Consider the following 239,579-nt stretch of genomic DNA (forward strand, 5'->3'; position numbering starts at 1 on the left):
ACCACAGCCCGGGCTGTGGCTGACCCTGGCCTGGTGCAGAAGGCCGCTGAGCACCAGCTTGAAAAGTGTGCCCCGCGGTGGCTCCGCAACTTCCACGTAGGCGGGGCTCGGAAAGTGCCAAGTTGATTGGAGCGGGAGGCCAGAGGTTTTGTCTTGCAGCGGTGGTTGCATGGCAACCACGCGGGTTTTATTCCGATTGTCTATTTCAAGTGGCTTGGGGTCGCGATGATGGGGATTACCGGGGCACTGAAGACCCCCGCCCCCAAACCACTCCTCGGACTCCTGGCGACCGCGCCAGTCTGAGCAGCTTCTGGCTGCGCATCCTCCGCCCGCCGCCTGGAACGCCTGCGGCCGCTCGGGCGCGCGCCCCCGCCGCCCGCGCCCGCGCCAGCTCACGCACGCTCCCGGCGCCCCCACGCGCGCGGTGCCCCCGCCGGCGGCCGCCACGCAGCCGCGTGCTCCGGGAGCGCGGGCTCGGGCGGCTGCGCGGCGCCCACGGACGAGCTCTTGGCGGCGAGCCGAGCTCTCGGAGGATGCTGCAGCCGGGGCGCGTCGCCCCCCGCAGTCCACCAGAGCCCGGATACCTCCGAAATTCGGCTCTGGGTCTGTGGGGAGCGAAATGCAACCCAAACCCCGTTTACCCAAGCCCGCGCAAATAAACACGCACAAGCACGCACACAGACGTCGCCCGGCCCGCGCTCGCGGCGCCGGGGCCTGTCTGCGGGCGGCCAGGGAAGAGCCCGGGGCCCGGGAGGGGCCGCCGCTCGGGATCGGCCGCCAAAAGGTGCGACGTAAGTGCCCGGCGTTCCCGGCCCGGCCTAACGGCGCAACGGCCGGCCTGGGGCCTGCGTCGCCGGGGCGGGGGGCGGGGGCCGGGGACCGGGCCGCCGGAGAGACCCGGGAGGCGGGGGCGCTCGGGGCAACAGGGGCGCCGGGGAGGAAGCGTGCGAGCGTGATTTGTCCTGCGCGGCCCGGTACGGCGGCCTGGGTGGGCCGGAGACCACCGGCCGGCGCGGACCCGGCAGACTCGCAGGCGCCCTTCGCTCGCAGGGCTCGCCGATCTCGTTGGGAGGTGGCCGCCGGAAGAGGACGGGCTCCTGCGGCCCACGTTTGGTGGCGGCTACCCGGGCTGGCGGTGCCCTGGCCTCGGCGGCACAGACGGACGACTCAGGGGGCGGTGGGAAGGGCGGAGGGCTGTTGCCTCTGGCTTAACATGGCAGATGCGCGGAGGCTCCAACAGGTGGCTCCGTGGCGCAATGGATAGCGCATTGGACTTCTAGAGGCTGAAGGCATTCAAAGGTTCCGGGTTCGAGTCCCGGCGGAGTCGCAGTTTTTTCCCCCGTGATTTGCTTTCTATCCTCATCATTTCCCTCCTCCTCCTTTTCCTAAACGGTGTAATTCACTCCCGGTTCCCTGCCCCCTTCTCTCCACTACGTTCGGCTCCTGCGGCCCTTTCCCCTCCAGCTGATCGCGCCGGTGCCGCTCCCCCGGCTGCGGGGCTCCGGGCCTGGGCTGGCGGCCCCGGCCGGCGGGGTGAGGGTAGGAGGTCCTGGGTCTCGGGTGCTCCGGGAGAGCTGTCCACCTCACGGGGGTGACACCCCCTGGCCCAGAGCGCGACCGGGGCTGCGCTGTGCCGGCCGACTGCCCCGCCGGCTCAGAAGGCTTCAAATTTGTCACGTCCCGGAATCCCCAGGGGGATCCCGTCATAAATGCAGATTTCTGGGCGTCACTCCGGGACTCTTAAGTCCGTCGATCGGGGGGGGGGGGGGGGGGCCCAGGAATCTTTATTTCTGATAAGGACGTCCCCTCCCCTCCCCCATGATGCCAGTGCAAAGAGGTCCGAGGTCCACTCTGTCTGTCAGCTCTTCCGGGCAGGGATTGCTGCTATCTTGTACCTCTTCCCCTGCCAACTCATAACTTTGCACACGATTAGGGTTCCACCTCACTAAATGCGAATATTTCAATGAATGAATGAAAAATTTAAAATTCATTGTAGCAAACAAGCAAACAATTCATGCAAAAAAGACAAAGTCCAAAATTGTCAAAAAAAGGTATAGGGAAAAATAAACATCCTTGTTCCTTTATCCCAGCCTTGCCTTGCAGTTCTCTCTATAAGCCATTAGTGAAAATGGTTTCTTGGAAGTATTTTCAGATTTATTTTATGCACATGGCGTTTTTATATCTGTCTCTCTCTGTATATGTTTATTGGTGTTATTGATATACGTGATACACAGTTGGTAGTATGCTGCATGTACTTGTTCTTTCACTTATTCACGCAAGGGGAGCTGCCTTGTTCCATTGTACGTATGTATCATAATGATTTAACAGCCCTCACTAGCTGGACATTTAAGTGTTCAGTATTTTCCTGTTGGAAACAGTGCTTCAGAGAACGGCCTTGTTCTTACATTATTGTCCACGAGTGCAAGTATATCTGTAGGGTGGAGTGCTAGGAAGTTGAATTTCTGGGTCAGAGGTTTGTGCATTTTTTGATGGATGTTGCCAAATTGTCGTAGAGATTGTACCATTTTCCTCTCACCAGCAATGTGTGAGAATGCCCATTTCCCGACAGCCCACGTTATCAAACAGGTGAAAAATGGTTTCTAGTTTTAGTTTCAGTTCGTGTCTTTTATTATGAGTGAAGCTGAGCAGCTTTTCATACATAGGATAATTAGTATTTCCTTTTTGTGATTTATCTGTTCTTGAGTTTTGCTCATTTTTCTATTGCATCGTGGGTCGTTTCCTTATTGGTTTGTAGGAGTTCTTTACATATTAAGGAAACCATCCCTTCGTTTGTGATATGTGTTATAATTATTCTTTCCCAGTTTATATGTCTTTTGATTTTGTTTATGGTATTTTATTTTATTTTTTTGTGTTACATAAATTCATATATTTGGATTTATCAATCCTTTGTTTTATGGCTTCTACGTTTGGGGTTATACTGCACTGAGATCATTAAATAATTTCATCATGTTTTATTGTAGTGCTTTTATGATTTTCTTTTTATACTTAAATCTTTACTTCATCTGGAGTGTATTTTTGTATCAGGAATGGAAGGGGAGTCTTGTCCAAGAATCACTGGTAATGAACACCTCTCCTTTTCTACATTAATTTGAAATGCCACCTTTATAATTTTCTAAATTCCTGTCTGCATTTGGGCTTCTGGATCCTCCATTCTCTTCCGCTGATCTGTCTTACTTCTGATTCACCAGAACAGTGCTGTTTTAATATCTAATAGGGCCAGTCCTCCCTGATAACTCTTTTTTTTAAAGATTTTCTTACCACCTATTCTTGAATTATTTTTCCTGCATAACGTTAATAATTTGCACTTATTTTGCATTTGCTATATACCAGGTATTATTCTAAGTGCATTATGCATTTTAATACCTTTGATCCCCATTATTATCCCCTTTCATGGAAGAGGCATCTGAGACACAGAGAGGTTAAGTAACTTATTCAAGAATACACAGCTAGTAATAAGCAGGATGGGAACCCAGGAAATCTGGGTCTGTGGGTAAAACCATAATTCTGTATTGTTTTTTCAATGGGAGCTTTAGTGATAACTAGTCTGGCTCTAATCTTAGGAAGTATTTCTGTTGAAGTCATGTTATTTATAGATTAACACAGGGAAAATTGAACTAAGCATGATGTTGAGTCTTCCTACTTAAGAGTAGCAGGGGAAATTATTTTTTTTAAGAACGCCTATGCCTTTCCATTTGTTCAGTCCTCCTTCTGTGCTCTTCAGGAGGGTATTAAAGTTTTCTTTACATGTATCTTGATTTTTTGTTAACTTTATTCCTCGATAGTTTTTCTTGTTATTGGGATCTTTTCTTCCATTACATTTTCTAACTGGTTATGGTTTGTGTAAATGAAGGCTTTTGATATTTTAAATAATTTTTATATCCAGCCATCTTATTGGACTATCTTATTATTTAAAATAGTTTTTCAATTCAAGACCACAATGAGATACCACCTCACACCCATTAGGATGGCTATAGTAAAAAAAAACCAGACAGTAGCAAGTGTTGGCAAGGACGTGGAGAAATTGGAACCCTCAGATGTTTCCAGTGGGGATGTAAAATGGTACAGTCTCTTGGAAAATAGTTTGGCAATTCCTCAAAAAGTTAAAAATAGAGAGGCCGGCCTGGTGGTGCAGCGGTTAAGTTCGAACATTCCACTTTGGAGGCCTGGGGTTCTCCAGTTCGGATCCTGGATGCGGACATGGCACCACTTGGCAAGCCATGCTGTGGTAGGCGTCCCACATATAAAGTAGAAGATGGGCATGGATGTTAGCTCAGGGCCAGTCTTCCTCAGCAAAAAGAGGAGGATTGGCAGCAGATGTTAGCTCAGGGCTAATGTTCCTCAAAAAAATAAATAAATAAATAAAAAATAAAAACAACAACAAAACACACACACACACAAAAAGTTAAAAATTAGAGTTACCATATGACCCAGCAATTCCACTCCTGGGTATATACCCAAGAGAATTAAAAACATATTTCCAAACAAAAACTTGTACATGATTGTTCATAGCATTCTTCTTTAATAGGCAACAAGTAGACACAGTGCAAATGTCCATCAGCTGATGAATGGATAAGCACAATGTGGTGTATCCTTATAATGGAATATTATCCTATTATTCAGCAATAAAAAAGAATGAAGTACTGATTCATGTTGCAACATGGATAAACTTTAAAAACATTATGCCAATGTTCTTCTTGTGTAAAAAGCCAGTTGCAAAAGACCAAATATTGTATGACTCCATTTATATTAAATATCCACTATAGGCAAATCCATAGACACAGAAAGTAGATGAGTGGTTGCCAGGTGCTGGGGGTAAGGGAATGAAGTGACTGCTAATGGAGATGGGGTGTTTCTTGGGGTGATAAAAATGTTCTGGAATTAGTGGTGATAATCGCACAACTCTGAATTTACAAAAACCCGCTGAATTGTACACTTTTTAAAGGGGTAGATGGTAAGATATGTGAATTATATCTCAATTTTAAAAGAGGAAAAATAGTTTTTCAGTTGACTAAGTTGTGCTTTCTGGAAATATATCATCCACAAATAATGATAATTCTACCTTCTCCTTTCTAATTTTTATGCCTCATATTGTTTCTCTTGTAACAGCGTCAGCTATTGTCTCCAGAAAATGTTGAACAATTTTTCATGAAATTGGTGATAGTGAACTGACTCTTCTTCTTCTTGATCATTTGAGGAATGTTTCTCCCCTGAGCCAGCTTCTGGGGTGGGTGCACACACACGTGCACACATTCACACGGTTATCACAGTAAGAAAATGTCTGTCTCTATTTGTCAGGAATCTGTGGATATTTTTCTCTTTGATCTGTTAATATTGTGCAATATATTAACAGATTTTCTAATATTCAACCCTCCTTACATTCCTGAAATGTATCTCACTTGGTTGTGTTGTATATTTATTTTAATATTTTGCCAATTTAGAAAGATTAATATTTGCCGTAAATGCAGCATTGTTTAGAATGGCCCCCAAATGGAAATAACCTAGAAGTCTATATTAATAATGATCTGTTTGAGGAAAGTGTGGTAGAATCATTAATTGAATACAATGCAGACCTTTAAAAATGAGGAAGATCTATATATGTTACTATGGAAAAATGTCCAAGGTTATGTGAAAAAAGGTGATGTGCAAATGAGTATGTTTAACATGATTCCATTTGTGTTAAATAATGCTATTAATAATAGTAATAACGTGTGTTACTGTGATTGTGTGTGCGTAGGAAATTTCTGGAAGGATATACAGTTAACAGTGCTGGGGCAGGAGAGGGGGTCGTACGAAGGGAGGGGACTTACCTTTTTACGTTCTGCCTTGTAAGGTTGGATTTTTTTCCTTATAAGCTTATCTTATCCTTGTAATAAAAAAGTTAATTTTTAAAAAGGTAAAGCAAAACAAAAATTCCTAAAGGTAATGATGAAGGAGAAGAAAGCATTTTGTGCTGGTTCTTAGGCCACTTTTGGATAGGCAGCCCTGATACTGCTAATCCATCAAAGATTTTCCGATCTCCGTCTGACGTTTACTGACACCCCCACTCCGCCCTCTGCTGGATGTCAGCCAGACGCAGCCCCTTTCGCAGCTCCTTCCACTCCGAGTGGAGAAGCCTGTCCACTGGGTCTCTCTCTGCAGAGCGTTCCAGCGGGGCGTGCCCGAAGATCTTTACTCCACGCGGACTTTACCCGAAAGGCGATGGGAAACCATGGAATAGCTTCTCGGTGGAAGCAGGGTGATTAGATATGTGTTTCGTGTCACCTCTCTGGCTGCAGTGTGCATCCGGCTGGAGTAGCACAGGACTGGAGGCTGGAAGGCAGTCAGAGTCATCTAGGTAAGAAAACGGTGAGGGCTGGAACCAGGGAGGTGGTTGGGGAGAGGGATCAGTATACCAACTGGAGGGAGATCAAGGGAGGCCAAATTGATGGGACATGACGAATGAAGGGACATACAGAGAGGGAGGGAACAGTCAGAAAAGACTGCCTTTTTTTTCAATTATTTTATTGAGGTCATAATGATTTATAACATTGTGTAATTTCAGGTGTACATTATTACGTATCAGTTTCTGTATAGACTGCATCGTGCTCACCAGCAATAGTCTGATTTTTATCTTTCACTATACATGTGTTCCCCTTTACCCCTTTCGACCAGTCCCCCCACCCCCTTCCCCTCTGGTAACCACTAATCTGTTCTCTTTATCCACGTGTTTGTTTATCCTCCACATATGAGTGAAATTATACAGTGTTTGTCTTTCTCTGGCTTATTTCACTTAACATCATACCCTCAAGGTCCATCCATGTTGTTGCAAACGGGACAGTTTTGTCTTTTTTATGGCTGAGTAGTATTCCATTATATATGTACACCACATCATCTTTATCCAGTCATCAGTCGATGGGCACTTGGGTTACTTCCATGTCTAGGCTATTGTGGATAATGCTGCAATGAACATAGGGGTGCATAAGTCTCTTTGAATTGTTGATTTCAAGTTCTTTGGATAAATACACAGTAGTGGAATAGCTGGGTCATATGGTATTTCTATTTTTAGAATTTTAAAAATTTTTTGAGAAATCTCCATACTGTTTTCCACAGTGGCTGCACCACTTTGCATTCCCACCAGCAGTGTGTGAGGGTTCCCTTTTCTTCATATCCTCTTCAACATTTGTTGTTTTTTGTCTTGGTAATAATAGCCATTCTGACAGGTGTAAGGTGATATCTCATTGTAGTTTTGATTTGCATTCCCTAATAATTAGTGCTGTTTAACATTTTTTCAAGTGTCTGTTGGCCATCTGTATAACTTCTTTAGAAAAATATCTGTTTATATCCTCTGCCCATTTTTTGATTGGGTTGGTTTTTTTTTGTTATTGACTTGTCTGAGTTCTTTATATATTTTGGAGATTAATCCCTTGTCGGATATATGATTTGCAAATATTTTCTCCCAGTTGGTGGGTTGTCTTTTCGTTTTGTTCATGGTTTCCTTTGCCGTGCAGAAGCCTTTTAAGAATCCTGTTTCTAATTAGGGCAAACGGTGGATGCTGAAGTAGTCACTGGGATAACGAAGGAGAGAGAAGGGGGTTTGGGGAGAAAAATAAGTTCAGATTTGCATATGTTGACTTTGAGGTCTCCGGAACGTCCTGGAGAAGAGGTGCTGTTGGCAGTTGGATGTACAGTGCCAAGGACATAGCAAACTCTCAGTAAATATTTATTGAATGGAAGACCTAAGGAGGGTGGTATGCAGGGCGAGAGGGAAGGGAGGGAAGAGAAGGTCTGGAGTCGGGAGACCGGTCTAGGTCCGCTGACCAGTCCAGGCTTGCCATTTTAAATTCATTGACTTACAGATGGCACTTAAAGCTCTGGGTCGATGAGACTGTGCAGGAGAGTGCAGAGCAGGAGGAGATGAGGGCTGAGGACAAAATCCAGAGGACAGACATTTGAAGGACAGGCAAAGAAAGAGTTCTTCAGAGACCAAGAAAGGGTAGCCAGAGAGGTAGGAAGAAAACCAGGAGAAAGTGTTATCTCCAAGAACTGATGGAGCCGTTTCTCCTAGAGGAGAAGGGAGTCAGGAGGAAAAAGGAAGCATCTCACGTTTTTCTAAACACCTGCTTTATGCCAGCCACTTTATTTAACCTTTGCCATTTAATTGTCCCCCAAATCCTGAGAAGTGTGAATTATCCTCATTTTACAGATGAGAAAATTAAGGTGCAAAGATGTTCTGGGAGCAAGGTGAAAGGATTAGCGTAGAAATGATGGGAAAGTGCCTGCTCTTCTGAGGCAGGTAGGAAGAGGGCAGAGGTAAAAGCATGAAGGTGGAGAAGGGCGAATTGAAGGTGCTCCTGTTTGAGGAGCTGTTTCCTCTGTGCTCTTTTACAGCTCTACCTCACACACCCAGGGTTCCAGGAAGGTGTTGACAAAGTGGGAGCTACCCCGAAGGGTGGAGACACTCCCATCTTATTACCACTTATGCCCAATACAGACCCTGAAGACCAGGAGTGGTTTCATTCCAGCTTTCTCCTAATCTGGGGCTTTCTACATTTATCAGCATTTAAAAAATATTTTATAACTTCATTCACCTTCAATTTGAGAGATATATATATTTTTCTTTTTTTGTGTGTGAGGAAGATTGGCCCTGAGATAACATCTGTTGCCAATCTTCCTTGTTTTGCTTGAGGAAGATTGGCCCTGAGCTAACATCTGTGCCAGTCCTCTATTTGTTTTTTTTTTTATGTGGGATGCTGCCACAGCATGGCTGGACAAGTGGTGCTAGGTCCACACCCGGGATCTGAACCTGCAAACCCTGGGCTGCCGAAGTGGAGCACATGAACTTAACCACTACACAACCAGGCTGGCCCCCTCAATTTTTTATATATTTTTTGAGTTCTGGCTTTGTGCAGGGAACCATGTTGGAGGGGAATACAAGGATGAGTGGGAATAGAGTGCATTTTCTTAAAGAGTGCAGCCTAGTGAGGGACAGGGAGCTGTGAATTGGCGATTCCATTATATAGGATTGGTTTGGGCTATGAGTGACAGGAAACTCAAACTGACTGACTTTGGCAAGAGAGAAGTGTGTTTCTCTCTCATGTGACAGTCCATGGAGGGGCAGCTACTTGATCATGAGAGACCTAGGCTACTTCTTATTCCTCCATCCTCCAAATGCAGCTTCCAACCTCATGTTCCAAGATGATTGCTCTTGCCCCTGCCATCAGGTCAACACAGTTAGTTATTGGGGAGAAGAGAAAGGGACAGAGCCCCGCTCCAAGCTCACCCCTCTTTGAAGGATACTGCCCAGAAGTTCCACAGACCACTTTCACTCACTTCCTGTGGAAAGGGGGGAGTCAGAGCTTTTTTCTTTTTTAGGTGGCCACTTTCCCAGTTAAAAATCATGTGTTCTATGACTGTAAAAGAAAGGGGGAAAGTCCAGCAGTTTCTGGACTAAATTGTTATATATGTATGTGATACATTTCTTATGTACATAATACATAATGGTTGCATAAACTAAGTTGTATTTGTAAGTCCTTAGAACAGTGCCCGGCACTCAGTAAGTGCTGTGTAGGCATTTGTTAAATACAAATAAATAAAGTAAAAAGGACAGTCAAATGAGAATTTCAAGCGTGTACATATAAGTGGAGAAAATTTGAAACAAAATTTTATGATGAAATGTAGACCATGAGCTCTGTGTTGCCTGGGATGACCTCATTCCTCCCCTGGGCACCCCCAGCACCTAGCACAGTGCCTTGCACAGGTAGATACTGAAAATACTGGTTTCTGAATAGGCTTGAAAGGTCAGTGGTGTTTTCTTACATGGGATGGAGGCAAGGAAAATATTTTAGGTGGAGTTAACCATATGAACAAAGACATAAAAAGTGAAACGTGCTGTATCTGGCACAGTAGCTGGTGTGCGTAGAACTCCGTGTTATGTGGACTAACACTCAGCGTCAACTAGTTTGGCTGAAACGTATCAGTCGGGTTCAGGCAGAAAAACACATCACTAGAGAATTATGTAGGGAATTGTGACCCAGGTGATGGGAATGCTGAGAGTGCAGGTAACCCAGAGATTGCAACAGTAGGAAACCTGTTCCACCCTTAGTGCCAGAGGGACCATGGGAGGCGATGGTGTTACCAGAACTCAGAGCCTGGGCCATCCAGTGACGGGGCGCTGCTGGTGGAGCTGGGACATGGCAGAGCCGCAACCCAACCCAAGGCAGAGAGGGAGAGAAATACTCTGGCTTCTCCCCTTCTCCTGCCCTCCAGTCTTAGGTCACGTCTCACCAGGAAGTCAGTTGGCGAGAATCTGGGAAATGGAGTTTCCTGCAATCCAGCGTGGAAAGAAACAGGCAAATGACGGCACAAGTGAAGTTTGGGGCATGAGCCGGGGAGCAGTGAATACCAACCGGTGGTGGTGGTGTTTTATAGAGGGTTGTGAATGTAGGGGTTTCCGTGTATTGTGTTAGGCAGCAGTGGGCCATAGAAGCTCAAAAGCAGAAAGGCATCATTAAAAGTGTTTTAGGAAGACTTCCCCTATGGGGAGGATGGAGAACAGGGAAACAGTAGCTTCCCTTTGAGTGCCTGGTACGTGCTAAGCACTTATTTAATCCTGTCACCAAGATGATGTGCCTGGTTCTGGACATGTGGAGTTTCGAGAGGACCTCATGACACTTGGATGGGAGCATTGCACAGTTAATTGCAAGTGTGCAGCTGGAGCAGGAGTGTGGAGATGGAAGGAGGCAGACGTTGGAGGCTTCTGCAGAGAGGTGCGAGCAGAAGCTAGAGAGGGAGGACAAGATATGCAAGTCAGACAGTAGAAGATGAGAGAGCAGGCAAGGGTAAGGTGGAAGAAAAACACACATCAAAGGAGATGAAGGAGGGGGCAGGGAAGTAGGATATGGGAAACAAACACTTGGTGGGCAGAGTAGGAGCATCAGCGAGGGAAAAGAGAAGAGAGACAGAAGCAGAAAAGTTTATCTTCCTGCAGAAGCCAGGAGAACCTGGAGCTTCAAGTAGGAAAGGTCAGTAGTGTCAAATAACATTTCCTGGTCAGAAGATGAAGATTGAGAAAAAAAGCCCCCATTGAATATAGCAGTTGGGATGCATGTGGGAGTAGTTTCTCTAGACAGATGAGGTCACGAGGAGTTAAGGCAGCCTTCAGTGGCCGTGGCGGGTGGAGTGAAGTAGCAGAGGAGGTAATCTGCTGAGATAGGAGTGGGAGGTGGGGGCCTCTGGGAGATGGAAGTATGCTGTTTGAGCTCCCTGGGTATGGGGGCTATGTCTTTTTCATTGGTGTACCCTGGTGCTTAAATAATACATAGGACTCAATTTTGTGGTGACTGGTTGCCTTGCAGAATGAATGAATGAATGAATTTAGTGGGAAGTAATCAGAATTGAATGAAAGAATTGTGGAGCAGCAGTGAAAGCTCCCCTGAGAGTCAACAGTTTCATGGTACTGCCCCAAACCCCAGTAATCTGGACAGATAAGAATAGTGGGTGCTTCCCTGGCTGAGATTGGCAGGTGACAGTAACAGAAAAAAAAAAGGATAGAGAATAAGGAAACTAGTGGGATATACAAAGGATTTTTGGGATATCTGACCTGTTGGGGCCAGATTGATTTGGGAGGAAAATGTATCCTGATGGGGGTGGAGGATTGGGAGAATAAGTGTGGCTGAAATGCTTGGGATCATGAGTTCACTGTCTTTGGGGGTGAGGCCCAGGCATCAGTATTTTTGAAGTCACCTCTGGTTGTTCCAAAGTGCAGCCAAGGTTGGGTTAGCGGGAACTGGAGGGAAGGCTAACAGGATAACAGACTGGGTTAGTCTGAGTTCAGAATCTTGAGTCTGAGGCCATGATGGTGCTTTGCTAAGGGGGAGTGGAAATGAGGGTAACTGGAATTGATAAGATTGAGCTTGAGGAACTGTAGGTCATCTTGATTCAAATGCCTTTGGCTAAATCAGGATAATGATTTCACCAAAGGAACAACCAAGAGGCAACCCTAAAGGACTGCTGTCAGGTGAAATATGTAAAAAGGGCTGAAGTTGTGATCATCCCAGGCATGGGCAAAGGCCCTGGGCCAGGTCTTTAATAGCCTTTCATCTCACTCTGACACCCGCTTCCCTCCAGATCAAGGCTGCTGAAGTAACCTTCTGTCAACAGTTGAAAATTGGAGTCTACGGCCATACCACCCTGAACGTGCCTGATCTCGTCTGAAAATTGGGAGAAGTGGCAGATTTGGCTGGAAAGGCAGATGTTACAGATAAACTAGCCAAGGTTTTGATGAGCTTTACATTCCAGAATTAAGCTATGATTTTTTTCTTCTTCTAACTGTCTTATAGTTTGCCATTTTGGAGTGTGTGTGTAGATATATAAAAGTGTGTACACATACATACATTTAAGGAAAAAAGCCTTACTGGTAATACACTAACCTTAAGATACAGGAAAATTCTAGTTGATTACAATATGTATGTAGTTTTCGTCCTCTTCTTTTAGTATGTTACTCCTCTGAATTTCCCTGAGTTGTAGGGGGTGAGGGAGTAGATGTAGGAGGGAGATTGAACAAAACTTCACAGACATAAATTTCTTTTCATATAGATGACGACATGCACGGTTTCTTTTCTACCATTTAAAAAGGTCAGGGAACACCTTTCAAAGTCATTTATAGTATTCTTTACTGCATGATAGATAAAATTCATATGGTAATTGGAAGTAAGTCTAACCATAGTTTTCATATCCATATTTCATCTTTTCTTCCTTTAGTGAGCAAGACCTCAGAATTTCAATACAATGCATGGGGTTTGGGGTCACGATTTTAGTGCCTGAAGCCTACCAGTCCCTGCTTTGCAGTCCTGCCCAGGAGGTGGTAACCATAAGAACAGCCAGTGGGAAGGAAAGTACCACTTAGAACAGCTAGAAGAGCGCCGACTGCAGGACTCCCAGCTGCGCTGCGATGGGACAGCCTCTGTTCCCTTATTCGCATGCATCATCCCCTGCCTCTAATAGAGAAAGCCTGGCTCAGGAAATCCCCAAGTCCAATTTCCCATCTCGTTTGGAAGAAGGGATGACAGGCCTGCCCCCTAATAGGGCAGGAGAGCCTGCATATGGTTAATACAGCAGCCCTGTTCATTTGTAAAAATAAACCCAGTGAATATCTTGGGCTCACTTCAATCTGGTTAGCAATTCCTCTTCCCTTAGGAGGGCTGACTAGGAAGGAGGCAGGTAAGGAGTAGAACTTCCTAAATACTATTGATTGAGCCCACGTAACCATTCTAGAGCCTTCAGTGCCACAGTGTGTGGGTCATGTTTTAGTCTTCGATCAATTTCCATACTATACTGTTAAACTGAAGAAAAATTTCAGTCGTCACCAAACTTTTAAAACATTACAGGGGCGCAGGCATGTTAGGGAAGTGTCTCGGACCTTCCAGATCTGCTCAGCTGCCAGCTGAATACCACTGAGTGACTTCGTTGGAGACCATGTACCGCACAAGAATCACCCAGCCGAGCCCTGGCCCACCAAATCACAAGATGTAACAAAATGGTGCTTGTTGAGTCACTGAGTTTTTGGGTAACCTTAGGTAGTGATAACCAGAACAAACGTGTACTGTCCACCATCCATCACCTAAACCGAAAATCGTTTTGCCTTTCTCACAGTTGGTGTTCAGTATTTATTGATAACCCTTTCCATTTCAGAACCTCCACCACTGTATCTTATTTCATCGTTCGTTTGTGAGATTTTCTTTTTTGCTAAAACACTGATCTGCTTATGACATTTGATTACCGGTCATGCTATTGGCCCTGCTTCTTGGAAGCTATTAGTAATTAAAAGCATTCCTTCTTCACTTTTAAAAACTGGAAACATTTCTTCTTCACTTTTAAATTGCATAACAACAAGAAGACCTGAGTTTTTAATTGGATGCTTGGGGAACTGGTTAACTAGAAAGCATTTATTTTTTGTTTCAGCCCTTACTGAACACTTTCAATGACATGTTGTAGGTAGTTATCCTGTACAATCGTTGTCATTGCTTCAGAGATTGAACTGAACGAGTACCCGCACATATCCCAGAAATGGAATTAAACATTTCTTTTCAGTGTTTTCTTGTAACTTGCTGTTTCTGAGAGTGAGATCCCATGAATTTATCCCAGTTAGTCAAGGTTATATTAACTTTTCCATACAGCCCTTCCCTCTTTTTCTTTAAAACCCTGCCACCTATCCTCTGGACAGCCAAGTATGGCCTCTCGTCTGACATCCTTGATATTGGGATCCATGAGACATTTTCTCAGGTCTTTGTAATAGGAATAATGGTGTTTCTCTAAAGCAGAACACTGAACACAGAACTGACATTTTGTTAGATTTTAGGAAGCTCAGAGCCTGCCTCTATCAGCTGCTACAGTTAGTTTCACAGAATCATTTATTACCTTCACCGTGGCTTCGTCTGATTTCTCCCATCCTCATTTTCCTTTCCCTAATTTCCTCACTTAAAAAACTAGCTGTGTTGTAGGTTGTCTTAAAAGCATTTTGGAACAAGACAGGATACTTTAGTGATCTTTAAAGATCTTCTTAAGGTACTTTGAAGGCCCTTCTTTCATCAGCACATTGTATGCTTTATAATCTTTTCAGTTGAGTCAAGGAACTTTCTGGTAGTCATTAAGCCTTAAGATAGTTTCAGTAAGTGGACTGTCTTTAGTGACACAAGCCAAAGTCACTAAAACCTGTTTCTCAACACAACGCTTTGCTCAAAAAACAAAAGACAAATAGGTCCATTATTCAAATATCCAGATATTTGCAGGCTGGGAGCACAAAGACTTTTTTTCTGACCTTTACCTCTACTTTGATCCTCTTCTTAATTGTGAAAATTTAAAATAAATTTGTGAAGATTGAGATAAAGAAGCTATATATATTACCGGTTTTAATTCCTTACAATATAATAGAGGTGACTTTAAATGATTTAGTTGAGTAATTTCAGTTTATTTCACTGACTGAGGTATTTTAACATTTGTTAAAAACTCTCTGCTTTGTTCCAAGTGAAGTGGCTTACAAAAACACATATAATAAAATAAAATTAAAAATGAATCAGTGGAGACAAAACAGAAAAGAGCCTGGATGTTAAAATGTAACTAAATGTCAGTACTCAAAATACATACTGTGAGGACCTCTACGGTGAGTTAGCCGCACGGCTGGACTTGGCACTTAGGTTCAGTGCTGCCCCATCACTGCCTCCCAGTCTGGAAAGCTCGAATGCTGTCTTGTGTGGGAAAGATTAGAGGTCACCAGTCTTGTTTTTCCTGTAAAATGACTATCGTATCACAAATATTTGTCATAACTGCAGTACTGAAGTAATTCAGCCTATTCCAGCATTCACGAGTCAGAAACCAACATGGAAATCATGTTACATAAGAAGTGGACCCACACCTTGAGCCTCAGGAAAACTGGGTAAGTCCTCAACTGTCTGTGCAGAGAAACATCATACTGATTGACAACTTTCAGTATCCTTACACTGTAAGTGGAAGTATTCTGCTAACAGCAGCTCCTGCTGGAACGTGTAAAGGGTAAGTTAACTGTTATTTCTTGTTCTTGTTTTGATACTTCTTTCAGAGCAGCTCCTTATTTTACCCAGTAGAAGGCAAAACTTAATATTCTTGGAATAAAAGATTTTCTATAAAAGAGAACATATGCAGATGCTTCCCAACTCCACCTACAAATGTCACTGTCAGTTCTATTATGAGGGTGCTTATGATCCCAAGCAGTCAATACAAAATGTGAGATTTCACATTTACTGAACTTCTAAGGAAGCAGCAGTATGCTGGGAAAACAGAGGTCTTGTAAATAACGACATAAGGCAAGCAACACTCCACTGAGGAGCATGGACAGAAACGACCAACAGTCCCTGGGTGCCATAAGTAGCTTAGCCAGGATGCATACTTCTGCCACTGGAGACAAGAGAAGGCACTTTACCTCCTGACCAACTTAAATTATATTGATTTAACCCTATTGCACTTGGAACACAGCACTGAATCTGGGTAAAGTCAGCCTTTCCTCCTGTTTCAGGTGCTAAGGAGGGGCGTGCTCCTGCTGCTGCTACCTTTAACCCAGACTTTCTGGGTGTTCTTCACTATCTTTTAAGTCCCTTTAGAGCTTCATTTAGTTCTTTGGTCATATGCTAATGCACATTTTCTCCAAGAACACTTTTTTATCATTCCTTTGGTTTCAAGTGTGACTGATACTGGCAACAAACAGATCTCTGTATCCCAATTTGCAGCTGACCAAAGAGCCTCCCTGTCTACCTCCCCCCAAACACCCCCCTACATAGTAATTGCAATATTGTTTATATATCTTTGATAATATTATTTTGAAGTTTTTTGACAGCAAACTTTATACTTTGTAAATGTCTTTTAATCAATTTTCTTTAAATAACCAAGCACTGAAAACTTTACAAAGACGTTATCTTAAAGGGTTGAGGTTCTTTTCCTTTTTTTCCCTCAAGAGGTCTAAGCATGGGTGGGTCTTTTGTAGACACATCTATTTTTATTCCAAGGGACACGTGATTGAGTCTCTCTCAAATCAACTTTTTCCAAACAGAATCCCTGTATATAAATAGGGCCAGTCTATGTTAATGTATGTGATGTTTGTTGTTAGTTTTCAAAACATCTTTAGTAGATAAATAAAAGGGAGATGTAAAATATTGTGGTTTGCTTGGTGAATCTTAATTGCGAAATTTCTTCTTCTTTCGAAACTTCTTTCCTGCTGCATTTGCTGCCTTTTCAGCCATGATCTCCGAGTACTTCCTTCGGTTATATCTAAAAAGAAAAACCAAACCTTTAAGTTCTAAAGTATGACACATCAGACATTAGAAGTTAATGTAACCTGTGGGTGGGTGCGGGGGAGCTTCTAAATCTCAAGTTGTTTTTCGCATTTTCCCTATCCATCACCTGTATACTAAGTTCCACCATGTGTAAGGAGCCACACTAGGAGCTGGGGACCCAGCAGTGAACCAGACAGCCACGTCCCTACCCTCACAGAGCCTGCAGTCTAGTGAGAGAAAACTGGCAACTGGAGAGGGAGGGCTTTTGAAAACTTTCAGCCACTGGAGACCCATGTATTTCATCCAGATGCTTGAAAAATTTTAATGGGATAAAAATGTAAAAATAAGGACTAAGCAAAACAAAAAGGTTACATTTATCTAAAAACACACAATCTATTTCTTAGAACCTTAAGAAATGTATCACAGACAGGTGGTTTTCAAAGTGTGGTCCAGGAATGAGCCCTTTCAAGGGGTCATTAGGTAAAAACTATTTTCACAAGAATACTAAGGCTTTAGTGGCCTTTTTCTCTCTCATCCTCTCATGAGTGTACAGTGGAGTTTTCCAGAGGCTACACCATGTGCTATCAAGGCAGAGAGTGATGCAAAAGCAGGTATGAGGCTCCAGCTGTCTTTAAGCCAGACATTAAAGAGATGTGCACTAAATTATTTTTGTTTTTTCATGAAAATATTTATATAGTATGTATTGGATTTCTTATTTTAAAATGAATTATTTTTAAGGTTTCTTAACTTTAATTTCCATTGTAGTAAATACTGATAAAGGTAACCCATAAAACAAAAGTTCTTTGAGTCTTCAATAATTTTTTTTAGGAAGATCAGCCCTGCCTGAGCTAACATCTGCTGCCAATCCTCCTCTTTTTGCTGAGGAAGACTGGCCCTGAGCTAACATCCATGCCCACCTTCCTCCACTTTATATGTGGGATGCCTACCACAGCATGGCTTGCCAAGTGGTGCCACGTCCGTACCCGGGATCTGAACCGTGAACCCCGGGCCGCCGAAGCATAACGTGCGAACTTAACCACTGCACCACTGGGCCAGCCCTAGAGTCTTCAATAGTTTTTAAAGAGTTTAAAGGCATCCTCAGATCAGAGAATTGCTGCTATAGACTAGATTTCCCTATTGGGCTTTGGAAACACAGAAGCACAATTTATTGCAGAAAAATAATGATGCAGTAGCTAGAAGTTTCACCAAAAGAAGGGCTATCAGTGCACAGTTAATTAGGAAAAGTTAAAAATTCTCTAAACATAAAATTCCTTTGTTCTAAAGCATTTTCACTGTTACATAAATCTGTTATCACATTACTAAAGCTGAAGATTAGCTAATCTCTTTAAAACAGAAGCTATTTAAGACTTTTACAACTTTACAGCTCACCCAATCCCACAAGTCAGCAGCACAATTTACCCACATTCTAACAAACCTAAGTTTAGGGTAAAAATGAAACAAGCCAAAAACCAATACAACACAGAAAAGCACATTTTCTCTCGTACATCACACTTATTTCTCTTGTCCCAGGATATGCCTACTAATGAACATACACTGCATTAAATATGTTCAGTGAAGCTCCCTATCCCAGAGTGTTCAGAGGCCAGAAAACCTCTTGAGAATGTTGTAGAGGGGATGAAAACACTCTGGAGAGATGGGCTAGTCATGTGTTTCACATAGTGTGGTATGTAAATTTAGGTGATACAAAGTCAATATTCATTTTAAGTAATGTATCTTTGTATTAGAAAAAATGTAAGTCAACAAGTCCATTTACAGTAGCAACATAAAGTTTCCTTTTAAAATAAAGTAGGCAGTATACAGATAACACAAACATTGTGAAAATGGGATTCCAGGACTGAAGAAGTATGGGAAACAATGAACTGGTAAGATGACCTCTAATCTGCAAATTATGAGTTTCATTCTACTAAATTTCTAGTTTACTGCCCTAACTTCCTTATCCTAAGATTATTTTTTAGTGAAAGCATTATCAACATTGCTGTGATTTCTAAGATTGCCATCATCAAGATTATAAAACGTCAGGTCAATTTTTATCCCAACATATAGTTAAACACTTAGGTAAGCAAAGATTCAGTCAGCTTGCACCACATCTCTGTGGGGATGGAGAGAAAGAGACAGGCTTTAGAGATAGGAAAACAGGAGGAACTCTGAGTCTGAATATGGGATTGAAAGGAGAAGGAAGTGTCAAGGACCTGCCCTAAGGGATGGATGGCGATGCCAGTCAGTCATGAGGTACAGAGCATTGGGAGACAATTAGATTGTACAAGGGGAGAGGGGTCAGGAGAGACCACAAGTTAGCTCTTAGAGGTGCTTGTGAAATACCCATTGGACGTGCCTGAGGCAGCAGTTGGAAATGTGAGTCTGGACTCAGGAGCGATCTAGACTAGACACAGACAGTTGGAAGTCAGCAGTATATAGATTATAATTAAAGCTCTGTGGGGAGGAGACTTCCAAGGAGGGTAATTAAGTGAGAAAAGAGCATTGCTCGTTAAATTATCCCAACCCAATAAATAGCTCACATAACACTTATTTTCCATGTCTATAATCTACATTATTTTTAGAACTCTTGCTATGCCTACAATCTACATTATTTTTAAAACTCTTGATAAATATTTTCACTTTTGCTATTAAATAAATCTGGAAGTTCAGCAGAGGTTTCTATATGAGGTATGCTTTTAAATCTCCTATAATATATACACAGCTGCTTCGAGGACATTTAAACATACATTGTTCCATCTTAATAAACCTCTAACACCATATCCACTAGCCTCCCCCCCCCGCTTCCTCTTCACAGCCAAGGTTCTTTAAAGATTGTCTCTTTCTTCATTTTCAGCTCACTTCCGGTCCTCTCCATCTGGTGTCCTCCCTATCACTCCCCTAAAACTCCTTCTGCCAAGGTTACTGTGACCTCCATGTAATTAAATCCAAAGGAAGCTTTTAGTTCTTACCTCATTTGATCTCTTGGCAGCATTTATTCCTGTTAACCATTCCCTCCAGCTTATACCTGCTCATAACATTCTCCTTCTTTGACTTCTATGACCCTGTGCACTCGTGGTTTTCTTAATGCCCCCTTGGCTATTCTTTCCCAGTCTCCTTTGCAGGCTCATCCTCCTCTAGCCAGTCAAATACTTTCAAGCTTCCCTTGGAAGCAGTGATTGTAAACTGGGAATGCTTATGCCTGCGGGGGACATTTGGAAATGTCTGGAGACATTTTTGAATGTCATGAATGGTGGAGGTGGGGGGGCGTTGCTACTGGCATGTAGTGGAGGCCAGGGATGCTGTTAAACATCCTACAATGCATAAGATAGTGCTCCCAATAAAGAATTATCCTATCCAAAAATAAACAGTGCTGCGGTTGAGAAACTCTGTGCTAAAGCGTTTAAAAATCTGAAATTTTAAAAGTTTACACACATTCTAAAGGAAAGTATACATATCATAAAGCGAAACATAAATTCCTTTACCTTCTGAACTCAGAATCAGCCAGCAGTTCTTCCACAATAGTTCTCTTCCTTTGTTTCTTGGGAATTCGTGAATGGTAGAAGTCAGCTGGATTGTCAACAATGGTTCCAATCTATGAACAAGTGATTGAAATAAGTCAGGCAATACCTGAATGCCAAGTTGCTTTCCTATTTCAGGACAGCTCTAACGAAGTATATTTACAGAAAGGAATGGAACCCACAAGCTTACGGTATACCAATATTAAAGTTAGTTTTGCCATCTTTTAAAGCAAAAATATATCACCCATTCAATCTGCACTGGGTCCTACTAATGACATTTCTTCATTAGAGTTTATAGTAAATCCAAAATTCTTTTTATATAATTTAGTGCTAGACAGTAAATTCTTGATAAATAGTGTAACTAGAAGAGAAAAATGGAACAGATAATAAAACACTTGTTCTAGTTTTCCAAATTAATGAAACTGACATAAATTCTACTACCTACATATGTGATCTCCCAGGTTAGGTTATCATAAATGCTGCCAGCTTAGAACCTACATAGTGATCACTCTGCATTTGTTCATACGTTCCACCGAGTAAAATTTACAGTGTCCACTACGTGCCAGGCACTGTGCCAGGTATTAGGGAAACAAAGACAAAGAACCCATAGTCATAAAGAAGACCACAGATAGAGAACTAAAAAACTAAAGCATAACATGATATTATGCTGAACAAAACACTACAGCTGTTCTGAAAACTAAGTGACCAATTCTACCTAAGGGAGGTAAAGATTTCACAAATCATGACATTTTAGCTTGGAATGGGATGGGTAAAATTTCACCAAGCAAACATGACAGAGGCAAGCACATGCAAAGTCAGAGTGCCAAGACCAGCCTCTGCATATTCTGAGAACAGCTAAATGTCTAAGCTGAAGAGGGCTATGTGACAAGAGAAGGGTTAGTGAACTGGTTCGGGTGCAGATTGTGAAGGGCCACATTAAGGGATACAGATTCTATCCTATAGATCATAAAGAATCGCTGAAGGTACCATGGAACGATATCTGTGATATCATTGAGCAGTGCTATATCATGAACAGATGGTTTTTTTCAAGAAGAGATAACTGGCTACAATATGGAGGATGGACTAGAAGGGAGAGTAGACCTGAAGGCAAAGGACTATTATGCTAATCTCCATAGTGACGAAAAAGGTATTAAAGAAACAAAATGAACTTGAGAGCTCCCAGAGGATGAATCAACGGGACATTCATCTGAAAACACTTTGAAAACCAACTTTTAACTTATTTTCAGAATTTGCCTGGGGATGTCCCTCTACCTGGAAAAGAAGAGTTTGGTGTAAATGATTCCCTTTCCTCCTCCATCCTGCAAGGATTCTTGCTCTTAGGATAGTACTGTTCATATATGGTACTACTCATAGGTTTCATAACTTTCAGAGTTGACCTGGAAACCCAATCACCATTTGCAACCCCGACTCTACATGGAAAGCCATTACAGTTACACGTCCCTTAACAACAGGGATACATTCTGAGGAATGCATCATTAGGTGATTTTGTCACTGTGCAAACATCATAGAGTATATAGCCACACAAACCCAGAGGGTGTAGCCTACTACACACCTAGGCTATATGGTTCCAATTTTATGGGACCACCGTTGTATGTTCGGTCCGTCATTGACCAAAATGTCGTTTATGCGGCACGTGACTGTACAAGCTGGTGGCTGTCTGAATGGGGTTCTGGCCATTATTATACGGCCTAAGAAGATGTATATTGTAAATATTTATCTATTTTAAGAGTAAACAAATCAGTATAGGGCTTTCCAAACTAAAATCCATCAATAGCACCACCATTGTTCTGTTTGCTTCATACCTGGAAGTACTTGGGGAAGCCATCCCTATCATTTTTCTTGTAAAACCTTTTTGGGTCCATGCTAGCTCTCATCTTCAGTACTTTGAGATCATTTTTCAGTTCATCTGTCAATTCTGGAGCTTTCATACCAAACCAGCCATCACCTGCTGTTTTTTGTCGCTCTTTCTGAAATTCAGATTTCAAAGACAAAGAGAAAATTCTAATTTTAACAAGCAGAGTATAAATTATACCTCATTTCCCCCAAAATTACACATACAGAAAATTTCATTAATTAAAAACAAAGTTACTCTCCAGATTCATCTTTCATAAAAGGAATTCAATCACAAAAGTGATTTCTCTGGTAAATTAGGCAGAGCATTATCAGTTTCATAAATAAGGGCTCCTTAAAATTTATTTTGTATCTTAGTGAGAATTGCTGACTTGCTGGGTGAATAACCCACAGCTTCAGTTTTGATTGTCTAAAATAGCCTACACAAGAGACAATGTATAAAAACATTTTCACTTCTGGAGCTTTTATGAAAACATAAACACTTTATTCAGTCACTCAGGTGTCTCAGAAAGTCACTCACTCCAACAGTCTAGAAATTTGTATTATTTCTAAAATAAAACAAAAATTTCTATTCTTTTGAAAACTCCTAGCAAGTTATTTGCATAATTTTATTTTTTGTTTCATTCATACAACAAATATCATGGAGTGCCTACCATGTGCCAGGGTGCTCCATATTAGTGACATTACTGGAGTACCATCCTCAAATTTCCTCCAAGCTCTCTTGATAACTTTTTTTTTTTCGGTGAAGAAGTATTGGCCCTGAGCTAACATCTGTGCCAATCTTCCCCTACTTTTGCATGTGGGATGCTGCCATAGCATAGCTTGATGAGCAGTGTGTAGGTCTGCACCTGGGATCTGAACCCACGAACCACAGTCCGTCGAAGTGGAGTGCGCAAACTTAACCCCTATGCTACTAGGCTGGCATCCTCTTGATAACTTTTTTATGCTTATTAGTTGAAATGGCAGATGGAAGCAATCCTCTATATTCTACTAAAGAAAACAGTTTCTATCCGCTCGTTTGGCAGACTGAATAAACCAGCGTTTTTAGCTGGCTAGATCAAGTTCTCTACAGCAGCCTGCAACAGAGCTCCTGGCCTTTAGTGAATAGTACCTATAAGCCAAAAGATGTGGACAGTGACCTTATATGCTGGCTGTCGCTATTTTTAAGAAAGGGGAAAAAAACAGCTGTATCTATGTGCACTACTTGGTGCAGTTCCACTTTGTGGAAATCCATATAACACGTTTATGGAACCATATTTTATGGGCCGTGAGATATCTGTGATAATTTACTTTGGAAATATATATATTTTAATTGTACAACCATGTTGTATAAGCTGAACATATAGAGTCTAAAACATCTAAACATTCTAAATAATAAGAGTCACTGTACTTACTCGGCGTTTTTTCTGAAGTTGATACTTTGACTCTCTATATGGTGGGACACAGTAGTTTTTTTCAAAGTCAGGTGTAACGATGGCTTTTTGCAGAAGCTATAAAAATATTAAAATGGTTTTAAAATAATGTCAGAATGTCATAGAACTTTTTTCAACATTTTTGCTTTATATGGGAAACATCTCCCACACTGAGGACTACTCTAAATACAGTAACCTTCTTTATACACAGACACACTACTGCAAAGTTGTTCCTGTTCTTAAATTTGTACACTATATGACAATAAAAATGTTTTAGGAGCAAACTAAAGGATTATTTTAGGAAATCTATAAAATGGATATTCAGCTCAAATTTGCCCCATCAGATTTAATGTGTCCACTTGTATTATATTGGTTTGCACCCAGTCACTGCACCAAACCAGTGGAAAATAAAAACATTAGGAACAATGCCACAATGGCTCTTGAAATCCCTGAGAAAAACTTGTCTTCAATAAGTCTTAATAAGTCTTTAATAAGTTCTTTTCATGTTAGTAAAACAGCTTCCTGTGATCTGAGGAGACAGCTAGACTATTAATAGAATACGAACAGCAATACAGATTTTGATTAAACAACATATACTTGTGTTATACCAATGAGATCATTCTATCTAGATAAATCTTTTTACAACTCAACAATACATCTTACTCTTTCAATGTCAATTCATACATAGATTAACTTCATTCTTTTTAATAGCTGTTACGCACCACAATTTTTCTTCAGACATTTAGTTTGTCTCCATTAAACTTTTTCCATTAAACATTGTAAACATCATCTCTGTACACTTGTGATTATTTCTATAAAACAGATTCCAAAATGTGTCATTTAAATTTTGATAGGTATTGCTCAATTGCTTTGCATTTTAGTATAAACTCCTACCAACAGTTAATCATGCCCTTTTTTTTTTTTTACAGTGCCACCAACACTGGGTAGTTTGTTTTTTTTGAGGAAGATCAGCCCTGAGGTAACATCTGTGCCCATCTTCCTCTGCTTTATATGTGAGATGCCTACCACAGCATGGCTTGATGAGTGGTGCCATGTCCATACCTGGGATCAGAACCAGTCAACCCCAGGCCAGCAAGGTGGAATGTGTGAACTTAACTGCTGCGCCACCAGGCCAGCCCCTGGGGAGTATCTTTTGTATGTTGTCACTGGTGCCTCCTGGCTGTTTTCATTTGTTGTTGATCATCTTTTTTATATTTATTAGCTATGTCCTCTTCTGGGGAATGCCTGTACGTTTTGGGGTTCTTTTTCATTTTTATATAGGGCTGTGTTTTTATTAATTTGTAGAAGTATATTTTGTTATTTTAGTGGTATTAATCTATGGTCTTTTACTTGTCTTTCCCAAGTGTTTTTAATTGCATAAGTTTTAAAGTTTTGTGTAGTCAAATCTGTTAATCTCTTCCTAAACAACTTCTGCATTTTTTGTGACTTGCCTAGGATGATTAAATATTGTCATAATATTGTTTATGTACCTAAAAGGAGCCTCAGGGTAATTCATCATCTCCCCCAGTGCAGGAACTAAAGAAGACTGCTCCCTCAAAATAGTTCATAGGAATACAGCAAATATTAATTTGGTCAATAACATTTGAAATTATCATTTCAGAAATAAACTATTAATTCAGAAATCCCCAATTCAGGTTCAGGCCCAGAAGTTTCTGGGTAATGCGGTAGCAGTCTAGACTTTCCTACTGCTCAGAAGAGAGAGCATGGCATTTATTTAACAGATTATTAAGAGCTTGCTATGTGTCAAGTACTATACTAAGATCTAGGACAGTGGTTCTCAACTAGGAGCAGTTGGCAACGTCTGAAGACATTTTTGGTGTGTGCATGGAGGGGAGGGCGAATGCTACTGGCATCTAGTGGGTAGAGGCCAGGGATGCTGCTAAACATCCTACAATGCACAGAATATATCCCCACAAGAAAGAATTATCAAGCACAAAACATCACTATGGCTAAAGCTGAGAAATCCTGTTTTAGGAATACAAAGAGTAAAGCCAGTAAATTAACAATTACACTACATGATCAATAATGAATCAGATCTATACTGGGTGTTGCAGGAGCACAGAGGTGGGGGGAAGGATTCGGGTCCAAGACTGTTTCCCAAAGGCAGTGATCTATGATCTGCAATGGCCTGGGAGAGAACAGGTATGTTGAGGGAACTACAGAAGTCTTCAATGGCAAGAACACAGCAGGTGGACAATCAAAGCAGGAGGTACAGAGGCCCCCTGAAGGCTCTGAGGAACCACTGAAGGCCTTCAACAGGAGAATATCATGGTCAGACTTGTGTTTTTAGAAAGAGACATCTAGCAAGAGCATGGAGGATGGCTTGAAGGACAAAGAGTAAGGAGGCTGTACTGCAGCAGTCCAGATGAAAACCAAAGGCTGGCGCTAGCCAATGACAACAGGGCAAAAATGAGGGAAGAGAATAGAAAGTATGTAAGAAGGACTGTTTTCTAGGCTTAGTGATTAGTCAATCACTAAGGAGAAATCACAAAAGGGAAAGAGATTTTGGCATCATTAACCAGGATTGAGAATACAAAAGGAGAAGCTGGTTCAGGAAAGGAAGAGAAGGAGAGCAATAAGCAAGTTCAAGTACCTGAGGACATCTGAATGAACAGACAACAAGCACCTGGATTTAAAGACCTGAAGAGGCTGCAAGGCTAGAAAATACAGATTTAGGAGGAAGCCAGGCAAGGTGGTGGCTGAAGCTGAGGGTTTGGATGAGGTTACGCACTCTGTGAATTCCTTCTGAAATTAAATGTACAATTTTATGTCTATATGCACATATGGGAGGGGGAGGCAGGCACTCACAGCTTTCAGATTTTCAACAGAGTTCAGACCAATTAAGAACTAAAAGTATAGCAAGAAAAAGAGAAGAAAACACAACCCCTGGGATCATAACTGGTGGGTGCAAGAAGAGGAACACTGATCTTGCATTACTTTATTTTTCAAGTGTCATCTTTTATAGCTAGGACTTTATAAAAAAGAAATGACCATTCTAGAAAGAGGGAAAAAAGGAGCACAGTCGGCTAATGCGGTTTCATTGTAGGAAAACTAGTCTCTTACCAAGAACTAATCATTTCTAGAAGTGATTGGTTAGTTCTATGAAAACCAACAGGACACTTTGTGTAACTTACCTCATTTTTCTTTTTCTCCTTGATCTGTGTTAGAGTTCTCTTATTCGACTGTAGTTTGTCTGCATTGAAATTAATATACAAACCACCCAATTGCTTGATACTCAAACCAGGGTCTATGCTGCTGCTTGTCAACTTCAGACTGAAAGAGAAATAATCACTTAAAAGATCAAGTAATTAAATCAAAATGGAAACAACTGAAGACTCTATTTTTAAAATCACTTTTTTTCTTTTCTTCCCTTTTACTGTCAATGACCAAAAAAAGTCATTTTTACAATAGAGTTTCTGAAAAACTGTGAACAAATATATACTTTAAATCTAGTCAAGTCATTTAGAACAAAATTCTGGGATGAATAATGAATTAAACAAAAAAGCTTTTGGGGAGCACATCCACATTTATTCCCTAGATTTTCTTAAAATGGATTAAGGCCATACAACAGGCCAACAGATTTCACAGAGGCATTTTATAAAAAGAAAAGAGGAGAGGAGATACATCTGGCAATGTATCAACTTGATATACAGGTCATGACTTAATACATGTACATATCGCCATCTCTAAAACCAGGAACATAGATTCTTCTCCTTTGAACTTCCACGTTATCCATTAGATGTTTTTCTGCTAAATCACTGAGTTTTAAACAGTGATGAGCACCCAGATTTCCCACTGGAGCTTTTTAAAAATATAAATGTCATACCCCAGACATACCAAATCAGAATCTCATGGTTCCTGCTATATTTATTTAATGAGCATTTCTACTTTATATTATCAAAGGGTCCTTTTTATAAGCAAGTACACTTTCTTCCCTGATTGTTCATATAAACCGGGCAGTTGAAATCAACTGATAATCAACCTCTATTGGAAAGTGAAATTATTTTACTGCAGTGCCTTGGCGTGAATTCTCAAGCCTGAACGTACATTAGAATTATCCTGGGGAGCAGTGTGACTTTTAAAAAATAAGTATGCATGTGCCTAGCCTCAGAGACTGATTTCATTGGTTTAGAGTGAAAACTGGGATCTGTTAATATACAGTTCCTTACAAGGATGCCAGTGTTTCCGGTGGACACACTGCTACTAGGGGCCTGTCCCTAGGGAAAACAAATTTAAAACAGCAAAAAAGAAACAGCCCCAAACATTAGCACTTTTCAATGGGTGATAGCTGGGATTATAGGTGATTATTTTTCTCAGGCTCTTCTAAATTTTTCAATTTCTCTACAATCAAGATACAGAAAAAAACAAGTTACTTTCCTTCCCTTTTATGTTGCTGTTAACAATCATGCAGAAAAATTTAAACAGATGATTTCTAATATATCACCAAAAGGAGCCCTGTTAGCTATAATTGGTGGAAAAAATATGACCAACAAAGGCACCTACAGAGACGAGGAAAATGCTGGATAAATGAGCTTTTCCATTAAGAACTCGAGGCAGTAATTTTCTCAATTCCCATGTTTTCTAATATTTTATATTTTTATGGTAAATTAGCCACTTGAAATATATATCAAAAACTTACTTTTAAAAGTAAAGGTAAAACTTACAGTTTAGACTTTGTGCCATTTAGTAAATCATCTTCATCACTAAACTCACTATCCTTATTTTCATCACTGTCTGATGATTCTTCTTCACTTTTTTCATCCTCTTCTTTTTCTTCCTCAGTGGCAACCTCGCTTGCCTTGTCTTCCTCATCCAAGTAAAAATTTTTATCAGCACTCACTCCAGGAGTTGTGTCAATTACAAACAATGCATTGTCACATGACATATTTTCTGAGTCTTCATTTAATGACTCTTTTTGACCACTGTTTTCAACAAAACACACAGTGTCCTCTTCATTCTCACTGTTTTTGGACTGCTGGCTTTCATCACTGCTGAGAACTAATAAAACAGAATCACCTTTATCCTGAGATGTGTTGAACTCAGACTTGTACAGTTTGGTATCACCCTTGAAATCTGTATCCCTTTCTTCATTCATGTCTTCACACTCAAAATCTGTATCCCTTTCTCTGTTCACATCTTCACACTCAAAATCTATATCCCCTTCGTTCATATGTTCACTGACACCTGTAACTGTGCACTGTTCTTCATCACTATGACCACCATCATCAAATTCTGCCAAGTCACTTGTTTTTATGGTGCTCTTTCTTTTTGCATCCCATCTGTCCACTTCCACAACCGCAAATGTTTGAGCTAATGATTTCATTATAGCCTCACAGTTCAGATTTGAGGGCTCTGAGGCAGTTTTCTTACTTTGAGGGGTTGAATGCCTTTGAGAAATTAACTGCTGAATGCTAGCGTCCTTAAGTTCAGAAAGACTCTTCAACTGAGAATTTTTCTCATTAATTTCTTTTCCCTGATCTGTCATTCCTTTGGCTTCTTCATCTAAACTCTTAGAATTCTTCTTTGTTATTTCTTTGAGAGGTGCAACACTGGCCTGTTTTTCCTCTCTTACATCATCTTTCTCCCCAGTTTGTGTCTGTATTTTCCTCTGCATACTCCTGGTTGTTCTCCTAGTTGAAATTCCAGAAAAGGAAGACATGTCTGAGCATGATGACTCAGCATCAGAAACAGCTTCCCCATGTGATTCTTGGCTTGGGTCTGTTAGGGATTTAGCCTGACTTCTGGTTCTTGCAGTCATTATTGTGGGAAGCACAATTCTAGAAATACCTGAAACATGCGATTCTGCTTCAGAGACTTCTTCAGTATGAGATTCATTTATTGGAGTTATTTTCAGCCTTTTCCTAGCACTAGACACTGGAGTGCAGGCAATTAAGATCTGCCGCCTTCTAGTTATTCTTAAAATGGGACCCTGGAGTTCAGACACAGAAGAACAATCTGACTCTGCTTCAGAGGTCTCTCCATCAGTAGGTGGTCTGTCCATTTGCTCATGTAATGAGCTTGTAGGTCTGCTCTTCCTCCTTCTGGTTTTAGGAGTTCTAGAGACTGGACTTTGTTTTCTCGTGCTCTGTGATTCAGCAGAACTTTGGTCATCAGATGGAGAGTCCTTCCTGCCTTTTGAGTGTGCTTGAATTCTTTCAGCAGCAGAAATCTGTAAGCCAGAGAAAACACACTGTAATTGAGGTAGGGCTGGGACATGGGCAAAGTGAGTGAGGCAGTCCCCTCAGGAGCAAATTTTAAGAGAACAATAAAGAACTCGGTAAACAAAATGAATTACAAAAAAATCACCACCACCCATGATTAAAAAAAAGAATCAAAAACTTAAGTACTGGATCTGACCGTGCATTTGCCGGGCCCTGCTAACTCACCTCACCCAAGTACTGGATCTGACTTTAGGGAGTAAGACAAATAACTCAAGAGAGTGTTCTCACTCAAAGTCAAATCTGTGTTTAGGAACACATACAGCCATGGAATCGGTCGCTGCCCTTACCTTTACATGAGTGAATTAACGCTCCGCTTCGTCCCGTCCCCTTCATCGCATAATCAGCAGAGGCAGCGGACGACTAGCGCCACTGAGAGCCACCAGGCGGCGTCACCGCACGCAGCCCACGGCCCCTCTGGCCCCCACCACGCCCACAGGAGGTGCTGTAGGGCCACGGCCAGCCTCCACACGTGAAGACGGCGCCCTTTTCTCCAACCCCGCTAAACTGGCTCACACTTCGTGGGCGAAGTTATTCCTCCTTACTACGGTGTTAGAAGGCCTGAGCCGTGCATCTGCATTACGGAGGTGAACTACCCAAAGCAAGTTTGCTAACCTCTGTTCCATGTTAAGGACTGCCCTAAAAGACTTCCACTGAAGAGGAAGCTAAAGGCTTCGCGCGGTGCCTGGAGCACAGAAGGGCGCGGCAGGCTCGGGCCTTTTCCGCCGCTCCTCCCCACGCCGCGCGGGGACCTCGCACCGCCTCTCCTCTCTGAGCACCGCCCTGCGAAGCAGCGAGCAGAAATGAGGGAACCTTGCGATCTCCTACCTTCTCCCGGGAGCTTTCAGCTGATACGGCTTGGACCCCGGCCTGAGGCCGCGCGGACCTGGTGACCACCATCTTCCCGGCTTCCGGCTCCCCGGCGGTCACCGCGGCCCGCCTCTGTTCCGGCGCGCCGGAAGTGCGTCAGAGAAGTGCCTTGGTGGTTTTTTTCTGCGGGGACCCTGGAACTCGCTAGAGTCTCCTACCTGCCTCTGCCCCCCGACTGGGGCGGGGGCCATCAAACTTGGGGGTGTTAGAGGGCCCGGTTTTAGCGTTCACTCCAGTGCGTAGAAGACAGACCTGGATTTTGCAGGGAGAGACCTTCGTGGGGCCTGCGAAACCCGCAGTGAAAGAGGGCCCTCGTCTCCGTTTTACACGAACGAATTGGGAAAGTCTCATCTTCTGCCCTACTCCATCCATCCTCTCATTTGTTCAGCAATTCTAACGGTCTTAATGTACCCAGGGGTGTGGCTGAAGAAGATGTTTGCCTTATTTATAATATATATGTATATTTACAATCATGTATTCTTGTATTATTTGTGAAGTTGAATATAAATAACATAAAATTTAAAGACTTGGTTGGGGTAAAGATGTATATGTTAAGTGCCCCAGGAGCTCGGAGACTAATTACGAACTATATAAAGGTGAGATGATGGGTAGGGATTGGAAATAAGCAAAAAAGAAGAACTTAAAGAAATTGTAAAGAAGAGCGATAAAAAATTTTTTTGCAGTGAAAGGAAGGGAATGACCAGAATTAAGAGAAGCTTTTTGATTTTCTTTTAGGATGAAGAGTGGAGAGCTAGAACATGTTTGAGGGGAACGGAAGAGGATTGAAGAAGGAAGTAAACAGATATTGTTGGAGATGAGAAAGGATAAGTGCCTCACCAAATCTTTCTCCCTTACTTCTTTATAACAGAATACCATTTTTTTTCTTGAGGTAACAAAGCATAGATTTTTTTTGGCGGGCACACTGCCACCCAGTTAAATAGCCCCTTTCACAGTTTCCCTTGGAGCCAGATTTGACTAAGTTTTGGCCCATTACATATCAATTAAGTGTCGTGTACTTGTTTAGGGACATCTTACAAGAGAGGAGGTCCTCCCTGCCTTCTTTAACTTCACTTTGCTCCCTGGAAAGTTGTGTTTCCTGGTTTTCAAGCAGCAATTTTGTGCCGTGAGGATGAGGGCCACGCTTTAGGGACGGCAGAGCAGTGAAAAAGAAAAAAACATGGGTCCCTGACAACTGGTGGAGCTGCCATCTCGGTCCTAAACAGCCTGCTTTTAGATCTGTGTCACCTGAGAGAAGCACCTGTCTTTTTTCAAGCCACTGTCATTTGAGGATTTTCTGTTATTTGCAGCCTAGCCTAATCCCAACTGAAGAATAGAATGAAAAATAGAGATGGAGGGGTTACCCACAGAAGAATGTGCCTTCTTTTGTGACAGAGGAAAAGGGTTGATGAACCAGAGAGAATGTGAATGCAGGGAAACTACAGTGAAGAGAAGAAAAGAGGACATTTTGGATAGATAGCTTCAATCTTCGTAAGCAGCTGATTCATCTGCTTAGAGAATGAAAAAAAAATGTAATTGACCCTGTGAGGAATGTGGTAAGGAGCAAAAGGAAGGAGTTTTAGTAGAGCCAAGTTGCAGTGAGACTATGTAAGATGAGGAACAGAAAAGAAAACAGGCTGGATTTGAAGAGGAGGCAGAATGGTGTAGAGGAAGGAAAGTGAACCAATTGGAGGAGGGTAGTAGAGATCAGAACAGCAGAGGACAACAGCATCAATCTTAATAATAGTATTGAGCACTTACGGTATGTGGGGTACTAAGTGCTTTACATGTATGAACTCATTTAATCTCTACAACAACTTTAACATGAGCAAATGCATGAAAATAGAAATTACGATCACAGGAGTGGGTATAGAAAATTGGCAGAGTATTAGAAAATCAGTGTGTAATATTCACTTGCAAGCATGGCCCCTTTAAAGTAAAACAAACAAAAACTCCCTAACATTTACAATCTAAAAAGGTCGAGAAACAAACCTAAAGTAATAAAATTAAAATGTCAGTACATATTCATTATATGAGAAGACTGAGCTGGTCTGCAACCAACAGGGCTGCTGATTATAGGCAAAACTGCAAAGTGTTCTGTTTTATATGGGCTTACCAGTTCTGCCCTGTTTCTCTTTCTTTACCGTCCCTCTTCTTTACCCAACATGGATTCTGGGCAAATACAGTATACCCAATTTTAGGTACACACAGTATAAAAATACAGTAATTATTACTCAGGCCCAAAAGGAAACTCTCCCTTCATAGTCTATATTTTACTAATGAAACCCTTCAACTGAAGGATTGAATCTCTCTCTCTGGAATTTTAGGCATTAACCAAAAGATGAGAATTTTAGTGCATGAGCCTTCTAAAAATACATACCATTCATGGTCATTCTGCATTATTACATATAAAAATTACTTTTAAATTAAGTCTGATCTGTAAAATGGTCCCCAAGGATCCCATCTCCTAGTCTTCAAAGCCTTGAATGTGGGCTGGACTTAGTGACTTACTTATAATGAAAAGAATATCACAAAAGTGATAGATGCTACTTTCAAGACTAGGTTACAAAAAAGGCTTGCTTCTATCTTGTGTTCTCTCACTAGTTCGTTCTGTGGAAGCTGGCTAGCTGCATGTTGTGAGCTGCCCTATGGAGAGGGCCATGTGACAAGGAAGTGTGGGAGGCCTCTGGCCCATAGCCAGCGAGGAACAGAGTCCAGCCAACAACCACCTGAGCAGTTTGGAAGCCGACCAACCTCAGTCAAGCCCATAAGTGAGACTGTCGTCCCAGCTGACACTTTGATTGCAACATTTTGAGAGACCATTGAGGTACCCAGATGCAGCAATAGATAATACATTCACTATTGGCTAATTTTGTTTGTTCTAAAACTTCATGTAAAAAAAAATGTAGTATGTACTATTTCATGTCTAGCTTCTTTCTCTCACATAATGTTTCTGAGATTCATCCGTGTTAGTTTGTATACCAGTAGTTCATTCTTTTTTATTGCTGAGTAGTATTCCATTGTATGATTATACTACAATTCACCTCTCCATTCAACTCTTGATAGACACTTGGGTCATTTCCAGTTTTCAGCTATTATGAGCAAAGTGCTATAAACATTTGTGTATGTCATTTTTGGACATTTTTATTTTTCTTGAGTAAATACCTAGGAGTGGAATTGCTGGGCCATATGGTAAGTGTACATTTGATTTTGTAAGAAATGCCAACTTATTTTCCATAGTGGTCATACCATTTTACATTCCCACCAGCATTATATGAGAATTCTGCTTCTCCCTCATCCTCACCAATACTTGGTATTGTCAGTCTTTTAAAATTTTAGCTATTTTAGTGATATTTCATTGTGGTTTTAATTTGCATTTCCCTGATGACTAATGATGTTGAACATCTTTTAGTGCTCTTATTGGCTATTCATGTCTTCTTTGGAGAAAAGTCTATTCAATCTTTTGCATATTTTTTATTGGGTTGTCTTATTAAGTTATAAGAGTTCTTTACATATTCTGGATACAAGACCCTTATCAGATGTGATTTGCAAATATTTTCTCACATTCTATAGGTTCTTTTTTTACATTCTCAATGATGTCTTTTGAAGTGCAATTTAAAAAATTTGATCATGTACAATTTATTTTTCATCAGAAATATGTACTGCAAATATTGCCCCCCCAGTCTGTGGCTTACATTTTCATATTCTTAATACTGTCTCTTGAAGAACAGAAGATTTTAAATGATTAAATTATTACCAATGTTTTATGATTAAATTTTTTATCAGAAACTTTTGCAGCCAGTTTTAATTTTTTTCCTTTGTTCTAATTCCATACACATCAAAATGAATAGAAAATTTCAACTGAAAATTAAAAAGTGACCAGAGGGAAAGGCAGACTATTTCTAGGGAAGAAAATCCAGATTTTCATCAGCAAGAGTATTTATGCTGGAAGTCAATGTAATATTATCTTCAAGATGCTGAGGGAAAGCATTTGGAAACAGTATTCTATAACGTGAAATGATCATTTAAGATTGATGACAAAATAAAGTCATCTCAGACAAACTTGACCTAGAAAGATTATGCCCAAAGACCTTCAGTGAAAGAATTACTAAGGACATACTTAAGCAAGAAAAAGGTGAACTTAAAATGGAGTAGGAAGCAGGAATCAACAGTGAGCAAAGAAACAGGGAAAACAGAGCTGTGTCAAAATAAGTAATGCTTACTATAAAACATGAACCTTCTTAAAATGATGCACCAACAGACACTAAAACCTTGTATTACATTTTATACATTTATTCATCTCTGAGGGATACATACTACAGTTTTGTTTGACTTCTCTGGTAGTGAAACTACATACAGCCATATCCTGATATATTTAGGGGATTTGGGCAAGTTTTAGTCTCTTTCATAAAACGTTGACTTTTCCAGCCTTACCTACTCCTGTCTCAACAGAAGCCATTCAATATACGAACAAGCTCTTGAAGAAATTTTCACTGAATTTCTAAAGTCTACATATAGGGGGCTGGCCCAGTGGCCTAGAGGCTGTTTGCGTGCTCTGCTTTGGCAGCCCAGGGTTTGTGGGTTTGGATCCCAGGTGTGGACCCACACACTGCTCATCAAACCATGCTATGATGGCATCCCACATACAAAAAATAGAGGAAGATTGGGACAGATGTTAGCTCAGGGACAATCTTCCTCACCAAAAACAGTAAAAACATTAAAAAAAATAAAATTTACATATAAACTGATCATCATTCAACAAAAGCATATTTACAAACAAGTCGAACAAGGGCCTCTGCCCAGAATGCCCACCCACACCTCGTCCTCTGATCTGACTCCAAGGCTAATTTCTTCTGGGGACCCTTTCTTGTCCTTACCCTGCTCCCCAGCCCCACTTCTTTCCACGTGTCCCTAATTGCTTTTCACCACTTCTGTCATGAAGAGATGCAGCCTTTCATTGCTCTTGTCCACGTGCAGATCTCTCTCCCCACAATATACTATGTGCTCCTTGAAGATACGGTGGTTTTTCATCTGTGTCTATCTGCCAACACCTTGCCAGTGCCTGGCACATAATAGGCATCCAATAAATGTTTGTTATATGCATGCATGAATAGCTTTATGGCTTGGATATTTAAAAATTATTCACAATTTATTTTCAAATCCTATTCAGTTTGAGTTCAAATAGTTCAAAATCAATATAATGTTCCAGGATGCTTGCAACTATTGAAACAACTCAATGAAGAAATATACAACTCACACTTTATTTTAATTAAATTCATAATACAGATAAAATTAAAAAACTATTATAAATATTTAATGTTTTATATTTTGCCTTTATTTTATAGTATACTACTACATACACATAAAAGTAGAGTTATCTAATTAAAACATTTCCCCTTCTAAGTGTATTTCTAATTCTGAAAACCATAAAAAATATTAATGCAAGTTATGTTACATATTTTTCAAAAAGAAAACTGACATCTATCACCAACTTTATGGGAAAATGACATGTACAAGTTCTGGTACATTAGGAACTCTAAAAAAAATAGACTTAGAATCATATGTTGGTATATTTGAGCATGAAAACACAAATGGTTTAAATTCTCATTAAAAGAACTTCAAATTTCTCTAAATATACATTTGGCAGAAAGATGAACTGTTGGCCAATATACAATAAATATATCAATTGCTTACATTCCCAAATATTAAAAATGCTAGGTGGAAAATTAGAAAGAAAATCTGTTGTACAAAAGAGACATAGTTAAATGAGCCTTAAACCTTTTGTCACTGAAAATCAAGATCCTATTTCAGTTACTACTTGGCTCTGGTAGGGAAAAGTCTAAACCATTCATTCAAAACAGAATAACTTTATTTCCCATGTCACACACAGCCGTCTAAATAGTCTTTTTTGAGAAAAGAAAAAGAAAAATTCTTAGCTATTATTTGTGATCCGAGTTCTAGCGCCGGCCATCTTGGCACGGGTACTCGATTAGTACGCCGGCACGATGTGGTCTTTGGAATTTACACCACATGAACATATTTTATAAGACACCTTGGTTCTTCTGGTGACTACAGTTTCCTGGATGGGAATTCCAAGTTACAGTACGTTGTGTTAAAGTAAGGCTCCAGTGTATTTTGGAAATGTAATAACAAGTTGCAGCTTCTTTTCATGTTTACTGGAAAAAAACAATTATATAAATTCTTTCTACCTTGGGTCACTGGATACACATCTGCTTAGAAAACATATGTTATATACACTATTGATAACTAAGCTTTCAGCTTTAAGCAATTCTTTAAGCAATTATTTGGTAGTATTACCGCTCTTTATTTTATGGCTTTTTAAACATTAAGTCCTTCAATATCTGAAAAGTATTCACTATATTCTGATAGGTCATGGAAAAAAAAGATGGGAACATCAGCTTGGAAAATTACAGTCTTAGAAAAAAATCAATTTTTCAAAAAAGGTTATTCAGTAACAGAAATTAAAGGTACAGAAGTGAAAAAAACAAACACTCATCTAAAAATTCCATACATGATCCCTTTCACAAAACGAATCTATAATCTGGCGTCTTTGTCAAGAGCGGGGGAAAAAGCACACAGTAAAGCTCTTGCTGAAGTTTGGATACATTAGCAACATAAGCTTTTTTTCCATTTTCAAAATAACCCTTCAATCTATTTTTCTAAGTCTAGTGTTTTAAAAAACAATAAATGTGATATTAAAGTTTCCTCTTAAAATATCTTGACTAATTCCTGTAGAGGCTTAAATTAAAATGAGCATTTGTTTAAAGACTTATGTTATATGAAAAATGTTGTACATTTCCAAATAAAAAAGTTAACTATATACATTTAATAACATTACATACAATTAATATAAAGGCTCTATAAGGCTTTAGGAAGCTCAAAGTCTAAACAAGTTTAACAGGCAAATCAGCTGATTTCAAATTATAATTCTAATGATCAAATTATGCAAGCAGTAAATCACAAAACCTTACTTAGGATAGGAAAAGAGCCTAGTGTATTTATTTTGGATATGGAACCACAGTTCTTTTCCCTAAGTTGAAAAAAATCGAGCAAACTTAGTTTTATATATTAATTTATGTATATAAAATTAGTTTAGTTTTATAAACCATGTATTAAGATACATGATTTCAAAGTATTGATTGAGATGCAAGTGATTTTTAAAGAATTTTTCAAACTATTTGGGTTACAGATACAAATTTATAGAATTAAGGAGACCTATAGTATATATTAAAGGTCACAGCTTATTTATTTGCTATTTTCTGGTTCTTAAACTAAAGAGGAATTATACTAAATGATCTATAGTCACTTCTAGCTCTAAAGTTTAGATTATACTGTTTTGCTTTTAAATAGTTAAGACTGTATCTCAAATGAAATTACCTAAACAGACAACAATGGCCCTGAATTAAAGATTTTTTTCACCCCTTTTCTGGCTTTTAGACCCTCATAGTCAGTTATTAGTGGGGAACAAATACCCCATGTTTTACTCAACTGATTTTTAATCCCTGTGCCCTGTCCTCTCTCCAGAGCCCACAGTGCGCAGCACATAGTAAGTGCTCAATACTTATTGAATATTCTTCAATGAATAGCAAAATATTAAGGATGGATGAAGAATTAAAAAGCATCTGGAGGTGGTAAAAGTTACTTTTATAAAAACCCCCAAACAATAATTTCAAAGCTTCTAGTCTCCTTTTCAGATTTACTTTGGTTTGTCTTTATAAATAACAGCAAGAGAAAATATGGCACAAGAATACCAGGTTCAATCATTACAGGTAAACTACAAGCAAGGACACGTAAAAAAATTTAAGTTTCCATTCATGTATTGAAGAAATGAATTTTATTAACACTATTAGTAGATCCCAGCTACTCCAGTTACTCCGAGATATAGTCATCTTATCAATGACAGGAAAAATATCTTGCAGTATTTCAGTTTGAACAATTCTAACTAAGTTGCTTTATTATACTATAGAATCAGAAGCAATTAATGAATTTTTTTGGAAATCAAAAATATGTATATATATATATTACCCTGATGCCTAGGCCAAAATATATTTAACAACAAATTTTCTTGATTTCTATTATTCATAAAAATAAAGGAAAAATATATTGCAAGTATTTTCTTTATAGACAATTTCAATTAGAAAACAATAGTTTAATGAAAACAATACAGTGGTTCATGTAAGTGAACTGACATGGAGGCAAGAGAAGTATTAAAACTTGACAGACAACATATTGTCAAATGTAATTAAAGACGACCTGCCCCAGTGACACCCCTTCAGGCAGTAATTAAACTTTTACACATCTCAATTTTATCTGATATTTAAGGAAAATACAAGTCAGTAGGTTATGATCCTAAGTCGTAGCTACGAGCCCCTTCTTTTAGCTTGTAAGATGTAGCCTTTTGATTTGATGATTCCTCTGCTTTTCACGATGACCGAGTACCGCAGCAGCCATAGGGGCACCCACTCGTGTGCCTGAATGCCAGGGATGCTTTCCTGCAGAGCTTCTTGGAAACTCGCTTCAGAAAGCAGTTCTTAAAAACAACAACAACAATAACAAATAAAAACCCAACGTGTTAAATTAGAAAATAAAAGCACTTTACTATGTGGGTAAGCATTTCTATACAACAAAAGAAATACCTCAGAACTGAATATAAAATATGCTTATCCTTAATCTGTGCTATGAATCTGAACCAGAATATTAGAAAGACCCAGGCAGTTCTTTTCAAAGTATCTATTCCTGTCCCCCCACCCATTTAATTCATAACTTCTGGTGAGTGGAGCCTGGAGATCTGCATTTTTTAAAAGATCTCCAGGTAATTCTAATGTAAAGCCACGGAAAATATACGAAAGTACAAAGAAGGGAAAAAAAAGTCCACCCATAATCCTATCAATTGGAGACAGACCCTTTCCATTGCCATGTATTTCAACATTTTTTCTCTATCTTCTCTCTCTCCATATCTTACAAAACTAGAAATCACACTGTAGCTACAGACTAATTTACTTATTTTTTCCACATATATTATGAATATTCTTCCATGTAATTAAATATTCTGTGAAAGTGTCATTTTTAATAATTCTCCCAATACTACATTATACAGACATTGTAATTTATACATTTAATGTTGGCCAAAAATGTAGGTTTTTCCTAATACTTTGCTGATAAACATAATGCTATGCTGAACATTCTTAAAATGCACGTTGGCTATGGAACGACAGGGTCAAAGCACAAATACTACATTTTTAAGGCTTGATACATAGTATATTGCCAACTACTTTCCAGAAAGGCTGTACTTCACACTTCCACCAGCAGATGATAATGTTAGAGCGCTAATCTTGCCACATCCTCACCAGCCATCAGTTAAAAAATCTTTGCCAATGGTTATCTTTTGATGTGCATTTCTCTGATGAAATCATTATTTTCTAATTTCACGTTTATGTCCAAGCCCTCTACTACTGCTCTGATGTCCCACTCCCTTCCTCACTTCCTCTTCTCCAGCCACACTGGTCTCCTAGTTGTATCCTGAAATCCACAAGCACTTTCACACCTCGGGGCCTCTGAATCAGCTGCTCGCTCTTTCCTGAACACTCTTCTTCCAGATACTCACGCAGCTGTCTCCCTTCTTGCTTTTCTGATTAATGATTAATGTCTCTGATTTATGTCAACTTAGCGGAGAGGCCTCCCTGACTACCCTGTATAAAATAACAACCCCTAACCTGGGCACTCTTCTTCCTCAGCCAACTTTTCTCCATAGCATATACCACCACTTATCACATTTAACGTGTGTCTTATTGTCCATCTCCTCCATTAGAATATATATTCCATGAGATCTGGGATTTGTCTGACTTAGTCCTTTATCTCTAGTACTTAGAACAATGCCTGTCACATAGTAGGTACTCAAATGTCTGTTGAATCAATCAATATGGAAAGATTCCACTGGGGTCAGAACCAACCATCCAGATAGGGATTAAATGACCATCTATACGGTGTGATTTGGGAGCACTAAAGGACCTGCCTGCTCCAAATGAACTGCTGTGCTATTTGCACAGCATCAACAGTAAACTCTTAGCAAACGTTAGCTATTATCATGCGCTAGGCCCTTTTCTGAGTACTTTACTTGTATTAACTCACTTAATCCACCAGTTAACCCTATGAGATAGATATTATTTTCCCCCTTTACACGCGGAAATTGAGGCAGAGAGGTTAGAACACTTGCCCAGGGTCAAACAGCTAGTAAATGGTAGTTTTCATAAACAGAACACAAATGCCTCTTTGGAAACGCAACGTTAATACAGATTTGTTTATCAGATTGTCTAACAGAGAAGAGGACCCTAAGGAACAGAGGCATAATACAGATTAGATTTAATGGGAGTAGGGGGGAGGGGTAAAGTAAATAAAAAGGGGAAAGTTCTAAAGTCAGGATCACTTACTTCACAATTTTACCCTGACTGTCGTTAAACTGTTACCACAACTTCTAGGACAAAGAGTAATGGAAAATAAACCCTTTCTGACGAATAAGGGTAATTTTAAAACAGAAGAAGGCCTTTAGGGGACGTATAAACAAAATTCTATTTTAGATAACAAGTAGAGTTAAATGTTTTACAACTTGATTGCTTAAAAAATAAAAAAATATGACACATCAAAGAACTCTGCTACTCATTAGCTTAACTACATACTTTTAATTCAACTACACTAACTCTTTAGAATCCGTAAACTCGACACGTCTTTTAAGAGAATTTCTTCATTATGGATCAAAGTGTCTGAAGATTCATTAATGGTGTATGTAGGATCAGCCTATAAATTCTAATCAAAGGATTTAGAATTAAAATTGAAAGACAACCAAGTGTCAAATTATATCAGTAATACAAAAACATAAAAAAAGGATTAAATCTCTTTTCTTATAAAAATATACAGTATATTTTGTCATAACAATCACGTATTAGCACATGAACCACATGCCAACATTTAGATAACATGGTAATAAAATACTAGACATCTTAGTCTTTTCCTATTTCCTTTCCTACTGGAAAAAGGATAGAGTCTTTTTCAAGTGGAGTGAGAATTGGGTACAGGCTCATCCATCAGCTGTTGGTAACAAACGCTGTTGGAAGAGCCCCTGCAAAGTAAACAGATAAATGATACATCTGCCAACACATGGAAAATTAAAATTTAAATAGTTTATATTTCAGAATAAATCAGCATAGCATTTCTTTATTAGATTTTCACTAAAATGACTTTTTTTAAATGAATCTAATTACTTACTTGTGAAAGCTCTACTGAAGGAGGAGGCAAAAATCATTGTCTCCTGTTCTGGTATCATTTAAATGGAAACTGATAAGAAAGTATGGTTTTCAGGCTGAAATACTCCGACACATTTTCAATCAGAGAGAGAGTCCAGTAGAGTGAGGAAAGGTTCCAAGTTCAGCAGGACCTAGGTCAAGCTCAAACGTTGCCCCATGCCAGCTGAGTGAGCTTGGCTGGTCTGCTGAACTCTGAGGCCCTCCTCCCTCAGCAACATAACGCCTGGCTTCAGCTGTTGGAGGATGACAGATAATCTGAGGCATCTAGCATGATGCCTGGCATTGAGGAACAATAATTATTAAAACTCCTCCTCCTCTTCCTACAAAACAGTGAGAAAATGAGAATGAGGCAGATTGCTAATAAACAGTCTAAAGACTTAGGAGGTTATCCATTAAGCATCCTAAAAATAAACAAGGTGAATCAAACCACCAATATCATGCCATCTTTTCAGACATGGAAGTAAAAGCTGAATGTTTTTCCTTCAGGAATCACCTATGAAATATAATTTCCTCCAATAGTTATTAAACTAGAATCTCTATAAAATGTAATGGAGATTTAAAACTTTCACAGGACATTTCTCACTTATGACTATACCAAAAATACTGTTTCAGAGAGCCTATACATTTAGTAAGTAAAATTCCTCCTCTGCTCCCTTTGCAACACTGAAAAAATGGGAATGGGGCAGACAGCTAATAAACAGTATAAAGTGCTAAACATTCTCTTCCTAGCTTTCCTAGCTATCTTGTAAAATGTTGATAAAAAATTATTCTATAGAAGGACAGGCCATTCTCATTAATCAAATTTTTCTGATTAATGCCAAACATATATATCTTGATAGTAATAATTAATAAAATCCTAATCAATTACTTATCCTAAGATGCTTTTAAGTTTTAAATTAAATTTGTGTGTGTGTGAGGAAGTTTGGTCCTGAGCTAAAATCTGTTGCAAATCTTCCTCTTTTTGCTTGAGGAAGATTGTTGCTGAGCTAACATCTATGCCAACCTTCCTCTATTTTATATGTGGGACACTGCCACAGCACGGCTTGGTGAGTCGTGTGTAGGTCTGCACCCGGGATCTGAACCTGTGAACCCCAGGCCACCGAAGCGGAGTGTGCAAACTTAACAACTACACCACTGGGTCAGGCCCTCATATTAAATTTTATCTGCCTCTTTTTTCCAAATATTTACCCTCTTTAATTAAGTGGCTCTTTGGTGCAATCTTTGCTGTACTAGCCAAGATTATATGAAATCCTATTTAGAGTATCTTAAAAGATCTTTTCTGTATAGCTTAACATTTATAAACCTCAACAGACTGGATATTCAGGAAATGACTCTTCACCTTTTTTCCCATTGGCAAGAAGGCAAAACTAAAGCTCCCAGAAATTAAACTAAAGGCATATATGTTTTGAACTAACCATTAAGAATAGTTCTAGGTAATAGCATTGTACATTTATTACTGTACACAATTAAAAACTACATTTTAACAGGTAGCTTCTTGTAAGATAAAAGCTCATGCTCAATTTCTGTAAGTGAAAACATCAGTCTTACCTTTTGGATCATTATGAGTCAACAGCTGTATGTCAAATTGTTTAGCAAATGCAGTCAAATCAGGTGGCATCACACAGCAGGAGGCAAGATTAACCTGGTTACTATTTGGTTTTACCTAGAAATGAAAATAAAATCATGGCATCTCCACTAAATTAAGTAATACAAAAAGTAGAAAGCAATAAAAGGACTCAATTTTAGAACATGGGAAATATCATTCTACAGTGCTTAAAGTTTATAAAATAGTTTTATATGAATATATTTATTAATGTATGCTTTTCTAACATGTTAGTGGTAACAAGAAAAGGAAAAACTGCTGTAGGAGGGGGAAAGCCCATCTAGTACTGCACTACTGAAAAGTCTCCTGCTGGAACCTGCAATCTAACATCTGCCTCGGAAACAAACATGATTCTAAGCGTGATGGTTCTAGCCACGGATGGAATGTGTCTTAAAGGTAGAGGAGCAAATAGAAATGATAAGTATATTTAATGTTAAAGTATAAAATATGGCTGTTAATCAGAGACATTTTGAAAAAGAATTAGTAATTTCTAATAGCTGCCCTGGTTAATTCATAAGTACATTCCAGACCACCCAAGTCTTTCCAGCAGGATCTTAGCCACATTCTGGCTATCACCAAGTCAAAGGGAGAAGGGACTTGTCTAGGGTCTTCCTGTCCATTAAAAACTGAAAGCTCTGGGGGCTGGCCCTGTGGCCCAGTGGTTAAGTTCGCGAGCTCCGCTGCAGGCGGCCCAGTGTTTCGTTGGTTCGAATCCTGGGCGCGGACATGGCACTGATCATCAAACCATGCTGAGGCAGCATCCCACATGCCACAACTAGAAGGACCCACAACGAAGAATATACAACTATGTACCTGGGGGCTTTGGGGAGAAAAAGGAAAAAAACAAACAAAAAAACCTCTGAAAGCTCTGAAAAGGAGAAGGCTGAGGATGAAGTACAAGGAATAAAGAAAAATACTGAGAGTAAAGGTAAAATACTAGTAAGCAACTTCTCTAATAATTTTGTAGGTTATTAGGCCAGAGAGTGGAGGGTGACTCATTTATGACACCTATTCCACATTTAGTTGTGTGAACTGTCTTATAGATCTTTAAATAACTTTCATCAAAATATTTGTTATATATGATATTCCTTTACTTAGGAAATTAGAACCATGGCCTAATAATACCTAAAGAAAAATTAATGTTTTTATCACATAAGTAAAACTGAAGGAAACAGCCTTAATTCATTTGGCTATGAATGCTTCAATACACATTTTCTAGTGTTTTTACCACTCATTTTGAATGAGATTAAGTTCAATTAGACATGTATTTGAGGGGGGAAAAATCGAATGCTTTAGATAAAGCCTGCCTCAAAACTCCCACATTTGGAACAGTGACCCACAGTGAGTGTCCACTGTGTGCATGATGCTCAATGGTATGCAGCAAGGACTAAGAGACAACTTCCTCCCAGAGGCATCGTGATCTAGCCATCCTTTACCTGTGCCCACTGATACAGCTGTTCCAACTGTGTTTTGTCTAGATCAGAGGTACCTATGGCAACAATCTTTTTGCTCTGAACTAAGTTTTCTAATTCTTCCCAGTAAGGCTGCAAATGCTCCAAAGAAAGATTAACTCCGTCTTCAATAGGAGGTGAAGCAATGATCACAGAATCCAGCTGCGCAACTCCAAGGACTGAACAGGCTGATGTGCAGGAAAACACAAAGAGGATAAATGTTTGTTACATATAAAAGCAAGTATTTCTAATGTCCTTCAAGCCTCCCATTGAATTCTGTCCATACCCTTCACAAGTTTTCTGTATAACAGATTTCCTTCAGTTTCATAATTTACCCGTCATTTAGAACATTTCCATCTTTTAAAAAAATCTAAGTACCCATTCATCTACTTGCTGTGTGGCAGACAAATGGGTTTCTTTGACCTGCCTCCTTCCTGGGGACTCACAGCTACTACACGCTCTTCCTTTTGGGGAACAGGCCTCCTCCTTGTTTCCTAAGCCCCAGGATTTTTTGTAGCTTCCTTATCTGCATAAAACTTTCTTCTTCAGTTCTGCTAGTATCACATATGGATGATCACAAGAATTCTTTCCTAATACTCTGTAATTGGTAGTCACAGCACTGAATAAAGCTTGAGACTCTGAAAAACTGAATTTATGGTCTTAATCGGTATTTATAGAGGTAGATAATTTCTTAATTTCCATAAAAATAATTTAAGAGTTTATTTTTAATGATTATTGTTCACTCTACAGTCATATTAAGGAGCTAATTATTTAAGTGTTCAACATATATAAATACCGGAAGAATATTTTAAAAGAAAAAATACTGAATAACTGTAATATCACAACAACCTAACCAAGTGCTGAAACAGATAAAAATGCTGGTTTTTTGTTGTTGTTTTCGTACTTCATCTATAGTACTACAAGGGTTAAGGATATGATTAAGAAGAATTTCTATCTCCAAACATATAGTTAACATTTGATTATGTTACATCTTTTGCACTCCTCTTATATATCAAAATATGACCCCACGTAAGTCAGTATGCTTCTGTGGAAGTCTTAAGAAATTAGGCTAGAACTTTAAAAGGTAAAATTGGAATGAGCTTATTTTCTTTTCTACCTGGACCTGAACACAAGATATAACTAATATACCCACACTAAGTTAAAGTCCACTATGAAGATAAAAGTTACAGTTTTGCTTACCCATGTCAACTGCATTTCTAGTTGATGATGAAGAGTTGGATCCTACAATGAACAGTTTTGCTGAGTAACAAAGAAAACAAAACTGATTACCACATTTGGGTAACACTCTACTACATAGTATTAACACTGCTAACAATACTAAGATGACAGATAATCCTGAATGAGTTATTTTTCTTTCCTAGTAACATTATTTTATAGTTTTCATTTTAAGACATTAAAGTATATTCCCATTGTAATTTTTTTTTTTTGAGGAAGATTAGTCTTGAGCCAACATCCACTTCCAATCCTCCTCTTTTTTGCTAAGGAAGACTGGCCCTGACCTAACATCTGTGCCCATCTTCCTCTACTTTATACATGGGACGCCTGCCACAGCATGGCTTGACAAGCAGTGCTAGGTCTGCACCTGGGACCCGAACCGGCAAACCCCAGGGTGCCAAAGCAAAGTGTGTGAACTGAACCACTGCACCACCAGGCCAGCCCCTGTAATTTTTAAATTATATGCTAGTTGCCAACAAATATCTGTTTGTCCACACAAAAAAGCAAATATTAATTTCCCATTTATTAGAAGGTAGATCAGATAAAATATAGAAACAATTACTCAATATGTATATTTTTAGGAGTTAAACATTAATGGAGCACATTGTATACTTTCTCCAATAAACTAAAATCTATATAAACACTAAATTAAAATTACTTGTAATGAGGAGAAAATTGGAAAAAACCCCAACAATCCCACCTTCCTAATATAATCATTTCATTTTTAGACATTACCTTCTAGTTCTTGATCATATGAAGGAGGGTATAACATTTTTTCACTTCTATTTGGTTTACCTTTAGGTAATAAATATATATTTTTTACACCTCTATGCAGTATTTAGTTATCTTAAAAACCTTTTTATCATAATAGTAATGTACTCACTCTAGAAATGAGGAAAACCTTTAAGCATAGAAAGACCAAAAAACTTGCCAATAGACATTACTGAAAGCAATTACTGTTTAGATTTTTTATACTCTGTATTTTTTTTTAATTTTTATTTTTTTGAGGAAGATCAGTCCTGAGGTAACATCTGCCACCAATCCTCCTCTTTTTGCTGAGGAAGACTGGCCCTGAGCTACATCCGTGCCCATCTGCCTCTGCTTTATATGTGGGACACCTACAACAACAGCATGGCTTGATAAGCCATGTGTAGGTCTCAGCCTGGGATCCAAACTGGTGAACCACGGGCTGCCTAAGCAGAGTGCACTAACTTAACCACTATGCCACTGGGCTGGCCCCTATACTCTGTATTTTTAATGAATAATTTTATGTACTCATTTTTAACAGTTGAACACTGTTCTGTAATTTTTTCTTTTTTGAGGAAGATTAGCCCTGAGCTAACATCTGCCACCAATCCTCCTCTTTTTTGCTGAGAAGACTGGCTCTGACCTAACATCTGTGCCCATCTTCCTCTACTTTATATGTGGGACGCCTGCCACAGCATGGCTTGATAAGCGGTGTGTAGGTCCGCACCTGGGATCCCAACCGGCGAACCCCAGGCCACTGGAGCAGAACGTGTAGACTTAACCACTGCACCACTGGGCTGGCCCCTGTTTTGCCATTTTAATAGGGTATAATTTATTAAATGAGTTCCTGCTTTTTGAACATTTAGGTTAGTTCCAGTTTTTTGTTATCACATATAATGCTGAGATAAACATCTTGGTAACTTTTGTTCAACTTTATGCTGAAGCATTTCCCAAGGACAAATTGTCAGAAATGTGAGTATGAGTCAAAGGACATATCTTTTTTTGTGAGACTTGTTCTATTTTCTTTACCTCTGACTTTATAAAAGATTTGTACCAGTTCACCAGAACACTAAAAGTTAGGAGTTGCTCTCCTAACAATATAGGATGCTATTAAAAAAATATATATATATATTTTTGTTGATTTAGTAGGTACAATGTATACCTGCCCAGGACCACGTTGATTGGCATTTCTTTGATTACCAGGAAAGCTGAGTAGTTTTCTATATTTATGAAATTGAGGCTTTGGCTTGATTTCAACTCAACTTTATACATACATATTTACTTTATGTAAACTCATTGCTCAAAAATCTAAATTTACTCAATAGACAAATAGGTGAAGTAGTAGGAGAGCGAGAAGAGAGAAAATCAGAAAGGGGAATGGAGAGAAACAGGGCTAATGAAATACCCGTATATAAAGTGCCTGGTGTTCAACATATACAATTTTTCCTCATACAACCTTTCTTACATGTGTTCTTTCCTTTCTACTGCTAGGTAATCTTCCTAAAACACTGCTTTCCTCATGTTACGTCTCTAAAAGCCATCACAGCTCCGCTAGTGGGTGAGAGCCAATCTTCCCCACGCGGTCCAACCTCAGCTCCCAGAATTGTACTCCATGAAAACTCTCCCCACCACTCTCCCTCTGGCCAGAATTCACGCCATGTGAAATGCTCTCCCCTCTGAAAGATGAGGCATTTTTCGGTAAGTCGAGAGAGGAAAGCTCTTCATATGGGGAGAATTTTGATGCTTATCAAAATCTCTAGCCCTCCAGGAACTGAGGACAACTTGTAAGAGCTCCAATATGGATCTACATCATGAGGAACTAAAATCAACCAGTGAGGAAGCGTTGCTGTTACTTCCTTTCCAACACAAATAGCACGAGAAATTAACAGAAAGAAATGGGTTTTGGAGTCAGGTACACCTGGACGGATTCCTGCTTCAACCACTCACTGGCTGTATGACAACGTTCAAGTTATTTAATGTTACTTGTGCAATGGGAATAAGAAACCTTGCAGAACTGTTTTGAGAATTACATGAAGAAATATAACCAAAAAGTACCAAGTACACTGTCCAGACAAAGCAAGACTCAACAAATGGTAGTTATTATTATTAGAGTCAAAAGACAGTGCCCTATCTCATGTTATATGTCCACCCCAATAGTAATAAAATAACAACCACAACACAACCACAGATGGTAATAAATAGCTACCTAGCACGCACTTTGTGCCAAGCACTGTGCTAAATGCTTCTTTTATTTCATCTAACTTACAAAAGAAGCCTGTGAAACAGATGCACCCCATTTTATAGATGAGGAAACCGAGGCTCAGAGCAGTTAAATAGTGTGTTAGCCCAAGATTATACCAGTCAGTAATCTGCACACCTGGGAATTTCAATCTAGTTAACCTCAAGCTTTTGATGGCTATGCTGTGCTGACTATCAGATGAGGGCAACAGTGCACTTTTTCATTCCTTAAGCTTTGCAGAGTCTCTGGAAAGTAGTAGCCACTCAATACATTTGTTGAATGGGTATAACATGTATTTTATTTCTGTTCATAAATCTTGTTGCCCAGACTTCTTTCTACACTCCCAGGTGACCTTAGCCATTGCTTAGCACTGTCACACCAGGAAGGGAGGGGTATGCTTGCTTTGGGCAGACACTGCTCTTAAGCCTTTTATTTCTTCCATTTCCTTCACCTTGATCTTCACTGCTCTGAAGTCCAAGACATAAATCAACGAGAACATCACGAAGAACAGCAGGGCAAAGTTCTATTCTGACTCCACTGAAGTAGCCAACACTGACCTCCTATAACTCCCTCTTAGAGCTGATATTAAAATTATGTTAAAAAAAAGAATCTTTATATTTCCCATACTTAACGACTGAGTCGCTCAGACCAGAAGCAAAGAAAGGCTTATTCCCATGCCTGACAACACCTCACTATCACTTGCTCTGTATAACAAAATAAAGCGTAAAGGCTGGACTTTACCAGAAACTTTCATTTCTTCTCTTTCATCAGGATTTATCTTTTCTACTGCGTGAGACACAGTACATTCCAAGACGTCTGGAAATTCCTATAATAAACAAATGATATTTACAATAAACAAATATAAAATTAATGTTTCTGATTAGCTATATATTTTCTCTTGTCCATAATGCCCTGTATAAGTAGAGAACCCATAAGACAACAGTGTTTTTAACCTGAGGCCTGGATGGGCTTCATAAGGTTTGAAAAGTCCTAAAATAAAGGGAAAATGCTGTGTGTGTGTGCACATTTTCAGAAAAAGTGTCTCGTTTTGATCAGATACTCACAGAAATGCATGATCAAAAACAAACAAATGGGGGGAGGGTATGTGAAGAGTTAGAACCACTGGCACAGTAAATAATTTTACTTAGAAAAGAAACCAATGAAAAACAAGAAATATTATCCATCCTGGATAATGACGTGTTAAAAACTCTCCACATCAATCACAAACATTTTTTTTCTGAGTACAATAGAAAAGCTAAAGGCCGTTCCAATTCATTATAATGAAAAATTTATGAATAAAATGTTAGGACACATAAATCAGAAACATATTAACTCACATTTATAAGATTAAAACAAAGTAAACAGTGAGGCCTTTCCCCTGATTCTTGAGCACATTACAATGCCCGGCACATATCAGGGCTCAGTAAGTGTTTACAAGTCATGCATAGAGTGAACGGTCATTTCAGAGAGACAGACTGATCAAAGATATTAATCAATGCCTGCCTAGCAGCTATAGTTATAAACTTGCAGTATGCTCAGGGAAACAAGTATTTCTAGCACACGTCCTCTGCTATACTTTCAAAGTATGTGTAATTTGTCATGAGCCTTTGGCTGAGTTGGATTCCAAAGAGTGGTTTACAGACAGGTGTTTTGTATATTAACATTTATGATAATAGCCATATACTGACTGACATTTAATGAAACACAGTTCCTTACTGTTTCATCAGAAACTGATAAAGAATTATTTCTAGTGATGGTATTATTGGAGTGATAGTCTACCAAAGCAATCTACCAACCAAAACTGTTTGACAGTCATTCCTCTACTACACCAAATATAAACTGCAACAGAACACACGGTGAGGAAACTATCGTAGGAACTGAGCACAGAGAATTCAAACATCTTGTCTAGTAGAAGGGTTGGCCACAGAGTGAGATTTTCTGTTTTTTGCTTAAGCCTCCTGAGTCAGACTGCCATCTCAGCAGATCAGCCCCAGGGAGTCGTGACCTGCCTCTCTGACTTCCCTATCAGAACTGAGGACATTTATTTCCTGCTTACTTCACTTCCCTTTTGAACTACATGATTTCTTCATTCACATTTCACTCACCCTGACCAAATCCGGGCTGATCTGGGAACTCCACTCATTCAGGGTCTTTTGGATACAATCTCGAAGCTGCAAAAGGAAGGCATTTTGAAGCTGTTAATCAAATTCTATACACTCTTCTGTAGTACTTCTACAACAAGAATGTGTTAGTTTGATAAGTAGGAAAAAGAAGATATCAATAGGAAATAATGCCATACAAACCAAAATTTTAATTCTACAAGGCTTTTGTCTCCTTCAACAAAGATAAATTTAGACCTGTTTTTATCCTCTTAATTCTCACGTGTTCTTGACAGCAATATCTAATTATTTTAAGTGTTTTTGTACCAATGAAACTTTAAGTAAACTTTTGAGACATAAAAGCATTCATAAAGAAACAAAAAAAAAAATCTCAAGATTCATATCCGTGGCCGAGTGGTTAAGTTCACGCGCTCCGCTGTGGCGGCCCAAGGTTCGGATCCTGGGCACAGACATGGCACCGCTCGTCAGGCCACGTTGAGGCGGCGTCCCACATCCCACAACTAGAAGGACCTGCAACTAAGATATACAACTGTGTACGGGGTGGGGGTGGGGGGGTGTTTGGGGAGATAAAGCAGGGAAAAAAAAAAAAAGATTCATAAACTTGGATCCAAGCCCAGCCAGCCAGGCTAGAATTAACACTAACCATTATGCTATATCTCTCAAAGACAAACAGATGATTGTCTATGTGTGGCCAGAGCACCTCCTACATCAGATTCACCTGTGGTGTTTATTAAAAATTCAAATTCCTGAGCCTCATCCGAGACCTGCTGAATCACTCTCTAAGGGCAGCAGAACTTGCATTTTAACAAGCATGCCAAGTAATCGATATATACTCTAAAGTCTAAGAACCACCTCAGTCATATCTTGCAGAAGTCAACTTGCATGACGTCAGTCCCTAAGTCATTTCCTAACACTCGGGTCCACTTCCAACCTGTCTTTAATGTTTTCTTACATAAACAAACAAAAAAATGTTTTACACTGACATTATAGTATGTTGTAAATTCATTAAAGTGTGTATTCATATTTTATCTCTTATATCAGTGTCTTTCAAACTTATTTGATAAGGGTCCAAAGTAAGACATACATAGTGAGTGAGGACCTACATACATACAACAAAAATCGACAATTCACTATATGCCAGGCACTCTGATGGTTTCTATTCTGTTAAGTAGAAAAAAATAAGCTGCTCCATGACTTACTAAACTGATTTATGACCACTAATGGGCCAACACTAGCAGTCTGAAATCAATGCCTTATAAATATCCAAGGGTACAGTGCTTTGCATTGTGGGCAATCAAAGAAAAAATAAATGTGTAACTAGAAGCAAGTCCCTGAATTGCAAAAGCACTTTCCTAATAGCAACAACAGAGACTACACTTCTGAACTATCTGATCTATGACTGCTTACGACAAAAACTGATAAAAGCACTTTACTGCTTCTATCTTACTACAGATAATTACAAGGGACAACTGGTTTATCAATTCAAGAGCTCAGAGTCACCTATGTTAAGATTTACAATCCACAACGATTTATGTGCTATCCACAATAACCCAAATGAATTCAATTTACAAAGTCTAAGTCTTTATGGAAGGTATATTTATAATCAAATTTAAGTCAGTACATAAAAATTAGTTGATAATCATTCCAGAGAGAATTACAAGGCAATATTCTTTTTTTTTGGTGAGGCAGATTGTCCCTGAGCTAAATCCCTTGCCAATCTTCCTCTTTTTGCTGAGGAAGATTAGCCCTGAGCCAACATTGGTGCCCATCTTCCATTTTGTACATGGGATGCTGCCACAACATGGCTTGATGAGTGGTGCTAGGTCCGCACCTGGGATCTGAATCTGCAAATCCCGGGCCACCAAAGCTGAGCGCATGAACTTAACTGCTATGCACCAGTCTGGCTCCTACAAAATTCTTTTAAAAATTAGTAAAAGTTGAGGCAGCAGGACCAACTAGAAGTTAACAATTCCATCAGGAGTGCTTTGGCTCAAATCATGGGAGAATTTTTAGAAAATTTCCTCTGGAAGGATGGCTCATTTGCATACTTAAGGCTTTCCTGATGAATTCCTTAATTCAGGAAGTATGTCTTCAGAGTATTCACCCCCTTCTTGAGAAACCATTTCTCTAATTAACCTTGGATGCTGCAAAATGTCAGGACAAATCAGAACAGTCCAATGCCACAATAATATGAGAAATTCATTGACTATATCACAAGCCTAGTGATTTTTAATCTTTTATATGTTACCTATACTGACTGAACATTAACCTTGTACTTTTTTGTTCTCTGTTCTCATCAATCTTATCACATATACACTTTATCACTCAAGGTAAGTATCATTATCATTTAGTATATCATTAGATCTGCAGTTGTATAAGAGTTTTAAAAATACCACATGATTCAATTGGTCAAATATCCATAGAACAAAGAATTGGGCAAAGCAGTCCTACAATGGCCCATTTAAAAAACAAGATTTGGGGGCCAGCCCCGTGGCGGACTGGTTAAGCTCGCACGTTCCGCTTCGGTGGCCCAGGGTGTCGCCAGTTCGGATCCTGGGTGCAGACATGGCACCGCTCATCAGGCCATGCTGATGCAGCGTCCCACAGAGCACAACTAGAAGGACCCACAACTGAAAATACACAACTATGTACCAGGGGACTGGGGAGGAAAAAGGAAAAATTAAATCTTTAAAAAACAAGATTTCGTAAAATTCTAGTGAAACAAAAAATCTGGGCAGAGATCACTGAGTTAGGGAAAAAGAAACACTACACCTACAAGAGGTCTTTTAGGAAATTTAGTTGAACTCTACTCAATGTGTAAATTTTCTCAAAAATGAGTAATTTATTCAGTTTCTTTATTCAATGAGGTTAAACTGTTTCAAGTAACATATTCTAATTTGGAGCTCTGGTTGTTACAAAGTCCTTCTTTACAAAGAAACAAAACACTCATCGCCCATTCTACCTAAGTTGTCACATTTACTCTATAATATGCTGCCATACCTTCAAGTTCTCCTGAAATGTTTTCTAGTTTCTTTAGTTTTGTCTCTTGTATGCAGCACCCAAAATAAAACATACAAACTAGAATTAATCCTGTGAATAATGTTTTTCAAACTGTGGGGTGTGACTCACTGCATTAGGAAATCAAATTTTTAATAATTAGAATAGAAAAAAACCCAGAATATGCAGTAAAGGTTAATATCTTTTCATGGGACCTGTGTGTGTGGGTGTGTGTATAAACTACGAACTTTGGATTGCAAGGACTGCAAGGTAAAATGCATTTCTTACTGGGTGTGCTGTCAAAAAACTTTGAAAACTACTACTTTAGACTGTGTTGTAGTGAGACGAGAGACAAAATTTCACCCCATATCATCAATATACATGCAAACTGCTCTGTTGAACCATCAGCCCTGGAGGAAAGTAAAGGTCTAACCCTAAACACAGAAATACTTACCTTTGGGAGAGACAATTCAAGAGGGGGTGGTTTAGACAGGACAAGACACAAACCGGTTGGAACCTGACACAGAATACGGTACGGATTCTGATTCCATTAAAGTTACAACCAAGAGTCCTCATCTCCTGATGGGTGCTCTCTCCCAACCCCAGGCCAGGGTACAGGTCGAGTGCACACGCAGAGGGATGCCAGGTGCTGCTACACAGCACTTTACCAACGCCTTACAGAAAAGGGCAGAAGCTGCACAGGAATATAGAGCTGAGAACATCATAATATGACAGAGTTTAGGAAGTTTTTTCCTTTTAATCCAGATTTGTTTTATCTTTCCGAGTGAATGACATGATAAAGGAGAAAACTCCTCTATGGTGTTTTCATATATGTGAGGCTTTTAATCCTCACAACGACCTGATGCAGACATTATCATCTAACTTCCAATTTATGTGAACAGACTTCCCAAAGTAACTTTCCCAAAGTCACAGAGCTCCTAGATTAAAGGTTTATTTATTATTTCTTAACACTAAAATCGTCCCATACAACCAAGATGCCTCAGCAATTAATAGTGCAGTCAATGATTGACTCTCCGCTCAGGAATGACCAGCCATGTAACAAATATGTAACAAGTGTATAATTCGAGATTGATCTCTGCCGCTTCAAACTAGTGAGTAGTCTTTAGGCCAATAAACTGAGGCAGATTTAATTTTCGGCAAGAAAAATATATACCTTATTGCAAAGCTGAATTTGAGCTTTTAGTCATTTGCCTCACGGCAACAGAGACACTATGGTCAACATCCTAAAAGCTATGTGGATTATTATTACTACTTCATTTCAACCCTCGAAAAGATCATCTCTAAACTATTTCTGTCCCTGGACCCCGTGGGGGGAAGGGAGCGAGGTGGGGAGAGGGGCCGGGCGGGGAGGTGGCCTTCTCCGACCCCCGGCCCGGGAGAGGCATCCACCAGGTCTGAGAGCGGCTGTCGGCCCCGAGCACTGAGGGAGGCGGCCCTCGGGGTCAGCTGCACCTGCCAAGCTTTCCAAGACGCCTGGCGCCGAGCAGCAGGTGTGGCTGCGAGGTCGCGCCGACCGCGGCCGCAGCCTCCTCCCGCCGCCCGAGCCTCTCCCCGCGCCCGCCCGGTCCGCCCGGGAGCCCGCGTCGCCGCGGGCCGCGCTCGGCCGCCTCACCTCCTCGCTGTGCGTGGACGGGCACTTCTTCCGCAGGCGGCCCCAGTTCAGCAGGTTCCCGGTCTGCAGGTGCAGGGTGCGGGCCCGCGCCAGCAGCGCCCCGGCCGCGCGGCTGTCGGTGCCCATGGCAGCGGCCGACGGAGCGGGCCCGGCGGGGAAGGAGGCCGCCCGGCAGGACGCGGGGCCCGAGGCCGGAAAGCCGAGCGCGAGGCTGCCCGCCCCGCGCGGCGGGAGCTCGGCCTGCGCTCGGGCCCGAGGGAGGCCGGGGGCGGCGCGGCGGCGACCCGGGAAGGACGCGCTGGTGGCTGCGGCTCCCGCGACTGCTGCCGCCGCGGGAGGGCTGACTTCCAACTGATGGAGCTGTTTCCTGGAAGACAATGACTAAGCAGAAATCGCGGCGGAGAAAGTGCTTCGTAACCGTTACCCGTCCCGCGGCGGGGCGGGGTGGGGCGGGACGGCGAGCGGGCTGCCGGAGGCCGGGCGCGGGGGACTGGCCCTCGGCCTGCGGCGGGCGTGGCGCCGGGCGGCGGGAGGGCGCGGGGCGCGCGGGGCGGGGCAGCTCGGGGCCCGGCCCTCTGCAGGGCGCCCCCTGCCGGCCAGAGGGCGGCTCGCCGGCCCGCGCCCCCTCCACCTAGTGCGGCCCGCGGCGTTCGCGGCATCGCCTCCTGGCCAATGGGCGGTCACGCTGGTGATTTCCTTACACACCTCTTTAAAAAGACAGCCGAGGTATCTACCCAGGCTTTGAAGTACTCGTTGGCTTTAGTTCTGAGGAGCAGGTGTTAATGCACAAGTGCCCCTTCTTCTCCTTTGCTTTGCTACTCTCTTAGTTCATTTCCTTTCTCAAGGACTTTCCCCGGAGCTGCTCATTTTTGTACATGTCCATTGATTAAGGTCTATTGCTTTACGCTATTTGCGGGGAAGTGTGTGAAGTCAAAGAATAAGGCTTGATCTTTGCCCTTGAGAAACTTAAACTCTACTTCCAGAGACAAAGTCTAAGCATATGAAACAGTAAGTGATAACACGAGACCTTCATAGGGCAGTTTCCAGATGCGTTCAGATGAAAGGACCCCTTAAACCCGGGAGATCAGGAAAGACTTATCACCCATTCCCTTAGAGGTGTTGTGATTCTTTACTCCTAAGAAATTGCATATATGGCAGACTTGATATCAACCTCAAGTTGGATATTTATTGAGCCTTCCTCAAGAAACCTTTACTTTCGTTGAAAGTAATCAGATATATTAAAAGGCAAAATGCTACTGAAAAAAGAGATGAATTCTAGTTGATAAGAGTTAGAGGAGGGATGGAAAAGAAGCTCCTTCTAGCAGGAAGTTAGAAATTGAGCCTGATCTTGAGTAAATATTTATTGGCTAAATGAAGGTGAGGAACAATTCATTGAAGGGCTATTTTAATTGATGTAAACATTTGATTCTTATGCTGAATTTCCTGTGGCATCATTTCTGGGCTTCTTGTATATTCTCGAATGCCATGCATATAATACTTGATTAAAGCTTAGAGGTTACATCTCCTAAACTATTAGACCTACTGGTCACTGACATAAACCTACATGGCTTGTAAACCTGACCTTACCAGGTACTGGCTTTTCAAACTTAGGTCACTTAGTCTCTCTGTGTTTCACTTTCTCCAATCTGGGCAGATGATGGTTTAAACCATATGAAATTGCTGATAATTGACCATTTTTGATCTACAGAAATGGCTTGTTCCCATGGTTCCACCTAATACAGTATGTACTACATGGGGTAGGTGTGAGGAATTAATGAGAGAAGAAAAGCCCTTAGTACAGTATTTGGTTCATAGCAAATGCTCAGTGAGAGCTGCTGTTACCAAAGCCTCTGCTCTTCCCCCCCCCCCCCCCAACCTAGTTCTCACAACGTTGGCAAAGTCCTGACATGAATTCACAGGAGCGTCGTGTTATGTTTTTAAAATTTACATATGTAAAGTCATTTACTCTTCCCAGCAACTCAGATAAGCAACTTGTTGAAAATCTCACTATTAATAAGTGTTGGAGCCCCAATCAAAACCTAGACCTTTCATCTTCAAACTCCTTACTCTTCCATACTGTGATTTACTTTATAACACAAAAAGTGTATTTATTGAGGTGCTGTTAATTCTTGAATGTGTGTGGGTGTAATTTATATGCTTTTTTGCTCGTACAGCTTTATTTTACTATATATTATACTTGATGATACCCTTGCCATGACACTACAGTTTTGGGAGAGGGAAACTTAATCTTCTAAGTTTATTTGGTGAAAAAAGAAAAAGAATGCACAGTCAGAAGAACTTTATTATACGCTATTATTTTGAGTGAGTCTTTTTTTTCCTGTCTATGGAAGAGGAGTAATAGCGCTAACATTTCCATCTTTGGGAATAGTATAAATTTCGGTTTTAGATGTTTTAAAATTCTTCTGAAAATGTTTATAAATACAAGGAGTCACTAACATCAACTGCTCTTTTTTTAATTCTCCTTGACCTTTCCCGGATCTGATACTACTGTCTGTGCTCTCCTTTAAAAACCACTGTCCTCACCTGACTGATAATTGTGGGGACCTGGAAATGGCCACCCCAAGATATGTCTCTTTGGCATGAGGATTATTTGAGGCTGGTTTCTTTGCAGACAGGAAAGCAACTGAAAAGTAGAATTTACTTACCCTTTTGTAAGAGACATTTACATTGTAAAGGAACTCTCCATCTGTAAAGGTATCTCTAGAAACTCTTAATCAATGGGGAAGGCAAGGCCTTAAATCTGCATTTGTTTATTGTGCTTGTCTTGTAACCTCCTGTAACTGACTTCCCTCCCCCTCCCAATGTTGGCATTTCTTTAAGGATTAAGCATCTTTCCTTAGGCTAGGAACTGATTGCTGCGCTCACCTGTGACCACCCAGCTCGAGACAATAGACTTGCCTCCTGATACGCCCTCCGAGATAGCAGACCACTACCTGCTGTGTCCATCAAGCGCTGTGCCGACAGGGCAATCTTGTGACTATTGTGGGAGGGACATTTCAATCATATGTGAAATATCCTGTTTGGGGGTATATAACCACTCTGTGCACCCCACTTCTTCGTGGCCTTTCTTCCTTCGGGAAGAGAGGCCCTGGACCATGGTTCCTCATAAAGCTTTGTTTAATTTTCTCTTCCTCTTCTGTCTCATGTGAATTTAATTCGTTCTCTGGCCAGACGAACCCACTTTGGATAGAGGAAATGTCTTCCTCCCCTACATAATATACTACACCAGAGGTTCCTCAATATATTTGATCACAGAACACTTAAAAAAATTATAATCTACTGTTGGCAGCCCAGTAGGAGCTCATGAGCTGTAAGTTTTTAGATTAAAGCAGACAGTAATAATGGTCTCATGGATGAATTATTGTTTCAGGAAGTCATCACATTTTCATTCATAATCTACTTTTACTTTATATAAGAGCAAATAAAATTTGAGAATTAAAATTCATTTTACCTTATTGGGGACTACCTGGCACATTTTATTCTTAATAAGGTAAAATGGATTTAAATTCTCAAATTTGGGGTTAATCCCTGAAATTAGTGTAATTGCTGTGTTTGTGTTAACCATATTCAGAGCCACTCATTGGGTCATGGCTACTCTAGAAGTGAGGGTTTTTAAAAGAAGTTCTCTAGGATTTTTCTAAAACCCAAATTCTTTGGAAATAATACAGTTGTCACTGTATTTGGCATACAATTTGGAGGAACAGACCTGTGGTTTAAAATAGAGCATGAGCAAGTGCAGAGGAATGGAAACACCCACAGCATTTTCTGAAGACAGGAAAGGGAGAGGCCTCCCTTGAGCGCGAGTACCCCTTGAAGGTGAAGGGAATGGAGGAGTCATTAATGGAGGACACTTCTCATCAGGTTGAGCCTTTTGGGTTTGGTTTAAGAAGCCTCTTGACTTTGAGTAAAGCAGAGTCTTGACTCCAACAATAAGTAAGAAAAAAAATGTATCCTGAAAATAATATTCATTTATTCAATAGATATTTCTCAAGTGTCTAATACTTGTCAAGAGCTAGACTAGGCATCACAGATTCACAGTGAGCAATTTATGGTCCAGTGGAGGAGGCCGATTTTAATCATATAATACAATAAATGTAAAATTCTAGTGTGGTTGTAGGAGGGGTACAAATATAAGTCTAAAAGTGGTATATAAAATTGTAGTGGGAGGTCACTCAATGCCGGGAGACCAGCGAGAAGACTCTGGTAGTCACCTAGGCATGGGTTAGTGAGAACCTGGCCATGGTCAATGAAGGCTGTGAAGATGCGTGGAACAGAATATGTGTGTTTTCATTTTGCCCTAGTTAGTAGAAAAGAGAGAAGTCAGATTATCACGGTGGGGTTAGAAAAACTGATGAGATTTACTTAGAGCAAGCAAAATAGAAAATAGGGAACAGAGAAAAGTCAAGGAGCCAAAACGTAGCAATTAGCCTTTTCATATTATTTTTCCATATTGATAAGAGCAGAGCAAAACTGATGAAATCCTAGCACCGTCTGCCCCTCATTTATTATATCCAGTTTTTAGGTAAGCGCAGTGAGCTGAAGTCACTTTATGGTAATTATCTTATACTCAGCGTATTGAGGATTACAGTGGTCCCACCTTATGCAGGGGGATACTTTCCAAGACCCCAATGGATGCCTCAAACTGCACATAGTACCCAACTCTATGTATACCATGTTTTTTCCTATACATACATACCTGTGATAAAGTTTAATTTATAAATTAGACATAGTCAGAGATGAACAACAACAACACTTAATAAGAAAATAGGACAATTATAATTGTAATATAATACTGTAACATAATATAAATACTGTAATAAAAGTTACCATAGATCTTAGCAACCTCAGCATATGATTTTTCTTTCCTTATTAAGTTGAGAATTTTCACCCTTTCACTTAAAGGAAGCACTTTATGGCTTCTCTTTGCAAACATCACTGCTCTTGCGCTTTGGGGCCATTATTAAGTAAAATAAGTGTTACTTGAACACAAGCACTGTGATACCAAGACAGTCGATCTGATAACCCAGAGGGCTGCTACGTAATGGGCAGGTAGCATATATGGTGTGGTGGATACACTGGACAAAGGGACAGGGCAGGAGGGTGGAAGATTTCATCATGCCACTCAGAACGGCAGCCCAATTTAAAACTTCTGAATTGTTTATTTCTGGAATTTTCCATTTGATCGTTTTGGACCACGGTTGACCTCTGGTGACTGAAACCTTGGAAAGTGAAACTGAGGATAAGGAGGAACTACTGGATAGGATGTAGCCAAAGGAATGACCTATTTGTTCATATAGACAGTGTGCCTGCCAGGACAAATCAAGTGCCTGGCGCATCATAGGGCACTCAATAAATATTTGTTGAATGAATGAATGAATGAATGAGTGCTATTTTGGATGGTTTGTTTCAGAGCTGGGATGAGTGTCCACATGTTGGTTATTCTCTGAGGTCACAATCATCCAGATTACTCAACCTCACTTAGCTGCTGTTGAACTGTTGCTGCAGCAGCTGGAGCCTCGTGGGAGAAAAGGATCCCAAGCAATCCTCTTTTCCACATCCTCCAACCCTGGCCTCACCTCCCCCTGCCCCATTTATGCTACTGAGGAGTCTAGTCAAAGGGGAAAGCAGCCCTCTCTAAAAAGCAGGCAGGATGGGCAATCCCATGTAGGTTGTGCCTGCTGGAAAAAGGGAAGTGGAATCAGTCATTCACAGGCCTTGTCATACACAGGATCCCAATAATGGCATGAATAGCATTTATTCAACCAGTCAGGAAGTCTTGTTGAATAGCTAATGTATCATCTAAGGACTATTCTAAGGGATTTGGACTGGCTCTTCAAGACAGAGATGTTTCTTACTTTTAGTACAGAAGACATATAATAAATAAAACTTTAAAATGATTTCAATGAATATTTAAGGCTATGAAGAAAATAAAAGGATATTGTGATGTATGGGACATTGGCAATCTTGATAACAATACCTATAATCTGTTCGTTGCTATGCCCAGGCCATGTGTACTTGAGTTGTACCATTAACTGTTTCAACTGCTGTGTTTTTCCATTATTGGGAAGAGAAGATCTAGAGTTGAGTTACTTCTACCAAGGAGAGTGAGCAGATTTTTAATGAGGCCATGTAGAGAAGCAGCCCTTTCCTGAGCGTCCCTCTGGCTTTGGGGTAGGCCTGGCTCAACTTCACAAAGCAGGTCTGATCCATTCTCATGATATCAGACAGCTTGACAAGAATTCTGGGCAGCAGTCTCCTGAAATTCCAATATTTCACCCTGAATAGGGCATAGTACCCACAGACCCCCTGGGTAAAATGGCCAACCATCTTCTGGAAAATCCAACCATGATGATATCTGAAAATGAAGATTAAATGAAATTCTGGGCTTTGGACTCATTCAGAACTAGGTTTGATTTCCAATCCTCTCTCTTCCCTCAAAGGTTGGACTCTGCAGCCAGACTGCCTGGATTTGAATCTGAGTTCTACCACTTAGTGGCCTTTTGACCTTGACCAAGTTACTTAACATTCTGTAACTCGGTTTCTTCATCTGTAAAATGGGTCTAATTATGGTATGTTGTTCATGGTGGTGTTGTGAGAATTAAATGAGTTAAAACCCAGAATGATCTTAGAACAGTGCTTGGAACACATCCAACAAATGTTAGTTATGTATATGTTTGTGTGTGTGTTTGACATAAACATGAATATACTATTATTTTAGGGAATTTCTTTTAAATTTAATAATATATTACTATATAGTATATATATATATGTTTACCTCATCCATATTAAAAACAACCTAGTATTCTATTACATGAATGTACTATAATTTATTTATTCTCAGTATTGGTTAATGACCAGGTAGCTTGTTTTCAAGTTTTTGCTAGAAGAAACAATGTGGTCAACAAGAATGAACTAAAAATATTCTTAGTACTTGCTTCTTGTACTTGGGGGAACACTTTTCTCAGATAGATAACTAAATGTAGTATTCCTGTCCTGAAGGGTGTGCATATTTTCTACTTTAATAGCTACCACTGAACCAGTTTACACCCAAATCTAAATTACATAAGACTATCCATTTCCTCCCACAGTTCCCAACACTGGATTTTATCAGTTTTTTAATTTTTGCCAACCTGTTGGGTGATAAGTGGTGTCTCATTATTCCTTGATCACTAGTAAGATTTTTGTGGTTTTATAATATGTTGTGATCACACTCTACATAGTTTTGCATCCTCTTAAAGTTGATATTGTATCATAAGTATTTTTCCCATGTTATTACATTGAGTTATTTTCTAGCCTGTGTTAGTACACGGACAAGAACATTTCTAATTCTTGTTATATTTTTCTGGCCTTAAAAGATGTTTAATCAAGGCAGCCATCACACATCTGTTGATAATATGTAACTTCTTGAGAAAAACAAGCTTTTATCAAGAGGTGATTTAGACAGTTAAAAAAATCTGCAAGCCAAGTTTGTTCTCTCCAGCTTCCTGTTTCTGTAGCAATTCCGGTGGAGCATGTTGGACAACATTGCATACCTCTTCATAAGGCACCGGAGGCTGCCATCCAATTACTGAATTGGTGGTTTGCCAGTGGGACACAGACCACAGTGCCTCAAAGCTATAGGAATTCAGTGCTACATTATTTGATAATGTGCTCTGAGGTGGAAATCTTCAATTGCCCTCAATCCCAAATTTCTTCTAGGATGTCTTCCGGTACGACAAAGCCTGCAAGCTAAACAAGGTAATTAATTCTCAGAATCCCTTGAAGTTCTTGTTCTAGGTACGAATTAGATTATATCAATTCCAAGTACTAGTCTTAGATTTCAAAAGTAAAAGTGCAATGGAGGGCATCTTCCTGCATCTTCAGCTATTGAGTTTTGCTGCAGCCATGGTCTGATGTCCTGTTCCCCAGCTTTGCAGGTGTCAGGGGAGAGTTACGGCCACTTTCTGACCCCTCGATTCTAGTGATGGCCATAGGCTCTCAAACTCGGCAGAGTCAGTGGCAACCTCCTGATTGCTCACCCTTCTTATTGTGGCACAGGAGGAGCTCCCCTGGAAGGACAGTTGAGCGTGTCATTGTGACAGTCATTCCCGGGGGCCCAGTCCAGGGCTTATTTGTCCAACCTTCAATTTTGTAAGCACCTAACTCCCTCTGTTAAATATTTTCTGCTTAAATAGAGTGTTTTCTGTTTACTGAAACTGATCCCTGACTGATACCATTTCTGTTTTTATAACCACATTTGAAGTGTACTGCTACATTGAAAATGTAATATAAATTTTTGTATTTTTGTTTCTCATCTCTGACAAACAAAGGTCACTCTATAATTTTTAGGTATACATTGATACAAGTGTTACTACATCTGGGCAAAGTGCTAACTTTAGTTTGCAATTATATACACGAAATAGCACCCATAGGTATAATACACATATTTTTAATTTATTTTTATTTGAAGATATAATAACAAACTTCTAGGAAGATTAAAAATAGGGAAAACTCTATAATTCTAATGTGAGTTTTTGAGGATTATGTTCATAGAAAGCCGAGGAATGATAGGTGATAGCTAGCCAGAGAAGCCTCTAGTAGAATTGTTAGGAGAGAAAGAACATTGACTCACACAACCTTAGTTCAAACTTTAGCTCCAAAGCTTCCCAGCAGTGTGTGTTTGGGTAAGATTTTATTCTCTCTAAGCCTCAGTTTTCTCATCTATAAAATGGGGGTAATGCTAGCCCGCAACTCATGTATTTGTTATGTAAATGAGATAATATATGTAAGATTGGCACCTGAACTAACAACTGTTGCCAATCTTCTTTTTTTTTTTTCTGCTTTATCTCCTCAAACCCCCCATACGTCGTTGTACATCTTAGTTGCAGGTTCTTCTAGTTGTGGGATGTGGGACGCTGCCTCAGCGTGGCCTGATGAGCGGTGCCATGTCCGCGCCCAGGATCCGAACCCTGGGCTGCTGCAGCGGAGCGTGCAACTTAACCACTCGGCCACGGAGCCGGCCCCTTAAAATTCTCTTAATGTGTGGCATACATAGCTCAATAAATGTTAGCTGTCCTAGGAACAGATAAATTACCTTTTTTTGCATGATTTACTCAGGAAACACAAGACTATTAGGACAAGGATTCTAAAACTTTCTGGCAAGGAAACTATGCTTATTGGTTTCTACTTCTAGTTATTTCTATATATTATTTCATAAACTCTATGGTATGTTGGCTGACTTCCTCAAAGATTCATCCAAATCCCTGAGGAAATACTAGATGATGAAAGAAATTACCTTCAAATGTATTCAAAACTTGCTAATACTTGCTAATTCTGTACAAGTTGTATTTAAAATCTGACTAGTGTTGAGCCAACTTTATTTTAGGCTTTCATTAAATTGTGGGATGGGGGTTTGGGGACCGGTCGACCTTAGAACCAAGTCTAAGCTGTAAGTGACAGTGGAATGTGCTAACCTAGATTCTGTCTTTATTGCTCCTGATGACCCCAACATGAACATGGACTAAAGTCAGAATAATATGTTTGCCATTCAATGACGAATTACTGTTGAAACACTGAGAAGGTTGGAGAAAGCCCCCAGGACTGCTGAGGAGGAGTCCAGAGCCCGGGGAGCAGGGGCAGGGGCTTGGGCTCAGGCAGTAAGCAGCAGTGGGACCTCAGGCAAGTGACAATCTTTCTCTGGTGTCAGAACCTTGTTTTTGAAGTGAAGGAACTGACTTGAACGACACTGTTTCCCAAAAGCTGGCCCATTGGCCGAAAAAAGGACTTTTCTGAATATCTGGTAACTGGGAAAAGAAATTTTTAAAGGTTTGTTATCATAAGAGTCGAAATTTAGAGATAAAATAAGGAACAGTGTTATACTGCTTAGAGAAATAATGAGAAATTTGTCAATATTAGAAGATGCTGAATTGAGATAGTCACATTCTTATTACGCTATTTTGAATTGTGAAATACAGTTGTATAATAGGAATCAAAGACTGGCAGCTGTGCACAGCCAGGTGGATTATCTTGGTTTGGGGGATGGGGACTGGAAATCTACCTTTAACGCGAGTCTTCCAGATGTCTCCAGAGTCACTACTATTTGAGAACCATTGGTCTCGTATATGTATTTTCTTTGACACCCAACTACAGAGACAATTCAATTATTTTGTCCAGTATTTCTCTTTAAAAATATTTTTCAATTATAAAAAGAATGTAATTTCATTGTAGAACATTTGGAATATGTAGACAAGTAGAAAGAAGAAAAATCATTTATACTGTTCAAAGGTATCTACTTTGTTTTTTAAGATACATATTTTTTACATGACTATTATTCATACTGTCTCAACAAGTGTGTATCTTCCTTTTTTAAACTTAACATCATAGCAAACATTCCCTCAAGTTATTAAAGCTATTTTTAAGCATCGCTAATATTTTTAAACATGCATTTTTCTTATGACAAAATTAATGCCTGTTAATTAGAGAAAAATTAAAATATACAAATAAAAAGGAGAATAAAATCCATAATCCTGCCATCCAGAAGTCACCATTGTACTATGATGGATCTCTGTCTAGACATTTTTGCACATATAATATGTATATTTATCTTTAAAACAAAACTTGATCATACTGTTTGAATTGTTTTGTACTCTATTTTTACTGTGTTGTGAATATTTTTGTGTTAATAAATATTCATCTATATATTTTTAGCAACTAAATAGTATACTGTTCCATTGTATGGAGATGGCATAATTGATTTAAACAATCTCATATTGTTAGACATTTTTTTGTGATTATATTGATAATTATCTTTGTAGCCAAACCTTTGCACACTTAACTCTATGTTCTTTTTTTTTGTGGTAAAATATACATTACATAGAATTTACCACTCTATGTTCTTTTTTTTCTTTTTAAAGATTTTATTTTTTCCTTTTTCTCCCCAAAGCCCCCCAGTACATAGTTTTATATTCTTCGTTGTGGGTCCTTCTAGTTGTGGCACGTGGGACGCTGCCTCAGCGTGGTTTGATGAGCAGTGCCATGTCCGTGCCCAGGATTCGAACCAACGAAACACTGGGCCGCCTGTAGCGGAGCGCACAGACTTAACCACTCGGCCACGGGGCCAGCCCCACCACTCTATATTCTTGACAACACTTGTTAATATAATTTCTTTTATCATCTCCATTTGAAAATGGTCTGTTAATTCTTGCTTTTGTCACGTCATTCTATATCCTATTAATGTCCCTTATTGTTGGGTTTAGGGCTGTTTCTAGTTTTTTGTTGTTACAAACTACGTTGAATATTCTTGTGACACATTGTTAGGCAGTCGCACTAGTGAGTCTGTAGCATAGTTTTCTAGAAGAAAGATTGCAGATCACAGGAATGCACATTTTAAATGTTGTCGAATCGCCCTCTAAAAGATGACACCACTTTACAGTCTTGACATCAGAGTGTTGAGAGGCCTGCTTCTGAACGTCATCACCAACACCAGATGTTGTCAATGTGTAATCACCAGTCTGATAGGCCAAAAATGATATTTTATTTTTGTTTTAATTTGCATTTTTCCATATTAATAATGCTGTGCTTTTTTTCACTTGCTAATTGGTCATTTGTCCGTGTTTGGTGAGTGGCCTGTCGAGACCCGCTGTCTTAGACCATTTGGGCTGCTATAACAAATTACCAAAGACCAGATGGCTTAGAAACAACAGAAATTTGTTCCTGACAGTTCTGGAGGCTGGGAAGTCCAAGATCAAGGCACTGGCAGATTCAGTGGCTGGTGAAGGCCTGCTTCTAGTTCGTAGATGCCGTCTTCTCCCTGTGTTCTTCTCACATGGCAGAAGGGGCAAGGGAGCTCTCTGGAGTCTCTTTTATAAGGGCAGAACCCTCATGACATAATCACTTCCCAAAGGCCCCACCTTCTAATACCATCACATCAAGGATTAGATTTCATCATATGAATTTTGAGGGTATGGCACCTGCCAACATCAGATATTGGTTACCCTCCCTCCCATTAGCAGTGGAGTCTATTTACACACCACACAAAGGTTAGGCTTTGCCACGTGACTTGCTAATAAAATGTTAGCAGAAGATAGGAGAGTAAAGGTCTAAAATGTGCTTGGGTGGTAGGGAGTACTCTGCTGGTCTTCCGCCATCACTGTGGGAAGAACTTGCCCTGGCCAGCCTGCTGGCCAAAAGGATGAGAAACACATGGAACAGAACTGGAACCAACCTGCAGCTTGTGACAAGCCCAGCTGAGCCCAATGACCAAATGACCTTAGTTGACCTGCATGTCATGAGTGAGAATAAGTGTTATTTTATGCTATTGAATTCTGGGCCTGTTTATTATTATTCATTTTTGTGGCAATAACAAACCGATACAATGCCTTAGTCACTCTTCTGCTGCAGTGTTTTATTTTCTTACTGATTTGTGAAAACTAAGGACATAATTGCATTGTTAGTCTTATGTCACATACAGTTTTCCCTTTTTGACATTTTCTTTTTAGTTTTGGTTACTGTGTTTATTGATTTACAGAAGCTTTTTATTTCTTTGTAGACAAATTTAACATTCTTTTCCTTTTTGGCTTCAGCTTTTGGTGTTATGCTTAGAATGACCTTTCCACCTCAAGATAACATAAATATCTCTGTCTATTTTCTTCTAGTACTTTTATTGCTCCAGTTTTTACACTAAATCTTTACACTTTTTGGAACTTATTTTGATAAAGAATATGAAATAGATATCATGTAATTCATATTCACACTTGGGTCTGTTTTTTTTTTAATTGAGATGTAATTGACATATAACATTATATTAGCTTCAGGTGTACAACATAATGATTTGATATTTGTATATATTGTGAAATGATCACCACAATAAGTCTAGTTAACATCCATCACCATACATAGTTACAAATTTTTTTTCTTGTGATGAGGACTTTTAAGATCTACTCTCTCAGCAACTTTCAAATATGCAATACAGTGTTATTAACTATAGTCACCTACATCCCCATGACTTAGTTACTTTATAACTGGAAGTTTGTATCTTTTAACTCCCTTCACTCATTTCGCCCACCTCTCACCCCTCACTTCTGGCAACCACCAATCTTTTCTCTGTATCTATGAGCTTGGAATTTCTTTTTTCGATGTCACATGTAAGGGAGATCGTATAGTATTTGTCTTTCTCTGTCTGCCTTATTTCACTTAGCATGATATCCTCAAGGTCCAACCATGTTGCCTCAAATGGCAAGATTTCATTCTTTTCATGGCTGAATAATATTCCATTGTATATATACCACACTTTCTTTAACGCTTCATCCATTGGTGGATACTTAGGTTGTTTCCATATCTTGGCTATTATAAATAATGCTGCAGTGAACATGGAGGTACATATATCTTTTCGAGTTAGTGTTTTCATTTTCTTCAGATAAACACCAAAAAGTGGAATTACTGGATCATATGGTAGTTCTACTTTTAATATTTTGAGGAACTTCTATACTGTTTTCCATAGTGGCTGCACCAACTTGCATTCCCACCAGCAGTGCACAAGGGTTCCCTTTTCTCCACATCCTTGCCAACACTTATTTCTTGTCTTTTTTATAATAGTCATTCTAACAGGTGTGTGGTGATATCTCACTGTGGTTTTGCTTTGCATTTCCCTGATGATTAGTGATGCTGAACATCTTTTCAGGTACCTGTTGGCCATCTATGTGTCTTCTCTGGAAAAATGTCTATTCAGATCTTATGCCCATTTTTTAGCTGGATTCTTTATTTTTTGCTATGGAGTTGTATGATTTCTTTATAATTTTGAATATTAACCCCTTAGATATATGATTTGCAAATATCTTCTCCCAATTATTAGGTTGTCTTTTCACTTTTTTGGTGGTTTCTTTTGCTGTTCAGAAGCTTTTTGGTTTGGTATAGTCTCACTTGTTTATTTTTGCTTTTGTTGCCTTTGCTTTTGAAGTCGGATCCAAAAACTCTTCACCAAGACTGATGTCTAGGAGCTTACAGCCTGTGTTTTCTTTTAGGAGTTTTATGGTTTTAGATCTTATATTCAAGTCTTTAACCCATTTTAAGTTAATTTTATTTATGGCATAAGATATAAACAAACATTCTTTTACATGTGTCTATCCAGTTTCCCCAACAACGTTTATTGAAGAGACTGGCTTTTCCTCATTACATTCTTGGCTCCTTTGTTGTAAAGTAATTAATCATATAGGCATGAGTTTATTTCTGGACTCTCTATTCTGTTCTCTTGATCTTTTTGTCTATTTTTATGTCGATACGTACTGTTTTAATTACTATAGCTTGGATCTGTTTTTTTTTTTTTTGTCTTTCAATTCTCTTCCATTGATCTGTCTTCTATCCAGTGGCACATAATCCTATTATTTTATTTCATTTATTTTAATCTCACAGTGTGATTTAACTTATGTTGATAAAACTAATACCATTTGAGGATGCATACACAGGTGTTAAAAGTAGAAAGTAAAGGAAAGAAATGGTAGTGACAAAATTTAGGAGACTGGTCGCTTCTGAGAGTGAGGGTGGCATTGTGAATTGGGAAGTGCACACAGCTGGCTTCTGGGGTGCTGCCAACATTTTATTTCCTGACCTGGGAGAGGTTACACAGGGGTTCACCTTATAATAATTCTTTAAGCTGCATCAACATATTTTACTTACTTTTTATGTAAAGATGATATGTCTCACAATTTAAGAATGTTTTTGGAAGTTCTTACTGTATTCAGAGTACCCTTCAAGCATGTGTGTAGAGACGATTTTAAAAATATCCAGAGCAGTGGATCCTTATATTTGGAAAGTTTGGGTATCATCAATATAAACATTATTCTGGAATGGTTCACAGAAGCAGAAGCTCCATGAGGATGTTCGTTCAAAACGTCCAAACCTCCTCTCCCATAACACAATCGGACTTTCAGGTCAGGCCCCCGAATGTCCTCCATGTCTCTCCCTCCCGCTCTTCCCAGCGCCCACATTCCGATTTAGGTAGGCACTGCCTTGTGCCTGGCTCCTCCACCCCTTCTGCCTGGCCTCAGTAGCTTTCTCTGATCTGTCCTGACCATCCTTACTACCCAAGTGAAATGCTATGAGTATGGCCAACTGTTAAGCAGTGGAGCTCTCGTTACCGAGCGTTCTTCGCACACAGCTTCTGATCCAGTGACTCCCCTTATCAACCACTTCCAAGGAGTCTCACTGCCTGTTGGGTAAAGTCCAAATTCCCTATCGCCGGCACTCCTGGCTCCAGCCTGCCTTCTGTCTCATGCCTTTGACTTCCTACCCACGCCCTACATTTAAGGCAGCTGGACTTGGTGCTTTTCCACCTCTGTGCCATGTTTTCCAGCTCTGTGACTTTGCTCTCCTACTTCGACATCACAAACAGCCCAATCTTCAGGGCCTACCTCACACACTCTCTTCTTCACAAAGCCGTCCTCGCCTCTGCTCTGCTCTGCTCCTCTGGTTCCCTGTTCTCCTCTCCCCTGGGGTGTGATTGGGAGCAGACTATTGGCGTATCCGCCCACACCCACCTCTCTGATGCTCAGTGTCCTTTTCTGCTCAGAGTCTCTCCGAGATTGCCCATGACCTCCATGATACAGTCCAACAGGGATTAAGGCCCACAGATCCCCTCCAGTCCTGTCTCAGGTAGTTCTGACTTGGGAACCCTCTGCTCCAACCAGAATCTCCTCTACTCTGTGTCTTGAAGTACTTGGTGGTACCCATGCCACGCCTTCAGTTCATTCTCTCCCTCCATCCTAGCTGCCCTCTCCTTCATTTACTTGTCGAAAGGCAGCTTGTCATCTTTACACTAAGTTTATTTAGATGGCACCTCTTCTCCGAGAAATGTTTCCTCGTATCTCTGGTTGAACTTTCTATTTCCTACCTCTGAACTTTTGTTTTAACATTTAATTTCTATTGACATTTATCACATATGTTTTTAAATGCTCATTTTTGTACTTGCTTATCTAGCCAATTAATTATCAGCTCCTGGAGCTGTTGTGCTATTTCTTAGACTTCGTCTATTTTTAGTATTTCCCATGGTTTAGAGTGATCTCAGTGCCGTAGGTTATTTGAAGACATTGATTGAGTGCTAATCATGTGTCCAATTCAATTCTGAGTAATTGCAAGATTCCCTGGCCTGGGCAACTGTGTATTCACCTTCTTCATATCTCACTTTTCTTGCTTGCAAAATGGTGATAATTTATTCCATAAAAGAATGGATGGGACAAAACTAAATTGTTATGCTCTATACTTTTCAATGTCGTGTATCTTTTTTATTACTTAATATAAATTTGCTGCCTAATTCAGATGTAACAGAGGAAGTCAGTTTCTCTGGGGCGTGGTTGCATTCCCCAGCTAACTTGTGGTAAAGGCTGATAGGGTTTGGATTCCACCAGATAGCTTAGGGAAAAAGGAAACAACACACAATTTCAGTAAATTCTAGTTCTTAAAGCCCTCAGAGCAGAGGGCTAAAGTAAGCCCTGTACACACAGGGGGAACAAGAGGTGCTTTAGAAGTGAAAGCCAAGGCACAAACCCACCCTGTGCTGTGGGCACCATGAGACCCCTCCACCCATCTCCCTGCTGGACATCTCCATTGGAGGGCCTGCCAGCACCTCGAACTCCTGACAGCTAAAGCTGGCTCCTTATTTCCCAGCCTAAACTGTTCTTTATCTCACTTGGGCGCCACCTTCCAGCAGTTCCCCAGGAACCATGAGAGCAGGAGAGCCCTCCTGTCCCCTTTATTGCTCCCACCCTCTGTGCTGATTTTCCTTCTGAAAACCATGATTGCTTTCCATCTCCCCTCTTCATCCCCTCCATTCCACCGTTGCAGAAGCCTCCTCATGCTGTGGATTTCCACGGTGCCACTTCGGTGATCTTTCCAAATTGCAAATGAGCGTCTCTCGCCTCTGTTTAAAAGCTGTTTCTGTTCTCTCTGAACGAGATGCCCCTCCTCTCCTGTCTACCTCGTGACAAACTCACCCATGGAAACCCTGCATGGGTGTCTTCTTCCAGGTCATTGTTGATTCTCCCAGTGAATCAATGTGTCCCCTTCCTTCTATTTGTGTAGCTACCCTGCAGGTCCACAACTGCTGTCTCACACTTGCTCTAGTTAGGGGTTCCAGTTGGTTTTCTGTACTAGACCGTGAATGCCAGGATGGTGGGTGACTTATTTGTTTTTGTATTGCTGTACCCAGCGTGCTGCCCAGTACATAATAACAGATGCTCAGTTAACGTCTGTTGACTTGACGTGCAAATAAATCATTGCATGCTGATGATTTGGCAGAAAGATGGAACATATTGTCTTCTCATTTAAGTAGGCATCTTGGAGTCCCCAATAGCTAGGAGCCACTGCATGACTTTGCCCTGCCCTGTCTCTCCGTGCATTTGACTGGGCAACGTTCCTCCTCTCATGGTTCATCTACTTCCCATCAGCCACCCACCACATCAGTAGGGGTATTTTCCCCATCATCTGCATGGTGTAGTGGAAGGCTCATTGGATTTGGAATAAGTAGACCTAGAAACTCATTCTGGCTCTTCGAGCAACTGGCTGTGTGACCCTGGACAAGGCAAGTATTTTTTCTCAGCCTCAAGTTTTCCTTCTGTACGATGGCAGAGCCAGTGGGTTAGACTATAATTAGTGGTTTTAGAAGCGGTAGTGGGGCAACAGCTGGAATTGGGGCCTGAACCCTGCCTTCAACCAGAGCAGCTCTGTCTTGGTGTGTTCCATTTGTTTACACATCTTGGTAATATTTAGTCTGAACAAGACTTGCTCAGTCAAAACCTGTTTGAAAATCCCTGACTTAGATGAATTTTAGCATTTCTTTCCTCTTTTTATTTTCTAAGGAACCACAGTTCCTCAGTTGTTAATAAGCAAAAGGCTTTGCTGGTCTTCTGGAAAGGATTATTACCTGCTGGGAAGATTTCTCCCCCTTTAGTTTTCTTAAAATTGAAATCTCATCATAAGTCCAACTGGTTCTCCTCACTGACTTGACTTGCATAGTCCTGGCTTGTTTGTATTTTTATTGTCTTTTCAGCCTTTGCTCTCAGTTCGCGCTGAGGTTTGCCGGCTGATTATAAAACACAGCTCTGCAGTGAGGTCATCTTGGAGATTAACTCGCTGCTCTAAGAGATCAGAGGCAGGCTCAGACTTGTTTTCTGTGGGTTGACTGAGAAGAGAACCACTGGGCATTGGCAGGATTCATTTTTTTTTTTTTTTTTTAAGATTGGCACCTGAACTAACATCTGTTGCCAATCTTTTTCTTCTTTTTTTTCTCTTCTTTTTCTCCCCAAATCCCCCCAGTACAAGTTGTATATTCTAGTTGTAAGTGGCAGGATTCATTTTAACACTTGCCATTTAAAAAGCATTTGTTAAATAAAACAAAAAACAGTGCATTTGAGTATAAAAGAAAGAAAAGCCTTTGTTGGGTACCTACCATGTGGAGAGTGCCGTGCTGGGGGCGGTGGGTGTAGTAAAAACCAAAGACTACGCTCTGTCTTCTCCTAGGGAGTCTACAGATCAGAAATCTTCCAAGAAATGTTTCAATTAACCTAAAACTTTGAGGTTCATAAATGTTTGTTTCCTACTGAAAATAAAAAGTTGTGAGCCTTTTTGACCTTGTTGGTATAACCTTCAAAGATGAATTTAGTTCAGACTTACTGTTTAGGATCTGAACCTGAATTCTTTGCAGTTTGTACATTAACGGTTCACTGGAGAGAAGGCACATTTCAAATTCTGTAGTAGCTGTGACTTAGTGACCGACTTACTGCTTGTTTTATTTTTTAATGAAGCAAGCTCACCAAAGAAAGCATGGACTTTTGCCTCCACGCCTTTCCATGTGCTGTCCTTCAACCTGGAACATTCTTCTCCCTGTCTTCACATCCCCTTACTACGATTAACTGATTCTTTAAGCCTCTGTTTAGAGTGTGACATCCTTTGGGAAGTCCTTCTAAGTCTGGGTTGTGCAACCCTCTTACGTCCTCCTAAAACATCTTGTACTTACACTTGTTATAAAGAGCACTTATATTTTATTGTGTCAGTCTGTTTCATTCTCACCACAGTTCGTAATACTGACCTATACACAGGACTTACTGGGTGCTAAACATAAACATATTTAGCATACGTGAATTCACGTGATCCCCTCATTGCTATGAGGTAGGTATTGTTATCATCACCATTGTATACATGGGGAAACTAAGATACACGGGGTTAAGTGACTTGCCCAGGGTCACAATGCTAGCACGTGGCAGAGCTGGATTCTAATCGAGGCAGTCTAGCTCTAGAGTCTATACCCTGAGATATGACACCTTTCCAAAACCAGGACAGTCCTGCTCACAGGTGCACCCTAGTGCCCAGCAATTAGAAGACATTAAGGCATACTTGTCGTAAGAGTGCACGCACAAACAAAACTAAGTTTAAACCAGCCAAATCTGCCCACAACCCCGCTTCTGACCCTATACCTTATAGGTACATGTTTGATGAATAGACACATATTTGTTATGTATATTATAATTTACATAAAGTTGCACAACCTCCTTTTTCACCCGTGTTACTTCACGAACATCTTTCCATGTAAATTGTATGCATCATCGTCATCTACATTATTGCCTTCAATGATTATAGAGTTGCATTGTATGAGTGTACTATAATCTATTTAATTATTTCCCTACTCTGGGAAAGCTGTGTTGTGGCTAAATGACCCTGTAATGAAGACCATTGAAAATTTATGTGTGTTCACTTATTTGACGTTTTCTTAGGATAAATTCATAGAAGAGGATTTTTTGGGTCAAAGGGTAAAAAATTTTAAAGACTTTGGATACAAATCACTATATTATCTTCCAGAAATGCTGTTTGCTATGCTGTTATTCAGCTCAGGGATATCAAAGGATTTTTGTATGTCTAACTGACCATTTTGTTTTACCGACTTCTGTGACAAAATATTTTATGCTCTAGATTTCTCACTGTGTTTCTTTGGTGGTGACTTCCAAACTCTGATGTCTAAGGGCTGTCATTATTATTTGTGTTATTATTTGGAAACAAAGACTCATTTATACAAAGGAAAGGAAATCTGCACTAAATCCTTTGTTAAAGCAACTAAACATGTTTTTTGTAATGAAAACAATCCACCTTGATTCGATCTGTAAATGCCAATATTAACATTAAAGATGTCTTTGTAGGAAAAAAAAAAGAGTAGATTTGGCATGACCTTCACCTCCAGGAACTTCCTGCACGGTAGCCTGGTTGTGGAGAGCTGTAATATGAGGTCCAAGGCAGAGGTTTCAGGAGAGGCACAGACCCAGGGCCGAGAGTCTGAGGAGCAGGGAGAGACTCATGCACCCCAGGAGCTGGGGGCAGCCTGTGTGGGCTCAACATTCTCCCACAGGGAGCTGGGGGCTCAGCCAGACAGTGACTCCCTCTCTGGTTGTGTCAGGACAACCTGGAATGTGTCTCGTTCTGCATCTTGAATTAGTCACTCAGATGACCTTGATTTTAAGAGAAATATTGTGCATTTGATTTGTAGAAGTCTAATAGAAACAAAACCAAAAATTTTCTCTCAATGCCAAAGAGTGGAGAAATTATACTTGTAGAACTGTCTGCACAGTGGAATTTCCAAAGCACAAAGAGCCACTTTCTTTTTTTTCCTTTTTTCTTTTTCTTTTTTTTTAGGAAAATTAGCCCTGAGCCAACATCTGCTGCCAATCCTCCTCTTTTTGCTGAGGAAGACTGGCCCTGAGCTAACATCCGTGCCCATCTTCCTCTACTTTATATGTGGGACTCCTACCACAGCATGGCTTGCCAAGTGATGCCATGTCCGCACCTGGGATCTGAACGGGCAAACCCTGGGCCGCTGAAGCAGAATGTGCAAACTTAATCACTGCACCACCAGGCCGGCGCCAAGAGCCACTTTCTTTTTAAAAGGATTTTGAGTCTAAAGAGCTTATGTGGAGGAAGCTATCATGAGTCACCGCAGTTTGCAATGCCCCAGTGAGGGAAGAGAATGTCACTGGAGGGTAGCTGAGGAGAAAGACCACGTGGGAGAGCACATCCCTGGTGCCCCCGAGGCTCGTTCATCCTGAAGGCTAGGGGACCAGGCCTTCATGACAGCTGCTCAGATTAACAGGTGTTTCAACAGCACTCATTCATATGTGTTCAGGTAGGCATTAATTTACAGATTAGATACATTACAACAGGGATGTGAGAAAATTTTGCTCTAACAAAGTCTGTGCTTGGCCTTGCCCCTGCTTCCTAAACATGCCAACTCCTTCCTGGCCGTGGGTTCCTTGCCTCTCCTTCCCTGGGGCCCTTCCAAATCGTTCTGCTTTTCTGTGGCGCCTTCCCAAGTAACTCCACTGCCCACTAATCTCCCAATTTTTGGAAATAGTATGATGTTTGTAATTTGTAGTAAAATGGGAAAAGCAGTACTTTATGGGACCCTCCCGCATCAGGTAGTGGAGTTTAACACATGCTTCTGCCAGTTTCTAGAGCCTGCCACTTAACCTCTCTGAGCCTTCACACTAGCAACAGTTCCTGAGTATGGGGTTATCATGAGGATGAACTGAGGAGATATATGTAAAATGGTTGGTGCAGTGCCAAGCACACACACATACTCCTGGGCCAATCCCTTTCAACAGGGCACCAGAAACCTCCCTTTGTCTGTAGGTCCTTTCTTGGTCCTGGTGGTGTCCCAGAAGCGACTTTGGTGTTGGAGGTGGTCTTGTCACCCACTACATACAGCAGACACAGACACAGGGAAATTAGTCTGAAGCTACTAATCTAGTGTCTGTCTCTCCCGTAACGGGGAGGCTCCCTTCTGGGCTACAGAATAGAATGTGCTGGAGCAGCTTAATCACTGGCTTATTTGTTAACAAGTCAGGGAGAGTTTGGCTGAGGACCCTAACCTACATTTGGGGCACTAGTCTTCATTCGGCCTGTTGGCTGCCTCATCTTGATCCTTTGGGTTTTTTTTTTAAATACAAGAAACTGAAGCCAGGCCAGACAGAACAAAGGGGTTTATTGGCCCAGAGCTGGCGGAAGCCCCTGGGGCCCGCTTCTCCGTTCCAGGTGCCATCCATTGTCACACATCCCGAAGGTGCTCCCAACTTCCTGGTGCTCACTGCCCCACAAAGCGGGTTGCAGGGATTTTTCATGAGATTAAAAAGTAACCCTTCTCCAGGTCCCACTCTGAGTAAGCGAAAGCTCACTGGGGCAGAGGCACCACAGGCTCAAAGTCAGTAACGAATTTGGCAGGCTGACCTCGGCTCTGTGCTGCCAGGGAGGAAAGAAGCAGCAGATCTGGGCCATGGGGATGCCTGGGCTTTCGGGCTGCCACTGTGGGCAGGAACAGGCTAGTCTTTGCGTGGGGATTTTCATTTTCACAATTCTGAGTTCTCAGTTGTTTAATCAAAGGTGGCTGGAACTACAGGGTGGTGAGTGGGTTGGCATGAAAAGACCTGAATTCTGGGCTGTGGGATCAGGATTTTGTCCTAACCATGATTCATGGAGAATTTCTTTTAAAAACATAGGCCCCATGGCTCCGTGCCAGACATTTCCAGGCTGTTCATAGTTGCTAACATTGCTAAGCACTCATTCTGCACTAGGCAGGCTCTGTGCTGTGGATCTGACAGGTGTTGTTTCATTTAGTCCTCGCAACAACTCTGCAAGGTAGGCCTTTGAGGTACGCATTACAGCCCCACTCTGCAGATTCAAAACAGAGATGCAGAGAGGTTGGTAAGTGGCCAAAGTCACATAACTAGAAAGTGGCAGAATTGAGACTTGAGCCCAGGTCTGACTGATGCCCAAGCCTATGCATTTCACAGAATAGAGGAAAAATATCAACAAACTCTTTCCTTTGTCCCCAGTTCAGCGAAATCTGGGGCAACAGATGTGATTCCCTCTTCCTTGTAACATAGTCGGCAGCCTCCCAACTCCAGCACCTTGGAAAGGAGGCATGAATTTGCCTCCAGCGTTGCTTCAGAGAGGGAGGCTCAGGTTGGTGACAGAGCCCAGCAGTGTGGGGCCGGCTATTGCCTGGTCTTGGTAGAAATGAGGTCCCAGTAAAACTCGCACTGTGGGAAATGGGGTGGAGGGGTCATGCGTCTTTCCTCTCAAGGGAAAGGTACCAATCCCGTCTAGATTTGCTTGCTTGCAAAAAGCACCAAATACAAGGGCCTTGGTGACATTTTTGCCTTGTGACCCAGACTGAGAATGTCTGCTGCAAAGAGAGTTGTTTTAGGCGGGAGGATTTGGATTGGGCTGTATCCTGGGCTGAGGTCAAGGTTGGGTGGAGACCAACCGAGGTGCTTTTCAGATGGGTCAGCTTCTCTCCTGCCTCCCTCCCGGGATCTTAGCCATCACCCGACCCAGCCTTTACTTCACAGGCCCCAAGACAGACAGGGCTGAGAGGTGAAGAGATTTGCCCAAAGTTTCAGTGGTTTGGGGTGGAATCAGAATGAGATCTCCAGTCCCCTGTGCTCTTTCCTCTTTCCTGCCAGGCCTTGTAACTCCTATCTGTGCCTGATAAATCAGCACACTGAGAGCTTTGTATGGGAGGTCTGCAGGCCCACATACCTCTGTTGGCGTTTAACTCTCTTTGTGTTGAAGTTTCGCTTCCAGGAAGAGACATTTTCATAAGCACAGCTGTTTGTTGGAGTTTTGCCACCACCTTTCCCTCAGGAACTGTAAAGAGCTTGGAGTGATCCAGGAGAGCACAGCCAGCCTGACTTGAGGAGGCCTGAAGGGTTAGGCCGGGCCAGCAGGTTGCTCATTCAGCAAATATTTGTGGAGACTTACGCCCAGAACTGGAGGCTACTGTGGTAATACTATCACCCTTGCCAGTAAAAGAGGTACCAGTCTAGTGGGGGCCATGTAATCAGGCAACCATTCTGCAGAGTGGTAATGGTTCAGAGGATGACCCAGGGTGTTCTGGGAGCAGAGCTGTTGGTGATGGTGTCTCACCCCGTGGGGGGCTTAGTGGGGACTCTCTGCAAGGGGTAACAAGGTAGCTGGGAACAGAAGAATGAGCAAAGGGGCAGGTGAGGGTTCCAGGTTAAAGAGAGGTGACACCTTGGGGACCATACCTCGTTTAGTGACTGAAGCAAGAGCTGGAAGAGGGGGGAGATGAAGCTGGGGAGGAAGGCAGGGGCCAGGCCTTGTGAATCTTGATGAAGACACTGGATGTTTTCATGGGAGCAGTGGGTGTGAGACCTTGGTTCCATCTCTTGCCTGCAACCTAAGCGTGTGTGCGAGAGAAATCGTTTGAACTCTGTGGTGACTGACCACAAAAGAAGGTATTTTTCTAAGAGCTCTGGAGACAAAACAAGTCAGGGCCTCTATGCCAGGGATAATAACTAATCCTGGCCTTCCATGCTGGCCACCAAAACAGCTTTTGCCCTTGGACATGGATCAGCTCCAGACACTGGGGCCAGGGAAGCTCCTGTGCGTCCTACTGCTCTGTGCTTTATTCCCTGCCACAGATCACACCAGAGAAGGTTATTGTGGGCTTGTGCTGTCACCAGCCATGCTACAGAAGAGGGCTCAATCCTTGAAAGCCAAATGCCATATCCTTTGTACTTTTTTTGGCTTGTTTTTGTTTTTCCTAATGGTACTATCTTCTTGTATGTTACTATTATGAAAGTAATATGTGTCCCTCATTAAAAAAAATCAAACATCTCAGAAGTGTATACAATAGAAGTGGAATTTCCCGCCTCCTCTCATAGTCCCATTTCCCCAAGAAAACATGTATCCCTCCAGACTTTAAAAGAAATTATATATGTGTATGCCTAGACATTTTCTGTTGCAGTATCACAAGTAACAAAGGCTCTCAGGCCCCTCTATGTGTCCTCCAGTTCTTTCTGGAAGTCCCCGGAAGGGTGCCTCCCATATGTCCATAAACCTGTCTGTCGGTTGTGGCTTCATATGGCAACATCTCTCTTCCCCTCTCCTATGCTTCCTGTGTATCTGCCACTCACAGAAGCTTGGAGAAGTTCACAGAAACCAAAGTCCACGCCATGGGTGTTGCTCCAAAGTTTCTAATCCTTGAATGGCAGAGTTGGGGTGTTGAGTTTCAGGCAGAGGTGGGGAAAGGGCCATTTGCTCATCGTGTGCCAACCACTCTTTGTCATCATGGGCCCAAGGCTGCTCTGCTTAGATCCTGAGTCTCAAGATGCCTCTACTGAATGGTCCTGTCAGTTGCTGCTGCTGAAGCCTCTTCTAGGGCCCTCAAATTCAGTCTGTGTGTCAAGTGGAAGGGGAGATGCTCTTCTTTTTTTTATTTTTGGAGGAAGATTAGCCCCGAGCTAACATCTGCTGCCAATCCTCCTCTTTTTGCTGAGGAAGACTGGCCCTGAGCTAACATCCATGCCCATCTTCCTGTACTTTATATGTGGGACGCCTACTGCAGCATGGCTTGCCAAGCAGTGCCATGTCTGTACCCGGGATCCCAAGCAGTGAACCCTGGGCCGCTGAAGCGGAACTTGCGAACTTAACCACTGCGCCACTGGGCTGGCCCCAGAGATGCTTTTCTTACTTATTATTTTTTTCCTTTTTTTCCTTTTTTTCCCTCTGCTCACGCTTACAAATAAAAGTATCTTCTTTCCTTTGTCTTCAAAGAGTTTATGTTAATTTGTAGAAGCTCTTTATATATCATCACTATTAATCTTTTTATTTATCTATACTGAAATATTTGTATCAGTTTATCTTTAACTTTGTTAGTCTTATACTTTGTTCTTAAGAAGTTTCAAAATTTATTTAGCCAAATCTGCCTAATTTTTTCCTTACTATCTGCATTTTCCATTCTGTTTATAAAGGACTCTTCCGCCCCAAGATTACAATAATAGTTTTTTTCTAGTAATGTAGGAATTGTATATTTAAGTTAAACACTTCCATCTATCTGGAATTTGTTCTTGCGAATGTCACGTGGTACGTGGAATTTCTTTAAAATTCCCCATAGAGTTAGATGTAGAAGTTAAAAGCTAAGAGAAGAGATGGAGGGAGTGACTCAGCTGGCTCTTGGATGCCCCAAGAGGGGCAAGCTTGTTTGGTGAAAACAGAGGACCATGCTCTTTGCCAGCTTGGAGTTCCCTCTGCTTCCTGCTGAGAACAACTCTCAAACCTTGTGTCTTTAGAGCCAGGCTTTCCCATGTCATTTTAGTTCAGGCTTCAGAGGTTCCAATGGATGTGTTCAAGGCTGCATTTTTTTGCATCTGGGGGCAAGCTGAAGAATTACTGTGGACCATGAGGACTGAGTTTCAGAGAGGGCCAGGACTTTCCTGTCCACAAGGCCCAGCCCCACCCTGGTGGGGTGGCCAAGGAACGATGAGTTCTGGGCTGCTCTAAGACCCATGGTATCGAGTGGCATCCTTGATGACTCCTGGATAACTGCATCAATGATGGTGCCTCAGTGCCTAGCATGTGTTAGGGCCTCAAAAACATTTATTTGTTGCATTGTTAGAAAGCCATTAAGAGGGAAGTGGGGATGCCCAAGAAGTTGACGGTCAAAACAGGAGAACTTTCATGACAGTTCTGTGTAGGGGAGATGACATCCATCCATTCATTCATCCAGCAAATATTCATTGAGTGCCTGCTATGAGACAGGCACTTTTCTAGGAGCGCAGAAGTCCCCTTTGGAATGGGGTCCGTGATGCCAGCACTGAAGGCCTAAAATCACATTTATCTTTCCTTCTCTCTTTCACAGAGCTGGATGTTGACATTCTTGAGATGTCGTACTTACTTTGTTTCTGTAGAAAGAAACTTCAAACAAACCTGGGGTTCATCAAAACATGCACATTCCTCAAATAGCTATGTTAAAGTCTTCTGGAAGCGACTGTTACACCAATCCCACAGAGAAACTTAGAACTGAAGGTGGCTTTAGATGGCATTTGGTCATCTACTTCAACTCCTCATCTTATAGATGCAGGAATTGCCCAAAGCCATTGCAGAGAATTCATGGGAATCAGTCTCCTGACTTCTTATATGGTGTTTCCTCTACCACATTGTGCTATCCATATTATAATCTTGTGCTTAGAATTTGGAGTTACCATATTTTTTTTTGTGAATGAATATTAGGGGTGACTACTTTCTCTTTGCTAAGAACTCTGCCCCTCATAAGGGTGAGTCCTGGTAGCCATGTTTCTACCAGGTACCCCTGCTCCATAACTGACTGAATTAATTGGACCCACTTGATTCTCATTCTGAGATTTTGGACTGAGTCCTGGAGTTGAGAATTGATTCCTATATGCTGCCTCAGCTGTAGAAAGAAGGTCTTTAAATTCCCTTACTGAGGTCCTACAAGCTGTCTTATCCTAATTCTTGGATTTCATCCTTCCAATAAAACCCTTGTTTTATTGATGCTAATTCAGATCGGTTTCTGTTATTTGCAACCAAAGAAGTATTAACCAAAAATCTTAGAAGCTGAGGACAAAGCACATCAGTTGCTTTCAGATCTGATCTGCGTTTTATTTCAGACCTGGGTTTAAAAGTCATGGTTCTTTTGATGTAGATTATTACATCATTACCATGGTTATGCCATTAAAACATGAGGGCTCTATGAAGACTTAGTCTGCCTGGAACTATGAAGAGATTGAGCAATCACTGTGGGGGTCTTGTCCTCCAGGAACTTATGTTAAGAGTCTTGACCTGTGTATTGATAGTGACTATAGAAGACAGTGTGAAAAATGTTTGAGCTGAGTGTTCCAGAGGGCACACTCCTTTCAGAAGCAACCTCAGTTTCTTCACCTGTAAAGTAGGGATAATAATACCTTCATTATAATGTGAAGCAGAGAACATTATATTAAGTAAAATAAAATGAGATAACATGGGGTGTTAGAGAGACAGACCTCGGTTCACATCCTGCTCCGCCTCTCATTAGCTGCATGAACTTGGCAGATCACTCAATTTCCCAGAGCACGGGCGGCCTCAGCTAAAAAGTGGGGGTAAGAGTAGCTACCTCACAGAATTATTTAAAAAGCTTCTGGCTCGTAGTAGGAACTTGACAAATGTTAGTTCCTCTCTTACCTTTGTGTCTTTTCAGCCTTCTCTGTTTGCCGTGGGTGGGTTCCAGAGTCACAGCCTTTGCCACATGATTATTACAGTTTGGACAGTTGGAGTTTATAAACTGAGGCAACAATTCGAGAATGGGAAGGACTCAGCCCAATCCAGCTGAAATACAATCTCTGAGAGGAACCAGGCAGGTGCACACAAAGCCTTTTGTATGGCTGTTGAGACGAAGAGTAGCTCAGCTGTGTGTGTATGTGTATGTGTAAATATTGATCTCCTGAAACTCCCTTTTGTTATTTGGTGTCAGGAAACTTGTTGTGTGTTTCTGAATAGTGTCTCCAAGCTGAGGGTACTTGAGAAGGGTATAAGCATGGCAGTGGGGCCCCCGATCTTTGGTTCTGGCTTTAATGGCATTGGGATAAATATGCTAGGGGGCATCCTAAGCCAGTAGGCACACATGACCAGTAGATAGAATTTTTGTTGTAATTTTTGTTTACACCAGGTGGAAATTCTTGCCTAAGACTGAGAAACAGCTGTGTCTTCTGGACAAGGCAGCAAACCCAGGTGTTATAGGTATGGTGTGTTGGAAAGACAGTGTGGTAGAAAGAACATGGGGATCGGGCAGACAGGACTGGGTGAATCTCAACTCTGCTACTTACCAGTTATATGATCTTGAATTTCTCTGAGCCCTAGGTTAATCATCTTAATTAAATTAAGATTGGGATAATAATTAATTAAAGTTGGGACAATAACATCTAGAATTAAATGACGTGAAATTAATTTCATGTATGTGAAAGTGCCTTATGTGTAGGTCTTTACTTTTGACTAAAATAGTTATAAAATGACACAAGCATCATTTTGAAGACTACTTAAAGGTCTATCTTAATTAAAATAAACAAATTCCTAGGTCTTAAAGTCCTCTTGAGATTTCAAATATCTTTATCTCAGATCAGAATGGATGGTAGCAATGCCCACCAGCTGGGCCAGTTCCAAACTCCCGTCCCCAGGCATCACAGGCAGCAGAAAGGCAATCATCATTGAGTTATCCTGACCTCTTAGCCTCAGCACCAAGACATATGGGTACTTGACTGGGTTTCACTAAAGCCAACCACTCAGCTCCTCATGTTAATGAATTGTCATGACTTTTTAGTTCTTTAGATCAGGATAGTATCCTTGATGGCCATCTCTTTAAGCTTTAATCATGGTATGGAAAGTTGATTACAAATGATCAACTTTCTAGAAACTTGTTAATTATAAATATTTTTGATACCTGTGTTGAAACTTACCCTTCAATTAATGATATTAGATTGATGTTTCTTAGATTTTTTACATATTGACTACGTACTCACAAATGTCTTTAGACCACACACACACACACACACACACACACACACACACACGCAAATGACGTTTAAATGTCTATGGCCTAGAAACTGATAGACAAGTTGACATGGAAAATGTAGCTGCTTTAAATGGAATCATCTTCTAATGGTTGTTCGCAGCATCTGAACGTGATTATTTTTCCATTTTCTTTTCTGGTCCTCATTGGTGTCCTGTCACATGGTCTATAGTTAATGAGGCTTAGTCTCAGCAAATACCAGTCAGGAATCAGTTGGCAAAGGGGCAATCTGCTAAGCATAAGCCAAAAAAATTGCTTGAGGAGTGTTCAGGAAACAAATGTCCCAGCTTAGAGTCTAGTGGCTCGGTGGCTAGAGCTGAGCTGTTAGCACTCTGGCCAGCGGGCTGAAAGTAGGCCCAGCCCACCCATACAGAGGCCTCCTATTCATTTCGGATCTGCTCATCTGAGTAGCTGCTTGGTGCAGGGCACCAGAAAAAAGAAGCCCAAGACATGGTTCTTGCTTTCTGAGATGGTAGAGTATGAAACAAAACAGTACTTTCTGCAGTGTTGTGCAAATTTGGGAGAGAGAAAACTGTTGCTGTGGAAGAGGCATGAGAAGACAGGAGAGGTGCTGGGCTCTGAAGGCTTGTAGGGTCTGGCTCCTGAGGGGGCATCGGTGGTGAGCACTGAGGTAGGGTGAACATCACCTAGCCTTTTGTGCTGTTAGCCAGTGTCAGTTGGCCTGAGTTTCTTTCCATGCTCAGAATCACCGGGTCACAAGAAGGCAGTTTCTGCAGAAATCCAGCTCAATCGATTAGGCAGTTCCAAGAAATGAGTGGGCAGCCTTGGTTGGAATGTCATTGTTGTAGCCACCACAAAATATTTATCAATGTATCCATCCCCACTGGCTGCAGGAAACTAGACTACATTAATCAGGGTAGATTCCATTCTCTGAGATGATATAATTGGCATTTTAGGCCAATTATAGAGCTGGCATTTTAGGTCAATAAGAGCTGACATGGCCTGTACCCAAATTCCTCCTGGGCCTTTGTTAACCAAATGAGCACAGGCTCTGTCTTGTCAGGAGCTGCTGTAGCCCCAACTAGACTAGACATGGATCTGCTCCAGGCTCTAGCCCCCAGCAGAGCCTGTGTCCTCCAGAATCCAGAAGTCCATCAGTGGACCTGGAGCCCCGAGGCTTTCATGCTTACACAACCAGCACCCTTGTTGCCCTGAGTTTTGGGCTATAAAACGTCCAAAGGAGAAGAGTCCAGGAGAACTCAGTCTTGACCTTCCCAGCAGTCTCTCTTCTTAGGAGACTGGCTCTGTCAGAACCAACTCTGAGCTTTGCGGCCCCTGGCAACAGAAGGCTACTGGGGGATTATCCAAGGATTAGGAGGCTTTGCTGAGCAAGCATGTATGGGGACTTTCTGCCAGAGTGATTTTTCTGAAACAGGTCTGATCACGCCACCCCTCTATGGCTCCACATCTCCTGCAGCTGTATTTGGAAAAGTGTCGCCCAACCATCCTCTGCATCAAACTCACCCAGTGAAGGGAGTGGTTGTGAAAATACAGATTCCTGGCTCCACTCCCTGACCTGTTGAATCTGAATTCCTGCGTGTGGGGTTCAGGAACCTACCATTAGAACAAGCTCCTCCACTGATTCTTGTGTTCACTAAAGTCTGAGAACTAAACTACACTATAGGATGAAGTCCAAACTGTTTAGCCTGGTGTACGAGGCCCGCCAGGATGCGGCTCTGCCTGTCTCTATTTTCTCATCTGCCCTGGAAGCACCTGCCCACCCCACAGCTCCCACTTGTAGCCACACTGATGTCCCTCACGGGGGTCTTATCCCCCAGGGTCACTTACCAGTGTCTCTCTCACCCCCATACTGCTTCCACTGCTTCAAGCACCCTCCCCTTTCCCCTCACTTCCTTCCCCTTGTTATTCTTTACTCTTCTTAACAGTTAGCTCAGTCACCTCTCCTTTGGATTAGGGATGCCTCCTCTACTTGCCTCTTAGTGGTGCTCACACTGAATCCTAACCATTTGGGTACTTGTCTCTCTCCTTGGACTATGAGCTCCATGAGAATGGGGAATGTGTCTTGTCCTTGGTTTCCCAGTGCGTACTGTGCTTCCTGGCCCTTAGTGGAGGCTTAGAGGTAGTAGGGAATGAATCAAGTTCTCAAGTTAGAGGCTCCAGAGCCTTGGGCCTACTTAGGTTGAGTACATCTTGTTAATAAAATCAAATAGTGGCAGTGGTAGTTGTTTTTAAGTTCTGGTTTTTCAGGGACAACAAAGGGATTAATAAAGAAGAAATAAACCCAGGCTATAAGATTAACCGTGTATTAGAGGTTGTTAGGCATTATACATGCAAAAATTACGAGTGGAGGTACAAGCACAGTGTGGCCCTGTCCTAATTGTGTAAAACCATGCTCACAGGGCTGGAAGTTAGATGGAAGGGGTATTGGATGGGTGGGCCACAGCTGGGAGCCAGGGAACCTGGGGTCTGAAACTAAGAAAGAGGGCCAGGACCTCCAAGAAGAAAGGAGTCAGAGGTCTGGGTTAGCGTTGGCAGGTGTACCAAGGGTCAGGACTCTGAAGATCAAGTAACCTCACCAGATCCTGAATGCAGCAATTGGGGTAGGGCCATGAACACCATCTTCATCAAGAGTCAGGAGCTGGATGAAAACTAGGCCAAGAATGATGAAGAGTTTGGAAAAGCCAGGGCTGGCTCTGCTTGCCAGGAGCTCTTGGAACAGCATGGAAGGCCTCTGTGATGAAGTTTCATAATGAAGACCTTGTTTTGGGCAGTCACCTGAAGGGTAGCTGTGGGCCCTGTTTGTGGTTCATGAGAAGATGACACCTAGGGGAGGATGGGCATCTGGGCACGGTGGTCAGGAATCCCTTGATAAAATTCTTAATACTCTCTCCTCTCTCTCTCTCCTTTTTTAAAATAAACAACAGAAATTTATTTTTCATGGTTTTGGAGGCTGGAAATCCGAGATCAGAGTGTCAGCATGGTTGAGTTCTGGTGAAACTCTCTTTTGAGTTGCAGACTGCTGACTTCTCGTTGCATCCTCACGTGGCTGAGAGCGGAGAGAGGAAGCAACTTCTCTTGTTCTAGCCTCCTCTCTCTGACTCTGCTACTGACCACAGCTTTTGTGGTTTTAAAAAAGGCCCCCATACCTTTTCTTGCTCCAGCCAACTGTAAATGGCCCTTTCTTCATCTCTCACCCCCGAAAGGGAGTCAGTTCACGAAATCTTGGGCCTGTGAGTTTGCGTGTTTGAAACTTTCTTAACACTCCTAAAGGCTGTGGGTCTTTTTCCTTTCCAAGTGTCTCTGGTATGAGATGTAGGTTCCTAAACACCCACGGCCTGCTCTACCTCTGCATGCCTTTTTCAACCTTGGCCTCACAGGAAGCTCATTAACCCGGTCTGTCCCCAGAACCCCAGGGAGTGTCAGCACCAGAGTGTTTATTCCAAATGTCTACCACTCATGCTTCTTTAGCTTTCTTAAATCTTTTTGTGTTTTTACTTCCAGTTTGGCCAGTATCTGCCATTTTTTTCACATCATCGAAAGGTTGAATGAAATAATATTTGTTCATTGGATTTCCCATGGAACCATGCTGTTGGGGGAGTATCATGAAGGCAAATTGTCCCTGTGTCCCCCAGCCTCTTTCCTGGGCCCTGGTGCCCCCTGCTTGGCTATGTGGCTGACCTCAGGCATGTGCCCACCTCCGGGTGATGTGCAGGCCATCTCTGGTCTCTGTGTACAGAGTTTCAGCACCTTTTCAAACCCCTTCTCCATCCTATCCTGCTGTTCCAGTCCCAAGTTTGGTTTCTCATTAGTGTTTTAAGCCCTGCCACGTATTCCATTCCTTCCAGCTCTTTGGTGGTAATTGTAGAAATACTGTGCTTTTGAGAAGAGGGTCTGACAAGTATATACATGTGGTTTTGGCCTTTGCTTGATACCAGTCTGTTTCTCTGCTGTTCTTTTTAATTAAAAGGGAGGAAGGTGTGAGCGTGCGCTCAAGACAGGACTGGGGCCGTCAAGACTTGAGCCTGATCCTGGCTCTGACGTTGAGGCTCCCTCTGGCCTTGGGCAAGTTTCTTAAATCTTCCCTTTTTTACTGGCTCTAATGAAGCATCTAGCTTGTTTCTCGGGGACAGGGTAAATACTATTTAAAAGGCTAATTATTGAAAAATGTCTTCTCAGATATTTTCTCATCTGCACAGCTGCATCCTTTGGCAGATTCCGAGCGACTTCCTACAAGGTCCAGGGTCAGATACCCTAGTTTCTCTGCCTGAGCACTCTCAGTTAGCTGGCCCATTATTTCATGGAAATAGGAATATCAGTCATGGATATTCATTAATTGTAGCTATTTAAAAAATAACCCAAACTCCCATGCAAATTCAAGTAGAACGTGGTTATGAAAGTCAAGGCTTATTGTCAAAGAAAGATATGTGCATGTGTGTGTGTTCCTGCTGCAGGCTGTGTGCTGTGTTACATAACATCGGATCCTTGATCCCTGGATGTTATCTGAGGAGTAGCTGGTTGGATTTGGGGCTAACATGCCTTGGGAGCTCTTTGTAGCCTTGCTGGGAACTGGATGACTCTGTGGAGTTTCAATCCTGCTTGATAAACAATCTCTTTCTCTGGTCCATTTGACGCAGCCCAGCTGGTTTTCAAGCAATCTTGCTTACTGTGTCTCCTAGAGAAAAAAGTCTGAATGGTTAGTGAGGAGCCACTGCTGAGCTTGTGGCAGCCCATCCCAGGATTGCAGAAAAGGTTCCTGGTGCTTCGAAGGACATCCGCTCTTATGCAGGGGTTTCCAGGCTTGCTCTGGTGAGGAACTTTAACATCTTAAGCAGTTAGTTGAGCTTTTTTGGAAGGAGCATGTGTATTACTTCCCCTTTGAGCCAGGCTCCTTCTTTGAGGCTGGCCCAGGGCCTGTTGCTGCCAGTGCACAGGGCCTAGGGGACTATTACCACATTCGATTAGTTTAGAAGGGCTTATTTTTAGCTGTTGGGTGAATCAAAAGTGGTATTTCTGTAGAAATAGACAACCAAGCTAGGCTGCTGTAACCAACATTCACACTAATTTGGGTCACCTAATGGTCTGGGAGGACCATGCTGCATTGCTGAGCAGCTCTGCTCCGCATATACTGTCAGGGACCCAGAATCCTTCCATCTTGTGGCTCTGCCCTCCTGAGTCCTTGAGGTTGTTTCCATGGTTGAAGCTGGGTTACCACAAAACCAAGTTCCAGTGAGCAGAGTAGGGGAAGAGAGTATGGAGGGGTGGTCCTGCTCCAGTTACACATATCACTTCTGCTCCATTCTGCCAGACAGAACTTAGTGACAAGGCCACACATTACTACAAGGCTTGAGGAATACAGTCCCTCCCTGGGTAACTATGCATTACTCTGTTATTGTGGAAGAAGAGAATGGATGTAGTGCATAACCAGCAGCCTCTCTTATCCTACTCTTTTAAATCATTCAGATACTAGATGAGTTCTGCATTTAAAGCCTGCCCTCAGGGTCAGCTGCATGGGTGTGAGACCTGTGAAGTTGCACAGATTCTACATTCAGAAGGGCCCTGTGCTTGATTTAGTGTTCTGCTCTTGCCATCTTGAAATTTTAAGTAACTGATTAACAAGGCACTCATGTTGTGCTTGTTTCATTTTGTGCTTGGCCCCCAAAATTGTGTAGCCAGTTCTGCCTGCCATTTCCCAAATTAGCATTTTCATTCCAACCAATGTAATATTTATTGAAAATCCATTTTAAAGTAAGGCACCACGAAAGATCACATGAGGGATGCAAAGGTAAGTAAGATTCAATATCAGGGATCTTCCAATCCAGTAGGGTGATGAGAGAAGTGGAGTAAGTTATTGTTCAAAAGAGTTGCCCCCACACACTGCTGTGAATATTCATGGGAATGAAAGGCGACCTCTGATGGGTTGTGGTGTTGGCAGGGGGTGGCTGTGGTGGTGTCAGATATTAGCTCTGGATAGGATATTTTTTAATGAACTATTTCAAGCCAGCAGAAAGTACAGAGAGTAATCTTATAAATACCTACGCACCTACCATCTAGTGTTGTCAGTTCTGAGCATGTTGCCGTGCTTGCTTCAGACAGTTTTACGAAATTTAAATATTACACATACACTTGAGGCTCCTTCCTGTTTCTCCCTGATCTCAGTCCTCGTCTCCACCTAGAAACAATCACTTCCTGAATTCAGTGTTTATAATCCCTATGCATGTCATAGTATTTTTTACTGCATATACAGGTATCTATAAATAATCTTTAGTACTTTTACATGCTTTAAATTTTATAAAAATGGCATCATACTTTATTCATTCATTAAGTCAACAAATGCTTGTTGAGTAGCTACAATGGCAGGGCATGGTTTTAGGCACTGGGGGAGGGGGCTAAGGTGCTCAACTCCACTGAGTGGGTCATCCCCACTGTTTGTGTGTTGCAGTCTGTCATCAAGTGTGTCAAATAGATGTACCTGGTCATGTTGGAGATGCTCTTTCCGTCTCCGCAAGGGAGAGTCACACCATTCCATAGTAGCCCATGCCAGCCAGCTCTCCAGTCCTCTGTGTGGGCTGCTGAGATAGGTGCAGCAATGTTGCAGGCTACCCCCATGCCACCCATGACCCAGAGGGACCACTTCTAGATGCCTACTCAGTTCAAGGACAGCACACCATTTCTCTGCTCAATCAGGCTGAGCTGAACCAGGTGGCAAGACAACAGTCCCACTTTGCCATGATGCACAGCAGGACCAGATTTGCTGGAATTGACTCCAGCTCTCCACAGGTGAAAGGTGGTTGGGTGAGTTTGGATGTATGTAGTCAAACCACACATGAGCTCAGCATTCCAGATAACTTAATTGGCTGCATAACTGGGCACCAAGGCACCAACGTAAATGAGATCTGCCAGATGTCTGGGGCTGAGATCAAAATTGCCAATCCAGTGAAGACTCTTCTGGTAGGTGGGCTGCTATCATGGGTTCTGCTGCTAGTGTTAGTCTGGCTCAGGATCCATGCCAGTCTTTCCTCTGAGAAGGGCATGGGGCACAGCTAGACAGGGTAGGTTTACTCATAATCACTTTCTGCTGTTTTTCCGTAATCTGTGTAATTTCTGGTCAGTCATTCCAGGTTTTAAATAATTTGTACGTGTTCAGTTTCTAGACGACTTTATCATCTGCTAAGAATTAAAAAATCTCTGTTCAGCTGTTAAAGCTGGGATCCACATTTAGTTTTATAAGCTTTTCCCTGTTTTTAATTTTGTTTTGGGTTTTTTGGCTCATGAATTTTTATTTGTTTGTCAATAAGAAATGTAAGAGTGAAATGTTAATAAATTTCAGTTTAGTTCTGGAATGTCAAGAATTTAAAAATTAAAAGATGGATTGCTTAACAACAACAAACAAAAAGTAAAGAAATTAAACAAAAATTCCTGCCCCCGTGGAGCTTGTATTCTAGAAGGGCAGTGAGACAATAAGCAAGAAGAGTAAGTAAAAACATATAGTATGTCAGATAATGGTAACTGCTACCATTAATAATGGTAATGGTTACTGCTAAGGATGTAAGAAAAAGCAGAGAAGGGTGTATGATGCTAGGATGGGTTTAGGGACAGTCGAAATTTAGATCAAGTGGCTGGGGAAGGCCCTGCTGTCTCTATTCTTCTGCCATTAAATATTGTTTTTAACCATTATGTTTTGAGATTTATCTGTTTTGAAACATATATTTCTAATTCATTCATTTCCACTGCTATATAACATCCATTGCATGAACAGGCCACAATTCATTTTTTCATTCTGTTGCTCAATATTCAGATTGTTTTTTGATATTTTGCTATTAGAAACAAGGCTACAAGGAGCTCACTTGAACACATCTCCATGTGCATATGTGCAAAGTTTCTCTAAGACAGACTTGATCCAGGAGGAGACTCGTTGGGCCGGTGGACTTGCATGTCTTAAACTTCATTAAATACTGTCAAATTGCTATCCAAACTGGTCATATCCATGTACACTGTCTCCAGAAAAGGGTTAACATAGCAGGGGGGAGCTGCTGTCTTTAGAAGGAACTGCTTCCAAGATTGTCCCTTGGCTGGCATCTGGGAACTTGGATTTCTGGAGTGTTCACATTGTTCTTTAACTGATAAATGTGGCTTCCTGTGCCTAGACTGCAAACACTGTGGTTTATGCTGAACACCTGATTTCTTTCTGAGAGTCTGGAATTTTGGACCATGCTAATTAGAGTGTGCTTATGTGACACAATAAAAACCATTGATGCTGAGTCTCCAATGGACTTCCCAGGCCAGAAACATCACATATATGTTGTTGTGTTTTGCTTCTAGGGAATGGATGGACTCTGTGTGATCCCTCATGAGAGGGAGAAAGCCTAGAGGAGGCTGTGCATAGAGCCTCTCAGACTCTGCCCATGTCTTTTTCCCTTATGATCTATCCGTGCATTCCTCCTACATTGCTGTAATAAATCTTAGCCATGAGTACCACTATATCCTGAACTCTGTAAGTCCTCTTAGCCAGTCTCTGAACACAGGGATGGTTTGGGGACCACCATCACACACTCCCACCAGTGGGGAAGAGTTCTCATTGTCTCATGACCTTGCCAGATGTGGTAACTGTTATGGACTGGTTGTGACCCCTAAAATTCATATGTTGAAATCTAATCCCCCATGTGATAGTATCAGAAGGTGGGGTCTTTAGGAGGTGATTAGGTCATGAGGGTGGAGCCCTCATGAGTGGGGTGAGTGCCCTTTAAGGAAGAAGCCAGAGAGCTAGATGGCTGTCTTTCCACTATGTGAGGATATAACAGAAAGTCAGCAATCTGCAACCCGGAAGAGTGCTCTCACCGGAACCTGACCATGTTGGCACCCTGACTTCCAGCCTCCAGAACTGTGAGAAATCAATTTCTGTTGTTGGTAAGCCACCCAGTCTATGGCACTTTGTTAGAGCAGCCCAGACTGACTAAGACAGTATTGTTCAACTTTCTAGTTTTTGCCAACCTGACAGGTGTGAAATGCTATCCTGTTGTTTGGATTTTTATTTCCCTGATTACTAGTGAGGTTGAGCATCTTTTCATACATTTAGTGACCATTTGAATTTCCTCTTCTGTGAAGTGCCTGTTCATATTCTTTGCTCATTTTTCTTTTGGGTTGTTTGTCTTATCTTACTGAATCACAGGAGTTCTTTATATCTGGATGCTAATTCTTTGTTCATTATGTGCATTGAAAATAACTTCTCCTTGTCTGTGGTGTGTCTTTATTTTTTTATTTCTATTTTTTTGCTGAGAAAGATTCACTCTGAGCTAAAATACATTGCCAAATTTCCTCTTTTTTTGCTTGAGGAAGATTATCCCTGAGCTAACATCTGCGCCAATCCTTCTCCACTCCACATGTGGGTCACCACCACAGCATGGCTGACCAGTGGTGTAGGTCTGCACCTGGGATCCAAACCTGCGAACCTGGGTCACTGAAGTGGAGTGTGCTGAACTCAACCAGTAGGCCACGGGACCACCCTGGCCTGTCTTTATGTTTTAGAGTGTGTTTTGTTTTATGGAAGTTTTTCATTTTAATGTATTCAAATTAATGAGTCTTTTCCCCTATGGTGTGTGGATGTGTGTTTGTCATGTTGTGCGTCTTTTGAGAGGTTGTACTGAGTAGTGATTAAGACTAGGGCTCTGAACCAGACTATGTGGTTCAATCCCAGGCCTGCCACTTAACTGTTCAGTTTAGGTTAAGTTCTCCTCTCTGGTCCAACATTCGCTCATCTGTAAAATGGAGATAATCACAGTTCTTGCTTATTAGGTAGTTGTAAGGATTATATGATTAAACATATAAACTGCTTAAAACAGCACCTGGTGCGTAGTTGGTGTTCAGTAAGTGTTAGGAACCAACGTTATTGTTTAAGAAAACTTTTCTTATCCCAACACGATAAAGACAGTAACATGTTTTCTTCCTAAATTTCTCAAGTTTTGCTTTTCAAAAGTGGTCTTTAGTTACTCTTCTTTTGCCTTTTCTGTTCCCCTGCTTTCCTGAATAAATTATTCTTAAAGCCATTAAGTGGCTGGAACAGGGTAGATGTCCATGTGGGGCCGAGTGGGGAGCCTCGGTGGCCCTGAGTAGGGTGTAAGAGCCTAAAGGAGGGGAGGAGGGCGTGCATGTAGGAAGGTGGGCTGGTGTGGAGAGTCAGATCCCAGTCCAGGTGAGAAGAGTATCCATGTGGTGGGGGTGGCCCAGTGTGGGGAGTCAGAGGCTGAGCAGGGAGAGAAAAGTGTGGATATCAGAGCCCTGGTGGTGTGAGGTGGGAGCCATGTGGGAGGGAGAAGAGTGGCAGAGATGGGAGATGAGTTACAGCTAGGGAAATTGATCAAATATGTAAATATGTATGTAAATCTTTAGAGAGAGTGGCAGCCGGATTGTCAGAGAAGGGAGTTAAAATATGTTCAGAGAGAAAACTAAAGTGAATCCTGTGTTGTTGGATTGGAATTGGAGGTATCAGTGTGAACTCAGGATTGTCAATATATACGATTTACATAAATATATATGTCAAATAGGAATAAATGTAGATGTAAATGGATACCTATTTATCTATCTACACCCACACACATATACATTCTTTAACTGTCCACTGAGAGAGTCTAGGTGTTGGCTTCTAAATAGTAGATTCCCTAAAAGGAACCAGGGCTCCCTGGGAAATGGTTCATTCCAGGTGGGGAAATGGCAAGATGAACTTGGAACGTCTTGTTGTGCCAGAAAGCAAGGAAGTGCTTAAAGAATGATGTGGAATGTGTCAAAAGGACACAGAAGCCAGCTTGATGGATTTCCACTAACTACATCAGGGACAAATCAAGCATTTAAAAAAATAATATAGTAAAGAATTAAATCTGTTGAATAAAATAGGAAACCATGAATCCATGCAGATGTAAATAAGTAAGGGATTATATTAAGCAGTTGATGAGGAAAGGGATAATTTACATAGTTTCAAAAATATATCTCCACAAAATACTTACAAATTACAAAGGGAAAGAGAGTAATTTCACTGTGGGGAAGTCTGACAGATGCCCCTATAATCAAGTGATCAAAGTTAATATCATCAGTAATGGGTCAAATCAAATTCCCGTGCCATGAAATAGGATGCAATGGAAAGGACAGCATCACGTGTAAGATATTCCCGCCAAAGGTGCATAACCTGAACCTCGTTCCAGGGAAATAGCAGACAAGCCCACATTAGGGAACACTGCAAAACTATTGGATTATGATCTTCCAAAGACTGAGAGCTGTTCCAAACTGAAGGAGACCAAAAAGACGGGCCAACTAAATCTAACGTGGTTCTGAATTGGATCCTTTGATATAAAGCACATTATTGGGATAGTGGTTGAATGGGATCTGAGGATTGGACGGTAGTATCCATGTTAATTTACTGATGTTAATGGTTTATTGTGAACATGTAAGAGAATATATTTGTTTGTAAGAAATATACAAACTGTTCAGGGGTAATGAGGCACCAAACTAGCAGCTTTCTTTCAAAAGGTTCAAGAAAAAATTCTTTCTACTGCACTTGTAACTTTTGTAGATTTGTGATTATTTCATAATTTAAAAATTATTAAATAAAAATGACTTTTTTACTTTTTAAAGAGAGTAGTTTGATGCATTTGGAATTTTTTTGTGTGGTATGAGACAGAGAGAACAATATTTTTTTGTGTTTTCATGTGACTAATCTGTTGTTAATGCTGAATGTAAATTTTAATCATGAAAAACTAATCAGTTTGAATCTCAGAGAGTGACGACAATTAAAATAACAAACACATGTAAACTTGCCTTATAATTGCTTAGCATTCTGTAGTTCTCAAAGCTCATGTCCTTATAGTGGGAGATACCACTGGGTACTCCAAAAAAGGGAACCCCCCTCCAAAGGGGGGGATTAAAAATAAGTGGGGACTTCCAGGTTCTTCCCTGACATTTTTGCCCAAGAGCCCCAATTTAAAAATTAATCTACCTACTGACCATGCTATTTTGTTTCTATAGAGCTCCTTAGCCAGTCAGCTGAGGGGATGAACACGGAAGGTTGGGCCCAGGGCCCTCAGAGACCTGCTGGTTGGGTCAGAATTGATGCTGTGCCTAGGAGGTGTCTTGTTGCCTGAGGCGAGGTGTGTGTGAGGCAGGTAAAAACCCAGGCTCAGCTACACCTTCCTGTAGGCTGGCTGCTAAGGATCATCTTGTATGTGGAGGCATCAGCCAAGATTGCAGATCTGAAACCGTAAGTTCCTGAGCTTGAAAATCATCCCCATTCTCCGTCCTTAGACTTATCTTTGAACATCTACTGTCCTGGCTAAACTGGAGTTACTTGAAGTCCCTTCAAAAAAACAGAGGAAAGGAAACAAGTGATTTGGGGGCCCTATAAGGCACCCAGAGCTGCTTTTGCTGTCCCTCTAACACTAATGTCTGCTTACTCACTGGAACAGGGGTGGGCGCAGCACGGCCTGTGGGCCAAGTCCATTCTCACTCATTTCGTTAGGTTCTGTCCACACCTGCTTCCGTGCTACAATAGCTGAATTGAGTGTTGCAGCAAGAGACTGTATGACTTGCAAAGTTGAAAATGTTTACTCTCCAGCCCTTTACAGAAAGTTGGTCAAACCCCGTGTGAGAACATTAACACCACAAAGACACAGGCTGTATCTTACTCACTGCTTTATTCCCAGAACATGGAGCATTGAATGTTCTTCTCTCTCTTCTCTCTTACCCCTTTGCTTCTCCGGTAGCCCTAAGAAGAACGCCTTGGCAGTCAGTATCATTGAAGACCAAAGAGATTGCCGAGCTCTGGTGGAAGGCAAGAATGGCACCAGCCCTAAGCTGCGTGCCTGGAATGCTGTCTGACCAGGTGCTGTCTGTGCAGAGCTTTGCAGATGAAATGTGCCCTCTGAAACTCACCACAACCCAAGACTATGGGATTTGGCTACAATAAGCTGTGATCCCTTATGAAAGGATCCCTTTCATATGGTTTATATGGCTCATTTGGCTTATTTGGCTACAATAAGCTATGATCCCTTATGAAAGCTTTACGTACAAAACCAAGAGGATGACTAGTTTGGGCAAAGCTCGATTCACTAGGCATATACCTCTGAGCCTTGATATTAGTCACCTACTCAGAAAGCTGAGTGTGTGTCGTGGTGAGCTTTGGGAAAGGCTCTGAGGAGAATACCTTTTGGAGGTCCTTTACCATATACGTCTCAATACTTAAAGTTATAAATCAAGCTAAACTGCTAAATAATGACCTTAGTAAACCTTCATAATGACCTAGGATCAAATTTCAACCTCTTGGTTTCCTTGGAGTTCCACACTGGACTATAGTGGTACAGAGCCAGCTGCCCCATGGCCCACCCACCCTTTCATCTCGCTCCTGGTTTTCCAAGGGGCCTCCTGTGCCATGTGTAGACATGAGCCTGCATGATCAAAGACTACCTTTGACCCAAGAAAGAGGCCCATACAGGCCCTACAAGCAGACTTTACACCATTTGGGGAGGGAATTCCAGAGTTCCGGGTCTGGCGGGCATGTCTTCTTGGACATGAGAGCGAAGTAATTAGAGGACCAGAGTGGGGCCTGCAGGGAAGTTTGGAGGGTCAGCCAAGTAATTTAATCTTTCTGGGACTTGGTTTCCTTTTCCATTAAAACAATGCAAAACAAAACAATTATATAAGGTCTTAGTTTTTGAACATTGAGATGTTTTCTAGGTCTACAGCCTGTGGTTCTGGGAATCTGAAACTTCTAGTACCTACGCTTTCCCCAACTTGACAACCACTTTGCACAAAATGTGGTAGCAATTCTGCTGTGAACACCAGGAGTCCCAAATGGCTCATCTCGGGACCTGCTGAAGCACTGAATGACCACACTGAGGAAACCAAGCCCCACATATCCTGGGCCCCGTGGGCTGAGTCTGGTGCCTGAAACAGCAACCCCACAAGGGTGATGCTGCCATAAATCTAGGGCAAAACCTTCTTTCTTCCTCCAGAAGCCCCGCAGGCCTGCTGGTGCAGAACTTCCTCCTCACTGGCCCCCGTGCCAGTGTCCAGGCTGTCACAGAGACCCTTTCTTCCAAGCCCAGAGCTTGCTAACCTGTTTTCTGCCCCACTTTCCCCTACCAGCCTGTTCAGGAGCCCTACAGCAGCAGGGACAAATGAAGCTCTTCACGAGCTTCTTACTCATAATAAGAGAGATTCTCTTTTGATCCCAGCTATTTTAAAATCTTGAGCTCCCCAAAGAAGCCCTGAGAGCTTAGAAAATCTGGCAGCAAGTGATATTTCTGGAACATCTCCTGCGTGGTCTTGGGACTGAAATGACTCTCTGAAATGACTCTCTCCATTTTCTCCTTGTCTTCTTTGTAAATCTCCCTTATTAAACCAGATTGGGAGATCTTTCAATAAAGGAACACGTTCTCAGGAGATCTTGGCCAAGCTCTCACATGGAATAGTCAAACCCAAGCAAATTGTGCATGTCCCCTCCTCCTTGACTTTTTCCTGCTTACATTTTGTGACCAGTATCTCTTAAAGCATAGCATCCCTGTTGCTTCACCTGCTCTTTGCTGCTGTCTTTAGCTTTTTGAGGCATCATTTTCTGAGAACTACTTCTTTTCTGTGTATTTTTTGGCTGGGTTTTTATAGTGTTCACTTCTGCAAGCATTTGTTGACTGTTCTGTGTGTTTCAGGAGCTGGGGAAATGATGAAGACGACACAGGCCTCGCACTGGAGAGCTCAGGTGTAGTGGACACAGACAGAGAAACTAAGCCTTCCTCCCCACGGCAGGAGGAGATTTGACCCACACCCGCCCCTTCCAGTCCATGATGCCTTTCTAAAACCCTCACAACCCACCCTGAATGACTGCTTGTCTCCCTCCCTGCTTAGTCTTCTTCCTTGTGGTATTGTAGTTGCTAATTTAAGTGACAAAACCAGCTAGGATACAACAGCATGATATCAGTATCAATAACACACTCCTGGACTTTCCCAAACTCAATTCTAACTCTCACTAAAATGGTTTTGTGGTTTTGGTTATAGGTAGATTTTAAAAAAAGTCAAAATCAGATTAAGCTCTGAGGCTACCAAAGTAGTTTTGTAGTCCCTATAGGCAGTTATTTTCCAAGCATCCATTATGTGCAAAGTGGTGAGCCAGTAGCTGCGCGGGATTCAAAGATGTGTAGCGCCCTGCCCTCTGTCTGCCTCTAAGAAGCACTGGACTTTCCTTGCTGAGGGAAAAATGTCACCACCTTCTGTTCACTTTCTTCTATGGCTCCTTCTCAGCAACAGCTATTGGCCTCAGATTCTTTCTCCCCCGATCCTTCCTCCCTCCTGGACCCTGGAGTATACCTATGGTATCCTGTGCCTCGAGCAGCACTGTTCTAGAAAGGGTTTGAACTAGGAGGCTCATCTGTTGGTCGTGGAGAGGAGACTGCCTTGTCAAGGAAGTCTGTTTGCTCTCCTCATCCATGTCTTTTGAAATGGTTTGGCTTAAAACTGTTATTTTCTGATTCTTGGTGAGCTTTAACGTGAACAACTAGATGTCCTGGGAACACTGCCTCCTAACGTCACTGCACAAGATGCACACGTCAGCACTGTGGAAATGGCACGGCACCATGTGAATGAGGCCTGGACTTCTTGAAAAAGTTACAAGCATGTTGGATCTCATACTCAACCAAGGATCCACTCTCACCTGTCCTTGCCTCTTTGTTTCTTGTCCCAATTATACCTATGAGGTAGGCACTCAAATAAGCTGGGCAGACAGACGTGAAACTTAGATTCAGATAATACCCAGCTGGCAATAGATAATGCGTATATGCATTGCCAGTTGGGCGTTTTCTTCAAACCCTATAAAGTGGACTTGGTGTGGAGCATGAAGTCTAGTCCATTCCTTCCACTCTGTGTTGCAGAATCTTGCTGGGACCAGCACTCCTGTGGCAGTAACTCTCATGGAAGCTCACAGCAATGACAGGAAGCCACACACACAAAGAACGTCTAATACTGTACCAGATGGTGCGCACCAGGGAGCTCAGCGAATTCGGAGAGTTTGTGATGAGCACATTTGCATTTTATTTTCTCCTTAAAAATAAAACACACACACACACACACACACACACACACACGCACACAGAAAAGCAGACCCACTTGAAATGAAAGCAATACTGAGGTCAAATCTACTAGCAGGATGGAACGGGCTTCTACTTCTGTGGTCATGACGAAAAGCGGTTTGCATTTGTTTGGCTGGGTCAGTTACACCACCAGGTGTTCCAGGTGAGCAAGTCAGTTCTGGTTTTCTTCAGAAAGGACCCCCTTCTGAGTTTGCTGTATGCCCCATATGTGTTTTTTTCTGCTGCCAAGGGATTACTTTTGCTGGCAGGTCTGGACAGATGACCACATGGCAAAAGTCATCCAGCAGCCCAGAGTTCCTTTCCGGCTGTAGCGAGTGAGCAGTGTGGAGGATCAGACCTGTGGAAGGAGATCAGATGGACTCTCATCAGCTCGGTTTTCTAAATAGATAGGGCAAAGGCTTCCAGATTTTAGAAGTTAAACAGCTGTCAACCAGTCTCTGAAGGAAGCTCAGCCCAGGGCACTGTGATTCTGTCACGTCATCAAGGTTAAGGGTTATCTTTGTTTCCTTGTCTGTGAAAAGGTCAGACCAGATGATCCCGCAGGTCCCTCTGGCTCTACACTCTAGAGGTTATAATGATTCACACTCTTGTGTGTGCACACACTGACATCTGAGAGGGAAGTTACACTCTCTGTGCCACTTCCAAAGGCTGTTATGATATCATTTACCTTCTTTTTTAGCCCCCAAAAGTTACCATGCTCTTACTGTCTTAAAAGGCAAGAAGTCATAATTTAGGTCATCCCTGAGGTGCAGAATTCCCTTTGTCCACTTCCTACAGAGGTGGCTCCTGGGAAGCAGGAAAATTTGACTGGGGGATGGGAGGGTGGGGAGCTGGGGTTCTGAAGAGCAGACTCTAGATCAAAGCTCGGGCACTAAGTACAGCTCCTGGAGAAGTGGACACCAAGGTGACCTTTTTAACCAGAGAGACATGGTCGCCATTTAGAAAGAGCAGGTTGAATTCCTGAACCAATACCCAGCTGGGTGGTAGGGAAAGGAGGGCGTCAGAGGTAGGCCCAACCAGTCGAGACAAAATGTGGTTTATCAATTATCTGGTTTAAAGTCACACATCCTGTTAAGAAGATGACTAACCTAGCATTTAGGGCTAAGAACATGATTTGAGGTGGGGCAAGGATCCCACTCAAGGCTGCAGGTACTTCAGACACTAATTGATAAGGACCTAAGTTATATGTGGAAACTCCGTAACAATGTGTAAGAATAAGGATCAGAAATTGATCTGAGTTGTTTCCAATTTTGGAAAACACATGATGGTCACTCAATTATTAACCCATTTAGGATGTTTCTAAGTTGACTGATCACCTATCACAACCTAGTCATCTAGCAAAACCTTGACCTTCACCTGTTTTCATAAAACAGATTGTGAGATTCCACAAAACCTCATCCCAAAAGATATTTTCCAGGACTGTGGCCATTAAGAGTTTAAAACATTCTTGACAAGCAGACACACTGATCTCTAGATAAGGAAATGTCGCTGTGGTTGTGGTTGTCGCTCACAAACTGGGGCTGTGAAGCCACCAACCTACTGAATTTCCTGAAGCTGCGCTCTCAGTCTCGTTCAGAGGCAAGTTGTGAATGTTTTCTAGAACTCGTTGAGAGAAACGATCTTTTTCTTGTTTGTAGGATACTTTAAGGAAAATTATTTTAAAGTGGTATAATGTAAACAAGAACGTAATTACTATTTGTTTCATGACATTTATTTATATACAAGGCTATACGGAAGGATTTTTGCAAACCTTTGTAAAGGTACTATGTCATAAAGTCAGAGTTAGGTTTTGAATCACAAATTTATTATAAAATATACCAATCTAATAAATGTGTTGTAGTTGGTTTTCTAATATTTGTATGCTAAAATGTGACAAGCAAAATAGAAAAATAGTCACATCCAGTAAGGGAGAAAAGTTTGGAATTAACTGCTGCAGATCTTAGACCATCGGCGCCCCTCGCCTGGCCCAGAGGTGACTTGGTGTTAGCCCTTAAGAGGGAATATGCCAGGTGGTGGTGGGGAGACCATTGCTAGTTCTAGGAAACACTTTTGTTAACCAACTATGTATTCTGAATTATAAAAGAAATTCATAACTCTAAGTTGTTTTCAAAGAATAATTTTCTATAGGTGTAAACAGCAAGTACAAGATCTATAAATGAAAAAGAGTGGCTGGAAAATCTTAGCAAAACTAGCTGTCCCTGGACAGGTGCCTTTACTTGGGCATTTCTGGGCCCTCTGGGGAGATGAGGGGCAAAGTCAACCTTGCCAAGTAACCATTAGGTCTCTACTGGTCAAGAGGAAGGGGAAAAATTCATCACAAGGATGGCCTTGGAAAGGAATGTTTCAATCATTAGTGGTATTTGGTTTTTCTTGCAATTAAGAAACTGGTGGGAGGAATGAGAATTTTAAGGGAAAGAAGGTTTTGCACATCTTTGCTTATTGGAAAAATGCTTTAATTTTATTTGATTTACTCTCCAGCTGAGTCTGGCGAGAATAGCTGAGTTAATTCATCCCTTTGAAATCCTAGGCTTAAGCCAAGGGGTTCTGGATCCTGGAGCTTCCTCCAGTACTTTCTCTCCTTCTTTCTGGGGAACTCGGAAGGGGTGGGCATGCTTCTTACAGGGGGAACCATGCCAGTGCAGGAACCTGGAAGCACCTATCCCAAGTGTTGTCACAGTTATCTATTGCTTCCTCCTCCATCATCTTGATATTTTTATAAAGAACAAAGAGCCCTCTTCCTAAAATAGGTGATAATCCTTGCTCTAATCAAATGTGCCCACCACTGAAAAGGAGTGCCAGTTAATCACCTTCCTTTGAAACTCAATCATATGACCAGACATAGATGTCAAGTATCCCAACAACCAAACGTTTTAATATTCTCTCCTATCTTCCCTGCTTATTTCCAAAATCCAAGCTTTTCTCTGTAAGCAAAAACATGTGAGAAAGTTCAAAATGCTCTCTCATACCATCCCAGTGGCTTCCTGATTATAAAAGGAACTCACACAATTACTGATTGAAAAGTCCTTCAGGACAGAACTTGTGGGGAATGGCAGGGACGTGGTTGGTATATGGTGGGGACATTATGGGGATGTGGTAGGGTGGGGCTCCCTGCAGGAGGCATATCTGGGTCTTGGGGCCCCTGAGGCCCAGTGGACTGTCCCTGAGCTGAGGATCCACCTCAAGCAGTCAACTGTGAAAAAGTGGCAGGGGTACCTTGGCTTGTTGGCTGGCTCCAGCAGCTCGAGGGTGCAAAGGGACATCGTGAGTTTCAGTCTGCTGTTTAGCAAAGTTCACAAATACCTGGAGGCAAGAGAAGAGCAAGTAGGTAGATGTTTCCAGAAAAATGGTACCCTGCACCCACCTACCCACTCCACTTTCTCTTTTCCACAGCCCTGCTGGAGCAGCTTATGTTCTATAGGAGGGGAGGCTGGCCCACCTGAGGAAGCCCGGCCACCAGGTCCCTGAATAGGGCTTGTTTCTTAGAATTCTGAGCTAAGCCAAAGGAGTTCTTGTGGGAGGATTCAAGGGACTTGGGGCACCACGGTTTGGGGTTAACAAAGCAAGGCAGATTCTCAGCTAGCAGTGTCCTCCTAAACCTCCTCAGAAGAAACTAGAAACAAAGCAAAACAAGAATCTGATCTCTTCTCTTTTCTGTTCCTTATTCAGGTGCAGTGTGACCATGCCTCCCGCTCCTGACTTCATCTGCTATGGCTGACAAGAAGGTGCTGGTGAGCCAGTTCCTCCAAGGGGACATGGAGACTTGCCTATTTCCCTGCTTTACTGAACGTTCTTTAAGGATGTTTATTTACAACAAACAAACAAACAGCAACAACAAATAACCCCTGGAAAAACTAAATGTCTAAATGGATGAATGGATAAGCAAAAGGGGGCATACACACACAATGGAGTATTACTCAGCATTTAAAAGAAGGCTATTCCAACACATGCCACAAGGCGGATGAACCTTGAGGACATTACATTCGAGAGATGAAAAATTTCTGAGATAGATAGTGGTGAAGGTTGCACAACAGTATGAATGTACTTAATGCCACTAAATTGTACACTTAAAAATGATTAATTCTGTTCTGTATATTTTACTACAATAAAAAAAGTTATCACACTAAAAAACCTGACAGGGGCCGGCCATCTGGCCGAGTGGTTAAGTTCGTTCATTCCACTTCGGTGGCCCAGGGTTTTGCCGGTTTGGATCCTGGGTGTGGACATGGCACCACTCATCAGGCCATGCTGAGGCAGCATCCCACATAGCACAACCAGAGGCACTCACAACTAGAATGTACAACTATGTACTGGGGGGCTTTGGGGAGAAAAAGAAGAAGGAGAAAAAAAAGATTGGCAACAGATAGCACAGGTGCCAATCTTAAAAAAATAAATAAAAATAAAAAACCTGACAAATGGCACACACATTTTCCAAACCTCACCAAATTGTACACTTTATTATTTTAATGTATTTATTTTAATGCTCTTTATTTTTTATTTTATTTTATTTTTTGAGGAAGATCAGCCCTGAGCTAACATCTGCTGCCAATCCTCCTCTTTTTGCTGAGGAAGATAGGCCCTGAGATAACATCTATGCCCATCTTCCTCTACTTTATACGTGTGACACCTGCCACAGCATGGTTTGACAAGCAGAGGATAGGTCCGTGCCTGGGATTCGAATCGGCAACCCCAGGCCACTGAAGTGGAGCATGTGAACTTAACCACTGTGCCACTGGGCTGGCCCTGAATTGTACACTTTAAATGGCTGCATTTTATTGTATGTAAATTAAGCATCAGTAAAGTTGATTTGAAAAGAGTAAAAAGGCACCACCTCAAACCAGGAAGGATGAAATGAAATCATAGTGTAGTGGGGAAGGATGATGTAAAGTCAATGACGTTTGCCAATGACTAAAATACTGTTAAAAAACAATTTCTGATACACCAAGTTTTACCCTAACGGACAGAGGGACAACAGGGTTAAAAATCAGGCATGTCATGTGGATTCCAGCTCAGGCTGGGCGTTCAGCCCAGTCTGCACAGCTCCGCCTCTGCACATGGTGCCCCTCAGATGACTTGCCTGGTCCAGCGTGGTCTGCGTGACCGAGTACTCCTCGATGAGCAGGCTCTCCTTGTGGGAGAGGAGCAGCCGGAAGATCCTGGCCAGGGAGGAGGAGGAGACCTGGAACTGGAGCATGTTGTAGTGCCTCTCCCTCTGCACGCTGCCCGGGAAGTTCCCCTGGAAGAACTGCTCGACGGGATTCAGGTCGGGAAGCAAGTCGTCCTTAGGGGATTTGATTTTCATGGTGACAATGTAGCCATCTCCAAACCTAGGGGATGCAAACGGCAGTGAGGGGTATAGGCCTGTTAGTAGTTGGGTCTAAGGCAATCCAGAAATAAGGAATAGACTCATCAAAATATTGGGGATTAAAGGCCCATACTATAGACCTCATGTGCATGTTTAAAACTAGGAGAAAGGGGGCCGGCCCCACGGCCGAGTGGTTAAGTTTGTGCTCTGTTTTGCTGGCCCAGGGTACACCAGTTCAGATCCTGGGTGCAGACCACACATGGCTCTTCAAGACATGCTGTGGCAGCATCCCACATAGAAGAACTAGAATGACCTACAACTAGGATAGACAACTATGTACTAGGGCTGTGGGGAGAAAAAAGAGGAAGATCGGCAACAGATGTTAGCTCAGGGCCAATCTTCCTCACTAAAAAGCATACCTTTAAAAAGGAAAAAAACTAGGAGAAAGAAACCCACAATAGTTTCTGAAGAAATAGTTTGATACTAGTTTTTGGCAGTCTAAGTGCCTGGGGAGCCAGTGCTGACGGTCTAGCAGTTAAGATTCAGCACTCTCACCACTGCGGCCCAGGTTCATTTCCAATCAGGGAACACCACCACCCATCTGTCAGTTATTATACCATCTGTTGTTTGTCCTACTGTGGTGGCTGAGTGCTGCCGTGATGCTGAAAGTTATGCCACTGGGATTTCAACGTCCACCCATGGTGGATAGGTTTCAGCAGAGCTTCCAGACTAAGACAGACTAGGAAGAAGGAACTGGCCACCCACTTCTAGAAAAATTGGCCATGAAAACCCTATGAATAGCAGTGGAGCATTGGCTGGTATAGCACCGGAAGGTGAGAGGATGGCGCAAAAAGACTGGCAGGGTTCTGCCCTGCTGTACACAGGGTTGCTAGGAGTCAGAATAAACTCGACGGCACTAACAACAACAAATGTCTGTGTGGTGAAGTGGGTCACCAGACCTGTGTCATAGCTTCCTGTGTCCAACATGGATGTTCCCTGCTCCTTTCCCTTTAAATATTTGCTGAAGTCAAAGGCGGTTTTAGCCTAGGGAGAAGGTGTCCTGATGGTGTGTTGGGCCAGTGCTTACTCAGTCACAGAAAGAGAACTTAAGAGACTGGCCAGTTGGTAGTAAAGCTTGGGAAGGCAGCACTTCCCTGTGGAAGCTTCCAGAACAAATGGAGCTGTCAGGGCCAGGGTCATCAGTGCTTCTCTCCCCTTCTCACCAGGTGAGCTGGTCACCTGCAGGTGGATGAAGAATGGTCCTCCAGAGAGTGTGTGCACGGCCTGCTGGCGTCCCTATACACTTATGTCAGGGTATACTGTGTCAGTTGCAATTTCTTTCGATGCTTCCTCCTTGATTAAGGGATGTTCCCCCTACGATAAAATTCCTTTACCTTTCAGCTCCAGAATATTGACTGTCCCTGCATGTGGGGAGTTCTCCCCTCTCCCCTGCTCTACCATTGGGATATCGAGAAAAGAGAGGGAAGGGAGTAGGGAACATCCACGTCTCCAGCAGTTGGACACAAGGAGTTGCTGACACAGGTCTGGTGACCTCACATGCTAAAGTCCCCCTAGATATCTGTGCAGTGTCCGAGCTGTAGTTGCTAAAGAAATCAGGGGTCAGGGGCTGGCCCCGTGGCAGAGTGGTTAAGTTTGCGCCCTCCACTGCAGGTGGCCCAGTGTTTCGTCAGTTTGAATCCTGGGCACGGACATGGCACTGCTCATCAAACCACACTGAGGCGGCGTCCCACATGCCACAACTAAAAGGACCCACAACGAAGAATATACAACTATGTACCGGGGGGCTTTGGGGAGAAAAAGGAAAGAATAAAATCTTTAAAAAAAAAAAAAAACTTTAATTAAAAAAAAAAAAGCCAGGGGTCAAATACCCAAACACAGCTAATCTGCTGACCTTTCTCTCCATCATTTATCTGCTCTGATGCATATGAAGGATGCTGTGTACTATGCACCACCCTCCCATGGGCCCCTCAAGATTAAGCATCTTGACATAGACAAGGTGGGTTATGTGCTGTTCCTTTTGCCAACTAGCATGGTGACTTCTACATTCTGGACTCTCAAAAAGTGTTTGTTAAATAAATGAGTGATAACCATAAAACATTTCCTAATTTATAAAGCATATCAGATTGCAAGGGAGGGTGGCATTATTATCATAATCTTGTTTTAACTGATAGCTTTGACACACAAACTATTATTAATAATGCATTGTTTACAACTTAGGGGGACAGGATAATCCTACTGAAGACTACTGGAATTGCTGGTTTGTTGTATAATACTGGTCATTTCTCAAACTCAAAAGCATACAGCATGCCAGAAAGGAAAACTGACTCTCAGGCTGTTTGGACCCCTTATCATTCCTATGTTGGTTGTGGACTCTAATCAAATAGGTCATTGGTCCTGGATCTGTTGGGATAAGTGGTGGGATAATGAGGCAATGGTGGTGACCCTTCCTTATCCCAGCCAGGCTCTGTATACGTCCCAATAAGAAACCCCCATCTGGAGACTTGGAGAGCCTTCAACCACAATTGGGCAATTAGCCCAATATAAAGGAGTTTCTTTCAGCACAACAGACTTTTCCATCTGCTGCTGCAGAATGAGGCCCGGCTACCATCTGCTTCTGCTCGTGGGAGGGCAGCAGGACACTCCCAAGTGTCAGCAGAGAGCACAGGGCCTGGTTGACCCCTCTCCCAGGAAGGTAATAAAGGGCCCCCCAACCCCCCACATCTCCTTACTTGTACTTGAGGTGCTGAATAGTGCCCAGACACTGAAAGGAGCCCTTCACCATGATGGCCAGCCGGGTACACAGGGCCTCACATTCTTCCATGCTGTGGGCAAGACAGAGAGTGAGGGCTGTGGAGGACTCCTGCCTGCCACCGGCTCCACCCCAGTCCCTGGGAATCTCTTGCCTGTGGGATGTGAGGACCACAGCCCTCCCTTCTCGGATGATGCTCACGATGGTGTTCCACAGCATGCGGCGTGCCTGGGGGTCCATGCCTGTGGTGGGCTCATCCTGTGGGGAGGCAGAGGGGGCAGGGGCAGGGCTTGGAGCCGGCCTCTCCTGGCTGCTGCACCCTCCTTGGCTGACTCCCTCCAAGCAGCTCTGCTTTATGGCAGATGCTGCTCAAAGTCACTCCCAGTGGGGTGAGACCCAGGGTACCCAGTACAGGGTACAGAAGGCAGGAGGTGGACCAGGAGAGTAAAGACACAACATGCACATCTCTAGACTCATTTCAGCCCATAAATGGATTAAGGTTAATGAAGACAATGGTAGAATTACCTTAAAAAAAGAAAAAAAAAAAAAAAAAACCCTACACCTATGTTTGCAAGGAGGCCAGGAGATAGCTCAGATGACTTTTCTGGTTCCCTCCAAGTCCTGCAACCCATGCCTTCATAAACCCAGGGCACCTGGGGCCTCCAGCCTGGCCTGGCTCCTGTGAGAGTCACATGAGCCTTTGATCCAGGCCAACGTTCCTGTCCTCTTCAGGTCCTGAACAGACCTCCTCAGGCAGTAGTAATTTCTGACCCAACACTGACATTTCCGTAGAGGGGTTGAACATTCTGCTGTGGGCCTGTGGCCCCACAAGAGACTTCCCAGGAACTCAGAGTGAGCATGTGCTATGACTCCAGTTTCCCCCAAGAGCTGTGAAGAACAATGGGCTGAATCACTCAAAACGAGCAGTATAGGGGGCAGCCCAGACAACAACAGATGGCTGCATTTTCCAAATCTGCCAACCCAACCACAGAGATGCAGCTCCCGGTTCAAGCCCTTGGACCCGCCTGTCCCCACAGGTCGCAGTGCCCCTCACCAGCAGCACCAGCGGTGGGCAGCCTATCAGGGCAATGGCTGTGGAGAGTTTGCGCTTATTGCCCCCACTGTAGGTGCCGACCAGGCGGTCTGCGTAGAGAGACAGGCCCAGGCTCTGAATACACCACTTTGCAACCTAGAGGAGAGAAAGGAATCCCATTTGAGAAAGACAAACAAGCAAACACCCCAAACCTCCACCGATTCAAAGTCTTGGGTTCCCAGATCTCCCACATCCAGGATGACAGACCCAGCTAGGCTGCAGCAGGGCCACCTGCTGGCTCATGTTCTCTGGAACATGCTTCAGGGACCAGGTATCTCCTGTCCACTGTGTGCCTTAGATCTCGGTGTGCCTTGGTCAGCTCAGCACTCGGTGGGTGCAGCCCCCTGAGAACTGGCCTTCAGCTTTACAAAGAGCAAGGCAGTGCTTCTAGCCCAGTGTCCAGGACTATGCTGGGAGGGGAAGAGGAAGAGTTCTAGGGTCTATTTGAAAAGATCGTGGGTCCCCTTGATTTCATCCCTGAACAGGGTCACATTTGAGGTCTTGTGCATCACATGCATACTTATTGAGCACCCACTATGAGCCAGGTGCTGTACTAGGCACTGGAGAATAATGATGCACATAACCAGTGACCTTGTACTCACAGACGGTGGGGACAGTGACAGACAACCGAAATAAACAGAATAATCACAGATTATAACAGTGCTTTGAGGGGACTCAACAGGGAACCATGGGTGTGAGCGTGTGTGTGTGTGCATGTGCACACGTGTGCACAGGAGCAAAACTAGGGAAGTCATTGGAGACAAGCCTACAATGCTGCTGACGTCTGCACTTGTACCTCTGCCTGAAATGTTCTTTCCCTAGACATCCACACTGCTGGCTCCCTCTTTCAGCTCCTTTTGTCTTCACTCAGGAGTCACCTCCTCTGTGAGGCCTGCCCTGGACCACCCTACCTACACATGCAAACCCCACCCCAACAATTCTTCTCTGCTCTTTTTCTCCCTCAAGGACTTTTCACTCTCAATTGTACTGTGTTTTTTTACTTCGTTATCTAATTATTGTCTATTCCTCCCACTATAATGTAAGCTCCATTTTTAACTTTTTCTTTGGAGATAGTTTCAAACTTACAGAAACACGTAAGAAATAGAGTAGTACAAAGAACACTCACAAACTTCTTTCTCTCTCCCTCTCTTATACACACACACATTTTTTCAGATCCATTTGAGAGTAAGCTCTACATCATGGTCTTTCTCTCCTAAATACTTCAGCGTATATTTCCTAAGAATAGGGATATTCTCTTACATAACCACAGTACAGGTATCAGTGTCAAGAAATTTAACATTGTTATAATATTTTAATCTAATCTACTCTTCACAGTTCAGTTTTGTCAACTGGTCCAATAACGTTCTTCATCCCATTATTTCTCTCCAGTCCCAGATGTGGTCTAGTGTCCCTTATTCAGTCACTGTGTCTACTTAGCCTCTTGTGATCAGGAACATTTCCATAGCCTTTCTTTGTCATTTATGACTTTGATACTCTTGAAGAATACAGTTCCTGAAATTTTTTTTTAATCGAATGTTCTTCCTTTGGAGTTTGTCTGATGTTTCCTCCTAAGATTCAAGTTATACATTCCCAATCAGAATATTCCATAGGTAAAGCTGTGTCCTTCTTAGGGTGTCACATCTAGGGGCATGAGATGACCATCTGCCCCTGGTAGGTCAGTTAATTTTGATCATCCAGTTAAGTTTTTGTCTAATTTCGCCATTATAAAATTATTATTATGCTTCTCCATTAAAACCAATAAGCAATTTGTAAAAGATGATTTTAAACCACACAAATATCTTGCTTCTTATAAAACATTTCCCCTAGATTTAGCAAGCATTGATGATTCTTGTGCAATCCAATCTTTACTATGGTCATTGCAAACGATTTTCCAATTCTAGAATGTCCTCCATACTAACCAGTTGGGTCTCAGCATTTGACTGTAAGCAAGAACACTCCCTTCTCTCCTGTTTATCTATTTAACAGAATGGACTTGTGAATTCCTACTTTTCTGCCAATGTTTTATAATTTAACATGGTATTTAATTATTTTGATGCTCAAATTGTCCCATATTTGGTCACTGGGAGCCCCTTCAAGATGGCTCCTGTGTTCTTATGATATGCTCTCACCATTTTTTTAAAAGCACTTTTTAACTTTCTGGCATAATAAGATGTTCCAGGCTCATTTTATGCCTATGATGATCCAGCCCTGAAATCTGTCATTTATCTGAGGAGTCACGATTCCTTTGGGTGGGGAATAATATTAGAGAACAAAATCTGGGCACTAAGTGTGCTCATTGCCACTAGGATATTTTTGCTTCTTGGCCCTTTCAGAGGACACTTATATGCATACACAAACATACACACGTACATATCCATGCCTATGTGCAATATCCATGAACACATATACATGCATGTACAAACACATGCATACAAATGTTTCATGAGTTCACAGTGAGATCTCTAATTCCAATCCATCCCACAGGGTTCTTTTCTGCTTTATTGCTTTCCATATTTGCATGTCCCTTCATCCACAGTGAGGACTCTGGTTCCCAACCTCATTAACACATTTATTCATTTACTTAGTCCTATAACACACCTAAAATTATTTCAGAATTGCTTTGCCTATGCCACTATAAAAAACATTGGCCAACAAGAGCTCAGAATTTGTTTGTAGATCTTTGCTTCTGTTCTACCTGCCCAAGACTGAGGATATATAGTCAAATACTGTGTCATTAGTTATTTTTATTAGTTCTTTTCTTCCCCTTCTGTGTAATATTTATTTGAATAAAATTGGATTAATTTGTTTCAGTTTTCTTTCAGTGGTTAGGATTTTCTTTTTGTTTTCATTTTTACCCCCTTCCTATTCTTATTGATTTACTTTTATTTTTTGAATATGTAGAACATTAATATGCTTCCAAAAGTCAAAACTATATGAAGTGATATCCTGAGAGAAGTGTTATTCCTTCCCATTTCCCTCTTGTTGATCACCAAATTCATTGTTTCCAGGTTTATCCTTCCAACTTTCTATATGTAAAGGTAAGCAGACATATGGATGCTTTCTTATTTTTCCCACTTTCTTACATTAAAAAGCAGCATTCTACATGCGCTCTTTTGCACTTTGCTTTTTTCACTTAACAATATCTCTTGGAAAATAATTCCATATCAGTTCCCAGAGATTTTCCTTGTTCCTTTTTTTGTTTGTTTTACAGTTGCATAAGACTTTATCATGTATATGTTCCGTAAATTATTCAATCAATCTCCTATGCCTGAACATTTAGGTAATTTCCAATATTTTGTGACTACAAATACAATGAGTAACGTTGTGCATGTGCATTTTGTTCTGTGGGAGGTTTATCTTCAAGGTAAATTCCCAGAAGTGGGATTGTTGGATCTAAGGGTAAATGTATATATCATTTGGTTATATACTAGGGCAGGGATTTTTTGTTTTGTTCATTGCTATACCCCATCTTCTAGAACAGTACCTGAAACATAGTAGACCCTCAGTAAGCATTTGTTGAAAGAACGAATGGATAGCATGTTCCAGCTTTCCCATCTCTAAATAAAAGCACTCTCATGAAACAGGCTTATGGTTTACCAAACTCCTGAGTGGCCATTACAAACCATTTTTTACCTTCTCGATTTTCTCTGCTGGTACACCTCGAAGCCGGGCATAAAGATACAGATGTTCTCGCCCTGTGAGCAGGTCATCAATTGCATCAAACTGAGGACAGTAGCCCATACTTTGATGCACGTCAGAAATACTGGTTAAAATACTGCAAAAAGAAAAAGCAATTAGTAAGTTTCCTTCATAGAGGGAGGGGCCTGAGAGCTGGGCCTGGAGAAGCTTCTGCCAATGGGATAAGAGAGCTGCCTCTTCTCTTTTCCCACTTTGTTTCAGAAATGTGCACAACATTTAGGAATGAAAGCAGGGGCCTTTGGTTAAAAACTGATGAACTTCAGGAGTTCTGAGCTTTGAATCCAGTCAGATCCTCATCAGTTTCCCTGTCTAGGATAAATTGAACACCTGTTACCCAAAGTCAGCTTTGGTTTTGATTGGATCACCTCATATGTGAGTTTAAAAACCAAGGAAAGATCAGGTTTAAGAACATGATCAGTGGTTTTTGATCCCTTTCAGACATTTGGGAAGTAGCCAGAGAAGATGCATCCTTCCCAATGGAAGTAAACTTCTCCATCTGTATTTACTGGCAGAGATACGGTCAATGAAAGAGGAACCAATCAGATCAACACCCAGAGCAAGAGGCTCCCAGGGAGAAGAGATGAAGTGAATTAAGTTCTATCAACTCCCTTTGACTAACATATTCTCCCTCACTAGAAAATATATTGCCTTGATGAAAAAACAGACTGTCCATAGGCTGGTCTAAACTCTTCCCCCTCCCCTTATACCCTAGGATCTATGAATAAAGGATGGATGTAATAGGAGGGGACAGAGAGAGGTCAAGCAGTCCCTCACTATGACAAAAATGACTTCAGCTATGGCTGGACCAATTAACACCACCCAGGGAAGCAAGGAGGGTACTTTGCCAAATTCACAGGAGCTACCCCACCAGAGAACCCCAATCCTGTGACTTGAACCTATAGTTTCTTTTTAGTTTCCATCTTAGTTTTACCTTCTGGGCATCAGACTTGATGTCTCATGGCAAATCCTATTACATGCCCCTGCCCTCCACCCTCTGATCCCCCAAGACTCCTTTTGTTACCATCGTGAAGTCATTTGCTTGGTTGTAGGCTAAGCGGTGACCTTGCTGCACCCCTGCTAGTCCCAATGCTCTAGACCAAACAGGGATGGTTGGGGAAGGCCAGAGAACCAAATTCATTCTGTCCAAGCCTGTGAAGCAGGCTCAAGACTCTCCCTGCCTCATGGGTATTGGGCCTTGTTGAGGATGGCTCTCAGGTGAGGGAAGGAGGCCCCAGTCAGGCAGATGCTGGGCAGACGTCAGCAGTGCCTAACTCCACTTATAAACCAGGGCAGAGGGTTTCTCTGGGCACATCTAATGTGTGAGCTTTGGTGTTAAAGGAGCAGCCTGGAAAGAGGTGTGAGCTCATGTTCTCCATCCTGTCCCATAGAGAAGCAGTCTATTTATTCACACGTTATTACAGAGAGCAGTAGGCCCACTCCAGAATCCAAGGGCATATGCCAGTTTTCCTTTTATAAAGGTTCCTTGGCCTAGCAAAGCCAAGCATCAGCACAGAGATAGTCAATGCAGATTAAGGTCCTCAAGGGCCCTTGAAGCAAGCCCTATCTAGAAACTTGACCCAGAGAAACGATGCTTCAACACACGGGTTCTTAACCCGTGACCCAGGGGTCCTTCCATAAACCATAAATGTGTTTCAGGGCTCAGTAAATGCCCTGAAACTCTTTGCCAAAATGTGTGGAGTGGGGTAATAGTGGGCAATGGTGTATTTTTATAGGAAGAAGTTCAAGTGTTCATCAGATACTCAAAGGAGTCCATGAGCCCCCCAAAAGTAAGAACCACTGTCTTAGTGCTTCCCAGAACTTTCCAAGAATCCATGTTAACAGAGGAATCTCTTAACAATCACAATTCAATTCAACTTTCCAGAGGGTCTCTGTCTTGGACTTTTTGGACCATGCTTGCTGGGAGGTCTACTCTTCAGCACAGATCTTTCACGCTCTCAGAGTCACCCTCAGACACAGGGTCTGATCCTCATTCTCCATATGCTGGGATGGGGACATGGCCCAAAACTTTCAGAGATATCCTGAGACAGGATGAGCAAGACACTCACCTCTTGCCTGCTACAGTGGCATCACCTGAGGTCACTGTAGTGTCCCCAGTGAGCATCTTGAATGTGGTTGTTTTCCCAGCTCCATTCACTCCCAGGAGGCCAAAGCACTGTGGGAGAACACACAGAATTGGCCTCACCCTAGAGCCCAAGAAGGTCCGGAGTGTCAGGCCCAGGGCAAATGTGTGGGTTGGGGGGTAGGCATTTTAGACCTGTGCTGCCATTACAGAGGCCACTAGCTAGCCACATGTGGTGTACAGTAGCAGAATATGCCACCCTAAAATATGCCACTTTGCCATACGGATGATTTTGAGGTGAAGGCAATTGAGAAGAAGCAGGTACAAAAAGTTCTCTACCCCCTCCCCCAATTCGCCTCAAAGCAGGACATAAACTTACAAGGTGTTCCCTTCCCCTCTATACAAGGAAGGACAGGAGCGAATCAGTGGAGACAACTCTAGACCCTTATCAGCCTGGAGGCGGCACCAGAGGAATCTACATAACAAACTTTAATAACTAGCCTTTATTCACATTAGTCCCCCAGATATTTGCCTTCCCACAATTTCCCACCCTAGAAACTCAAAGTCCCTTTCCTTTGTCTTGTCACTTCTCTAAAAATGCACTGTCCCTTTGCTAGGATGCTATCTAAGCCCAAGTTCTAACCACCCCTTTGAGTCATTCCTCTCCCCTGTGTACGTGTGATGTGCATGCTAACACACTTCTCTTTGTTTTCCTCTTCTTAATCTGTTTCTGTCAGTCTGATTTACAGAGCCCCAGCCAGAGAACCTCGGAGGGGAGTAGGAAAGAGAATTTTTCCTCCACTACAGTGGCTGCTGAGCACTTGAAACATGTCAAGTCTGAATCGACATGTGCTGTAAGTGTAAAGCACACCCTGGATTTTGAAGAACAACAACAACAAAAGGAATGTAAAATATCTCATTAATAATGTTTTATATGAATTACGTGTTGAAGCGATAATATTTCAGATATATTGGATAAAATAAATGATTAAGATTAATTTCACCTGGTTTTGCTTTTTTCCTGGGGCTACTGAAATATTTAAAATGACTATAGTGGCTTGTGTTTTACTTCTTTTGGGTAGCTCTGCTTCCGAGGGGAGAAGAGACGTGCACAGGAGCTGATTTTCTGAAGCCCTTTTGCGTGGGGTCTGCAGAGTACCCACCTCTCCAGGGCGGACTCCCACACACAGTCTGTCCACTGCTGGGATGGAGGTGCCTGAGTAAATCTGCAAGACCCAGAGAAACTGGACTGAGGACTGAGAGAGGGCTAGAGCAGGGAGGGCAAGAGAGCAAAGGACGGTTTAGGCGAAAACTGCCAACATGAGGAGGTTACATATGGACACGGGTGTTCAGAAGGGTGCTATGAGCACTGAGAAATCTCAGAGCTGACCCGCTGTGCAGAAAAGGAATGGAGAAAGGCTATTGGTGCTCAGTTGGAGTGGCTCTTGCTGAGCCCATCTGTACCCAAGACGAATGCTGGGGAAAATGCATAGGAATTAGATGTTCTTGGAAGACAAGTTACGAGACAGAGATGACAACTCCACATAAAATTAGAAAAATGAGTTGCTTGCATAGGCATATTGCTTATTCTACAGAAGGCAAATTACAACGTCATGCCATCTCTGGGTCCAACTGGCACCTCCAAAGGAACACACCTATTCCCTTACCTTGGTTAGTTCATTTAGCCGTAAGATATCAGTTTTATTTCCTCCACTAATAATTCTTTGTCTCTCTTCAGCTACATCATCATCTTCATCTACAATGGGCTCCTTAGAGGGTTCGCCAATCCTAGAGGAAGTAAAGGGGACAGGATTGGGCTGGTGTACAGCGTCCTTGACACTGTCCTTTTCATCTTACTTTCTTCCCATTTCCTCACCTTTCCCCCAGTCTGGCCTTCCACCCCCTATGGCTTGAATTCTCCAAAGGACTCCCACCAGGAGAAGCAACAGGCATTAGGCAGAGAGGGCAAGTGCTCACATCCAGAGTCAGCCCTGGGTTCTGTCCTGGCCTCCTCATATGTGACCTTGGGTGCGTCACTGAACCTCTCTAAACCTCACCTCCTTCCACCATAAGATAGGGAGGAGATGATAGTGTCTACCTCATAGGATTATGGTGAAGATGAACTTGGCATGGTGTCTGCACAGCATCAAGACTGAAAACCTGGTAGCTGTAATCATTACTAAAACACTTCATCCACAGTAAGCACTCAGTAAACGACAGTTACTAGCAACCAAGCTTCCTACTTCCTCCAGCCCATCAGGTCACCCCATGCCCCCAATCCTTTCATGGTTCTCCATCAGCTGTAGCTTAAAGCCCCAACCTCTCAGCTGGAATCCCAGAGCTGTGCAAAGGCCCCACCTCCCCTCTCCACCTGCTCTCTCACTTAGTTCTTGAACTAACTCCTCCACCAATCATTTGATCTACCCCTGGTCCCCAGCTCATGCTGGCCTTTCCCAACTCCCAGCCTCTGCAGGGATTTCCAGGCCCTCAATGTTCTCTTCTTCCTGCCTGCCAAAGGGAACCCTCCCCATCCTTAAAGACACAGCCTCTAAAACCTTCCCTGACCACCTTGGGCTACTGTCTTTCCTTCCTCCCTCACTGGTCACATCCAGTTCATCACCAAGTCTTGTCTAACAAAATTCTTACTATTTATCCAATCAACTTATTTTTCTCCATTTTCCAATGGCCCCACTCCTCTCCAGGTCACCATTGTCTCTTGCCTGGGGGCCAAAATGGGCTCTCATCTAGTCTCTCTGCTTCTAGCCCTGGCAGATCATGTCATTCCCCTGATTACAACACCTCAACATGGGGCCAGCCCTGTGGCCAAGTGGTTAAGTTCACCACCCCAGGGTTCACTGGTTCGGATCCTGGGGACAGACCTACACACTGCTCATCCAGCCATGCTGTGGCAGCGTCCCACATAGAGGAGCTAAAATGACCTACAAGTAGGATATACGACTATGTACTGGGGCTTTGGGGAGAAAAAAAAAGGGAGATTGGCAACAGATGTTAGCTCAGGGCCAATCTTCCTCACCAAAAAGCATACTTTAAAACAAACAAACAAGAACACCCCAACACGGATGGACCCTGAGGGTGTTATGCTAAGTGAAATAAGTCAGACAGAGAAAGACAAATACCGTATGATTTCACTCATATGTGGAAGATAAACAAACAAGGAGAACAGATTACTGGTTACCAGAGGAGAAGGGGTGGAGGGAGGGTGAAAGGGGTAAAGGAACACATATGCATGGTAATGGATAAAAACTATTGGTGGTGAACACGATTCAGCCTATACAGAAACTGACATATAATAATGTACACCTGAAATTTACACAACGTTATAAGCCAATATGACCTCAATAAAACAAACAAAAATACAAAACAAAAAACACCCAATAGCTCCCTGCGGCCCTCACACTAAGTCCCAAGTCCTTGTCAAGGCGAGGCGGCATTTCATGACCAGGCTCTACCCGCCTCTCTAGGCTCATCTCTAGTCCCCGTTCACCCTCACTTTTCACAGCCATCCTGAATTCCCTCCACGCAGGCCGTGTCCTCTACCAAGGGCCTCCTTTCTCCCTCCCTTCCCCTCTCTTTGCCTGGTTGCCTCTCAGTATGGGCATGGCTGCAAGCCTCTTGAAGCCAGAGATTGTGACATGCTTCTCTGGTCCTATTTTGGGCCTAATGCAGGTAGGACTCACTCGGTCGTGTTGACATCCGAGTTTGAAGCTAATAAGTCTGTTTTGGTAAAAAACTTTCTCCCCTCCCCGCCCCCAAAGCTGCAGAGGGGGACCTTCAAGGAAAGAGGGTCCCAAGGACCACAGTTCCTCACACCATCTCCCATAACTAGAACTCCCTGGTCATGTGTTTTCTTCAAAGAGTGTTGACACCATCATCTCCTTCAATCCTCACAAGCCTGTGGGTAAGGAGGTGGATTTGCTTCCCATAACTCAATTCCCTGTGGATCAAAACCTAGAAACAAGCCCTTTGAATCTTTATTTACATGTGACCAGACTCAGCCTGAGAAGGTGAAAAGAGAAGAAACAAACCACTGTCCAAGAAAGCTTGTTATGAGTGCCCAGCGATTGGCAATTCATGGAAAAGGTCATTGGAAAAGGTCAACCTAGATTGCAGAGGGTCTGCCTTGTAGAAACCCCAGTGCCCACCTCAGAATGAGGCAGGGCAAGAGCCTGGGGAAGAATGGCCCGGCGGCTGGGGCCATGGCCACTGACCCAGCAGTAGAGGATACCTGGTCAAGAGTTAGGGTTGGTGGCTGGCTACTACCTCCTCCATCTCTGTGATCATTGCCCTTCCCCCTCCACAGTGCCCCTGGCTGCACTCACCTTGAACATCACCCCCATTTTACTCCCTTCCTTCTTGCCCTGCCCCTACTTTCAAATCTCTCATTAGCAAAGGGGCTTATTTATGAACGCATAAATCCATTTCCTAGAACTGAGGATACCCCTTCCCCATTGTCTTTTGTGATGCTCTCACCCAATTTAAAATGAGCATCTGTTAATTAAATGAGAGGGATGGAGTATTAGTGATTGAAATTAATAACATTGTATTTTAAATATTTTAGAGTTCAGATTCTTCACAAATTCTAACTTGCCTATTTTAATGTGCCTCTCCTTCTTGCATCATGCAGAGCAAGCCAGTCTTTGGGAACATAAAAACAATCATGGATGGGGCTCATGAGAAAAGAGGCAACCGCATGGATGTGAAGTCAAGTGCCTGGAGGGACACAGGAGCTGCCCTCGGCACCCTCAGGGCAGCGGCACGAACATACCATTGCGTGAGGAAGAAATGGTACTGGATGAGGAGGGTCAGGAGGAAGTACACCACCCCTTCTGCTGCCATGGCAACCAGGTTCTTCCCAATCAGGTCCCACTGGAACGGATTTGAAGAGTGCTGCTCACCTGGGGATGGAAGTCACCGGAAAAACGACAGGAATTAAGCCCACTTCAGCTGCCCGTGAAGACCTGGTTACTACACTAGGTCCAGCAAGGGTTTAAGTGAGCGCGAAACCCGAGTCTCATGTTAGCTCCTCAAATCAGAATAAGGAAGAGTCGAAGACCACCCTCCACCCCTCCTGTGGCTCCTTAGCCACGGAAACAGAGGCATCCTGATCCCTTCTCAGGGGCAGGACCATCCGAGACCAACCAGGTGCCCCCAGCCCCAGCCTTGGCTGCAGGTCTGATGTAGCCACTCCCGCTGCAGCCCTCCCAGCCTCAGAGGATCCAGGGTCACACTCCACAGCCTCGGCTGCCACGCACCAAATCGGGCATAGACGTCCGTCACGGCCTGGCTCAGTGCCAGGTCAATGAGGCCCCGACCCAGGCAGAAGTGGGGGAAGATAATGAGCAGCTTCCTCAGCACAGCATTGAAACTGAGCAGCGTCTGAAACACAGAAAAGCAGAATAGTCAGGAAGCCAACTCTGCCTGTCCCCTCCTGAGCAGGGTGGGGCCTGGATGCCCTGCCAGGGCAGGACCAGGGGGCCAGGGGAAGGCCTGCAGACAAAGGGGGCTAGCAGCCAGACTGGCCACAGGAAGGATTTGTCAAGCAGATATGGAAGTCTTGGAATACTCACAGGAGGTACCTCAAACTAGGTGGTATTTTCTAAACATTCACTATGTCCAGCACTGTAGACAACTGTGAGGAACTTCCAGGTTACTTTTCTTAAGAGCCTGGGTGACTTTGTGGGCAACAGCAGGAGTCTGGACAAGAGCAGCCCTCCTGCTGTCCGCTTGGGGGCTCTCACTGCAGACTCACTTGAAATCACACCGCAGCCCTCCAGGGCATTGGATGCCAGGAGATCAGCAGCTGCTGGGAGTGTGGCCTGGGCTCTCTTTCCTGGGGTGCAGCTGTGAGCTGTCACTGGGGACTGAGGCACTTTCACTGGTTCTGTCTTAGCCCAGCTTGTACCAAAGGGGAGAGGGGCCCTGAGCATCTCCGAGCTCTGCTTCTCAGCTCCTCCCAGGCAGCTATGTCTGTCTGCAGCTGTCGCCAGCAGAAAAGAGGGCTGGAGACTGTCTCTGGGGTCTGTGTTAAGTTGGGGGACTTATTTTCAGGCGGTCAGACTGTGCTTGCTGCCTTAGCCTCGGAGTGTTGGGCAGAGGCTCCGCCGAGAAGGCAGAGGGAAGCCAAGGGGTAAGGCTGCCCAGGCTCCAGGCTGGGCCATGGCTGCCTACTTATCTGGTCCATCCCTGCCTCACACCCTCCTCCTCTGCAGCCTCCACACCTTTGCTCACATGACCCCAGCTCTCTCTATCTACCCCTCCCCACATTTCCCCCCACTCTTCCCGGAAGGCTCTGTGCTCATTTGCCCCTGGGCCTCTGTGCCTGCAGCTTCTATTAACCATTGCTATTAGCAAGAAAGACTTCTCTTTCCCCTCTGCTCACCGGCAGCTTCTCGCCCTTCTTTAGAAAGCTGGCTCCATTACCTGCTTCTCTCATAAGCCTTTCCAGAGTCCCACAGCAAAATATCCTCTCCTCTCTCATAGTACTTACCACATTGCCATGGTTAATTGTTTTTACCTGCCTACTTTCTCCACTAGTCACTGGTCCTCAGAGTACCAGTACAGTATAAACCAGCACTGTGGTTTACGTCAGTTCCTAACTTGGTGTGCAGGTCATTTCTTGACCGGAACGGGAGTTCCTGGAGGGCAGGATGAGTGGGTCACTCTTGTTTATATCAATACACCCATCACTTGGTGCTCACCTAGTTGATCCCTCTTGACTGAGTAGGGACAGCAGCTACTGGGACCTGGGGAGCATCCCATGGGATACTGGGAATTTCTGCAGCATCTGTCTATCTAATAAGTTACGTGAAAGCAGTCAGTTTTTTGTAGGGAGGGAGGTGTACTCAGTAAATGTTGGCTAAATGAGTGCAGCCCACAGGAGGGAGGATGCTTTGAGTTGTTTAAACCTTACCATATAGTTATTCTGAAGTAACATACTCTCTTAAAACTTAGTGGGCTGTGAACCTGTAACAAAAACAACTCTGAAGAGCAGAGCAAAAATGCTCTGGCCATTGGAGGGTCTGTGTTCTCATCCATCTCTCTTCTGGGGTCTGACGTGACATGGCACATTGTTATCAGTCATGGGACAGATGGGGTTTTGTTTCTTGATTAGAGGCCACAGAAAGCCTGAGAAGATCTTGGAAAGAGTCACTCTCAGAAGGCCATGGGACTGGGGGTTAGTGTAGGTTTGCCTTGAGTCTTCCCAGAGAGGCAGGGGTTGGGACAGCGGCCACAGGACAGCAGTGCAGAGGCGCAGGCTGGTGCCCATGCTCTGAACCGCGAAGACATAATGAGGGAAGGAAAGGCTAGAGAGACCACTGAGGACACCTGGGTAAGCCTGCCAGTCCTTGGGAATGTTCCCAGGACAGCCGTGACCAGGGCTCAGACTAGCGGGCTGGGGGTGGGAGTGTGGAGCAAAGACAGCCCTGTAGCCATGGGATTGTTTCCAGGATTCAGCCTGGCCAGTTCTTCCTAGGTGAGAAGTCTAGGGGTTGTCAATGGGACAACTGGACTTTATAGCTCATAAAGATGAGTCATTCAACACCGTAAATTCTAATCCTGTCCTCAGGATTAATTTCGATGTAGAATACTATACGTTAGTATGTTATAATTTGCTTAAGAAAGGATGTTAGTACGTCTTTGTTTATATGTCTTCAGAACACATGAGAAACTCAAGGGAGACATTGCCGCTGGAGAAGGGAACCAGGTGATTGGGAAATAGGAGTAGGAAGGAGACTTTTCATTGTATGCCTTTCTATTCCTTTTAAATTTTGAAATCACATGACTGCATTACCTACGTGTGTGTGTGTGTGTGTGTGTGTGTGTGTAGAAAACCTAACACCCAAAGTCCCCAAAGGAAAACTTCCTGAAGGAGCAATCAAATCTAAAAGCTTAGGATGATGAAAGGTCATTTACAGCTTGCAGAATGAGCTCAGAAAACCATGACACTCAGAGCACACAAATGAACAAGGAGAAGGAAGGAAAGAAGGAAGGAAGGAAGAAAGGAGGAAGGGAGGCAGGGAGAAAGGATGAAGGAGAGAAAGAAAGAGGGAAAAGAGAGAGGAAGAAAAGAAGAGAGGGAGGGAGGAAGCAACATTTGTCTATGCACAAAGCTTGCCTGTGGCTCTGCCTGACCATCACATGCGCTCTAGCATCCTAGTAAACATGGAAGCCAATAAAGTCATCTCACCCGGTTATTCTCAAATAATTCCAGGATGAAGGTGATGGCACTGCTGTTGATGCCGATGAACAGATTAGCACAAGACAAGGCCACGTAGGCTGTGCTGGGGACATCAAACAGGAAGGATGCTGGATACATCATGGGAGTGACCGCCCATCTGTGTGAAATGACACAACTCACTGGGATGGAGTTCCAATTTCCATTCCATTTGCTGTACCCCTAGATATAATGCATTCCCCTCACATGTGAGGTGACATGTTTGAATGGGCGAGAGTCCAGAGGGACAAAAGAGATACTCCATCCCTTGGTCTTTGTTCCTCATCTTTTTATTATTATTTTTTTAAACTTCTTCTTTTGTGGGGTGGGGGGAGGGAAGGCGTGGTGAGGAAGATTGGCCCTGAGCCAACATCTGTTGCCAATCTTCCTCTTTCTGCTTGAGGAAGATGGTCCCTGAGCTAACATCCATGCCAGTCTTCCTCTACTTTATACATGGGATGCGGCCACAGCATGGCTTGATGAGCCGTGTGTAGGTCTGTTCCTAGGATCTGAACCTGTGAACCCTGGGCTGCTGAAGTGGAGCACACAAACTTTACCACTTTGCCACTGGGCTGGCCCCTGTTCCTCATCTTTGAATAGAGATAACAATGCCTGCCCTGACCACTTCATGGAGTTTTGTGACGAATAAATGAGATGGTAGCTGTGAAAATACTTTGAAAATTATAAAGCCTTACACAAGGCATAGGAGCATTTTGTACCCTGCAATGCTTCCCACTCCAGTCTAGAGGAGCAAAGCTGAGCTGAGATCCCAACAAACTCATCTTTGCAGTTCACTGGAGCTGACATGTCACGGTCATGCTGATACCTGAACTCCCTATTTCCAAGAGAGATGAATGGAGATCATTGCTCTGGCAAGACTCTACTGGCCCACGTAGGAAAGCCAGGGATTATTGACCGCATTTTACAGATGAGGAAACTGAGGCCCAGATGGGTGAATTTCTTGTCCACAGTTACATATATAGTAAGTGGTAGGCCTGGATAGAAAGTTGCATGCTTTGCTCTGTAATTCTACTGGATTTAATCCCTGTGTCATCCTCTGGCCCTGACTCAGGAGCAGCTTTTCAGCTGTAGTCTTCTACTATGTGCAAATAACTCTTGGCCAGTCCCGATGGAGACCCTGAGATGGGCAGATTGGCCACAGATGAATTGGAATCAGAGCTCGGTGAGGAAGTGGGGAGTGACGGATTCACTGACTTCAGTCAGGCCACAGTTTGAGTAGAAGAAGATTCAGGCCATGTGGCTGTCTCCACTGTCCCTCAGTGGACCAGGTCTCAGGAATACCTTCATGCGTGGAGTCAGAAAGAGAAGCCAGACAGATTCCTGTCCAGCAGCAGCAGACCCGCCGGGGGCTGGAGGCTAACTTGCCACCAGAACCCCATTTTCTGTCAGAAGAGCTTGCTCCTCCCCAGGCTTCCCTTCTGGCAGCATCAGCTAATGGCCTAAACAACTCACCCGTACAGCATGAGCAGTGCAACAAGGGCAGGAAGATTGTTTGGAGATGTGTAGGCTTTCTTCTGAAACCCGATGAAGATACCCACCACCAGTGCAGCACTCACGGTGTAATTCATCTAGAAGAGAGGAGAGGAGGGCAAGGCACATAACCTCTCTGGGCCTATTTCATAATCTGTAAAACGAGGGCTGGACCAGCACTCATGGTCTGGGATTCTGATCCTATTTGTCCAAATGGTTTGCGGTTAGCAAACATGTGTTAAGCTGTTCCCAGACCTCCTACCCCTCCCACCCCCACCTCCCTGTGTAGGAAATCTTCATCCCCTATCTTCTGAAAGAAAGAATTATAAAATTCCACTGATCTCTCATTCTTTTTTTCTAATTGGTCACAAAGTCTTGTTGATTCTACTTTGTAAGCATGTCTCCAAAATTCAGAAAATCTTAAAGAAGAGTCCTTGGCCTCACAAAGCTTGAATAGATCATACTCTTTCATTGCTTTCTCGCCTCTCTTCCCTTCCTACATGGTTCAGTCCTAAAGCCATTAGGTCGGACAGGGACAGGTGGGCAGCCACGGTGGAGTTAGGGGAGGAGTCACAGTGGTTCTGAGCAGGATGAGAGCCCAAGAAGGGTGAGGAGGGTGTCCGCAGAGGACAGGCTTGTGTGGTGTGTTGGAGTCCCAGGGGGCTGAGGATGGTGTCCCTACAGGGGACTGATTTGGTGAGGGGTATCAGAGCCAGAGCAGAATGAGGAGGACCTCCAGGTGGGGGACAGCTAGAGCAGGGAGAGGAGGGTGTCCACACAGGGGAGGGGATGGTGGCAGAGATGGGGGACTTATGACATATAGGTGTATTACTTAGGTAGACAAGTGAGTTGGGGGTATTAGAAGTCAGTATCTCATTCTCGGAGAAGGGAGTTACATATATGGAAAGACAGAAAAACAGGATGAGCCTGTGGTGTTGGATTGAAACTAAAGGTTTTAGTGAGCTCGTAGTGTTCAGTACATAGATAGATAGATATTGATGTAAATGTGTGCATATCTATGCCCATGTGTGTAGATATACAAAGAATCCTCTAGTTCTCTCCATTGAGTAGGCCTGGGACCATTGAGACCCCAGTGGCAGTGAATATAGCTAGCATCCAGATCTTGGTTTCTGAGCGTCATTTCCACTGAAAGGAACCAGGGCTTCTTGGGGAGATGGTTGATTCCAGGGTAGGGCTGGGAGGAGGAGCACGATGAGCTGGAACATCTTTCTGTGCCAGAGAGTATGGAGGTGCTCAAGGAGGATGGTGCTCAAGTCAACAGAAGACAAAAGCCAGCTTGAAGGAGCTCCCACTGGTGAAACTGGGGATAATTTGAGCATCAAAGTAAATAAGGATAGTATCAGATTATAATCCACTGATTAACACAGGAACCATGACTCCATACAGGCATAAATGGAAAGTTCGATAACAAACAGGATATTTACATAGCTTCAAAGTACCTCTCTCCCAAATTTTTATTAGTTATAAAGAGGAAAAGAGGAACTCTACAGTGGAGAAGCTCGGCAGGCACCATCTTAATCAAGTGACCAAAGTGACCATCATCAGTAACAGGACAAATTGAGATCAGAAGCTACCTGATAGGATGCAGGGAGAAGAACAGACCATCCCTTGTGCTACTGCTGCCATAACCTGAGCTCATCATGAGAGGAATCCAAACTGAAGGACCTTCTGTAAAATAACTGGCCTGTGATCTCCAAGAGGGTCAAGGTCAGGAGTGTCAAGGAAAGACTGGGGACCATCCCAGGCTGAAGGAGACTGGAGAGACATGACAACTAAATGAAATGTGTGATTCTGAGCTGATCCTTTTCTATAACTTGGTGAAACCTGAGCGAATTCTGAGGATGAGACAGAGGTGATGCATCGTGCTGGTTCCCTGCTGTTGACTGTTTTGCCAAGGTTGTATGGGGCGTGTCCTCGTTTGTAGGACGGAAGGGCATCTTGTTGAGAAGTTACCTTCAAATGGCTTGGGAAAAAAAGCTTTGAACTATACTTTCAATGTTTCTCTAGGTTTATGATTGTTTCAAAATTTAAAAGAAAAGAAAAACAGATAATATATATAAAAAGGTAAGAATTTAAGACATCAGATATGTGCCAAGTGAAAGATACAGTGTTTGCTCATCCCTTCAACAATGACCCCTTAGCATGTGTTGTCTTTTTGCTACTGGCTAATGAGGGTGCTAAGCTCCATCTAACACCACAGATCATAGATCTGGGATTCCAGGCCAGCTTTAAAATTCTAGAGCATGGGGAAGCCTGACAGCATCATATTCACCATCTCCTAACTCTTCATTGGATCGCCAAGTGTCTACTTTGCTAGTATCACCTCCTACCCCATACTCCCACTCTGTCCTTCTAGCCACATATCTCTCCTTACGCTTAGAGATCTCTCTGTGTAGCTAGACACATGCATGGGTCAGCCTGAAGCGTAAATTCTATTCTTCATGTTTTAAAAAAAGGAGAATGAAAAAACCAGCACTTTAGCAGCTTTGCAGTACAGATGAGCCTAGCTCCTTTCATGTTAAAAGCACAGGCCAATGTGAGCATCCACAAGTGATGTTCTTATCCAAAGTGAGGCTTGTATGCTCTGACCTCCTCCCCATGTGTTTAGGAGTGTTTTTGTGTGTAGCTAGAAGAGAGAGGAAAGAATTTAGTTGCCACTGGTAATTTCTGGTTTTGTATTGTTAAGTGATAGCTGCTTAATAAGTTGAGTAAATAAAAGAAACCAGGGCCTCAGGAGCCCTAACATTGACCATTATTATTAAAAGCCGTAGTGGAGAAGGTTGTCTGTGTTGATCTCCATCGTGATATATCTGATCATCACATGAGGTGTTAGTCTTCGAATGTTGAGATAAAACAAAAGATTTCATTACTCAAGATGCCAGAATGACCAGAGTTGGTGTGCTAATGATCCTGCTGCATTACAACGAGGCCTTTGCTGCCAATTCATTTTGACCCCGTGGCCTGTCAATAAAATAGCTTGTCTTGACTCTTCCCCACCCCCACCAATCCTGCTGTTGATGTTATAATTTTTTCTTCATTTTCCCTAATTTGATATAGTGAAGGTCTGATAACTTTGGGGAAGCAAAATGAGGCCACTGGGTAGGGTTGCCAGATCTAGCAAACAAAAACATAGGGCGCCCAGTTAAATTTGAATTTCAGACAAGCCGCCGATAAAGTTTTTAGTAGAAGTGTGTCCCATGCAATATTCAGGGATAGACATATTTATACCAAAAATTATTCATTGTTTATCTGAAATTCAAATTTAACTGGGTGTTCTATATTTATCTGGTGACTCTACCACAGGGGAAGTTCCATCCTTACCCCTTTGTGGGGCAGGATTTAAAAAGAGGATGTGGGGTGAAGGAGCTCTTAATATGACCTCTTCAACTCCAGATTACTCTCAGGAAGCCCAGCCTCGTGCCTGCAGTGCAGTGATTATTCGGTGGGTCAGAAGGCCCCTTGAGGCGGGGCACGCAGACCACCCTCTCAGTGTTGTTAAGCTGAACCCCCATCCTTCCCCAGATTGGGGCTCCTAGTTCTGTGCCTTTTTAAGAAGATGTCAAGAGACAGGAGACACACAAGGCCCTCGGCAAGCCCCTTCCAGCAGCCCCGGCAATGTGAGAGCCCCCCATGATGTGTCCCTTCGGTCAGAGCAGACACAAGCACCCACCCACCTTGGGCCCACGGGGGTAAGGGAGGGTCATGACCTGACACTTACAATGTCCCAGAGGAAGTTGGTCAGCCAGTAGGTGATGGGGCTCACTCCACTGATAAACTGGAGGTGCTTGGCTTTGCTCACTCTCTCCTGGATCAAATAAAGGACAAAGCTGGCTGGGACAAAGGACATGGCGAAAATCACGCAGATGGCAACCATAGCATCCACCGATGTGGTCAGTCTGCAGCAGGACGGGGACACAGGGAGAGAGGGGTGAAGAAAGAGAAGCAGAAGCAGAGGAAGAACAAAGTCAGGCTCTGGGAAGGCCTCACTCAACCCAGGTGATAATTCCAGAGTCCCCTTCCCACCCCTGAAGCATGACGTTCTACTCAACTGTCTAAAACAGACTAGGTCAAGGTTAAGGGGATATTTGTGGGTTTCCTGTTCCATGTTAATATTAATGTGAATTCATTAACATTAATGTCAATAGTGACTATTATTCCATCTTAATATAAAAGTCTAGATAAATTTTCTCCTTATTACATTTTCTAATGACTTGATGTTGTATAGAAATGGATTTTTACATTAATCTCATACACTGCAATGCTCTTAGCAGTTCTAATAATTTGTCTGTAGATTATCTTGAATTTTCTATGTAGACAGCCGTATGGTCTGTGAATTTATCTTGTTAAATCATGTTTTCAAGAAACACATAACATGGGGAAATATTCACAAAGTAAGTTTAAGTGAAAAGAGAACTGTCCCGTTTTACAGGAGCTTGGCTCTCTTCACCCTTTCCTGGATCAAATGGAAAGCATCTGGCCAAGGGGCAAGTGTGGGCTGAAATCCAACCTGAACTTGACATACAGGCCACAACCCCTGGCGTGGGATGGTGCCCACCTAGAGAAAGGAGCACCTTTAACTAATTCCCACAAAGGCACTACCGTGCTAGTCTCCGCCCTGGTAAAACAGCAAACGGCGTGACCCCCACGCAGTAAGGACAGAACAAATGACTGAAAGGAGACACGTAAAAATGTTGAGGGGAAATGCCCCAAACTATAGCGTTATAGATAATAAGTTCTTAAAATTCCTTTCTATAAACTTTACTTAATGAACATATACTATTTTATGATCACCAAAGACTCCTGTTTCAGATCTGACATTCAAAAGTCTTGGCAGGAGGTATGGCAACTTGGGCTGAGTGAGAATTAACATAGGACGGACTATTCTTCCTCAGTCTAGGGTCCCAGAGGGTGCCCAGAGGAAAGCCCCAAGGGGCCAGGCCCAAGTTTTAGCCGATGACACTGGTTGTTCGGGATCACTCAGGATACGCTGGAAATGAGGCCCTTCACAGCCTTCCAGACGAAGTTTGCGAAAACAAAGGCATTCCCACCAGGTATAGGCCTCGAGGAAAGCACACATTCTACAAACTGCACAAGAGTGAGGTTTTTGCTGCCTGAAGCTGTGTAGCTAGAGCCTAAGCTTGAGGAAGGCAAGGATCTGTCAACCTCTCCAAAACCCGACCACCGTAGAGAAATTACCAGAACCCAAGATCATCACTACTTGGTGAGTTGAAAGATTTGCTGAATTTTCCCAGTTCCCGGCAGTCCTTTTGCATACTGGAAAGGAGAATGTTTGCGTAAGCTCCAGGAGGAACTTGCTGTCAAGAGCCAACAGGGAACAGAACCAAATATACGCTTACTTTCCAAATAAACAGTATGAGGAAAGAGAATGGCCAAGCTGTCTGGTACAGGAAGCATTTGAAAGTCACGTTTATGTGTGCCTGCTTGGACAAACTTGCCATCCTGCCCAGCAGCTCAGGTTAGTGAAAATCCTCTCGGGGTATCCAGAGAGTGGAGGCGGGCCAGATAGCCGTGAGGCTGGGGGCCATTGTGGCTTACACTGTGATCTCCGAGAGCTGCTCCTTGGTCAGGTTCAGGGGCTGGCTCATGACGGTGATGCCGTACTCTTCGGGGTTCCTGTCTTTGTGCAGGCTGGCCCGTAAGATGGCGTTGTGACCCACGTTGAGAAAGCTGACCAGGGCATGCCACCCTTTGTTGTTAAACCACACCTATAGGGTGAAGATGGGCTTTGTCAGGCTGTGCTTCCACCACACCAGAGACGCTGAGCTGCAACAGCTGTTAAAGAAAATGAGCCACGGGAGACAGAACGAGAGAAGGAGGAAGGGTTTGGCAGCTGGAAGATATTTCATGCTAGAGTTCAGCAGGCAGAGGGTGGGAATTTAATTAAGCCAAGAAAATAAAAATGAAATAACCAGAACACATGAATTTTTGGCTCTCGGGCAGGTTATACAGGGCCAATACCTTAATGTTGTCTTCAGTTTCTAGGTGTTTAAGGAAAGCAGACATTTCTTTAGAGGCCTCTCTGGTGACAGGGCCCTAGAAAACCATAATAAACAAACAAGAGGGGTTTTTTTCCCCCTTAATACTCATGATAATTTCTGTTTCATGATAAACTGGCAGGTTGAAAGTCCTACCCAGACCTGCAGTCTGCTTACATACCCCGCTCAGGTTCATCATCTGGCCGAGGTCGCTTAAGAATCCAACAAGCGCTTCCCCAGTGATGGGGAGGACTGGGAGCTTTCCTCCGATGGAGATTCCTCCGTACCTGACAAGGGAAGAGGAAGCCCTCAGCTCAGCGCCACGGACCGTGTGCATGCTTTACGCTTGCCGTAGATCTCTCAGTTTTGTAAGAAAATGTGTACTTTTAGGGGAATTGTCTGGACTAGCAAGCGACATGGCTCCACTTTACAAACCAACTTTCCAAGCTTCCTCATTGCCTCCAGGATGAAGTTTTGTTTCCTTCTGAGCTTAGTCTCTGCCCACCTCTCCAACCTCGCCCCTCCTCATGCCTTCCCTTGCCTGGCATATTCCGGCTGTGTGAAATCACTTTCAGACCCCCCCTGCTCCGGGTTGCCTCCGTGCCGCTCTGCCTTTGTGGGGCTGCTCACTTCCTGGGGTGCCTTTCCCTTTTTGAGAGTCTGACCAACTCCTGCTTATCTGTCCCATGTCATTTTCTACTTGAAGTCTTCCCTAACTCTCCCTCGACCCCAACCAACGATCCCCATTCTGTGCCACTTCTGTCCTTTGCAGGTACTCCTGACAGCACTGGACTCCCCTTTATCTAATCAGCACCAGTCCTGCCTTCCTCTCTCGGAGCCTCTCAAACCCACCCCTGCCTTAGGCAGCCCCTCCCTTCTCCTGCCTCCACCCTTGCTCTGGCTCCTGAAGTGGGATCCTAGCCTTGGGTCTCCCGCTCTGAGCCATCTTCCACACTTCCCTGGAAGTCTTAAGAGATCCGGCTCAAACACTGATCTGAGTGTGTCACTCACTGGCTTAAAACCCTTCAGTGGAGGATAAAATGCCAAACTCCTTGACAAAATAAAATTAATTTGCCAGTTAGGCAAGGCAGGGGAGGAAAACTGTATTCCTCAGGAAATTGAATTATCTCTCCCACCCCCGCCACTTGCACACCTTGCTGAGGCCCTGCACTTCTCTCTAGGGAGCAATTCTAAAAGCTGGATTTCATTTTTACGGGCTAGAATCCCCCAGGAAATCAAGTCAACATCAGCTCCACATTCACTCTAGAGGCCCTGTTCCTGAGGGAGCTGGGAGGCCAGCTCACTCCCAGAATATTCTGGAGGATTCTCCAAACCTCTAGAACCACTTGGGTGTCCAGGATACCTCGGGAACAGGGTGAGGGGGCAGTCTGGGCCAGACCCCCTGAGGCTTAAATGGAATGGGCCAAGGGGTGCCAGGGCTCAGTTTATGAGCCTCCTCATGGCAGCATTCTAACTGTCATGCGCTCGGAGGCATTAGAGCCTCCGTTGAGTGAGAATGCTCTGGAATGCCTCTTCAGGGAATACCACCGCCCACTTGTGTCCCCCAAGGAGATCTACTACTGAGCACCTTCTGGGTCCAGGTGCCTCTAGCCACCTGCCCTTCAGGACACGTCTCGTGAATTCTGGAGCATGGACAGAACAGCCCATCCACATGGCTGAGGTGTGGCTTTTTTATGTGCCATTATTTTAAATGAATCAATCTGAGATTTTAATTTCTTACAAAAATAGTTTCTTACCTCTGTTCATTGACCCAGAATTTGCTCTTTAAGCTGAAAGCCAAAAGAAATCAAACAGTGAATACCACAAGTATGGCAGTAGTGTTAACTTCCCTTCCCAAACACTCATTGGGATGTCTTAGTCTTCAGGGGCATTTTTAAATTTCCTGATATCCAAGCAGTGTGGAAGCCCCCCAGCCCAGAGGCCGGGCCTGAATACACAGGTGAAGAAAGGATGGATGTTTTCCACCACTGGTTCTCCAAGTTGCATCCCACATGTGGGACTTTCTGAGTGGCCCTGTTGTAAAACCAGTGTGCCTCATCTGGACTCAGAAAATATGGCAATAACCACGCCAGTGCGGAGTGAGGCTGCAGCCCTCCCCTCTTTCACCCTGCACAAATGAGACTCTAGGAATCACCTGTACACCTGGGGGAAGCTCTAACTTACTCCAAGCCCAAAGTTAAGAGACTGACTTCCAGCCAATCAGTCTACACTACAAGATAGGAAACAGGCAGACGCCAACTCTAAACCTCATGGTGCAGACCCATGAACTGTTGTTGTCGTTAAGCACAAAATCCAAAATTCCATTTTGCAGATTTGCTGCTGAGAACAAAGTTTGGGATGGTTGTCGTTTATTGCATTATTGAATAAATTCTCCACACCCTGCTTTCATTTTTGTGCTTGGGTGGCGTTCTTCATTTTGCTGACTGCTGGCACAGCATTGCCTTCCCAGCCACTGCTTCACCATCTGCAGTGGGTTCTGGTTAACCAAGTCCATTTATCCCTTGCTCAGGGCTCTGCTAGGGGAAGCAATGGAAAGCACTACTAAAATTAGACAGCGTGTTTTATTTGAAAGCCCCAGAGCATGTGGGGCCTGAATCAGGGTCCCCTGCGATCCTCTCTGTAGCATGCTCTCGTCAAGCTGCTTGCTCTCATAAGCGGTGCTGAAGCAGGGCCATCTTGGGGTGGGGCTTGATAAGAACAGCTGCAGAGCTGAGAGTAAGAGACACTTATGGAAGAGTTTGTTAGCAGTTTAAAGGGCAGTGACACGTGATAATTTTCAGTTGGAGTGTGACAGGTGCAGTTAACCTGGCCAAGCTGTGGGCTCACTCAGACACTCTCCCACTGCCTCTTTCCTATCTTTGTCTAATTTTTTCCTTTCTCCTTTTTGCTTCTTACTTTTCCTTCTTGCATCTCCTTTTTCCCTCTGCCTTTTCCCATTTACTCTCTCTCCTCCCTCCAAACTTTGTCTCTCTTTCTTAACTAGTTAAAATATGAGGCTGCATTATTGGACAAATTCTATGCTATCTTATTTTACTTTTACTAGTGCATGGGTTAAACTTTAAGACTGCTTGGCCTAAACAAAACAAAACCAAAACCAAAATTCATCTAAAGTTGCACTTTCCTTGTGTATGCCTCAGTTACTTTTTCTGTTAGATAAGGCTCTCAACTTAGTAAAAAAAATTCCACTGCCCTGATTGTTGGTAAATCATGAGAGTAAGTTATCTTCTGTCCCCAGTTAATGTTTTCTACAGGGAGCCAGGAGGAAAACTAAAAAACGGCCTCTCCTTACCCGCTTTGTATAAGAGCAGGATATGTTTTCACCAGGAAGTCAGAGATGTTCCTGTTAGTAAGGTCTTGTAGAATTTCCGTGCTGCGCTGGATTCTCTGAGGCAACGAGACAGTTGCATTAACTACTTGGAATTTGAGGCCTTATAGTTGGTGAAACTATTCGTTCTTCTCCAGAAATTATTTCTGGACTCAGCTACTGGGAAAATACTAAATAAAGCATTGGCATCTCCCCAGTGCCCACATCAACGACATGCAAATCATCTTTGACCCCTTTCTTTTCTCCAGCGCATTGACAAGACAGGAAAGCGGCAACTCCAGAGCAGACCTCCAATCCATCGCATCTCTCCAGGTCCACACTACCAGAGCCCCCACCTAGACCTCACCCGGACCTCTACAAAAACTTCCAAACTGGTCCCCCTGCTTCCACCCTGGCCCTCCACAACCCATTCTCCACCCAGCAGCCAGACCGAGCTTTAAAAATGTAAATCCACCCCAGTCACCTTGCTTATCACACTCCAATAAGCCCTGGGATCTGACCCAAATTCATCACCAAGGCTGATGTGGAGGTGATTTGGACCTGCCTGCCCTCTGAGCTCACCTGCTGCTGCTGCTCCCCCCTCCCCCAACCCCCTCGATTCTCCCTGTCTCTCAGATAGGCACCTCTGATGCCTGAAGTAGTTTTGCACCTGGTGGTTCCCTCTGCCTGGACTGCTCTACCTGGACAATCTCACATGGGTAGCTCTTCATCAAGGTCTGAGCCCAGATTCTATTCCTCAGAGAAGTAGTCAGTCGCCCTATCGTAACATACTGTTTATCATCTTCGCGTCTTCATCAGTCAGAAATTTGCTTTCCAATTGATCTGTTTAGTTGTTTTTGCCTGTTACCCCCTTGTAGGATATAACTTCTGTGAAAACTGAGGCTTTCTCCGACTGGCTAGCTGCTGTGTCCCCAGCACCCAGAACAGTATCTGGCCTACAGTTGAAACAATAAATTTGTGACATGAATGAAAGAATCGAAACTGTGCCTTACAATTTACAAATCTCTTTTAAAATACGTCTAGGACTGGAAGCTAGTTAATCAAGACTTCAGAGAAGCCCAAAGTGCATGAGTTTGGCCACCAGGTGGCAATATTACTTTAAATTTGGGAATACATAGTTTTCAGTTCCGGTCAGTCAGGAACCTTGGGTGTCAAGGGTGCCACCCAGAGGTAGCTGAGGGGATTTTTTGTGGCATTAAAACCACCATCGTGACACATTCATTTTTATACACCTTCTGTCTCCCTCTCCCCTTTCCCATTTTATTTCCTTCTTCAATTCACTTTCTTTAGCTTGTTCCTCTCTCTCATACTAGGGGAAGAGCTAGCATCTACTGAATCCTTACTGTGTGCCAGGCACTGTGTTAAATGCTTTACATCCATTGTAATATATCCCACAATCCTCATACCTTTGTGAAAGAGGAATTATTACTTTAACCCACAGACAGAGAAACTGAGGTTCAGGAAGGTTAGCTAACTTGCACCAGGTTACACACCTTGCAGGTGGTTGACTTAAGATTTGAACCTACGTCTGTCTCCTCCACAGCCCTTGCCCTTTTCACACCATCACCCACTTCTCAAGCTGAAATAGCACCAGGGGAACTGCCAAGCTCTCCTGGCGGAATCTAGGCTGAAACAATTGCTGGTTCCTGAGAAGTTTATGATAAATTGTTTTCTAAAAATTCTGTCAAGTAAAATACTCCTATGACTTTATCTCTACATATTCTAGAAGTCAGGGATGGAGCATGTCCACCTCAGGACCCACCACCACTCAAAGAATGTCAGAACAGGACAGGGCCCTAGAGAAGACCACATCCACCAGTCCTCTTGTCCAGATGAGGACAATTTACTGCCTCTGAACTATGTCTGTACCCTCTGGCCCTATTGCAGGCGGAATGGGAGAGTGTGTGTGAGGGGGAGGGGTGAGTGGGTGTGAAAGAGAGAGACTGTGAGAGAGGAAGCAGCTGCTGTGCCGATGCATGACATTCAATTTTGCTCCCGAGAGGCATGAATGATAACGAGGAAGTGCAGGAATGAGAGAAAAATCACAGAAATGGGTTTGCCTTTGTCCAGGACTTTGGCTGGAGTGAACTGTTGAATTTTTTTCCCCAGGAACCAAAGACTAACTACTGAAAATAACTTTCTAAGCCAGACAGGAAGCCTTGAAGTTAGGACTCACTGAGGAAATGAATCCCATGCAGCCTCGCTTGGCCTTCCCTCCCCTACCCTCCCAGCCAGTCCCTCAGTGTCACTGCCTGCGTGTCCTGACGCTGGATGTGTTTGAGTAGAAGCAGCCACAGGGGTCCTCAGCAAACCCAACTCAGCAAGGCTTTCCCTTGGGGTACAAAGGATTGGGACGAGCTCCTTGAGTCCCTCTTTTGAAATTTCTATGATGCTGCGGTGCCTGAGTTGGGATTCCAAGGGAAAATACACTGCTTGAGAAATATAAAGGTATATGCTTGTAGCATATAAAAAAGAGAAAGGTAGGATGCTCATAAACATAGAATCATTTACAAGCCAGAAACTGTGATGGATTCAATGGAAAACTGGGTTGTCCCCCATTATCTGCTCTGCCCTTCTGCCATATGCCGTAGCAATAGACTTTTTGGTTGGGTACAAGGCCACCCAGAACAAAGACTGTAGTTCTCGGTCTTCCTCGATGTTAGGTTCTGGCCAATGATACGTATGCGACAGTGCTGTGTGGTAGCTCCTGAAAATCTTCCTTAAAAGAGAGCACATCTGCACACTCTGCCCTCTCTTTTTCTTCTTCCCTTCGTCCATCCTGCTCCTGGGAAGCCAATTCTGCCATCTTGGCTGGTGAGGCTGAGGCCTGTTTACCACGGAGGAGCAGCAAGATAGAACATCATGGGCCACCCGTGTTAACTCTGACACGAGAGAGAGACAAATTGTGTCTTATTTTATCCACTGTTCATGTAGGGTTGTCATCAGTCGAGTTGAATCTAATTCTAAATAATACAGTTTACTTGCCCATGTTATTCCATTGAATTCTCATAATAATGCTATGAGATAATTTGCAGTTATCCCCAATTTATAAGTGAGGACGTTAAGGCTCAGAGAGGCCAAGCAACCAACCCATGGCTCTCTGACGCTCGCACCCTGCCACACAGCATCTCAGGGAAACAAGCATTCCCTGGCAAATCACTAGAGAAGGCCACGTGAGGCCCAGCCCTGTGCAAGTCTGCCGGGAGGCCTGTTACCAACTCCAGACAAAGCGACTTCTCTGGGCCCTTTCGCTGTCTCTGGAAGCCCCGGGAGAGGCTCACTGTGACACACTCTGGAATTCAGAACTCTCAGGAGAGGGTGCTCCTCAGAACCAAAACTGTGGTGTTCTTGCAAAAGATAGGTTGCTGGCTGTGCGTGTGTGTGTGCGTGCACAGGTATGCATGTTAGTTACACAGCACATGGCGAGCCTCTCAATTAAGATTGTTAATGTGTGCAAAGACATATGCATTTGAATGGACACTATAACATTGTTTACAAAGGAGAAAAATTGAAAAACCACATGTCCAAAAATGAGAAATTAGTTAAATAAATTAAAGTAAATCCAAGCAGTGGGATAGTATGCAGGCATTAAAAATGATGATGTAGATGTATATTTACTGACATGGACATGTGTTCGTGATATGTTGCTAAGTGAAAATAGCAGATTTCAAGGCAGCATTTTGATGTAATCCTGCTTAGATGGATAAAAATCAAATGTTATTGGTGGTTACCTCCTAGCAATAGGATGATTCTTTTCTTCTGACATATCTGTATTTTCTAACTTCTAAGCATGCATGAATAATTTTTTCAGTGTTTAAAGATATTTTCCACTAGACCGAATAGGGAGTGTTTGATGGAAAATGAAATAATTGGTCAGTGACTTCCTCCACGTGGCTGTGACAGGGCCCTCTGGGACACCCCTCTGAGGGGATCCAGGGAGCCTCGCTGAGTCCCTCACTCAACTGTCACTCTGAAGCATTAGGCACCTAGGGGCTCAGGAGGCACATGAATTCTCCCCCATCCCTGCTGTCGGGAGCAGATTCAGGGCCCCCGGTTCCCCAGGGAGGGTTGAGGTACCTGAGGGGGTGGGAGCCCCCCTGCACCCTCGGGGCACTCGGGGAGCATGGTGAGCTTCTCTCTGGTGCTGCACCTGCAGGACGGCGAGGGGTTGTCTGCTGTCCATTTCTGCTCCTGGAGCAGGTGGGTGACGTTCGGAGACACAGAGGGCGTCTTCCAGGGGGTTGAATTGCCACAGGGGTACTCCCTCATGGAAGATAGGAGAATATTTCACAATCAGCTCCCAGGTTGATGAAAATCCCCCAGAATGAGAAATAATGCCCAACCCTCTCCACAGCCTTTCCTCTCTCTCCTCAGACCCATGACGTTTCTTCTTACACTATGGGGGTTAGTTTCTGCTCAAGAAAAATCAAGACTAGGATTTCTTTGACTAGGTGTGGGGCTGGGGAATAATTATCTAATTTGTGGATGACTTTATCTTCTTTTTTTTTCTTCTGGTGGCTCTAGCAGTTGAAAGACAACAGATAAAAGAGGATTTGAAATTAGTCTATTTTGGTCCTTATCAGTAGCTCTGAAAAAGACTGAATGAGAGAAGCAGTTAAAATTATACTGAACTTTGAGGATTCTCCGTGGATTTCAACTGCCCTCTATAATTCCCTTCTCAATACTAATAACAACAATTGAGAGTTGGCCATGTATGTAATTAATGTCATTCTAGGTCCAATCGCACAATAGCACCCCCCCCCCCATCTCCCTCCTTCCCTGTTCAGACTACTTTCAGCTGGGGGCCTTAGGGCAGGGTGCGCAGGGACTTACGGAAGCCACTCTTCCTTCAGGCAGCGGTTGCCAAAACCTGGCTTGTTCAGGAGGACGTCTGCAAGCGCAGCTAGCTGCTCACTGCCCGGCTGGTCCATGCTGGACAGAGTGACAGGGGGCTTACTCACTGGACACATGATGGGGACAGAGGGCAAAGCAACCAACATGCAATGCAACAAGCATTTGTTGAATGGCTGCTACGTGCCAAGCATGTACACAGAGCACAGAACGCTGCCTCGGGGTGGTTATGGGCCTCCTTGGAAGCAGGTAGGCTATCTGAACACACCCAGCGATCTGATGGCATGTCACGTCTGCATCTCAAAAAGATGGAGCTTCAACTCATTCACCCACGCTTTACTTTCTCTTCCCTTATTCCTGGCATCTAGATTGTCCACTTGGCATCAACTTTCAGACAGACGCAGGTACATTACCTTCCTTTCTGAGGGCAGCCCGAAGACCCCTACCATGTTGGTGACTGGCCCAGGGAAGTGGGAAGGTCAGGGCCCTACCAAGCAGCATGTGACCCCAGAGCCCCACAACCCATGGGGGTGAATGATAACCTCTGGGGACAAGTTTACGCACCTGAAGAAAGTATACTGCTGCCCATACATCCAGGGGTGAAGTGTCAAAGTGGGATATTCACCAAAGGGAGGGATGATGATGGACAGCATCAGTGCCAAAAACACAAAAGTGGCCGGGAGCACAATCTGTGGGAAAATAAACATGGCAACGTGGGCTGTGGTATGAGCTGTGTTAAAGACACACACACACACACACACACACACACACACACACTCACTCTTTTCAACATTTATCCTGCAGCCTCATAACCAGGCCCTGGTGGAGAAGAGCATCCTTCTGGGGAACATGACAGGGAGGATGCACAAAGGCAAGATGAGGAAGAGAAAACAGAATATTCTGGTAACCACTGAAGAATGGTTGAAGTGGGCCAACATTAGAACACTGAAGTAGCCCAATGTTCAGCCAGAGGTGAACCAGGTTTTCTTTTCCTGAATAAAAACCATAAAGAGCAAAAAGAGGATGATGACCTTACTCTGTAGGGTCATTGCAAAAAATGAATGAAAACATGACTACCCTTCACTGTAAAAATAAAAACAACATTAACATATTCACTATTATTCTATTTTCTCTGCTAAATGAGGTCGAATACTTACAAAGAAGGTTTATGTTACCAGCAATCAAAACAAAGGTTGGCAAGAAGGGGAGGAAGCCTCCAGAACATAAAGAGGGTGCTCGCGCTGTGTTTGAACCCACGCACATGAGAAAGCCTGGGAGAGGATGGAGAGGCAAGGGAGGGCAGGCCCTGGCGAGGAGCAGTCAAGAAGAGCCAGAGACCCACAGAATACCTGGGCCAGGAAGTCTTTGTGGCTGCGGACGGCGTGGTGGAATCGCTTGACCAACAGCGCCTGCACGTGCTGGAGCCGGAGCCGCGCGCCTGAGTTGAGCCGGCCGCCGGGCTGTGGGGAAGGCCAGCCTGCAGCGCCAGGAGCTGGCTCTGCAGAGCAGCCATTGGAGCCCTGGGGAGTCTGTCTGACCTTCTCGCTGGGACCCAAACAGGGGTGTCGGAGGCTGACATTTTCTCTTTGCTGAGCGCCGCCTGTTTGGGAGATCGAATTAATAATTTAGAAAAACATCCACAAGATCCAGATCTCATGGGCCACTTTTTTCTTACAGCATTGGTTTTCCCTTCATTTAAATCAGCAACAAAATATCAGGCCAGGGAAGTTAATAAACTTTTAAAAATTCTGTTTTCCAGAGAAAATCATCTATAGACAGAATCACCTGAAATAGCTTAAAAATTCTCTATAGGAGTTTAAGAGAACAGGATAGGACAGAGCAGATAAAATATATAACTATCTAAAAACAGTAAAGTTGCAGAATGACGTGTAATAAGATCATACTTATGCTAGAGAGTGCATGTATCATACACAAAGGAATATGACATTTTATATATGCACACACCCACATTTGTAACTGCAAATTGCTGAAAGAAGGCTCACCAATTGTTACTAAGGTTACCAATGCGGGCCCAGAGCTGGATAAGGGGCAAGGATGAAGAGAGGATGGTGGTTTTAACCTTTTTTGTATTATTTGAAATTTTTAACCAAAAAAAATATTCGTGTATAACCTGTGTACTTAAAAACAGTACAAGTCAGAGTCAACTTGGTACTTTCCAAATTCTTAGAGGCAGCTGAGAAGCGGTGGAATCACTTATGAACTAGGAGTTAGGAGACCTGGGTTTGAATCCTGACTCTTCCAGATGCATAAATTTGGCTAACTGACTCATCCTGCCTGAATCTGAGTTTTCCCATCCGTAAAATGAAAATGAGACCATTTTACAGGGTTCTAATGAAGATTAAATGAGCTAACACGTGTGACCGTGCTTCATAAACCATCTCAAGTCGTCGGTTATGTTGAAGCTGTTGCTTACCATCACTAATTAATGCCAATTTGCAGAACATCTGTTGTTGGACATAAAGGAGCGCCTAGAGGACATCTGGTTGGTTCCCAGATGCTTTCTTAACCCTACCTGGACACGGGCAGCTGCAAAGGGAGTTGGGTCAGCTCAGTCATCCTTTCAGCTAACATCCATAGACACTTGTAATGACAGGATACTCAGAGGGGGAAGAATTTCTGCAGGCTCACTGACAACCAGGCGCTGGAGTCCCAGTTCTCCAGCCTTCTTCCTCCTGATCTGGGCTCAGATTAGATGTTGCTGTGGCCGGTCCTCCCTCTGGTAGGATCCCTGCTGCCTCTCCTAATGTCTATCCTGTGAGCTTTGCTCTACCTCATGCCCCATTGGGACTGGAGCCCACTGTCCTGGCCAGAGCTTAAGGCTCGGAGCCTGTTCGGAATCTCCAGTTTGTCCTGGCTTTCTGCTGCCCTCTAGTGGTCAATGGCTGTGAGCCACCCCTTAGAAGTGGTATTGACCCTCTTGGTAGCATGCAACGTGTGACCCCAGCGGACATCTGCAAGTTCCTTCAGACCTTGGAGACAAGATCAGAAAATATCATCCTCTAAAACTGAGCCAATTCAATAGAAATGCATTTAGCCACCTGAAAAATGAGAGGCAGTGAGAGTGTGGCATTGAGGATCCTAGATTTGAGAGCTAAGATCAGGAAATAAGACTCAGACGCCTGTGTGACTTTAGGCAAGTCCTCCTACCTGTGTGAGCTCAGTTTCCCCGAGATGGGGCCAATTCCTGCCCTACTTGCCCCATAAGATTCTAGTGACAATCAAATAAAACAATGGATGTTGGGGCCGGCCTGGTGGCGCAGTGGTTAAGTGTGCATGTTCCGCTTCTCGGCGGCCCGTGGTTTGCTGGTTTGGATCCCAGGTGCGGACATTGCAGCGCTTGGCAAAAGCCATGCTGTGGTAGGCGTCCCACGTATAAAGTAGAGTAAGATGGGCATGGACATTAGGTCAGGGCCAATCTTCCTCAGCAAAAAGAGGAGGATTGGCAGTAGTTAGCTCAGGGCTAAACTTCCTCAAAAAAAAAAAAATGGATGTTAAGTGTTTTGTGAAGTATAAAGGGCTACACCAGTTTGAAGAAAGAGATGCTTTTTAAATGTTGAGACTAGTGTATTGCTAAGTCTTAGTCAGAAATTGCACACAGTGTTAAGATTTGAGATGTAGTAACTCATTTAATTCTCTCAACAACCCTAAAAGGTGGATAATATCCTCATCTTGCAGATGAGGAAACTGAGGTACAAAGAGGCTAAGTATTTACCCAAAGCCACTCAGTTAGCAAATCATAGAGCTTAGGTTTGATGTGGGTCAGCCTCATTCCAGAGGCTACACACTTAACCTCTACCCTTGACTGTCTCTTTGGAGCATCCTATTCTACACCCAGGCTAGCCAGCTTTCTGATGTGTAATTTATTCTGAGAAGACCTAGTTATTAAGAAGGAGTATTCTGTGTAGATAAAAGCCCCCAACACTTACATCCATTGTAGCTTCTGACATAAATGAGCATATTTTCATTCTGATCTTGTTTAATGCAAGTCTCTGCCTTTGGGTGAGCTGAGAGAATTCAATTTCGGTGTCTGCAAAGCTGGAAAGAAAAGCTGGGCCCTGCAGTGAGCTGCCCCACCCCCTCCTTCGCTCCCCACTCTGCCAGGATGGCCATAGCTTCTGGCCACCACACAACCTACCCGGGTCATGGAGCATGTTTGGGCTAGTGTATTTGATGATTGGTAGTTCTAGGCATAGCTGGTAAATAAACTTCTGGGATCACTTACAAAGCAAAACTATCCTTCAGATATGATGGAGAAATAAAATCTTTCCCAGGTTTAACAGAAGCTGAAGGAGTTCATCACCACTAGACCTCCCCTACAAGAAATGATTAAAGATGCCCTCATACCAGAAACAAAAAGGTAAACCATCCACAAAACTTTGAGCAAGGAGATAAATAGACAGACAAAACCAGAAAACTGCAGCTATCAGAACAGGGAAGCAAATACTGAATTATAACTTAAAAGATAAAGGGAAGGAAAACATCAAAAGTGACTATAAACAATTCAACTTAGTCACAAACACAACGCAAAACAGAAAAATTTGTAACAACAATAACTCAGAAGAGGAAGAGGAAAAGGATGGAATCTGCTTAGGCTAATGGAGATAAGAGGCTATGAGAAAATGGACTATTTCATTTACGAGATCTTTTACACAAACCTCACAGTAACCACTAAACAAAAAATGAGAGCAGAGCCAGAATTCTGAGAAACTGAGAAAACTCCACAGAAAATCACCAAAATGAAATGGCAGTCAGAAATACAAAGGAAGAGAAACAATGGAAACATAGGACAACTGGAAAGCAAGAGATAAAATGGCAGTATTAGGCCCTCATATATCAATAATCACTCTAAATGTAAATGGATTGAATTCTCCAATCAAAAGACACAGAGTAGCTGCATGGATTAAAAATCAAGACCCAACAGTATGCTGCCTCCAGGAAAGACATCTCAGCTCTAAAGACAAACATAGGCTCAGAGTGAAGGGATGGAAGACGATACTCCAAGCAAATGGCAAACAAAAGAAAGCAGGTGTTGCCAACTTATATCAGACAAAGCAAACTTCAAGATAAAAAAGACAATAAGCAACAAAGAAGGACAGTATATAATGATAAAAGAGACATTCCACCAAGAGGACATAACACTTATGAATATATATGCACCTAACACAGGGGCACCAAACACATAGAGAAACTATTAACAGACCTAAAGGGAGAAATTACAGCAATATAATAATAGTAGGGAACCTCAACATCCTACTTACATCAATGGACAGATCATCCAGAAAGAAAGTCAACAAGGAAATAGTGGATTTAAATGAAACACTTGATCAGAAGGACTTAATACATATACAGAGAGCATTCCATCCAAAACCAGCAGAATACACATTCTTCTCAAGTGTGCATGGATCATTCTCAAAGACAGACCGTGTGTTGGGAAATAAGGCAAGAATCAACAAATTTAGGAAGATTGAAATCATCTCAAGCATCTTTTCTGACCACAATGCTATGAAACTAGAAATCAGCTACAAGAAAAAAACTAGAAAAGTCACCAATACGTGGAGACTAAACAACATGCTACTGAATAACCATTGGATCAATGAATAAATCAAAGGAGAAATTAAAAAATACGTGGAGACAAATGAAAATAAAATGACAACATATGAACTCTCATGGGATGCAGCAAAAGTGGTTATAAGAGGGAAATTCATAGCAATACAGGCCCACCTCAACAAAATTCTCAAATAAGAAATCTTAAACTGCACCTAAAAGACCTGAAAAAGAAGAACAAACAAAGCCCAAAGTCAGCAGAAGGAGGGAAATAATAAAAATTAGAGCAGAAATAAATGAAATAGAGACTAAAAAAACAGTAGAAATTATTAATGCAACTAAGAGCTGGTTCTTTGAGAAGATAAACAAAATTGACAAACCCTTAGCCAGACTCACCAAGAAAAAAAGGAAGAAGCCTCAAATAAGTAAAATTAGAAATGAAAGAGAAGAAATTACAATGGATAGTACAGAAATACAAGGGATTATAAGAGAACACCATGAAAAACTATATACCCACAAATTAGATCACCTAGAAGAAATGGATAAATTCTTAGAGTCATACAACCTCCCAAAATGGAATCATGAAGAAATAGAGAATCTGAATAGACAAGTCACATGTAAAGAGATTGAAATAGTAATCAAAAACCTTACCAAAAGCAAAAGTCCAGGACCAGATGGCTTCTCTGGAGAATTCTACCAAACGTTCAAAGAAGACTTAATATCTATCCTCCTCAAACTATTCCAAAAAATTGAAGAAGATGGAATGCTTCCTAACTCATTCTATGAGGCCAAAATTACTCTCATACCAAAACCAGGCAAGGACAACATAAAGAAGGGAAATTACATTCCAATATTGCTGATGAACATTGATGCAAAAATCCTCAACAAAATATTGGCAAACTGAATACAGCAATACATCAAAAGGATCATACACCATGATCAAGTGGGATTTATTCCAGGGATGCAGGGATGGTTCAACATCTGCAAATCAATCAATGTGAAACACCACATTAACAAAATGAAGAATAAAAATCACATGATCATCTCAACAGACACAGAGAAAGCATCTGACAAGATCCAACAGCCATTTATGAAAAAACTCTCAATAAAATGGGTATAGAAGGGAAGTACCTCAACATAATAAAGGCCACATGACAAACCTACAGCCAACATCATACTTAATGGTGAAAAACTGAAAGCCATCCCTCTGAGAACAGGAACAAGACAAGGGAGCCCACTCTTGCCACTCCTATTCAACAGAGTACTGGAGGTATTAGCCAGAGCAATTAGTCAAGTAAAGAAATAAAAGGAATCCAAACAGGAAAGGAAGAAGTGAAACTCTCACTGTTTGCAGATGACGTGATTCTTTATACAGAAAATCCCAAAGAATCCATCAGAAAACTATTAGAAATAACCAACAACTACAGAAAAGTTTCAGGGTACAAAATCCGCTTATAAAAATCAGTGGCATTTCTATACATTAACAATGTATTAGCAGAAAGAGAAGTCAAGCATATAATCCTATTTACAATCACAATGAAAAGAATAAAATATCTAGAAATAATCAAAGAAGTGAAAGACCTATACACTGAAAACTATAAGACATTATTGAAAGAAGTTGAAGAAGACATAAAGAAATGGAAAGATATTCCATGCTCATGGGTTGGAAGCAGAAACATAGTTAAAATGTCCGTACTACCTAAAGCAATCTACAAATTCAATGCAATCACAATCAGAATCCCAATGACATTCTTCAAGGAAATAAAACAAAGAATCCTAAAATTTATATGGAACAAAAAAAGACCTCAAATGGCCAAAGCAATCCTGAGAAAAAAGAACAAAGCTGGAGGCATCACAATTCTTGACTTCAAAATATACTACAAAGCTATAGTAATAAAAACAGCAAGGTACTGGCACAAAAACAGACAACCAGATCAATGGTTCAGAATTGAAAGCCCAGAAACAAAATCACACATTTATGGTAACAATTAATCTTTGACAAGGGAGCCAAGAATACAAGGGAGAAAGGAAATTCTCTTCAATAAGTGGTGCTGGGAAAACTGGACAACCTCATGTAAAAGAATGAAAGTAGACCATTATCTTTCACCATACACAAAAATTAACTCAAAATGGATTAAAGATTTGGCTGTAAGATCCAAAACCATAAAACTCTTAGAAGAAAATATAAGCAGTACACTATTTGACATCAGTCTTAGCAGCATCTTTTCAAATACCATGCCTACTCAGGCAAGGGAAACTAAGGAAAAAATTAACAAATGGGACTATATCAGGCTAAAAATCTTCAGCAAGGCAAGGGAAATCATGGACAAAGTGAAAAGACAACCTACCAACTGGGAGAAAATATTTGCAAATCATATATCTGACAAGGGGTTAATTTCCAAAATACATAAAGACCTCACACAACTCAACAACAACAACAACCAACCACCCCCATCAAAGAATGAGTAGAGGATGTGAACAGACATTTTTCCAAAGAAGATATACAGATGGCCAACAGACACATGAAAAGATGTTCAACGTCACTAATACTTAGGGAAATGCAAATCAAAACTACAATGAGGTATCAACTTATACCTGTCAGAAATGCTGTTAGCTGTTTTTTTAAAGATTGGCACCTGAGCTAACAACTGCTGCCAATCTTCTTCTTTTTTTCTCTTTTTCCCAAAGACCCCCAGTACATAGTTGTACACTCTAGTTGTGAGAGCCTCTGGTTGTGCTATGTGGGACACCGCCTCAGCGTGGCCTGATGAGTGGTGCCATGTCTGTGCCCAGGATCCAAACCAGCAAAACCCCGGGCTGCCAAAGCGGAGTGTGTGAACTTAACCACTTGGCCACAGGGCTGGCCCCCAGAATTGCTATTATTACCAAGACAAAAAATAACAACTGTTGGAGAGGATGTGGAGAAAAGGGAACCTTCATATACTGCTGGTGGGATTGCAAACTGGTGTAGCCACTGTGGAAAACAGTATGGAGACTTCTCAAATTATTAAAAATAGAAATACCATACAATCCAGCTGTCCCACTACTGGGTATTTATCCAAAGAACTTGAAATAAACAATTTAAAGAGACTTATGCCCCCCTCTGCTCATTGCAGCCTTATTCAAAATAGCCAAGATGTGGAAGCAACCCAAGCGCCCTTCTGCACATGAATGGTTAAAGAAATGTGGTGTATATATACACAACAGAATGCTACTCAGCCATAAAAAAAGACAAAATCGTCCCATTTGCAACAACATGGATGGTCCTTGAGGGTATGATGTTAAGCGAAATAAACCAGAGAGAGAAAGACAAATCCTGCATGATTTCACTTGCATGTGGAAGATAAACAAATACGTCGATAAAGAGAACACATTAGTGGTTACCAGAAGGGAAGCGGACCAGGGGTAGGCGAAAGGGGTAAAAGAGCACATATGTATAGTGATGAACAAAAACTAGACCACTGGTGGTGAGCACGATGAAGTCTATACAGAGACTGATCAACAGCAATGTACACCCGAAATGACACAGTTATAAACCATTATGATCTCAATAAAAACCAAGAATCTTGATTGATCTAGAGTCTTCCCACCCAGACCTAATTCCATTTGTCATTCCTTTGTGGTTCAAAGGAAACAAGAATGTGAAATGCCTGTTATTTGGGGGTCAGATAAATACTGTGGAGAGGTATTTGCCTGCTTTGTTGTTTCATGAGGATTTCCTTAGACTTTTAAGGTAGAGCTTGGGGGGTTAGTGAGGGAACAAGCTACACACTCTGGCACCATACCAGCAAATAGGTGTCCTGAGTCAGAATCCTCCGTCACCTTCAGAAAAATCTGTCAAGAAGGAAAAAAGAGAGAGTTTGGTTTAGGTATTCCTACTCTCAGAAAAATCTAACCCAAGCTCAATTTTGTTGGGTATTGCATCACAATAGGAAGAAAATACACTATGACTCTTTATCTAAGAACACAGTCTTCTACTTATTAATACGAAAGTGTATGCACTCAGTGACCACAGCTATGTAAAATATGTGTGCGTATGGACAAAGGCAGAGGAAGTAAGCCAAAAATGAAGATAGTTGCTATGCTTGGGTGGGGAATTACAGCCCTTTGCCTTTACGAAACATCCCTCTAGTGTTAGACTTTTGCAAAGAACCATCTCTCCTGGTACCTGACAGAAACCAGCTGGACTCTCTGCCTTACCTCTTCCAGGGGAGTGTCAGAAATTCCAAAACTGCTGAGCCCCAGGTCAGCCAGCGTCTCCTCCAGTTCTCTGAAAAGGCTGGCATATGCTCTCTGCTTGAAATTCTTATTTGGAAGGAGGAAGATAAGTTCTTGACCAATGCATTCTACCAGCTTTGCCTCTGGAACATGGTGGCGTACCATATCCATCAGCTCATTCACGTCCCCTAGGACAAGAGAAAAGACTGACATCCAGAACCTGGAAGACTGGGAGCTCGCCCAGGTCTCCTACTTCCTTCCTCCTCCCATTTGAGGAAGGGGCATTTCCTTCCTGAGTAGTGACTCTTTCGGAAGACTGATGCTCCCTCGGGTCTGTTTGCAGTTGAGTTGGCCCTCTGGGGGGCTCTGAGAAGGGGAGGGAGATGGAACAAAAGCACCCCCCACGAACCAGCTGTGCAATCTTGGGACATCACGTCACGTCCCCATGCCAGCTCTCTCTTTTGTTCAAACAAATGTTCTGTTCCTTACAAGTTACGGAACATCGGGCAGGTCAGACCCTAGTTTCTTCATCTGTGAAAAGGGAGAAAGAATGGCACCCACTTTATTGTTATTTGTGAGGATTGGATGAGTTAATAGACATAAAACACTGAGAATGACGTGCCTGGTGCATAGATGCATGTTACCTGCTCTTGTTATCCTGAACATCATCTCAAGAAAGAAAGCTCTCGTCATCATTGTTGCTCATTCTTATTCACCACAAGCCTGAGGGTTATAGTCAAAGTGGCTTTCATTTTCTTGGTTTGGCCCAGTCTTTGGAGGACTTGCCTAAGATGCATACCCGGAGCTGGTGACCAAGCTGGGTGACAGCTCCGCTTCTTAAACAACACACACCCTTGCCTGTTCTAAGTTTTTGGAGGACTGTGTCATTTCCCTAGGGATTGCAGCTGCCTCCTCAAACAAAACAAAACTTAATACCCAGCTCGTAGGAAAGAAGGGGTGGAGAAGCTGTGGAGATGGACCAGGAGGATGGGGCGTGGAGCACACAGCATGGGGCGTGGGGAAGCGTCCAGTATCAAGTATTTACCAGATACCCTCATAGTTGGAACTGAATTTTATTCACAAGCATGTGTTACCTTAAAATTAAAAATCAAATTTAAAAAAGTTTAAAGCATGCATTTGAAGAGACAGTTCTGGAGAACGTTACCTAGAGAGGCAGGTCAGAGGGAAAGGGATTCTGGAGATTCAGAACCAGCTCTCGTGTGCATTTCTGCAAACAGAACTCTCAGAGTCAGGACCACCCAGTGGGTCCTCTTGTTTCTTTGTTTTAGAAATGACCCACGTGGAGGGATTTCATGGCCTTCAACCCAAAACCTTCTGCCTAGCTGGACTGGAAGGCTTGTTTTATGTCAAACCTGCAAATTGGACTCAATTGTCTTTAGCTCTGGGATGACTTCATCCAGAGGCTGGGGGCTCCCTGCGTGAGGAAGCAGCTCTGCCCTGACAGCTCTCGAGGGGTCACGTTCATTGTTCTCTTAGGAAGGAAACTGAACCTGAAGTTGCTGGATTCCCAGGAATTGTGTCTTAGATGTGTCAGCCTTTCCAGAAGTAGTCCTTTAGGGTGGCCGGCCTTTCAGCGTCTGGCAGGGAGGTCTATGAGCGTGTGTGTGCGTGTGTGTGTGTGTGTGTGTGAGGGAAAAGCCTTCCAACCAAGCTAATTTGGGATTAGAATGATCTTCCTTCTCTTATTTGGGCCATAACTACTTATGGCGCTTCCTACCATTCACAGCATCTCTCTTCCATTCAAAGAAAATAGATGTTTATTTAGAAATAAAGTAATGCTAAAAAAAAAAAAAAATCACTCCAGCCAGCAGGCCCTGTTTCCGACTTGATTTTGGTGTACCACAGTAGTTAAACTTGTTAGTACTCATTTTTAAAAAATATCAATTTCTTGACCAAGATTTCTCCTGGGAGGAAACTTCAGAAAGCAGAGAGGGACCCCCAGCAGGGCAGGCTAGCAAAAAGACACAGAATGTCATCCTAAAAGGATGTGTTCATGTTCACCACAGGTTCTGTCAGTGCAAAGACAGGGTGAGAGAGTAAATACAATGCGACTCTGGGCAATTTTTTCTCAAATTTCAAGCATAGTATGTACATATTGTTTAGTTTTCTTGATTCACCAGATTTTACTCAGTAAATTCTTCATATTTAGAAAAAATATTGTGCCAAATAGGAAACTTTGTTTTTTCTTTGTTAAGCAGATGCTTTCCCCCGTTCATTAACCGGGGTCAGTATCAGCTTTAGTTTTGCTGCTATTTAGGGAGATGGGGTGTGTGGTATTCCACTGGCAAGGACCTTCCAGAGGAGGGATGGGCTGTATGGGCCTTGACGGAGAATGAAGAGAACTGGCAAGTGCTCTGGGTCCTGCGGTCAGCTGCTGCGGGTGAGCGCTTACAGTGAGAGCCTCTCTTCTGCTTCTCCCTGGATGTGGGAGTGCCCCTACGACCTTTAATGTCCCCTAAAAGAAGGGAGAGTTGCCGGAAAATTGGGACGCTCAGGGGAAAGTTGGGAGTGTAACAGGGATGTGCGGTATTCCACAGACTTGGCATCCACACAGCGTCATCTGACTGTCTGAAGTTTCCTAGGAGAGCTGTGTTGCACCGCGGCTCCACCAGGGGGCTCCACCTGTCACCTTTAGAAGCCATTCTCTCCAGACAGGAAGGAGTGCCGCCTGGAGCCAGGGCAGCAGGACCCCAGGAACGGAGGCTTAATATGGGCAAGGGCAAGGAGTGAACAAAGACTGGGATCCTCACTAAGGGAGAAGGCCCTTAGGCCCATGACTTTTAAAATTCCTTTGGGAATGGAGGAGGAGACAGAAGCCCAAAGAAAAAGATTTCTTGACCGTGGGTTTGAGAAGTACATAGAATGTTCTCTTTGCTTCCACTAAAATGCATGACAACAGGACACACCCAACAATGCTGAGAGATGATTGCCAGACCAGAACCAAGACATGGCCTGCCCTAGTCCTTACCATCCAAGACTTGTTCTGGAGTTGTCTCATCTTCGTGGGCTGGACACCTGATGGAGAAACCTTTAGACTCACAGCTGCAGGTACCCTACAACAGATCGACATCAGTCACTTCAGTGATAGCATCTCCCTGATGCTGACTGCTGTCACCACCACGCCTTGTTTGTTTCTCATCGCCAAGCGTGGTCAACACATTTTTTCTCCACCATTTTAATCTCTTACAGTCACGCATCGCTTAATGATAGGGATACATTCTGAGAAGTACATTGCTAGGTGATTTTGTCATTGTGTAAACATCACAGAGTGTACTTACACAAACCTAGATGCTATAGTCTACTACACGCCTAGGCTCGATGGTACTAATCTCAGGGGACCGCTGTCGTAGGTGCAGGCTGTCGTTGAGGGAAACGTCATTATGCGGTGCATGACTTTACTTCCTCTGAGCATTTTGAGGGTGTGGCTATTTGATTTTATCCTGGAGAGTGTGTGAGTCAGGCACAGAGAGTAGCAGAACCTCAAAGGATCCCTTTGGCTTGTCATTACTTATGTGACTGCTGTAGGTCTGCCTGTGCAAGACGTTCCGCTTCTCCCCCCCCACGGAGGCACGCTGGGCCGTGGAAATCTACCCAGGACAGGAGAACCCAGAAGCAGCCAGACACTTAAACCACAGGGGCCGGAGGCGTAAATAACGCTACAACATAATAAGCATGACAACTTGCATGTGAGCAGCGCCTGTTCTCAAGGAGCCCAGAGCACAGTCATAACACTTCATCTCATTTATCTTCACACATCCCTAAGAAGCAGAAGCAGAGACGATCAGCTGCATTTTTCGTATGCAGAAAGAACCCCCAAACGATGAGGAATTAAGTAATTTGTGTAGGAGGACACAGTTTGTCCACCTTGCGGCCCAGACCTGAACTTGGGTCTCCCAACATGCTGAGGGGGTCTCTGCTGGTTGGTACTTTTTGGCTTCATCATTTTTAGGGTATAGTTCCCAGGGAAGCCTTTTCTCAGCTTTCATTTACCAATGGAATTCAGGTTTAATTAGGGAACATAAATGTTGGAATGTGAAAAAGGAAGCTTAAACAACAACTCTCCTTAAACCCCCATAACATGGCGGAATAAGGCACCCCTTCTATGCCACACTGCACCGTGTGTGGGGTTAGGATTCTGCAGTATAATCATCTCGGGTCATTTAAAATGAGTTGTTTCATTTGGGATAAATCATCTCTGTAGGAGTGTTCTGAGTGTCAGTTTATTAAAATCTGCAGATGGTCCCAGAAACAGAGGTCAATTCTGACAGCTAGAGCCTGATTGGGGTAGAAACGTCCAGAACGGCAGCACCACTCTCCGTACTCCTGCTCACCCAGGATGGGCTCTTTCCCTGGACACACATACCTCACAGACCCTTCTTTGGCTCTGGATATGTTTCATCTTGCGCACCAAGGTTAAGTAGAAGCCTGTGCCAAAGCAGTTCTTCAGGAAGAGCGGGGTGCCTGAGCAGTACAGCTTTCCCTGGGAAATGATGGCGATGCGGTCGCCGAGGAGGTCGGCCTCGTCCATGTGGTGAGTGGACATGATGATCGTTCTGCCTGCAAGGGCAGAGGTCCGGGGAATCACCAGGCAGGCCTGGGACAGGATGTACAGCAACCTCCCCATTACGTGGGCACAAAAACTGGAAGTTAATAAATAAAAACAAGTATTCTGCAGCAAAGTCTAGAATATTAGAATAATAATGACAATAGCTAATGTTCTGTAGCACTCTGCACGTTGTAAAGCACTGTCACATACAGTATCTCTTCATCAGGCATTGGACCCTATTCAAATAAATCACCATAATAGGACATATTTATTATTGTCAGTCAGCATCTATTGAGTTCTGTATGCATATTCTCTGCTTCATTAAGCACTGCATTTATAATTTTGCAAAGAACACACACACACTTTTAAACTAACTGAAGTGTCATTAAAAGAAAACAGTAATGAGGATTCTGGGATGGCAAATGGACCGTAAGACTGAACCATGCTGTCACTTCTATGGGCACTCTGAGCTCTGCTTGCTGTCTCTTCTGCATCTGCGCTCTCTGGTTGCAAGGTGCTGTGATCGAGGAGGGAATGTCCCATGCTGAGACATTTCCATCTGCAGCCGTCCTCTGGAGCACTGACCACCTGCACGTCGCCCTGACACCTGGGCCTGAGTGCTCGTCTAACAGCTATGGAACTTCTTGGGATGTGTGCAGGCGATTCAGGTGCACTCAGGGAAAGGGAATTTCACCTAGAGCTACACCCCTTGTTCTAGACAGAAGGGCTGCAGATTGAGAGAACTTTCTAGAATATTTTGGGAAGTAGGCTGTTCTATCAGTGACTCCCTGCTTTTTTTGTGTAAAAATCTCAGGAGGCTTCTGTTGGAACTTAAGATTCACCCAAGTCGCTGATAAAGCCCCATCTGAGTGTAGTTATGGCAGTTAGTGTATTCATTTGCAAAACACCAGGAGTGAGAGAGTGAGGACCACAGATAAAGCCTCAATGAGAACACAGGGCACTGAGCAGAGGCCATTACCTGACCGATACTTCAGGAGCAGGTCCCAGATTGAGCGCCTTGAGTAGGGGTCCACCCCAGAGGTGGGCTCATCCAGAACAACCACCTTGGCATCTCCCACAAAGGCAATGGCAACGGAGAGCTTCCTCTGCATGCCACCTAGAGGTACAAGGTGGGGAGGGGGGGTGGTCACAGGTGCTATGGAACATGGAAAGAGAAAGGCCCTGGGCTGGTGGTAAAGTGGTTACCTTAAGTTTGGCAGCGGTCTGATGCAGCCTCCTTAGATGTTTAAGGTATGCACTTTTTTTTTGGTGAGGAAGATAGACCCTGAGCTAACATCTGTTGCCAATCTTCCTCCTTTTCTTTCCTTTTCTCCCCAAAGCCCCAGCACATAGTTGTATATCCTAGTTGTAAGTCATTCTAGTTCTTCTCTGTGGGACACTGCCACAGCATGGCTTGACGAGTGGTGTGTAGGTCCGCGCCCAGGATCCAAACTGGCAAACCCAGGCTGCGGAAGTAGAGCACACGAACTTAACCACTCAGCCACCAGGCCAGACCCTCCTTAGAAGTTTATACAGTGTTCAAACCCTAGTGGTGCGTAGGCCTCTTTAGATGCAGAAAAGGCAACCCCTGCCTCCTAGGATCAGACTGTTTGAAGACTGTTCTCACATTTTAGTTCAAACACATAAACATCAGAACAAATACAGCCCAGGCTGCTGCAAGATAGGGTTCCATGTGGGACATGATCCAGAGGTGGGCCGCTCGTAGGTGCTCAGAATAACTTTACAGAAGTGTTCCAGCTCTGAGGAGGTCTGTCATAAGCCTCCCCCTCCACCACTGCCCTGTGCACTGGGAAACAAGAGATTTGCCATCTGTAGCTCTGTCTTTTTCCATGTCACGCACCTGACAGGTCCTGAGCTTCTTCGTTCCTCTTGTGGTGGAGGCCTGTGTCTTCCAACATGGCTTCCATCTCCAGCTGGGCCTCCGCCCAGGACCTCCCTTTCAGCTGGGCGTAGAACAGGACGTGTTCAGCCACTGTGAGGCTGTGGGGATGGGGCAACGAGAAGGGCAGTGGGCTCAGCAACTCCACTTCTAGCAACTTACCTTACAGAGATATTGAGGGCGGCGCAAAGACTTAGCAAGCAACATGTTCACCATGGTGCTGTTTTTAATGCAAAAACAGAACCCAAAACAGACCCTGATAAAATATCTAATGAGAGGGGACAGCTTAAACAGTACATTTACACAATGGCATAGTATGTAAACATTAATAATTATCTCATGGAAGAATAATGACATGACAAGATGTTGATGATATCTTAGGTTAAAAAAAAGCAATTACATTAAAAAAATGGTAGGTTACAAAATTGTATGCAGAATTTTACTCTCCTTTATAATTTTAAAGTATATGTGTATATCTATACATGCATGGAGAACTTCTGAAAAATTATATACCAAGATGTTTATAGTAGTTTTCTCTGGGTGGTGAAATTACACATAACTTTTATTTTCTTCCCTAATCTATGTTTCCTTCCTTTCTTTCTTCAATGACTATATAAAACTTTTTAGACAAGAAATAAAAGTTTGGGGAAAAAGCAACTGAAAAACCTCCTGAAAAGTCAGTTTTTGGTGCCTGGCTTAAGAGGTAGAAAGAAACAATGCTCTCCTCTCTTTGTCCCTGAGGTGAGTACTTCAGGGTGAGCAAGGGGTCCCGGAATCAGCCACTCTGTCAGAGAGAAGGGGCATCACTCTTCTGAGGGGGAGGCCTCAGTTCTGAGTGCCAGAGGCACAGGCCTGTGTGAGGGACACTTCTCATTGCAAGCGGGACAAAGGACCTTGAACACAGGGGAAACCGAAAAGAATACTGCCTCCTGCCCCCAGAGCTGGCATCCCTGAGCTGGGCTCTAGAGAACATGTGTGTTGGGGGCAGGGTGAGGACAGTGCATGGGGAGGGTCTCAATTCCTGTTCTACTTACTGGTGGAACAGGATGTTGTGCTGTGGACACATGCCAAGGCTCTGCCGGACTGCATCCAGGCTGGTTTCAATGTCCTTTCCCCCAATGAGCACGGTGCCTGATGTCGGTGGCAACAGACCCGTCAGGATGGACCTGCCAAACACAGGAGTCAGTGGCAGAAAAGATGGCCTTTAGGAGCACCTTGGGAAGGGAGCCACCATCCTAGGGTCAGCGAGGACTCTCACAGTGATTCCTGTCCTTGGCTCTTAATTGAACCCAAACCATTATTAGCTGTGAGGACCAACAGTTTCCCATAGAGGACTTAGCACCAGTGTGTACGTCTGGGCCCTAACGTGGATGACCACATCTGCCTTCCTTCTCTGCTTCTGCTTATTTCCCGTGTTCCCGGGCCGGCACTGATCGGCCTCCAGGATTCCCAGCTGCAGAACATTCACTTACAGTCAAGGGGCCCTCCGCAGTTCAGCAATCACAGCTCCCGGCCCTGTGGGGGCTCAATAGAAGGTTTTCAGTGCATGGGTCAATGGTTTGCCTGATGTCATCATTACAAAGCATGGGGGAAGGGTCTTAATGAGAAGCCCAGGCATTCAATGCGTATTTATGGATTAATTGATTGAAGCCAGGCTTGGGGATTACCAGCGACAACATCATCTTTGGATCCAAAACATAAAGATCCCAACAGCAATGCTGGACGTTTTTTTGTAAAATGGGAAATGATGACTCCCACCTGACGAAGTTGTTGTGAGGATTAAATGAGTTAATACCTGTAAAGCGCTCAGAACAGTGCCAGCATAGAAGACAACTCAAAAATATTATTACTATTTTTATGAAACATTGTGTTTCAACTCCCAGGGGAAGCTGCAATCGATGAAGTAATGTGTTTGCCTTTGAGAAGCCCAGGGTCCCACGGACCTCCGGGCTCTCTGAGCCTATCAGTTAACAAGGAGAGAAATCAGAGGGATGTAGAGCGGCCCCACCCAACTGTCCCTGATACAATCTCAGGCTATCTGAAGTTGAACTGAGAAGCTGAAATCTCTGTTGATCAACCACTAGAGGGAAACAGAACCAAATAATAATGGCACCAGCCCCACATTCCATTCACACTGAACCGCCCTCAGACAACATTCCAGCGCAGGGCGTACACTGCTTTGGCTTCCGGGGGCTCTGTCAGAGGCCAAAGGACTTGAAGACTGTTCACATGGGTTCCCTGCCCCTGGAGAGGGCCACCTCTGCTGCTCCTTGGGAAACCTTTGCTGACCGTGTCCTCCTTCTCAGCAGATGGCGCTCAGGGCCCTTAGAGAAGTGTGGGGAGCCTCCTGAGCTGAGACCTCAATGCAGAGCCTTCATCTTCCTTGAACTTGGCCTTCAGTTGCCAGGCAGTTACCCCACGAGCCCCTCTAGAGACTGCATCCTTTTTACTTCAAAACTACCACCAACCCTCATCGGGGGCGCCATTCTGAGGGTGAAGCCTGCCTAATAACAGGCAGGAAGAGGAACGCTCCTAGAAAATAAGTAGTACTCTGCAGACCGAGGGCATGTGATGGTGATGGCTGTGACGTTATCACCACTACGATGATAGCAAGGCTGGAGAGGTTTGGGATGGGGGGACCGGCTCACAGTGTAAGACAAGAAACAACTGTGGGAAAACCTGGCTCTTGTCCCCACTGAATCATTACCACTTGGTGACCTTAGGAAAGTCACTTCGACTCTCTGGATGTCCACTTCCCTGCCACACAAAGTGGGTAATAAACTTATTCCACCTCCCCCTCCAACTTCTTCTGAGGCTCAAATAAAACAACATATGTAAGGGAGTTTTGAATGCTGCAGTGTGTTTACACATTCTTGGGACACAAATATAGAGTCCATTTTTGTCACTAAAATTCAGTGGGAAAGAGTAGACTGCAGCTAACAGAGAAAGAAAAGAGCCAGAAAACGACAGGACAGAAGGGCAATCTAGCCTCTTTGCCTGAAGACTCACAAGGTGGTGGTTTTCCCTGCTCCATTGTGACCGAGGAAGGCGGTGATCTGGTTCTCATAGAAGGTGATATTAAGACGGTCCACGGCTGGCCTGCCGTGGGGCTCAAAAATCTTTACCAGATTCTTCACACACACCCCTGGAACCAAGCCTGGAAGCTCACGTTCAAAGAAAGAGTCTTGGAGGAAAAAAATGAACACGAGGTAAATACGATGCCTTAATGTACACGCTCCTCAGGTTCTTTCTTCAGACCATGTCTTCTGCCCCACAGCTTTAGCTATGACCTTTGTAAGGAAGACCACAGGATAATAACCGTACATAGTATCAAACATTTATGGAAGAGTTACTATGTGCCAGGCACTGTTTCAAGTGCTTAAATGGATTACCTCATTTCATCCTTATAACAGCCCTAGGAGGATAGATATTTTTATGCCCATTTCTATAGATGAGGAAACCTAAGACACAGAGACATCAAATGTCCCATCAAGGTCACATGGCTCATAAGTAGCAGAGCTGGGATTCGAACTCAGGTGCACACTGTCTATATGGAGAGTCAGCCCTAAGCTCAGTCTTCAGCCCCAGGCTCTCATTTCCAACAGTCTGTGGGCCATTCTGCAAGGATTTCTGGTAGCAGCTCAGGCTCCTCATCTTCTCCCCAAAACAACATTTTCCTTCCGACTCTCCCATGTCCATTCCTGGAGCCGCCATTCTCCTAGTCACCTTGGCCCAAATCTCTGAGTCAGCTTTGACTCAAGCTGACTTCCTGCTGCTCAGATCTCCAATTTCTCAATTAACTGGGTAGGACAGTCCACACTGCCTCATCCCTGTCCCTCAAACCCCACCCCTCCACTTTTCTACTCCCACACCCCTCTCCAGGGCAGACTGTCATTAGCGGGGGGGTCCACTTCCTCCTGGCCTGCAGTCTCTCCCTGCTTTAGTTCACCCTATACAGCACCACTCAGTTTGTCATCTTAATATTGTAGGTCTGAGCATTTACTTCCCTGCACAAAACATCCCAATGCTTTTCTCTCTGTTCCTCCTGGCCTCCTGGTCTATAACGGAGACGGGACCAGTCCCCCACCCCCTGATTTCGACCTTGGAATTCCGCTCTGGGAGGAGAGGCTTCTCAGAGGACTGTTGACTGCAAACCAGCTCTCTGAGGAGCTGCGGGCACTGACCTCAGCTTTGTGAAATGGCAGCTGGGGTGGGCTGGAGGCATGGAGGCCAGACCCTCTCATGCAACGTCAGGCAAAGTCCAGAGGCCATGCTGCCTCTCTGAACCCGAGGTGAGGATAACAAGAGCATTTTAGCATCCACAGAGAAATGCCTATGCTTAGGGAATGGAGAACATTGGGAGAAGTACAGAAATGGGTCAGAAGGGAAGGTAAGTGAGGCAAAGGCCAGGGTAACACTTGCGAACCTAGTCTATAAGGTCAAGAATTATTAGGTAACTTCCATGGTCAGGAAAGGCTTTTGATGGCTTGAATGAATGGGCTTCTAGATTTGTAAACCACGATTGAAGTGCAGGCAGCTCCACTAGGCTCTCTTTCCCTCCATGCACAGAAGCATTTATTTTCGTCTTTCCTTGTAGCTCATATCCGCTTTAAGTCCTAGCGACCCAAGTTATTGTTCTTGCTAAATCCTCGGAAGTCAGCACATTTGTGCAACTCGCTTGGGATTTGCCTAACAAGGGCACAAACACATCACATACTTGGGATTTGCTTTCTCCAGGAAATATGCGTTAATGTCTGGCTGGACCATTCATTCCGCACACGTGCAGCTGGACCCTTGAGAAGTTATCAGGGTTAACCCTTGCCAACAGAAAGAGTCAGTTTCCGGGGTCCATTCCACCCCAGTCACGAGGTGCTTCTCTCTGTCCCTTTGCAGTGTTCCAAGCCTTTTCCTTGCCTCTGCTCTGTGTTCTCTATTGAGGTTTTTACCATTTATTCCTTCTGGGTGTTCCGGGTCCTCCATTTCCTCTGTTATGGGTTCGGTCTTTTCCAGGGTCCTTTCTTCTCTGGTTGAACACCCTGCACCAACCAGAAGCCACTGTTACTCTCTTGGTGAGAGCTGAGAATCAGTAGAGGCAGGAAAGGAGGAGAGAGGGCAGGGGAGCAGAGTTTCCTACCATAACTGGAAAATACAGTGCCCTCAGAAGGCCAAGTCAGCATTCCCGGGGACCAGCCCCAAGCATGGTCCCCCATCCTATGACCTGCAGGTCTGTGAAGTTCTCAAAGTGGCTGGCAGGGCCTCCCAGCTGGCTGGATTGGGCAACCTTAGCCCAGCACAGAGGGAGTTTGATAACAGGAGTTTCACCTTATCCTCCTAACATGCTGGGAGGGACCCACGTATCAAAAATTGTGGTTAGAAAAATTTTACAAAATCAGGATTGAATTCAAAATGGGATAATTTTCTGTAGCTCACCAACAGCACTTCTCACTCCAATCCAAAACACGTCAAGGTCATGGTGAACCTTGAGTAAAAGTCCATCCAAGGTGATATGATGGGCAGCCAGCTTAAATTACAGATTAAGAAACAGCTTATCTGAGAAATCCACTTTTATGGGCATTCAAGTATTTGGGGATTAACACCAGAGTTGAGCCTGGTGGAGGTACAGCCTGGCACAAATTGTGAAGTGTGGTGTAAACATACACACAACACATTCTCACACTCATGCATACTCTCACATACACCACACACACATTTTCACCCTCACACACCCTCACACATACTGTCTCACACACCATACCCACAACCCCTCCCCACCGCACACACAGAGGCATTTTTTTTGTAAACTTGGCATTTGGTTTAAAAGGACATCAGGACATCCTGGAAGGGGAAGAGGACCAGAAGAGTGAGCCAGCCAGAGAGGAAAGCAGGAGCAGGAGGAAACCGCTGTCGCCAAGCATCTAAAGGCTCTGGCCTCAAGTGCATAGGTGAGCGGGGGAACATTTCATGCAGCAGCCAACCGGGGCCTCTCTGTGTCCATGCCGCCCTCTGTAGATTTGCAGGATGTGTGGTGGAGCAAGCGGCAAGTAACGGGCCTGGTGGTCAGGCACGAGCCACCTCCAGCACTTCTATTTCTGGGTCCCGAAGGATTTTTAAATCTATTGCCCACAATTCCTTTAATCACTCTACTAGCTACCGTACTGCACTAATGCCTAATAAAATAGAAGGGGGAGATATTCTTCTAAACAGTTTAATCATTGGAGTGAGTTCCTTGCCAGGAAATGTGTGTCCCAGTTCCAGATTTTACCCCAAGTGACCACCTGGAACTTGAGCAAGCCACCTGGATGTCTCTTGGACACCATTTCTTCATCTGTGAAAGGAGGGGGTTAGGTGGAGAAACACAGCTCTTTTCTGATTTTAGAGAGATTTAGGAATCTGTTTCGGTCTAGCCTGTGAGAAAGGTGAAAAATATTTGGCTTGTCAGCAAAAATATACATGATTCATTTTTGAAGGAGCACATTTATCTTAAGACTTTTTTTTTTGAGAGGCAGAATATCTGTTGAGATTGTAGGAAAAAAAAATGCCCACGGGTCCTGATATTCATTGAAATTAGAAACATTCTAGGAACACACTCCTGTGTTGAAAATACCCATTTATCATGGACTATAACTTTATTATAGGAGAAATGTAAAAGTTTATCGATAAACAAGACAGACAAACCTACAAAATGGAAAAATACTGAGTGGTTAAAGTGCTGTTTGTTTGAACCATAAAAAAGAAAACAAAAACTAACCCATCCAAGCCTTTCAAAGAGCCTCAGTTAATCCCCTAGAGAAAACAAACATCTCTGTTAGTGCTTAAAGGATAAGTCCTGGCCCAGGCCCAATAATACAAAGTAAAGAGCAGGTAGGTGAAGAACAGATTGGAAAGCATTTCCTTTGCTTCCAGAACCCCTCAGCTCCAGGGGACTCTCCAGCTCTCAGGTCAGGAATTTCTCTGCCTTCTCATACCTCACAAAACAGTCTGTGGTTTTTCCCCACTTCTAGAACTTTCCCTTGACCCCCTCTCCCATTCAGTAGGGAAGGTAAATTTTATCTAAGATGCATTCTGGGCAAATGCCCTTTCAGTTCTCTTCCTCGCTCACAAGAGAGATCAATTCCAGGAGAGGCTGGGAGTGTTTGCCTTGAGGATCACAGCTCCGCCCCAGCCTCTGGAGGGGCCCTTACTTTGGGAGAAGGAATGAATTTATATCTTGAAAAGGTAGAGAGGAATACAAACGCAGGCGGGGAGGCAGCAGAAGGGGAATGCCAAGGTTCCCTCACGATTCTCTATCTGTTTGCTTTAAACTGAGAAGTTACAAAGTCATTTGCACCCTGATGTGTTTTGGGCTTCTTTTAATCCATTGGGCACAAGCTGTACAGGACACAAGGGTCCATCAATGCTCAGCCACTCACCCCGGCACAGAGACTCACAGAAGGTGGGCTCCCGGAGGCTGAGATGCTGCAGCGCAGAGCAGAGCCCCCGGGAGACAGCTGACTAATCAGGAAACACACACTTCACCAAAGAGCCACCTCTAGAACCCATACACACCCAGCGCACAGCCAAAGGAACTATTTCAGACATTAAGGGCTTTTTTTTTTAATTTTTAAATTTTAAAAAACTCACCTTCACCCCCAAGCCAATAGGACTCTTGCAGAAGGAAGTACCAAGGAAGTGGGGTTCCATAGTCCCCTAAAAATAGACAAATAAAAGTAGCCCCACTTTACCACAGTTCTATAAGATCTGGAATTTATCTATCTGAACCTCAAATTGAAACTATAGATATTTATGGTTATTACACAGCTCTCCACGGGCTACCACAAAGACTGCTCCTTCCAACATGTTTCAACTTAAAAGGTCAATGTTTTTTGAGTGGAACCAGCAACACTAAGACTGATGATCTTGGTTGACATTAGCTTTCCAAGGAGACATTTCACTAAAGAATTAAGTCATGTGCCTCTTCAACAGTTACCAGATAGAAATAATGACAAGGATCACCAACACTTGTTGGATGCTCTTTCTGTGTCAGGAATTACTGTAAGCACTTTCCATGTGTTAAATAATTTAACCCTCAAAACAACCCGAGGAGATCGGTAGTGTTATTATTCTTGTGGATAAGGAAGCTGAGGTACACTGACTTTGAATCCTCTGCCCAAGGCCACAGCTAATTAAACAGAGGCGCAGGGATGCCAACATGGTGACCTAGTTCTGACGCCACTCATCCTAACCACCCCACCTCCTGGATCTATCTGGGTTTCAAGGAAAAGACTCTCAAATTTCCAGTCCAGTTCTCTTAGCAAGCTTTGTTCCCTATAAAATATTGATCTTGAGAGAACATTGTCTTTGATTATTTAATAGTCATCCTGTGTTTCACGGCCACTACTAGGCCCTAAGCTCCTCAAGGGCAGGCCCGGTCTGTCTTTTCAGACCCTCTTTTGCTAGAACTGGCTGTTGCTCAGTAAATTGCTGTTGATCAAGTTAAAACTCTGGCTTGGCTAAAATAAAGCTCTTGAATTATACACAAATTTCATTTTCAATCCAATCAATTTTCACTTATTATAGCTCCTCATGGCCCAGTGAGAGGGAAAAAAGGGAGGCTGACCAAGGTCAAGCGTATTGCTCAAAGTCACCATTATGGGTTGAATTGTGGCCCCCTCCCACCCTCCAGAAAAGACACACGTTGAGGTCTGTGGTAAAATACAAAATAATTCTTGGCCTTTTTCCCCCGGTTCCTGGCATAGAGCTCCTAAAACCCTTGGAATTTCCTGAGTGATGGGACTATCTTTTATTATTCATAATGAGCCCCTCTCTCAACCTCACCTCAGTTTATGCTAATGAGGTGACCCAGGTGGGGGCCCCGAGATAGCTTCAGGATAGGGGCTGGTCACCAGAAAAAAAACATATGAAGAGAGGATGAGAACTTTCAGCTACAGCACCCCACCTCCAGGGAGGGGAGGGCCTGGAGATTGGGTTAGAAAACTCTTGAACAACAAGGTTCAGGGAGCTTCCAGGTGGGTGAGCACATCAAGGTGCCGGGAGGGTGATGCCCTGGAGAGGGTTGGGAAGCTCCATGCTTCACCCTTGTGTACCTCCCTCTGTGCATCTCTTCTGTTTGGCTGTTCTGAGCTGTATTCTTCATTCCAAAGCTGTAATTGTAAGTAGACCACTTTCCTGAGTTCTATGAGTTGTTCTGGTGAATCGCTGAACCTGAGAGGGGGTTGTGAGAACCCGTGAATTTGTCGTCAGCTGAACAAAAGCGTGGGTAGCCTGGGTCCCGCATTTGTGGCTGGCATCTTAAGTGGGACCAAGACTGTGGGGTCTGTGCTAATTCAGGGTAATTACTGTCAGAATTTAACTGAACTGCTGGACACCCAGTTGGTGTTAGAGAATTGGTTGAAGATGGAAAAAATGACACATTTGGTATCAGAGTAATATCAAAAAAATAGATACCAGAGTCCTAACTCCGGGTACCTTAGAATGTGGCCTTGTTTGGAAATAGAGTCATTGCTGATGTGATTAGTTAGGTCGAGATTAAGTCACACGGGAGAGGGTAGGCCCCTAATCCAATACGGCCGGTGTCCCTATAAGAAGACGGCCATGTGAAGACAGACACACTGATGGAGAACGCCACGTGAAGGTGACGGGTTAGAGGGATGCATCTACTATCCAAGGAATGCCAAACATTGCTGAAAAACCCCAGAAGCTAGGAAGAGGCAAGAAAGGATCCTCCCCTACAGGTTTCAGAAGGAGCGTGGACCTCCAGCACCTTAATTTTGGACTTCTAGCCTCTAGAACTGTGACACAATAAATTTCTGTTGTTTTAAGCTATCTGTTGTTGGTGGTACTTTGTTACGGTAGCCCGAAGAAACAAATATAGTCACACTGCTAGGATCCAAACCCAGGCCTCCTGACTCAGCCCGGTGATCTTTCTCGTATGCCAGGGCTGTCACGTATTTCTGGCTGCCCTGAGATGACTTGAGAGCTGTGAGACCCGGCCCAGTCTCACTCTCCCCAGCCTGCTTCTGGCCATAGCATGGAGAGCCGGGCCACAATTGCCACAGAGCAAGGTGGCTGTTGGTTGACTAGGAGACCAGCCAAATGGAGGTGACACTTCTCTACTAGCTACCAGGAAATACTAATTTGAAGGAAAATCTGATTTCCGCAAAGCAAATACAAAACTGTGCAAACAGCAAATTTTGATTCAGGAGCTGGTTTTCCATGCTGCAGATTGATCAGATATTGATTTAGCGTCCACCAAAAGTCAGGCGCGATTCTGGGCACTGAGGCTATCACAGTGAACAAAACAGACCCTGGATCTGCCCTCATGGGCCCATATTCTACTAAGAGGAGAGAGTCAACAAATAAACACATAAAGATACATCATGTCAGATGGTGACTTTTCAAAAATAAAGCACAATAAGGGGACAGGAGCAATGTTTCTTTTATAGGGATAGATCTTTAGATATTTTCAGTCTGGAAAGATCCCAGTGGTAAGGTGATGTTTGAACAGAGACCTGAACAAAGTGAGGAAGCAAGCCTGCAGATATGGGAGCGTGGCTATCGGGGTGTGTGTGTGTGTGTGTGTGTGTATAAAAGGATGCTCCAGGCAGTTGGAACAGCAGGAGCAAAGATCCTGAGGAGGAAATGTGCTTGCTGTATTGAAGAACTGTCAGTAAGGAGACTGGTGTGGCTGGAGCAGAGAAACATGGAGAAGAAGGAAAAGACACGAGATGAGGAAGATAGTTGGAGGCCTCAATGAAGCATCTTGTAGGCCAGGTTGGTAGACTGGATTTTACTCTGAACAAGAGGAAAAGCCACTGGAGGGTTTTGAACAGAAGGTTGTCACCATCTGACCTAGATTCTGAAAGGATCTCTCTGAATACAGTGTACAGAACAGACTGGTAGGAGATGATGACGGAGGAGGAGGCTTGCACAGGGAAGGTTGTGCAGAAGGTTGTGTAACAAGGGATCAGATTCTGGCTCTGTTTCTAAAGCAGAGTCAACAGCATTCACTAATGGATTTTTGACTCCTGAATTGAAGCTTCAAGTGCTGGTTCTGAGAGCCCAAATTGAAAGAGCTTAGAAAGATTTACACTAGATGAAAGGGGGAGGGCTGGGGATCTAAAGAACCTAATTACCTTTACCCTATGGAGGGGGCCACTTACCTGGAAACACCTGGTCAAGGTACCAGGCCAGCAAGCCATACAGAGCGGCATCGAGGAGCATCATCTTCATGGACATCAGGAAACTGAATTCATCCCCTTCCATGGGACTGTTCCCGATATTGTTCCACTGCAGCCCCAGGCCCTGCTCCTCAAAGCGAGCCAGGTACTCAGTGCCAAACCCAAATGCCACAGGAGACAGCAGACTCTGTAGTGGGGCAAAGAAGACACTCAAGATGAATAGGGGGTCTTTTACCCAACCCAACACACCCAGGTGCCCATAAGGTAGGGAGGGGGCCAAAAGAGGGTCTATGCCGTGTCCCCACATAAGGCTATCCAGGGAGGGGTTAAGGTAGTCTTCCCACAGGAAGAGAGAATTCTGGGAATCCCTGCTCAATACCCACCGGGCCACATCTCACCTGTTCCATAGAACACGTTGTGTAACAGGGAAGACTTATACCACACAGATACTACACCAAGCACCAAAAGTCTTCATGTTCACCTTGTTACCTTTCCCCCTTCTTCCTACCTCTTTCTTAACATCATACAGTTCTTGGTAGAACAAAGAAGCTAACTTGAGCTGCTTTGTGAGAATCCCATTAGAAGAGTCCTTAAATTCTTTTGTGTCCTGGGGCAGGCTAGGGTGCCAGGCAGAGAGGCCAGAAAACCCTCATATTACATTGAGTATCACCTTTTCCCATCTCTAGACTGAGGACAATCATTTTCTTTGGTTCTCTGTGGAGAGAACAAGTCAACTGACTAGGCGGCATGCAGAAGGGAGTCTAAGGAGGAAGTTCCCCAGCCAAGTCCCCATGAGTGGTCCCTGGCATGGCAGAAAGCACCCAAGCACAAGAAGAGGGATGGGCTAATCCCTCTGCCCATGCCTTGTAGTTCGCAGGACCCAGGGTGGGGTTCAGAGTGTCTTTCTGCAAAAGGAAGGGATTCTCTACCCGTATATTCACAAAAACCGTGTAAAAAATCTCAGCCCAGCCCTGGTCCACACCGCCGCCAGAACTACAGCTTCCTAGCAGATCCACACGCCCAAGAGGCTAGCTGTGGCCTCAAAGTACCAACTGTCTACCCACTATACCAACACAGCCCAACTCTGCCCACAGGCTGAGTCATAAGAACTTCTTACCAGCCCATTGTGATTATGATGGAAAATTGGATGCCCTAAATGGCAGCAATTAATTTCTTATTTAACATGAGAAATAAAAGGCAGACACCCTGGCAGCTCTGGAACCAAATAAGTTTGAGTTGTGAGAACAAGTTAGACCTTAGATCTTCCCCAGTAAGAGGCAGGTGGTAATCATTTCTCAACTCCATCGTACAAAGAACTGTGGAGAGGGAGATTCTGAAGGACGAGGAAAACCACGCCCTCCAGGGCCCCGAAGCTGGTTAATGAGAGGGTGGAAATGGCTCATTTGAAATCAATTAGAGAAAAAGACAGTGTTGTTTGGGAATCGTGAACGAAAAGCTCTCTCAGGCAATCCAAAGTCAATTTCTGGAGACCTCTCTTGGCAAGAGATCCTGACTCTGGACCGGCTCATTTCTGCACCCCTTTCTGCATGCATGGTAGAGCACACGAAGACACTTTATCTTTGTAGGGCTGCCCCAATTCAAGTTCTTCTGGAGAGGAACAAAACTTTTAATTCATGGAAACATCTTCTGGACAGAACAGTTAGGAGGCAAGTTCCCTCCCTTCTGAATCTTCTCAAACACTAGGAAAAGAAAGCCGAATGAAATGGGCCCAGCTGTCTTCCTCTTGTGGACACACAAAGGGACCCTGTGCTGAACTGGTTTTCAGGTGCTTCCCAGGGCAGACTAATAAAGCAGGTTGGTGAGGAGGAACTCTTAGGTTGCTCAGGGTGAAGACAGCTCCCACTTTTGCTCCTGTGCCTTTAAACTCTAGGTCCCTTTGAGCCAAAAGGCAAAGTAGATCCCCTCAAGGGCTGGGCCAGTCCTCTTGGACTACTACAGACCCCTCAGAGGAAGCACGTCATATGCTAGGGTGAGCCCAAGGTTCCTCACCACAGCCATCTTCAGGTCGGCCGTCATGCGATCCTGCCAGGCGAAGCAGAGAATGTGCGGCAGGTAGAGAGTGAAGTAGATGACGCCACTACAGGCTGCCGCCAGGCTGGCCCTGGAGAAGAAGGTGCTGAGCAGGAAGCACTGCATGATGGTTGCCGTGGAGAAAGCCAACAGGAACAGGAAGAGGATGAATGGATTGCTGTAATGTAGGATTCTTCCATGCTGAAACCAAAGAGGCCACTTGAGTCAGTAATTTCCACTCACATCCAGGGGCAGCATCCCTCTCAGGGGGTGACCCCTGTGCAGTGATTTCACAGCCTTCAGAAGCCCTCTGCCCCAGAGAGATCTCCCCCACTAGCCTGCTGTTGGTGTCTAAATTTCCACATTTAAGAGACAGTGTGTTACATTCTTTTAATTCTTTGTGTGTCATTTTCCCTAGGAGGGTAACACATTAGCCTGCCTATTAGTACTGACTAATTATTATGTGTTAAGTAAACAAATCCTTAACATGTGGGATTAGGGGATTAGTGGGAAGGGGATAGTGTGGAGAAATAAGCCTAGAGCGGGGGAGGAAGATCTGTGGAGGGGGTCTTGAAGCATCAACAGCTCCTGGGATCTACTGAGTGGATAAGGAACAAAAGAGGGAGGTGAGAGACCACCAGAGAAGCTTTAATATTTTCCATGAGGCCTGACCTGCTGACTCAATCATTTGAACTTGTAATCTGAGATTTGCTGCTCTCATAGGTGCAGCTATCAGTAATTAATCCACATCATTTAAAATGGATTAGTCCTCCCCATCCATAACATACAAATAAATTTCACAGAACCTGGGGGCAATACTCAGTACCTTTCATATTTAGCTAATGAGTCATTCACCTTGGCTTTGTAGAAAATAGGACCAAACTTGCTATTGTTAATAAGCGAGCTGCTGCCCAATTACATTACAGGATAAATTGAGATGCTCCAATTGATTAGGCCCTCTTGGTTCTCCTTTGCTATAGGCATCCTATGAGGATTTTCACCCTTTGCGCATAACTCCGAATACATACAGATCATCCTGTTCTTTTCTCAGGAACCTGGGGGTACCACCAGGTTCATCTCTTGAATTGGTTCTGATTAATTGGTAGTGGTGCTGGGGAGCTCGGGTTCCTCTCAGTAGAAAAGAGAGGCCAATTAGCAATATCTGTCATGGGCATGTGAGGATTGAGTGAACGAATGTGTCACTTCTCTGCTATTGCTGCCATTTCTCCTGCATTCATCTTCTCTTGCCTGTGGGTCACTGACAGAAAAGATTGAAAAATAAAATAGAACAAATGGCAAAGGGAGGTGGAAGAAAGCCAAGCTTAACTGGAACCAAGCTTGGAGGAAATCTAAATAAAAGTCCAGATTAGGACTCAAAGCTCCTGATTTTGTGTCAAAGAGCTCTCCACATCATCCTGGAAAGCTCACTCCTTTTCCTTAATCACACAAAACTCCCTAAAAGTGGCTGAACATGTGACTTTTGGCTGGAAGAGCTTGAAGACGGTTGTTGCTATTCTGAGAAGAATAAAATCAATTTCTTATCCAGCTCAAAGCAAAGTCCCACAAACTTCTAGGGCTATATAATTTCTTATTGACTTAAGGTGGAGATGAAAGTCACTGGGCTCACCCAACAATTTTCTTGGCCTTGTTTTCCTCTAATGACCACTTTTCTTTTTTGTTCTTAATAGCCTGAATAACAATGGAACCTTCCCATTGTCCTAGCTCCCAGCTTCTTTCCTGCATAGTTGAGGTGGGAAGGAAGGACAAGGGAAAGATGGGAGTGTCATTCAAAGGAAAATCCTATTTTGGTGTGCAAAGCTCTGTTTCCGTCATTACTGGAACAATGTTCCGGTTCCCACAAGGAGAAACCCCTTTGTGCAAGAAACTTGGTGAACATTCTTTACCTCACGTCCTAAGAGCTTTGAAGTCCTAATGCCCATTCTTAGGAAGGCAAATCTCAATGTCACTTATCTGCAGCAAGTCTCATGGCCACTGCAAGACGTTGTGCATGTTTATGCATTTTGCATAAGTCAGATGCTCATGCTTTGACTCCTTTAATTCTGAGGACACAAAATGCCTTGGTAGTGGGGAAAGGAGGAGACTGAAGCATGGAAAGGGACCCCCTAAAGGAAAAAAAGTTATTCAACTTCTCCGCTCATCTCTGTGGAGCTCTGGGACCCTCGGCATAATTAAATCCGCATCTGGGTTGGGTGAGGTTGAGCAGAATGACCTCTACCTCAGCATTGGTTTTGATAGAGCTTCAGCACAGGGTTTGCCTAAGGCCACAGCTCACTGGATCTCAGTGCAACACTAAAACCAAAACCCTTCAGAGTTAGTACGTTTTATGGCAAAGAGAAGGGGCAGGCGTTGGTTTAACTGGACTCATATTGGTTGGACAGGATATGTGATGGAACATTCTTGGGCCAGGTAGGCAGCAGGTATGGTCGAGCATGGGATGGTACACACTTAGCCAGAGTCTGTGAGTCAGCACAGTATTGTCTAGTGTAAAAGGGCACTTAATACAATGATGGTAAGAGGCAGAACAAGCTTGGTGGCACTATATCAGGAGCTTGCAAAGCCTGAAGTCTAAAGCTTATACAAAATTCCATCAAATAAATATCAAAAACTACCTAAATGTATGTCCCTATCATTCAACAAGTACAAAAGATCATCTACTGTGGAAGAACTAAAAATGAAGGATGGCTGTGTGTTATGAAATAATGTTTATTTCCAAGTCTACCTTGCAAGGGAGCTGCGAGTTTGCAGGGGATGGACTTATGCATGCTGTGGCTATAAAAACTCCTATCACTGAGAAAGGATGGACTCCAAATTCCATCCTTTAAAACAGAGAGGTCTTGGAGGTTTTGCAAGCGACAGAATGCTCTTTGTCAAGCCATGAATGGTGTGACCATGAAGGTAATTAATAAATAGTCCAGATCTCCTCTCCTAATACACCGAAAAGGCTCTCTCTACATTCCTACCCCAGCTGGTGGTTGGGACAACAATCCTAGGAAAACACCCTTTGTACTCATTTCTTCTGTGTTTGGAAAGAGATAACCCTTTGCACATACAATCACCCTGTGCTGGGCTCTGCTAACAGCAGCTTCTCCAGATAGTCCACGGAATGGGGCTGGATGATCTATGCAGACCATGGCTCCCTGGGCAGGAAGTGGGAGCAGGGAAGATGCTATGATTCAGTGGCTCCTGGGGGAAATTTGTCTCTCTGAGTGTTTTCCACCTTGGCTCAAGTGGCCAGGCAGCTACATGTAGCCACCTTGGCTGAAATGGCCAAGCAGCTACATGTCATGTTATCCTTGATGGCTAGATGACTAATTTAGGCATGAGTTCATTAACAGGAGAAAAAGTGGGAGGAACAAAACTATTCAAAATTTTCTGGACCTCCTCCATCTGGCTTACCATGATGAATATGGTCAGGAGGAAGATGCTCATTGACATGATAGAGAAGCTGTCCAGGAACCAGGTACACCAGATCACTGCATTGGAGACACCCTGATTTTTCAAGGTCTCCTTCAGTCTTAACTCCTTCTCTAAGACGATGCTCTTTACAGTCATGGAGACAGAGTAGATCCAGGCCAGCACCATGAAGATAGGGAAACAGCGGTTCAGGATGATCATAAAACTGAAGCAAGAGGAGAGAAGCAGAATGGCAGAATGTCCTGTACCTGGTAGAGGTGGAGTAAATGTTTGTTGAATAAATGCATTAAGAACAAAGTCCAGGTGGAGGGAAAGGCAGAAAAATCTTCCCTGAGCATTCAATGGGCTTGAATCTTTTAATACATTGCATGTTTGCCCTGAAGGATTACTTTATCTTTAGAGCAAGATGGTAGCTTTTTGGTTAGCCCAGATGAATGCTCTATGAATAACATGTGTAAATAAAATCATACCAGGTATGTTATACAGTATAGACCTTCCTTGTAAGATCTTGCAGGGAAGGACTCAGACTTGATGATGTGGGATGTGAATGGAATAGGCAGGTACATGCTAACTGATACTGAAGCCCAAGAGAGTGGACAACAAGAGGAACTGGTGGTGGTTAGATCAATAATTGGGATCCCTGAGAGGGTCAGCCAGTGCAGCACTGTCTGCCCTGGAGGATCAAACTCCAGTTATGCAAGAAGAGTCACAAAATAACTAATCAGTGTGGCACTTTCAGAAGGCAAGTGATCCATCAATAAATCAGTCAGTGATCCAATAGGCATGGACTCCACCAGCCATTTACTGGTGGAGTAGATTCATGGACGTCCAGTCCAGGATGCAGGGTAGATTTGATCCTCTAGAATTACTTTATTGTGAACTTCACACGTGTTTTCCCTGTGCTCGATATACTGGTAAAGCCCTTTGGATTACTATCTATTGAAAACTATTGAGTGTCATAGGAAGGGCCTGATTCCAGCCTGGGAGGGTTTTCCTCAAGATGGCCCTAGGGAAAGAACTACAAATTCATAAACCCTGCACTTCTGGGACTGGTCACCAGAGGACTCTCCCACATTGAATGGGCAGAATCCCTACTGCCTCCTCAGTCAACCCCACGTCCCTGACAGTCACTCCGATTCTGATCCTAAAAGTGGAACTGGGCTTTTGCCCTTGGCTCTACTTCTCATCTCTGCCTACTGTCTAAACCCAAACCGAACACAGAAGGGCCACTGTTATCTCTTTAGTCTTCCGTAGTGCTGAGAAAGGAGAACCAATTGGACTAGGTGTTGAGAGTGGGTTTCCTGTGCCCACACTGGCCTTTATTTTACCATCTTGCCAGCTGGCAATTTGACTCTTCCTTTCTTCAGGCTGTGTTTCTCCCCTCTTTGAACACTGCACACACACACACGCTATGAAGAACTTCAGTTTTTTTCTAGGAGTTGAATCCATAAATTGTGAGTCTCTGCCACTGTCCTTGGAGCATTTCTGCTCCAACCACCATGTTCAAGGAGCCCTCTCAGCCCTCTCTTCCTCTGTCCCTCTCTCTACCACTCCCCAAATGCCCATTCAGAAAACAGAAGGCTACTTGCTTAGCTTGCTACTGGCCAAAAAATACACAGGCCTGGGGATGGAGGTGGGCAGGGAGGGAGGGCCTCAGCTCATCCAACACATTCCTCTACCTTTTCACTAAGCATACATCATGGGAATGTTAATTGGGGAAGGAGCTGCATTATTCCAAAGCTCCTAGGAACCAGACCTACTTGCGATGCAGAGTCCTAATTTGCTGATTTGGCAATCATTGGGTAAACAGTCTGACCAGAACCCTTCCACATACCAAACATACTACGTAGTGGAAATGTAAAAAGCCCTTGTCCCCTCCCCCAACCTCACTTCTCTTGCTTTCACCCTTTCCACCCACAACACCAACTGCTTTCTCCCTGCCGCTTCACTTGCCCATCTGGCCCTGCCTGGAGCCTGGAAGAAGCAGGCTCCTCAGTCAGAGCTCCCTTCTCCCCGCTCTGGCCCCAGTTGCTGGCTTTCTGTCCAAAGACATTGAAGCCTATGGACACCCCCCCCCCCCCCCGCCCCCACCAACCTGATTAACTTGTCTGGGAGGGGGATTGGGAGCCTCTGACTCACGAGTCGTCCACGAAGCAGGGGTAAGGCATCTGCTGGAGGTAGATTCCCACCGGAACCTGCGCCTGGGCCTGGCTCCTCGTGATGCCCTGTTCCACCATATCCTGTAGATAAGCAAACCCTCCCCAGATGTATCGGAAATCTTCCACGGGATCAGCTCGGGGACCAGAATCCCAGTATCTAAGAAGAAGCCAGAGGGAGGGACAAAGGATGCCAATGGGAACAGACAGCTCACTCACACTTCAAAAGCATGGGGTGACTCAGGACTCGCTCTCTTAAAACCTTTCCCCTGATCTTTTCCAAGCTATCTGGTTCTATTTTCTCGTTCACAGTTCTCAATTATGAATGCCAGCCACAGCGTGACTTGTAATTGCTTTCATTCAAGGCCTCTACTTTGAGCTTTACAAAACTTCTTATTTCCTCTTATTTAACTTAATTTTATTGATTTATAGGCTGAGTCCAGTCTCAATCTCTTAATCTGTACCAAATGTAATTTCCCAGTGACTTTGGAGAAACCCCATTTGCAGAATCTCTATGTGAAGATAATTCAATACGTGGAGGTTTCTATCTCCAAGTTGCACAAAGGCCAGCCAAGGATAAGGGATGAGTTAAGGGTACGAAGACAGGGTCGCTGAGTTCTCCTGGTCCCACCAAGTGGTTAGTTTGGTTCTTTGATACCAAAGTGTTTCTATGTCTTTCTGAGTGACCCTCTTGTCTTTAGGAGGAGATGGGTGACCTGAGCCCAGAGGAGCCGCCCTCTCCTTGCACATACATTCCTGGGGATGCCCGGGGCCTTCTGAGATTGTCTGAAGCATCACCTGTCTTTGATCTTATTGGTTTTCTCGACCACGTCTATGTCCATCCGGATCTTGTATTTCACGTGGGGTGGTAGGGAGCTGGTCCAGGGATACATGTCAGGGAACACCACGCCAGCCCAGAACCTGTTTTCCTCCAGCAAGGAGAGGGCTCGTTGGGTGAGCTGAATTTCATCATCGTAGCTTTCAAACTTATCCAGGATCAAGCACTGCAGATAATCACAAAGATTGAGAGAGCTTAAGGAACACCAACCTCTAAGACTCAACTGCAAAAAAAGGTAGAGGATACAGGCTCCTGCCCCAGGGGATGGGTCAAATGCAAAGAGTCCTTTAAACTTACTGTCTGCTTAATGCCGGGGTCTGCTGTCAATTTTTCAGTGTGTCTAGATTTGGGGGTGATAGGGGCTTAGAAACACTGACTTGCTCTCATCCCTGCAGATTTAGTGAGGACCACGCCATCCGGCTGTCCAAACATGCAAGTCGTCAACACGACAAAAATACTCACAGCTCTCCCTCCTCATCATGGGGAGTCAGGGAGTGGGGTCACATCGGATACAGGCTGCTTTGAAGATCAGAAAGCCTGCCGATGAAAGAGCTTCCAAGAGAGAGAAACAGTCCTAGTGGTGAACCTTCCTGCCTCTCTGCAAACACACAGGGATGGCCAGCTGGTGGGCGGAGAATAGGAGGAAGAAAGAAAATAACAGAGCCAAAATGATTCAGTGAGAGAAATTATTTCCAGCTACATTTTTATGATTGATAGGTAATGTGGGTGGAGGAGGAATTTCTTAAGTGTTTTTTCTGCCCCTGGAAGAGAAAAAAATTATTACCCACAAAAGAGCAAGACTAAGAATTCCTTTTAATTTGAATCTCACGGGTTGTCCACTTTTATAGACCCGTTAAAGCATTATATTGTACTCAGATCTGTTTTTTCCTTAATCTCTTGTTCCTATAATACACCAGGGTTATTGTGTTGATGTTTCTTTCTCAGAATGTAACTCACGAGAGGTCAGATGGCCTTGTCGTGATTAATTTGTTCACCGAGTACTTACTGAGAGCCTGCAATGTGCCAAAGCCTGCCTGGCTCCAGGGATACAAGGAGGAAAGATAAAATCTCTTCCTGAAAGAAACTCAGGACCTCATGAGGGAGAGGGTTGGAGTAAACCAACAATCACAATGCAGAATGATGGTCTTCTGATGAAAGCAAGCCCAGGGTAGTCTGAGAGCCCAGGGAGGGACGTAGCTAAGTCTACCTAGAGGAGTCTGGGAGGGCTGCCTGGAGGAATAAACTCTCGAGTAGAACGAGGAATTAGCCTATGGGAGGAAAGCAGGAGATAGGTCAGTTTAGCACGGGGAACAGCACATGTGGTGTCTGGAGACATGCAAGAACAGAGCAGTGGTTCCCATCCTTGGCTGTGCTTTAGAACCACTGGGAGCTTTAAAAAATCAACTACATTCAGGCCCAGCTCCAAACGATGAAATCAGATTCTCAACAGGCAGGGCCAGGGCATCAGCATTTTCTCCAGTGTTCCCCAGCTTGTTCCAATGCACAGAGAAGTGCATAGGTGAACAGAGGTGGGTAGTGAGAGATGAGCCCTAGGAAGATGGGCGGGGACCAGGTCAGCTGCCCTGCTAGACCAATCAATGGGCGGTTTCCTGGGACAGGGTGCTTTCTGTGCTAAAACTAGGAGTGTTCTGGGCAAACCCTAAAAAGTCATAAGGAACCATTGCAGAATTTTAAGCAAGGATATGATGTAGGGGATCAGATCGTGTTTCTGAAAGATCACTGGTGGGGAAAATGGGGAAGCAGGACAAGTGTCAATGCAACATAGGCTTCAAGGAACAGAGTCAGTCTCACACACAGCTTGTGAGTTGCCGGGATTCCTCCTTTTACTGAAGAGGAAACTGAATGGGAAGACACCTGCCAGAAGTCACGCAGCTAGAAAGTGGCAGACCCTGGATTCCTGCCTCACTTGCCAACTCCAGGCCCAGACTTCTTCCCCCACCTCAGGAGCCACAGGAACAGCGCCATCCACAGGCCTTACGGCTGCTCACAACGGTCTTCTAAAGTAGGAGAGCACAGTTATTATTGATCGTCACTTTGCAGTCCAGGAAATTCAGACTCACAGGAGCTGAGAAACTTCCCTCAGTGGCAGAGTGGGTGCCACACTCCAGTTCATTGGATCCCACAACGATTACCAGGAGAAATAAAGAAGCGAAAAAGGTGGACAGATCGTAAGGGCCCGACCAGAGCCCCAAGCTCCCTCCACACTAGTAAGAGGCAGGCAAACCCAACTCGTTCACGGAAAACCCCTCCCTGCTGAATCTCACCCGGGGCGTCAGAGGGCGAAGCAGAAGCCTCTTTTTACGTAGGAGCTGAATTTGAACAACAAAGTGCAGCAAACCCAGCCTCCCCTGGGCCTTCTGATCTCAACTGTCCCCCCTCAGGCTCCACGTCCAGGAGCAGGCCCCATGGAACGTTCTCAGTCTTTTAGATAAAAAGAAAGAAAACAGAAGAAGCTGTTAGCTTTCCAGCTGATATGGGAAAGAAGTACACAGGTAATGAGAAAATCTGGAGCGTCAAGGCTTGAGCAACGCCATACTAAGAAGACAGTGATTTTTAAAGGCAATGGAAATGATATTTCTTTAAGAAATACCAGTAAGTATAGTCACACATCTAGAGTTAAGGGAAATGGAAAATTCTCTTCAGTCAGCTATCCTTTTGCAACAGGGATTGTCTGGCCTAACTCTGGCCAATCCTTAAAAGAGATGAAGGACTTAAGTACCTCATGACACCAAAAGTCTTCAATAAATGTTCATTTTTTTCTGGACGGAAATAATGTAGGGTTTGCTATTTTAAGATTTTTTTTTTTGTAGGTAATCTAATATATAGACTTTCACGATAGTCCAAGACCAAGGGCCTGGCTTCCAGTGTTTGTCAGTACTTAACAACACTGCTATGGGGACAGAGAATTGGCAGCCTGCTGCTTGGACAAGGAGGCATCAGAACTGAACGGCTAGAGTACAGAAAAAAAAGAAAACCAGCACATTTAAGTTTCCTTTAGGAAATTCAACATTCTACCAAGATGAGTAATAAAATAATTTCACTTTTTAAAATCAGTTTGGCAAGTGTAGGACTGTATATATATAATTTTAGTATTGGTAATTAAAGTGAATTTGAAATTAAATTTCTAAAATGAAAAGCAAAAGTATTTTGAGAGATGGAAATTCTTCTTTCTAGTTTCTTTTAGCTGTGGTACATTGTGACACACACAGAATTCTACCAACTCACTCACGGCATCACAGGGCATTTGGAAAGAAGGAGTCATAGAAGTCATGTGGTCTGAGGTCCTTGCTTTACTGGTGAAGAGACTGGCATCCGAGGGGCAAAGAGCCTTGCCCAAGGTCAATACAGATCAGAAGCAGAACCCGAATCCATGTCTTCAAGTGTCAAGCCTGAAGGGTGGTGCTATTCCCACATATTGCTCTAAGAGTAAGCCACACTCCAACCACAAAGTCAGGGCAACAGAATTCTTGAACCAGATCTCTTGCCTCTGTCCAGTAGAGCAGCACTGTCCAACAGAACTTTCTGCGGTGATGGAACCGTTCTACATCCGCCCTATCCGATATGGTAGCCAGTAACCGCATATGGCTATTCACCACTTGAAATGTGGCCAGTACATCTGAGGCACTGAAGTTTTCACTCTAATTTATTTCAATTTACATAGCCACCTGTGGCTGCTGGTTACTGCATTGGTCAGCACAGCTCTAGAGACAGTAAATTCCTCAAGGCCGGGGGCCATGTCTTGTTCATTGTGGTCTCTGGAAGAGTATTTTCTCTTGAAAGGGACTCAGTAAGTATTTACTGAATTGAATTGATTTAAATTTAGAAATCTCAAATGCTGCAAGAAATATAGCTTTACTACTGTGTGTTTTGAACATAATCTGGTACATTCCGGATTCAGATGATAAACCAGGAGAAATTAGTTAAAAGTGAATTTTTGGTATAACGCTAATGAGAGTATAACTCTCATTGAAGCAAAAAAGCTAATAAAAACAAATACATTTTAATAATGTGACTTTCGGAGCTATCTAACCCATTCTCCTTGATCTCTCCTTTCATTTCTTAAAGGGAAATCTACACTGGAATAAGCAGCTCATGTTTTCAGTGACATTGTTGGGTCCTGCAATGACATGGGCTCCATCCTGGCTGTTCCATCTGGCAGCTGAATCACAGTCATGTTTCCTGCGTCCCCCGAGTTTGGTACCTGATACTTCCTGGAAAAACAAAACTTGCAAGGTTCTTAAACACTCATTTCTACCCTGAAACATCAGACCCATTTTCAAGGTTGGGCTATTGCCCCATCTTGGATAATGATATAGGGTAATGTTTAAGAGACAAAGGGCCCTGAATGCCATCCCCACTCTGCTGTTTCCTAACTGTGCGGCCTCTGTTTCCCTATCTGCAAAACTGATAGGTGCCCTGCGTCATCGGTGTGTTCTAAGGATCACACAGCAGTGTTTGGGAATGGCCAGCCATTGCCTCCTGGTATGAATACAAGCTGATGCTTATGGAAGGCTTACTGTGTGCCCAAAACTGGTCCAAAGGCTTTGCTCGTATTAACCCTTTGAATGCTCACAATCGCCTTATGAAGTCAGTTACGATTATTGTTCCGAGCTCACTTACAAAGCAGAATGAGGCAAATTTCCTCTGCAGAGTGCCTGTTTGAACCACGTAGGTCTCACAAATAAGGAGGACTCAGTAAATACCATTCTTATTACTGTTTTTGCTAAATATCTTGAAAGTCAACAGAAGTTAGTGGCTTTTAATCCCCTGCCAGGTTACTATTCATGACAACTAGTTATCCAGGGAGGTAGGCAGTTATTTTCTTTGAATCATATAGCTGGGAACACAACCCATCCTGAGCTGATCCACAGCACCTCATCTGGTGAGGACAATGCTTTGCACAGAAGCCAAAGCCCTGTGTCCCACCTGGACAATGGGGATGGGGGCGGGTGGATCCCAACCCACTGGTGTTTGACAGTTGCTCATTGGCTATTAGATGAAAGTCAGACAACTCTACCCAGAAGAAGCGCTGATGAAGCTAATCCAGAATGTCATCCTTACCAAATGTACCTGAGGTCAAGACAGAGCAATTGTGGAAGCTGCTTTGAACGTGAGCCGAAGTCCCTGGGTCATCCTCTGAGGTATGACCACGATGTACCCTTGCATTCTCTTGCAGAGGCCACCTGCCTCACAGCAAGTGGCCTCATTCCCTGCTGGTACTTTGCTCTGATCCCTGAAGTTAAAATCTTGGCTAATGGGCATGTATATTCATGCGAGTGTGTGCATGAGTGTGTTGGGAGGAAAAGATGAATGACTAAACCCTTAGCCAAGGTCATTGATTTTGACATATTTGGTCTGGTCTGATTAGTTTGCAAGTTAAAACATAGTAGGTTCTAATGAGGCTGAGGCCATGGAGTCTACCTATAAAAGCTATTTGTTTCCGCACAGAGAGAAACTGTGTAGTGATGGATATTAGGGAAGAATGGAAGTAGATAAGAACTGACCAGTGTAGGGAGCTCTACATAAAGATAGCACCACTGCTGGGAAAAGAATTCAAAGGGCATCTTCAGCGAATAAAAAGACAGTGTCTTATGGCCTCAGAGGCAGATTCTGGGCAAATGTTGCAGCCAGAGTCCAGAATCTCAATGAGAACCATTATAATGCCCTATGATGGCCAAGGGCGGTAAAGCAAGCAAAGGGGTTTCCTTGTCCCTTTCAGTTTCCAACTGCTGTAGCGAAACCCAGAGGTAGGGCCACCACCATTTGAAGTCCACACAAGTCCTAAGACTCCTTGTCTGTTGTTTGCAGAGAGTCACCAGGAAGCAGAGTTCTCCCTGGCGGAAGAGGTTTGCGCCCTGTCCAGGGCAGGCAGCTGGGTTCAGGACCTCTCCAGAATGTGGGCATTTGTTTACACAGCTAAATCAAACACCACCTTGGAGGAGAAGCCGCAGTAGCAGCAGGCTTCCTCCTCCAACTGTGACCTCTCCAGCTCTGATTCAAACACTTTAAGCAATAGATAAATTAAATTATCTATTAAGTGGGAAATGTTGTCCAGTCAAGGCAAAGAAAGGAAGAAAATCTCTCTTTGCGTTTGATCCTGATAATTAAAGGGGACCGGCACCCAGTGCTGACATTTTTGACTAATACGCTCAGGACGTGTCTGCGGTGAGTCTCCAGGGAGAGGGGGCGCTGTGCCCCTAGAAAAGTTGGCTCTATAATCCGGCCTCTTATATCTTTAGCTTCCAAACTCAGCCTGAGAACAAAGCAGCTGATGAATGCCAATGGAGGCCTGAAGTGGTCCTGCTGGTGTTAATGTGGACACCTGGGGTTCCTTTTGAAAAACGCCAAGGGCTGTGGGCAAACATCCCAGAATGAACTTCCTGGCAGATCTAGACTGTAACACTCAAGATTCATTTCACACCACATGGAAAAAGCCACTGGATAAAACAGCTTGGGGCTGTTTGAGTTGGTTGGGATGGTGGGGTCGAGGCCAGAGGTGCTGTAATAAATTTTAGCTAACACATTGGGCACTGTGAACAGACATCTGAATCGTTCACCCACAGAGTGAGGAAATGTGCCACGACTGGAAAACAAAGGGACAGGAAACGCACAGCTGTTAAAAAATGTCCACTTCTGAAATAAATAAACACAATAATGAAACAAATAAAAAGGTCAAGTTGGAACACAAAGCCTCACACAGGGGCAAAGCTACCAGGTAATGCTTCCTATTTGGTTGGGTCCAAGGGAAGACAGAAGAGCCTGGCTGACGACTTCAGGGTATGTTTGCTCTCAAAGATTTCTTGTTTAATCATTCCAACAACTTTGGGAGGTGGATGTCACTATATTCAAAATTTTTAATAATCAACAGAACTGGGCACGACCCATCAGAGCATACTTGGTCGCAAACACCCAGTTCAGCCACACCAGTGAACATGGCCCAAACTGTAGCTCAGTTTATCAGCCTTATTTTTCATGCAATGGAACAGCAATGTTGCCGCAAATCACAGAGCCCATAAATAAGTGTAGAGATGGTGTCCCATTGCCTACAGGATGAAGCTGTTATAAGCCAGGCCAGCTGAGCTTTCTAGTCTCATCTCTGGACACGACTGCCCCACCCCATGCCCACTCACTCTCTGACGCTACAGCCCCACCCCTCCCCAGATGACCTGCCTCTCTGAGATTGGCTTCCAGGTTTCCACCTCTGCACTTTGTGCTCTTCCTTCTGCCTGAAACTGTCCTTCCGCCTTGCTTAGGTGGCAAATTCGATCATTAAGGCCCAGTATAAATGTATTTTCAGTTCTAATTTGACATGTGTGGGTGTCTACTTTACGCCACTGCAGCTCCACCAAAGTAAATTGGGAAAACAAAAGATGAATAAGGCAGAGTTCTGGCCCTTAGGGGATTCAGGTCTATGGGGGTGGTGAGGTATATGAACAAAGAATTATCAAGGGCTACGATGGAGGGCGTACAGTGCGTAAAAGAACGCCTAAAACACGAGAGAGCTGAGTCCTGAAGCTGGGGGGAGGGGTCTCAGGAGGAGGGGAGGGGTCAGCCTGTAGAAGTTGGGAGGCCTGGGGCAGCATCCCGTCCCCTATCATGTGGAAGAATCGTGAAGGGGCTAGACTGGGATGGACTTCACCGTTACAGCAATGAGGGGTCACTGCTTTAGGCGGGTATGTCATGGTGGGATTGGCGTTTTAGAAAGAGCTTGCTGGAGGCAATGTGGGAGCTGAACAGAAGCAGCGAGACTGGAGGCCCAGAAACCAGCTCAGAGAGATGATACAGGCCTCTGTAAACAGAGGAGAGAGGAAGAAGGAGGGATTTCGGAGATAATTTGGAGGAAGAATTGGCAATCCTTGGAGGATTTGTGACATTTTGAGTATCGATTGGTGCAACTTGTTTCCACTCCATCAGACTGAATGGACAACAGTCCTAGCAGTCTTGGAGATACCACTGCTTTGGCGTGATTTAATGACATGCTTATCTCTGCCAATCGAATGTGAGCTTCTAGGGGTTGGGGATTAACTGTATTTATTCAGATGTAGATAGTTCAATACATGCAAATATGTGAATGACAATGAGCTCAAATCTTTTTAGTTTCCCACTCTAAGTCTAATTATTTTCAAGCAGAAAAGACCCAATCAGAACAATGTCTGTTATCCTTAATATTACAAAGCAATTGCTGCCTTCATCCAACTTATCATATAATTTATCCAAACAATACTTACCGAGCCCCTGCTAAAGTGCCCCTCATATTATAGGAGAAAGAACTCCCTCTCAGAGCCAAACAGGTCTGGATTAGAATTCTGGATCCCCTGCTTGTTGCTGTGGGATGTTAGGCAAGTGAGTTTTTAATTCTATAAAAGGATAACAATTACGCCTCCTGGGCAAATAGTCAGGAGCGTTGCCTGAGACGACGTGTAAGTGTCCGGCATAGGGGCTGGCTCATAGCAGGCTCAAGTACAAGTCCCTTCCCTCCACGCATGACCCCCGCTCACCTCCACCTGCGATCTCCTTCCTCAGCCCTTTTCTATGTTTCTGAGAGACTGATGAGGCATAAAACAAGGTCATTGCCCATGAGTTGCTTGTGATCCAGTTCATGGGTCTTGACATAATATTGCTCTCATGGTATAGACTTCTGTGCTTGGGGAAGAGTTCACCTTAGCTTCCCAGTGCGCTTCTGGAGTCAATGAATCAACAGCAGAAAGCAACAGGACAGAGATTCCGCAAATATCTATACATCTGATTCTAAAGACATTACATGATCAGTCACTTCATCTTCCCAATCCTATTTTTTTTCAGGTCACCATGAAAAATATGCTCCCTGAGCACATTCTGATTGGGTGGTAGTGACATGTGGCCAGGAGCATGCAAGGTACAGAGGAAAAGTAGTCCCCCAAATCCCACTACTGATAATTCATCAACAAGATAATCACCATGTAGATAGTAAAGAGTTATGCACATATATTGACTGTGGTGACAGCAGAGCAAAAAGGAGTTAATGAATACATGTTTTTTCAAGACTTAGGGAAGGGTAGCTATGACTGGTTAGAGGACAATTTTATGCCTTGATTGGAGGCATTTTCACATTAAATTTTGGCTGAATTCAGCTTCCTCATGTGAAATGCAAGACCTGAAATTCAAATATACTATGACATTAAAATACAGCGTGAACTCTAGATAGTATTCTGTCTGTACCAGGGCTAAGCTTTCACTAAACAAAGAAATCAAAGGGGAGGAGCATGTATTTTTTTTAACCAAAGCGTAATCAGAGGAATAATTTATTAACTTTTCTAATTGCGGTTTTCTCCAGAAGAAAAATATATGTGAATAAGACATATAAATTATGACTATGAAAGTGCACATGTACCAGCTTCAGATATTTACCTACATGAAGGCTCATTTGCCCTCAGTCTCTTTAGATTTGGAGAAGAGGCTGATGAGAAGGCCTGCAGACATGAATCTCCACACGTTAGAGACATGAGGCTCCCGAAATGTCACTGTCACCCATCTCCCTAGTCCACTGCCCTCCTTCTGACCAGGGGGTCTGCCTTCCTTTCTTTTTTTTTTGAGGAAGATTAGCTTTGAGCTAACGTCCACCACCAACCCTTCTCTTTTTTTGCTGAGGAAGACTGGCCCTGAGCTCACATCCGTGCCCATCTTCCTCTACTTTATATGTGGGACACCTACCACAGCATGGCTTGACAAGCGGTGTATAGGTCTGCACCCAGGATCTGAACCGGTGAACCCCGGGCTGCTGAAGTGGAACGTGTGAACTTAACCATTGCACTGCCGGGCCTGCCCCGGGGTCTGCCTTTCATTCATTTCTTTACTTTTCCCTGCTAAGGGCAGGGGATCAGGGGAAAGACAGAATGTGACTATGGGATGAATGAGATTGTAGAAGATCCTTTTTTTTTTTTAGGAGGTACTCTAAGGACAAGAGAATTTCCAGAGCCACTGGACCATCGTCCACAGAAGTATCAGAATGGCGCCCAGAACCATCCTCCCGAACCTTCAGGAATGGTCTGACATTTCTGATTCTAAGCCAATTCACTAAGGTTAATATGAAGAGTAGCTTCATAGTCCCTGGTTAATGTTTACACAAAGTTTTTGAGTCTGAGAAAATGGTACATTCCTTACTTGGTCTGTGGTTCAGGGGTAGACATCCAGGTGGTTTATAGTTAGAGCTGCCATGCATCAAACGTCTCTACTCTGCACTCAGCCCTCTCCCATTTCATCCTCACACCCACCTGGAAAGGAGAGCACCCCCAACAGATGAGGAACCCAAAGCTGAGCATCTACACACACCCCTAACTCATCAATGGCATGAACACGCTGACTGCTCTGCACACTTCTCTCATATGTCCTCAACAACAACTCTATGTGGTCTGCCGTGTTATTATCTGGATTTTAAAGATAAGAAAATGGAGCCTTAGCAGGTAAAGTGACCTTCTCAGAGTGACACAGCTCATAAGCAGCAGAAATCTAGGCTCATTTGTCCTCACGGGAGGGGTGTGAAGGTTCCACAAGCAGTAGCCTAACACGGCATCCAAGTGACCTGGCGAGGCAGCTCCAGGCAGTGGGACACTCTCCAGGCTACTCAGTGGAATGTCTAGTGACTAAGGCCTCACCCCAAGGAGAGGAGAAGGGGATTTAGCCCTTTGATTAGTTGAAGAAAAAACTTATTGTATTACTCTCTGTTCCTATAAAGACAAAAGGCTTAAAGGTCTTTGCTCTTAGTTCTTGGAGCTTCTGTTATTGTTCAATGTCACATTTGGGTGCCACATTGACCTAGATTGGCATGCGTTTCATTTTAAAGAGTGTTTTTGCTTAATTTTCCTGAAATGATTCCCCCCCCCGTTTTGGAATAGTCAGGGAAGTAGGCATAGAGGCTGGCCCAGGAGGAAGTTCTCAGATCTCTCTGATATCGTCGTGCTGCTGAAAAGGAGAGCTCCAGTTAAGGCTTAAACAGCCCGTGAAGGAACCTCCTTGCTGCTCTGTCCTGGGGAGACACTTAGAGCCATTGGGGAGGGGTTTTCACACCCTATCTGCTACTGAGTAGTCCTAAGGATGGGAGCTGCGGGGTCTCCAAGATTCCTCCAGACTTTCCAAAACACAGGAACAAAAGAAGAAAATTCCAGGACCAATTGCAATGATTGGTTTCTTCCTCACTGCCCATTTCCCCTCCCACCTTCTGCCTTCAGGTCATCACCCTCTTGCTTTCCATCCTCCTCCCCTCCAAGGGCAGGAAGATCAGAAACCTCATCATAATCACCTGCTGGGCCCCTGCCACCATCAAAACCCCTCTTAGGAACGCCTGGGGGAGGCCACTGACCTGTGGCCACCGTGGCCTTTGCTTAGGAGCATCTGGCTGGGCTAACAGGATTGTCAGGTCCTCAAGAAGTCATGGTGGCTGAGGCAGGAGGTAATTAGCTGCTTCATAACCCCTAGAGGAGTGTCAGGAGCAGCTCAAGGGCCTGATTTCGCTAGCGCCACTCTCTTCCTCCTAAACAATAGTTTTTATTTGTTTGTATTTTGTTAAAAAGTTAATATTTAAGTGCTTACTATATGCCAGGCACTATTCCAAGTGCTCTGCATGAATTAACTCAGTTCATTTTCATAACAAGCTTATTAGGTAAGTACGATTAATATTTCCATTTTACAGATGCAGAAACTGAGGCCTACCTAGCAGGGATTTGAACCCAGGCAGACTGGCTCCAGAGACTGGATTCTTAACCATTTAAGCAGTGAAAATATACTAAGTATTTGTTGCATGCCTGGTGCAACAGTAAGCACAATCTATATGGAAAAAATAATCTTTCAAGAAAATAAGATCTTTATGTCACCATGCAAATGTCAAGTCAGACAAAAGACAAGAAATATTCGTTATTACTGATAGTGCCTTGCAAAAACATTGTGAGAATTGCTGAACTCCACTCTGCCAGAATAAAGGAATAGAGCCCCTCTCCATCCCTCCGAGAGTCCTGCCTGTAATTGTAACCACAGTGGTGGATGGTGGTGGGCATGGCCAGGGATGGGGACTTAGGTGGTAGAGGCACTGTGAGAGGAAGGCCATGTCAACTGAGTAACTGTACAAGGGGACTCCAAGGCCCCACCAATCCAATAGGTCTGTAAATATACAGATTACCAGACCTCTTCCCTGGGAATTCTCAGTCTGTCAGTCTGGACTGGTGTCCAGGAATCTGTTTTGTAAAAAGCACCCAAGGTCATTCTTGCCTTCAGACAAGTTGGGAATCGCTTTGCAAAGACCTGAACTTTGGTGGTGCTGCTGCCACACCTGGCCCCTTCTGAAGCCACCTAGGGAGTCTGTGCGGCCACTGCCATGGCTCTGGAGGGGGAGCGTCACACAGTCTGGGGAAATTCTGGTGGCACCAAGGGCAGCTGTTAGGTGTCACAGACAGGATGCAGATCTTGAGTGCCTGTATTCAGAGCCTGCCCTTCTGACTCCTCTACTGCCTCTGTCTGTGTGACGGGATCTTATTCAACCTCGTTAAGCCTCAGCGTCTGTATCTGTAAAATGGGAACGATAACAGTGCACACGTCATGGAGCTATTGTGAGGATTAAATGAGCTACGATATGTAAAGGCACTTAGCACAGTGCTTGGCACAAAGTAACTCTCAATAAATGATGGCTGTTGTATGGAAGGTGAAGAAGCAGGGTAATTAAGGGTGACCCTAAAATCTCTAGCTTAAGAATTTGAAAAATGCTGAGGACAGTGAGCAGGATAGGAAGTGTTGGAGGAGGGTGAGTTTTACGGGGAGGGAGAACATGAATTTGTTTTTGGACATGTTGAGTCTGATATGTCTATACAACCTGGGGGTGGGAGTGTCCAGCAAGAGCGGGACCTCAGAACTCGAGGTTCGGTGGACACTGGACAGCCACTGAAGCAATGGCAGACAGGAGAGAGTTGAGGATGGACACGGACACTTTATGGGCGACAAGGGAGGAGGAGCAGCCAAGGAGGAGTCAGGGAGCTGTTCCAGGCAGAAGATCTGGAGAGGGAACTGTTTTAAGGGTGGATAAGCTGTTAGAGAAAGGGGTTCATCTCGTTTGGGAGCTGTGGGAATTCTTGTTTCTTCAGTAGGGAAAACGAGAGCTGAAACCCAAGACCACTTGACTTGTTGAAGGATCTCTGGCTCCACCCATAGGGCTGTCTTTAAGGGGCCCAGTGTGGCCCTCAGGTGACTTGCTGCCCTTTACCTCCAGGTATTGATTAGCCAGGCGTAGGGTGCGATCAGCGATGTCAAATACATCCCTCCAGTCGATGTTGGCCATGTTGTCAGCCCGGCTCTCTCGAGGACCGTTGTAGAGGAAGTGGAGCACAGCTTCAGCAGCAATACCTTCCTCTCCAAGCTGCTTATTCAAAAAGTCTCTTACTGTCGGGTTCCCCAGGGTGTCCTTAGCAAGAAGCAATACAGTTACAGCTTTAGAAATTCCACAGGATCTTTGGTCTGGTTTTTATGGCATTTCCAATTTTTAATGAATAGGGATAAACTCTAAGCCTCCCTAAAAAGCTAGTGGGTTTTCTTTCATCATAAGGTGTATCTATCTATATCCCATTTTCCCCAAATACATGAGTCTTTATAAGAGAGGGAAGGTATGTATATGGGGTGGGGGAAGCAGGACAGGCAAAATGGTATACAGGGAGTTTTCTTTTTCTTAAGGAGTTTCGTTCTCTTTTAATTATCCCTGCTATATAGGACTCTTTTCTCCTGGTTTTGCGAAGTTTAAAATGATGCCACACAGATACATGCAATCATCTTTGCAGTTATGGAGCTGGATCCTGGTGGAGAAGGCCCTGTGGATCTGAGTTCCTCAAGTGAATTTGGAAAAGCAAGAAACCTCAGGGAGCCAATGGTCTTGTGGCAGTTTTTACATTTCCCCTAGAATTCAAGAAACAGATTTCCCACCCAAAGTCAATGACTCCACTTGGCGACAGCTTCTAGAACTGGTGCTTGTTATATTTTGATCTTACTACAGTAGTGATTAACCCTTTACTGGGAAAAGGAAACAAATGGAACTTTCTTGGCCCTTCTCCCCCACTCCCCTTCCCAACCTCTAATGCCATCCGTACTCTGATCATGGTCATCTGTGTGCTCTTGTCAAAGAAGTACCAGATCTGGGGCCCGACTTCTTCCCAGGCTTTGACCAACTTCCTAAGGCGCTCCAGCTCTTCAAAAGTCGAGTTGGCCTAAAACCAGACAGAGATAGAGACAGAGAAAAGAATGGAGAGAAAAAAAGTGAGAGAGAACATTTGGTGTATCTTTCCTGCCCCATCACAAACCCTCAAGCTTTAGGAAAGGCTTTTCAGGGAAGTGTCTTTATTGTTTTGGTCTATTGATATTTCCCAGAATGATCTACTGTTTTCCAGCCTCCCAGACTGACAGAATGTAATTTCTTAGTATCTCAGAAGTACATGTAATATTGGTGATGTTAGTGTCTCAGAACCTCATTAAAGCTAGATCTAGACTTCCTGTGAGCAAATGCTCTTCCTCCCTTCCTCTCTCTCTGTCTGTTCCAGGTAGCTGGGATTCAGAGAACGGTGAGCCCTTCCATTAGGGATATAACTCAGGTGCTGGGAAGGAAAACCTCATCGTAGGATGCCGGGCAGAGAGGGGAGGGCCCAGGCAGGGGTGCATTCCAATGATGGCTGTGGATGGGGAAGGAACCCAAGAGTCTACTTAGCAAAAAACAAACATGAGGCTTACTACTGAGAGGGCACAGTAAAATACACACACACACACTCTTCTGGGCAGTCCAAGGTAGAAGGGACAAGACAGCTGGGATCTTACGTTCTTCAGTACCCTGCGTGCTGCAGGGGAATCCGGGGTAAAGAGGATTTTTCCCATCAGCAAAGGCTTTGCCGCCCTCCACACTATTTTGGTTAGAGGGTTTGACTCCAGGCTCTGGATCAATGCGTTACAAAAGGTCGCTGCCGGAGAGAAGGACAGATTTCATAGAAACTCCCGGTTGCTCAGAGCTAAACATAGTCATTAGCGTGTTCACATCACATGTGTCATTCAACTCCATGCTGGAGGATTTGACAAATAACCTAAATTAATACGCTGTACCACACCAATAATGAGCTCATCATTAGTAAGTAACAAAACGCCACAGTGCATCTCAATAGGGGCCTCATCAGAGAAACAAAGGATGGGGCTTGCCCTGTGGTTTATTCTGCTTGAGAAGAAGGAGGCTGAGAAGCCTGCTTGCGATTATTCCAAGAAGCAGAGGCCACTCACAGATGAAAGAGACCGAGAGGCCTCCCCTTGGAATCTCAGCTTTAGTCTCAATAATTTCCCTTCAATTAGCTGCTTAACTTCTTTGTTGTGTGTGGCTATCTCAGTGCCCAGATGCTTTTGGTGTGTGCCTTGCTGCCTCTTTTCAATTTTAAACTAGAGGGTCACCCAGTTGCATTTCTTCCCCACCCCACCCTTCTTTACCCCACAGGAGCCAAAAAAAAAAAAAGCAGTGAAAGGTGGGAAAGATGACTTGCCAGGGACTTGCCATTTGGAACCTAACTTGGTACTATACACACAGACTCTCAGAGCATTGTGTTTGTAGAAACATCCCAGAGCCATGTTTACTTGCCAGGGCCCTTCTGACCTGAGCTTTGCTTGCAACTCTGGGTTGCCTCCTCATTTATCTTTCTTCTCTTCCTCCATAACTTAACCCCAGGTCAATCAGATCAGTGGGAAATGTCCCCTCTGTTCCCTTTCCAAGTGGGTCTCAGTTCTTTCCATGGCTTACATCCAGAATTCTTTATGAGCACCGGCCCCTTCCTACTGAGTGAAATGGGCTTTCTGGGAGGGGAAGTCTCTTTGCCGAGGGACCCTCAACAAGGTGGAGGGAGAGTCAACCCCAGGACTGATTTCCCAGGGACGTGTCAAACCATCAGCTTAACCAACATTGGAAGCCGATTTGTATGCACAACTCAGAAAACTTACTTGTTCTTTTGTCATAAGAATAGATAGGATCTTTCCTTGTAGAGTCAATCCCCAGGAAGGCCTTATAGTTATTGTCTTCATACCAGTTGAAGGAGAACACCCGAGAGCCTCCTCCCTCCGGGTAGCCACAAAAGAGGTCAGACAGGATGCCCATCAGCTGTGTGAAAGTCTCTGGGCCGTCTGTCTGCAGAAGGGGCCTGGTCACCCACAGCAGGTCTTGAACACTTGGCCGATGGATGAACTAGGGCAAGGCAAAGGCTTCGGGTTATTTTAAGGCAGTCAGAATCATAGTCTACCATGAGGCCAAAGCTTCAAAGTTTGGGGAGACCTCCACATATGTGTTTGACTTCCCCATTTGAAAGAAAACATTCCTATTGTCAGCAATGCTTATTTCAGCCATGAAATAAAAACCTACTGCCATGTACTCAGGGCCAAGGAGGAAACTAGGATGAGCCTTAAAGGACATCACAAGTGAATCCCAAAGCATTTTAATATCGCTTCTCTTTCTAGTACCCTTTATTTGAATTCCCTTGGGAATGTGTCCTTGGGGGAATGTAGAGCTATTTCACTGTCAGCCAGTTCTTGGGTTCTGTGATCCCACCAAGATGGGGATACTGGAAAAAACCGGGAAACAAAATGATGCAGGAATGGATCTGTCCTAGAAAGGCAAGGTCAGATAAATTTCTTTAGTCAAATAGTGTAGAATTTAGTTTCTTATATTTGGAAAATTGTCTTCTTCTTAGCTTAATTTTACCAAATGTGAACTCTTCATTTCTTTGAAATGTGTGGTTTGTGGTTTCTTTTAGTGTGTGTGTGTGTGTGTTTATTTGTGTGTATGTGTTTTAAGATCCAAGCACATATAGAACAGATGAAGTCTCCATTCTTGGAAAAACACTTTTTAAATTCTGTGCTAAACTGAGAAGAGGCTGGTGGTCTTCTCCTCTCCAAATGGGTACCCATGGCACTCTCTGGCCTCACCCTTTGAAGGTAGATCTGTAATGCTGGCAACTAAGTTGAGGGCTACCAGAGTTGCCAGGGTCTTGGCTCCCATAATGCCATCTGGCTTTGCTTTAGGGGAAAATAGGAAATAAAAACAATACTGTTTTTATTCCCAGAACACACTTTATTACTCATTTTTAAAGGCATTTGGGAATTTGAAAAACGATTAAGATTCAATCAGGTGAGACTGAAAACAGCTCCCCTGCTGCAATAAGTGATGTTTACCTGTCATCCCTTCTCTGTCCGCAGGCCAACACTTGCCCTCTGAACCTGTTGAGCGCCCTGTAGAATCCACACAGTGAGTCATGCCTATAACCACAGTCTAGGCTTCAATAATAAAGCTGGAATCTCAAATTGCTTCAACAACAGTAAGTATTGTGATGGTAATCTAAGGGGTTATTACTATTATCATGTTGCTCATTTAATCAAAGCACTCGGAGATGAAGGATCTGTTTCAGGGTCGAATGGTCTAGTATCTGTTAATATAAACTGGGCCATCTGCTTCAGCTTACATCACAAATGCTTAGACTTGCTATCTAGACAGGCAAGAAACTTCTGGAACTCCTACACAGAATGAAGAGTGTTGAGATGCTTTGGGGATTTTTTTACATTCTCTATCAACTTCAACCCTATTATACTGATATGAATTTTTTAAATGCTTATGAAGGAAAGAATGTTAAACAGAGACTCCCACTGCAGCAAGTGGCAGTCAGGACAATGGGCCCTTCTCTGATTTCTCTGCTCACACTCTGCTGAGGCTGAGCTCAGTTTTCTGAAGACAGATTCCAACCATGCAATGTTCTAGGCTGGCAAAGCCCAAGTCAGCTGAGAATACTGGAGGGGGAAGAAGTTTGGAGAAAATTATATTTCACCTTTTGCCTCCCTCTCATAATGCTCATCACACTTGAAGGTAATTGCTTATTTCACATCTCTCTTCCCCATTAGACTGTATGTTTCACAAGGGCAGTGACCACATCTGTGTCTTCGTCATTATTCTCCCAGCACCTCTCATCTACTGAGTAGAGAATCAGTTTCTATACAGCCAAAGGCTTGTGCAATCAGATGTTAATTAAAACGCGTGCATCTTTTACAAAACAACACGAAAAAGTCAATTACTTTCTTTGTGATGAAATGAGTTGATATATGTAAGACTCAGCACCTGTAAGCACTGTGTAAGCATATACTATTACTATTAGCGGTATAGGTGTGTGTGGATTTTTAAGAGCATAATATTGGACCACATCAGTACTGAAAAGACTCAGATTTGATTGTCAGTCTGTTGAAAATTTGCCACACCAGACAGGGTGGTATTTCTTTCGAGGCGTGAAATCAGAAGGATGGTTCCTTTCTGTCTGCCTCTGACCCAGGAGCACAGATAATTTAGAATATAAACAGGTGCTTTGAAATTGCTAGATGGAAAGATCAAATATATTTCTCCTTGAACAGGTTTGAGGCAAAATTAAATTATTAAAATGGTGGAAAGATATAACAAAATTATAATTACTATCATCGGGCCACTTACTTCTTGAATTCTTGGTGACACATCAGATAATATTTTTCCCCAGGATCTCAGATTGATACCTTGAGAACTGCTGTCTAGGAGTGTGGGAAGCTGTAATTGATAGAAAACATATTAAAATAGATATATATGTATATATATAGTTCCCCACACACACATAGGCGCTATCCGATCCCCTCTATGCTTGAAAACCATTTCCTCCCTTCCTTCTGATCACAGGCCCTCTTCTGCAAGATTGCTTTCAGAAACAAACTCCTTTTATCCAGTTGAGACCATCAAAGGCTCTTATTCCAAGTCACCCTGCTGAGCTAGTCAATCACAAAGAGTTTCATGGTGACATTAAATACACCAAAGTGACTCTGGCTGCTGGTTTAGTGACACCAAACAAGGCTCCTGCAAGAAGGCGAACAGCGCAGCTGCTGGGGTGGAAAGGAAGGCTGTGTGCGGAGCTGACGTCTGTTCACCTTGGGCTTTGTAGATACTCTTGGGCTTTCTCGTCGTTGTTCACGTCTTCGCTCCCTTTGTGTCCTTTTCAGGCAGGTTGCGTCTCTCCCTCTGTTCAACACTACTTTCCTATATGGAAGATTTGGCCAGTTACATCACCTTTCTTTTAAAGCTGCTGCTGGCAGCTTTAAAGAGAGAAGTTCCCTTGCAGATTCTCCAGGGGATAGCAGTGTTCCGGTGACCCCAGGCCCCTGGGACCACAGAGAACTGTTCGTGCCTTTTCCACCTCGGTGGGGAATGTGGAAGCCCACTTGGTGGCTCCAAGTCCCAGAGCCTGACGGGAACACCTTGTTTTCCAGAAACCAGGTTCAAGTCCTGAATGAATGACTGCATTCTCACTCATCCTGTGTCTTTTAGGACTGAGTGCTAAGTTTTAAGAGGGTAGTTTTCAAACTCAAGTGTGCATCTCGAGTAGTCCTGGAGGCGATCGGCCTTTTAATAAGCTTGACATGTAATTCTGATTCAAGCATCTGTGGAACACAGGCCACAAGCCTTGCTTTTTATTTTCCAGTGGGCTTCTCCTAAATGACAAACACCCTGAGCCAGCTGTGGCAAAGCAGAGATGCAGACGGAGTCAGGCTTTGACCAGCCCAGCCTCCCCTCTTTCCGCACTGTGCGTGCAGGGGCCTTTGTGTCCTCTCTGACCTTGAAGCCAAAGAACAAATGTAGGTACCCTCATGGTGCATTAGCTTTTCAGGCTTGTTTTCCAACTGTAAAATGAAAGGCTTAGCTATGCATGAGAGCTACAAAGTAGGTAGCAGAATTTTCCAGAGGAAGGTGCAGCAAAGCCACCATAGAAACTATACCCCTGAGAAGTGTCTTCTGTCCTCAACACTAACACTGGGCCTAGACATTGGTCTTGCCATGACTTCTTTTCAAACTCCTTGAAAATGGCTTCATTGTCTGCTGAGCAAGGCACTTTAATTCCTGTTTCCCCACAGGAGAGCGGGCTGAGGAGAGTACGTAGGAAGAGAGGAAGCAGGTAAAGAGGTGTGTCAATGGCAAGTCATCACCCGTCCTGTCCCTTCTCCCTTGTAACTATCTCCAACAAGATCTGTCAGAAATGGAAGGGGATCCAAGAGGTACATCAAAAAATGCCATGTGTGGACCTTATTTTGATTTTGATCTGAAGAAACCAGTTGTAACAATCAGAGGGAAAGTGAACATGACTGGGTCTGAGATAAGATTAAGGAATGATAGTTAATTTTGTTGGGTGTGATCATAGCATTGTGGTTTTGTTAAAACAGAGTTTTCATCTGTTAGAGATACATAGGGAAGTATGGAAGGGTGAAATGACATGTTGTCTGTGATTTGCTTTAAAAGACATTGGGGGAAAATATTGGGGAACAGATAAAAGAAGAATGGCCAAATGTTGAAAACAGTTGAAGCTGGGTGGTGGATACCTAGTTGGGTGAAGCTGGGTACAATGGGGGTTCAGTAAACTATTCTCTCTACTTTTATACTTAGGTTTATAATAAAAACTAAAAAGAGGGTTTTTTTGTCTGCATGCAAAAATAAATACATTGCTGAATGAGTGAATACTAAGTACAGATTCTCTCCTCTCTGTTTTTTCTTCCTCACTAGGACTGCCTTTGCTCAGGCTCGTCTTGCCTCCCTCCCAGAGTATTTTATCAGAATAGCCTTCTGCTGGCCCCTTGCCTCTAGTCTCCACCCTTCCAGTGCACCCTCCACACTGTAGCCTAAGTTACCTAACAGGCCAACATAATCACGTCACTTCTCCTGCTCAAGGATCCTCCTTGGCTCCCTACTGTCTCCAGGAGAGAAGGTCAATACCAGTGTTGGACACACAGGGCCTCCATGAGCTGGTGGGTGGCTCCTTCTCTAGCCTTCTCTCTTGCTTTTCCTCCATCAGGCTGGACTTCTTTCTACATTCCCTAAGAGGTCAGTCTCCTTCTCATGCCTCCTAGCTCTGCACACTGTTCCCCCTGCCCTTCTCTGTCTGGCTTGCTTTTCCTCATCCTTCGAGCCTCATTCCTAACACCACTTATCTATGTGAAAGGCAGTGTCCCTGTGATCTAGACAAGACTCCTCTTTCTCTGCCGCTTTGCTCACCCTCGCCCTGCTATGTTCTATTAAGGCGCCTCGTTTATTTCCTTCCCTACACTCTTCACCATTGCTAATTCTTCTGTTCTTTACTTGTCCTCTGTCTCTCTTATTAGACTCTAACTCCATGTAGACAGGAACCGTGTCTGTGTGCTGGGCACATAATAGACACTCAGGTATATATCAGACACAATGAATGAATGAATGCTCATATTATAGCAACAAGCAGATGGACTCTGATTGTTTATATACCTGACACTCCATGACATGGTATGCGCATTAAAGGCAGGGTATTAGTTAGGGTTCTCCAGAGAAAACAGATCCAAGAGGATGTGTGTGTGTATATATATACACACAGACAGGAAGTATATATATATGTATATATATATATATATATATATGCGTGTGTGTATGCATGTGTGTGTATATATATGCGTGTGTGTGTATATATATGTGTGTGTATGTATATATGTGTGTGTGTGTATATATGTGTGTGTGTGTATGTATATATATATACCTGTAAATATATATATATATACATAGGAAGAGATTTGTTATTGGGAATTGGCTCATACAGTTATGGAGGCTGGCAAATCTTAAGATCTGCAAGGTGAGTCAGCAGGCTGGAGACCCTGGAGAGGTGATGGTGTAGTTCCAGTCCAAAGGCTGGAGGGCTTGAGATCCAGGAAGAGTCAATGTTTCAGTTCCAAAGGCAGAAAAAAAGCCAAAGTTCCAGTTCAAAGGCAGTCAGGCAGGAAGATTCTCCCTTACTTGGCGGAGGGTCAGCCCTTTTGTTCTATTCAGGCCTTCAACTGATTGGTTAGGCCCACCCACATTAGAGAGGGTAATCTGCTTTACTTAATCTATGGATTTAAATGTCAATGTCATCCAAAACACGCAGGATAATGTCTGACCGAATATCTGGGCACCCCTTGACCCAGTCAAGTTGACACATAAAATTAACCAATACTAGAAGGGACTCTATCTTTTTATCTTTGTATCACTCAAACTTCTTATCTATTGTATTCTCTATAGACACTCAGGAAACATCTGTGAATCATAACACTGGGCACTGGAGCAAAGGTTACCCTAGAGGCTATGACACATCAATGTCCAATTAGAGAAGGCTCCGCAAGACAAGTCTACTCTGAAGTTGCCTTGTTAAAAAAGAGTAAATGAATTTCAGTCTTTTCATCTTGAAGTCAGATTCCCTTATATTGAGGTCATGTTAGAAGGGGATGCAATGAATAAGTGGTAAAGTAATAACTTCCTGAAAATTCACCATTATTCAGTTTTACTAATTCAATCAATTTCATTACTCAGGTCATTCTGAATCAGAAATACAACACAGATTTTTTGAAGATAACTAACAAGACTAATAACTGCTTACTTACATGAAGCATGGGGTAAGGCTCTCCCTCAGTCTGTGCCCCTCTACCATGAAGGGTATTAATAATTTGGTATGTATCTTTCCAGGAACACCAAACTTTTAACTTTATTTTTATATATTTCCCCTGGTTGACAATTCCACAGACCTCTGCTTTTTGACCAGTTTGTAGTTCAATCACATTAGCTTACAGGCCAGGGCTGGGAGAACACCCTGTCCCAAATGGTGTTTTTGCTTTCCCTAAATACTAAAGGTTCACTTCAAGAGCATGAGATAAGTGTCCCCCCCAATCCCCACATTTTCATCACCCTGCTGTCTAAAAGAGGTTTAATAAATCAATAACAGGCAGCATAAGAAAGATTACAAGAAAAAAAACACTCATTTATCCGCTCCATAAACATTGAGTAGCAATGAATTTATGTGCAGGACAGAAGAGATACAAAAATGAGCAGACCTCTGTTCTTACTGCAAAAATTGACATCAATGTTCATGCTCATCCTCGTAGTCCCATCCCTTTGCTCAAAGACTGAGCTACATCACCACCCGCCCTCAGAAGCTACAGTATCCTTTCTGTTTGAGGACATTCTCTGCACAGACTCTTGACCTTTTTCCTCTTGCTTCTGCTGTGACTCAACTCCCATTGTGGCAGAGATCTCTGTCTACCCAACTTTGCTAAAGGTGATAATGCCTGGCTAAAAAACTACATTTCCCATGTATATGGGGTGGTCATATGACACAATTCAGACCAATGATATCAGGATAAGTGGGTGGGGCTTCTGGGAAAGGTCTTTTAAAGGAGTGCACTCAGCCCTCCACCTTCCCCTTGCCTGGAACATCGATGAGCTGGAGGGGTAGGGCAAACATCTCAAGATAACCAGATGACAAGCAAATGCCAGGGATGAGTGAGGGAAAAGAAGAGGAGTCTGCGTTCTTGAGAAAATTTGTGGAGCCTCCATAGCACTCCTGAATGACCCACCACAGGACTCTGCTTTAGGAGGAAAATGAAACCCTCTGCGTTTCAGCATCCTGCTCCTCACAGCCAACTACTGTTTCTAAAAGATGTAATCACACATTTGACAAATATGTATTGAGTGTCTGCTGTGTGTCAGGTGCTGGGGGTACAGCAATGAGCAAAGCAAAGTCCTCCCTTTATGACGTCTGTTGTTGTTGTTATGGCCATCAAGTCAGCTCCTGGTGACCCTATGAATGAGTGATGTCCACGATGTCCTTTCCTCAACAGCCCTACTCAGCATTTGTAGACTCATGGAGTCTACCTTAACAGAGTTTACCTTCAAGAATCTCACTGATGTATCTTCAGCCTTCCCACTGCTGTTATCATGTATAAATGCTCAAAATTCTCACACATGAAAGAAAGAAATTCTTCTGATCCTTTATCGCCTGGTAGCTACGGTCTTCCCTCCGCCACCCTTAACTTCCACACTTCTTGGAAGAGTAGTTCACATCCAGTGATTCACTGCCTCCCCAACACCTCCTCATCTTCCACTCTCATCATCCTACTAGGATGCTATAACCAGAACTCCCGGGTTCCTCCCAGTTTCTAAGTCTCATAGATACTTTTAGTTTTTGTCTTTTCAGACATGTCTGCTTTTCTCGACACTTTTAATCATGTTGTTTTCCTCCCTTGGCATCTGTGACACTGCTCTTGCCGGTTTGCTGTGTTTCTTCTCTGCCTTTCCCACGAGCTCCTCTGCCTCTCCCTTCCCCTACAGTGCTGAGGTTCCTGAGGGCCTGCAGACCTGCACTCCTCTCACCCTGCACACCTTCCCTGGGTGGCTTCATTCCCTTTACCATTTAATCTGCCACCTGTTTGCTGAGGACTTCTCAATCTGCACCTCCAACGTCCACCTGGCTGCTGGACATTTGCTTGGATCCAACTTGTCCTAAACTGATCACATGATCTTTCCTCAAACCAGCTTCTGTTCCTTTGCGCCCTTCTTCAGCAGGTGACACCACCTTCTGTCCAGTCACCTGGGCTAGAAGCCTGGGAGTTGTCCCTGATTCTTCCCCATTCCCATCCCATTGTCAAAATCCCCAGTCTGCAGATCTAGGAACTGGTGCTGGCTCTGAGCGTGCGGCAGGATGAGCCCTCAGATGGCAGAGAGGGTGGTCAAGGGACATCTGAAAGACTGACTTAGGAAAAAGCTGGAATCAAGGATAGAAGTCCAAGAAGGTATGCAGAGAAAAAACAACCAGATCCTAGATGATGAGAAGGTACTTAAGAGGGACTAGGAACCCAGGCACAGAAAATAAGGGATTGTCACCACTCGTGTGTCCAAAAAGATTGGACATTGATCAATCAGTCACCAGCTCCTATAGCTTTTAATTACTTCCTCTTCTTTCTGAGTCTGCTGTCTCTTTTCCTCACTTGACTGTGGGCTGGAGATTATCTGTGGCTGTATTTTACCTAAGTGGACATCTTCTCCCCATCCCCTCTCCTTTATCTCCATAGGCTCTAGGCACGTTCTGATCTTAAAACTCCATCCCGCATCACATTCAACACATTGAAAATCACTCATATCTTTATCTATCCGTATCTATATGTATTTTTATCGATACATAGAGTTCTATATATCAATATAGATATAGATAGATATGTATACAGACTTTGTTTTTGAGGAAGATTAGCCCTGAGCTAACATCTGCCGCCAATCCTCCTCTTTTTGCTGAGGAAGACTGGCCCTGAGCTAACACCTGTGCCCATCTTCCTCTACTTTATATGTGGGACGCCTGCCACAGCATGGCTTGAGAAGTGGTGCTAGGTCTGCACCCGGGATCCAAACCAGTGAACCCTGGACTGCCAAAGCAGAGCATGCAAACTTAACTGCCACGCCACCAGGCCAGCCCCCTGTATATAAACTTTTTAAGGCTCTTAATTTTGCTTTTGAAGTTATTTGGCCTTGAATAACTCACTTAATGAATGATCTGGTATGATTTCTCAGCAATCATTGCAAATACTTAGGAATGTTTGTAAAGTGGGAAAACCTGAGCTATAAACTAGTTTTTAATTTCAAATTGTATGAACACTAAATTTAACAATTAAGTTGGATAATATTACCCTCCTTAAACATTCAATTTAATGTTTATTCATTTTAATTCTAAAGCTTTTTTTTTGTATTTAAGAGGCACAATTTTTTATTTTCAACTCTCAAACATGTTTGCACGCCTCTGCAAAGCTTGTGGCCCTTGGATACTGCACTTATTACTTTAGTTCCTAATAGACAAAATGGCCCACCCACCCCCTTCCACTCCATGCCCCCTCCACCCCTACTGGGCAAAGTCAAGGTGTCTGAAACCACCTCATTTTCTCCAGAAAGCCTCTTTCCTTCATCGTCATGCTCTTCCTGTCCTCTTTCCCCACCAGTTGGGTGCCCCTCCTAGCTGCTCCTAGAATTCTCAGAGCATTTATTTACCACTTTTATATTAGTTTGCTATTGTTTTTTAATGTATGCATCTCTCCACTACCCTTTAAACTCATTAGCATAGGGATCAATTTATTTTGTTTTATATCTTCAGGACGTGGTACACAGTAGGTGCTCGATAAACGTGTGTTGCATTAATTAAAGAGTAAATGGACTATAATCTAGTGGAAAAGAGACGGTGTCTATTGAGGTTCCATGAGAGATGTCTATACAGGTATGATGGAGACTTACAGGCATGGAGTGGTTCGTCCCACCTGGGGATAGTGAAGGTGGCATTTGAGCTGATGTTTGAAGGAAGACAAGTTGATGAGCACTGAGGGTGAGGGCAGTGTCTGTGGACAGAAGGAGAGGGCCAGGAATTCCAGGTGAGGGAGGAACGTGAGGAGAGTCAGCAGGAGAGAGTGACTAGAGACACAGCCAGATAAGAACAAGACCAGGAATTTAGGGGAGAGGGAACAGGAGGAACCACAGCTTGAGATGCATTTTTGTGTCTGGTTAACACTTTTTCTTTTCTTAATAATATTCATTATTCACACATTTACTGAGCTCCAGCTGTGTGCCTGGTATCATAGCTGCAATTCCTTTCCTAGCGCTTTTCAGTGGCGATGGCAGATAATGAGGGTTTTGTACTCACACATTCATTTTAGAGACCACCTACAACTCAGAACAGTGCCTGCCCCCCCAGGGAGCCCTCCGTATGTATCTGGCCACCAGTTGTCTGACTGATGTTGCCATAAATTATAGAATAACTTTCCCAGGGCCCTCCTCTTCCTTTGGTTCCCTCCCCCATTATCTATTCAGACGCATGTGGAGTGTTGCTGCTAAAAGAACCGGAAGAGACTAAGTTTATTTGAATGGAGATGGGAAAACATTTCTGGAAAAAAGGTCATAGACCAAAATGGCAAGGATCATCTCACACACGGAGACACACAGACACACACACATACCACCGCTTCCTATGCCAAACAAGTTCTTTTAATTTCCCAAACAACAAGTAACCCTCCATGTCACCACTGGGCTCAGTCCTGCCAACTCAAGTTCAAGGTCTGATTTGACTTCTTCAGGAAGACTGGATATCCACATGGGCCATGGAAAGGGAATGTCTCTATCGTCTCTCAGCTGTGGCTGGTCTGAGGGGTCCCTGGGCTTTGGTCCTGTACTTACAAAATGGATACAAGGCCCTAGTCAGCAGCCAAGAAGATTCTGGCTATGCGAAGTCTCTGTTTGGGTTCTCAAGGGGCAAGAAACTTGTCTCTCCTTTGGGACGGTGTAATATTTTATTCTTAAGGCCGAATAAAGCATGTTAGCTACTAAAAAAATTCTTGTTTGCTCATGTTTTGGCTCCAATGGGTAAATCAAACAGATGCCACTCTGCCAGCTGAATTTTTGTTTGTTTTACTTTCTCTGATTCAAAGAAGACTATCTGGAAAACAGTACTGATTTCTAAGTTGAGAATGTACCTAACGCCAGGTAAATAGGTAGCCTTAGGTTGAAAGTATCTTTACGGGGATGACATGGCCTCTGGGAGTTGGGGGAAGGCTCTGGAGTGAGGGATGAGTTGCCGTCTTGAAAGACCCAGACAGAGGTGAAAAGCAGATGAAGCGGTGGACAGACAGTACGGGCCTGCTGTGTATAATCACGGGCTACTGCTACAGGAAATCCAGATTTATCCGGGAGGGAAGTTGTTGCTAGGCAACTGGGAGAATGTAGATTTGAAGCATGTTTGTTGCAACCTGACAGTGTTAAGCATCAGATGAAAAGAGAGGAAGCCGGCTTCAGTGGTGAGGGGGCAACCAGGAGGGGACACCATGAGCACCAGGAAATGCGTCATGAGAGGAGAATTCAGACTAAATCACTCGGGGTGGGGGGATGGGGGGTGGTGTGGAATGCCAAACTGTGTCCACAGGGAGGGGTCACAGAGACATGCTGTCTCCCAGGACTGGAGGGGACAGAGCATCTGAACAAGAGGGTGGGCTCTGGGGTATGTGAACAGACAAGTTATGGGACTCTCTTTCTCTCAATAGAAACTAGGCCTTTTTTTCTTCGTGGTGACTTCAGTCCCGGTATTTGTGGTTGGTGAAAGCAAAACTGAGTTTGGAATCTAGGGGCAGTCAAAAGGTCACTCCGTGAGATAGACCTCCTCCTAGTCTGAGGGGTCTGAGGAGAGAATGTCCCATGTAAGTGTTTGAGGAGGACGTTTCTGGGAGTGGAGCAATGACAGAGGAACAGTGGGGCCCTCCACAAAGCGGCTGTTCAAATTCTTGCTTTGGTAAGAGCAAAACTGCATTTTGTTTCAAACTGCTTTTCCGTCTCATCTCTAAGGTGAATTTCACTACCATCCCCTGAGATATGTAGCGTAAGTCTTGTTATCTCGATTTTACAGATGCGGAAGCTGAGATTCTTTTAAATAACTGCAAGTTAGGAGCCAATCCAGAACGTGGATCCAGTCTCCTGATCACCGGGAGGTCTTTGCGTGCTCCAGCAGGATGCCCACCCTCTGGTCCTTTCACCATGGGGTCCCACACTCAGGGGAGAAGCTGATTACTTCCCAAGGAGAGTTAAGAAAGAATCTGTGTCTATATTGAGACCTTTTAGGAAAGAACATATATTAATGGTAGGTAGGAAAGGAATTTTAATGCAAAAGCTCCTAAGCTGGCGTTTGGCTTCAGAGGCTCCAGGAGCTCCCACCCGCTGTGTGTCTGTGTGAACTTATATTTCTCTAAGGAAAAAGTTACAGCTATTATCAGATTCTCAAAGGTAGTCCTAATCCATAAAAAGGTTAAGAACTGCTGTTCTGTAGAGAGAAGAAATATCAGAGGCCAAAATCCTTCTTAAAACCAGTTTCCCCTGGAGACAGTCTGATGCCTCACGCTTTGGTGCTTGATATATAGCTACTGAATAAAGGCCAGGACCCCAGGACCCGTTACGGGCAGTCTTCCAGGGGCCTGCTCTTGTCCTAAGTGACTCTAGTTTTGACCTCTCAGGATATTCTTCTTTTTAAATTCATAAAAACAACATCTGATATGTCATGAAAATAAGCTCTGGCCCACTGCATGCTTGGAGCCTAAAAGAATCCAAGGCAGGCCGATATCAATGACATCCGTAGGCCTAATGTACATTTAATGGACACCAATGTTCTTCTTCTCTGTTTCTTTTTATTTCTTTTTTATTGAAATCCGTTCACCCAGAGGAAATTTTGATTTTAATAGACACACAGTTTTGTAGATGTAGACAGAACAAATGCTAATGCTGTAAATTGGATATACTTGCTGTGGCTTAACAATGTTCAAAGAAAAATCTGTTTTCTGACTTGATTTTGTTTTCAACAGCCCTTCTGACCCCGCTCTATGCTGCTGGCGTTGGCACCACTCTTATCTCTTATTTCCTCCCCAAAACCCTCACACAGAAGTGGGAGAAAGTTGATAGTCCAAAGATTCAGAAATTGGGAGGGAAGGAAATTATGAAGTTAAGAGATTAATGGGACCTCATTGTAAAATCCTGGAGATGTGGGGCTTTTCCAGAGAATTTTAACAGAGCAATATAATCCAAAAATTGAAACACATAGTTGAAATTTGACAAACAGCAACGAATGATCCCAGAGAGCCGAAACCAGGGCCAGCTCGCTCTGGGCAGAGGGTAGTCCACCCACATTTATTCTCAATGATTCAGGAATTTAGGGAGCAGAGCCAAGAACAAAGCAGGACATTGAAAGGAGCGTGTAGTCAGGACCCCCTCTTCCCCTGTACTCAATGTTCGGCCACCCCGTAGTCAAAGAAACACGGGTAAAATGAAGTCAGAAAAGTAAAAAGCCGCAACAGAGTAGCATTTCAGGGGGAGGAAAGAAAGCTGAATCACGCCACACTGGAAGCGACTGCAGAGGGGAAAACCATGGGCCAAAATGCCGGGGAGGCCAAATTTCCTCTATCAACATCCATTGAAAGGGGGAAGGGAGGGAAACTCAGATTTCCCAGCAGTGTGGCAGGTCTTGGCACCGCCTCAGTTCCCCTGCCGAACTTCCACAAATAAACATTCAGAGCAGAAGGACAGATTCGCTTCTCAGCAAGATTTCAAAGCTGTACACCAGAGTCAGAGAGAAAACAGGAAGGATCCTAGAGGGAGGAGGGGGAGGAGGAGGGGCATGCATGCCTTGGGCCAAATCAGATGGGAAACGTCCCAACCCCTCACCCGAAACTGACGCACCATTATTTATAAGATGTGAAACATTTAGTGTTGGCAGTCATGCTACCGTGGGCCCAGGTCTGAGCTGCTGGGTTTCAAGCTGGGGGCGTTAAGCCCGAAAAGAACACAGGTGAAGACAAACCCTTTGAAGCTATCTCAACCAAGGTGAAACCAAGAGGAGCTAAATCTCCTTGGAGAAAATCCAGCCACCTGGCTGCTTGTTTCTTTCCCAGCAAACCTAGGTCACTGGGCATCCAATGTATGTGTGTAAGCGCGTGCTTGCATGTGCATGAGTGTACGTATGGGGATGGGTGGGGTGCAGTAAGGCCTGCATCTGGATGATTTGAGGATGACAACACTCACCCTAATCATCAAGGGGCCGAGGAAAAACACAGCTGGCCCCAGTTGGCACTGACCCCCAAACTCCCCTCTCCAGTTCTCTGAGCTCTCCAGGTTCCTGGGTCTGGAGGTTGCACCCCACCTACACTCCCAGCACCTTACACAACAAGCAGGTGTCGTCACAGTGGTTTACTGAGATCGTCCCTTTTAATTTGTTAATGAGCACTGACTTGGCATTTAATAAAACCTTATTTACACGCTGGCGTACGTGCGTGTGAGAAAGAGCCAGGAGAACAGAAGGCGCGGCATTCCCTGTGCGGGGCTGAACATGGCCTCTTGCCAACCAGCTGCAAAAACAGCCTTGTCCTGAGAGGCTCCGCCCTGCCTCGGAGCAGCCCCTGCCTCGGGGAGGGTCATGTTCTGTCCTGAGCCCTCTGTGATGCCTTAGCGGGGGTTTTTCTAAAAACCCTGATAGGATGGGTATAGGAGCAATAAAAGCAAAAATCTCATCTTAATGCCTGCAATTTCTTTCGTTTCCTTATTAGCAATTTTTTTTAATGTTTAGCTGCTCTGTCCATTGGTCAAATGGAAAAGCACATGTCAAGGGCACCAGACACGGTGTTTGTCCTCTTTGCTTGGGGCTCATATGTCCTGTCTTGGTCTGGTCTTTCCCCACAGAGATGAGCAAGAGCAAGACGGTGGTGGGTGATCCTCAAGGCCCGTCTCCGTCTCCCGAAGGGCTTTCTCCTTCAGGCAGGCTCCGGGGCCACGCACCACCGGCTTTGCTAAGAGCACAGCAGGGAGGATATGACTCAACACCACCTTGATCTTCTGGGTGATCAAATCAAAGTGCTTCAAAGCCTTAGCAGTATTAGGGTACTATTATTATTATGCTTGGTCTGTAGAATTGAGACGGTAAATCAAACTCCTATTTGAGGTCGGTGATTCTCAACCATGTGGCTGGACATTGAAACGATCTGGGAAGCTTTTAAAACGCTAAAGCCCAGCTGAATCAGAACCTCTGGGGTTGGGGGCTGGGAATTTGTAGTTTTTAAAAGCTCCCCAGGTGATTCAATGTGCAACCAAGGCTGGAAGCCAGTGCTCCAGTGGCCACATGTTGTCAGCGTTGCTGTCTCTAAGCCACGATGCTGTGACACGGCCTATTTGCTCATCTGTTCAGTGAGGGCAGAGGCTCACGATTAGAGCCCTGGCCTCAGCACGGGGCCTGGCTCCTCACAGGCGCCCCATTCAGGTTTGAGTGCACGGACACATGTCCAGCACGCAAGACTTGCCCCAGGTCAGTGAGGGCGACCGGCCAAAGTTCTCCTCTGGGTTCTGACCTCTAGCACCTGCCAGAGCAGCATGGAAGGGCAGCGTTTCTGGTCTTTCTTGTCTGACAAATAAACATTTGGAAGCCAGTGACCTGAGTTTGGGCCCAGTCCCTAATGAAGGGTTTGCCCCAGGACCCCCTTTATCCTGCTACATCCAGAACTGTCCTCCCAGAATGGCTGGTCATGCCCCGGAGGTCAATTGACCGATCCCAGCAGCCCAGGTGCATCAGACAGAGATGCCTGACCCTGCTCCTTTTCTAGTGACCAGAGGATTGCACCATCCTGGGCACCAGGGATCCTCTACCAGCTCTGCAAATACAGGCGCTGGTCCCTGGCCAGGCTGGCGTTCAGCTGCCCAGCATACAGGATCTTTATCACCCGACTCACTCTTCTGACTGATTCTGAAAACAAACCAAGGAGTGACTCTAAAATTAGGTTCCTTTTGGAACTTTAGACACAGAAGTTTGGACCACATGGCTTTTTATTCTCCCTGCAGCATGGGGAGCCGAGAGACCTTGTCCGGGGTACTGGGCTCTCAGTGGTGGCAGCATCCATAGGTCCTGACCCCTCTTAGCACCCTGGAGGCCCACCCTGATGAGCCGGGAACTCTGTTGAGTAAATGTTTTGAGGGAAAGTCACACTTTGAAAGGGACAAAGTGTGAACTCTGCCAGAAACGGTGGGGTCTTGTTTTATTTTGTTTTGTTTCTAAAGGCCTTCGGCTTGATTTTTTTGTTTGTTTTGCTGAGGAATACTGTCCCTGAGCTGACATCTGTGCCAATCTTCTTCTGTTTTATCTGTGGGTTGCCGCCACAGTGTGGCTAACAAGTGGTGTAGGTCTGCACTCAGGATGTGAACCCACGAACCTGGGCTGCCAAAGTGGAGCGCGCCAAACTTTAACCACTAGGCCATGGAGCCGACCCCCACAGCTTGCTTTTTAAGACAAACTGAGAGTGGGTTTTCTGGGACCTGAGACAGCAGCCATGGAAAAGCAAAACACAAATTCTTCAACCGAGTTCTCAGTGACCGGCACCCCCCACAACACAGCTCTGAAAGTTAAAATGTAGGCACAAGAGAAAATACAATTCAATGCTAGACGTGTTACATACATCACTTCTGAAGGATTCTAATTTTGAGTGTTTCTTAAAGTGTGGCCTCCAATGACCTCCATTGGAATCGCCTGAGGTAACAGGGGAGCTTCCGGGCCCAGCCCAGATCTCCTGAATCAGTCCCTGGGCGTGGGTGCTGGGACCTTGCATCTTTTACCAGCTTCCCTGATGGTTTTCATTCACCCTGAAGTGTAACAACCACTGCTCTACACCTCCTTTATGTAATTCCCTCTTATCTTGTCCTAGCAAAGGAAGAGATATTATCAGGTCTCAAGAAGTGTGTCTGGGATGCAGTTCTGGAACACAGGGTTGAGCTAGGTCAGGGCTTTCCAAGTTTTTGAGATTATGAAATTTTCTCTATTATTTTCTACCCAGAAACAGCAAACTTTGGGGTCCAGAGCAGACCCCGAAGAGGGAGTGTGAAGCTCTCATTTATTGAAATTTACTAAATGAATATATTTTTTCATGTATCTTTTCGTACAACTCTACCAATATTATATTTGTTTGTTGATGAGTGATGGGGTCAGGGAAGGCCAACTCTCTTGCCCATGATTGCCTAGCTAGGGAATGGTAGGGCAGGAAGTTAAACCAGACCTCCTTCTCTTTTCCACACTGCTAGAGGTGGCGGAAAGGATTCATCCCACATTTTGAGTGGACTCAGACCTGCCACAACCACAGACCTAATGATGAACCTAATAGCGACTCCCGGGTGCCTGGGTGACTGCTCTAGAAATGCCATCAGTCAAGATTCCTTGGGGCTTCAGAGCCTGGAGCTTCCTCAAGGATTGTCTTGAACACCAGGCTCACGCCCTCCCCAACTGTCAATTCATGAGTCTCATGGCCTGCCACCACGCCCTGCTGTCCTCAGGAATTACCTTCCAAGGGGCGAGAAGCTAAATATCTCACTTACCACACGAAAGAGCTTGAAGAAGTCCACGTTGGCATACAGACTGTCTTCCATCCACTGTAGGGTGCCCTGGGAGAGGGAGCATATGGCGTCACGCACTGTCTGCGCCCCACGGCGCTGGCTGAAGATTATGAAGCGCTCCAGGAGGACCTCGCTGCAGGCAATGTCCTTCAGCACCAGGTCTGGGACTCCGTGAGCAAACTGCAGGGAGGAGAAGCAACATGGCAAATCCCTCTGTGGTAGGAGAATACCGCCTCCCAGCGATGTCCATGTCCTAACCCACAGACCTGTGAATACATTATGTTTCATGGTAAGGGGAATTAAGACTGCAGACGAAATTAAGGTTGCTAGTCAGCTGACTTGAAGATAAGGAGATTATTTTGGATTATAAGAGTGGGCCCAATGTAATCACAAGGGTCCTTTAAATGTGGAAGAGGGAGGCAGAAGAAACAATGTCAGAGTAACGCAATGTGAGAAAGACTTGGTTGGCCACTGCTGGCCTTGAAGGTGAAAGGAGGCTACTAGCCAAGGAATGTGACAGTCTCTGGAAACTGGAAAATGGACTTCTGTCTGGGGCCCCCAGTAAGTAACGCAGCTCTGCCAACACCTTGACTTTCAGACTTCTGACCTCTGATAAGCAATGAACAATTTTTAGTACCAGTATGTCCCCAATAGAGTCCAACTGGGGCATACTTATGCTAAAACATTATTTGTTATTTATCTGAAATTCAACTCAAGCTGGGCACCCAGTATTTTATCTGCTGACCCTGACCCCTGGTGAGCCCACATCATCCTGTGGCGCTCATGGACAGTGATTCTTGAAGCACAATCCTCATGATGGCCTCCAGAGGCTAAGGAGGTCTCAACTCTGGCCAGGGACCCTTGACCACCCAGCACAGTAACTGGACTCCCAGCAGTGGACGAGCCCCTGAGTAGTGTGAACACGTTCATGAGCTTCCCCAGCCTCCACAATCTCCCCATGGCTTCCAATTACACAGTCCTCTGGGCTGCAGAGCAGGCCCAGGCTCGGCTACCCCCCTGCACAGAATCCGTCCAGACCACATATGGAAGCCTGGTTCCTAAATGAAGCACAGGTCATGGCTGACGCTGGGTTGGTGTGGACTCCGTCGGTCTCAGGGGACCATAACTGGGTGTGTATTCCAACAGGGCCTTCCTGTTTTGCCCACACTTTACTTCTTGTCCCCAGTCAGAATCCCACCCTAAACCCTAATCCCAGAGTCTAAAACATTTTGAGGTGGGGGAAATCAATGAACTCACTGTCTAAACTTCTAACATTCCAGGGGAGAAAAGTGAGGGAGGAGGGGTTAGTGACTCGAGAAGGTTACAACAGACTGGTGGGAAAGCGGGGACACCACGAAGGTCCCTGACTCATTCTTTTGCTCAGTCACTCATTCATTCAGTGCTCAGGCACTGAGTGCCATTCTACAGGACTAGGATAATTACTGGGGATACAGAGAGAAGAGGGTGAGTTTTCTGCTCTCCAGGGAGCTCGCGGGCTAGCTGGAAATGCAGGCGTTTAAGTAACAGTAAGTGCTCGATTGATCTAGTATAAGCAGAGCACAGAAGAGGGAGCGTTACGAATAGCTAGCAAAGATAGCTCGCATTTACTGTTTACTGTTCTAAGTGCTTTCTTAGCACTTATTTATTCATTCTTTATTTATTTATTAATTCTTTGAAACCCTGTAACAACCATATATGCAACACCCATATGGTCTATTTTACAAATGAGGAAATATAGAGGCACAGACTGGTTAACTAGCCTGCGTGAGGTCACACAGTTAACTGTGCGGCTTTGCTGAGATTTGAACCCAGAGCTTGTGCTTAACCATTACGTGTTAGCTCTTCGTTGAGCAGGGAAGAGGGAGCGGGCAGGATCAAGAAAGGAGGGTTTGTGAATGATTTCACTGAGAAGGCAACATTTAAGCTAGACTTTGAAGCAAGTGCAGGATGTACAGGGCTGGGGATAAGGCATGGGATGAGGGACAGGCCAGAGAACTGTGCCCACTCTCGTTATCTAACAATTCCCTAGATGGAGAGAGGTGGGTGATGCGGTTCCCTTCGGAGCTGTGCTCAGACACCAGGCAGAAAGGACCAGGAGGGGTGTCCAGGCCTGATGGTAAAAAACAAAATTCCATGTTTGGTGAGGATGATCAGTTGGAGAGTGGTAAGCCACATGTGCCTATTTAAATGTAAAGTAATTAAAATTAAATAACATTTAAAATTCAGTTCCTCAGGGGCACTAGCCCCATGCCAAGTGCCCGCCAGCCATATGTGGCTAGCGGCTACCATATTGGACAGCACAGAGAATGAACGCTGCCGCCATGGAGGAGAGGTCTAGTGGACAGCGCTGGTAAGGGGCCACAGAGCTGGATGGAGACAGAGATGGAGGTAACCAGGCTGAGGAGCAGGGTGGGCATGAAGCGCCGAGGGAGCTGGTCACCATGAGCGGCCTCTGCCAGCACAAAGCCCTCTCAAGCTCTGGGCTTTACTGGTCAGGGAAGCAGCAGCAGATCAGAGCCTGTGACACGAAACAAAGGCACAACCTGGGGACCCCTGTCCCTTCTACTCCCCGCACAAAGGCCTCCACCCCGAGGCCGGCAGCTCAGCGACTAGAGAACCAAATGTCATGTCAGGAGGAACTAGAGAGAAATTTCCCCTGAATTCCTGCCCTTATCTCCATCTTCCTTTTATTATCAACTGGAAGTCATCACAGGCATTTCCAGGACTTGAGTTTTACGAGCTGAAGAGAAAGCAAAGGGGAAAATGAGCAATCGATGCTGCGGCCACCACTGCCCTCGGGGGCGGGTGGAAGGGGAAGCGGGCAGGGCGCCCAGGACTGCCTCCAAGGGCCTCGCCAGGAGCCCACTGAGGCCAAGGCCTGGGCACTGCAGACGCCACGCTCCAAGGGCCCTGACATGTCGCCTCAGGGCTGACTCTTACTTCTCTTTGTCTAGTGTGGGTGAAAACCTCAGGATCTAAGAAGCCGGAAAAGTAGGTATGCGCTTCCTCACTAATGTGCAGGGAACCAGTCTGAAAACCCCCTTCAACGGAGCCAGCCAGGACCAGATGGGTGGGGTCCCCTCCCTCCCCTGGGCTCAGTCTTTATTTCAGGACTGACACAGGCCCTGACAATCTCTGTTTATGTCTTGGTCTCCCCTGGAGTCTGGAGGAGGTGCGGACTGTCAGCCGCAGCTTGTCTTGCGTTTTCACTGTGTTCATCACACTAAACCCACACACCTGGGGGCCGGGCTAGGAGCCGGTGAGGCCCGGAACCGGAGCACCCCTAAGCCGTCAGAATCAGCGCGGGGGCTTTTGAAAACACACATGGCTGGTGGTCGGGGCAGGGCCTGAGAATTTACATTGCTAACAATCTCCCAGTCCTTGCTGATGCTACCGCTCTCAGACTCTGAGAACCACTGAAGTGGAGTAAGGAACACCAGATTAGGAAGGAGAGGACCTGGATTCCGCGGTGGCTCTGACAATTTCTAGCTGTATGGCCGTATGCAAATCACTCGATTGCCAGACACCTCAGTTTCCCCATCTTTTTGACCCATCTCAGACTAATGTGAGGAACACAGGAGCCAACAGATGTGAAAGTCAAGTGTTAGTGGTAAAAACACTGTGTAAATATAGGAAATGATGAAAACAGACGAAATAGATTTTGGGGGAGATGGTTCAGAATGTGCAAAGGGGACAGAAGAAGGAGTTGGCTGGCATGGAGAAGAAAGGGTGCTGGGAATCAGAAGGCCATTCTGCATGCTGCCCTCATCATGTTCTGTGACCGGGGGTGTTACCTCCGCCCTCTGACCTTTACCCTGCCAGTTTCTCGGCCCAGAACTCTCCTCTCAGTGGTATTTCCATGGCTGCCTTCTCTTCAGTCAGGTGTGCTCGAGTACCACCTCCTCAGCAAGGCCTTCCCTGACCACCTCATTTAAAAGTGCCCGCTCCCCACGCCTCCCCAGGCCCTCTCTAACTCCTGACTTGCTGGATTTTCCTCACACCACCTTTCTCAACCTGGACACGCACGGAATCCTTTGCTTCCCCGACGGTCACCTGTCGCCCCCCCTGGAATGTAAGCTCCCAGAGTCAGGGGCTGGCCCGTATTGTTCACACTGTATTCTAGTACCTAAAATATCCGTAAGTATTTGACGAATGCTTGCAGAAACCTTGGTTTCCTCAGCTATAAGAGGAATTCGAGCCACATGATCTCTAAGTTTCCTTCCAGTTATAAAAATCTGAGATGTTTGAAGTGGTGCCAGGATTTGGGCCACTTCAGAATCCTATGATGGGAATGCTCTTTGTCTCAAGTGACCGCCAGGTATTTTTCTGAATATGTGACATGAATCGTGGATTCTGAATGTGAAAACAAGGAGGAAAAAACATGCAGGATCTCCCTTGCCTTTCTGAGGCTCAGTGCCCTCCCTCCCCTCCAGGGACCACTGGCCAACGACATCCACCTACCTGCTCGGGACGGACTTGGGAGTTGACCAGAAGGTGGACAACCGAGTCAGACAGGCCAATATTTTTTATGAGAAATAGTGTCAGTGTTTCTTCATCTTTTAGGACATCCCGAATTCGTATTCCTCTTCCTGTACATGAATGAGAGAAAGAACAAAAAAGGAAAGGTCAACAAAGGTCAACAAGAGGAAAACAGGTAGAGATGATTGGAAACATTTCCCACTTGACTCTCAGAACAAGGCTCTGTTCTTGGGTTCCCTGGGAGCACCTGGAGACCAGGGCTCCCGCCAGTAGGCTGTCACCAACACAGTCACAGCATTTACTGCTGAAGCAGCTGAGCAAAATTTAGCGAGAAGGCACAAAATGTGGAAAAAGTTGCCTAAGGGCAGGGCAGGGGTGGTTGTTAGACACTTCGTGGGGTTGGTCTAGGACAGTGGCTCTCAACAGGCTGGGGTTGAAGAGTCGGAGGAGGGCAATTCTGTCCCCCTGGCAATATTTGGCAATGTCTGGACATATTTTTGGTTATAACAATGGGGGAGGTGCTACTGGATGGAGGCAGAGGACACTGCGGAACATCCCATAATGCACAGGACAACCTCCCTGCCCACTCCAAAACAAAGAGCTATCTGGTGCAAAATGTCCATAGTGCTTAGGTTGAGAAACCCCAGTACAGGATTGGAGGAGATACATGCTATGTCCACACTGCAGTTGTCACGGGGTCGAGGACCCTTCCTGGTGTTTCTGTCATCTCAGCTAAGTCTCTAAGCTAGGGATATTGACATGGAATTGGGACTGTTTTGGGCAAGAAAAGCTGCAAGTAGGAAAGAGGGATGGCCTATTGCCTGGGCTTACAATTTCATGTCCTGATCAGCCCCAATCACACTCTCTGTAGCTCCACTCAAAACCTGCTAGAAGCCAACATTTCTTTATAAGGACGCATAGGGGACTCCGAACAGCTAAGGTGACCTTGGGACAAGCGGCTGAACCTCTCTGTGTCTGCACTTACCACATCTACCTCTCACTGTTGTTTTGGGGGTGACTCAGGATAAGGAACACAAAGCACTTAGCTCCCAGGCACGAAAATAGTGAGCGCTCAATGAATGCTTGTTCTGATTGCATTAATGTTATTCTTACCCCTCCCAAGGGAATCACACCCCTCCTCCTCTGCCTGCTTGTAGGACCAAGACTCAGCCTCAGGCATGCCACTGCTACAGTTCACATATGCTGGCCAGAGAGGAGGTTTATGGACCCACATCTTTATGAAATTGTTTCAACATCAAGGGAAAGCATTTGGGTTGCATGAAAATGCCTGTCACCACATCCCAACTTCTCCAGGAGCCTGGCTGACTGCTTATCTCTTAGTTCTTTAACTTTAATCATCAAAAGCCCTTGCCTCTTCCAGGTCCTAACATCACATTGCCCATCCTCTCCCCCCCAAACCCTCCCCTCACCAGGGAGCCACGAGGCGACTCCCCTGAGTACTTAACAGCCATCCCTTCCATTTTCAGGCTGTGACTTTCTCTGTACAAGGCCTTGTCCAGACTGATGTTGCCAATAATTTCCTCTTGAGAAGGATGGGCCCACCCCACAGGCCTGCCAGTGCAGCCAGGGTGGGGGCAACTGGCCCTGAGGTTCCTCTCCCTGGCCTCTCTCACCACAATGGGGGCCCCTTAGAGTCATGCCCTGGGGAGCCCAGGATCACTACTTTTTGCACAGGAAAAGCCCAAAGGCTTTAGGGTAACCTGAATGCAAGAGGGAGCCCAAGGGAGGAGGACGGTTCTGAGAGGGGCTCTCTATCTTATTTGTGCCTTCCCTCCTTTTCGATAACCTGAGCCCTGTCATCTTCCAAACCCAGCTTCCTTCTGCCTTCCCCTGGGGCACCAGCTCGATTGATCTTCTCCCAATCACTTCTTTCTATACAACATTCTGTGGTATAACCAGGCCTCCAGCAACATCATTCCCAACACACACTCACACACGGTCTCTTGAGAGTAGGGGGCTATGGATCCTGCTTTTATTCTACTCCTCATCATACCTAGCAATCCTGGACACACAGAGATAAGCCCTTGAAGTCACCTCTCTCTGACACCCCACATTAGCACCTGACATGGAATCAGCCTCGATAAATGTCTGTGGAATGACAGAAGGCGCCCAACAAATACCTGTTGTCTTGACCTGAGAGTCAGGACCCCATTCGACTGTTTATCTCTTCGTTATTCTTTAACTCACTCACCTGACCTTACATACAAATATCTTGCTGGGGAGAAGGGACAAAATACAGGGGACCGAGAGCAACATTGCCGGCGATGCCCAGCATCCCACCCAGCTGACTGGGCGGCCATGGCCCCAGGGAGAAGGGGCAGAAGCGTGCTGGTTCCACACACCTGAGGAGCGGTGGGGGCCACCCTGTAGGGAGGGCATGGGGCCCAAAATTTAAGAGGTGGCCGATACCAGACAGAAGCTCCCCCGGACTCTCCAGGGAGAAATGTGAACTGGGGGCCTGAGGGAAGAAAAATAAATTTAGTTTAAAATGTGGTTCTTCTTGTTCTCTTCCCTGGGAAGATTAGAGGCTGGGGGAGGGGGCTGCTGAGGCCCACAGAGCTGAGGGGAGGTGAGGCTTGGGAGGGGGGAGAAGCCAGGAGAATGCTGCAGGCTCCCGGGAAGAAGAGATGACTGAGAGATGGCAGAGCTTGCTTGGGGATGAGAGAGGAGGGGGCTTCATGTCTGGTCTTTTACCCTTAATCCTCCCCTGCTGAGAATGCAGTACTACAGGTTTGCTAGGAAAGGAAAATGCCACCTGGGTCAACCATCGGCATACTTTCCCAGGTGACTGGGAATTGACAGGCAAAAGCACACTCCAGCGACAGCCGCCCACCTCTCTTTCAAAGGCTTAACCCTCCACTGTGGCTTTGGGCTGCGGATCCAGGATTCACAGAGAGCGATGTCCCCAGGCGACCCTGGGACAGGCTCTGAAATAGTCTGCAGTGCTGACGGTGGAGTTCAGTCGCCAGCCTGGAATTCCTTCAGAGACTGCTTCCCTTTCTTGGGGATGTCTCCTATCCCCTCTCATGGCCACCAAGGTCAGGGGTTCTGCAGAGTCTCTGTTCCAAGCTCCAAATTCCTTTGGCGGGCCTTGGCCAGCCTCCCCTGATCCTGTCTCCCCAGACCTCTGAAGCTGCTTTGGCGTTAGGAAGTAGTGATTTTGATTCTCATACACACACTGTAAAGAGCACAGAGACACTGTGGTTTGAAATGGCTTCCTTTATACTTCCTCCCAGCCAGACTCAACCTGATGATCCGATACCAAAATGAAATGCCTGCTGGACGAATGGGGTAGAAGGCACTCCAGGGGTGGGACAGCCCACGTTCTCATCTGCTTATTTAACTTTAAAAAAAAATGCTTTCTGACTCGTGCCTCCCTCCTTTGTGCTCCTATCTTGTAAGGTCCTTCAAGCTTGAGCTAAGAAAATTCTTCGATCCAGAGCAGCAAAGAGTGTAGTGTTTGTAATCTGATTTTACTACACAAATGATACGCATTACTATTTTTGAAAGAATTAAATGTAATCTTAACACTCTTAATGTACACGCTGAACATACTCTTGTCCTTTATTGCTTCAATGGGGAGAGAAGCGGGAAGGGGGCCAGACGGGAGGAAGATCAGATTCTCCCTGGAGAACTTCCCCTCACCAACTGCCCTGAGCTCTGGAAGCTCCATCAGCCCCCACACTGTGTGGTCACTGTTCACTCAGTCCATCTACTTCTGCCTTGAGACCCCGCAGCAGGTGGGCACATGATCTGACCCACCTCTCTGTCCCCAGGAACTGGCCCAGTGGCTCAGAGACACTCCCTAAAAGTCTGCTGACTGTTGACTGAGCCACAGGGGTGAGGAGCTCTGGGGCTAATGTGTATACCGTTCTTCCCAACTTGCTCGTTTGGAACCCTGTTCAGGGGCTGTTCTATCCAGCCCCTCCTGTTGCCTTGGTAGATCCCTTCCTCATCCCTGTCATCCTCTAAGGTCATCCAGAGAGTCACATCGCCCATCCCCTTCCTAGGAGCAGACATCTCACAGCTCCAAACTGCTTCCTTCACAGACTGAGCCACGCCCTCTGAACAATCTTCCCGGCCCTGGCTGCCTTTTCTCCACCCCCGGGACTGCAGTGACCCCTGGGTTCCTGGCAAGCCTTGCTCCCTCCCAGACTCCGATTTGCCCCTCCAAGGGGATGGATTCCAGCTGGTGCCCAGGCCGCTGCCAAGTCCTGTCCCTGTGGCCCTCTGCAGAGGACCCTACTGTGGAGGCAACGACCACACCACATCCACATGTGCTTTAAAACGAGATGTCAGACTGGGCACTGGGGCTGGGTTCTGTTTGTTTCTTGTTTTTCCCCTGGAGGGAGGAGAGACACAAGAGAGGGAGCTCCTCCACCCTTCCTCCTCACTGCTCCTGAGTCCAAGTGGCTCTCCTACCGGTACAACCTCAGTGTCAATGTAACCCATCCAACCTGTCTTCTCATTTCCTTCGCCTCCCTGCCAACTAAACCTCACCTCTGCTCTATTTCAAAGACCACGGCCACACCTGGGGGCTTGTTCTCACCCCTCACGCCTGCCTTTGAAATCCTGTATCCACATATTTCACTTTCTGACCACAGCCGTGGATCCTTCCATCCTGCTCATTTTCTCATCCTTAACCAGGGTCATGGAACCTTCTGAGGCCTCTGTTGCCCTGTCCCTCCATTTTCCCCTTGCCCATTTCAGTACTTCTGGCTTCTCGTCCATCCTTATGCAGCCTGGACCTGATGCCTATAGTCCTATCGCTGCCCTCAACTCCCTTGCCTCCTGTACCTTTAGCACCTCCCTACAAGCCACCAGGCCTGCACCTGCTCTGCTTCAAGGCCGAGGATGCTGAATATTACTGGAAGAAATTGAACGATTGCACATGTTTATGTTAAGAAAAACATATGCTCTCTGACCTCCCTGGCCCTTTACTGCTACTTGGCTTCCACACGTTCCTGCTTAGCTTGCTCTCAAGGACCCTATGAAGCTGTTTCACGCCTTTACCTTACTCCACAAACCCGTCTCCTCCTGCTTCCAGCACGTGAGTAACCTAGTCTCATACCTCCCAGAGCCCGATCTCTCTCGGTAATCTCCTTTCTGTCTCTGGACTTATCTGGGGTGAGAACTTTCCTGCCCTCTTTCCCAACTGCCTACCTTCAAGGCTGGCGGGAAGGGGAGTCCTCACCAAGGTGACCCTCATGCCACCTCTAGATCCCTTCCCTTCCTGGTAACTTTTCCCACAAAATCTCCCCCCATCTTTCCTGTATCTTTAGTCTCTCTGATGGATGAGGCAAGTGATGGTTGAGAACACCGAAGTCCACCTTACCTGCAACTCTCTCGGGGTGAGTCCGGAGGGTGTCCATGAGATGGGACAAAGTGCGGAGTTCTGTCCAAATATGGCCAAGGTGTTGGCTCTCTGGTGCATCCACAAGGAGTTCCTGAAAATCTCGATACACCCTTGCCAAGCTGTAAGAAAGACAAAGGCTCATCAATAAAGACATAGCTGTAATTTTCATAATAATAATAATAATACAACCTTGTGCAGTTTTTTAAGATACCACCAGGTTGACCTAGCTATTACATTATGTATCCTTACAATACCACCAAGGCAAAAGAAGAAAGATTTTTACTTTCTCGTACATATAACAGACAGAGGTGATGAGCAATTTGTTCAGTCTTCTGATTTTGGCAGGACCAGGTCACCTCTCAACCCCATTCTCCATATTTCTCCTGTCCAAAGAAGCCTTTAATGGGATGCTATTAGTAGATATTACTGGAGGTTCTTCCAAACCATGGCCCACTTCTCTGAGACCTGTCCTTCCAGCCATTCAGAGGGGTAGGTTCTGATAGCCATACTTAATCCACTAAGTTCTTCCCTGCACACCTGCACACCTATACCTCTGACAAGGTTGATTGGACAATGAGAATGACGCCGAGCCAACCAGATTTGTTCCCTTGAACTTGGTATTCAAGGATGCTCTTCCGATTGCCCAAGCAAAGGTGCTGAGAACGGGGCAACTAGCACCAGTCTGGGCATTGAGAGGCAGGGGATATTGGTCCATGGAGATAGGCAAAAGGAGTGGATGCCCAGAGAGAGACAGAGAGACTGGACCTTGTAGGTCCAGACAGGAAAGAATAGCTGCTGACGGCTCTCCAGTTCCTGTCCTGCCCCTCCTGAGACCTGCCTTGTTGCCCTTGGCTTTGCAAGAAGGTCTAACATACAAATCGTATATTTCCCTCTGGGTCTTAGGGTTGTTTAAATGGGCTTCTGTGCCTTGCAAGCCAAAAAGAACCTCGAATAAGCCAATATTTCACCCATAATGTGTGTGTGAAACATGAAACCCAGATTTCCTGGTTCAAATGCCGAGTACAGCTGTAGTCTGAAGCCCCCTTTCCCAACTACCACATTTCAACCTGTAGACCCTGCCAGTGCCAGTCCCACCAAAGCTCCTCTAGCCTCTACTGAGATATCTGCATGGCTCCCCGATCCCACCGTGGCGCCCCATGGGATCTCGCTGGATGGGCAACTCAAGACTCAAGAGACTCAAGCTGAAGGTATAGATTGTTAATTGAAGCTTCCAGGCAGTGTTTGCAGCCATGTGAACCCTGCTAAAATGTCACGTCCCTGACGTTCCTAGGGAGACAGTTGTTCCTTCTTCTATCTTCCTGTAATCTAGGAGTCAGCAAGCAGTTACACATTATAGGATTGGGGCCAGACAGTCTCTGTCAAAACTACTCAACTTTGCCATTGTGAGGCAAAAGCAGCCACAGGGGGGAAGGCAACCTTTGAGCATTAGGCTGACTTACGAAATGTTCTTTTTTTTTCATTCGAAATGCAGTTTTGTCCTAGAGGAATTATATCCAGAGATCTTCTAGGGAAAAAACTGGAATAACCAAATATCTCAGTTTCCGTCTGACTTGGTGTTTATACAAGTAGAGTGAAGCTGCTCCCCAACAGGCCCTTGTTGGTGATCCTCTGGTGTAAGCTTCACAAGCTGCAGCTCAAGGTCAGCCCAGTGGGTGAATGACGACCCTGCTCATCCCTGAGCCTCTGTCTACAGGACATGCTTACAACATGTCCTCCCACCTCCTGCTCTGAAATGGAATTCCAAGGGTAGACTCTCTTCCTACGGGATTTGACTTAAAATTCAACCCCAGACCAGCGGTCATTTACCTGGAGTCCACAAGTCCCCTGAAATCATATAGACAATGTAAAGTTGTGTGTATGTGTCCATTTTTCTTGGGAGAGAGGCCATCAGTTTTCATCAGCTTCTTGGAATGGTCTTGAGCTCCAAAGGTTAAGAACCATTGCTCTCAAATAATTTAACAACAACAACAAAAGAACCACTGCTCTTGAGCCATATCCTGAGATTTTGCCACCCCAGGGAACTGAAGGCATTTACAGTAGAGGCTTTGGAATTTGTCTTTTTCTTCCAAAAGCAAACCTCCCCTTGTAAACCTGATTTCATTCACCCTCGAAATGTTCTCTGACATTTTTCTTAGACTTTAGACGTCCAAGAAGGCTTTTAAAGAAACAGAGATCTGTTAGGCCTGACCTGGGTGGAGAGTGATATAAGAGAAGAGAAGTCAAACTGAGTTTTCTCATGCAGTGACTCCACCCAGGCAGATGGATGACCTGGAGGCAGCGGACACATCTCAGCAGGGTGCTGCCATCGGACTCCAGGTCACATCTTGGGGCTATAAGGACCAAGAAATCATGTCATGTGGCCTTAGTTTGAAGCTTTCTCCCCAACTGCCCTGACAGCGAATAGAATGCTCCAGAGAGGAAACATGCCCTGCTTAAGGGTCGAGCTTAAGGGTTCAGCATCCACAAAAACATTCACGCTGTGTTATACGCTCCGTGTATGCGCACACATGCGCTCCAACATATGACGAGAATAAGGAGATATACAACTTCTTTCCCCGTATGGTGGGAATCTCAACACTTACATGGAGTTGTTGTAGTTTGACACAATTCCAGGAGATTCTCCCGGGGTGGGACTTTGAAAACAAGGATTGTTCACGTTGCAGAAAATTCCTTGGAGCCATGGCAACATTCCTGCTGAGGGCATCGCCTTGTTGGGAAAATGGCCTTTAAGAACGGAAATGAAGACAAGGGGTTAGTTATCAAGACCAAGTGGGATGCAGGCTCTAGTTGCTGGGGCCTCTGCAAGAAGGAGCCCAGCCCCTCTGGTGCTTTCCTTCATCATCAACACTTAAGAAGCAGGAGCACTTCACATATGCCAGGCTCTGTGCTGGGTGCCAGAGACAAGGTCTCTTCTCTCAAGGTCCCAGTGTAGTGAGGAGACAGACAAATGTTCTAACAGAGGCAGAGATGGAAGTGTGGAGGGGGAAGAGAGAAGGGGCACATCATTTTGTGGTGGGAGGGGTGGAAGGATATTAGCTCAAGAAGCCCCATGAATTGCTGATGCTTGAGGAGAAGACCTTTCATCTCCTCCTTCAACACCTGTGTACTGAGTGCCTCCCCCCAGCATGCAAGAGGGTTGCAGTTTATGGGCTCCCGGTGGTGAGGGGGCAGGTAAAGAAGCAAGAGTTTGCTGGACAGGAGGCTGATTCAGAACTTGGAGCTTGAAATTCTTGCTTGGAGCAAGAATAGGGGACTGAGCCGCTTTGCATAACTCCTGCGGTCTCCACATTAGCTGCCTAGAGGCAGAAGATGTCATCCTGGCCAGAAACCAGATGAAGGCTTTCCCAGAGAGGCAGAGTATAAAAGAGGCAGTCACAGTCTCATCCTAGGTCCTAGAACACCACTGGGGTCCAAGAAATAATATTTTATTAAGAATGAATGAAGAGCACTTCCTCTTCTTTTTCTCTAGCACCATGTGTAACATATCCCTAAATTGGTCTCCAAAATATTTTAGGGAACTCATCTATAATCTGCTCCCTTTAAAACTAGTCAGAGTTTAGGTATAGAAAAAAAGAGCCAACAAAAACAGAAACAACAAATAATTATACAATTATTCTGTAACCATATACAAGTACTTGCATAGAATGCATAGGATTCAGAAATTAGTCCGTGTAACGCTGATGAATCTCTGTTTTGCGCATTGTAGGCCTGAAATGATGACAAGCAGATCTGATCCTGGCTCCCCAGCCCCTAAGACCTTTCTAAACGAAAGGATTGACCCTCCAGGCTTGCCAAGGTGCCCCCGTTATGCTTACACTCGTGTTGGCTGTAGAGCGGGTTGACATTCCTTAACCAGATCAAGACCAGAAATAAAGATAAAGGCCATACGAGTTCCACCACAAAGCGAATCTGGAAAAGCAAAACAAAAGAGAGAAAGGCCAGTGATGCTAAGAAATTGCAAGAAACACACCGGGAGCAGACACTCCATCTCAGCACCCGTCTATGCACTAGGACTTCGGTTGCGGTAGATTTACTTTCCTTCTTCTATCTCCTCTCTCACACCACCTCTACCCTGACAGACTAACAAGACTTGTGTCCGAGTGGGTTCTACTCGGCCTCTATCTTAGGAAACTGCATTAGCACAGGACTTTCATCAAGAATCATCAAGACATGCCTCAGTGCTTTTCGGATGTCGCTGTGCACGTGAATGCAGGTTCTGACTGTGTAGGGCCCACCAGATCTCACGTGTCTAACAAGCACCCCAAGAATGCTGATGCCACAGGTAGGAAAGATCTCCCTGCAACCTCTCATTCTGTGGATGAGGAAACAGAGGCCCAGGGAGGGCAGGTGACCTGTGCCATGTCACACTGGCAGTGACAGTATTGGAACCAAAATCCAGCCCCTGTTTCTAAGCTCAGTGCTCTTTCTGCCCCTCTCCATTGCCCTGCCTTCTTCTAATGCATACTTGACTTTGCATGTGTGATCACTGACTGAATGAATGAGCAAATGACTGAAATACTGTGATCCTCAAAGTCGACGGAAATCTGGGTTTACCAACGTCTTTGCTTCAACAATTTCTTGTTGCTTAAAGAAACAAAGCAGGGCATACTGCTGTGGGGTTTTACAGTACTAGAAGAGGTTGCTGATACTAACATATGGTTGAAAGTCGATATTTAAATTTAGGTTCAATTTAGAGCTTAAGGACCCTTGACTCCAAAAGAAGAAGAGCCAGTTGGTTGTTGCAGCCACACTCTGTGGCATTGCACATGATGGTGGGAGTGGAGGCGTGGGCTCATGGTGGGGAGGAGAAGGAGAGAGGGGATGGTGAATTGAGGAATGCAACAGTTCTTCTACCCAACTCCTACTCCAGAGACCTTAGGAAGGAAACCCGTAAGACCTAAGGGAGAACTTAAGCAGATGTCTAAGAATAGAGACTTCAGTACATATAGATCAGCCACGGCCCATCTGCATGGTCTTTAACTTAACCCTTTGTTGTTCCTTCCAAAGAAATGTACATAAGCTCTCAGCAAAGTTGTGGACACCAGAGCAGGTGCTCCATACCTGTTTGTTCCTTTCCTGCCAGTCAGGTCTGCTGGCAACTGAATTATTTCAAATCATAACATAAATCGGTGGGAAAAAAAGGATAATGCATTGAAGAAAAAGCAAAAAATGTTTAGGCAGGTGGTAATTATGCAATTGTCACTTTTTAGAAAATGTTTTACTCAAAATATGTCTAGGGAGGATGTGTTAGAGGAAGCACACACACAAATATTCTGGGAAGAAGAAAGAATAGTAGATTTTCCATAAAGCACTCGCTTTTCAGGGCTCCCCCTACACATTCTCCCACAAGATGGCAAAGCAAGTATCGGACAATTAGTATCGGACAATCCCATCCAGCATTAAAGGGACTGACCCCAAGCACCCTTGAATGCCTTTGGAATGTTGACAACTCCCTCATGGCATGCAGATCAAGGGAGGAGGGCTGAGCCTCCTCCCAGGACCCTATCTCACTGTTAACACCCTTGTCCTCACTGGACCAGCACGGCTGTTCCTACAGCAGCCTGTCTTCCTCTGTTTTATCACTCATTATATGTCAGGGTCACTACTTCTTCATCTAAGTGGACCCCTCACTGGCTGTAAGCTTCCTGAGGGCAGGGTCCATGTCTAGCCTCAAAACTACTGTGATTCTAGCCCTCAACACAGGGCTGGGCTCATAATAGGTGCCCAATAAACGTGGAATGAGTGAGCCTTTGTTCAGACTGGTCTAGGAGGATCCTCAGGGAAAGCTGGAGATGACACAGAGTTTCAGGTCACCCAGAGTCCGCAGTTTAGTAAACTGCACACACAGGAATGCACACTGGCTTCACACCTTTTGTTCCAGGTCCTCTTGTCACTGAGTAAGGTCACGGAGCAAGTCCAGCAAGATAACGATGTGAGTGATAGGTGCAAGCGATGGCACCGGAAGTTGTTCTCAGTGTCTTCACCAAGGGCATGAGATAAGCTGTCCAGACTTTACAAATTTGTCTCTTCCTTAAGAAAACTGCTTGCAATACTGGCTTTCTAACAAGTTAAGTCATTCTCCTTCCATGTAGCCATGTCTATCTGGGAGTAGTTGGTATGTTTGAGAGTGATGCTGATTTGAGAATGGGAAGATCTGGATTAAGAACCACTTTGGGGCCTGCTTAGTCTCCAAGTCTCAGTTTTCTCACCTGTGAAATGGGACTATTTTGTCCTACAGTGTGTACTGAGGGTTAAGAGTCCTACAGTGTCAGTACTGAGGTTCTTAGCCAGTTCCACTCCCAATTTGCTATAGGACCTTGGGTAACCTGTTGAACCTCTCCGTGGCTCAGGGTCCCATCTGGAAAATGGGGGTGATATCAGGACCCGCCTCCCAGAGCAGTTGTGAGGATGAAACGAGTTCACTGTGTAAGCCACCTAAAGCAGAACCTGGCACACGGAAACACTCAACAGACACCGGCTGTTTATTACTGATCTTCACTTCTCACAAAGGTCACAAGGACACTGTAAATAGAGGCTGAAGAGCAAGGAGATATAATTAAAATTATCTACAAGCTTCTAGGTCTGCTTCCACTCACATTCATGTTTCCACCCTTTCTCCCTTTCAGAACTGCTCAGGGGCCAGTTTGGAAACATGGGGCTTCCTGAAAAGCTGAGCACACCCTGTGTCCGCCCCTCCTCCCGCTCCTAACCCTACAAGGGCTTGGACACGGGGAAGGGATCAGCCAGCCTGGCCTACCTCTCCCATGGCTAAAACCCCCAAACCCAAGCCAGTGCCTCTCACCCCTCTTTCCATATTAGTCACACCCTCTTTCACTACTGACTCTCTCATTCATTCCTGCATTTTTGAAGTACCTGGTCTTTGCAAGTCCATGCATCAGTGGGAGCCAGCTCAGCATTGTCCTTCCTCCTTCACTCCGTGCCTAGCTCCAGGACTGGCAAGGCTCTGCAGGTGTTCCTCTTCCCCAGACCTCTGAGTTAGGGCTGCTGTTTTCTACCCATAGTCCCTGCCCCCTAAATGATCATCTTCGCTGACCCTAGGTCTGCAGTTCTCAGGTAGCTGCCCACCAGAGTGGTGTGGGGAGCTCAAGCAGCGCGTGCCCCAGATCAATAACACCAGCCTCTCTGGGCCTGCGACATCAGTTTTTTGTTGTTGTTTTTTTTAAACACTTCTCAGGTATTCCTATCTGCAGCTGGGGCTGAGAACCATTGGTGGAGGGAGTGGTGGGTAATCTTTGAAAAACATTTGTTGAGAGGTCAGTGTTATTGTTCTAACTCCGTGAGCGTTTGTTTTGGAGGGGCTGCATTTCAAACACCCACTCCCTGCTCAAAGACCACCGGCAATTCTTTTCTAGCCTGGCAGGTCCTCGCAACAACCTCTTCTCCCTCCCCCAGAATGGAGCTCAGAGCTCAGCGGCATCCTTGTCCTTGATGCTCAACTGTGCACAGGCATACCCTAGGGAGAAATTCCACAGTGTAATTAAAAACATGTTTTCAGAGCGGCTCTGACTCCCCCTACGCCTTCCCTTTAAACATGTCTGTAACTTTAATTAAGCCCAGCCGAGGCTCAGAAGGGGCCGGTGGAAATTTTTTTTCCAAACTGGTATTTCCTTGTTCTCTTTTTTTGTTTCCCCTCCCCCCCGGCTTTACCACTCAATCTACTGGGGGAGGAGGGGGTCACAGGGAAGCGCAGAGTTGTGCTTGTTGTTCTAAACCTTGGCCACTTAGATTTTCTTCTCTCCTATTCTGTTTTCAGTTTAAAAGCCGGTGGCCAAGGTTTGAAATGGGTAAGTGATTCTCCCTCCTGCACCCAGAGCCCAGGCAGGACTCTTAGCCTGGACAAACGTGACCCAGGACCTGGGTACTCTTGGAGCTGGCTGCCCAGCCTCCCTACACCTGCCAGGTTCTCCTCCTAATGCTGGGCCCCAGGCCAAAGGCCGCAGCTGTACCAGATGGCCAGGTCTGGGGTCCAGGAAATGATAAGCCCTCTGCTCTCATGAGTCCTCAGGCCTCTCCACATATCCTGCCCTGACATGGAAGCTGGGACAAAGGGATGACACCAAGGGGCCCTAGACGGTGACCTCTCAGGGGCAAGAGACCCCAAATGATCTTTATCAACCCTCCCTGACACAGAGCCTGGCCCATCACCAACACGGGCACATGTGTCTGTCCAGGGCCGTGGGAGAGCTCTTGCGATTGGAAATGCACGTTCTAGGGATGAGCTCCTTGGGAAGTCATCTCTCACCCTGTCCAATCCCAGTTTCTCTTCTGAGCTCCCAGAGCTCACCCTCGCTCGCCCTGCGCCCCATGCGTCTTTCTACTCCACTGTGGCACACGTTCTTCTGCTCACTAATAATGTGCAGACACCTGCTCCTGCCTGGCTCCGAATTCCATGAGGGCAGGGGCTGTGTCCACCTCACGTGGCTGTGTAGGGTGTACAGGGGGACCACACGGCCCGGTTTGCTGAGTCCAGTGTTAGTTTGCATTTATTGTCCTGGTGCAGTTGTTAACAGTGCCCCCTCACACTTTCAAAACTGCCCTGGTTTGGATGACAAATTATATGGCCACCCTGTCTTGGTGGTCTCCATGACCAGCTTATTAGAGAGGACTTGATGCATGGGGGCAGCGTGGGGTAACGGCCATGTCAGCCTGTCCTGGACTCCCTGGTCCAGCCCCACCAGTCACCAACCTTCTCTAAAGCCTCAAAGACCTCATCAGTGCCCATGGGGTGCTCCTCTCATGGAATTGAGGTGGTGGTTAAATGAGGTGACAGTGCAGTTCCAGACACTTAGTAATACTTGATAAATGTTAACAGAGGAAGAAAAACAGGGAGGGAGGAAAGCAGAGATCTGCAGATATTCACCCTATGCCCTTAGGGATTGGGAGAGGAGGACTGGGGAAATTTGGGATCTGTTTTTGCTCTTGCTCTGCTCACAATAGTAAACACCCCAAACCATAGACATTTGAGGAATTAAAGGCCTGGGAGTTGAGTTATGGGCTAGGTGTGTTGTACTTTTCTTTCTTAGAGTCACCATTTTGTGGAGGCAGAAGCTTCCAGAAGAATCACAAGCTTACAGAAGGAGCCACAGACCCCTCTCAGAGGTACTGGGTGCTGTGAGGATGCCTCCATCTTACCTAGACATCCTGGAAATTCCTCGAATTTAGTAGCAGTGGGGAAGGCAGCTGGACACACACCAGACAGCAATCTCAATTTCCAGGCCATCAGGATGGCATCAAACACATGTCAGCCCAGACCAGGTGCATCCTGGGAGATTCCCCCAGCCAAGGTTCTCAGCCTGAATGGCCCCATCTCACCACAGAGGGGCGGGCAATGTGTCTCCTGGGGACCACGTTGTGGAGAAGACAGAATCCCTGAACAGGGGACACTCACCAATGCCAGGGAAAGAGAGCAGAGACTGTGAGGGCCTCTGAGCCAAATCCTGTCTTTGAAAATAGGGTTATTCTCTGTAACAGCAGCATGCTTGCCACAGGAATGGATCTTTGAGGCCAGCAGCTACAGTCCTCGGGTATATTTTTTAAAGGCCAGGAAGAGCACACTGAGAGTAAAATTAAGTGAGAGTCTTAATTTCTTATGGGAAAGAGAGAAAGATGGAAAACAGTCGCATATTGGGTTTCCTCTGCATTCCGTAGACTATGAACATCACGCGGGCAGGGACCGTGATTGTCCTGTTTACCACCTGGCACAATGCCTGGTGATTATTAAGTATTTGTTAATTGAGGGAACAAATGAATAAATGAATGAATTTAATAATGAGTACTGTTTAAGTTTTGTCATTTTCATTGTAGAAGGGAAGCTCCTGGAAGTAAGAGATTGAGTCTCTGATTACTGTTAGCACTTGGATCCTGGGAGCAACAAATAGCTTCAACACTAATTTGAAAATCATACTAGCTGTGACAAGGGAAAGCAGCCTGAGGACAGTGGTGTTTCCCAGTCTGAGAGGGTCCCAACTTGGCTTCCCCCTCCAGCCTCCCTAAGTCCTGTCCCAGCCACACACAAAGGAAAGAACCATCTGTGCACTTGGTTGGATTGTGCCCCTTGCTGCTCCCTTTTGTGCTAGTTATTAAGCTATTGTCCGTCAGCTCCAAACCCACCAGCCCGCCAGGGCTCCCTTCTCATGGGTTTGAGTTTCACGGTCTGAGACCAGGCTCAGAGACCCCAGCAACAGCTCCGTTGTGACCTTCCCCATTGGTCTGAGTTTCAGCTCTACCAACATCTCCTCTGTGTTTCCAAGTCTGAATAATTCCCTTCTATTCTTGGTTCCTTCAGCTCCAGGAATGGGAACTGTGTCCTGCAATTGCTGCCTCCATGGCACCCAGGAGTTCTCTTTTCCCCTCTCAGTTACCAGCTTTGTACTTAGCTAAACTGTCTTATATTAGGTTCTCCCTGACTGAGACACGCAATCGTAGGTCTTCAGATGTTCCACCAATTGGCCCCCTTTCTCCTCTAATCTTCTCTCCCATGCCGTGAAAAACCCTGTCCCACCTGCATAAACCCACCTGGAATTGAGAATTGGAAAGAACCCATTCTCTTCTTCCCACAGCCGCTCTTCCTCCTTGTCCTCCTTTCAAGCTCCCTCTGCCTCGCGTGGCTCCTGTCTTTCTCATCTCAGCCCTGCTCACCCCTCACCCCCACGCTGCTTCCTCCTTCAGCTCCCTCAGTCATTTGGCATTTGCGTGACTCTGCATGGCTGTAGCAAAGTGCATATTTCCTTATAGTTATGAATTCACTCTTTACCCCTTTCCAGAAAAAACGTAGAGGTCAGTTGGCATTTACATGCACACCCTTGGGGTCCTCTGATCTCCTGTGGCTCTCACCCCTACTTCTCAGGGGATATTTGTTCTATGCTACTTTTTGTTGCTCTTGGTCTCAAAACATACTTCGTTTTTCCCAGCCAGCGAAGAAGTCTGTCCAGGGAAGAATCTGTGTCTCTCACTTCAGGTCCCTGACCTGGCTCCCTGTCTGCTCCCTGAAAGTGTTCAGTAAACGTCTGTGATGGTTGATAAGGCATTGTGTCTCGTGGAATCTGGGGCACCGTCAATTGTGAGATGCACTGTTATTTTTTGCACACTAAGGAAGAAACAAATGTGTCTGGTTAAGCTGTCACTTGATTGTGAGCTGCATTCCAATTTGAGAAATGTAAAAACCAGTATACCTTGTCGAATCAATGAAATACAGCGTCTCCGAGCTGGAAGCTCTGGGAGAGCACTGTTTTCCTCTGAGCTGGTTCTTCAGGGCTTAGGTTCTTCCCACTGCACAGCATGGATGCTCAAGGGCTTGTGGGTCGCACTGGCAGTTTTAAAAACCAGGGGGCAAGGGGAAGGGTTAGGCAGGTGATGGGTTCATATGCAGGGTGGGCAAAAGAAGACTTTAACGTGGCTGCACTGGGCTTTGGGTGGAAAGCGTCCATCTCAGGACAGAAAAGCCTGTCTTCCTGTGAAGGACACTTGTCCAAGAGGCTCACAGAGCAGCCAGATGGTTAACTGCTACTTCAGTGCTAAATGGCAGCCAGCCCACCAACTGCTTGCTCTCCCCACCCCCACCCTGCCCTACTCTCCTCCTGTTATTTCCTCCACGCCTCGCTTCGAGACCACAGACTGCACCTGTTACCTTTTGCCTTTTCCGCAGGGTCCAGTTCTTCCAGAGCAAAAGCTGAATTTGTCTTGCGAAGCCCATGCTGATGACCCAACGGCCAGGAGATCCCTTGGAGCTCTGGGCCTAGGGCCGGGGCTCACGGGCAGCAATGGACATCAATGCCGCTCAGAGCACCTCCGGCTCAGGCCGCTGTGTCCTTCTCCGGGTGATTAAAGGCTAGTTTCCCCCTTCAAAGCATAATCTCTTTTAATTACACATAAGCCCTTTGTCGAGGAAAGCAGGCCGACGTTCTGTTGGCTCCTTTTTAGGAAGAGAAAGAGAAACCTACAGACACAAGTGGCTGGACACTAAGCGAATTGAGGTGGGGGCATTTCATGGGAAACTAAGACCCTCAAGTTTACTCCTCCACCAGTGGGGTTCCTGAAGGGGATTCCTTTGGGGATCTCAGACCCTTCAGTTTGGAACAAAATCTCTTTGCATGAATATAGGCTGAGCTTTGTCCTCCGCAATAGCCTGCCCTGAGCCAGCATCCAGGGTTTGATGGCCCCTTTAAGCCCAATCAACCCACCTGCCAGATATGAAGTCTTCTTTCCCTCTTTCAGCCTTTTATCTTGCTCGCTCAGTAGTGACTTTAGGCCAGCTATTTGGGGGCATCTCTGAGCTTAGTGGATGGTAAAAGACTTTTCTCTCTCGTGCTAAAATTGATTGGCCAGTCGTGGCTATCTGGAACTGTGCTGAAAAAGTCACTGGAACCCTCAGGCTTAGCAGGACAGAGCCCATGACTGACCAGCCGTCGGACCCAGGATAGGCTTGAGGAGAGGCAGTGGGCAGGCCAGCTACTGTCATTCCAGCTCGCAGTGGGATTGCTGGATGGGCTCGTCATCTGGAAGTGGACCCTTGATCCCAAGGGGCACGCCAAACAGAAGACTCCCCGCTGCTTCACCACCGGGAACTTTCTGTCTCTACCTCCTCAAACCTCAGAACCTGCTTCTCTTTAAAAGATTCTAGACCCTCGAGACCTAGATAGGGTGGAGGGAGAGCCATAGAGTAGGAATTGATGCTGACTTCATGGAGCTCATGATCTGGTTGCAGACATGAAGTATGACCTTGGATAATTAAGGAGGATGTGATGGATGCCATGAGCGCACTCTGGCTGCGTCTGGTGGGGCTTCCAAGATGGGGAGGATGGTTTCTGCTTAGGATATCAAAAAGGCTTCTTGGAGGTGGTGGCATTAAAGATAGACTTTGAAGAATTACAAAATAAGATTTTATGGTACTTGCATGGTTTGCAAACTGCTTTTGCATATATTATCTCATTTTATTCTCACTATAATTTTGTGAGGTAGACAGTTGCTCTGTTTTACAGATAAGGAGCCTGAAGCCTAGTGTATTAAATACTTTGCTCAGGGTCACTCATGACAATGCTGGGTTCCTGAACAAGTCATCTAAACCCTATGCAAAGACAGGGAGGCAGCAACAGCTTATCCTGCCCGAGGAAACCACGTGGAGTGAAGCAGGGCTGGAGTGGAGGGTGTGGATGGAGGAGTGCTGAAAGAGCAGGCTAGGAAGGGAAACAGGGACTGGACTAAAGCATGATGATCACTATTGGCTTAATTGAGATTTCCTGAACACCTACAAAGTGATCTCTGAGTATGCCACAGGTGCAGGGCACCCCCAAACAGAAGCGAGCTCTGTGCAGAATCATTAAGACCTTGTAGCATGCTAAAAAGTATGGGTTTTATCATGCAGGAGGCCATGGCAGATTTTAATCCAAAGGCTGCCAGGAGTAGTGAACTCAATCTGGCAGCTGTGTTGGGGTGGATGGGGGAAGCAGAGGGCCTGAGTGAAGACGGTAATGGGGGAGGGATTGGAGCGGTCGAAGGGAGGAGACACAGTGGGGTTGGGCAGCTTATTGGAAGTGGGTGGTAAAGAAGAGGGAGAAGTCAGCTGGAATGATTGAGTTGGGGCTTGGCTGGCCGGATGGTGAGATGGTGCTCATAACTGAGAGGGAAATGCCAGGGGAGGGCTCTGGGAGTGGGAGGGCTCCGGGAGTGGGAAGAAGTGAGGGAGAAGAGGGGCTTGAGCTTGGCATGTTCACTTTGAGGTCCCTGCGATGACATCTCAGTGGAGATACTCAGCAGGCAGTTCTGGGATGGAGATCTAGATTTGGGAGTCGTTAGCATGTGGGCGAAAGATTAGCCCTGGGGGTGATTTAGTAGATTTCCCGGGAGCATAAACTTGGAGAGTGTCGGGCGTTGTTGTGGGGGAGCTCCAGCCAGTGAAGAAATACGCCTGGTGCCAAATTCCCAAAAGGAAGAAAAACAGTTGTAGTCATCAGATATCAGCTATGTAAATTGTGTTCTGTCATAGTTTTAAAATAATCTGCTTTCCATTGACTTACAGAAGAGAAAGTTAAACTGTGAACACTTTTACAATTCCGTTGAAGATACTCCAATATCATTATTCCCATCTAACAGAATTTCTTGCCTGAACAAATCTGTGTGTTGATATTGACACTTATTCACTTTTTTTTATTGTGGCAAAATATATATAGCATAAAATTTACCATTTTAGCCATTTTTAATTGTACAGTTCAGTAGTGTTAATTACATTTACATTATTGTCCAACCAACATCACTATTCATCTCCAGAACATTTTTGGTCTTGCCAAACTGAAACTCTGTACACAACCAACAATAATTCCTCATTCCCTCCGCCCCTGACCTTGACAACCACTATTCTGCTTCCTGTCTTTGTCAATTTGACTTCTCCAGGTACCCATATAAATAGAATCATACAATATTTGTCCTTTTATGTCTGGCTTATTTCATTTAGCATAATCTTCAAGCTCATCTATGTTGTAGCATGTGGCAAGATTTCTTTCCTTTTCAAAGCCAAATAATATTTCATTGTATGTATACACAACATTTTGTTTATCAATTCATCCATCCATAGTCATTTGGATTATCTCCACTTTTTGGCTATTGTGAATAATGCTGCTAAGAACATGGATGTACAAATATCTGTTCAAGTGTCTGCTTTCAATTTTTGGAGTATATGCCCAGAAGTGGGATTTCTGGATCAAATGGCAATTTTATATTTAACTTTTAAGGAACCACCACACTGCTATCCCTAACAGATGCACCATTTTGCATTCCCATCTGTAGTGTATAAGGGTTCCAATTTCTCCACATCCTCACCAACATTTGTTGTTTTGTTTTGTTTTATAATAACCATCTTCAGGGGTGTGAAATGGTATCTCACTGTGGTTTTGATTTGCATTTCCCTAGTGATTAGTGATGTTAAAGACACATATTCTTTAAATATTATAGCACTGTTTAGGTGTGATGTTTTCCCTGTAGATAACTACAGTTGTTTAAAAAATATGTCAAAATAAGAGCCTGTGCTCTCAGTTTTCTCAAATATTTCTGAGAGTATGCCTAGTTAGTCAAGAATGGTCCTGATAACTGCATATTTCATTCTCATAATTATCCCCATTGACAGTAAGTGATTGGAGTAAATCTGGAATTCATGTAAATGTGGAGAGCGCAGTGACTTCAGGCTGGGACCCTACACAGGGACTGAGAGTTGTGAAGTGAAGTTATGGACTATATCAACCCATATTTATCTTCAGAAGTACGAAGAAGTCAAGACAAATGGTGAAGTTTTCAAGATTTTGTCATTCCTGTTTCTGAGGGTTGAAATGCAGTGTTACCAGAGAAGAGGCTTCTGTTCCTTATACCAGTTATTCTGCCAACAAAAATTCAGTAGTGCAGAGAAATAATTTATAACAAAAAGTTTCTATTTGGAAAAAAGCTCTGGAAAAGGTATGAGTTAAATGAGTTAGAATCACTGGAATATTAGAGTGGAGATAAATTTGATAATGAAACTAATACCAGTTGATAGCCACCAGTTCACCTGAAGCAAGCTGAGGAAAATCGGACATCCCCAAACATATCAGTGAATACATTATATTTCTTTGCAAATAGTGATTATAGCAGAGGTGGGAAGCATTATGAATCTAAGTCATAAGCATAAAGGCGGTTCTGAGACATCAGAATGTAAAATAAAGGAAAAATATCTTGATCTCTAAACTTGAATTTATTCCCACCTAATTCAAAACTAAGTCTTTGGTCAATTAAGACCTGAAACTCCTTCAAATCATCATGAATAACATAAATATTTCCTCAGCGTATTCAATAATATTTAATAAAATAATAGTGCCATAAAGGAGTAAGTCTCAGTTTACGAAAGTTACTCATAGAAATAAAATCCAGCAGATCGGCTGCCTGGCTCACAGAGATCCGTTCTTTCCAGGAAACGGTCGATGGTCCACCTGTAAATGCTGTAGGGCCCCTGGCCAAAGCTGACTGGTCATATGTGGTTACATGAGCTTAGCAGGGCCAATCAGAGCCTAATCACAGAACTGTTGACCGTGAACCCGAGAGAAGCATGAGTTCATCGTTACAGAAGCACAGAGGCTATGAGAAACAAGAGGCTATGCTGAGTCACTAGGTTCAGCTGTTCTCGAGAAAAAGGGCCCAGGTGAAAAGCAGGGCGGAGGCTCAGATCTCACTTGCTGTTGCTGACCAAACTTTGCACCCTGGTATAGGGCTGCACCCAAGACAAAGGACTGCCTTCTGCTTTTTCACAAAGATGCGTTCTGCTCACCAAACTATGCAACAGTGAGGCTGCCTCCCCCCAGAGGAGCGCCCTTTCTAATTCACAGAAGGGCCATGCCAGCTAGCAGGGCCCCGAGGGTGCGTAGCCCACAGCGGGAGGAATCTGATCCGAAGTAAAAGGGAATGAGGGGAATGCACAGGGAGAGGCCAATGCAGGAAGCACGAGTCCCAGTGGCAGCTGTGTCCCTGTTTCCAGCTGTCCTTGGGACACAGCTGCTCCTCTGCTTTTCTTTCAGACAATTTAGCTGTAAGACGCCCCAATCCTTCCAATAAAATCCCTTTTTACCCAAATTATCTCAAGTTTGGCTTCTACCAATTGCAACCAAAAGACTCCTGACTAATGTGAGTTATCTTAATCAAGGAGGGAATATGACCTGGACCAACTGACATAGGGCAAAAAACATTATTTGCAACCTATTGGAATGTATCTGAATAAAATCCTGAGTAGGTACATGACTACAATATGAATATAAGCAGAAAACTCAATAGTGTTGCAGCAAAATTTGAAGAAGGAGAACTACACTGTTGTATCTTTTTTTTTTCTTTTTTTTTTTTGGTGAGGAAGATTGGCCCTGAGCTAACATCTGTTGCCAATCTCCCTCTTTTTGTTTGAGGAAGAGTCACCCTGAGCTAACAGCTGTGCCAATCTTCCTCTATTTTTTATATGTGGGATGCCACCACAGCATGGCTTGATGAGGGGTATGCATGTCCCCACCTGGGATCTGAACCCACGAACATGGGACTGTCAAAGCAGAGAGCTCAAGCTTAACCACTATACCACCTGGACGGCCCAATGTCACAAGCATCTTTTAAGAGAGTAAAAGATGCCACAACTAGAAGGACCCACAACTAAAATATACAACTACGTACTGGGGGGATTTGGGGAGAAAAAGCAAAAACAAAAAAAAAGAAAGAAAGTAAAAGAACTTCAAAATATTCAATATTCTCAATTCCTGTATCTATTAGGAAAAGGTTGACAATTTTTTAAAACATGCTAAGCAGTGTGAGGGCATTACAAGTTGGAAGATGTGTGGCAAATTTAAAACACACCAGTCGTTGTACATTATCAGCTGGGACTGAAGCACTTTTGTAGTTTATCAAGACGTTGAAAATTATATCAACTGATTCTTCAAATACTTTAGTGGCTGATGAATCAAGTGGGATATTGATATTTGTTTCCAGTTATGAACCAACTTTTTGTTTAAAATTTATTTATCATGCACTGTTACAAGAATTCTTTCTAAAGAGTCTCAAAGTGAAACTGTAAACACATTTTTCTTTGTTTTTAAAAGTAGAAGCAATACCACATAGTTTATCATCAGAGAGAAATGATGACTATTTCAAAACTGCTCGGCACAGAGTAGAGGAATTTCTCCAGAAAATAATCTCTGAAAGTCCCATATTTAAAAATATCTTTGGAGGAGAAAAAATTAGAAATCATGAGAATTTTGGCAGTGCATTTTTTCGTACCTCCTCAGGATAGTATAAAATTAATATCTACTACTCTGGATTACTAACTACATTACTAGATTTAAATTTATGGTTTTTTCTGAGAATGATTATAGCAAAATAAAAATAATTTCTGAATTATTATCACAAAATACAGAGAAAATTTCTTTACAGATTTGATGAGAGTGTAATCCCAGAACTTTGTTTTTATCGAAAGTATCTCCAGCTCGATTTCATCTATCAAATCAATCTTGACTCTTGCTTGACATGGTCTCATTAGTCAGTCTTGTGGCTTGGAGCTATTGCATGTTGCTTTGACTTGGCGGGTCACTGCAGCGAGAATGGCATGCCCATTTTCTACTTTGCCTTGCTAGAACATTTACACAGTGTCATGAAAGAGATCCAGGCCCCATCACAAATTTTGTGGAGTAAAAGTTAATGACCAGACTACTAGAACTTAAACATTCAGCAGGATTATGGAGTCATTGGCCCCATACGCTGAGAAATAAATTATATTTTACAATTTAATCTTTCCTATGAGAATCTTGCCTTTCAGCGGGCACTAATTTCATCTTGCCTGTAAGAATTTTGGACTTCAAGTTGCTGTTATTGTTGGGCTAACTTGCAGATATTGAATTTTAGCTTATGAAAACAGTACTATTTGAAAAAATATCCACCTGAAACATTTCCACAAGCTTCTTTCTTGCTTAGTGAAAGGAGACACTGCTTTCACGTCTGAGCAGTCTTTGCCCATCTACTCCCCAAATATTCCAGAGCTGCTCTCAGGGACTATGTTGAGGGCGAGGTCTGGGATAGAAATCTAGGCAATTCACCATTTAAAAAGCAGACACACGAGTGTTTTATCACACCACACCTTCTAACAGCAAAACCTGGAAACTCCCCAAACGCCCATCACAGAAGAATGAGTAGATGAATTGCGGTGTATTCTCTCAGTCAGAGCTCATACTGCAGTGAGCATGAACAAAGCACACCCACAAAAATATGGATACTTCTCTCATCCACGTGCTGAGCAAAAGAAGCCCAGAGAAAAGCATTTGCAGTCCCCATTTACAGAAAGTTCAAGCACACGCAAAACTCATCTCTGATGTCTGAAGTCAGGATGGTGGTTACTCTTTGTGGGAGCGTGGCGGCTGGAAGAGGGTACAAGGCACATTTCCAGGGGTGCTGGAAAAAGTCTTTCTTTTGCTCTGGTTGCTAGTTACTTGGGTGTGTTCAGTTTGTGAAAATCATCAGCCTGTCAACTTAGGATTTATACACTTCTTTGTATGTATGTTATACTTCAATAATGATAGTTTTTTAAAAGGCAAGTGAAGAAAGAGAACCCAGTGAAGGAGACTGAGCTAGAGATGATGGGGAAAGTCTGGAAAGAGGGGTACCCTGGAAGCCACGGAAAGGGGATGTTTCAAGAAGGAGGGATTGGTCCGCAGTACCAAATGGCTCAAGACAGGCGAGCAGGACAAAGCTGTCCATTGGATTTGATGACTGACCTCTGAGAGAGGTTTTAATGGGAGCCAGAAACGGGACAGCAGAGGGTTGAAGAGTGAGACGTGGAGAGCGCAGCTGCTCTTTCAAGTTGCTTGACCGTGCAGGGAAAGAGAGCGAGGGAGACAGTAGCTCGAGGGAACGGCGGGTCAAGCGGGTCTTCCTTTCCCCCAAGACAGGAGAGATTTGACCCTGTTAATACGTGGGAAAGAGCCAGTTCAAAGAAAGATCCTAAGTTAGTGGGGATGATTGATGGGGTCCCAAGGAAGGGTAGGAGTGGAATTAGCCTTGGGCAGGGGAAGGGACACCTTGCATTCCAGGGACACTGCGGGTGAAG

The 239,579-nt window shown here is 44.1% G+C and overlaps 3 protein-coding genes, 1 non-coding gene and 1 pseudogene across 5 annotated transcripts; 2 read left to right on the plus strand and 3 right to left on the minus strand.

Annotated features, from left to right (window-relative positions):
* Positions 1–1,242: 1,242 nt before the first annotated feature.
* On the plus strand, positions 1,243–1,327 carry TRNAR-UCU (transfer RNA arginine (anticodon UCU)). Its single transcript is given in 2 exon segments — positions 1,243–1,279; positions 1,292–1,327. It is a non-coding gene; the product is annotated as a tRNA-Arg (tRNA).
* A 15,045-nt stretch (positions 1,328–16,372) lies between these two features.
* DNTTIP2 (deoxynucleotidyltransferase terminal interacting protein 2) lies at positions 16,373–30,791 on the minus strand. Of its 2 annotated transcripts, none has more exons than XM_046645049.1 (7): positions 30,666–30,791; positions 28,284–29,788; positions 26,754–26,892; positions 23,581–23,676; positions 22,138–22,302; positions 20,279–20,388; positions 16,373–16,794 (listed from the first exon to the last, which is right to left on the minus strand). In XM_046645049.1, the coding sequence occupies exons 1-7, from the start codon at positions 30,735–30,737 to the stop codon at positions 16,701–16,703; spliced, it is 2,181 nt and encodes a 726-aa protein (XP_046501005.1). In that variant the 5' UTR covers positions 30,738–30,791; the 3' UTR covers positions 16,373–16,700. The 2 variants fall into 2 exon arrangements, with proteins under 2 accessions (XP_046501005.1, XP_046501006.1); XM_046645050.1 differs by lacking the exon at positions 30,666–30,791 and adding an exon at positions 30,128–30,287.
* A 5,771-nt stretch (positions 30,792–36,562) lies between these two features.
* GCLM (glutamate-cysteine ligase modifier subunit) lies at positions 36,563–56,554 on the minus strand. The gene is made up of 7 exons (XM_046645051.1): positions 56,049–56,554; positions 51,404–51,469; positions 50,040–50,124; positions 46,277–46,336; positions 45,062–45,264; positions 43,571–43,685; positions 36,563–39,255 (listed from the first exon to the last, which is right to left on the minus strand). Exons 1-7 carry the CDS (start codon positions 56,172–56,174, stop codon positions 39,086–39,088), a joined length of 825 nt encoding a protein of 274 aa, XP_046501007.1. The 5' UTR covers positions 56,175–56,554; the 3' UTR covers positions 36,563–39,085.
* Positions 56,555–91,189: 34,635 nt separating this feature from the next.
* LOC124229834 (poly(rC)-binding protein 1-like) lies at positions 91,190–105,571 on the plus strand (annotated as a pseudogene).
* Positions 101,414–231,689, minus strand: ABCA4 (ATP binding cassette subfamily A member 4). The gene is made up of 51 exons (XM_046645317.1): positions 231,624–231,689; positions 226,850–226,897; positions 223,792–223,885; positions 222,559–222,700; positions 219,935–220,074; positions 214,561–214,688; positions 210,082–210,279; positions 194,824–194,913; positions 192,303–192,543; positions 191,148–191,287; positions 190,430–190,546; positions 189,556–189,753; positions 176,273–176,478; positions 175,458–175,634; positions 173,301–173,523; positions 169,863–170,084; positions 167,835–168,039; positions 164,296–164,361; positions 161,622–161,711; positions 159,685–159,859; positions 157,710–157,841; positions 156,637–156,776; positions 155,755–155,892; positions 154,593–154,786; positions 153,198–153,282; positions 150,191–150,396; positions 149,776–149,824; positions 141,775–142,025; positions 140,990–141,114; positions 140,408–140,506; positions 139,652–139,838; positions 135,539–135,633; positions 133,986–134,018; positions 132,410–132,515; positions 132,212–132,286; positions 131,789–131,958; positions 129,951–130,128; positions 126,194–126,309; positions 124,694–124,841; positions 121,758–121,881; positions 121,271–121,400; positions 118,152–118,272; positions 117,648–117,710; positions 116,471–116,577; positions 114,339–114,480; positions 110,667–110,801; positions 109,767–109,870; positions 109,593–109,685; positions 106,615–106,864; positions 104,754–104,840; positions 101,414–101,877 (listed from the first exon to the last, which is right to left on the minus strand). Exons 1-51 carry the CDS (start codon positions 231,687–231,689, stop codon positions 101,872–101,874), a joined length of 6,855 nt encoding a protein of 2,284 aa, XP_046501273.1. The 3' UTR covers positions 101,414–101,871.
* Between the last annotated feature and the right edge of the window lie 7,890 nt (positions 231,690–239,579).

Source organism: Equus quagga, chromosome 18, assembly GCF_021613505.1.
Source record: "Equus quagga isolate Etosha38 chromosome 18, UCLA_HA_Equagga_1.0, whole genome shotgun sequence".
In the NCBI taxonomy this organism is placed as follows: domain Eukaryota; kingdom Metazoa; phylum Chordata; class Mammalia; order Perissodactyla; family Equidae; genus Equus; species Equus quagga.

Coding starts and splice junctions, on each gene's coding strand:
- DNTTIP2 (XM_046645049.1), bottom strand. CDS start 30,737: ATGGTGGTCACCAGGTCCGCGCGGCCTCAGGCCGGGGTCCAAGCCGTA. Junction 26,893..28,283: donor AATGGCACAAAGTCTAAACT/GTAAGTTTTACC, acceptor TTTCTCTTTCAG/TCTGAAGTTGACAAGCAGCA. Junction 22,303..23,580: donor AACTTCAGAAAAAACGCCGA/GTAAGTACAGTG, acceptor TCTGAATTTCAG/AAAGAGCGACAAAAAACAGC.
- ABCA4 (XM_046645317.1), bottom strand. CDS start 231,689: ATGGGCTTCGCAAGACAAATTCAGCTTTTGCTCTGGAAGAACTGGACC. Junction 170,085..173,300: donor TCCTGACCATATTCATCATG/GTAAGCCAGATG, acceptor CTTTGGTTTCAG/CATGGAAGAATCCTACATTA. Junction 150,397..153,197: donor TCCAGAACAAGTCTTGGATG/GTAAGGACTAGG, acceptor CTCTTGTCCTAG/GGGACGTGAATGAGCTGATG.
- GCLM (XM_046645051.1), bottom strand. CDS start 56,174: ATGGGCACCGACAGCCGCGCGGCCGGGGCGCTGCTGGCGCGGGCCCGC. Junction 43,686..45,061: donor AGCTGTATCAGTGGGCACAG/GTAAAGGATGGC, acceptor TTTCATTTCTAG/GTAAAACCAAATAGTAACCA. Junction 39,256..43,570: donor GACTCATAATGATCCAAAAG/GTAAGACTGATG, acceptor GTTGTTTTTAAG/AACTGCTTTCTGAAGCGAGT.